At 36.2% G+C, this 218,471-nt stretch overlaps 3 protein-coding genes and 4 long non-coding RNA genes across 16 annotated transcripts; 3 read left to right on the top strand and 4 right to left on the bottom strand.

Annotated features, from left to right (window-relative positions):
• The first annotated feature begins 5,452 nt into the window (after positions 1-5,452).
• gfi1b (growth factor independent 1B transcription repressor) lies at positions 5,453-25,572 on the top strand. Of its 3 annotated transcripts, XR_015519389.1 has the most exons (8): positions 5,453-5,577; positions 6,032-6,149; positions 8,827-9,012; positions 11,077-11,306; positions 13,426-13,563; positions 16,085-16,250; positions 18,613-24,179; positions 24,543-25,572. XR_015519389.1 is itself a non-coding variant. In XM_087299098.1 (7 exons), the coding sequence occupies exons 2-7, from the start codon at positions 6,044-6,046 to the stop codon at positions 18,789-18,791; spliced, it is 1,005 nt and encodes a 334-aa protein (XP_087155224.1). In that variant the 5' UTR covers positions 5,453-5,577; positions 6,032-6,043; the 3' UTR covers positions 18,792-25,572.
• LOC147831883 (uncharacterized) lies at positions 13,477-37,500 on the bottom strand. Its single transcript, XR_015520189.1, has 6 exons — positions 37,325-37,500; positions 26,241-26,353; positions 18,627-18,782; positions 16,459-16,628; positions 15,282-16,300; positions 13,477-14,924 (listed from the first exon to the last, which is right to left on the bottom strand). It is a non-coding gene; the product is annotated as an uncharacterized LOC147831883 (long non-coding RNA).
• Positions 37,501-39,320: 1,820 nt separating this feature from the next.
• On the bottom strand, positions 39,321-157,072 carry bcr (BCR activator of RhoGEF and GTPase). Of its 2 annotated transcripts, XM_087300992.1 has the most exons (23): positions 154,833-157,072; positions 93,602-93,786; positions 88,977-89,081; positions 87,518-87,703; positions 80,170-80,277; positions 77,657-77,717; positions 77,328-77,380; positions 73,557-73,697; positions 58,264-58,385; positions 57,625-57,790; positions 57,352-57,471; positions 57,171-57,246; positions 56,984-57,088; positions 55,125-55,199; positions 54,900-54,997; positions 53,465-53,596; positions 46,556-46,615; positions 46,359-46,468; positions 44,236-44,375; positions 44,021-44,155; positions 43,830-43,935; positions 43,251-43,413; positions 39,321-40,867 (listed from the first exon to the last, which is right to left on the bottom strand). In XM_087300992.1, the coding sequence occupies exons 1-23, from the start codon at positions 156,319-156,321 to the stop codon at positions 40,778-40,780; spliced, it is 4,026 nt and encodes a 1,341-aa protein (XP_087157118.1). In that variant the 5' UTR covers positions 156,322-157,072; the 3' UTR covers positions 39,321-40,777. The 2 variants fall into 2 exon arrangements, with proteins under 2 accessions (XP_087157118.1, XP_087157119.1); XM_087300993.1 differs by lacking the exons at positions 39,321-40,867; positions 43,251-43,413; positions 43,830-43,935; ... (10 more) ...; positions 57,625-57,790; positions 58,264-58,385 and adding an exon at positions 65,853-67,076 and having other exon boundaries at positions 73,500-73,697.
• Positions 63,566-75,931, top strand: LOC141379842 (uncharacterized). The gene is made up of 3 exons (XR_015520190.1): positions 63,566-63,734; positions 72,763-72,826; positions 73,061-75,931. It is a non-coding gene; the product is annotated as an uncharacterized LOC141379842 (long non-coding RNA).
• Positions 104,732-107,463, bottom strand: LOC141379841 (uncharacterized). Its single transcript, XR_015520180.1, has 6 exons — positions 107,407-107,463; positions 106,974-107,086; positions 105,877-106,003; positions 105,614-105,699; positions 105,290-105,316; positions 104,732-105,188 (listed from the first exon to the last, which is right to left on the bottom strand). It is a non-coding gene; the product is annotated as an uncharacterized LOC141379841 (long non-coding RNA).
• Positions 157,073-157,886: 814 nt separating the features above from the next.
• On the top strand, positions 157,887-161,098 carry LOC148679509 (uncharacterized). Its single transcript, XR_015945637.1, has 2 exons — positions 157,887-158,103; positions 158,252-161,098. It is a non-coding gene; the product is annotated as an uncharacterized LOC148679509 (long non-coding RNA).
• Positions 158,789-212,729, bottom strand: atp2a2b (ATPase sarcoplasmic/endoplasmic reticulum Ca2+ transporting 2b). Of its 7 annotated transcripts, none has more exons than XM_087300153.1 (20): positions 212,153-212,729; positions 211,697-211,714; positions 211,517-211,599; positions 204,823-204,927; positions 197,371-197,509; positions 183,413-183,520; positions 181,581-181,696; positions 179,985-180,449; positions 174,665-174,753; positions 174,473-174,575; positions 171,329-171,460; positions 171,056-171,175; positions 169,761-169,979; positions 168,589-168,924; positions 167,239-167,459; positions 165,844-166,046; positions 164,611-164,696; positions 164,395-164,528; positions 164,089-164,206; positions 158,789-161,672 (listed from the first exon to the last, which is right to left on the bottom strand). In XM_087300153.1, the coding sequence occupies exons 7-20, from the start codon at positions 181,590-181,592 to the stop codon at positions 161,403-161,405; spliced, it is 2,508 nt and encodes an 835-aa protein (XP_087156279.1). In that variant the 5' UTR covers positions 181,593-181,696; positions 183,413-183,520; positions 197,371-197,509; positions 204,823-204,927; positions 211,517-211,599; positions 211,697-211,714; positions 212,153-212,729; the 3' UTR covers positions 158,789-161,402. The 7 variants fall into 7 exon arrangements, with proteins under 7 accessions (XP_087156279.1, XP_087156275.1, XP_087156281.1 ...); XM_087300149.1 differs by having other exon boundaries at positions 181,581-181,666; positions 183,440-183,520; XM_087300155.1 differs by lacking the exon at positions 211,697-211,714 and having other exon boundaries at positions 212,139-212,729.
• Between the last annotated feature and the right edge of the window lie 5,742 nt (positions 212,730-218,471).

Raw genomic sequence — 218,471 nt, 5'->3', positions numbered from 1 at the left:
GAAGGGTGGAGGGATGCAGGGCTCTGTAATGCGGCTTTCGCGTGACTCAGGTGGTGAGCGCATACACGCTGAATTGGACCAGCTAAAAGTTTCAGTTTTTTGCCCAAAATACACCATATAGAAACTGTGCAGTCCTTAACGGAATCAATACATAAAATGTAATAAAACACAAATTTAGTTTCATTCAAATACATAAATTGTAATAATAAAGACAAAAACATTCTATCAATAGGCTACATGAATGAATGAATGAATGAATGAATGAATGAATGAATGAATGAAAACTATAAAATAGAAATATAGGCTAATGCCTTAGTAAATAATTAATAAATTGGGGTAAGGAAAACGGAAGCGGACATTTAAAGACCAAATTCAGGCAAAAATAATGAATGAATGAATGAATGAATGAATGAATGAATGAATGAATGAAAACTAAATAGAAAATAAAAATATACACTAATGCATTAGTAAATAATAACTCAGGGCAAGAAAAATGCAAATAGACATTTAAACACCAAATCTAGGCAAATAATGAATGAATGAATGAATGAATGAATGAATGTATGAAGGTAGGTAGGAAGAAAGCAAGGAAGAAAAACTAGATAAAAATAAAAATATAGGCTAATACATTAGTAAATAATTAATAAATAGGAGCAAGGAAAATAGTACAAAAGGAGAGTACAAATTCAAACCTCAAATCCAGGCAAAAAAATATTGAATGAATGAATGAATGAATGAATGAATGAATGAATGAATGAAAACTAGATAGAAATAAAAATATAGGCTAATGCATTAGTAAATAATTAATCAATAGGGGCAAAGAAAACAAGAGGGGAAAAATTCAAACCCCAAATTCAGGCCAAAAAGAAAAAAATGAATGAATGAATGAATGAATGAATGTGTGACTGACTGAATGAATGAATGAATGAATGAATGAATGAATGAATGAATGAATGAATATGTGACTGACTGAATGAATAAATGTGTGACTGAATGAATGAATGAATGTGTGACTGAATGAATGAATGAATTAATGAATGAATGAATGAATGAATGAATGAATGAATGAATGTGTGACTGAATGAATGAATAATTAAATGTGTGACTGAATGAATGAATGAATGAATGAATGAATGAATGAATGAATGAATGAAAATGTGAGCAAAAAGAAAGTCATCTTATAGTGCAAATAAAGCTAGCCTATATATACAGGCTGCATAAAGGCCTACAAAATGATGAAAAGTAAAGGCAGCCTAGCCTACAAAAAATGTTGAGTTATGAATGAATGAATGAATGAATGAATGAATGAATGAATGAATGAATGAATGAATGAAAACTAGATAGAAATAAAAATATAGACTAATGCATTAGTAAATAATTAATCAATAGGGGCAAGGAAAACAGAAGTAGACAAATTCAAACCCCAAATTCAGGCCAAAAAGAAAAAATGAATGAATGAATGAATGAATGAATGAATGAATGAATGAATGAATGAATGAATGTGTGACTGAATGAATGAATGAATGAATGAATGAATGTGTGACTGAAAGAATGAATGAATGAATGTGTGACTGAATGAATAAATGAATGAATGTGTAACTGAATGAATGTGTAACTGAATGAATGAATGAATGAATGAATGAATGAATGAATGAATGAATGAATGAATGAATGACTGTGTGACTGACTGACTGACTGACTGACTGACTGACTGACTGACTGAATGAATGAATGAATGAATGAATGAATGAATGTGTGACTGACTGACTGACTGACTGACTGACTGACTGACTGACTGACTGAATGAATGAATGAATGAATGAATGAATGTGTGACTGACTGACTGACTGACTGACTGACTGACTGACTGACTGAATGAATGAATGAATGAATGAATGAATGAATGAATGAATGAATGTGTGACTGACTGACTGACTGACTGACTGAATGAATGAATGAATGTGTGACTGAATGAATGAATGAATGAATGAATGTGTGACTGAATGAATGAATGAATGAATGAATGAATGAATGAATGAATGAATGAATGAAACTGTGAGCAAAAAGAAAGTAATCTTAAAAGTGCAAATAAAGCTAGCCTATATATACAGGCTGCATAAAGGCCTACAACATGATGAAAAATAAAGGTAGCATAGCCTACAAAAAAAATATTGAGTTATGAAGTATCTATGTTTAAATAAATATACAGACCAATAAATTAACAAATAAAGACAAATAGTCAGGAAAAATAAAGTAAACCAACTTAAAATTTTAAATATAGGCTACAATACATACAAAAATGAGGGGACAATGTAACTATGTTAAAATCCAAGTAGACTTTTAAATTATTTAGGGTTTATAATAAATAAAAACACAAACAATGGTGATAAGAAATCAAGTAAATGAGATTTTAAATAATCCTAAATACAGCTACATTGAAATCCACATGTGCAAGAAAGAATGAAAGCTAAAAATAAAAGAAAAAATCTAATATAAATATCTTATAATTTAGTAATTTGTCATTAATTTACAACGTACACACAATAAAAATGATGCCATCATGTTTTCACATCTCATGTTATTTAAATCCCTTTGATAAAGCACACATAATGTGTTGAGCAGAAGAAAACTCTCAGCCACCATTAATGTTCATTTGTTTGTTTTCTTCATAAAACTGAATTGTGTCTGAGATCGTCACTGATCAGCTTTTGGTTCTGTATTCACGTGAGGGTGAGTCACAAATGTGTCACTAAGGTATTATACTTCCTTTCCGTTACCTCATCTTCAGTAAAGTCTAACTTTACAGTATCTGCTTTATCTTGTTTGTTCTTTTTTTAGTTTATTTTTTTTACAACACAGAACAATAATTTAACAGAAAAAACATGCTACATGTATGCAACCACACATCCAACCCTTCCAGAAAATATCAGTTTTCATCCTCAACATAAATGTCAGTTTTTTAATCAAATGAATTTCTTCAATTATCTCAAACCACTGCTTAAGTTTCAAGGTTAATTCTTTAAGTTAGTTCTTTGTTAGTCTTTTTTTTTTTTTTGCATGCCACAAGAAAAAAATTGGTCACCTCAGTGTGCTACACTATCAATATTTTGAGAGAGAGAGAGAGAGAGGGGGGGTATTTAAATTCTAAAAAAAAAAAAAAAAAAACTGTTTGAATGTGGATGAGACTTTTTTTTAGTGGAGATTGTCCTCTAGTGGTTAGTCAGGCGCATTGAGCTCTATTTAAACAGCCCTACATTTCAGAGATTTCTTCCCTTTCCCTCAGAACATTAGTATCTCTTAAATGTTATTACAGCTTAGATAATGTTATTACATAATTGTAGTTTTGTTTTGTGCTTCTTTGTGTAATTTTTGTTCCCAATCTTATTATTATAAGTTTTTTACCCTGTTTTTGGTAATTTAAGCATTTTAATTTGGATTTATTTATTATTTTTTTATTATTATAAAAATGAGTGCTTTTGTGTCATTGCTATTACTAGTTAGTATTAAAAAATATATATGTTTGTGTGGGTTTATACGTTTTTCTATTAGTGTTAATATGTTAAACCATATAGTCTTTGGTTTAACTAATAAATATAAGTTTATTGTTTGCTTCACACAACCCTTCTATTTAAGTTAATTAAATGTTTTCCTCCGCAAATGGTTTTAGCTTGTTAGTATATTTTATGTCCTTTCTGGTGCAATTTTTATTAGTTGGTATTTTAAAAATATCTGTTCCACTCATTTATATTACATTATTAGGTTATTTTCTACCAAAAATGTTGAATTTTGCACAAACAACTAAAATAAAATGTATTAAATAAATGCTAATTAGTGTATATTTGTTTAAAATAAATCCAACATATGTTAAACAATTTAATAAAAAATGTTGCATTGGCAACTTATTGAAATATGTTTTTAAGTTTTATTTAATTTGTTAATATTTATTTATTTAATTTAACGATTTATATTATTTAAAGATAATTTATTTTATTTAATGTTACATAAAATTAATAAACATGTGTTTTGTGTAACTTTTTAAAAATCAAATTACGTTTTTTATAATTCATTTATAATTATTTTATTTTATTAGATTTTTATAGGTTTATTTTAAGCAACATAGTTAATGTACACATTTTATTTAGATTTTAATCAGTTGTAACGGTGGTTGTTATAGTAGTGTAGGCTACATTACCTTCGAGATTACAATTTGCCGCATTTATTTACAACACATTACAAACCGTAATATTTGTGATAAAAAGCAATTTTAAGAAAATGCTTTTAGCAGAGGATGGATTCGATCCATCGACCTCTGGGTTATGGGCCCAGCACGCTTCCGCTGCGCCACTCTGCTAATAACATGATGTTGACCATGTTGTGTAAAGACTCTTAATTCATGAGGCTATAGCTTGTACATAATATTAAATCCTCGCGATCATCGAATTTGCCATATTGTGCGAACTAGCATTCAAAATAACGATGGACCTAATTATTATCGAAGGATCTTATTAATATTTGAGTTGTCAGCAAAATGTTCATTATTTTCATAAAAGGCAAAAGAAAGGTAGAAGAGAAAAGAAAACGGATAAAAGACGACATCTGAACCCATTATAAAGAATTGGATATTGTATAGCTGCAGTTCACCATCGGTCCACAAGGGGACGTACACACATTACGTTAAATCGATCTCTCAATGCGCGTAACACAAGGTGAAGGTGAGCTAATATAAAATAAAACCGATCAGGTAAATACTTTTTTTTAAAACACCAAGCAAACAAACACGAATTTACAGACAATAAACACATATTTCAGGTTTATCCAGCACTTTGTTTTAGCGGATAACTTAGCTGTGCTTTTAATAATCAAAGATATCATATAAAACGCCGATGGCTGCAACCAAAACACAACTGTGCAAATATTAGAAAGCAAACATTCTGAGGTACCAACTTTACAGGTTTGGTGTGTGTTTTTGAGGGACGATCAAGCAAATGTGTTACTGGTTTATTGGTTTTATGTTTTAAGCCCGCTAGCTGTAATAAAGGGCTTAAAAAGTCAACAGATGACCACAAAATATGATGAAGAATTGTTAAAATGACAGCAGATAAATGTCTGGCTAAGTATCTGAAGCATTTGTTCTGTTAACTAATTACATTTTTAAACGCATATAGGAGGATTTTGAGATGTAGGCAGGTAAAAAATAATAATAATTTACGACTAATGTAAATAGCTTGACCAAATACAGTAACATTTTTTTAATTGCTATTTATTAAAAAAACTAATATGCTGCTTAAAACATAGGCTAATGTCAAAGAGCGCCTATATACCAGGATGTTTAAGTTTGCGTTTAGTAGGCAAATGTCGCACCTGCTCTGCGTCTGTAATTGGTCGAAAGCTCAGTCAGATTCCACCGCAAGAATTATCGGATTGAAAATCAGGGAGGGGAGTTAAAAAACTCAACACAAGCAACTCACAGCAATGCAGTGCTTAAGTTTCTAAACATCACAACGGATTTCCTAGCACTTTTCATCAGCTCGAAGCCACTCAAACAATCAAAGGACTTTAAACACAGCATCATTTCAGGTAATTTTTTTCCACGCAATTAGTTATTTATTTAGAAGTTTGAAATAGTTTTTCTAGCTTAAGTGAATTAGTATTAGGTAGATATAATATATTTTTATTAACAAATATACTGTTTTATGGCTACAATTAGCTATAAAAAAGTCTAAAACCAGAGCAAAGTTTGACTGAAAGTTAAAAAGAATTATATCACCGCCTAATAGCTATTGTAGCCCATTAACTATGTGTTTAATTTTATTATTTAATTTTTTAGACATATATAAAGATCAACCCTTTAAAGCAAGTTGTTTTTTTTAATATAAAGGAATCAATATCATCGTAGCCTATTGCATTTGTCATTTATAATTTGTTGGACAATTTCAAGTTTTGAGAAGTCACGAATATGTTCAAGTTTATGCGGCAATCATGACAACAACAGCAAACGAAAGCATCTCAGTAAACAAATCTCATTTAACAGAATCACGGAATCATGCCACGGTCGTTTCTGGTGAAAAGTAAAAAGTCTTATAATGTGCATCGACCAAACGACACCGAACAAGCTCCACAAAAACTCCCGGAACCAGAACCCAAAACAAGTGAGTATTCACACTAAAATGCTCTGTTGTTGATTTTTAATTATTATTATTATTTCACTGTATTATTATATTGTTGTTTTATTATTATATTCTATATTTAGTTTGAATTGTACTTTACAGATAAAAGTTCTAAATGATGTTTTTCACACAAATGCCACTGCAAAACGTTTTTGGTTTGATGCAGAAATACAAAAAAAAAGCAGTACTTCATCCGATTAAAAATGTATCGTTTTAATTTTCATATCTTTCAGTTTAATATTAATAGTTTTATTTTTCTAATAGACTTTAAGTTCAAATGGTGTTGATTAAGAGCTCAACTAGGAAATATTTGTTTTGAACAATGTAAGATTTTAAGGTTACTCACACAGATTAAACAGAAACTCAATATGCTTTGCAATTTCATGCACTTTAAAAAATTATACGATCAATTAGTCCTGACAGTATATGTTTTTAGGTAATTGTAACTTATTAAACTAAGTTAATGATGTTTTAACTGAATTTTATTAGTTACACAAGCTGTTTTAAGTCAGATTAACATTTCAATGAACTCATAAAATTAATTTAATTCAGCTTAAAATTATAAGGCAAACAGGATTTTTTTTAATGTGTGGAAAATGATTTATTTTTCATTGGCTCTAGTGATCAAATTTTGATGTAAAACCATTACCCTATTTTTTTTATTGGTTAAATGAAGGCTATTTTCCAGTGTAGTAGAATAACAGAAATAATGTATTAATGTATTTAAAATTAAATTAAACATTTTTTTTCTTAGTGCAATCACTGTTTTGATTATCTAAAATATTTTTTACTCACTAAAAACAAATATAATAATGAATGTTCTTCAAGTAACTCAAGCCAATAATTAATTTTTTAAAAAGTGATTGTTAAGAAGTTTATATACACTGTAAAACCAAATAAGTTAAGGCAACCCAAACTGTTTGAGGAAACCAGTTGCTACAAACCATTTAAGTTAAAAAATCAATGAGTACTGTAATGAGGTATTTAATTAACTCATTACCTTCAACACTGAGTTCTAAACTCTTTTCAAATGAGAAGAATTAACTTTCAGTAAATCTTGAGTTAACTACACTCATTTAATTTTATAAAGTTAACTGTTGGGGTTTACAGTGTAGCATACACAGTAAAAAAAAAATGCAGGGTTCCACACAATTCTTTCATTGTTTCCCAACACAAATCAGTTAAGTTATAATTTTTTACAAATTTAAGTTATCATTTTTACAAATTTAAATGGATTGAAGATAAAACAATTAACACGAGAATTGTGTTGTTTCGACTTATTTTAAATTAGTGGTTTGAACAAGCAGCTAAAGTAATATATAATTCAGCATTTGGCATATGTTGCACGAGACAATTGTTGCAAATTGTTTTTTACGTTCATTCTAAAATCTCTAATAGTGTCCTTAGAGGGAAATGAAAGATTTGATGTGCTGAGCACCTGTCAGATTGATGTTTGCAAACGGTGCTTGAGCCTCAGGCTGACTGTTATTTGATTCTAGGGCTGCGTCTCAAAAGCTTGACAGCTGCTTACTTTAGACAGTGTTTCTGGGCCTCGTGTGTGTGTGTGTGTGTGTGTGCGTGTGTGCTGTGTGTGAAGGTTTAGCTCAATAGGTTGTTCTGCATGGACGTCTGTAATCTGTGGAGCAGTTAGGGTGGATGATACCAATATGCAAACTATACAGTACAGGCCTATTCAAACAAGAGAACGGTTTATTCGCAGGTTCATAACTGCTATTGGTGGTCATTTGGGAAAAGAAAATTGTATAAGCATAAGGGGCCACACTTTACAATAATGTTTCATTAGTTCATTTACTTAATAACATCAGCTAAGATCGAACAAAACTTTTGCATTATTTAATCAGAGTTCAACATTCATTAATTCATTACCAAAATCCATATTCATGCTTTAGTTAATGCACTGTGAGTTAATATGAACTAACAACGTATGACTTTATTTTCTTGAACTAATGTGAAAGATGAATAAATACTGTAATAAATGCATTGTTCGTTGTTTGTTCATGTTAACTAACATTAAAAATCTGTTTATTTATGCTTTTGAAATGCATTACGAGACCTTGACCTCTCTTCCAGTAACTTTTAACCTTAAAAAGTTTGAAAAAGTGACTTTTATTAACATTTTTAATAGTTTGAAGTAACATATTGTCTGAGTTGGTGTTGTATTTTATGGCATAACACCTTGTAATAAACTGCCACTTCATTTTCTGATATTTTACAGACTTATTTCTCTTTATATTATTTAATATTCATACTAAAATGTAAATAAAAGTCACTTTGTTAAACTGTAAAGTTGAATTTTCAACATCCAAAGTCGACAGAGCAGAGATCAAGGTCCTATAATGCAATTCACAACTGCAAATAAACAGAAAACACTTTTGAATTACAATATACAGACATAAACAGTTAATTAACAGATATCTTTTAAAGTGTAACACAACATCATTGTAAAATAACACTCAATTGAAAAAAATCTGCATCAGATGCCATTTGGTTGAATTTTTGAGTTTTAAAAACACTGACATTCTAACATTTAGTACTGTGTCTATAATGTGTTCATAAATGTTTTAGAGACACTGTGGGTTATTTTGATGAATGTAATTGTCTGACATGATTTTTCAATGGCGTTATTGTAACCTCTCAGTCCCAGCGCTGGTCCCTCTGGAACCAAAAGAGTGTAAATCCCCCGAGCGGCCTCAGGTAGATCCAGTGACCCGTCCGTCCCACAGAGACCCGTATGACTTCATCAAGTGTGAGCGAGAGCCTGACTGCCCAATCCCATCACTCCCCGAGCTGCCCACCGCCACCAGACGTCCCTTTTACATATCTGGTGAGCCCATTTTAAAGATATTGTTGGCAAAAACTGTTTTGAAGCAACCTGTCAACTTCAAGATTTTGTAAACTGTAAAAAGCAATTAGTTGACTACGTAAATAGATAATTCACACCCAAAATTAAAATTTACTCACTATTTATTCTCCCTCAAGTGGTTCCAAACCTTTATGAGATATTTCTTCTCTTGAACAAAAAAGAAGATATTTTGAAGAATGCAAAAAACTTGTATCAATTGAATTCCATAGTAAAAATAAAAACAAATACTAAGGAAGTCAATGGTTACAGGTTTCCAGGTTCATCAAAATATCTACCTTTGTGTTTAACAGAAGAAAAAATCTTATAAAGGTTTGAAACAAGGCTGTGTAAATGATGACATTTTAATCATTGGGTGAACTATCCCTGAAACAATTTACTAGAGCTATCTAGAAAACCCATTGCCTTAAAACTATTAAGTAAATTAACTATGTGGATATTTATAAAAAATTTAATGGACAACTTAGTTCAAAGTTTATTAAGAAAAGCCAACTTGTCATTTTTTAGGCAACAGGTTGTACTCACTTTTGTTTTCAAGTAACTAATTGTTTTACAATGTAAACTTCATAAAGTAAGTTTCAGTTTTTTTCAGTGTATAGTAAAGATGACATTTAAAACACTTTTAAGTATTTTTACGCACTTTATTTATTTGAATGATTATAATTACAATACATACTGTTCAAAGCAACATAGGCTTATTTTGAAAACATAGCTCTATATACATTTCTGGAGAAAGTGAATTATGTAGCCAGAAGTACGTATGGCTGCATTTCATTTTTTAAAACCAACACAATTTGTTCAGCTAGCTCGCAATGTACTTTGGTGGACTAGAGATGCAGAGAGGAGATGACCAAGATGACAGGGTTCAAGTTCCAGAAAGCAGAAAAGACAAAAACAGAAGCCAAAAAATAAAACAAACAAGTGAATAACAGGGTGAGAATGTGGTATGATCTGGTAAAAATCAGACGACGGCTTTTCTTTTTCTGAATTGCTTTTTAAAACTGTCGGTTGGGTTTAGGGAAGGAGGAGGCTGGGTCAGTCGATCAGTCAGTCAGTTATTCAGTCAGTCAAACAGTCAGTCGACAGTTTTCAAAAAGTGTACACAGCGGTCTCTTATGGACTTGCGAAAACAAAAACTGCAAAAAAACACTGTAGCTCCTGGAATGTATTTGACGTTCTCCAGAAATTTATATAGAGGGACATTTTCAGAATGAGCCTGAGTTGGTTCGAGGCTATTTTCTCAAAATTAGTTTTTTTTTTATCCTGCACTGAACCATAAATCTTCAGCAGCACTTAAGCATAAAGTTTACAGTTGTATGCAAATCTACAGTACACTCTGAGGGTTTTCAAAGAGGAATTTGTTCATACAGTACACAATTTGAGTGAATATACACAACATTTTATTCTACAGCAATTCAAAGCAAAAATGTTTTTTGTTCTGGCTGTTCATGGTATTTTCTTAATAATGACATAATAAAAAGAGAAACAAGAATATAAAACTGACCCAATCAGATTTTTGTGCTATAAATGTATGCAAATGAGCAGATCTTTAATGAACAAACCAAATATATACGTATTTAAACAAAACATTTTAATAAGCTTGTCATACTAAACATTTTTGCAATTATGAATTTAATAAATCAGCTTAAAACTTTTACATAAAAGTACATTGGTTACTGTATTTGCCAATAAAAACAAACAATGATCAAAGCATTTATTACAGTGTCTTTGTTAGTTCATGCTAACTCAGTGCATACTAATGTTAACAAGAACAACTTTGGAGTTTAATAATGTATCAGTAAATGCTGAACAATGATAATAATAATGATAAATACAGTACAATATTGTTCACTATTAGTTCATATTAACGATTAGCAACTAATGAAACCTTATTGTTAATTGTGACCTCTATTTACCTGCAGTCTCTTGCCTTAAAAACATCACTGTCAAGTATCATGTGGCATGTGTAGGGTAGATTTAGACATATTAACACTCGTCATGTCAATGTTTCCATCATACCTCCATCAGAACCTCAGCTGGCAGAGTTTCCTCCATACTACAAGAGCTCTTTTGGCTGGGATCATGGTCCTGCCTCATATCAGGAGTTCAGACATATGGGCTTTTCTCCGTCTCTCCTCCATCATGCCAGCAGTCTGTACGGAGCTCATCTGAAGCAGAGCGCAGAGCCACAGCCGCTGGACTGCAGCACTCACTACTCGCCCTCCTCCAACACATACCACTGCATCACCTGCGACAAGGTCAGATAGTAAACACAGCTACTTTAACTAGCATTTTTACAATCATTTAAAACTAGTAGGCTCAGAAGACTGTTATCATCCATCCAAATGGTTATTCAGTTATAGATCACATATGTCTGCGGCTGGAAGGTAATGAGAATAATTTATATTATGTAATAAATTTCCCATTAATTGTTTTTTATTAACATACCCCTACTCCAACCCTAAACCCAGCCATCACATGTAATGTTAAAACAGATCTGGATCTGGAGTCTTCTCTATTAGTATAGCTGATTAACCAAGTGGATGAATGATTACACATGGCACAGAAGGCCTGTACTGGCCCATATCTATGAGCTGATATTCAGTAATAACGCCCATTTAATCGAAGGCTAACATTCAAATCAGGTAATTTTATAAATAAATAATACAAATATCAAAGATATCTGGATATTAATACAAAGTAATTATTCAAAGAATAGCATAGATATAAATAAATGAAATTAAATGTATTTAATAGCGATATAAATGTACCCTTTATATTACACTGTATTTGATTGTGTGTATTAATTTTAACTATTTTGTTATAAATATTTTCTAATTATTTAATGTATTATGTACTATATGTTATAAATTGACAACTTGATATAATTGTATATATATATATATATATATATATATATATATATATATATATATATGTATATATATATATATATATATATATATATATATATATATATATATATAATGTATATAATGTAATGATTAATCAAAATTTACTGACAATATTCTCTTGAAAATCAAATATTATTTCAAAATGCGGTTCAACAGAAGCATTAAAAAATTCATTAATAAAACTGGCCAAGACAAAATTGAAGGGTATCAATAATTTGCATATGTAAACCATTTATCATAATATAATAATTTTTTTCTAAAAAATAAATATTTCTAAATAAGTTTAAATACCATTTTAAAAGAAAGAATATATATATATATATATATATATATATATATATATATATATATATATATATATATATATATATATATATATATATATATATATATATATATATATATATATATATATATATATATGTGTGTGTGTGTGTGTGTGTGTGTGTGTGTGTGTGTGTGTGTATATATATATATATATATATGAAGTGTAATTATGTTGGTATTTTAAGATGTCCTTGTAGTTTTTATATTATATTTTATATATTTCTGAAGTTTATTAACTGTATTTATTTATTTAAAAAATAATTTACTATTATTTTTAATATACATTTTAAATGTAATGCACATATATTAATTATGTATAATTGTCATTTTTTGCTTTTTAATAAATATGTATAATCTATAAAGAAAATGTAATCAATTTAGAAAATGTGAAATTTGACATGTATATACAGACATGTCCTTTTTAAGTTATTCACACACAGGGGTGGACAACCAATAAAAAAGAAAAGAAAAAGAGTGTTTTGAGTTTTAATGCTAGGGCCCCATACAGTTGAAGTCAGAATTATTAGCCCTTCCTTTAATCTTTTTTTTTCTTTTTTAAATATTTCCCAAATGATGTTTAACAGAGCAAGGAATTTTTCACAGTATGTCTGATAATATTTTTTCTTCTAGAGAAAGTCTTATATGTTTTATTTCAGCTGGGACAAATTGATTAGCCCCTTTAAGCTATTTTTTTCGATAGTCTACAGAACAAACCATCATTATACAATAACTTGCCTAATTACCTTAACCTGCCTAGTTACCTTAATTAACCTAGTTAAGTAATGTCACTTTAAGCTGTATAGAAGTGTCTTGAAAATGATTTAGTAAAATATTATTAACTGTCATTATGGCAAAGATAAAAAAAAATCAGTTATTAGAAATTAGTAATTAAAATTATTATGTTTGGAAATTTTTTAAAGAAATATTTTCAACGTTAAACAGAAATTGGGGAACAAAAACAAACAGGGGCTAATAATTCACGGGGGCTAATAATTCTGAATCCAACTGGAACTATTTAGGGCCCCTGAATCACTAAGTCTGCCCCTGTTCACACATACAAACATACATACAGTACATACTTACACACACACTGATATACGTCAACGTGTTTGTTGATTTGTGTGGTCTTATCTAGGTGTTTTCCACGCCTCATGGGTTGGAGGTTCATGTCCGCCGCTCTCACAGTGGTACAAGACCTTTTGAATGCAGCATCTGCAGAAAGAGCTTCGGCCATGCAGTCAGTCTAGAGCAACACATGAACGTCCACTCACAGGTAAGAACAAACCAAACTGACCCAGTTCACTTCAGACTTTTCATTTACATCTGTTCTTTTAGCAGAGGATTTTTATCCAAAGTGGCTCACAACCGAGGATAAAAGAAGCACTTCAAAGACTTTTATTCAAAGCTATTATGCTATCAATTTAAAAAACAAATATGCTAATTATTCTTGCAGCCAGACTAATTGTTACTTTGCTATCTAATGTTACTTAGGAAGAATACTAATTTTATAGGTATATTTATTTGTAATTAAATTATAGCAGCGCATAACTTTTAGTGTATTTATTGTACTTTTATCTGCTTAATTGGAACAGCTTTAAGTATTTGCCTGTGAAAGTTCATTAGATGCTTGATTATTGATATGAAAGTGTACTTTATTTGTGTTATAAGTGTAGAAAGGCAATAAATACACTATTTTTAGTACAAATTTGTCCAATAATAGCTTCAGGTTATTCCAAATCGGCTACTACAAGTTGCACACTTCATCTTGTATAACAAATGATCTCTAGTGAAAATTTTTTAGCAACACTTGCAGCATAGCACTAAAAAACACCAGTTAACTAAAAGTACACTAGGAACCATTGCAGTACAAAACTACAAGTAGGCTAGTTTGTGACCTAGTGGATAGAGAGTCAGTCTTTGCAGGTTTGAGTCCTGGCACCACCAGCTATTCACCAGGAAATTCAGAGCATAGGACACCACAATTAACAAGCATAATTAACTTACACTTCCAGTACAAATGATAAATTTAGCTGTGCACCTAAAATTTACTACTGTTACACAACTTAGTCCCAAGTGGTAATTTAAGTAGTACAATTGCTACTAAATATACTAATAGTACATAGAATACTTACTATATGTAGTATACTTGATATTTAATTCAACTTATATTCTTCATAAAATGAATTTAAAATATACTTATTTTTAATAAGGGAGGTACATTTTATTTATTTTTTACACTTTATTTTTTATCCATCATGAATGGGATGTTATGTGGGGTATTTTAATGTGACATTAATTTCACAGTCATAACTGTGGCCAAATAAGCTCTTTTTAGTTCACAGTTTTTTTTGGTTCCCTTAGATTATTTTCTTTGTTTTGACTGTGGTGAGGGCGGCATGGTGGCTCAGTGGTTAGCACCGTCGCCTCACAGCAAGAAGGTTGCTGGTTCAAGCCCCGGCTGGGTCAGTTGGCATTTCTGTGTGGAGTTTGCATGTTCTCCATGTGTACACTTGGGTTTCCTCCAGGTGCCCCACTTTCCCCACAATCCAAAGACGTGCACCATAGGTGAACTGAATAGGCTAAATTGGCTGTAGTGTGTTTCCCAGTACTGGGTTGCAGCTGGAAGGGCATCCACTGTGTAAAACATATGCTGGATAAGTTGTCGGTTCATTCAGCTGTGCCGAGCCCTGATGAATAAAGTGACAAGGCCTAAGGAAAATGAATGAATGAATGAATTTGGCCGTAGTGTATGTGTGTGAATTTGAGAGTGTATGGGTGTTTCCCAGTACTGGGTTGCAGCTGGAAGGGCATCCACTGTGTAAAACATATGCTGGATAAGTTGTCAGTTCATTCTGCTGTGGCGAGCCCTGATGAATAAAGTGACAAGGCCAAAGGAAAATGAATGAATGAATTTTGCCGTAGTGTATGTGTGTGAATTTGAGAGTGTATGGGTGTTTCCCAGTACTGGGTTGCAGCAGGAAGGGCATCCACTGTGTAAAACATATGCTGGATAAGTTGTCAGTTCATTCTGCTGTGGCGAGCCCTGATGAATAAAGTGACAAGGCCAAAGGAAAATGAATGAATGAATTTTGCCGTAGTGTATGTGTGTGAATTTGAGAGTGTATGGGTGTTTCCCAGTACTGGATTGCAGCTAGAAAGGCTTCCGCTGTGTAAAAACATATGCTGGATAAGTTGTCGGTTCATCCTGCTGTGGCGAGCCCTGATGAATAAAGGGACTAAACCGAAAGAAAATGAATGAATGAATTTGGCCGTTGTGTAATTGTGAGAATGTGAATGTGTATGGATGTTTCCCAGTACTGGATTGCAGCTAGAAGGGCATCCGCTGTCTAAAACATATGCTGGATTAGTTGGCGGTTCATTCCATTGTGGCGAGTTTGATGAATAAAGGGGCTAAGCCGAAGGAAAATGAATGAATGAATGAATTTGGCCGTTGTGTATCAGTGTAAATGTAAGAGTGTACAGGTGTTTCCCACTGTTGGGTTACGGCTGGAAGGCCATTCGCTTTGTAAGACATATTTTAGATAAATTGGTGGTTCATTCCGCTGTGGTGAGCCCTGATGAATAAAGGGAATAAACAGAAAGAAAATGAATAAATGACTTTAGCAGATTCAAATTTAAAACTCAAAATTTTTAAAGAAAATAAGGTAATTAAAAAAATTCCCTGATTGCTTACAGTTTAAGTGAAGTGACTCCCATATTTCACACAAGGCATCATGGAGCACAGGAAAAAGGTGGATAAAAGAACTTGCAGTAATTTTGTTTTGTGCTTACAGGAAAGAAGCTTTGAGTGCAAAATGTGCGGTAAAACCTTCAAGCGCTCCTCAACTTTATCTACTCACCTGCTGATCCACTCAGACACACGGCCATATCCCTGTCAATATTGCGGGAAACGCTTCCATCAGAAATCCGACATGAAGAAACACACCTACATTCACACAGGTGAGACGCCTGTATGTTTGTCATGTTGTGCTTGAAAAGAGATGGTGGCACTGATAAAACAAATTACACACAAACACACATGCGGTTTAATGCCACCTCAGTAACAGTTTCCCAAAAACTCTCTGCATATTATTTGGAAATGCATGTTATCTCTGCACTCATTCCATGTAAATCATTAAAACCGAATACGCTTAACAGATAAGTTCACCTCACTCAGATGCTGAAGTTGGCTTGCTTTCGAGGGTGTGTTTCCAAGAGCGCCAAAGATAAATCAAGAAAAGAAGATTAAACAAATGCTGCCTTGATTTGCATAGCTGGTCTTCCTGCTTTGCCGAAGCCTCTCGGAAAGTTCACTTTGCATGTAGCAGACAGCCACTCCTGTGTTAGAAAACAGAACAAATCTGGGTGGCACGCAAATCCATGCTACAAGCAGTTCTGTTTTTTTAATCAAAGATTTCCTAGTTAACACAGGCTTTTAAATTTAGGATCCTAACACCTTTTCTAAAGTCTAATGTAAGCTCTTGCAACTGTGTCCAGAATTTTGCAAGTTTGTCAAATGACATATTTACATGCATATTTTGTCACATTATATCATTGTTATTGCATTCAAGTTTATTTCTCTAGCACTTTTACAATGTAGATTGTGTCAAAGCAGCTTAACATAGAAGTTGTAGTGAATTGAAACTGTCAGTCCAGTTTTCAGAATTGATGTTTAATTAAGTTTTTATTTCAGTTCATTGTGGTTTAAATTTCACTGCTAAAAGTCCAAACACTGAAGAGCAAATCCATCGATGCACAGCTCCACAAGTCCCAACCAAGCAAGCCAGTGGTGACAGTGGCGAGGAACAAACTTCACCAATTGACGAAAGTGAAGCATTCTAAATAAAAATGTTTGATGGCATTTTTGCCTAAACCCCAACATTAAATTCCTCTTATTTACACTCTAAAATGTCATTTAAATGTATATTTATTTTAAAAACTTAAAAAAAATTTATTTAATGCAAGAGCAAAAAGGTTTATTTTATTATATGGTTAACACTTTAGGTCACAATTCATGTTAATAACAACTTGTTTAGTACCTATTATTAAGATAGGAACTGTTTATAAGTTATAAAGTATGATTTCATTCTACATCCCTAATCTTACCCAAAACCTAAACTTCCATCTTACGAACTATAAGCAGCTAATTAGCAGTATATTGAGCTAATAGCCTTAAGCCCAATCCCAATTCTAGCCCCTCTCATTTGGGCTAAGAGAAAGCACTAGATGGCCCTTGAAACTGAGATTTTTCAGGACCACACTCGAAACTAAGTGGTAAAAAAATTTCCCAAAATACGCCATCCACAACGGCAGCATGGCTGCACCACCCTAATCTCACGAGGAAATGTAAGTATTTTACGTTTTGTCAGTTTAGTGGCTAATTTGTACAAAAATGTACAATTTTAAAAAGGAGGCGTGGCTCATAACTTGACCCCTAACCTCAACCGTCATTGGGGGATGAGCAAATTGTATTAAACTGTATGAATTAGATTGTACAAAATCATACGAGTTATCCACTAAATCAAAAAATTACCAATTGCCACGAGATTGCGTTGGCTGCACACGGAAGTAAGGAGATGCACAAATTAGTTGTTTTTTTTCTCATTATTACGAACTTTTACAACATACAAGCACATGTTTTAAATCATTCATAACAGCGTTCGTGTTTTACCGTCATGCTTAAAAAAAATTTAAAAAAACGCTAAAAAAAAAACCTATAATCCCTAATATTAACTCCTCTACAGCAGTCCCACAACATTCTGTCACTGGATGATACTCGAATACCCTGCGAGAAAAGTCTAGCAGCGGGGAATGACCTTTTTACAGTGTCTGCTATAACATTAATGTTTTCGTGTGTTTACATAGATGAATATGGCCACGGTGTAAATGCACAGGACAGTTAATTGCCACGTTACATCGAACTGATAACATGATATCCTTGCCTTCATTGGTTTCCTAAAGATAAATACTGGTGCTGTAGTGGTGTACCATTTCTTAGGGGTAAATTTTGAAGCCCTTTCCCTTCACACTCTGTTTCAAGGGCCAAGGGGAAAGGGAAGAGATTGGGGTACAAAAATAGAATCGGGATTTGGCCTGTTAGTGGTTTATTATAATTATGAACTGAGGCTTAAAATAAAGTGTTACCTATGTGATTAACTATTTAGTAAGATCAATTATTATGAAATCAACACAATTATATTTCCAAGCAGTTTCAAACACCTTATCCTAAATCTAAACCTTGAAAACAGTTGAATACATTCAAGTAATTTCAAACCCTGTACATTACATGTTTTAAAATAGATTGAACGTTGTTTGTTTGCAGGTGAAAAACCTCACAAATGCCAGGTGTGCGGTAAAGCCTTCAGCCAGAGCTCCAATCTCATCACACACAGCCGCAAACACACTGGATTCAAGCCGTTTGGCTGCGAGATCTGCTCCAAAGGCTTTCAGAGGAAGGTGGATCTTCGCAGACACCACGAGAGCCAGCACAGCCTTAAATAACAGAAGTTGATGGACAATGAGGAGGAAATGAAGGTGACAGATGGTTGTTATTTGCAAGCAAAAGCTCCTGTTTCATAGGAAATTGTTTCTAAGTAAACTTGAGTTTAAAGAATCGTTAACGCACAAAACAAAAGTAAAATTCTAACATAATTCACTCATGTTACTCCAAACCTGTTGTCGTTGGTAATCTAAAATTAAATTTTAATGGAGAAAGAGCTTAAATTAAAGGGTTAGTTCACCTAAAAATAACAATTCTGTCATCATTTACTCACTTTATTTACTTTAAAAACCATATTTAAAATATTTTGAAATATGGTGCTTATTTTGATATTTTATAATTTAAAAAAATACTTTAAAAAATGCTGTTATTGACTGACATAGTTTTTTTTTTTTACAACTGTGGAAGTCCTACTGGGTGACTAAATGGGTGCCATCAAACATCATTCTTCAAAATATCTTCTTTTGTGTTCAACAGAAAAAAGAAAGTCTTAAAAGGTTTAAAACCCCATGAAGTAAAATAAATGATGACAGAATTTCCATTTTTGGGTGACCTATTTCTTTAAAACTACACTGTAAACCCCACTGTTGTCAATACTAAAAGTTAATATAACTTGACATTACTTAAAATACATTAATGTAAAATAAAAATAAGTTTTGGCATCAAAACTTAAACAGGTGTGCTTAACTTACTCATTAGGCAGCAAACAACTTCTGTGTCTGTTTAAAATGATTAGTTGCGCTTGAAATTCTGCCTTGACAACCCCGCTGATTGGTCGGTAAAAAATGCAGAGTTCCACATAATTCATTCATGTCAACCCAACACAAACTGATTAAGTTAACTTAACACTTTTAACAAATTTGTGTGGATTTAACATAAAAAAATTAGGTTGCCCCAATGAAATCTCAAAAATTGTGTTGTTTCAGCTCATTTTAATTAAGTAGTTTGAACGTGCAAAAAAAAGGTTGTTTTTTTTTAGTGTATTTTATATGACACAAGGTGGTCATTTTGCTTTGGTTGCTGAGTTATGCTGAAGCGCAGCAGGACAGAGGCACTACCTGAACCCATCTGACCAAAGAAAAAAGTTAAATTAGTAAGTAGATTTCTAAATGCTTATATACATTTTTCTTAATTGATATACATGCAGGGGCGACACGGTGGCTCAGCGTTAGCACTGTCGCCTTACAGCTCCCCGTGTTCGTGTGGGTTTCCTCCAGGTCCAGAGCGAGTCCACGCAGCGGCAGATGGTTTCTCCCTTGCCTGGCGTCCCTTTGGGTCCGGTCCTCCAGAGCAGTGCGTATTGCTGCAAAGCATCCTAAAAGAGCAACACAGTCGTGCAGCACGTCCTTTTCAGGACGGAGCTCCGACTGTGCGGTTCTGGACCGCGAAGCGTCCCTGGGACAGGTCATCTGGAGAGGAGGGAACTTGCTCTTTCCTCGCTGGAGGGCGGGGCGCCATTTCCAACGGCACCTTTTACTGCCATAAAATGAAAGGGCACTTTTCCACTTCCCCGGAGGTGACAGCCCGAAATCTGCCAGTTTGAGTTCAGCTCTCTAGCTCGTAGGTTCGGTGCACTCCGCCAGTGGCTCACGGGCACTGCAGTCCCTGCCAGCCTGGGACGCGCCGCCTCTCAGCTCGCAAGGTCTGCATGCTCCGCCAGCGGCTCACGGGCGCTGGGGGGACGGTCTCCCTTCTCCCAGCCCCCAAGCCCCCCCTCCGGAGTCAGGGTGCGGAGCCAGAGTGAATCGCTCTCCTCCAGCTCTTCTGTGGGACCCTCGCGCTCCCCGGATTAGCACACCCGCTCCGCGCTGCCCCTCCGCGGGTACGTCAATGATTGCTGCGATGACGTCATTAGCGAGGGCTCTGCCTGCCTGGTTAGCGCAGGCCAGCCCCTCGCGGTGGCTCATACGCGTGATCAGACTCGGCTACGAACTGCAGTTTTCGAACGGCCTCCCAAGTTCACGGGCATGTATTCACCAGGGTTAATCCCCTGTCCACCCCTGTCTTGCGAGAGGAGATTGCTGCCCTCCTGGCGAAGGGTGCAATCGAGCCGGTACCTCCAGCCGAGATGGAGAGCAGATTTTACAGCCCGTACTTCATCGTACCCAAAAAGAGCGGTCGGTCACGGCCAATCCTAGATCTGCGCGTTTTGAATCACTGCCTTCACAAGCTGTCGTTCAGAATGCTTATGCAGAAGCGCATCCTCTGATGCGTCCGCCCTCAGGATTGGTTTGCAGCCATAGACCTGAAGGACGCGTATTTTCATGTCTCCATTCTTCCACGCCACCGTCAGTTCTGCGGTTTGCGTTCGAAGGTCGAGCATGGCAGTACAAGGTCCTCCCCTTCGGGCTCTCTCTGTCTCCGCGGGTCTTCACCAAACTCGCGGAGGGTGCCCTAGCGCTCTTTCGGCTCGCGGGCATCCGCTCACTCAATTGTCTCGACGATTGGCTGATTTTAGCCCACTCTCGGGAGTAATTGACTGCGCACAGAGACGAGGTGCTCCGGCATCTTCGCCGATTGGGGTTGCAGGTCAACTGGGAAAAGAGCAAACTCGCCCCGGTGCAGAGGATCTCTTTTCTCGGAATGGAGTTGGACTCGGTCACCATGGTAGCGCGCCTCTCCGGAGAGCGCGCTCGCCTGCTGCTGAACTGTCTGAATGAGCTCGACAGCAAGTTAGTGGTCCCACTGAAATATTTTCAGAGGCTCCTGGGGCATATGGCTTCCGCTGTGGCTGTCATGCCGCTCGTATTGCTCCATATGAGACCACTTCAGCACTGGCTTCAAGACCGAGTTCCGAGACGCGCATGGCATGCGGGCACACACCGAGTCTCTGTTACTGCGCTGTGTAGCCGCACCCTCAGCCCCTGGAACGACCCCTCGTTCCTGCAGGCCGGTGTGCCTCTGGGACAGGCGTCCAGTCATGTTGTTGTTTCGACAGATGCTTCCAGCACAGGCTGGGGAGCCGTGTGTCGCGGGCATGCAGCTGTGGGCCTGTGGGTAGGTGCCCAGCTGCATTGGCATATCAATCGCCTAGAGCTGTTGGCAGTGTTCCTTGCTCTCCGCCGTTTTTTTTTCGGTGCTGGAGCAACAACACGTGCTGGTCAGGACGGATAGTATGGCGGCGGCGGCATATATCAACCGCATGGGGGGTATGCGCTCTCGCCGCATGTCTCAGCTCGCCCGCCGTCTGCTCCTCTGGAGTCACCCGCGGCTGAAGTCGCAGCGCCATTCACATCCCAGGTATGCTCAACCGTGCAGCCTATGTGCTCTAACGGCAGCAGATTCACTCTGGAGAATGGAGACTCCACCCCGAGTCTGTACAGCTGATATGGGCGCGATTCGGGGAGGCCCAGATCGATCTGTTTGCTTCCCCCGGGATTGCTCATTGCCAGTTGTTTTACTCCCTGACCGAGGGCTCTCGGCACGGATGCACTGGCCCACAGCTGGCCTCGGGGCATACGCAAGTATGCGTTTCCCCCAGTGAGCCTGATCGCGCAGTTAATGTGCAAGGTCAGGGAGGATGAGGAACAGGTTCTGTTAGTTGCGCCCCTCTGGCCCAACCGGACCTGGTGATCAGAGCTCTCCCTCCTCGCGACGGCCCTCCCATGGCAGATCCCTTTGAGAGAGGACCTACTTTCTCAGGGACAAGGCACCGTCTGGCACCCTCGCCCCTATCTCTGGAACCTCCACGTGTGGTCCATAGACGCGAGGAAGACTTAGGTAACCTGCCGCCCGCGGTGGTTGATACCATCACTCAGGCTAGAGCCCCCTCCACGAGGCGCGCCTACGCCCTGAAGTGGAGTTTATTCACTGAATGGTGAGTCTCTCGCAGAGAAGACCCCCGATCTTGCCAGATCAGTGTTGTGCTCTTTCCTTCAAGAGAAGCTGGACAGTAGGCTGTCGCCCTCCACTCTCAAGGTTACGTTGCCGCCATCTCCGCTCACCATGACGAGGTGGCTGGTGGCACCGTGGGAAAGCATAACCTCATCATCCGGTTCCTCAGAGGCGCTAGGCGAATTATCCAACTCGCCCCCCTCTCACGCCCTCTTGGGATCTCGCCCTCGTTCTCACGAGCCTGCGATTTGATCCCTTTGAGCCACTCGATACACTATCTTTAAGATTTCTGTCCCTAAAGACAGCTCTGCTGGTCGCGTTGGCCTCCATTAAGAGGGTCGGGGACCTGGAGGCCTTTTCGGTCAGTGACTCGTGCCTGGAATTCGGGCCGGAATTTCTCACGTTATCCTAAAACCCCGCCCGGGTTATGTGCCCAAAGTTCCTACCACTCCCTTTTAGAGATCAGGTAGTAACCCTGCAAGCGCAGCCCCCGGAGGAGGCAGACCCAGCCCTGTCCTTACTTTGTCCAGTTCGCGCTCTGCGCATTATGTGGACCGTACTCGGAACTTAGATCTTCTGAGCAGCTCTTTGTCTGTTGTCGGACGGCAGCAGGGAAGTGCCGTGTCTAAACAACGTTTATCCCACTGGATTGTGGAGGCCATTCATGTACTTATTTGAGCAGAAGTCAGCCACGCCCCCCGGGAGTGCGTGCGCACTCCACTCGGAGCGTTGCATCCTCTTGGGCGTGTGCGCGCGGCGCTTCTTTAACAGACATTTGTAGAGCTGCGGGCTGGGCGACACCCAACACATTTGCAATATTTTATAATCTGCGAGTGGAGCCGGTTTCCTCAAGCGTGTTAGGGACCTTTGGTGATTGAGGAAACAACTCGGTAGGTGTTGTACACGCTTGCGGTGCCTTTTCCCCTAACACGGAGAGATGTGCACCCTCCTGTCTGTCAGTAAAGTTCCCCATTCGGTGAGCCCTGCAGATTCCTCCGAGGCCCCCAGCACTGACTCAGCGGAGGAGTCACTTGCTGGCCCACTACGTTGTAGGTCTGCCCGCTGGTCAGCCCGCGTCTTGGGTATAGGTGCCTGTTATGGCCGATCCCCGCTGGTGATCCCCATATGCTTTCCGCCACGGTTAAGTTCCCCCCCTGGGTGGACCCGTGCTTTCCCTATCTGCTAACCACCTTCTTATGCGCACTCCCCCTTCTCAGGGTTAGTCCATATGTAATTCCATTTGTTTCCCCTATTGGGTGCGGATGGTCTCCGCAGCGTCCTCCCTACTGGGATGGCACGCTTCCCAACGTACTGTCGTATATTCCTAGAATTATCTAGACGCTAGCGACTCCCAAAAAATATACCTATTCCGTAAAACTTCTTTTGAAGTGGGATAAGTTAGGGCCAAGGGCACGTTGGAGGACCGCGCCTCTCATGATCTGGATGCGTCACGCTTGCCTGACCGCTCTCTCATGATGGGTGTTGGTAAGGTGCAGTCATTATGGCGCTTTCAATGGGCTCCCATATGTGGATTTAGAACATCAAATCCACTTATAGTGCTGGAGTTCCCCCCGAAGGGGAACGTTCGAGGTTACTAAAGTAACCCTTCGTTTCCCCGTGAAGGGGAACGGAAGCACTATACTCCGTCGCCATAATGACTGTCCCTTAGCTGTTAAAAGTCTTTTCAGCTTAAAAAGGATAGCGTCTGCTGGCGCCAGGTGTGCTTATATGCTCAGTTTATTAAGCCTATGCAGTACACCTGCGCAGGCTTGCGCTGCCAATTCATTCTTAATTGGCCCGTTCAATACTCTTTCAGACGTTTCAGCTTCTGAACCGAATCTCCCATACGTGGATTTAGAACATCAAATCCACTTATAGTGCTTCCGTTCCCCTCCTCGGGGAACGAAGGGTTACTTTAGTAACCTCGAACGATGTTGTTGTTACAAACGGGTTATATCTTCACAGAAGTGTTGTTCAGCCACTAAAATCTTCCAATGAAAGATTGATAAGACTATTTTCAGTTTAATAAGGGACCTTTTACAGCATCGATCATGTAGATTTTAATTAGTTTAACAACAAAACACAAGTAAATACTGCTATTCTGCCTAGTCTCTCCCTATATTGTTTACCATGCAACTCTGGTCACTCTGAAATAGCATGTAAGTTTGGCTTGCACGCCACCAGACAAGCACTAGTTGCTTTTAACACGAGAGATGGTTCTTTTGCTGTGCTCATGTTTAAGAAGGCATGGCTCTAGATGGCAAGGGAGGGATTGTGATTCAGAGATTTATGCTAAGCAGATAGCATTGTGGAAGATCACCTACTACACCTTTAACTTTGATATAAACTGCCTTGGAAGTAATTAAGTAAAGAATGTAAAAGATGAAAAATTTGGAAGTTTGGTTTATTAGCCATTTTAAGTTATCTGTACTTAAACATTTAAGTAAATGTAATGAAAAGACCGAATTTGGTCAACTCAATTAATCAAGTTGTTGATTTTCCATTACTCAAACGAACTGAGAGAATCACTTTTCTCAAATAATTTTGAGTAGTCTCAGCGTATAAGGGTTTACAGTGTATAGTCATAAAAATGAGAAAAGAACATGGCATTAAAATAATAAAAAGAGATAATAACCTTAATTCCACCCCTGTGCCAGTTACAGAACTTTAAGCTGACTTCAAAATGATCGTCTGTATAGTAACCAATAATTCATCAAAGCTACAATCTGACCAGGAAAATCCCAAACAAATTTCAATTTCTACTATTAAATCATCCATATGTACACCATGAAGGACCATGAAGATATTTCTGTTATTTGTAATCATATTTCTTTTTAAATGCATTAAAATATTCTATGTTTATTTTCAGAATGAAGCTTTTTTTGTCCTGTGTTATTTATAGAAACTCTTGTGACTAAAGTGCTAAATAAATACTTCTGTCTGAAACGGCGCTTGACTGTTAATTCATAAAAGTTCCTTTTTTAAATCAAGTTGTGTGATGAAGACAAAGGGGGGAGGGGGTGTGTGTACTGTAAATGTGTAAAAAAAAATCAGTCCAGGTACAGTGAAAAATGAGAAGAGTCAGCAAACAAGGCTTTGCAGTGTTTGTCTTCTGGTGTCTCCGCCCTGTCGAGGATCCGGATACACAGTTCCGTTGGCCCAGCCGATGCTTCTGCACACCGCCAGAGGCTGTGTGAAATCTCTGGTGTGACTAGAGATAAAGCTTCATTCAAATAGGTACCTGGAACTCTACATGCAAATCTCTTGCCTGGCAGGTTTGTAAACTTCACTGCAGCTTAATGAACGGACCTTGTAGGCCAGAGCTTGGCGCAGAAAGGCAACACAATAAAACATTTACAGCACATTTATAAATGAGATGATTCCCAAGAATAAACTTTGACCAACTTAGTCTTTTGTTGCGCAAACAATTGAAAACTCAGAGATTTACAGACGTCTGCTTTTCAGGTCACTCCCATCAGTTGAGTTCAAGCCGTTTTGCCAAACAAATTCGTACTGACACAGCTTTACGTACACCGCCCCTCTCAAACAAAAGAGACAGTTAGAAAAATTCAATCAGTCACTACTGTATACAGCGACATAAAACACACATCACACACCTCTGACGATCGCAAAACACGAAGAGGAACTTGTCAAGCAAAAAGCTGAAGAAGTTGGTCAGAAATCTCATCACTTCCACTGTTGACCTGTTCCCCATCTGCGCCCTGCTCACCTGCCGAAAAAAAAAAGTTAGGAACAGAAATCAGTGTCCACGTCAGGGTGGAAACAGTGACTCTTTAGTACAGTTGGTAAACAAATCTGTGGCGCCTATGCAAATGCTTCTGTTTATTACACCTCAACATGGGTCTGAGTCAGACGGAGGACAGTTACAGGCAGAACATCCTGGAACAAGACTGCTAATCCAACAGCAAATCACAATCTTGCTCAGGGAGTCAGATTTGGTTGACAGACAATGTATGAGCAAACAGGATTTTAGGACTAGGACGAAAGGGTGGGGTGGTGTTTGGGTTTGAAGGAAGAAAGGGGAAATTAAGGGGCAAGCGCACACCTGAGTTCCACTTCCTCTTTTTCTGTTGCGTGGATTGATTTTGCATGATTTTGTAAATCAGAAAACTGTAGGCTCTTCATGCAACAGTGCACTAACAGTACTTTCTGATTATGAAAATCAAACCGGTTTTTGGAGCTGCTGCTGCAGTTTGATTATATCTAATGGCACACTGTAGGCTATACTCAGTGGTGGAAAGAGTACTGAAATCAACCAAACTGAAATCGTACTCAACCAAAAGTACTTGTTGAAAAATGCAGTGCAAGTAGAGTAAAAGTGTCTGTTGTAAATATTACTCAAAGTATGAGTAAAAAGTAGCCCTTATAAAAGTACTCAAGAGGAGTGAGTATTGCACGGTGAAAAATTGATGCGTTTACATGCAGTTTGTGCAGGGATGTGTAAACGTAACATTCTGTAGTGCATTTAGTGATCTTTCTATATTTGTTCGTTCCTTCTATTATTTGTTTATTCTGTCCTTCATTCATTCGTTCGTCCATTCCTTCATTTATTTGTCCCTTCCTTCATTCTTCCCTTCATTCATTTATTTTTTGTTCTTTTCTTCAATAGGTCCTTCGTTCCTTCATTCATTCATTCATTCATTCCTTTCATCCTTCCTTCCTTAGTTTGTTCAGTCCTTTCTTGAATCCTTTCTTAATTCATTTGATCTCTTCATTCCCCCTTCCCTCCAATTTAAGATAAGCAAATTTAATAAAAATATTACAACTAAAAAGGTTATGTTTACAGCAAACCTCACAATGATGCCATCGCACAGACTTTAAGTTAATAATTTTAACGGCTTGTTTATATATCGAGTCAATAGGCATCAATGTAGTTTAAGAGGCTCGTGACCATGATGTAATGCAATATGTCAACTGAGAGAATATCAAGGTACTTAAATTCATTCACTTCTTCAATAACTTTATTTTTAATCAGCACCTAAAATTGATCCCATACAGGCCTATTTCTTGTGAAGAAGCACATAGAAACTGTTTTCTTGACATTTAACATTAAATGAGACAGCTCAAGCCATCTAGAAATTTGTTGTAAAGCCTGAGACAGTAGCTCACTTGCCCGGAAAGGTTTTATGGGAAACAAACCTCTTGTAACATTATAAATGTCTTTACTGTCACTGTACTGTTGATTTAACTGAATCACAATCCTGTGTTTGTTTTTAGCAGCAAAAAAACAGATTAAAAGTAATATTTCTTGAAATTATTTTAATATATACTGTCATTTTATAGGAAACTTACACAAGTAAAAATCTGATGTTTAGGATCTGGCGTTGCAGATGAGATAAGCTAAAGCAAAATGCATCATTTACTCTTAACTTTTCAGGCTCCAACTACAAAAACAATGTCAATAGTGATGGATGAATCTTAAAGGGTGCCATGTTTGGCATATTATTTCTGTTGAAGTGGGCACTGTGAAAATGGAGGCTGTTCAAAAACAATAACACATGTGATGCATGTGGAAGTTGAACCGCTGCTGTTTCGGCTGTTTTCCATTATTAAGGTCAGTTTGGGGTCAGGCGAGGACCACTTGTGCTTATGGATCCACACTTTAACATTTACCTTATCTCAGATTCAGGATCATTTTACATAATTTTCTACATCATTCACTATTATCCTAAATCACTCTGCAATCTCTAGAAGTAATTAACATACGTAGGTAATTTATTTAAATACAGCACCAAAACCTTTGTCATATTCACTGTAGAACATGCTGAGTTCCACACAATTCCTTCATGTTTTCCACAAAACAAATTAAGTTACTGTAACTTAATTGTTTTTGAAGTGGATTGAACATAAAACAATTAGGTTGTCGACGCAAAAAAAACTGAAGAATTGTGTTGGGGAACACCATATATTTTTGGGTGTTGTGCAACTTGAACTAAACCACAGACAGGTGTGGTTTTTGCTAGTGTGCATGTTCACTTAATATAAGTGTATATGTCTTGTGCTTGGCTCATAAATCAATCAAGTATTTTTAAGAGTAATTAAGAGTGATTGGTTGGTGGTATTGCTTGCTATATAAATCATTAGATTTATTTTCAGGTTAAAATGATTTTTTTTCACTAGATTTGGCAACACAAATTTATAGGGGCTGATTTCTTGCTAAGTTGCTATGTACAAGACAGATTTCTGATGTGTGCTAAAATACATCAGTTGTTTTGTCTGGCTTTGCACAAACTTAATTTTTTGTAGATAAAGTTTTTACTTTAAATCCACAATATCACATTTTGGGGGGCTCATCATCAAAAAAACGACAGCCATGGTCTTTTATACAGAGACAGAAAAGACTTTTTTAAGAATTGTTCCCTAAAAAAGTTCTTAGGGAAACAAAAAATTGTTCTTCTATAGCATTTACATACAGAGAGATACTATATTTAAGAGTATAGACCTTTTCAGGGATTTTCAATCTTTTAGACGCGCAGACCCCCAAATATGCATGGACATCCCAGAAATCCAAATGCTTCTTGCCACAGACCCCCCACGGCTCCATTGTAGTCCCCTAGGGGTCTCAGAAGTATGAATTACTCAGGTGTAGAAGGTTTAGAAAAGATGGATAGTAGATGGCTAAGATGGGTATAACATTATTTAATATAGCTAAATAGTTTATTCATTCATTCATTTTCTATTCGGCTTAGTCTCTTTATTAATATGGGTACACCACAGTAGCCCTTCCAGCCACAATCCAACACTGGGAAACATCTATACAAGCCAATTTAGCTTATTCAATTCCCCTATAGCGCATGTCTTTGGACTGTGGGGGAAACTGAAGCACCCAGAGGAAACCCACGCGAACACTGGAAGAAGAAGCAAACTCCACACAGAAATGCCAACTGACCCAGCTAGGGCTCAAACCAGCGACCTTATTGCTGTGAAGTGATCGTGCTACCCACTGCGCCACTGTGATGCCCCTAGCTAAATAGTATTTAGCAATACTGTATATAAAAAAGTAAATATGACATATTTTTCAATATATTTGTTCAGTTCTTGGATCAGTATTAAATCAGTTCTTTTAAAATAGCCTTAATTTGCCAGATTATTTTGAGATGTATAAGAACAGATTTTAAGGAGCCGCTACACTCAAAAAATAAATTTTGCTGCTTGTGCTCAGTTATTTAAAATGAGTTGAATCTTAAGTTGTTGTTTTTTTTGGACAACTTAATTGTTTTATGTTTAATCCACTTACATTTGTAAAAACGTTTAAGTTAACTTAATTGATTTGTGTTGGGACGACATGAAGAAACTGTGTGGAACCCGGCAGTTTTTACAGTGTATCTACAGTGGTCATGCATTGGCTTGTTTTTCTGCATATTTTTTTTTCAGCTTTGTGAAGAAATTCCTATTTGAGCTCAAATCATATGACAACAAAACTGATTTCATGTATTTTGACAATTTGAAATCAAATGGCTTTTAAGACCACACTAAACACATTCAGTTATGCATGTCTAATGTTTGATTTTAATCTATTCCAATGACTTTAACGCACCATATGTTAAATTCACTCTGCTTTTGCAGCTGTTTTGTTTTTGTTGATTCAGAATGGATTGTCAGGAACAACAAAGAGATGTGCTCTCAGATATTGTGGACAGGACAACACCATTTAAAAGAAAAACCTTCAATGGATCCATTGCCAAAAGCTGTTAAAGCCTGGAGGCAAAAAGAGAAATTTGACCTATAGTGTACATTTGTAAACACTGACAAAACACATAAACACCAAGCCAAAGCATCACCAGAAACACTACAAATACTGAAATTCATTCTAAAAATGCACAGAAACATTCACGAGGGGTCACAACACCTTACAAGTTTACAAAATGCAGCGGTAGAGCAAAAGGGAGAAAACAGGGAGGGATGAAGAAAAAAAGATAGAAGGAGAGAGATTTGCTTAACAAATGAGCAAATATGCAAAACACTGTGACTGCACACTGGCCTGAGGCAAAGCAGAAGGTGTCTGTGCGAGCGAAAGCAGAAGCCTTATCACAGAAAGACTATCAGAAATGAAAATGATCACACTAGAGACTAAAGACTTGAGCTTTCTATTAAACTAGCTGATTGTGTGGCAGAGCATGAAGAAAAATACAATGCTCTGGCAAAACAAATTTAAATCTGTCATTTAAAACAAAAGTTTTAAAAACCTGAACACTAAAAATGTCAAATAAAACGTTTTAACGAATACATATTACAGTTGATTAATTCATAAATATATTCACAAATATTTGTTATTGTATTTTTGCAAAAATAAATACATACAACTTTGTAAATATTACTTTTGGGGGAGTCACAGCACTTGACTTGTCTTGCCTTGTCATAAAAATGTCAATATACAGACTTATTAATTCATTATATGAAGGGGATAAATGCATCATGACATTTCTTTCCATTTTCATGAACAGAAATCTGAATATATTTATATCATAAATATTCATTTAGACAAATAAAATATTAGATAATTAATAATTTTTAAAAATAATTTTCTTTTATTATATTCTGAAGAAATCCATCACCAATTTAATAACCCAAATTCTCCTACAAGCACAAGTGCACATTTAACAAGTGATGTATTCAGTTTAATAACTTAAAATGTCAAATAAAACTTTTTAAATATTACAGTTGATTAATTTATAAATAGAGAAATAAATTATTTTTCTATTTTTGCAAAGATTATTCATTCTTTCATTTTCTTTTTAGTTTAGTCCCTTTATTAATCGTGGGTCACCACAGCGAAATGAACCGCCAACTTTTCCAGCATATGTTTTATGCAGCGGATGCCCTTCCAGCTGCAATCACTGCAATCACTAGGAAACACCCACACTTTCACATTCACACACATACACCACAGACAATTTAGCCTACCCAATTCACCTATAGCGCATGTCTTTGGACTGTTGGGGAAACCAGGAGGAATCATACACAAACACGAGGAGAACATGCAAACTCCACAAAGAAACACCAACTGACCCAGCCGAGGGTCGAACCAGCGACCTTCTTGCTGTAAGGCGACAGTGCTACCCACTGCGCCACCGTGCCGCCCCTTTTTGCAAAAATTAATACGTAAAAATCATAGATATTACTTTAGTGGGAGTCACAGCACTTGACTTGTCTTGCTTTGCCGTAAAAACATCAAAATACTATAATCAAAACCCTAGTTTAATTTAAAAAAAAATTATTTATCTATTAATATACAGATTTATTATCTCATTATATGAAGGAGAGGAATCGATCACTTGACATTTCTTTCTATTTTCATGAAAAAAACTGAATATATTTATATTATAAATATTCATTTATACAAATAAAATATCAGACAATAAATACATATTATTTTTAAATAATACAACTAAACATAAAACTTTCACAATTTTCTTTTTAAACGTTTTAATGTATAAATATTATAGGTAATTAATTCATAAATATATTCAGAAAGTATTTATTAATGTATTTTGCAAAAGATAAATTCATAAAAATACATAAAAATTTATTTTGGGGGAGTCACAGTGCATGACTTTAATCGTTAAATAAACAGCATTCATTGATGTTTATACAGACTTATTTTTTTTTCAGACTGTCATGAAAAAAAAATCTAAATATGTTTTGTTTTTTATTCATTTGGACAAATAAAATATTAGTTAATTAATAAATGTCATTTTTGTGAAAACTAAAGCGTTCACAATTTTCTTGTATTATATTCTGAAGAAGCTTAACACTCTTAACATCCCCTATAAATAGATTTAATAACTCCCGGTGTAGCAAACACAAATGCAAACGAATCATGCCGAAAATCATATTTACTTAAAAACATGTTTGGTTGCACCTTTCAACCTGCTACAGAAGCAAAAGAAAAAAAAACAATATTTATTTTAAAGTCTTCCAATATGGAAATCATGCGAGAGTCTATTTACAAGTGATGTTTCTGCTTGCACATGCGGTCATGCACACCGACTTTAACATGCACGTTTATTTCTTACGAGAGCTCAGTGAACATATTTAAAAGTGCTGCTGGCGTGTCTCAAACAAAGGGCCTGTCAGTGAGTTTTATGGCTTTGGAGATGAGGAGAAGATGCAGATAGACAGCTGAAACGTCACGCCAAGATGACACAGCAGAGCCCGAACCACACAGATTAGAGTGGCACACCAGATAAAGGCCAATCATTATTTAAATCCACTCAGAGGATTATTATGTATGTGTCTGTAGCGTTTAGTCTCTGCGGATATAAAATGAATGTTTGAGTTGCAGGACTAGTTCGTCCTCGTGCAATGCTTATTCATCATTAAAAACAAACACATTTTGATGATATAGTGATGTTAAAAAGAAACAAATGAAAAAATAAATCTTAAAAATTCAGCAGTTTTACCATGGTGCAATAATTGTTGTTAGCCTATTGTAACCTTTGATTTGGCCCACCATCCCATCTGAGAATGATGGAGAATGTTGAGGAAATGAATCTGAGTTTTAAAAAGTAAATACTGTCAATCGACAAATAGAGGACTATGCAGGACACATGGGTGAGCAAATCAAGGCAATAACCAGTGTAACTATTCTGTTATAAATGGTTTTGTTTGACTGGAGTAAGTTCATTATTAAATGTAAAAAATATATATTATACTGTATTAGTTAATAATAAGCAATGATTTCTAGCTTTTTTATATTATTAACTTAATTAGACCCACTGGCCTCAAGTTTGGTTTTTGGCCCTTCATTTTCTCCGCTCACTCAACGACTTCGTCCCCTGCATTCTTTGGTGTGGAAAGAGAACTTGAAGTATTGTTAAATGTCTTGTCCATTTTGGTGCCAAGATTTTTGTAAGCAAGCATGAGATCATCGTTGCTAACTGATAATGCAGAGTAACTGTTAGCATCCGCTCCTCTAGCACCTTTGCTCGCTTTCATTACTTATTTTTCTTCCTCGTCAGCTCCTTTCTCTCCCTATTTAACTTTTTTCGGCTTTGTCATTGTTCAACGTACTGAAGTGCAATATTATTTTCACATATAAATCGATCTAAGTGAGAAAATTCAGTTTGGTCAGATAGAGCTAAAGAAAGTATGTCTATTCCATTTCGCTCAACTTGAAGTCCCCCACCGTTTTTGGCCCTTCATAAGTAAAAGTTTGGGCACCTCTGGTTTATCCGATTTCAGAGTTTTTTTAATACTATTTAAAAAAAAAGCTTATTAGTTTGTTTAATGAAAATTTCCTCAAAAGTTGTTTGAAAAACATTTTTATACGCTCACATATTTATTTGTGCAAATACAGAAATGTATTTATTCATAATATTTTTTTTTTCTGGAAGAACCTTTTATGTAGTGCTGTCGCCTCACAGCAAGAAGGTCACTGGTTCGAGCCTCGGCTGGGTCAGTTGGCGTTTCTGTGTGGAGTTTGTATGTTCTCCCCGTGTTCGTGTGGGTTTCCTCCGGATGGTCCGGTTTTCCCCACAGTCTAAAGACATACGGTACAGGTGAATTGGGTAGGCTAAATTGTCTGTAGTGTATGAGTGTGAATGAGTGTGTGTGGATGTTTCCCAGAGATGAGTTGTGGCTGGAAGGGCATCCACTGGGTAAAAACTTGCTGGATAAGTTGGTAGTTCATTCCACTGTGGCGACCCCGGATAAATAAGGTGACTAAGCCAACAAGAAAATGAATGAATGAATCTTACAGCCTGTCAATTTAATTAATAAAAATATTGATTTATTTGTACAGATATTAAGATTTAATAATTGATTAATTGAGTGTAGTGGTGGTGGTGGGGGGGGGGGGGGGGCACTTTAAATTTCGCCATAAAAATTTCTATAAAAATGTAAAAAATGAATTCATTTTAAATATTGCATTTCATGGGAGATTTTAGCTTTGCCATAAAAGAAAAATCTTACATCGATAGATCAAAGAGCCTTAATGTATTTATTTGTACAAATACAATTCATTTTAAAATATTATTTTTGGGGGGAGACACACCACTTGACGTCTCTTGCTTGTCAAAAGCCCCTTTCACACAGTGATATCATTAAAATATCCTGAAAAATTTCCCGAACGACTTTACTGGTAGATTCAAAAAAGTGCTGTTCACATAGACATTATACATTCTGACATCATTAACGAAAAATGAGCTCTAAACGGCTGCAATTGTACTTGTAAATAATTACAAATTCTGTGTATGAATAAGTATTAACAACAACTTCAATGTAAACATATGGAGAACACTTTTACATGTAGAGATGTACATAATATGTGTGTGTGCTGGTGCTCACGGGCTGCTTCATGTGCACACAACTGTCAAGCAACTGAAGCAGAGCTTGGAGGTAAACAAACAGCGGTTTATCATAAACATTTTAGCGATCATTTTTTTACACAGTTGGCATTAAGAAGAAACATAGAAATGTTATCTGACTTCCATCTAGCAGCTAAATGTGTCTGGAAAAATACTCAAAGCCTATTATTTTTATAAACAGCGCGGATGTGAATGTGTCTGAATGTTCTGATATGCTGGAGTACATGTCTTACGTCAGCACGTTTTAATCGTGAACGCACTCTTCCGGCAATTGTCTCTCTGTGTTCACACATAGCAGCATTCAGGCAGATTACCGGTAATGTTACAACTTCTCTTTCCGGAAAATTGCCGGAAAAAATTTACCCAAATTTTAAAAAAGAGCCTGTTCACACATACAGACCTTCCAGACATTTACAGTAATGTGTGAAAGGGGCTTTATCTTTATTAAAAATATATATTTATTTATTTATTCGTTCATTTAACTCCACACAGAAATGCCAACTGGCCCAGCCGGTACTCGAATCTGCAACCTTCTTGCTGTGAGGCGACAGTGCTAACCACTGAGCCACCATGTTGTTCCTATTTATTTGTTTATTTATTTATTTAGAAATGAATGAAGTTGTTTAAGAGTTGTTGCACCATAACATATATTTCACAACCTGAACTGCCTTTGACTGGTCAAATAAAGTCAGAATATATCAATAAAATAAATAATACAATTAAACAATAATAGTTATTAATATATAAGCAGGGCATTGCATTTTGAACATCACAAAACTAATCCATAAATCACTACATTTGCACATTAAAATCTGTCTTCTTTTTTTAAACTGGGAGTTTACAACACACAGCTCAATACAAATGTTGCCCTCATTAGATTATAAACAGTACACATCTGTCTCACATGCAGCGGCCACAGGAAACGTGTCAGGTCACATGCAGCAATGGCAAACCAGTGATACCAAATGATTGACAGATACCAGACATGACACTTCCAAAACAAATTATACGACCAGCCAAGAGCAAAACTGCCTGAGACACAACAACAAACACCAACAAAACACCAACTGAACAAGAAATCATCAGAGGCCAGCGAGCGTAAAAAAGGGAAGACATGGAAATGAAGCAGAACAAAAGTTGGTTAAATCTGAAGGGAACAGGCCTGTTGGAGCAGGCAGGGCCGTAATGGGAGCGGGACGGTCTTATCTGACCCCGTCCACACTGCAACGGTCACAGCTTTCATGGGCTTCTGAGGGCGGAGCGACAGCCTGAGAAGAAAGATAAAACTGTGGACATGAATAATCAGAGAGAAACAGATGATAGGTCGCTTTCTTCCATAACAGCTCTGTGACAGGACATCAGACTGTATATTGACTCAATCCATACTTCCTGCGCCTCAAAGCTCAGTCTCATAGTGTATGAACAGGAAACAGAGCTCCTTATCAGACAACTGGAGGACAGCATAAAAGCACTACTCAATATAATGCACCAAAAATAAATCTTCTACACAGCTGTCATAGGAAGCAGCCATCTTCCCTCATGTCACCCCAATGACTTATTTTTTTTTAAATAAGCAAATGAAAACATTGAGTTACAGAATTGGGACATTGGTTGCACAACTGGGGAACAGTTTAAATAAAACCTGAGCATTCGACAGTGATAGTTCCTTATTTGTTTTCCTGGATTTGCAGTGTTATTGGATACAGTTCATAACCTCAGAATGTTGTTTTTGAGTAGTCATGTGATCTCAGTGTTTTTGTAGTATAATCTACAATGGACAGAGTCACTTTTTGACCTTGACAAAAAGTTCTACCTTCTACCAGTTTACCATGGTAAATTGTAGTAAATGTGACGTTAAAAGTTTGTGTGCAGTGATTAGCCTACCATTTGCAAAACCAGTTTCATACAATTAGCATGGTCAATCAATGGGTAGTGTATTTGTGGTAATAGGCCCATGGCTTACATTCAATTACCATCCGTTTATATACTTATTTGTGTAACCTGGTTCATTTTCCTAGCAGGCAAGCTAAAGAACATAACACTGCCATTGTGGATGAATTATCTGAGGTAAGATTATAAATGTGCAGTAGGGCTAAATAAGAAAGGGGATGGAGTTGTCAATTTCTCAACGGTTGGACAAAACAATCTGGATAAATATCTAATAACTACTGTACCGTATAGGTCGATGTACTTCACGTAGGATATGAAAACATTTTTCGCGCCACTTTTTTTCAGAGATCTCCGAAAATTTCTCACCCTCCATGTTTGGTAAACGGTGTTTGGGACATAAATATCTTTTTGTGTCCATGTGTGTGTGTGTAAACTGTATGCAAAATTATTAGCCTGTAAGCTAACAATTAAATTAGTATTACCTTAAGATGACTTCTGCCTCAGAATGTTAAATCTCACAAAAAACTATTTCAGCGATAACCCTAAAATTTTCAAGCAGGTTTAAAAAAAAAAAAAAAAAAAAAAGAGAAAAGCCTCATAACGAAAAGTACGCTCTGCCATACTCCCTGCACCATAGCGCATATCACATACATAGCACATAAGGCTGTGCTGCCCTCACGTGGACATATATTTCCTTTGAGTAATACTGAACATAAATGAGCCTCACAAATTCTTCAGGGAATACATTATAATTTTAAATAAACAAAAAACTTTTGAAGAAACAAACAAGTGTTCACTGTAAAACACAATAAGTTAGGGTAACTCCAACCATTTGAGGAAACCAATTGCTACAAAACATTTAGGTTCAGAAAAACTAACCCTAATGAGTACAGTGAACTAAATCCATTTGAGTACATGAAGCAATTTGAGCACAGTAAAACTTAATAAAGATAACTCAAACCAACTGAGTACTGTAAAACTCAGTAAGTTAAGGCAACTCAAACCATTTGAGAAAACCGATAGCTACCAACCATTTAAGGTTAAAAACTAATCTTAATGAGTACTGTGGACCTAATCAATTTAAGTTGAAGTAATGAGACATTTAAGCGATTATGTAAGTGTTGATTCAGCAATAATAATGAACACCTGTTAAGCTGAATCACTGAAGAAAAACACAAAAATGCAGCCCATTCAGTCACAGCCTTAAAAGAAATAAAGCACATCCAATTTCTATTACTAACCTGCTTGGCTTTTAACACTTTCAACACTTTTTAACTTCAGCACTTCTGAGTTCAAAACTCTTTTCAAATGAGTAGAGTTAACTTCCAGTAAATTTTGAGTTAACGACACTCATTTCATTTGAAAAATTTGACTGTTGGGTTTTACAGTGTATGTTAAAACTAAAATATTACAATTACAAATACATGAGCTGCATGGAAACTACTTATGATAAAATAAAAAATAACATTTTACAAACAAACAAAAAAAAAAAACAAGAAGCATGAGGTATTCATATACAGGAGGTTTTATTCAACATTTTGTGTATAAACATAGGCCGCAAATGCCTTCCAAACGTTTCAGTCTGCAGAATTCATTATCTATTTGTACAGTCCTATAACCAGAACATTTAGATATTAGCAAGAATAAATAGTGACAAAAACCTTAAGAGGAAAAGGGGAGAGCATCCAAAGCCTGTCCCAGTGGCTGTCCAGCATGTCTTCATGTGTTTAAAGGTAAGATCTCAACATAAATCATCAGAACATTACAAATGGATGACACAGACGGACTCCTGCAGTGCCAATCACTTCAAAACTGTTAATAAATCCCTCAAAGTTTTCAGAAAGTGTGATGAATCTGTTTGTAGACGTTGTCTCTCACATTGTGTGATACAATCGCATTACGTATCTAAGAAATGTCATCACATTAGTCTTTAAACTATGTGCAGTGCAAAGAAATCCTTTCTCGGATACCATGAACTGGAGCATATATCCAATATTCCTAACCCAGTAACATTCAAAAATCTAAATAAGCACATTAAATAAGTAATAAACACAACAGGAATGCTTTGAATCACCTAATGCCTTCTGACAGCACTAGATCACAGTTTATGTCAAGAGTTACATAAAAGAAAAGCAGGGACATGTCTAGAAGAAGAAGAAGAAGAAGAAGAAACCCACATGTGAGGCTGAATTCAGTTCGGACAGGTGCACAATACAGAAAATGTACATTGAATGTCAACAATCAGGACAGAAGAGATGAATAGTTTTCGATAATGGGAACGCACAATGTTAACATATTGACAGAAATTCCTTTTCAGTCACTTCACCCCTTTTTTGTATATATGTGTATATATATATATATATATATATATATATATATATATATATATATATATATATATATATATATATATATATATATATATATATATATATGAATGAAAAAATCCTTCAACAGTAGCCACAATTAGTTTGAACGTAAAAACACACAAAGAACACTCATCAAACTTAAAAAAAAACTTTTCAAAAAATAAAACATGCCTGCATGTTAAATTAAGTAACTAAAGCACCTTTAACTGAAATAATAAAATTAAGAGCATTCATTTTAACTGCTATAATCAACACTATAAAGACAGAATACCTGTACTTTTCCTGTACTGCATCATTCTCTGTTTATTAAACGTTCCTTCATGAAACCATCTGACAGGACAGTTTGTGCTATATACAGCGTTGTTTTCTTACCTTGATGTCTGACGATGAGACAGAGAGGCACTGCTGTATAGTTGTGAGCCAGACATAAACCACAGTGTGCTGTGAAGCTAGCGAGAGAGCGCTAATGTGATCGAAATGCTAAAAAAAAGCTCTCCGTTTGGTCATCTCTCAACACTAGATATACGGCAGGGAAAACGCTAACATTGTGTGCTATCCTCTGAACATCTTCAAACGATGAGTCAGAAAGACTGTAAAAATAAGAGGATATGTAAGAAATCTACAGTACTTCATAACAAGGATAAGTCAGCGACAAACGTAGAAGTTCTTTGAAAAAAAGACACTGATGTTGCTATTCGCCCCCAAATAAATAATCATAATTATTCTATGTGTGTTGCTTAGAAAAAAATCAGAATAACAAAAAATATATTGACCCTTTTGGTTTAGAACGTTTACCTCTCTCTTCAAATATGAGTGACAAATATGATCTAAACTACGAAAGTATAATGAGACATGTTTTTGATGAATCCTATTGCTTGTTAGAGAGCCAAAATAAAAGAGTGAGATTTGTACTTGATTGTTTCTTGATGTTAGAATCACATCAACACGGATGATAACTGAAACGAACACCATCTTTCACACAAAAATCCTATTAAATCAAGTCTTTTAAATGACTGACAAACACTAAAAAGAAGCTACCCATTTGACTTTTACAGAGTCTGCAATAAGAACTATGCTGAACTGCAATGTAATTATCTATGTCATAAAAGGATCCAAAACCTGAAGTATGATACTGAACTGTAGCAGCGCAGCAAAGGCGTCGTTACCAGTGGGGACTGACGAAAAAAGGACAAACGTAAAAAAGTCAGAAAAGACAGAATTCACTGTCACCAGCAGATATGAATAACTGTTACATGCTCAGAAACGAAGAGCAAAGGTGCTGAATGGACAGTGATGTTCAGAGAAACATAGGCGGTTTATATGGAGGGTTCAGTAATATTCAAGATGTGCTCCCAGTAAGTAGAGTTCTTCAAGGATAAAAAGGACTGTGGTGCCCTCTAGTGGCGACAGCTAGAAAATGCGCGAAAAGGCAAAGCACTCCTGCTTTTGCCCAGTAGGAGTCGCTCTTGTGCATTCCAGTGTCCCTTATGTCCAATAGATGGACATGCCCGCCTACTCGCTTTCTGTCCCATTGGTGTGAGACTTACATTGAGAACAAGCACTCCTTTAGACCTCTGTGGAAAACAGGATACTTTGTCTCTTACTGTCTGGGGTCGGGATGGTCTCCAGCTGAAGGAAATACAGCAAAACTTGCACCTGCAGAATAAAAAAGATGGAATTATTTATATATATATATGTCTGAAAACATGTATTTGTGTATGTTTTATATCATTTTACCATTGCAGGGGGGCTGGGGTAAATCAACCAAAAATTACAATTTTGTCCTAATTTAATCAGCGTTGTCTTGTTTCAACATTTTTGTTGAACATAAATGAAGATATTTTGAAGAAAGTTGAATACCTGTAACCATTTACTTTCATAACAATTGTTTTTTATTCTATGGATGTCAATAGTTACAGGTTTACAACATTCTTCAAAATATCTTATTTTGTTCTCAACAGAACAAACGAACAAGACAACTCAAACTGATTCAGAACAAGTCAAGGGTAAATATTATTTTATTTTTGGGTGAACTTTCCCTGTAAATTATTTTCTGTCGTCCACAGAGTTTAAACTCTAAATATTAGGGCTGGGTATCGATTTAGATGTCCTGATTCGATTTGATTCGTCATTTGATTTTGAATTTCATTCAATGAACTTTTTAATACAAAAATATATCAAAGATTTAATACAAATGCTACTGAAATTTCTACAAATGATGAGTGAACACAAGTGCTTTAGTACAGTAAAACAGAACCCATCTCATGAAAAAAACAACTTTTTTTCAGTCAAAGACAGTAGGACCCCCTGTCACTGACACTTTATTTAATCTGTTTATCTATAGCTGCATCCAAAATTGCATACTACTCATGTAGATACTACATTTGAATTTGAACATTACAAAAGTATGTTCTTTATACTATCAATGAAATTTAGATGTAGTACGTCCACCATATATCATTATCACTTGGCCTACCCGCATCAGTTGCATCGCTTCATTCATGAGTTCTCTCCTATGGCATCATTGGATATTGTAGCATCCTTTAGATGCATACAACAGAATCGCTCAGAAAATAGTCCGTCATGCGGGTGCTTCTCACTTACTGTTTTTCAATTCTTTGATTTTAGACATGCAACTCAGCTAAATTTTTCACAAACTACATTGTAGAGAATTATTTGATTTCAGATGCATGAAAATTGGTGTCTATATGTAGTATATTAGGCTGTTGTTGCTTTAAGACCTTATACACAGGTAGATTGTCAGATATCCTTTCACGTTAGACTTGACTGACTGTTTACATAAACACTTGGTAAGATGGGCATTTAGACAAATAAGGGTGTATTTGACCATTCAAGTTCCAAAAAGCCACAGTTAATTCAGCTTTGCATGCTGAAGTATATCTGTCACCATATATGTTTGCTTGTGTGCAACAGAAAGGCATCTGTCAGTCATTCATGTTTTTTAATACTCATACATGCCACAGTGTTTTTGCTACTCTAATGTGTAAAATCAGTACTGAGCTGTGCGAATATGTTTACAGATAAACTATATCAGGGGTCTCAAACTCAATTTACCTGGGAGCCGCAGGAGGCAAAGTCTGGGTGAGGCTGGGCCGCATAAGGGATTTCACAAAAAAAAGTCCTCAAATGTCATTATTAACAGTTTTAATTATTTCTTCTGAACATGAAGTGTCCTGAACATTAATAGAACATTGAGTGAAGATTATGAACAGTTCTTCTGAACATGGCATCTTTTGCCTACTTCTTGCTGCCAGAGACTTGACAGCGCTTCTTCTCACAAATCTGAACCACATTTGGCTTTAGAGCGGAAGCAGTTGAGATCCTCAGTATGGCTTGAAGATGATCATCATTAAGTCTAGACCTGTCTAGACTCACTCAAAACTTCCATTCCCTCACCTAAAAAAAGGCGTATATATGTATAAATAAAACACCCCCACCCCACTCCAGTCACATCAGTCTGTATCTACCTATAATATATATAAGATGCAGGCTGTAGCTAGGTAGGTGGCAGGCTGCAGTTAGGTAGCTAAGTGGCAGGCAGGGGCGGGAACAGCTTACCTTGGTTCTGGCCGGCGCGAGTTCCCTACTAACACTTCCCGCCTGTCACAGCGTCTAACAAAGGGGCGGGGTGCGTGGTGACGTCACCGGCATCCCCGCCCCTTTGTTTACACGGCGGGCGGGGAATGCCAGTGACCGCTGTGTACGGATAGAATCAGCGGAGCGGGGAGCGCTCTCTCTCCCCGCTCCGCTGATTTTGTCAGTGTACAGCGGTCGGCGCGGACCACAAAATATTGCACTGAAGGCCGCAAATGGCCCGCGAGTTTGAGACCACTGAACTATATAGAATAATTTCTGCTAACTGACATTCATCTAGCCCTAACATGCTTATTAGAAATACTTAGAAAACTTCTGGAATTAAACAGTTTAAAAATGTTTCTTTTGTTTCTAACCTAATAAAAATGGCCAACTAAGGAAGTTTTTTTTTATCATTTGATTGTGTAAATTGGTTAGAGCATACCTGTGACATGACTTCCAGAGACCAGCTGTCCCCCATCGTGATAGGCTGTGTGGGGTTGGTGGGGATCTTGCTGTCCTTCTCAGCAGGTCGTAACAGGGTCGGCCCAAACACTGTGGCCAGATTGTGAAGAGACATCTTGTTTACACACTCCTTCTCCGCAATCCTAAATACAAAAATAGAAAGAGCATAAAGAAAAAATCTTCAATAGAAACAAAACATGATAATGTCATGAATATGTTTTCATCCAGAAAATATTACGTTTCTATACATAAATATATGAGGAAAGCTTTTTCTTAAGTAAAATAAACTTACTTCAAACTAAAAAAAAAATATTTTACTGGCACATTATTAAGCTTGTTTTGAGGAAAAACTCACTTAATTTTGCCTAAAAACAAGACAATGTTTTACTTGCCTAAAAAAGGCTTCTTGATTTAAGATTTTTTTGTTATTTGGACTAGAAACAAGATAAAGACAAAGATTCTTTTTGGAGTGCTTAAAAAGTTTGACCTAGATGTGTTCATAGTGATATTTACACAACTTTGAAACCTGTTGAACCAGTGAAAAAAGTCATCAGTCTACCTCTTGAGATGATCCAGCAGGAAGAGGAAGGTGACCAGGTTAGGCTCTGGTAGAGACAGCAGCAGATTGAGCATGCAGCTTTCTTTAGCTACACTGTCCGAAAGAGCTACAGAAGGAGTATAATAAAAATTATCCACCATCCAGAAGCCAAAGAAATGTGTCTTCTAAATAATAAAAAAAGATTGACGAACCAATGCCCCCTGCAAAGTTAGGGTAGAGCTCATCAGTGAAGAGGGGCTCAGGAAGCTCTCTGAAGTACAGTTTCAGCGTCCCAGCGATGGCGTTCACATCCATCTCACTCATCATTACCGACACATCTTTATTATCTGTTACAGAGAGAAATCAGCTGTTAAACTGGCTAAACGGACGTGTCTGTTATTGCTCTGGGAGTCTGACGGCCACTCACTGGTGTCAAAGGCAGTCTTGAGTGCCTGGATGTCTGTGGCCACTCCTGAGACACGGTAGATACCCACTTCCTCCATTCCTCTTCTCTCGATTTCCTCTAGACACTGTCTGACGATGTAGGGCACTTTAGAGCGCTCCCGTCTGAGGCGAGAATAAAACCAGAATTATTTTTTCCAAATTAAAATAATTGCTTTCTGTATAAACAAATCTAATTCATTCCTATGATGGCAAAGGTGATTTATTTATTTTTGGTCTGCAGTATTATATGATTCTTCAGAAAAAAGTTTAATATGTTGATCTGCCTGAAAAGCGCTCAATTTCAATCAGGGTATCTGCAGGCTACTAAGAAATATATATAAGACCTTTATAATACCACACAGATAAAATCTATGACACATTTTATAGTACAGAATTTGCAAAAAAGCACGCAAAACACCCGATTACCATCATTAACACTCCTTATCATAAAATAAAAGAGTGAAAAACCTCAAAACACTATTTGATCTGACTAATAATACCTAATAATAATAATAATAATAATAATAATAATAATATTTTGGATGCAGCAGCACTCTGTGGTAAGCCTAATGTTTCTGTTGTAGGCAAGACGGAGCAAATCTGAGAAATGTTGAGTGTTTTCTGACAATTTTCCTCAACTGCTTTGTGTTTTTTTATGTTCAGACTTGTAAAACGTTTTCGCACAAAATACACCAAACCTCCAACACACTGCCACTAACAGGTCTTAACCACAGTGCAAAATTAGGCTTATGTAACTAGTTTTCATTACATTTGCTCTTCTTTACTGGATCGATAACATATTTTAAATCCTTATAACACAGATTAAAGACATCTTAGGACTAATTAGGGCCTTATTGATATACAGTGCTCAATATATAAAAGTACACCACTCACACATCTCTCATTTAAATTAATATTTTTCTATAAGAAGCTTTACAATACTGTATTTGTGCATATACATTAGATTAGTCAGTACTGATGACAAATCTGGAGCTTATGATAACAGTCTAAAATAAGTACACCAAAATTTTATTGTTATAAAAATTTTTTAAGAGAAAAATTTAAGAGAAACAAACAAACAAAAAATAGTTAAAATTTTGTGGTTTGTAATTTTTTTCTCTCCTAATATTTTGCCATTTTTTCTATTTCTAAAGATGTTCAATGACTAAAATATTATTTTAATGACTATATCTGTTTAATAAATCAGTTTTTTTCAAATGCACCAAAATATATAACTATATTCACTGAGAAATGGATAAAATATTTATTTTTAAAATGGGGTGTACTCAATTATGCTGAGCACTGTACTATGGAATTTAAGATTTTTGTTCTTTAAGACTTATTAAAGATCCATGATTACCCTGTTAATGGAAAATTAATTTGTCATTTTGGACTATAAAATAAAAGACCATTTATTTGTATAAAAAACATTACAATTAGTTAAAACATGAATGTCTTTTCTGAAAAAAAAATAATGCACAACCTCAGAATAAATATATACATTTCTTACAAAAAAAAACACTACTTTCTACTTTCCCCAAACTTTGAACAATATTGTAAATGCCTTTTCTCGCACACAGATTCAGTTTTTTTCCAAATATTTTTTTATGGAGATGACAGGCTGTGTTCACTGTACCTTTTCATATTATGTAAAAAGTATGTTAATTACCACAATAATGCCTTTCCTTTTCAGCTGTACCAGTATGCCGCTTTGTACTGGCTAAATGTCAACACTTTTATATATTTTACATCGAGAGACGTGTTATAGACATGTTAGGGTCTGGGCATCTACACTGGTGTTGTCATGTGTTGTCTTTATAGCATTAATTGGTTCTGCCCTTAAACGCATTATGAGGCTCATTAAAAGCAATCCTCATTACTGTCAATCAAATCCGGCCACAAACAACGCACAAAAAGGGCAAAGTTCAATGAAGCATATAATATTTAACATATTCAAATATTCAAAAAGAGTCAATGAATGCCTATTAACATGTCAAAAATAAATGACAACATTAAAATGTTTGTGCTTTAAGCTTATGTTTGTGAGAAGCACCAAATAATTAGCAAGTGTATGTCTATCTTCATGTCAAATGTGTGTTAACTCACTTTGTTACAGTGGAGATATTTACTCCAAACACGCCCATGGGTTTCCGAGAGGGCATTCTCTTCAAGCTGAACTCCCGACTAGTGAACTTCATAGATATCTTCACCTCAATCTTCAAAAAACAGATGTATATTGAGTAAATACAGTGCTGAATGACAGGATAACAGAATAGCAATAGATGTAAATACAGTACACTCACCCCATTCATAGGGATAACTGTTCTCTGCCAGTCTTTACCCTGGAGCATCTGAGGATCCAGCTGAAACCATCAAATACAACAATAAATACAGTGGGATTTCAATCACAGGCACAGAACATTAGTTTTGCTGAGATCCTGACTGGTTTCATCCATGTACCACGGATGTTACAAATGTTATTCATAATGCAAGTTCTCCTTACACAGCAGTGTTACACTTCACGGGCCACTTTCTATGACCCCTCTAAGCAAACGTGAGACCATCTGGAGTGGGCCAAGTTCAGCGTGTTCCTTTCCCTCATCCTGGCCTAATCTCCATATGGTCTCGTGTAAGGCCTGATCCTGCTCTGCTATCTAATCTCATCATCTCAGTCATTACAACCTGTCTGTCAACGGGGCAGAGAGAGAGAGAAAGAGTGAGAACTGGGGCTTTGCCCGGCCAAACACCAGTGCCAGCTAAGGCTCTCAGAGCTTTACTGCCGTACAAAGACAAATCCACACACACACACACACACACATACATACACACACACACACACACACACACACACACACACACACACACACACACACACACACACACACACACACACACACACACACACACACACACACACACACAGCAAAATAATTATTTATTACTATTATTATACTATTTGTATTTGAAGTAAATTGTGACACAAATGCCAATAATTAAAAGCTGTGGTATAACCTCAAATGCAGTCAAATATAAAAACAGTGACATACACCTTAATGAAGAATAAAATAAGAATAATATTTTTTATTACTATCAATGCTTAAATAAAATTATTTGTTTATGTTATGGCTTGAAAAATAATTGTTTTAATTGTTATCACAATTATTTAGCAAACAGTTGTAGACAGTAGTAAAATATGCAGTGACTGATATTCCCACTTCCAAGATAATCACATTTTATTACATTTTATTTTAAATAATTGAATAGATCACTGAAGTAATAAATAAATAAATAAATAAATAAATACAATTTCAGATAGATATAAGATAGATAAATATAAAAAAGTTTGGAAATGTTATTATTTGATAAAGTACAACATGCCAACCTGCTGGTCATTTCCATGATAACCAACATAAACTTTTTTAAACAAACAAACAAACAAACAAACAAACAAACAAATAACAAAATAAAATTTTATATAAATATAAAAAGTTATAAGTTATATACAATATTCTTTGGAAATGTTAAAATATTTTTGATAAAGTACATGGCAACCTGCTGGTCATTTCCAGGATAAGCAAAATTAAACAATATTTTATTTAAATTAACAAACAAACAAAACAATCAAATAAATACATACAATTTTAGATAGATATAAGAAAGATATTTTAAAAAAAGTTTGGAAATGTTAAAATATTTTTTGATAAAGTACAACATGCCACGTTGCTGGTAATTTCCAAGATAACCTAAATAAACTATATTTAAAATAAATAAATAAATATTTTTTATTAAAGTAAATTTAAAATAAAATAAATATAAATAAAAATATATTTTATTAAAAATAAAATAAATATAAAAAGTTATAAGATATATAATATTCTTTGGAAACGTTAAAATATTTTTAATGAAGTACGACATGGCAACCTGCTGGTTATTTCCAGGATAAACAAACCAAACCAAAATAAAACCAAAATAAACCATTTTTAAAATAAATAAACTAATTAATTAATTAATTAATAAACACAATTTCAGATAGATATACAAAGATATAAGATATTTATTATTTTAAAATGTATTTTAAACATTAAAATAATTTGCAAAATTACCAGGATAAGCAAAAAATAAACTTTATTTTAAACAAATTAACAAATAAATGAATAATGAAATAACAATGTTTAGCTGCATATTATTTACATGTATATTAAATTATAGCAAGGCACCTTGCTGTCAATGGTTAAATATTTACTCATACAATATACATAGAATGCTGTTCCCTTTCCACATAAACAACAATCACATGTTTTCCCCATCACTTTACCTTTCGTCTGTATAAGACATTTTGCACACGGCCCCATAATCTTGTCCCTTTGCCTGCTGGTGTATTTAGTAAAGAATTATGAATCTCCACATCCTCCACCAGTCCCACATCACAGTGCACATTAGGTGGAGAACAGCTCTTGCACACCACACCCAGTCCTAGTACTTCAACTTCACTCATCATCTTCCTCTCTACAACTGTGCAAAAGCTGACCACAGATCTTCAGCTGAAACTAGAAATTCCTTGAGAAGCGGTGTGATATGGATGTTATGCATCCTTGAGTTACCGTACTGTCCCGTATATCCTCAAAAAATCAGATGTTGTCCTCAGTTCGATTAATCAGAAGATTCTCTATACCAAATCTTCAACACCAAGCAGCTCTTTTAACAATAACAAATCCAAAGTCCATGGCACGTGCTGATTTACAAAGATCCATTTATGCAGTGTAATGCAAATGCTGTCATTAATGATTCACCCAGTGCATCAAAAAATCTTTATAGGGAAAGATTCGTTTTCTCTCCTATTTTACTCTTTGCAGTCTGTACACTGTTTCTTTGTGTAAATCTACAGAACTTTCTCCCTCTGCACCTCCAGGTTGTAATAGATGATCCCTTGATTTACCTTAGTCTGAGTAAGCTGCTCTGCCCCGACCCATAAACTCCATCCAGAGCCACTAACATCCACTGCACCAATCAGAGCATGCCTTAAAGCTTTTATTTTGAGTAAAGATAACTAAGTAGAAATAAATAAATAAATAAACTATATTTTAAAATATAAAATGTATATGTAAAATAGAAAGAAAGAAAGAAAGAAAGAAAGGAAGGAAGGAAGGAAGGAAGGAAGGAAGGAAGGAAGAAGCATGTCCTAAAGCATTGGCTAAATTCATAAAGTTGGCTCAATTCAGTTGGCGTTTCTGTGTGGAGTTTGCATGTTCTCCCTGCGTTCGCGTGGGTTTCCTCCAGGTGCTCCGGTTTCCCCCATAGTCCAAAGACATGCAGTAAAGGTGAATTCCGTAGGCTAAATTGTCCGTAGTGTAGGAGTGTGTGTGTGAATGTGTGTGTGGATGTTTCCCAGAGATGGGTTGCGGCTGGCAGGGCGTCTGCTGCGTAAAAACTTGCTGGATAAGTTGGCGGTTCATTCCGCTGTGGCGACTCCGGATTAATAAAGGGACTAAGCCGACAAGAAAATGAATTAATGAATAGAAAGGAAAATAAAGAAGTGTGCTTTATTCTGAGGAACAACGTAAAAAATATAATCAATAAATAAATAAAACACAGGTAAAATAAAAAAGAAAGAAAGAAGCAAAGAAGCATGCCTTAAGGCCCAATCCCAATTCTACCCCTTTGCCCTTCCCCTTACCCCTACCCTTTGTTTTGCGTGTTCACCTCAAGAGGTGGGGTTGTCCCAATTCTCTTTAGCTTGAAGGCGAAGGGCTAAGGGGAAGGGGTGAATAGCCCTTCGAATTGAATTTTTTTAGGATCACACTCGGAACCAAAAGGTAAGAAAATATCCCAGAATACACCAGCGACAACTGCAGCATTGCTGAACCCGGAAGTTTAAGGAGATCCACAAATTAGTATTTTTTTGTCATTATTATGAATTTTTATGGTAAACATACATATGTTTTAACATTTTCATAACCGTGTTTGTGTTTTACGGTCATGCTTTAAAAAAAAACGCTAAAAAACCTCCAATAAGTTTCACGATCTATAATCCATAATCATAACTCCTGCATAGCAGTCCCACAACATTCTGACACTCGATGCCACTCGAATACCGAATACAAAAATAGAATTGAGATTGGGCCTAAAGCTTTATTCTGAGTAACTTAGTAAAAATTAATAAATAAATAAAATGTGAGTAAAATAGAAAGGAAAAAGAAAGAAGCATGCCTTAAAGCTTTATTCTGAGTAACTTAGTAAAAAATAAATAAATAAATAAGTAAATAAATAAATTAAATATAAGTAAAAGAAAGAAGAAAGAAAGAAAGAAAGAAAGAAAGAAAGAAAGAAGCATGCCTTAAAGCTTCATTCTGAATAACTTAAATAAAGTAAAAATAAAGAAAAGATAAAAAGAAAAAATAAAGTAAAAATAAAGAAAAGATATCAAAAAGAAAGAAAGAAAGAAAGACGATATTTTTGCTGAAATATAGATAAAAAAATATATCATATAAAGTAAATAAAGCAATAAAGTATCATCTAAAAATAGTATAATAAAAATTGGGAGACAAATTAATGAAATATCAAAACTGATTAAAACATGCTTTGCTGTATTCTGTATTATATACATTTTAAAACAATAAACATGAAAAAATTTAGTAGCAGTCAACTACCAAACTGAAAATAGAATTGAAATAAACATTAATTGAAAGTAACTTTGTTCAGAACAGAACAGGTTGATTACAAATTAAATAAATAATAAATCAATAATTAAAAAAAAAAAAAAAACTTGTAAACATACTAGAGGTAGTTGACCACACTGGTGTTGGCAGATGACTAGTCCTCCTATCCTAACTCAATTCCACCCACTAGTGTCACAAGTTTATATATATATTTTTAAATACATTTAGATTTTTTTTTAAATGAATATAAATAGAAAATAAAATGTCAAAAATGTCAAAAAAACTTTGTAACTTTGTTCGGTCAAATATTGGTTTGCAATCTAAGTATTATTATATTGCCCTTGTTCAGTGTAAATTATGCAGCGTGTGTGTCTTGTGTGTGAGAGCTGCATATCACAACAGAGCTTATTAATATCCATGACCAACCCAAATATGGTCGATATGGACCATCTGATTCTACGGGTATTATATGGAGTTATAAATGAGCATTTAAAACCATTTCTGAAGATTGTTTTAACTTGTCTTAGTCACATACCCACTATGTAGATATCAGAACAATTTAACTTATTGAACCAATGCAGTATATGACACCTTAATGTAAAACTAACAACCATTTAAAATGATGTCTTGAAGTCTATCTTTTGCATTTCATAATGTGCAAGAGCAGAGTAGCTTTATTTTGATGGACAACTATTCTTGACAGATCACTACACAATGCACTTTATAGGAGAAAAAAGTAAAGCAGTTCACAATGATTAACAAAGAAAGTCATGCAATTTTAAAAAAGACCACAACAAAAGAAAGATTATTAAAAAAAAAACACACATTACTCATTTTTTACGAATGAAAAACAGGAAAAACTCCCAGCTGACTCACAGGTTTCCTTGTCTACAAACATGCCTAAGAACTACAGAGGGATCACAACAAGTCTCCTAATCCCTCCACCTTCCCCCATGATACACCAGCTCACACTTTCAACCGACTGCATCCAAACCTTGACTTTACAAGCAATCATTTGTACAGCAGAAGAATGTTGCGCTCTTTGTTTGACCCCCACAGGCCTCTCTGAGGACGGGACTGATAGGTCAGCTGATCTGACGTTGTTTTGAATGTGACATTTTTAGACAGGACACATGAATTATGGATGATTTTATGCCTTAAAAGCCAGGGCAGGGCGAATAACACCCTACCTAATAAAAAGCAGATTAAATGTCTGGAGTATAAAGGCCAGTTCCCATCTGGGACGGTGTGTCTCGTAAGAGCAGATATACCTTTGACCGGACACACACTGACAGTCCAGATGGTTCATGAACAGTTCATGTGAGGGCCAAGCAAATCTATTCCCACACCTTACAAATACCTTTTAAACGGCATAGCAATGTGACAAACTGAACAGGTTGATTACAAATTAAATAAATAATAAATCAATAATTAAAAAAAAAAAACTTGTAAACATACTAGAGGTAGTTGACCACACTGGTGTTGACAGATGACTAGTCCTCCTATCCTAACTCAATTCCACCCACTAGTGTCACAAGTTTATATATATTTTTTAAATACATTTAGATTTTTTTTTAATGAATATAAATAGAAAATAAAATGTAAAAAATGTCAAAAAAAGAAATTCAAAGAAATTCAAAGAAAACCACTTGACAATGCTTCTCTTGATTTTATGTATTTATTAAATATATATATTTTTAAAAATTTAATACTATAATTTATTTCAATAAAGGTCTGATGAAATTTCTTCCAAATTTCAAGTAAACAGTCATTTAAAAAAATACGTTTTTGTACATTATTATTATCTAATAATTAGCATAAATGCATCTGAAAAAATGATTTAAATCACAATGCTTTTATTTTAAATTTGAAAGAAATGTCATAACTAGTTCAAAGAATAAAACAAAAATATTTCTCATTCAAAACATAACTCTAAACTGTAGATCGTGAAAAACTTTGTTAAATGCAAGCTGAAATAATATAAACATAAATATTCAATAAAATATAATTCAAATGACTAAAACTGAAATCCAATCAATCTAAAAAGAAACATAAAAATGACAGAAGCACATAAAATTAAATAATTAAACAAGAATTGCAATTTTAAAAAAGTAAACAAATGTCTTTTAACAAATTCCTTCATTTATTTTCCTTCATCTTAGACCCTTCATTATGCAGGGGTTGCCACAGCAGAATGAACCGCCAACTTATCCAGCATATGTTTTGCACAGCAGGAGCCCATCCAGCTGCAACCCAGTACTGAGAAACATCCATACACACTCATTCACACACATACACTACGCCCAATTTAGTTTATTCAATTCACCTGTAGCGAATGTCTTTGGCCTGTGGGGGAAACCAGAGGCACCCAGACGAAATCCACACCAGCACACGGAGAACATGCAAACTCCATTCCAGAAATGCCAACTGACCCAGTTGGGACTCAAACCAGCAACCTTCTTGCTGTGAGGTGACAGTGCTAACCACTGAGCCACTGTGTTGCCCTTTTTAACAAATAACACAGAAAAAATAAATTAAAGTATTAAAAAATCCTACCGGCATTTGTCCTTTGCCCATAATTCTGTCCGTGCTCTCTCCATCCTCCTTATTCACCTTGGCTTTGTTGTAGCTTTTCTCGTAACAAAGTAGCCGTAATGTATGAGAGCCTTCCAACTCAATCTCAAACTCCTGAGGCAGAAACATTACAGTTTTTACATATAAAAAACCAGACATAACCACAATGACAAGATTTTGAGGGGAACTAATTTACATGTACATTTTTCCTCAATTTCTGTTTAACAGAAAGAAGAGTTATTTTAAAACATTTCTAAACATAAGAAGTTTAATAACTAATAACAGATTTTTTTATCTTTGCCTTGCTGACAGTACATAATATTTGACTAGATATTTTTCAAATTCCTAGTATTCAGCTTAAAGTGACATTTAAAGGTTTAACCAGATTAATTAGGCAAGTTATGGTAATTAGGCAAGTCACTGTATAATGATGGTTTGTTCTGTAGACCAGGGGTTCCCAAACTTTTCAACGTGCGACCCCCAAAAATACAATGCCAGTGACTGGCGACCCCAATATCCTCTGAGGTAGTTATAAATATATAAACCCTAGACACTGGCACACACATACCAATAGGCCCAAGTTTATTCATGATTGAATTTGGAAGAATGCCACTCGGAGACCATCCTCCATGTTCAGTTGTGGCCTGTATTTATTTTTGATATACAGTACATGAGTGCAATAAAGGTGTTAGAAGTTTAACATGGTGCCATAAAATCAATATGCTGTGTCTTTAATATAACGTATTCACCCCAGAGGCTGCATAAAATTAACCATTTTAATTAACCACTATAACAATTAATTACTTTTAGTATCTTCTGTGGGTTACGGATAAAGTATGATAATTCTAATAATTGAATAAAATGAATGAGATTTTTGGAAATGACCAAGTGACCCCCACTCATTGTCCCGCAACCCCCCGGGGGGTCCCGACCTCTACTTAAAGAACCACTGCTGTACCTTAATACCTTAAAAATTATATAAAATAAATTAAAATTAAAAAATTTTGTTCTAGCCAAAATAAAAAAATAAGACTTTCTTCAGAAGAAAAAATATTATAGTAAATACTGTAAAAAATTACGTGCTTTGTTAAACATAATTTGGGAAATATTTGAAAAAGAAAAAAAAAACTCACAGGAGGGCTAATCATTCTGACTTCAACTATATATTAACTGTACACTGATCACCAGATTTAACACCTATATGGCTCATTATTCTTGCTTTCATTTTCCCCTCTTTACTCTGGGTGATGGTAATTGCTCTTAATTAGAATAATAACATTTGTCCAGAAGGCCTTTATATTCCACATGGCCTCACTTATGCTGTTCTTAATTAAGAATGAATGCCCCATGAGCATTTCGGTAGACTGGTCTTTTCGTATGAGTGGTGTATAAACAGGCATGGACACATGGGATTTACCTCATTCCACTTGGGTTCTGTGGTGTATCTGTACACTCTTGTTTTGGCTTTATTCACAAAGATGCCGAAAGAGTCCACCTCTAATGTGCAATACAGATCTGAAGTAAAGGAGATGCAGATGCGGACTGTTAACATATAGATGCGGACTAATGTGGTAGTAGGAAAGGCTAAGCAAATGTATACATGAGAATTGATCAGAAAAGAGACTGAAAGAAACACACTTACTTAAGCTCTGTTTAAGTCCAGAGGCAGAATGGACGATTACATTCAGGAATCCATACAGTCCAGTAGATTCATCCTCTGAAAGCAAAGGAATAATGTAGACTTTGCAAAAGATCTCAAAAATTTTTAATACATGAAGTAAAAAATAAAAGTACATGAAATATATATACACACTAGGGTCGAAAAATGTTTTATTGATAAGGTTTGATAACATTTCTTCCATATTTGTTTTTTAAATCATTCAACCATTTATTGATGTATTTTTCATTCATTTATGTTTTCAGGTATTCATTCATCCATTCATGTATTCGTTCAATTTATTTACACATTCATTCATGTATTCATTCATTAATTCATTTATTTATGTATTTATTCATTCATTTACTAATTCATTCATTTATTTATGCATTTATTCATTCATGTATTAACTAATTCATTTATTCATGTAATCTTTCATTTATGTATTTATTGATTCGTTGACTTATTGATGGATTTATTTGTACATTCACTCATGTATGTATTCATTCATTCATTTATGTATTTATTAGTTTATGAATTTATTCATTCATTGACTTATTTATGTATTCATTTATTCATACATGCATTCATTCATTCATTCATTCATTCATTCATTTATTTATTACTATATATTCATACATTAATTCATTAATTTATGTATTCATTCATTCATTCATTTATATATTTATTCATATATTAATTCATTAATTTATGTATCCGTTCATTTATCTATTTACTTATTTATTTATTCATTGAATTATTGATGTATTTATTCATACATTAATTTATGCATTCATTCATTCATTCATGTATTTATTCATTTATTGATTTATTGATGTATTTATTTATGCATTAATTCCTTCATTTATGTATTCATTCATTCATTCATTCGTTCATTCATTTATTTGTTTATTAATAAATATTCATACATTAATTCATTAATTTATGTATTCATTCATTCATTTATATATTTAGTCATACATTAATTCATTAATTTATGTATCTGTTCATTTATTCATTTACGTATTTATTTATTCATTAATTTATTAATGTATTTATTCATACATTAATTTATGCATTCATTCATTCATTCATTTATTCATTCATTCATTCATTCATTTATTCATTTATTGATGTATTTATTTATGCATTAATTCATTAATTTATGTATTCATTCATTCATTCATTAATGTATTTATTCATTCATTCATTTATATATTCATACTTTAATTCATTAATTTATGTATTCATTCATTCATGTATTTATTTATTTATTTATTTACATATGAATTCATACATTAATTCATTAATTTATGTATTCATTCATTCATTCATTCATTCATTCATTCATTCATGTATTTATTAATTCGTTGATTTATTGATTAATTTATTCTTACATTAATTAATTTATTTATGTATTCATTCTTTCATTAGTTAATTCATTTATTTAGTTTATGAAAATATTTTTTTTCCTACCAAATGTTGCTTTCTTAACTTTTCAGAAGTTAAAACATACATTGGCCATGTATTGTCTAAAAATGAAAATAAAACATATCTGAAAACACATGACCTTTTTCTTGTGTTGACTAAATGTCATTTCATGTTCTAAATTTAGATGAAATGTCATCAGTAGTTTGTAAAACAAAAAATGTTTTGCCTCGCTGTGTTTATACATAAAATTAAAAAATAATAAAAAAGTAAAATATAATAAAATAATTTTATCTGTGTTCTTTGTACTTTTGAATAGAAATACTTACATTTCTTAAACAGAATAATATACCATTAATAACTATAGCCTGGACCATTTAATAAGTTTTGAGATTATATAATAATCATCTTCTTACCCTCTTTATTGACAGTGAGAGGCAACTGATGGACCGTCTGGAGTTTGACACAAGAGTTGGTAAGCATCTGAAGCTCCATGGATGACAAGTTGAAGGTCTTAAAGCCTGGAAAATGAGCATGATTTCAGTAAAAAAAAAAAAAACATCACCTGGATCTACTGTTGATTTCAGTGACTGATCCACTTACATTTCTTCTGCTGTTCTCGGATCACTTCCTTCCACTCTGCACGCTCGTAGTCCGATGAGATCAGAAACATGTAGCTCTGAAATCCATAAGCCACACGGAATGTGAGCATGAGCAGGAACGCTAAGAAGAGCATGGATGAAAATCAGATAGGACAGAAAGGCTGTGAATCACTGGCTCTTACCTTCCCGTTGCGGTTGTGGACTCTAAGGGGCATGTTGGGAGAGTTCAACAGAAACAGAGATTCCTGTTCTGACAGCTTCTTTTTCAGCCTCTCCATCACTTTTGACCCTTTGTTGGCTCTCTGTTGAGGTTGAAAGCAATAAGGTGTAAAACCAAGTAAGAGCTCTCATATATGTTTAAATGGACACACACACACACACACACACACATATTCTTTTTATTTCCATTCATTCCAAGACCGTTAGATTAATAATGTGGCTAAAATCTAATGTACCCTCTCTCTCTGGATCTCACTCCTCAGGGAAGAGATCTTGATTTTAATGGCATCCAGCTCTTCATCAGGGGCTTGTGGGATTGGCAGGGGCTCGGACTCCTCTGCTGTTTGGAAAGTGAGGTCCGAGAGAGGAATGTACCACTTAGAATCGTATTGCTGGCTCTTCCTGTAGACACAGACAGCCGCGAGCAATAATTTAATATCCAGGCAAAAATACATCCTTAAATCTGATTATTGAGCATTGATGTTGGTGCAGACTGAACCCAGAGTCAGGATGTTAAACTTGATATTTGAAAATAATACAAACGTGTCTGATTCAATAACACCAAAGTGCTCCATTGTTTAAAAATAAGATGAAGACATTAGACCAGGGATCACCAAACTTGTTCCTGGAGGGCCGGTGTCCTGCAAATTTTAGCTCCAACCCTAATCAAACACACCTGAACTAGTTAATCTAGGTCTTACTAGGTATACTTGTAACACCTAGGCAGGTGTGTTGAGGCAAGTTGGAGCTAAACACTGCAGGGACATCGACCCTCAAGGACCGAGATTGGTGACCCCTGCTTTTGACAAAAAGAAGGGAAGCGGGCAATGATGAAGAAGACTTGAGATGGCAGAAACGAGGAGATTTTTCCATACCCTCCAATCAGTTTCTTCAGTTTGGCACAGAGCAGGAGGTCAGTGAAGAGAAAAACATGGCGTAGTTTTCGAGCTCCTTCGACAAGTTCCACCATAAAGCCATCCTTCAACAGCTGACGGTTCTGTCAAACAAGAGACAATGTAGGGTTATAACGGTTTACTTAAATTAAACAACACAAAATGGAAAAAACAAAACATTTGTATTATTTAAAATGAAATAAAAACGTACAAAATTCTTATAAATACAAATTTTGCCAGTTTCTTGCCAAGAAAGATTTGCCACAAACTGTGTATTTGCAGCAGCAGCAATAATAATAATAAAATAATAATAATAATAATAACAACAATAATAATATTATAAAAAAGTTTTTATATTGTAATTATTATTATTGATGTTATTCTGTAATGAGAAGTTGATGCTGACAAGGGAGGTGCGGATCTAAATGCAGGGTTTATTATGCAGAGAATGGTCAGGCAAGCAACAGTCAACACAGGAGCAAACAGATGTTTACAGGCAATCCCAGTCGTGGTTATATAAGTATAACCACCAGTATAACAAGACTCAGCTATGTAATCAGTTAATGAGTAGCTCCCAGCCGTGAGTGTGTGAAATCAACAGAATGAAGAACAGGTGCGTGTGAGTGGTGCATGACTGGAACTTGTAGTCCATATACTGGCGGATTTGTAGTTTTTTAGTGAACTGTGTGTTTACCAGTGATCTGCAGCCGCTATCATTTGCTGGTGATCGTTTTCTTTTTGGCTTAGTCCTTTTATTAATCAGGGGTCACCACAGCGGAATGAACTGCAAACTTATCCAGAAAATGTTTTACATAGGGGATGATCTTCCAGCCGCAATTGTTGTTATATCATCTACAAAATTATATATGATCAAATAACTACATAAATTAAATAAAATTATTATATTTTTTATAGGGATGGGCGAATTATTCATTTTTTTTTTTTCCGGCTTAGTCCCTTTATTTATCCGGGGTCGCCACAGCGGAATGAACAGCCAATTTATTCAGAAAGTTTTTACGCAGCGGATGCCCTTTCAGCCGCAACCAATCTCTGGGAAACATCCACACTCATACACTACAGACAATTTAGCCTACCCAATTCACTTGTACCGCATGTCTTTGGACTGTGGGGGAAACCAGAGCAGAAACGCCAGCTAACCCAGCCGAGGCTCGAACCAGCGACTTTTTTGCTCTGAGGCGGCATTTTTCCAGGTCAATTTTTGTTCCCTATCGCGCCTAAAGACATGTGACCCTGCTCCGTTACATTATTCCATCAGCATGTTGAGCATGGACAAATCAAACTAAGACAACTGAGCAACAGGAGCAGCTTACAACAAAGAAATAATCATGTTTACAGTACAAAAATTGTCAGCAATAAATAAATAGATAGATAAATAAATAATAGAATAAATATAAAAATTAAGTAATCGTAATTGAGTTAAAATGCACTTAATTGAGATTTTAATTTTAATCCAAATCGCCCAGCCCGAATTTTATGGAATTAAAATATATAATTTACAAAATTAATACCATTTACAACAGATTAACATAAAAAATGTTTTTTTATGTTAATCTGTTTTTATGTTAATCTATTCTTAATTGTAAAATAACACTGAAACAATGTAGGCAAATGTCATGAAAAATTAATTATAATATTAAGATATTTGTCTATAAAACTTTAAAACAAGCATCTTTCTAATGGTCTCTCAGGTTGCATTTTATTTAAAAAAAAAAAATCTACGTCACCTCCAAGTTTTTTTTAAATGGTGACCTGAAATGCCCTCAAGCTGGAAAGGTTACGTTTCTCTATATTTGGCAAACTGAAGATGTATGATAAAATATAGCGCCCCTTCCTTACATATACATACGTATATATTTAAACAGGGCCTCTGGGATTTTTTTCTGCCTTTTTACATCATTCATTGCTGCATAACTACTGTATTGTTTGAAAATGGTTTTGGTTGGGGGAATTAAGATGGTACTCGAAACATTATGCTAACAAATATGCATGTTGTACACTACTTAGTGTTATGTTTTCACAAAAAGTTCTATAAATAAAATAAAAATAAATGTAGTAAACCTGGTTTAACATTTTTTAAACTGAAAATTTTGACTTGTGATGGCGAAGCTCAATTTTCAGTGTTAGAAATTATTCTAATAAGTTAATTTGTTTATCAACAAAGAGAAAAATGTCTAGTTATTAGTGTGAAGGAACATAATGCGATGCTAAAGTGCTGTCAAATACAACCCAACAATTCTGTTTTGTTTTCTTAAGACAAGCCACTAGGAGGCAGCCTCACCCTGCTTCCAAACACAAAAGCGCATAAACTCTCAAAAAAGAGCAGCGAGGTTGGTTTTGATGAGTCTTTGTGTTTATGAATTAAGAAAATTGGGACAACATTATAAAACCAGTCCCTCCTGTTCACAGATCATATGCTAGGTGATCATCCCGTGAGCATAATCAGTGAAAAAGGCACACATATAAGCAATACACAGACCCCCGGCCACACGTCACGCATCAGTGCTCTCACAGCAACACGTCATCTCTGCAGTGGCGAAACAAAAGATGATATCACAAGCTTCTCGTCCAATGAGACGCTCAAACCTGGCTCTGCTCACCTTCGCATTCGGAGACTCATTTTGATGCAATGTCCCTTCTGTTGAGTCACACAATTTTGTATCACTGGACGCTTGAGTGCATTTCCCAGAACTGTGCGAGTGTGCTAGTTTTTATTTCCCAGTGGGGACTTCAACCTGAATGCCCACAGACTTGAGTCACCACAGGGAGCAAAATTGAGGTACTCATGGGTAAACATCCTTATAAATCACACAGAAATATTTTGAAAATGTAGATTGTTTCCTGTGAGTCTCTCTCTCTCTCTGTGTGTGTGTGTGTGTGTGTGTGTGTGTGTGTGTGTGTGTGTGTGTGTGTGTGTGTGTGTGTATGTGTGCGTGCATTTTCAAAAACTATACTGACATACCATTCGTTCTCAATATATTATAAAATGTTGCTACAGCACTGATTAAAACGTCAATATTCATGTTTCTATTGGGCGACATGGTGGCTTAGTGGGTGCTACGGTTCCCCCCGCGGTCTAAAGACATGCTCTATAGGTGAACTGAAACACAACTAAACTGGCTGTAGTGTATGTGTGTGAATAAGTGCATGTGGATGTTTCCTAGTACTGGGTGTTTCCTAGTACAGCTGGAAGGACATCCATTCTGTAAAACATATGCTGGATAAGTTGGTGGTTCATTCCATTGTGGCAACCCCTGATGAATAAAGGGACAAAACCGAAGGAAAGAAAAGCTTTCTCTCAATTTCTTCATCTTTTAGAGTTAAAGACCTCAAGCGTGGCTCAATATTTAGGATTTTTACTATTGCACAAGTCAGTCAGCTACTGGCTCAGCTGAACAATAATAATACTTAAAACATTGTTGGAATTTTCATTGTTTTGAGCCATGAAAAAATCTAATCAATTTCACATTTTTTTATTTCAAATTTAGTATTAGAGAAGAAACTACTTGCCTAGTTTTACATAAACAAGTGATCACTTAGTAATAAATAACAACTGACAGATGTGCTCAGTATTCTTCAGGTAGATCTAACATTGATTTGGTCATTGATTCATGTTAATGACAGCTATAATTTTAAGAAAGTTCTGGGATAGTTCACGTAAAAATGAATATTTTTTTCCCCATATACTGACACTCAAAATGTCTAAAAATGAAGTCTTAACTTCAAAGACTTTTTTGTTGAACTTAAAACAAGATATTTTGAATAGTTTTGGAAAAAACAACAAATGACATTCATAGTAGGAATAAAAAAATACTTCAGAAGTAAATAGCTGTTTCTTTTTTCAACATTATTCACTATATATCTTCCCTTGTGTTCAACTATCGCAATTTTACAGTAATTTGTAACTTACTGATTTAGCAGGTAATTTAAATGAATCTCATTTGTACATTTTAGTATGATTTGCTCATCCCTCATGATGATGATATAGGGTTTAAAGAGTTAAGTTTGAGGTCACAGCTCTTTTTTAAAAAAATCCCATGTTTTTGAACAAATGAAATAAAATGAATTGGTACAAATTAGACACTTTTCTGACGATACATAAAATAGTTACATTTTATCCCGAGATCAGGCTGGTTCAGCAGAAGAAAAAGCCTTCAACAGGTTTGGAACAAGAAGATGAGTAGATGATGACAGAGCTTTAATTGTTGGGTGAACTTTCCCTTAAATTGTTTATTTTCACTTTAGAATGTGTTTTAAAGACTGGTCTTTTAATTTCATTTGACACGTATAAGCCTATTCGTTGAAGCATACAAACATGTAGAAGAGAACTTTCAAGTATTTAGTTTTCTACCACATTTTGAAGTTGACCTTTAAACAGAAATCTAAAATGTATGTAGTTTGTAGCATAAACAATGAAATAAGCCGCTGAAAATGCTTGATAGATGAAAAGTGAAACTGTGCAGGGACAGACTAGACTATACTCTCAGAAATAATAATAAATCAGTCACTGGCATAGTACTCTTTAAAAATACACTTTTGTACATAAAGGGTACATGCTATTGCCGAAAAGATCCGTTTTAGTACCCTAAAGTTAGATATTAGTACATGAAAGGGCCTATTTTGTACCTTAAATGTACATATTAGAACCTAAAAGTACAAAATGTACATTTATAGGGTCCCACCTCAGTGACAACCTTTCTACCTTTATTTCTGAGTGTATGTTGGGCTTTAACACCATAAAAACTGCTTCATCTGACCAGAATGAAAAAGTATCTGAGTGACAGGACCATAGGAGAGATAGGATTGCATTTCAATGTATTTTCAATCTATATTTATTTACATATCAAAAGTTTTAACACTAGTGTGATGGCCTGTCTGCAACTGGACACACATAAAAGATGAAAGAGTCAACTTATATCCATGCCAAAAACTCCCAGAATGCCAGTTATTTTGCGCGTCATTGCATTTCCAGAAGGAAGTGTAATGGCTTGATTTCAGCTCAAGTCAACTGCCAAAAATGAGGTTCCCATTCCAAATGACTACATATTCAGCATGCAGATCTGGAATGGTTGAGAAAAGACCTTTCTTCACATCTCTTCCAACAGGAAGAGCAATTACGTCGTTTAGTCAATGCAAACAGTTCAATCAGCGGTTAACGGCTGCTCTTTTTTTTCCTCTGCTCAGCCATTTTGGCAGTAATTAATGTGCGGGGTCTTGTGTAACTAGATGGTTACCGTCTTAAAATAGGATAGATGAATCCGGTGGTGAGTGCGGATACTCAATGGGCTGTTTGTGTCCAAAAGCTCACACTCAGCAGTACTGAAACGAGATCCTGGGAAACATAGTGTTCTCAAAATGCTCCCACACCATTAGGATTACGTTGGTACTATTTCAAAGGAAAATCAAGCAGAAAGGGCAAAGCAGCAAGAAAGAAGGTATTTGAAATATGTGTGTTGCAGTCTTCTTTAAAAAAAATAAGAGAATAAGAAGAGGCCATGTGTGTTTATGGAAACAATAGTCTGGGACTGCCTTTAAGCCTTTAATTAAAAGGGAGGATGAAGCACTACATATTTATTTATATTTATACAGTACATATTTATGATTATTGTCCCAATGGTAAAGCAAGCCAGCCCTCTAAGGGTTGGTGAAAAAAGTAAAATGCTTTATTTTAACCAAAAATATTTGACAACAGAAACTATAAGTAACTACTGACTGGTAATTTTGCAGCTAGAATAAAATAAAATAAAATAAAATAAAAGGCAGCACGGTGGCACAGTGGGTAGTGTATGGGTGTTTCCCAGTGATGGGTTGCCGCTGGAAGAGCATCCGCTGCATAAAACATATGCTGGATAAGTTGGCATTTCATTCCACGGTGGGGACCCCAGATTAATAAAGGGACCAAGCCAAAAAGAAATAAATAAATGAATGAAAATAAAATAAAATAAAATAAATTATTTTTTTATTAAATTAAATAAAGAAAAAATAAAACAACATAAGGTGAAATAAAATATACCAAAATTAAATAAAGACAAAAAGAAAATAAAGAAAAAGTGTAATAAAAATGAAGAAAAAATTAAATAAAACAAATATAACAAAAATAAAATAAAGAAAAATTTTAAGAAAATACAACAAAATAAAACAAAGAAAAAATAAAATAAAATAAAGAAACATGAAATAAAGAAAATTAAAATAGCATAAATAAAGCATTTAATAAAATAAAATAAAGAAAATATAGAATAAAATATAATAAAATAAATAAAAGAAAATAAAAGAAAGAAAAAATAAATATAATAAAAATAAAGAGGAAATAAAATAAAATAAAAAATAAAGAAAATATAAAACAAAGAAAAAAATATTAATTTAAATAAAAAATAAAATAAAATGAAAAATAAAACAAAATAGGAAAAAATAAAGAAAAAATAAAATAAAATAGAAAACTACAGAAAAATTTAAATAAACAAAAGATTAAATATTTTATAAATATTTCTTAACTAATAATACAGTTACTATCAAAGAGCACTAGGCAGTATATCAACATTTTCATGACTGGCATTTCTGTAACAATTATACAAAATGCAGACTAGTACAAAGACACACACACTCACACACACACATACATACACACACACACACACACACACACACACACACACACACACACACACACACACACACACACACACACAGACAGACACACACACACACACACACACACACACACGTCGAAAAAAAACAAACAGTTCTGGTATCCTACTTCAATTTCTTCAGCAATCTCTTGTTCTGCACTGTACACTGTTTGCAAATCTACACCAGTATCTTCTAAACTGAACATGATGTGCTTTCTTCCTCAGTGTAAAAGAGGAGACGCTCAAATGAGCTGTCTCAGCACATCAGATGACATTTTCCAGCAGTTTGCCTCTAGTAGAAACATGACAATGGCAATATCTCATAATCACCGACTGCAAATGGACTGAAACCACTGAAAATTAAACATACACACACACACACACACACACACACACGCACACACACACACACACACACACACACATACACATACACACACTCACACACAAATACTGAGCGCTTGTAGAACTTAAACAGTGCAAGTTTGTGTGATTAGGACAGAATTCCCTCAGGGTTGTACGGTTTTAGCCTTCGTAACATAACACGCTTGAAATAATTTTAATAAGGATGTTTCTGTTATTTAGTAGGTGGATCATTCCACTGTGGTGAGCCCAGATAAAATAAGACAGCAAGCAGAAAAAAGTGAGTGAGTATTTCTGTTATTTAGGCAAGGCGTAGGTGAATAGGGTAAAAAAAAACACAATAAACATAATAAAAACTATGCTTATCACTATATTTCCCTAGTTGATTATGTTGAGAATTGTATCACACATTTTCTAAATTCTAAAATGCAAATGAGGCAATGTTTAATGAAATGTGCTCTGATTTGCATACCTTTCTAGCACAAAAACAATTGGATGAAGTCAGGTTCAAAATTTTCTTTTCAAAGTCTTGATAGGACTTTGAGTATCTCTTTTTTTATCACACCACAATACTGCGAACAAACAGAAAAACACTTGTGGCATGTACAGGGTTTCTGCAGGTTTCTTCAAATCCAATTTAAGACATTTTAAGACCCTAATTTTAGACTTAAAAGGCTAAACATTAAGGATTTTTTCTAAAAGCTTGGTAACTTCTTTAAATAGATATGTATTAATGGAAGATCATGTAAAGGGATGTTTTTCTTTGGTTTTCTTTGCCCTATTTAGGGAATTTAATTTGGAGAATTTGCTGTAAAAATGTCAAACAGTTGTTGGGAGTTGTAACTCTTTGCAGTAACAACTTAAACATATTAAATAAACTTTCTTATGGAACATTGGTGATTGGGTGTCAGGCGATTGGGTAGCTTTACTCGGACATAACATACTTGGACATAATTTACTTTAACACCTACAACACTATATTTCAGTGTATTTAAGACTTTTTTAGACACCCTAAAATAATTAAGCAAATTATGTATAAAAAATTCCATTCTTAAAAACTAAAATCTTCAGAATATAGATATGAATAAAACTGCAAAAAAATATCCAGCTTAAAGGTGCTGTGTGTATGTTTGATACCAAGTGGTTGAACTAGGTATTGCACACCTTGTTCAAAACATGCAAGCTGAACAACAGAAAACTGACAATGATCACCTCAGGTACACCTCATGTGCTTTATTCAGAGTTAAATGCTAATAATGTGAGTTTGAATGCCATTTTACATGACATTTACTGCCATTCCACTGAAAGCAGCAGCAGTTGATCTTAGATCTTGAAAAAAAAAAACATTTGAAGTGGAACTTCAGTGCAAGCCAACACATAGCAGTGATTGAGCATGTACATATAATAACGTTAAAGATTTAAATGTTAAAAATGTTTACATTTGTAATATTTATTAAATCATATTATTTACTAATTAATAACCTTATGTGGAACTCTAAATCGACGTCTCATTTCGGAGTCTGATAACATCCACTGGAGGTTGCACTTCAGTCACGGACGCACACTTTGAGAGCCTTCAAGACTGAATGAATCAAATACGCTGTGTTCCACCAAAGCAACCCGGGGTGCTGAAATATAATTGGCTAAACTTGCATTGGTTGAATTAAAGGGACCAAAACAAAGACAGACATTCCAGCACGTAACACATATTTTCAAAGCAGAATATCTGGGGTCAAGTTTACTTAGTATCTGCAAACATATTATGTTATGTATTAGAAGAGTCAAATACTTATATACAGCAAATTTAAGTATACCCTTCTGAAATGGAAATAATGGAAAAAAATACATTTGAGAAAAATATGTAATTTGTGACTATTTAAAAACAGTCACAATATAACAAGTACAACAACAAAAAACAGTATAAAGTGTATTTTGGATGTAAAAAACAATACTTGCAATACAGACAATACAGTTGCATAAAAAAACTGTTTCGCCTGCAGTGTCTCATCTTAAAATGAGGAGCCCATGATAATACTGCCACTTTGATTAAAAGAAATAAATCTCCACATTTAGGCATTTAAATCACCTCTTAACAGATTGTGCCCTGAAGGTAAGAAGCAAAATGTTGATCAGCAGAGTCTGTGTGTGGTAGGTTGATGCCATGTATACATTAAGGATGCTCTTTTGAACAGAGCAGGTGGCTTTAAAGAGCTCGAGGTCATCTGGTTGTTTGGATGGTTTGTGTTTATGTGTCTGTATGTGGATTGTGCCGACATGCATATTTACATAGTGACTGTCACATGTGCAACTACACACAAAGCCCATCACACATGTGTGTGTTATATTGCAGACGCTGAAAATGCTGCTTTCTGAAATGGGCAGGTTCATTTGCATTTTAATTAAGTGGCTTTGGCCCAGCTATTGCGGGCCTCTGGGGCCACACTGAATCTCTTTTCTCTCTGTGTCTCACACGCATACCTCCAGTTTCCAGCACGGGAAACACTAGAAGCCCTGGCTAAGCAACACAAGCATGACCTGAACAATCATGCTAATGCTTCTAGCTGCCCACTGATATCAGTTCTGAAGTTACTCTTAAATAATGAGATCTTTGTTCGTTGGCATCAAGCACAGAAGTTAGCTTAGGGCACCATGCTGAAGCTCTCTGCTCGAGCTGGATACATCTCTAATGAACAAAAAAAAAACAATTGACGATAAACTGATATCAAAATTACAGCCAGTAAGCCCACAAGCCAATAATTATATTTATGTTAGGACAGGAAACTAATATATGTCCAATAAATAAATGAACAAAAATGTTAACAATTAAAATCAGTCGTTTTAAATGCGAGCAGCATGGTGGCTCAATGGCTAACACTGTTGCCTTACAGCAAGAAGTTCGCTGGTTCGAGTCCTGGCTAGGCCAGTTGGCATTTATGTGTGGAGTTTGCATGTTCTCCCATTGTTCGCGTAGGTTTCCTCCTATATACGCTTTAAGTGAATTGGATTAACTAAAAATTGAATGTAGTGTATGAATGTGGGTGTGAATGTGAGAGTGTATGGGTGTTTCCCAGTACTGGGTTGCAGCTGCAAGGGCATCCAGTGCATAAAATTGTGCTCGAATAGCTGGCGGTTCATTCCACTGTGGTGACCCCTGATAAATAAGAGACTCAACCGAAGGGAAAACTAATGAATGAATGAATGTTTTAAATGCTACAAGCAAATGTAGAAATTATTACACTGTGATATATAGGAAGAAAAATGCATATAAAATTGTAGATTTAACTAACATTACATTATAATCAGTTAGCCCATAAGCTAAATAACATGTTTGTGTTAGGACAGGAAACTAATATATGTCAAATAAATAAAGGGATAAAACGTTAATAATTAAAATCAGCTGTTTTAAATGCTACAAGCAAACATAGAAATTATTACATTGCAGCAAACAAACAAAAATGCGTATAACATTTTATATTTGGTTTACATTTAGCAGTGTTGCTTAATGATTTGTTCAGAATTAATTTTTAGTTTATATTCAAGGTTTTCAAATTGTGAAATATTATTCCTGAGGGGTTTCAAATGTTTGAAAAAAAAACAACAACATTAATTAATGATCTTATTTGGGGGTCAGTGGCATCTGTGGAAGTTAGCCTAGTTGTGACTTAAAGGGACACTAAGGGTGCTTTCACACTTGGTTCATATGCCTGGACCGTGCCCAAGTTCGAATGTCCCCATTTGCCATCTTCTCGGTTGGTTTGTGTTCACACTGGCCGAACACACTGCATGGGATGCACACTTCAGAATCTCACCGGAAGAAGTAGGTCTTCCGGGTACTTCTTGTAAACTGATTTTTAAATTCTACGAATTCAGACATACTACTTTTGGAGGAGACAAGCAGACATTATCACTGTGCTTGCTCTGGCTCAGTCCCGCTTGTCACCAAGGTACAGTATTCAGTTTAATTCAATTCACCTTTATTTGTATAGCACTTTAACAATGTAGATTGTGTCAATGCAGCTTCACTTAGAAGATTATAGTAAATTGAAACAGTACGTGATACGCAGATTCACACACACACAAACACGCATGCAGACGATAGATTATTATTCAGTTGCTGGTTTACTTCCATTATTTGGTACGATTACATTCATACCAGAAGTGAACCGTACCCTAGACCACCTCTTTCAGGTTCGTAGGTGCGCACCCGAGTTCAGAAGACACGTTCACACTAGCTAAACAAACCGTACTCTGATGTCAAACGAACCCGGGTGCGGAACAAAAGTACTAGTGTGAAAGCGCCCTAAGTTACAACTTACACATTACTAAAGATTTTTGTGTTGCACCACTGAACTTTAACCGTAACGTTTAAAAGTTTAAACATAATACTACATTCTAACTAAATATTTACAGCAGCATCCTTCCATGGATAATGAAATGACAGTGAGATAAGTTTACATTGAGAAGCTCACGATAAAAAAGAAGAATGGTCTTTGTTTACTCACAGCCTTAATTTCCTTCCAAATCTCGCAATTTGTTCAGTTTATGAAAAAAAAGTCATTTATAATTTTATTTTCATAGGAGAGGAGTTATATATAGATGGAATAGTTACAGAATTTTAAAGCAGTTTAATGATTTAAATGCTTTTTATTGGATATTACGTCATTCAATGTGACTACGCATGACTTTACGAAGAGCTTAAGACCTACTAACTACGGTTTGAAGATGTTTGTAAGAACAAATTTAGTTACAAACTAGATAGTAGTTACTAAGCCCCTAGTGTGGACTTTACGATCCAGTTTAAAAAAAAATTCATGATCAGCTGGTGCAACCCTACCCTGGTCCTTAATATAAAAGAGGGCAGACGAACAACCAATATCAGCTACTTTATTTACAATATTGAACGACAATCAATGGAAAAATTATTTAATATTGGAGTAACGACTAGCACTTTGCATATCCTACTTGGTAACAAATAATTAACAAAAAATATTAGTAGATTTGTCATTTTAGAAAATGCTACTGATTGTTATTGTAAAATGTGGGTGGTTTGTACTGTAGGTTATCATCAAGTTATGTGATTGATGTCAGTTGCACAAACCAGAGCTTTATGCCAAAAGTATTTCCAACAATATTAATTCTGCTAGCATTAGCTACCACAAATCTAGAAGTCATGAATCCTTGGTTAACCAGCAAACAAAAGCAAGGCAAACTTAGGCTTGTGTGTTTTTTTTAGACTGGACTGAAAGACAATAAGCTCCACAACACATTGATTTCCATGAGCTCCTTTCATGCACACACTATCAATATTTGATCAGTTGCTCCGTCCGCTCACGCCCGAGGGAGGAAAGCAAGTGCAAACTCCTCCTCGCCGTTTACTCAAAGTGGGTGGAGCCTGTTCCACACAAGATGGCCTTTTATGAATAATCAATGAGTTTGCGAGTCAGAGTGCGGTGGGCTCATTAAGGCAAATTACACGCAAGTGCTGCTCGCCATCAATCACGCAGCAACAATTCATCTGTCACTCTCCTGAGGCCACATTGCTGGAATGAAGGGGGTGGCGTAGAGACTCGCCGAGGCTGTTTACACCTGGTCACTTCATGCGTTTTTACTGATCGGATAGCTTTCTGATCGGAAAAAGGACAGGTGTAAATGGGCTACGAAATGCATTTGAGATCTGATCGCTCAAACCACATCAAGAGACAGTCCGGACACATTCCTGATGAATCAGGACAGGTCTAAATGCATCTGGTTGTTGAAACCTAATTTTACTCCTCCAAAAATGTAACAAAATAAACGATAACACTTTAGTTTAGGTCACAATTTATGGTATTAACAAACAATTAACTAACACTACTACTAGCTTAATAGGCTACTAATTGGCTGTGTACTTGCAAGGAAGAAGTTGGGTTTAGGTTTTGGGTAGGATTAGGGATGCAGAATAAGATCATATTGTATAATTACAAACGAACTGATAATATCTTAATAATGGGCAGGTATTAAGGCAGTAGTTAATACCATGAATTGTCACAAGTTGTTTTTTGGCTATATGACAGTACAATATTATGTAACGCAATGCCAAATGACAGTAGGGGATGTTTGTTTATTTAATTTGACTTTAATTCTCGTTTCATTCTATTTTTGACTAGTTGTCAATCTTTTAATGATAAAATTGGATTGTTAAATGAATATAAATTTGGTAGCATTAAAAACAGATACATCACGCACCTGTATTTAAATCTCATTAATAGAGAGGTATCCTAAAATAGCAGAAACCATATAGTGTTTTGTCTCATTTAGAAAGGCATATTTTTGTTTTTTGGAGTGTAAGTTATACACAAATTAATGAATACCCTTTAACAGTTTTAAAAAGCCTACAGAACATATAAAAAAAACCTATAGAACACATAAAGTCAATGTATGAAGAGTAAGACATATAGCTTACGTTTTTGAAACAACAAAAACTACTTCAATAGAATGCTTTAGCTGATGTAACCTTGTCAAATTTGCATATACCACTAGAAGGTGAAGGTGTAGGCCTGTCACAATAATGAATATATCACACAACACATGAACATGACCTCTTTTTTGGTAATATTGTCCATACATATATTCTAGCAACATTTTATCTAATTGCGCAGCATCTCTATCTCTATTGGAGGTGTCAGTATGTTTAAAAAAACACACTAGTATTTGCTATAAATTGCTATAGTATATTTTCATGTGGGTGTCTGACATCTGAAAATAGATATGGTAGCAGATATGACAGCCTCTGTTACTTTTTACCTTTTACTTTTTGGTTAACATTTATTATTATTTATTTGTTGGAATACATTTTTACATTCTGATTTCAATTGCTAATTATTCCATTTTTAAAACGACTAAGAGTCTTAAGAATAAAATATGATGTGTTTTTGGAAGAGTGTACTGTACTTGCATTATGATGCTATAATTTTGTCATTTTGGCATTATATAATGAGTGCCATAAAATGGTCTTTAAATGGCAACGATATCCAACCTAGGCTCATTCCGAAAACATACCTCTATATACATTTCTGGAGACTGCCGAATACATATTAGGAGCTTTCGCGAATCCACCAGAGGCCGCTGTGTATGCTTTTTCAGATCTCAAATTGCTCTTGTGAGTGCCATTTGCACCTACTGTTTGTGCATAAACCCACCAGAGGCCGCTGTCTGACTGACTGACTACCCTCCTCCTTCCCTAAACCCAACCAATTGTATAGACTGACCCACCCACCCACTTCCTTAAACCCAAGCAACAATTTTCAAAAGCAATCCAGAAAAAGAAAAGCCCTTCTTTGATTTTTACCACGTTTTCACATTTTACCACATTTTCACCTTGTTATTTACTTGTTCATTTAATTCTTTTGGATTCTGTTTTTGTCTTACCCGCTTTTTGGAACCATTCTTTACCGGACTTGAACCATATCATCTTGGTAAACTTCTGCGTCTCAAGTCCGCTGATGTACATGGCAACTACTAAACAAACTGGGAACAGCGGGAAATCAGTCCATACGGAGGTAGGGCTATATTTTCAGAATGAGCCTTTGTTGGTGTATCTGATACTTTAGTAGGTGTAACCTAGTTAAATTTACATATAGCGCAAGACTTGAAGAAATATTCATTTAGCTGAGATACATTTATGTGGCCGAATGTAAATAAAACCTTTTTCACAAATCAGACAGCTAAAAAATAAGAGAAAACACAAAGTGACCAGGTGTAAACTAAATGCAAACATATCTTTTCTTTCTAAGATCTCTTTAATGGTGATCTTCTCTGCCAGTGACAACGAGGATTTCTTACCGCCAGTAACTAATGACATCATCATGATTCAAGACCATCAGTAAGCAGATACCGAAGAGATGATTAAAGAAAAATCCCAGTAGATCTGAGCACAAACAGCTAAAATGCAGCAAAGATGTGAGTAACAAAATAGCCGATGTTTTATTTATAAGCATAAAGCCTCAGTGGAGATGAAGAGTATATGCTAGTGTGAATTAGCGTCGCCCAAGGATAGGTTGTGCGGTGAACAGAGAGCGGTTTGGTTCTGAGATGGATGGAAATGACTGGCTGTATATCCTGATGGGAGCTCATTGGCTGGAGAGCTCCGGGGCACCTGCGCTATGTGCGACCTGGAGTTTTGACATTTCTCTGCCCTTTAAAAATGTTTTTGACAAATACTCTCCAGCGTACACAAGATGGAGGGTGTTTGAGCGTGAGGGAGAGGGGTAAGATGGTTTCTGCACTCACCTCTCCTTTCTTCACGGTCATGGACTGGCGGCGAGGCGTGCTCTCTTCGTTAATGCTGGACAGGAAGTTTTGTGAGATACGAAGGGCGTCCTGCAGGAGCGGGTAATCTGGGTGACTGGAGGGTGTGTGTTTTAGAAGATCCTGTAGACAATCAATAGAAAATCAAAGAGATAGTACATTTTTTTCTTCGATCATGCAAAACAAAATACTGTACAAGATGGTGAACCCAGACGGTGAATTACTATGAATAGGAAATACTGCAATATCATTGATCTACACTCAAAAAACTTATGCTTGCTGTTTGTTCAAACTACTTATTTAAAATCAGCTGAAACAACACAATTCTTAAGTTTTCTTGGGGTCAACTTAACTGTTGTATGTTCAATCCACTTTAGTTTGTAAAAACCAATGTATTAACTTAATTCTTTTACATTGTTCCAACAAAAATCAATAGTGCGGAACCCATTGTTTTTTTACAGTGTAGGGTGCATTAGTTACTGCCCTCTAAATAAAAGAACCAGTTACCAGTAGGTTAATTCATTACGACATAGGAGCTGTACTTAAAAGCTTTGAATTCTTGGCTTAAATGCTACAGAATTCAGAAACCATGAAGTGAATTGCAGCAAGAAATGCTTGTGATTGTACATGAGCATAACCATCCAAAGATTTAATTCTATTTTAATTCATTTACTCATCCTCCATTTGTTCCAAACCTGTTTAGAGTTTCTTTTTTTCTTGTTGAACACAAATGAGGATAAACTTACTCAATAATATTGCGAACAGCAACTACCTCCCATGGTACAATGTAAAAAATGCTGGGTTCCACACTATTGACCCTTCGCTAAGCCACACCTGAAAACCATAGCTACTCGCAGGAGGTCTGTCAAGCTTTCGACCGAGGGAAACAATGCATTGTGCATATGAATTGTGCAAATCTGAAACCAGTATCCTAAAATTTTGACCAAGGGCAATAAGATCTATGGCAATAACTCAAAAACCTCTTACCCTGAAAAGATCTAAACTGTGTTTCCTACAAAATACAAAGCAGGTTATGTTTCACAGCTGTCTTTTTCTTTCTTCTTGCTCGATAATATGAGCACTGCTCCGGTTAAGCCTTTGCAATAGCAATAACAGCGAGCACAATCCAGTCATATTTTTATCTGTTTTAATTTATGAATGTTTGAAATTACATATAAACAAAACCGAGATGTGATCCCAAACTGAGCACTTGCGATCAATATACTTTACCCGCAGCGTTTTTTTAGACATTTATATCCCTCATGTCCATTTCAGAGCTACAAATCACCACTGTTTTCGTCAGATTTAGAGATTTAGCCATTGGTGACGGCGTTATACCGGGTTAGTGCCTGCTTTTATATTTGGTGTCGGATCAACATTTGCTGGTAGGGAAAATCTATTTGTTCACTTCTGCTGTTTATACTTTGATTTGCATTTCAATTTATTTCTTTTTTTCCAATTTATTGCAAATTAAAATAATAATGGTATAAAAAACACAAACATTCTGACAGTTATCAGTGCTGTACATTGTTATGGGTCAATGGTGCCAATAATCCATCAAATCCATCAATTTCCCCTTTCTGGCTGCTCTTTCTATGAATGAATTGTGTTAAAGCAGTGTCCATGAGTGTTTCCCCGTTGGTTAGTAACGCTATATTTCCTTGCACAACAATAGTCTATCAGAAAAAAAAGGGAAATCACGGTTTAATTTGTTATTATAAGATTATTTTTAATTGTCACCTATCCTGCTGTGCATGAACTAAGCTGTTGAATGGTCAGTGTATGAGGCGGCTAGGCTAACCTACTGTAGCTTCAATTATGATTAAATTATTTTCAAATTTGTTGCGTATTTAGTCGTGAATATACCCCTGTGATGCATATTGCAGTCCTTTTTGTCTGGCTTTCTCATATATCTCAGCTGCTCACCAAAAATTACTTATTATATTTCTGGGAATGTCTGACATTGGCTCATACATAGTGTAATAGACGTGTCAGGCACGAATGCTTGATAGGTGTAACAACAGTAACTAAGGAGGGCGGGGCTTAGTGAAGGGTCCATTCCTTCATGATGTCACAACACAAATCGATTAGGTTAACTTAATCATTTTTACAAATTAAGGTGGACAGAACATAAAAAATTTAGTTTTCCCAAAAAACTCTTAAGAATTGTGTTGTTTCCACAGAAAATCAAAGATTCATTTTGAATAATTCAGTAGAACATGCAGCAAAAGTCATTTTTTGAGTTTATCTGTTTTTTCCTCAAGGGCTGTTAGAGTCAATGACTTTTTTTTAAATCAGCGTTCTTCAGAATATCTTGTTTTGAGTTCATGAGAAATTTATAAACCACTTTGGAACCACTTGGTGTGACATTGTGTGATTCAATGCCCTGATATACTTACTGCAAAGTTGTATTTATTGTTTAATTACAGTACATGTGAGATTTTTAAAATGTCGTTCTAATATACCGATGATACACATCCAGGCACAGACCACATGGCTAATTTAGATATATAAATAAATAAATATGTGTTATATGATTTCTTCTAAATAACAAAGTAAACACCACAAAAATGCCAGTATTTAGGGAAAAAAATCTGATCATAGCCATGTGGACTTCTTTGCACAAGCTCTCCAATTGATTAGCATCATATTATCAACAGATGAGGTAATTCAAATGACACTGTTATGATAGTTTGAAATCAAAGTATATTTGAGAATATTGATTACATAGTTCTGACCACAGTTTGAATTAATCACATTTCTTTGGATAATTCTTTTAGCATAATCTTACTTACTGTATAAACATTCATTTTATTGTTACAGAAAAGTGGGGAAGGCAATTTGGGACGTAAACCACTGTGAGAATTATACATTGACGATCAGGGGGTCAACTGTTTCGGGTTGTGTAACACATGCTTCAGTCATTTATGTATTTATTTTTAATTACATCTAGCTTATTAATAAAATGCATATAAGTTTTCAGTGTTTAGAGGGATATTTAGTGTATTCTCACCTACAGTATTCTCTGATTAGCTATTTCAGATGTTACTATAGGTTAAACTACAAACTATATGTCTAATTTGATTTGATTTCCAGGCTAAATATAAATACAAACACCTATTTTACAAGAAAACAAAGTGTTGTGAACACAATGTCTATTGATTCTCTAGATCTGCTGCTGTCAGGCTTTTTTTCCTCGAATAGACTGATTGGCACAATTACGCATTAACAATGGTATGAACTTTTATAGGGGTGGTCAAATATATATTTGTATTATATAATATTTTAATTACTAAAAATAATATTTGAAATACAGATCAAAGTGTAATATTTCTCAGTATTAAAGAACTGACCCCCCATACATCTTGTTTTGACTTCCTTTATGGGGGATCAAGTGCTAATCAGGAGGGTCAATCCCCCCCGAACCCCCCTGTAATTTGCACCCTGGTGTAAACGTCACATCAGTTTAATTTTCCGCATAAAACACTCCATATAAAAATCAAAAATTTATGCCAAAGCTGTTTACATGTTGGCAATGGGAAAGTGATTAATACATGGATATAATTATACATTAGCCCATAGACCAACCTAAAATATACACTATACTATATATGAAATCTAATTTAAACAGGCCCAATACCTTGGGAAATCAACTTCACAAGGCACTGGCATTTGGAGTGTACAACATGAGTAATAGTAAAAATGATAAGTAATGCCTAAAGAATATATTATAATAAACTAAGGTTGACTCACATGCAAAACAAGCGTGCTCCGGGTCACTCTGTCCACTGGTTTATAGAGCAGAGCTGGCAGAGACAAGACAGAAGAGAACACACACACACACACATAGTGGGCGATTATTCACAAGAGCCACTTTCATACTGCAGGCTCAAATGCCGATGTTTGAAACCTTATCTAATCCACCCACTCAATGGGTTTTATGCAACTGAATTAAAAAGAAGGAAATACATGACATGCTGAGAGCAAAATGTGCAACACATAAGCTCAATGAAAATACTACAGGTAATATAATGACCATATAATACATGAAAACAAACGAATGCCATCTTATGGTTTCTTACTTTCCAGTGAGTATTTGGCTGTCAGGTCCTTGCACTCCTTGGTGCTCCTGACCTTGAGACTCTGCAGAGATACCAGAGACAAACCCAGGATCAATAAACCTGTGAAGTGCACACTATCTTGCAGTGTTGGTAACTCTAATCGCATAAAGAACATCAGATTACGATTACAGAACAACTATTTTTACCATATTACAGCAGATATTCTCTTAACAAATTATATTTATTGGCTTTAAGGTGTTACGGTAGATGCAAACATTAGATGAGACAAGTTGTAGTTCTGTTCTTATCTACAGTATATTCCACTTCTTCCGTATTTCTCTGTATACTCCTTTAGAGAATCTAAATGAATGAATTACCCTGTCATTTGATCTACATTTGCATTAAGCAAACGTTTTCTATGGCAAGCTTCTTACACTGACAGCAATGCACTCTAGAACCCACCAGTGCAAGCAAACAATTATCCTAATGTTTGCCTTTGGTTGTGTTACAAGTGACGAATATCCAAAGTGTAAAGGCAAGTAGAAGTTGGCATGACAACAGCTGGAAGGGGGGAATAAAGTGGGACGAGGTGAGCATCATCATGTAGATTTTATTCCAGACAACCTCTCTTCATAACATGTAGCAAGGCATAAAATCTCCAGCTGAACTCTGAAGAGGGCTGAGCGCCACTTTTAGATCTGGTATGCCGGATGGTAATGGTCTCTTTAGGTAATCAGTCACACCGGGTGACCCCATGGAGGAGTGCAGCAGGTAAAGCCCAGCATAAAAACTGGATATTACTGGTTCTTTGATGGCAGGATGCATCAAGGATTCAGTAGATCTGATTGAAAGATGCTAAGGCTACACTTACAAAAAGATTCATTTTTGATAAATGATTTACTCTACTTTTTTAAGGTAAGTGGTTGCAAGCAATTTATATGGGCTAAATAAAAAAAAAAAAACAATTAAATTAAGTAATGTTCAACTTCATTTGTTTGGCTGCATAGTCGCAATTTGCTATTGATAATAATCCATTATTGCCACTGCGGCGCCATATGTAACGGTAATGGTAACGGTAACGGTAATGAAGTGTCACCCACTATATCTAAAAAAAAAAACAGTAAATCTAATGAATCTTTTTTTTCCAGTTCTTGTTTTCTAACTTTAAATAACACAACAACAAATTCAAAATGACAAAATACTGATACTTCATCCAAGAAAGAAAAGTTAGTTAGTATGGATGTAACGATTTACCAGACTAACGATTCGATACAATTCACAATACTAATCTCACGATTTAGTCACGATTTTTTAACAAAATTATTTGAAACAAATTGAAGAGCCCTTTCATTTTTTTCTTAAATATTCAACATTTTTGCAAAATAACACATTTTCTGCCAGAACTAAATTGCTATTTAAAAAAAAAAATTAAAAATAAAAACTAAAGAACACTCATAAAAATAAACAAACTAAAACAGTGTCACGGTGCTGGGATTTCACATTTTTAAAAAGAAATGTCTGCACATCTATATTTTCTGGCATAAGCTGAGATCTTTACACATTTACCATGTATCCTGCTGATAAAAAAATTCTTTGGGGACTGAGACGGCTTATGTGGACAGGAAAGCACTGATTCTAAAAAAAACTGATTCTAAAATTACTAACTATACAGTATAGTAGGAGTACTATGCAGGTGAATAATTAATATTACTTGTATAATTAATTAGTATAAGTATCAGTGTGATACATTTTAAGAAGAGATGTTCTTGACCATTTTTAAATTTTCAATAATAAGAAGAAAATTACTAAAATATGCATAAATTAATTTGAAAAGGAGAGGGTCAAAATAATCTGATATCTCCTTCTGTAACAGAACAATTTTATCCTTCAGTCTGGAAAACATCTTCACACTTTCGCTATGAATACACTGATGCACCCTGTGATCTCTGTAGCACTCGTCAGAGCAAGTAGAGCTGCAAATCACCTGGACCGCATGGTTTGGCTTATTAATAGTTTCTTTTTTATGTACAGACATCTGTGTCAGTAGTTTTTCACTGTGCTGTATCATATTCATAGTTCTGTTAGTGCAAGCAAACATCTTTTTGCAATATTTGCAAACAGTTTGTTTTTGTCTGGTGCATTTCAGTGCTGTCATTTTACTCTGCCACCCCACCTCCAGCTCGCCGCTGATGTGCAGGTAAAGCGAGCTTGCACTTGTAAGCACAGCGCCCCCTCTGTTAAAAAAAAATGTTTAATTCGACATTTCTACCAATTTAAATCGTCCCATATTTGAATTGATTTTCAACCGGCTCACGGTGAATCGTTACATCCCTAATAGCTAGTTTTCATTTTTTTTTAAATAAAGAAAAAAATGTTGGATTATTTTTGATACTGTTATGTGTGTAATATTAACACAATTTCAATTAAATAAAAACACAACCAACGTAAAGCTTGTATTTGTTGGGGATTTGGGGGGAAAGGTATCTGTTCCTGTATCAGAATAACAAGACCTTGAGCACTCCAGTAGGCATTACCTCAGAGATCTCTGCAAACTGTGTGTTCGCTTGACAGCACTTCTCTGCGGTCTCCACGGCGAGTTCGTAATTATCCACAAAGGCTCTGTACAATCCAAGCTGACTAGCCTGCGGGAAGAAAAAAACAAAGTGAGTCATTTCCACTTATGCATCTTTTTGTATTTGTAGCCCATGTTTGGTGGACTTTAAAACAGTGGGATGGAAACTGTTGAGCTTTATAAGTACATCCAGGATGGCAGTTCTCGCTCCTGGCTAACAGCGACACTATCAGTAATGAGTGAGATGCACGCATGGATCTGCCGTGCTGACATGGGGTGGACAGACGGGACAGTGTCATCACCGCAGGAGCAGCTGGGCCATTGCTGTGCACGGCTATGGAGCCTACAGCGGTTGCCATGGCAGCAGAGGCCAACTCTACAGTGAACAATTAATGCGTGCGGCTGGCGCTTGTAAAAAGCACATTTGGAAATCTGATTTAGCCCATCCAAACTCAATCGCCTTCCTGTCAGTGCTGGAAACCTCTCTCCCCAAACAACTCAATCAATCTCTCCAAACACAAATATACATTAGATGATAAAAGGTTTGTGTGGGTGTATATGCGTGATGATAAACAAGCTGGAACAGAGCCACCTAAATAAATTTTGTCTGTACTGATCATGTGGATTTGGCAGGTTAAAAGTAAATACACCTCAATTTAATTTTCAAATATGTTTTTAGCTCTTATGAAGCTAAATGCTTTTGCTACTGTACATTTAAAAAGGGTTTCCCAACAATTTACTCCTCCTGTTCGTTACGCTTGTCACAATCACCAGTGATCTAACCCTCATAGATCGCTGTAGAACATCTACAATCGCACAGAATACAATTCTGTCTCCATATGAACTAAATGTCCTGTCATGCACCACACACACACACCTGCTCCAAGTCTCCTTTAATTACACTGAATACTCATGTACTGATTACACTCACATACTGTATATCCGGCTCACTTTGACACACTTGTTAGGTTAACACCCTGTAACGTTACAATGCGTTCCCTGGTATAGTTAGTGGTGGGCAAAGCGAGGCTTCATGAAACACTGAAAACAGTCGCACCAAATGTGTTAAAGCTTCAAAACATTTTGAAACCCATACACTTTTATGTATTGCACTGGAACAGCTTCAGCAAAGAAACAGTTAAGCAAATTGAGGTATTAAACCCCACGTTGTAGAGTTGAAGCTTCAAGTGATTTAGTGAAGCTGTGAGAGCTCCTGACTAGCATGCAGAGATAATGGGTTCGATCCCAGGGTAATAAATCTATAGAGGTTAGGTTTGAAATGCTCTGTTTTTGTAACATGTTTTGTTTTAACATTGGTCTGACATCCAAATGAACACTTTGTGAATAAGCATGTCTTGTTTTGGACATAAAACAAGGTTGTTGCTAGATCAGATACAGTTGCGGTCAAAAGTTAACAAGAATATTTTTTTATTATTCATTAAATTTCCCATTTATTGTATTTCATTGTTGTCTACCGCAACCCTAAACTCAAGCATCACAGTACTGTAAAAATAATAACTATTGTTATACAGACTTGTGTTTCGAATCACCTTAGTCATGTGACCTGGTTTTTTCGGATCATGCTTCGATGCAGTGTTTCGAAACACTTGCGCTTTGGGATCCATCCATCCATCCGTCCAACCATCCATCCATCCATCCATCCATCCATCCATGCAACCAAAAACCTGCATAAGGATCCTCACTCCGTTGTCACTCGACTCTCTTGTGGTTACGCTCATGTCATTACATACCTTTCTTTTTTCTTGGAGCACAAGAGATGATATTTTAGCAAATGTCTGTGGACAAAGTTATAACAATTGAGCTCATATGCATAGAGCTACAAGTAGAGAAAACATGTGCACACAGAAGAAAGGTTTGGAATGACATAGGAAAGCATTTATAAATAGGTTTAAATAGTCAGTGATGTGGAATCACATTTACTGCTTTGCAAATACTGTGGAAGAGATTCAAAGTCATTCCACAGAGAATTTGCATATAAAAAACTAAGTTCAATTAATAAAGCCATAAAAATTCTTGGTTTGCAGATGAATTCTTCATGTGATGTTCTTTATACTGGTGTTTTGCTCCTGACTGAGATTTGTAAATGCATCCAAACCTTTACAATGATTGACAATTGATTGACAATTTTGCACAACAATTGATTTTCAATGACAAAAACCACAATACAATGACTATTGGATGAAAGACATTACTGAGTCACTGTTTCATTGAATCACTGTTTTGACACATTGACATTTTGTCATCAATCTCATCACACACCCCAAGCAACCCCTTTGGTAAACGTCCAGGCTTGGTGGTAAGTCCAGGGATAAATCTTTTATTTCGCACAGGCCAAAGAGTCCATAAGTGAAGTCATTTTCTCAGTGTGTGCAATCCTCTCCATGCTGAGCAGAAACAGCCGCCCCGGGCCAGAATCTATCTGCAGCGTGGAGGACGGGAATTTACTCTGCGACAACCTCATTACAGCGTGGAGAGGGATGATGACCGTAATAAAGCAGCGACAACACAAGCCGGGCCGAGTCAAACCGTGGCTGAGCGCTGTGAGGGGACGCGTTAAGCTGAGACAAAAATCTGGAAATTTAGCAATATAAACAGAAGTGATGGAACAACTCCGATCAAACTTGTTTAAAACATGCATAAACAACTGATTTAAAAGACCTCATTCAGAGTAGATGCCAAATTTGCTAAGTTAATAAGGTTTGTCAGTGTTTATGGATGGATGGATGGATGGATGGATGGATGGATGAAATAGACAAACAGATAGATGGGTGAAAGGATGAATAAATAGATGAACTGACAGATGGAAGGACTAAAATAGATAAATAGAGGGATGAATGGTTAATTAAATGGATGGATGGATGGATGGATGGATGGATGGTTGGATGGATGGATGGATGGATGGATGGATGGATGGATAAATGGATGGATGGACGGATGGATGGATGAATGAAAGGATGAATTGGATGAATGAAAGTATGAATAGGAGGAAAAGTTAATGAGCAGAAAGATAGAACAGACAGATAGGTGAAAGGATAAATAAATGGATGGACCAATAGATGAAAGTATTAAGAGATAGATGGATGGAGTGATGGATGGTTGATTAAATAGATGGATGGATGGATGGATGGATGGATGGATGGATGGATGGACAGATGGATGGATGGATGGATGGATGGATGGTTGGTTGGATGGATGGATGGATGGATGGATGGATAGATGGTTGGACGGATGGATGGATGGATGGATGGATGGATGAGACAGATGCATGGATGGATGGATGAAACAGATGAACAAATAGATGGGTAAAAGGGTGAATAAATAGATGGACCGATTGATGAAAGGTCTAAGAGACAGATGGATGGAGTGATGGAGGGTTGATTGAATGGATAGGTGAATGGATAAACAAAGCTGATAAAAAGATGAATAGATTTAAGACAGCAGATTAACAGATAGAAGAATGGATCAATAAAACTGATGAACAGTTAAGATGGCTGAAAGGATGACTGAATGAATGGATGGACCATTGGAGAGATGGATAAATGGAAAAATTAAGTAACAGAGGGATGGAATGATGGTTGGATGGATAATTTGACAGATGAAATTATAATTTAATTGGGTGAATGGAGGTATTTATGAATAGATGGAAAAAATAAATGAAAGATAGATGTACGGATGGGGGAATTGATGGATGGATGGATGGATGGATGGATTGATGGATGGATGAAACAGACAAATATATAGATGGGTGAACGGATAAATAAATGGTTGGACCGATAGATGTAAGGATAAAAAAATAGATGGATAGTGTGATGGATGGTTGATTGAATGGATGGATGATGGATGGATGGATGGATGGATGGATGGATGGATGGATGGATGGATGGATGGATGGATGGATGAATTGATTGATGGATGGATGAAAAAAACTGGTTAAAAGATAGATGACTAAATGGACAGATGGACCATTAGAGGGATGGATAGGTGGAAAAACTAAGAAAATAATGGATGGACTGATAGTTGGATGGACATATGAATGATGAAAGGATGAAAAGGTTAATTTAATTGTGTGAATAAAAGTGTTTATTAATAAATGGAAAATGAATGGACAGATAGATAGTAAAATAGATGGGGGAATCAATGGATGACTACATGGATGGATGGATCTACAGATTTGGATGGCTTATTGATATGGTGTTAATATTACACCCATAACAATATTAGAAATAATCCAGCACCAGAAACCAGAGGCTTCATTACAACTGCATTAACTGTCGTGAAGAATACACATTTGGGCTAAACTCCTCCTCCAGACAAATCGTCTACTGTGAACAATGATTGGCTCCTTTGCTAAAAGGCGGGGCTTCCTTCACTAGAATGACTATATTGACCATAACTCTTTTCTCTGTTTCTTCACACAAAACAAGTAATGTGTATTCTACAGCCTATTCCGCAACCCAGCAGAAAAGAGAGTACAACCTTTGGTGAGAGTGTGTGGGAAACACCCACACACGCTTTCAGTCACACACTATGGTCAATTCAGTATATCCAATTAACCTATTTCCCATGCAGACACAGAGAGAACATGCAAACTCCACACAGAAAGAACTTCTGCACCAACTTGGACTCAAACGGTGGGGCAACCATGCTACCCCCAGGCCACCATGCCATCCCTGATAACTTATTATTAGATTATTAAATTCAAATTTCTAAAACTATTGTCACAAATCTGTTATCATAAATTATTTTGGCCATATTAATAATTGATCTCCTGATAGTATGACACCTCAATCCACAACAAAACACACTGGTCTGTCTACTCAATAAATGTTGTCGCAGACACCATGTTGACAGGTCGATATTCCTCATTCAGATAACATGTAAGCATCGAGATGTTGTCTGCCACGACTGTTTTGAGAAGGTTGAGATGCATCTAAATACGACACGCAAACTAAAAAGTCGATACGTCAGCTGGTTCGGACAGCTTGACAGAGACTTCAGCACAGCAGTGTTCACATCCTCTCAGGCTCGACACACTTCCTCATGATGACATGACCATATGCCAGACCCAGCTGAAGATGAAAGTACGTTCCTCTGCTCTGTGCACTTAACGATGTTTAAGTAGGTCACAGATCTGCATAGAAAAAGATGGGAATGTCAGAATCTCTCTCTATTCGGAGAAGAGTCTGCAGAGAATTTACATTCGAGTGTCGGTGACAGGCGTAAAAACATTTAGTGTGAGGGAGCGAGAGTATTAGCATCTTCCTCATAGCTGTGTGGAACAACGAACATCCCCTTTGACATTCGTGCTAAATAACAACATACATGGTGATTTGCATTGCGTTTTCTTACTCAACCTGAGCTGTCGTGAAGGAACAAACAGCACAAACAGCAGGAGGCATTTCTGTCAGTGACTGTGACTATATCTATCTCATTCATTCGTTTTGTTCTCTCTCCCACTGTGAGCGACTGTCTTTTTTAGGGAGTCTGCCTCCTCAGGCGCCGCCTTGGATTGTCGTTAATGGACATGGGGAAGAATGAGGAGATCAGTGACAAATAGCCTCCGGTCAAAATGACTGTCTGAGGAAAACCCAGCATCTTCTGGGAGAAAACACCACTTGGCGACTCTGACTTTTGTTTAATAAACACGGGAGGGGATAATGAAGGAGAAAATGGAAAGATAAATAAATGTGGAATATGACTCCCACACAGGCTGTCCGGACAAAATGGGGATTTATCTGCCCTCTAATAGTCAGCTGAGTCACGTGAGGACAAAACTTAATGGAAAAGAGCAGGAGGGGGCCAGAGATAGAGAACACAATCTTCAAATGGCACTATTAATAGCCTGCTCCTCGAGACACAAAGCACACGCTGTAGTATCTGCCCAAGTGACTGGGTGAAAAAAAAAAGACAGCATTGAGATCTGATTTTCAACGTTACACAGGCTCCTGCAGTCCAGACATTGTGTGACTGTGCAGTGTCATTCTAGGGGCATGAATGATTCATTTAGGATTCCTTGATTTAGAGCTAAATGTTAATTCTTGTTCAGCCTCACGGTGTACTAAAAGGAATGGACAGCGAATTCAATATGATCAAAATTAAATACTTGACTCTCAATCACATTCTTGATTCTAAAACCAACCATGACAGCATACGAAGAGCTGATTATTGTGAAAATATATTGAAAACTGTGTGTGAAATGCTATTTGATGCCCACTAATAAAACTTCTGAGTGAAACAGGATGTATTCTAGAATGTGATCGACATAAGTATTGAACACAATACCATTTTCCTCACAAAACATATTTCTAAATGTGCTTTTGTTTTGAATTTTTTTACCAGATGTTGGTAACAACCAAAGAAATCCATATGCAAAGAAAACAAATCAAATTAGTTTACAAATCAAGTTATAAAATAAATTGAAATGAAACAGGAAAAAAGTATTGAACACATGAAGGGAGGTGTAGAAAGGCAGTGAAAGCCCAGACAGCAGCTATAACCTCTCAGTAGTTCTTCAGAAACCCTCTGCCTTTCTTTAGTGTAAATTAATATTAGCTGCTTCAGTCCGACATCTACATTACCAGGATGATGAAGATGAAACCAGGGTGGACATTTCAGCAAGACGATGATCCAAACCACAGCAAAGGAAACTCTCAAATGCGTTCAGAGAAAGAAAATCAAGCTGTAGAATGGTCTAGCCAATCACCTGACTTGAATCCAATAGACATTACAAAATAAAGATCAGATTTGATAGACGAGACCCACAAAAGCATCAAGATTTTTACACTGTTGAAAAAAAATCCCACCTGAGTGATGCATGAAACCTCATTCTCTATATGAGGGGCGTCTTTAAGCTGCCATCACCAAGCAGGCTTTTTATATAAAGTATTAAATACATTTTAGTAGTTCATTACTTTCTCCTTGAGTCATTCCATTGTTATTAAACATAACTCATTTATTTTTAGATTTTTTTGTTTTTATGTTTGTATTGTTTGAGCTTTTACCAAAATTCAATTCCATGTCAACACCTCCTTTAGAAATATTATGATTGTGTTCAATACCTATTTCCCCCACTCTACATGATTTTATACATAAATAAGGAAAGTGGGTTATTAAAGGTCTGTTTTGTAAAGAACTAAAAAAAAACTAAATTGAGTTGAGTGATTTGATGGAAAGAAAGAAATAGCTGATGTTATGCTTAAACAAGGTAGTAAGTAAATAAATAAAGTAAATAATAACTAAACAGGGTCCTTGTTTAACCTGAAAAAGGTGCTATTTAGAAAAAGACTCACTTGTTTTTGGAAAAGGTCTCCCACACGCTGGTGGTGACTCCACTGCTGCACTCTGGGCAAAAGGCTATCGTAGAATTCTTTGTGGATCTCGTAGAGCTCAGGCACTTTAAAGAAGATGGTTTCGATCTGTTGAACAGTGAGGACAGGCTGGGAGGTGGTGGCTGCTGCTTTCAGGGGCTTCATAGGCTGACATAGGATCAAGAAAAGAAAAGGTATGAACATTTACTGAGAAAGACACAATGGCATGAGTTAAGTTACAGACCATTTTAATTAAATGTATGTACTCGTGTTTGGGGTAAGATGTGTGAAGGTTTTTTTGTTTGGCTGTTTTTTCTTTTAATTGTATTTAACAGCATATTGTGATGGAAAAGCTGAATGTTCAGTGTCACAAAAAATTTACATGAAATTTACATGAACAGATTTGATATGAAACTGAAATCTTTTGTAAAACATATTTTAAAATCTCCTAATTAAAAATCTTTATTTGTTTAATTACTGTGCACTTGCTGAGCAAGACTATAGATTTTGGTTTAAATAAGCCCTATTAATGTACAACGTCACATACAGTACCAGTGCTTTTAAATGTATGACAATCCTGTTGCAGATGATGGGTTGGCCCATATGTAATGTATTTCAAAGGGATAGTTCAGCCAAAAATTTAAATTCTGTCATGAACTCAATCTTCACTTGTTACACACCTGTTTGAGTTTCTTTCTTCTGAAAAGAAGATATTATGAAAAATGCTGAAAACATGTAACCATTGCTACGGTTCATATATCCGTGTTCTCCTTTCGTTGTAATAGTTCTATTTGTTTTATAAACTATTTGTTTTGTTGCTATGTCTGTTGCATGAATGTGTTTGTTTACCTTTCCTTCACAGCGCATGTTCCAGTCAGCTGACTAATCAGTGGGACCACCTGCAAGCTATTATTGAGATCTACTTAAGGACTCTGTTTCTCACCTTTCGGCATTCAGTTGTTCATGTTTGTTCCTGTGTTTCAGGTCTCGTTCTGCTGTCCTCCAGGATTTGTGAGTTATCTTGTTTCCCATGCAACCAGAGCTGTTGTCAGCCTTTGTTTCTTGTGTATTGTACTGATCAATTCAGCTAATAAACTTTTTTTCCATATATTGACTGTCAGATTAATAGTGACTGATCGTCTATGATGACTGATAGAAAACTATTCTATTATACTAAATGGCGATCAGAAACAACGTTTCCCATTCGCCTGTCACGATCACCATATTTGTGAAATAGTATACACTATTGTTTGTGTACGATATTTATTAACTATATATTAAAATATATTGATGACGATGTCCGAGAATATGTTAATAACATTAACATCCGTCCTAACCATATGTGGTATGCCTAGATTGTGTGTACTGTGTGGTTCTGCGGGCCTGCAGCTGGATATTACTGCTTTAAGCGGCAACAGATTCAAACTTCAGGCTTTCTCACCAGTAACAGCGCCTCCAAATGGCTGAGGTAGGTCTCTTCACTGGCCAGAATTCCAGACAACACCCTTTTCCTCATCTCCAATCCCTTCTCCAGGTCCAACTCCGCCTGTGTGAACAGTGAAAGAGACTCACACACTTCTGAACAACACAATCCCACAGTCACATGACTTTAAAATTACATACTGGCAGTGCCGGAATAGGCTATAAAAGAGCAACTTGGCACTGGTTCAATGGAGCTGCTTGCTGGTCTTACAATAACTGTCTTGGCTACACGAGAATCATGGGAAATACATAACTGCTTTGAACTGAATAAAGCCTTTATGTACACTGTCCACTAAGCTCTAAGGAAATTATCAAAGAATGCTTCCAAAAGTGAGACATGTCGATTTAGTGCTGTGTTGAGTAGGTTACTGAGTGCTGATGATGGTTAAATGTTCATGGAATGTTCGTTTCCATGGCCACAGCACAGGTAGTGGAAATCACAGATGTTCGTGATAGCCTCGTGAGACTTCCATAGTCCAGATTTCAGAATAAAACATCCGTCTGCTTTATGACTGTAATCATTGTGAAAGGTACTGGCCTGTATTGAGGTTTAAAGCTGAACTAATGGTAAAATAGCTTCAGTGCATTCAATGATAATAAATGTGGAACCCTGCCTGGTGATGCAGTAATCCCATCATGGAAACCTGCAGCAGGGGGAAGGTGGACATCAAGGTTTTATTCATGAACTCTTGGGCGCTAGACGTTTCACCCCAGGGGGCAACCCTATATCTATGGACCACCATCTTTTATTCATCCACATATTTATTAATCATAGGATGTCAACGTAGCAGCCCATCAGAATGAGTAGAGCTCATCTCTGCTCCTTAAACTATAATTGTGACTTACTGAAAATGTAAGGATGAAAAACTAATTCCAAATGGAAATATCTAACATGATTTTTAACTAGAAATCTAACAAGAAATTTAAGATTGCAGAGGATCAAAACAGTATAAAACAGTTTAACAATTTAACAATAATGATGACAATTTAATCTTAATGTATATATGTTTTATCTATTAAAAAGGAAAGCTGTCCACATTTGGATGTTCATGTGTCTTAAACTGTAATTCAAAATGTAACAAATCAAAAGCTGAACTGTTATTTTATGAAACAAACAACAAAGAAGAAGAAACCTACACTGTAAATTTTTTTAAGTCAAACATAATAATCCTTATATACTTTAGCTTTTTCTTGTTCAGCTTTTAAAAACATCAGCTGCACTGACCTAAAATTATTCATTCATTCATTCATTTTCTTATCGGCTTAGTTCCTTTATTAATCCGGGGTCACCACAGCGTAATGAACCGCCAACTTATCCAGCAAGTTTTTACTCAGCGGATGCCCTTCCAGCCGCAACCCATCTCTGGGAAAACCTAAAATTATTTGTCAGTAATAAAAAAAAACATTTAGTTTGGTTAACATAAGATTGTTCGTTTTCTGGAAAGGGGAACCACTCCCTAACAAAACTTTTTAAGTTGTGCCAACTGAACATTTTTTGTCTGCAGAACTGGAATGCCTGAAGTTGAGTGAACAAAAAAATTCTTATTTCCTTATTTCCTTTGGGGTTTTTTTTCGTGCACTCAACATTCATCTTGCATTCATCCTGTAACTCAACACTCAAATTATTGTTTTCACTTTTAATTGACGGGACAGTACAGAGTATAGACAGGAAAGCGTGAGGAGAGGAGAGAGGTGAAGGATCTGCAGAGGACCTCAAAGCAGGAATCAAATTCAGGTCACCATGAAAACTGAAGTGCCATGTGTCAAAGCACTAACCACTGCACCACAGGTGCCAACATGTACTCAACTTTTGAAAACATAAGTTGTACTGACTTAAAATGTCTAAAGTGTCTCTTGTGGAAACTGGTACTAAGAAATAATACATTATCAGAACAAACACAGTTCAATTGAAAAAAGATAACTAAAACAGAAACAAATGTTAACAAAATATTTATTAGACACAATTAGAAACAAGACGGTGAAACGACAATTAGGTAAGCAAGAAAAAATGGTAAAAACATGGCTGGACAAACAGGGAAAAATTCTTTGTGATGCTTCAGATGTAAAGCATGCCTTTCTGTTTTTTTCAATTGAACGATGTTTGATCTGATAATGTAATATTTCTTAGTACCAATTTCCTCAAGATTTTTTTTCACTCAACTTCAGACAGTTTAGGTCAATGCAACTTGTGTTTTCAAAAGTTAAGTACACATCGGTGCCAATGGCGAAGTGGTTAGTGAGTCGATATATGGCACTCCGGTGTTCACATCAGGCTAAATTAAATTCTCGCCATGAGGTCTGTTCCTTCCCCTCTCCCCCTGCTTTCCTGTCTATTTTCTCTACTGTCCTATCAATTAAAGATGAACACAAAAAGGAAAAGAAATAAGGATTATGTTTTTTTTGTTGTTCACACAAATGTGTTCCATCGACACAACATAAAACGTTTTGTTACAGAGTAGTTCACCTCTCCAGAAAACGAATAAATAATCTTTTGTTAACCCAACTTAATTTTTTTTTTTATCACTGACAAATTATTTTAGGTAAGTGCAGCTAATGTTTTCCAAATTTGAGAGAACAAGAAAAAAAGTGAAAGAAAATAAGTTTTTTTTGTTGTTGTTTTATTGACTTAAAATTTTGAACAGTGTACAAATATGTCACATTTTTATTGAAAAAACTTTAGTGATTTCATGAGCAATTGTCTTTTTGCTTCAATAAAGCACACAGCACTTTTTAGTTATTATCAAATCACTATCTTTGAATAAAGTGGCCATGTGAAGCATCCGATCAAATCAATCAAAATCAATCAACTCCAATATCTCCACCACAAACAGATGTCTAAAATTCTTTGAAAAGCCAGCATTTAGTTGTTCAAGATACGTGCTAATCATCATAGTTGCAAACACAATGGATTTCTTCTTCCATGCACTCTAAGGGGGTTTGCAGTCATGACACATCTCAGAAATTCCGTACCGAAATTTCAATCCAAGTGTTTCCAATTTTTTTGTGTGCTATATGCATTAGCCATTCATCCAGCGCTAGGTGGGTATGACGTCTAAGGATCAGACTACAGCAACTGATACAACTTTTCTTAAATGAGCAGACACAAAAATCACACTCATTAAAATCTTATTTGATTTCTTGTTTGAGGCTAAACAAGAGGAAAATGTGGCTGTAAAACGGTGACCATCTCTTTGTGGTGTCAACTGCAGGTTTATTTGCAGCTCAATTTAATTTGTTTACATAGCAAATCCCTCTTTGAATCTGAGGGTATTTCAAATCCCTGGCTGTGTGTATGTTGGGTAAACACATGTAGCTGGGGAAGGGGTGTACAACTGTGTGCAGGTGAGCATCCACTACATATTGACTCAAACCCATGTGGGAGTTAAACTAGGGCCTGAATAACCTGCTTGCCTCTGAGCATTATATTGGCAGGGAGAAATATCAATCAGTCTGACAGCCAATAGCTGTGTCAGTGAACCAAGAAAGCTCCTTTTTACAGTCAGTCATTTAATTTAATGGCATAGCCACTATGCAAGATGAAGACCTGAGGATCTGATATGAAATATATGATCATTTAAAATCATGGCTGAGAACAATAGTATCTAAAAACTACTTCCGATCATGCATGACTGCATTCAAGGAGTGATTTTTTTTCCTGCACAGTGCAGAGCAATATAATTCAAACTGCAATAATAAGCAATAAACGTTCAATTAGAATTGTACAATGCAGACTCAGCACTTTGAAATCTGCAAGCTTTGAGAACTGCCAAATTTTACAGCTCAATGATTTTGTTGTGTACCATTACCATTGAGGCAATGTGGGTTACTGGTACAATAATTTATAACGGACTGCTTCACAGATGGCATATATGGGGTGGATCCTGTATTCATTCAAGCATGAATTCATTTCTAATGCATACTCTTTACCTAAATATTCCAACATGAAGGTATTCATCTCTCCGCTTTCAACAAAATAATTAGCTACTGTATTATTATTACACCAGTGTCATTATTTTATTGTTTGTATATGGCAAACAATTTCAAATTTGACTACACTAAATAGATAATTTTGTCAATTTCTTCTTACATTAAAATACATTATATATATATAACTACGGTCTTTATTTTTTTCACATATTAAAAAAATAAATAAATTAATAAAAAATAAAATACTATTAAAATAATTAAATTAATTGTAAAATAAAATAATTAATATATAAAATAAAAATAAAATAAAAATTAAATAGATTTATTATAAAATAAAATATAAAACAAGACATAAAACAAGACAAAGCAAAGCAAAACAAAACAAAACAAAACAAAACAAAACAAAACAAAACAAAACAAAACAAAACAAAACAAAACAAAAAACAAATTAAAATAAAATAAAATAAAATAATGGAAGGGCATCTGCTGCGTAAAACATATGCTAGATAAATTGACAGTTCATTCCGCTGTGGCGACCCCAGATTAATAAAGGGACTAAGCCTAAAAAAAAATTAATGAATAAAATAAAATAAAATAAAATAAAATAAAATAAAATAAAAGAGTTGTCAATGTCTGGAGAATACAGGGAACACTTACAGACTTGGAGGATTCGATTGAGCCAGAAGAGAGGGTGTCTCGACTGCTGCGGCTCTTAGAGCTGAGGTGAGGGGAAGAGGAGGGGGAGTCATCGATGTAGGGCAAGATGTCATGGTGCCTGCGCTGCTCCTCAGCTCGATCTGCGTCATAACCGTAGGTGGGAGGAGTGCCTGTAAACGGACCATCTGCGACAAACCAGAAAGAAAACAATACACAGTTGTGAAAAGCCAAGCAGAAAAACAACATCTTATCATTTATGAAATGAAAAACACACAGAACTCCGTGCTTACTAAAAAAATAGCTACTGATTGAGTTCATGCCCCATCTCATAATTTCATCAGCCAAGAGAGTCAGTTTCAGATTCTCAGTGTTCAATTGATTCGGCTTAAGTAGCAATCTAACATTAGAGCTCTTAAATAGCAATTTGATTATATCTGGAATGAGTTCTAAGTGTTTGCATTAATTCAGACAGGTCAGAACCTACTGTAAACATTAACATCACACACAGGTTTCCTCACGTGAAATGTTTCCTCAATGGTAGTAAGAGATATAAAGCAAGACAAATGCTCTCAGTGCTGTAGGACAGCAGCCCAAGTTCCTGCTTCGGGACTGGTTTGGCCATTAAGCTTCTGGCAGCCACACCACAGGATATTATATTTATACAACACAAGCTCTTAGTTAAAACTGTTTCACCCGCATATAAGACAAGCACCTCTGCTAAACCCTGAGAGTAAGATTCAGCACAATAAGTTCTTCAGAAAGGTGACACCAGAAATGCTTGGACAGCAACACAGTGAAACAATCAATTAAATGGTGTCGTTAATGAAACTTTCCCTTGTTTTGGGAGTTTTCTGTTTGGCAGGTGGGGAAAATCCAGCAGTGAAACCAGTGAAAAAGCCATTTCAATGTAGCTATTTTTCCACCACACAAACTGAAAATGGACAATGAGAGTGCTCATATAGGCTATTCATACACTGACCACCAACCAAACCTGTTGGAAAAGCACATTTTTAGCAGCCATTATTATGGAAACTGTGATCCACTTTATGATTGTTTGATTATTAATTTCAAGAGAACAATTGAACTTAAACCATATAATGTGTCTTTGTTGACTAAAAGTGTTAATGTCCCTCCAAAAACATAATCAACCCAATGAGAACATTGACATGTACACCAACACTTTGGTTTGAATACAATTAAGACAATACTCTGATCAAGAGTCTTCCATGTAAATCGGGATTTTTGATTAATTAATCTAACCTAAATTATAATCGAACTATACGGAAATCAATTTAAGACAGGTGGTGTTTTCCTATTTTAGTTTTCACTACATTTTGCGACAGGATGCACACACGGCAATTTCAGGCGTTTGACGACAAACAAATGAGAATGGCTTCAATCAAGAGAGCACATTTTGGTGCGAGTGTGAAACGACGACTATGCTGATAATTCTGAAAGAAATTAATATTACGATGTGCCTCAACTTTGACGTGATTTGGTCGAGGGAGCATGAGCGAAAAGTGAAATGACATGGCAGAGGTGGCCAGTTGCTTGAGAATTTGTATTCGTCATCGTCTGTTTGCACGCATAATGTGAGAAATTAACTGCAGTTGAACTTGCAGCCAAATTAAAAACAAAAATCACATATGACGCCATGACGAACACCAATTGTTGTTGCGTGAAATGCCAGAGGAAACTAGCATCGAATGCTGACGTAATGACGTTAATCAAACTATGTACTATAACATGTAAAATGGGAACATTCAAAAAGCAACTAATGTAAACACCCTAATCATTTTAGTGTCTTATTTAGATTACGGCAAATAATTAAATTACTGATGTTACAGTAGTCAATGTTTTTAGGGAATGTTTGCACAATTACTTGCCGATTCTAAATTGTAGTTCCAAGGTGTTTGTGCATGAAGCCAAATGAGTTTGAAATATCTCTGGCGGACTGAGTCATGTTGCCTTGTCATTGCTTCAGCGTTTATCCTCCCACTCCTGCCTCTGTCACTCTCTCTCTCACTTTTTTTGTCTTATCCTTTCCTCCAGCTTCCCACAGATGTCTGCTGCTCTTTGGCTAAAGGAGCAGCATGCCATACGCATCTGGAAACACGATCATCATTATAAACAATTCCAAAAATCAGACAGCATTTCCAACCCCTTTGTGAAGCCTAGATAGATGCTTGCACAGTACAAACAAATAAAAAGTCCATTTAAATGGTGGGCAATCCCATAAAGAATTTGCAGATGCATTTCTGCATTGATTTAGGGAGGATTGGTATGGTTTTAAACATGTCAAAATGTGTAAACACAGTTAGAAATACTACAATGACCACCTAAAAAAGCAAGCAAAATCAACCAAAAATATTTAACTAAATTCTGTATAAATCTGTTTGCCTGTTCATGTTAATTTAGTCCCAGGATCTCTCTCTTGGCCTACTACATACTGTGTGTGAGCAGACTGAAACCTACAGCATGTCATTTCTCATGGGTATACGGGATATGGGGAAGCCTGAGAGATGAACTGCTGCAAACCTGCCAAAATCTCATCAGCATGTGTGCCAAAGGGCTCCAGATAATCCTTTCATTTTGGTCCGAAAGAAAAAAGAAAGAATTTGTGGGAGGAATTGGGCTACTAATGTTACTGTGAGTGCTGACATGTCCTTCAGGGCTCTTTGGACAGAGAGTTGAGGGTTGTGATGAGGGCTGAGATGTCACGGAGGTCTGCATCTGCCAGATAAATTAACGACACCTCCCATGCGTCACAAATTCGAATAAAGTCTGAAAATAAGAAATAAGAGTGCGGAAGAACATATATGTGTGGTAGACATGAGTGCCTGACCTCTAGGGAGGGCAGAAAAAATAGGAAAAAAAGATGGAAAATGACACATCAGGGATAAAGAGGTCTGCCCATTTTCTTCTCCACAGTCGGTTTCCCTAAAAATCCAATTTCTGGGCAATTTAATACCGCCCACCCCTAATCACCATACACACTGAAATGATGAAGAACGTAAAAGGGGAGGTGAAAATTAAACAGAAATGAATAAAGTGCCGCCTCGGGGCATGACTGAATCAAACGGGGATTGCACAGAGAAGTTAATTTGACAAGAGCTGTCATTTTAAGGGCATTAAAAAAAAATACAGTCTGTGTTAGCTGGTATTGCATTTCTAGAGTTTTCTTGTCCATGCAGAACAAATAAAAAATATGCATATAACAATAAAAAAAATAACAACACTGTCGCCTCACAGCAAAGAAGGTTGCTAGTTCGAGTCCCGGCTGGACCAGTTGGCATCACTGTGTGGAGTTAGCATGTTCTTCCTTTGTTCCTGTGGGTTTCCTTTGGGTACTCCGATTTGCCCCACAGTCTAAAGACATGCGGTATAGGTGAATTGAATAAACTAAATTGACCGTAGTGTATGTGTGCAAATGAGTGTGTATGAATGCTTCCCAGTACTGGGCTGCAACTGAAAGGGCATCCGCTGTGAAAACACATGCTGAATAAGTTGGCGGTTCATTCCGCTGTAGTGACACCTGATGAATAAAGGGACTAAGCCGAACGAAATGTATGTATGAATGAATTCCATTCTTTCAATCATTTTCTTGTTGGCTTAGTCCCTTTATGACTCCGGGGTCGCCACAGTGGAATGAACTGCCAACTTATCCAGCAAGTTTTTACACAGCGGATGCCCTTCCAGCCGAAACCCATCTCTGGGAAAATGAATGAATTTAAAAATATATATATAAAATGAGGTGCGCGTTAGGATTACAAACTTACAAAAACATACATTTAAAGCCAAAACTTGTTGCTTAATACCAAAAATATACTTTATTTTTCACATTATGTCAGTGTAGTGAGAAACGTCTCAACATTTTTAAAAGTTATTGTTATCACAATACTTAAAATCACAATACTTAAAAAATGACTTTTTTTTTTTTTAGGGATGAACCGAACTGAAAATTCTGGGCCGAAGCTGAAAATCTTTTTATGTGCCTGTTCTGCTATTGGCTCGATAGAAGGTGAAAATAACCTAACATAAGCACTAATAATAGGAGTTGAAATATGAGGAAAATGACAATAGGCAATAATCGTGCATTCACAATGTCAACACATTTGCACGTTGACAGGTTTTTTTTTTGTTTTTTTTGATCAGAAAAGTTTAAAAGATCATCAAAATATGTATTATTACATTCAGAATTTTTTAAGCTAATAAAAATGTGTTTTTTAATCTAGGGAAATGTTATATCACACGAAATGTTGATATTGTAATACTCAACAGCAATATCACATATGGCATTTTTTCCCAGTATCGTGCAGCCCTACAATATGAAGGGAAAAGTTTTTAGTATCACTTCATTTTGATGGTCGCTTTAACTAATTTTGTTGAATTTAAGTTACATTGCAACCATGCCAACTCATTCTTTTCAGATACAAGTAGATTGTTAGGTTGGAGTTAGGGTTAGGATTAGTGTAAATTGACATGTACTTGCAAAGTTTCTTATAGTCAGTTAATTGTGTCGAAGCAGCAGTATCAACAGATATTAAGCAGACAGTCTACTAATACTCAAATGAGAATTATTTGGCATGTAGTTGCAGTTCAACTTTTAGACAACACAATATGCAATAGAGACCATTAAAATAAGGTCTTAACAAAGTTTCAAATGTATTTAATGTATTTTAGCGATCATTAAAATCCTCTGTAAAGAGAAACCTTATGTAGAAAGGGTTTTAGCATGCTCATAGTTGGTTTCTTAATTTGTTCCATACATTCCACCACGACCATCTAAGCACTGCTTTTATAACATAATTCACTATTTTGAACAATAAATTACTGTCAAACTAATCTGAACCCTTGAAGGTCTAGACGTCCAATAAAGCCCAAAACAGATTTTACCAAATATGTGCCTTGATTTAAAAAGGATGCAATTGGATTTTTTGTTTTTTTGGTACGTGTGGTTATCTCTTATCTAAGTGGCATGTTTATCTGCAAAGAAATAAACACAAGGAAAGATTAAATCCAGGAAAGCAGCCAAATGTTGCACAGGGAAGCCCCCTAGTGAGAGTAAATCAGCCTTTGTCTCAGCAAGAGGAAGAATGAATCACAACACACCAACACACAGAGCCACCCTGCAATCAACACCAGCGCCAAGCTGCCATCCTCTCCCAAACCCTACCGTTCAGTTTGCTCTGACCAAAAACAAAATTGGATTGAAATGTGCCCATGATACATGGTATTTCCCACAAATTCTCCCCTGAATCCTTACTCTGCGACAGGTTTATGTCAATGATTTAAATGAGGATTTGTCACACTCCCTCAATGCAGGTTTATATGTATATTACACTCACTCGCTCTCACTTCAGTCAAAATTATTAGCCCTCCAGCAAACATTTTTTTTCCAAATGTTTCACAAATTATGCTTAACAGAGCAAGGAATTTTTCACAGTATTTCCTATAATATTTTTTCTTCTGGAAAAAGTCTTATTTGTTTTATTTCAGCTAGAATAAAAGCCCTTTTAATTTTTTAAAATATTGTTTTTCTTTTTTTTTACGCCAAGTACAGATGTCATTGTTTATATACAGACTGTTTTTTAATAAACCCACTTCAACAAACCCTAAATACACTGTCTAATATATTGACAGTAATGAATGATAATAAAAATAGTAAAGACACACACGAAAAATATTGGCAAAAAACAGCAAAAATGGGTGTTACAATCAGTAATAGTTCTGTGCTACATTACAATGGTAGGCTAGCATAGATTAAGCATGGGGTCTGGGCAGAGAGAGAAAAGACAAAAAGGGAAATTACAGTTACATACAAGATAAGTCACATTAGTCCCCAGGAGGAACATTAATAGCGTTAAAATATGATAATAAGGGAATTTTTAAAAATATATTTAAAAAAGGTCAATATCATTTGCCCACCTTAAGCAATATTTATTTTGACTGTCTACAGAACAAACTATCGTTACACAATGACTTTCCTAATTACCCTAATTTGCCTAAATAACCCTTAAGTCTTTAAAGTGTCATGAAACCCCCTTCCTTCAGTTCAACTCTTCCTTAGAATTTTTTTTAAAAATGCTCCGAGATGGGAGTGAAGTGCTGCGAGCAGAGGGAGGAGTGGGCGTGGCCAGTAGAGCAGGGGAGAAAGAAGGACTTTCGTCAGCTGGCTCACCAGCTCAAGAAAAAAAAACTGATACAAAATGTGAGAAGCATGATTTTATATTTTATTTAAAAAGTTAAAATGCAAAGAAATAAGCAGTAAGTAATTTAATGTCATTACATATACGATAGGCTGTTCATAGTTTCATATAATATATAACCACAATTTGTAAAGTCACCTTTATATAAACAATATAAATAAGGAGGACTTCTCTCCTGCTGAATCCCAGGTCTGAATTCAGACAACATGGTTAGCAGTACAGTAGGGTTACGACTTTAAATTAAATGAAGTCTTTTTTCCCTATCTATTCCAACCATAAGCCTTGCTGGTAATCTGGAAGATTTTAAACATGTGCGAACACGGTGTGGTGGGAAATCATGACAACAGCAGCACAGATAGGCAATGTGTCTAAATAGTAACGAACTCAACTGATAAAAGACAAAGTCTGCCATTCTCCAATTGTCGTACACCTCTACTGACAAAAACTTGCTGTACACAAACAGGTTAGCTGTATCGGTGGCCTGGACAGTATCCCGGGGAAAGCCACACATACAAGCATACACAACAGGCCACACATACAAGCCTTCATGAACGGCTAAATACTGCGCGTTGTGTACTGTCTCAAAGCAGGGCAGGTCTGTGGTCTGTCTATATTAGTCTGCCATCAGAAAGCATGTGCAGTCTTGAATAATTAAGAAGCAGGATCTTCTCATAAGAAAAATCAGCTATGAATAATAATGTTCATCATCACACCACCAGCAGATTCGCGCTACGTCACAGATTTTAATCCCGCCCCAAAAATGATTTTAAACTCGGAAGATGAAATTAGCTGACAAAAGCCTCAAATCATCTATTTCCCCCACAATTAAATCTAACACATGCTAATGTTGGCTTAACTGATGCTCAACAAGAAATTGGGGAAAAAATGTACACGGGGACTAATAATTCAGAAGGGCTAATAATTCTGACTTCAACTGTAAGTACAGACTTTAGTAAAGTGTTTCTTGCAAGCTAAAGTAAAGCTACCAATATCTAAACATACTAATTTGATTGAAAAAAAATCTAGCATTAAATGGGCAAAAAATGAACTGATGTTTAGCTGACCCGACGTCTATATTGCTGCCAAATTCTAGCAACTAAGTCAGTCCTGTTATGTAAACAAAGAGAGATGTGTGTTGTGTTTTCTGGGGAACGGAGGTGGGTGAAGTCATCAGAAATAGTTCGCCTTTGATTGAATCATGACTAATTCAGTTAAGTCAGAGGAAATTCCCAGATGCGTCTAGAAAACAAACGCAACAGTCTTATTTAGCACCCTTCCCAGTGGTTATTCTGGTCACCAATCTGCTTTCATGACAACACGTTGAAAATAAAAAGAAAGAGAAAGAGAAAGTGCTAACCATGAAAAACGAGCATTCATTTCGAGAAGATGCTCGGCAGGGAACCTGGACGACAACAACTGCGATTATGTCACAATTGATTTCAGCTTTACACAATTTGCACAATGTCAGACGCACCAACTCCACATGGTTTATATTCCCCTAGAACCGCACGGCAGACGGAGGGCGGCCCAACGAGGCGACTTCCTGCCAAATGTTTGATCAGCGTAGACGCAGAAGCTTACTTCTCTCAGCAGACTCTTCTAATGACTCCATTAATTAACAAGTCCTGTCATCTGTATGACTTTGATACTTTGTAAGTCGCTACGAATTGGACAACCATCGAAATCGTTACGACAAGTGGGCAATTATGCAGTCAGGACTAATTGAAGACCGTGACCAGAGATGGGTCGTTCTTACCAAATTATCATATAAAATATCAGTTTTGAAAAATCAGCTACGTCTTTGATTCAATTAAAAAAAAACTGTGATAAGAGTCATTTATCTGGTAATCAGGTAATATTGATTATACTTTATGTCTGTAAAGAGCTGACTTGTTGCACTTAGGGTTGTAACGGTATGAATTTTTCACGGTATGATAATCGTCTAAAACAATACCACGGTTTGACGGTTTCGCGGTATACGGTATGTTACAAATGTTACAAAATAATAGAACAGTGAAGCAAATTTGACTTTTTCCAAATAATATATTTTTAGTTACTATAAACAACACCACTTACAATGAACAAATAAAAATAAGAAAATAATAAATAATGTGTCAAAGTCCAAATAAAGTCCAAATAAACATGGTGCAAATCCTCAGTAAAAAATAGATATAAATATTTACTATACTATAAATAGTTACATAACGAAACTAGATTCAATATGGAACATCCTTAGGTTTTATGTGCCAGCATGGATATGGTTGTCTATCGATATGGATTTGGATATGGTTGTCTGCAATGCAGACAAACAGCTGCACCTTCATTTGCGTCTTTTGAAAACAGCAAGAGCAGCAGTTCGTCTTTGCTGTGCCACTGTTTTGTCATGTTTCTGTGCTGCTGTGCATGCAAAAGTACTTAGTATGAGAATTATTTCATGCAAAACTTTTTTTTTTTTTTTTGCGTTTTATTTAGCCGCGCATAAATGTATGCCTATCTCTCATTCCGTGTTGTTCAAAAAGCTCAGTGTTGGTCCACAAACAAAAGCGAAACCTATGCTTATTGGTTGTGATATAGGGAGTTTGAACCAATCTGGGCATGGAGGAGGGACAATGCATCAATGTATCATGTCTGATTTGTCCGGAGACACAGTGACGAGCGTTTCTTTGTCAAATCAGCGTTGTCAAATGTTGATGACGTAACCGCACTGATTCCGGAGCCTCTGAAGGTCCGCGAATGTTACGTGATACAGCACTGGAAAGCTGAGATTCTCTTCTTTATGCCAATCTTTGAATTGTATGAATCGGATCAGCGGATCAAAAGTTATTAAACATTTAAGAGCAATACTTATTTTTAGCCGCGGGCGGCTGTCTCGGTCTTTAAGGGTTAAAACCGTTGATATGCAATTGTTCATGGTATGATAATCGTGCACGTTCAAATCGTGGTAAACCGTCATACCGGTATATTGTTACAACCCTAGTTGCACTGTAGGTTTTTAACTCAATAAGAATGAAGGTCATTTGTTTGTGAATTGGATTACCCTGATCAACCCTGTAAATTACAAATTTAAAAGATCCAAGTCATTCAAGAGTTATTTTTCCTGAAAGGGATGATTACAATGGTTGTGCTGTATGTTTTTGATTCAATATAAAGAACCAGGTGATAGAGAGTCATTTGTCTGTGAATCAGGTTACACTGATCACACAGTTTCCCAAGAATTTATTTCAAAAGAACTGGTTTGTAATTAGGACTGCACAATATTGGAAAAATCTAACATAGGATAGGATAAACTTTATTTGTCCCCGAGAGGAAATTTGTCTTGAGCAAAAAGGTGCTACAACGTTGCTCTAAGCAGACAATAAAATAAATAAAACAAACAAAACAATTAAGAATAAGACCATACATAAATATGAAATATATAAAGCACAGAACACAGTCAGGTGCTAATGTACTACAGGTGCATTGTTCTTGGTAGAGTTCAACAGTTTTATAAAGGAAGGAACAAACGAAAGCTTCAATCTAGTGGTCTTACACACTGGCATTATCGATATATAGCAATATTTTTATTTTACAATATGAATAGAATTTCACCAGATGAATTAGTGTCTCTATTTAGAACTTATAGATCAATTGGGATGATTCTATCTCCATAAAATCTAATAAACTAACTGTAAAATTGTTGGTGTCCCTAACACATTTATTTGTTGTCTGTAGTATTTCTGTATTTGCATCTGACTATTTTTATGCACTTGTATAGTCAGAGATTGATGAATTTATGTTTACTATTTGCATCTCCATAAAATCTAATAATCCGTATTTTTTTAGAGTCCCCTGACACATTTTTGTTGGTGTCTGTGCTATTTGCAGTGCATTTCTGTAATTGCATGCGTTGAGTATTTTCACACTTTACAATTTATAAATCAACGGCGTAACCTTGTGCTCTGACCTTTTGTGTTTTTGCATGCTTAGGCTATTTGGTGATTTATTATCTCAGATTTACTGTGATATTTCAAGTTTACTTGTTAACTTCATTGGCTTTAAGTAAATGCTTTAATAGCTGTTGTGTGATTCTAAACTGGGCCTTATGATATTCTTGTTAGGCTTGTTTTAGTTTAGCTTGTTTTTTCTAGATTAGTTTGAGTGTTTTGCCACCTGTGTAATTTTGAGTTTTGTAGTTTAATTACAAATCAAATCAAATTACAGATGGCGTGTCGTGTGCACTGAAGATATCAGTTTCATTTTCATTATTTATTTCTGTCGCTTAGTTTAGACATTAGATTTAAGGATTGTTTTGTTTTGTTAATTTCTTTGATTTGAAACACTTATTGTTTTCATTTAAAGAGAATATTGTAAATGTTTATATATTTTTTTCATTGTTATTGTTACATCTTTTGTTTAAACCATTGAGTAAATAGCCTAAATTCAGAATTGATTCCTGCCTCATCCTTGATCTGTCGCACACATTACATTTGTCTCACCTAAATGTTCCAGAATCCCTTTTAAACATCATAAATTTGTTCCAAAGATACAATCAAAATAAAAGTTGTCATTTCCTGAGTCAAACAGTATTTAAGCAAAGTACACAGCAAAATATGGGGACCCAAAACAACTCTATGGGTGTTAATTTCAACACTTTGAAAGTGTCTCATGGGGTCCACTCAAAACAGAGTTAAATCAACACTTTCAAAAGGGTTGGCACATTGACACCGAAGAAAGGGTCAATTTTAACTCTGGGCAGAGTTAAAAAATGTAACTATATTTAACACCGCCTGGTGTAATATATTGTTATTTTATTCAACTCTCTTGAGTGTAAATATGGTAAAAAGGCAAAATAGACTGTAAATTACAAAAGAAAAAACATTTTATTTGAAAACATTCACCACTTCTACAATTCATTCAGTTTTTAAAATGCAACAATGTCAAATATGCTTTAAATGTTTTATTAGTACAGACAGTATCAACAAAATATGTATGACCAGTGCTCAAAAAGGCTGTTTCAGTCCTTTGGTCCAAACTTGATGTGTTATCAGAGCAATTTGAAAGTTCAATATAGCGTCACTCATAGTTTTCTTCTGAACTCATAGTTTTCTTGTGAAATTACATTTTAAACAACTTGGCGTGCAAATCTTTCACTTCGAGTGTTTCCTTGGTCCTCCATATCAAACACAGCAGTTTAAATGAAGGTATAAATGCTGTAAACTTGTGTGAAAACAAACTGGAGCAAGGAAATCTCATCAAGCATGTCCTGTGAATGAAGTGCTTCCCAGCCACAGGATGACCTTTTTATCCATGACGATGTAGCAGCTGCTGATCGCTTGTCTGGTGGTTCCTGATGCACGGACATAGGGTGATGCTCATCTAAGAACTTTTCAAGACTCCAGCTTGAAAAGAAAAATGTTTGAAAACAAATTGCAATCAAATTCTATGATATATTTAAAAGAACATTTAAAGTAAATAAAACATTCAAGAAATCTAAACTCACCTTTTGAAAATCTTCATGATGATCCAGCTGGTTGAGGTGACAGGATATGGAAAAGTAGAAAAAACACATACATCACTGTTGGAATCTCCAAAAACAATTAGGTTAACCACTATGACTAGAACTGGAAAAACAGGCAGCTGTCTGTCCAGAATCCTGAATTTAACACAACACTTGGAGCAAAATTTAGAGGAGCTTAAAATCTTTTATATCATTTAGTGATGCTGACTTCCCCAAAATATTGGCCACAGTGTAAAAAATATTCATAAACTTACAGTTTTCTGTAAGCGTGTGCGTGCGTGCGCGCGTGCGTGCATGTTTCTTTACCAGATTCAACTTGTTAGGCCCTTTCAGGTCCAGTATTGACGCCACCTTTACTGGAGTCAAGCAGATGTTTCAGGTCCAAATATAATCTAAAATATTAGGATAAGCAGAAGAAGAAAAGGTTCAAAGCAAAGAGCAAAACATTATTTAAGTAACAGTTCACCCACAATACAAAACTTATCACCTTCATGTCATTCATTATTCTTTAATGCTCTAATACCCTCTCAGCTTATTGTGAAACAAATACAGAACTTTATCAAACATACCTTCATTATTATCACCACATATGACCAAGAAGGTGTGCTTGGTCATTTCACCAACTCTGGAAATACACCATCCGTCTCTAATCAGCCACCGTCACAGGGTCTTGTGTTATTGTATAGAGAACTGTGGCTGTTAAAAAACAACAAAAAACTAGTATCTAACACATATGCATAACCTTCAGATAAAAAGGAGAGATGAACATCACAAAGTATGCCTCACATTTTTTTCAGATATCTTTTGACTCAGATGTTGATTATTGATAATAAATCTACAAATCAAACCTGTACCATCATTAGGCTGCTCAAATATGAATCAGTTGATCAATTTTACAGACAGGTGGCTGTTTACAACGCACTAAATTGTCTTTAATAAAAAGGAAATGTTGTGTACAGTACATGCTAAGTTTAGCCTATAGTTTTAAGCACAATATCATGCGGGAGAAAAAGCTTGACTAAGATGTTCCTGGCTACATAAATAGCCTAACTTACTAACGTCAGACATCCCGAGTTGGGAAAAGTAATTTTCGGGGGATACAGAGTTGATTTGCGGGAGGTAGCGGGAGAGATGAGAACCTGAAGAGCAATGGGATGAGTTGCGCGCGACGTACCTGAAGAGCGGTGGGGGTGACTTGCGCGCGACGTACCTGAAGAGCTGGGAGGGATGCGGTGGAGAGGGGTGTGCAAAGTGTTTAATGACCGGGCGGGAGACGCGCGATTTCCGGGAGATTATCATTCATTTGCGGGCATCTACTTGGGCATCTGGGAGTCTCTGTGCATTTGCGGGATAACGTTAACGTTAGTCCCGCAACTTCCGGGAGACTTCTGTAACCTTAAATGCCTGAGAAAGTGCAAACGCAGTCATTTAAAGACATTAATGTTAACATTCCGACTTTAATGGTTGTCAACGCTTAATATAATTCAAGCGTACGTTATCACGCGAGTCTATGAACTAACGTTAACGGTATATGGACGGACACGAATGAACCAGTTTAAAAGGGCCGCGGTGTTTAAAATAACCAAATTAACGTACACGAATAACAAACAATCATATGTTTTAGTCAGGAAGCCTTTTACAAGTAAGCATATGTTAATTTACTCACCAGATATGTTTTAGAAACTCTTCAGAGCTTATGGAAACCGTCCTCTGTTGCCATTAGCATCCGGGCAGAGTAGGCTAGGCTGCTCCGGGGATTCCCTCGCTAACGTTAGTTTGCTTCAAATTAAAGGAGAAGTGTCGATTTTATTTTATAGATGGGAAACAACGCACAAAATGGCATTAAGCGTGACAGAAATGCGTTGAACATGTACATTTGATGTTTTTATGCACTTTGTATGCGTGAGCATATATAAAAACATTCTTGAAAAGAAGTGAATAGTAATGCAGTTAAGCTAGATACACAAACGACCATGAATGAACTGCAGAAGATTAAAATTGTCACTCCATTCTAAAGTTATTAACTTAACAATATGTTTACAACTGTATTTCCTCAAAGAAAGTCAGTAAAATACCAACATTTAGGTAGTTTGACTCACCAGTTGCTGTTCTAAACCTCAGATGGAAAATGGCGTCTGGAAACTTCTTTAGTGACTGGGGCTGCATGAATTCCCGGATGTTGGAAATAACACCACCAAGAGTTGAAAAGATAACTCCTTGATTTCGCACTGAATAAAATCAATTCTAACTCTTATTATATTCATTTATCAAAATCTAACTCTTTAACGTCAACACTTTACTCTGAAATGCTTCAACACCGAGAATTTAACTCAGATGAATTTGCTGTGTAACTGAAAGATAAAAATAATCCAATAAAATTAATCCAAAGTTAAGTTCACAAATTGTACAATATCGTATACCTGTCTTGATATATTTTTCTACGAATGTTTTATCTTTGAGAGCGTTTAAACAAGAGGGAAAAGTGTGAAAATATTAATGCCTGTCTGAGAAAAGTGTATAAAGTGTGTAGTGAGAGGTTTTACAGTCTTAAAACATCTATAAGAATTGTAAAAATAAAGCTGACTACTTCACGGATTTTGCTATACTCCCGCAAATAACGAGGGACCACTGTACTTAAAAAAATCTTTATTTTCAAAATTATGTTTTTAATTTACTAAAAGCAGAATGATCAGTTTGTGTTAGCTCAACCAATAAAATCTGAAACCACAATACGCCAACTAGCAACTAGCAGGGACGTGAATTTCCCAGGAGGTTTTGCACTCCAGGTTGTCGATGCAGGCTGAGATCACGCTAAAGCTCTAAATCTTTAGGATGCTCTTAAACACAACCGCTTCCCCCTAATGCACCATCAGTACTCCTGAACCTGGAACAGGATTCATTTATCTAAATAATTTGGCGTTTCGCAGTTCTCATCAACTTTTCATGAGATCTTCTTTTCTCATCTGAGGAAATATATAGAAAGCTGTTTTAATCATGGATAAAATGTGCTAATTAAAACATAATAAATCATGGCTCAGTGACTATTATGGTGTAAAACTATTCTAAGGCTTCACAGTTTCTTTCATCCACCACTTGTGTCACCAAACAAGTGTGTTTCAGTCAAAAATAGCTTCTAAAAAGGATTGTAGAGGGGTGTGTTTAGGGTCACCGGTAGGGAGAAAGGTTAAAGGTGGCCTGTTGTGTGCTCATGTATATCAGGTTTCAAACGGCATATGGCTCTCGATGCAGGTCACCAAGGAGGAGGCTGAAAAAGCTGAGTCAGTCCTGAACATTAGCACTGGTAAACCACACACTCCTTTTCGCCTCAGCGCTCTGTGTAATTTCAGCATCAATATCGCAATGTAACAAACTGCAATAGTAATAATAAATATATAATTAATAGGGATTAAGATCAACCAGGAACCACAGTTGAGAACATGATTTGTGAAGTAGTTGCAAAGATGAACTCTAAATTAATATTATAAAAAAGATTTTTATTTGAATGTGTTTTCTTATGGCCTCTGACTGTAAGATTTTAAGTTAATTTAATCCATTTGGGCAACAACATTATAAAATGTACCTGCTTTAACAAAGATTAATTGGGTTTGAATATTCTCTAAGAATATGCAGAGTTTTTTTACATTTGATTATTGAATTTCCTTACCTCAATATTGTTAGACTCCACCAAAAACCAGAAAGTGCTCATTTCATTTTTATCTTTGCCCTGTTGTTCTAATCAGTGCTTTAATTTGATTTTATTTTGTATAAATTGGTACATTTTATGCAGATGGAGTCCCCTAAAATTCATTCAAATCAATATAAAATTAGGATTTCTTTTTAATTTTCAATTCTATTCATTTTGTGAAATGATATTCATATCATAATTATTAGCCCCCCATATTTTTTTTCCCAATTTACGTTTAACAGAAAGAAGATTTTTTCAACACATTTCTATGCATAACTGTTTTAATACCTCATTTCTAAAAACTTATTTATTTTATCTTTGTCATGATGACAGTACTAGATATTTTTCAAGTTACTACTATTTAGCTTGAAGTGCTATTTAAAGGCTTGGTGACCTTGGTTAATTAGGTTAGTTAGGTTAGTTAGGGTATTAGGCAAGTCATTGTATAACGATAGTTTGTTCTGTAGACAATCAAAAAAAATGTGCTTAAGGGGGCTAATAATTTTGACTTTAAAATGGTTTTAAAAAAAATTAAAAAATAATTTTATTCTAGCTCAAATAAAACAAAAAACTTTCTCCAGAAGAAAAATATATCAGAAATACTGGGGAAAAATCCTTGCTCTGTTACACATCATTTGGAAAATATTTTTAAAAAGATAGAAAAAAAAAATCAAAGGAGGGCGAATAATTCTGACTTCAACTGTATAAAAAAACTAATCGTCAGTTTTTTCCAATATGGTGCAGCCGTAGCTCTGTGTATATCATTGTACTATATCTCTTAAAATTTTTTGTAGTAGAACAGTAGCAGGGTCATAAATCCATCATGTCGACCACAAGCCGTTTATCTTACCTACAATTAGGCTAGCTTGTTTGAAATAACAATAGGCCCAGTCTCCAGCTGATATCCCATAACGGATTTTCGATAACATATCCATGCCACATAAAACCAGCCATTATCACTGATACAGCCTCTCTGAGCAAACAAAAAAGTCTACATCATACTGTACTCGTCTACACGTTTGATTTCTTTCTAAGCTTGACAAAGCCCAAATAACCATACGTTCTAAGTCAAACAGGAGCAAATGTGATAGTGACATGCAGAACAGTGGCTGCAGAGTTTTGTTTCTTATCATTAGCAAACAGGAGCCTCTGACAAAGGGCCCAATCTTGCTTAATCTGCTGTTAAACAGATGCACAATATCACACCCCTGCCACTGCAGCATTGACGCTGAAAGATTTGCTACCTTAAGTGAAATGGTCTAAATAATGAATGCAAACTAAGAGACAGACACATGCATACAAATATGGTGGGATCTGGCATTTAGGGAGTTTCCTTTCTTTAAACTGAAAATATAACCATACTTCTATCTAACTATGTAGGCTTCTGACTAGGACTGCACAATATATCGTTTCAGCATCGATATTGCAATGTGCACATTGCATAGAGATGTAATGTTGAGACTAAATTATAGTTGACCAGAAGCTACAGAATTGAATTTCAACAATGAATTTATATGGAATTTATATGATTTATGAAAAAAAAAAAAAGTTTTACTTTTTAAGTACTTACTTAGATTTGTTGTCTTGTTTCTAGTCCAAATTTCAACATTTCAAATCAAAAACAAAATTATTTTACTTACCCCACTGGCATATCATTTTACCAGTGATTTTTGATAAAAGAGTTTTATATAAAAACACCTAATTTTCTCTTTTTTTCTGATTGTAAAAACTAAACAATATTTTGACTTGCTCTAAGAATGTGTTGATATTTGAAACAAGACAAAACAAAGTAAGAAAAAATTTGTTTCTGTGTTGAGATTATTCAATTTCTATATCTAAATACTGTTAGACTCCCCGGAAAAAAACATCAAAGAGCTATACAAACTATCTTGAGAAACTGCATTTATATCACAATATTTATTGCAGTAAAATAAAGTATCGCAATATCAGATTTTTCCAATATCGTGCAGCCCTACTTCTGACCCGCTCTGCAGATTTTCATTTCGCAAGATACACTATAAAAACAATTTCTTGACTTTACTTTTAAAAATGTGAGTAATGCCATTGTTTTTAAAGTGATTAGTTGACTTTACTTAAAAAGTGAATAAACTGGTTGCTTTAAAATTAATTTAATTAAATATGCGTATAATTATAACAATTAAATTAATTAAATCAAAAGCAATTTGTTGTTTTTACACTGTAAAAAATTCTGGGTTTCACACAATTCCTTCATGTTGTCCCAACACAAGTCGATTCAGTTCTTAACATAACATATCTTAACATAATAAATTAAGTTGTCCTTAACTCACAAATTATGTTGATTTAGCTGAAAAGCACCAAACTACTTACTAAATAAGTAGTTTGCACCAAAAATCTTTTTTAAGGCAACTGGTTTACTCACCTTTGAAATAAGCGTCCTACTCCTGATTTTTTTAAATGATTATTTATTCTCGTTATTATTCTTGCTTTCTTGTTATTATTGATATTATTATTATTATTATTATTACCATCACAGATTCCATTTAAAAAATAGTGAAACAGTTTCCGTTTTTTTTTTTTTTTTTTTTTGCTTAAAATACTCAAAAATGTCTCTGTCTATGTTTTCAAACAATTTACCAAAGTTACAACTGGCAATTTTACATCTGTCACATCAATAATGAAGCTTTTTCTTCATAAATGCAATAATGTTAAATAAAATCAATGATTTTTGTTTTACAGTGAGCCAACTCTTATCCTTTTGATTAGTGTTATTTCACATTTTAGGTTGTGCAGTTTAATTCACAGAAGTTCTAAAAGGTGTGTTTTATACTGTAAACTTACATATTTTTGTGTTTACATCCATAACACATAATTATTTTCCTCTTTTAAAATATAAAAACTTGATATTTTTATAATCCCATAACTCTGTGGTAAGTTCATTCATTCATTTTCTTTTTAGCATAGTCCCTTTATCAATCTATGGTAAGTTGTTTTGGAAAATGTTTCAATACAATGTTTACATACTTTTTCTGTGAATTTATATTTCGGGGTTTTATTGCAAATGTCACGTCCATAACGCTGGAATTGTTCACCTCTATAGGTTTCTTGTTTACTTCCACCCATACACCAAGTTACATTTACACACACATAAACACATGTGCAAATATGCTTCTTTTTTATTTGATTTGTCTCCCATAGTTTGTATTATTGCATAAAAAAGGAAAGTAACAAATCACTTTTTACAGTGTAAATACATATGCGGCTTTATATTGCCATATTTTGGCATCATTCATTCATTCATTATCCAGCACGTTTTTACGCAGTGGATGCCCTTCCAGCCACAACCCATCTCTGGGAAAATTTTGGCATCGTTTTAACAATAAATTAATTTAATTTGTTTAGTTTTTCCGTGGCCTTTTTCTTGTTTACAGTTTTTATAGTAAAATCTGACAAGACACATGATTCTGTAAATCTAAATCTAAAAGCTAACTGTATTAATAACTCACTATATTACAGATCGGAAATAAATACAGGGCACAAGAAACATTTTACAAATCTTACCAACCCCAAAAATTACTTTAACTATGGGTTCAAGCAACAAAATATACTTCCAGATATACAGTAGGTGACAGTAAAATCCACACAACTACTTATAAACCTTGTCTGTATCTTACAACTCTCTGAAAAATCTTGCTTATTTTTTTTTTTACTGAACACCACCTGGTTCATTCATCCTTCATAACTCATGTCACATCAATATAGTTCTCCACTTTGTCAAAACAACAGAGCACAGAGAGATCTGTAGATACGTCCCACTGTAACACACATCATTACATCCTCCAGCTGCTCTGGAGACAAGATCTTTCCTTCCTCTGCTCCTGCGAGAGAACGTAATCTATTCAATTTGGGTTAAAAAGAATATGTTTAAAATGAAAACTCTGGGCCGGCCTGCGAGTAACGGGAATGGACGGATTAATGTGGCACTCTGTGTTTCACTCTCAGCTATAATTGAGAGATTCAGACTCCTAGACGAAAACGGCCGCCCTAAAATTGCATATTTCATAAAAACCCGGCAATAAAACAAAGATCTAACCTCAATTAACCTTTCTCCATCTCTCTTCTTGGCTTTTTACACTCCCGCTCCAACACAAGTCACACAGTCCTTAAGGGAGAGAGCTAAAAAATGAAAATTCTGACCCTCATTTAAATCCAAATCTGTAATACTTTAATCTTCACTACTCCTATTCATAAAACGTAATTGATTGGTGACAAGAGCTGTCAAACTTCATAAATAACAAAAAAGCCCATTATACTTCTGTGTTTCATGGAAGAAAGAATATCATATTGGTTAGGAAAGGAAATTTTACTAAAGTGATTTTTTTCTGCTATATATTTGTTATAAACATTTATGTATGTTTGTATGTGTGTTTAAATGAGCAGTCTCTTCCACACCAGAAATAGAAAAGAGTAAAAATCCTTGAAGTAGATGCCTTAATGACAGCTCGGAGACGGCCTCCACTGTGAGACTCCAGCAGATCTGAGCTAGACTCTGAAGCATCAGGCTGCAAACATCTAGAGAATTGTCAAGGCGAACACCAGGTTAAGCCTGATTTATACTTCTGCGTCAAGTGACCGGCGCAACTCACGGCGCAGGCAACGCGCGTGGCTGTGCATTTATACTTCTGCGCGCTGTCTCCGTTGGTCTGCATTAACACTTCCGAAACGCTAGTGGGCAGTGAGGTGTAAATGTTCCTCTGTGTCGAGTTTCTTCGCTTCTGTTTTGCTTTTCCTGAACACTTCCTGGATGTACAAGTGACTCAAACTTGCTCATTTAAAGGCAGGAACCGGCGGACGTGCAACAACTTTAACCATGAGGTAAACACAGAACAAAACTTTCCATCCGGAGCTCCTTCACGGGACTCCACACTTGTAAACAATCGCTCGCGCCGTTCGCGCGGCTCTCGGTCCCGCCCAGACTCGTCGACACTAGCAAGCCGACCAATCACAGAGTTTGCGCTACGCGTTGTTGCGACGTGTAGTTACAATTTTTGAGAGGTGCACGTCAGTGACGGCGATGGCCACGGCGATGGGCTATGCGTCAGCGCCGTAGCATACGCCGGTGTTTGACACAGAAGTATAAATCAGCCTTTACACTGAAAATAAATATTGTTTATTATTACAATTTTCACTTTATTTGCAATGTTTCCAAATTCTATTGTTAGTCATTTTTCTTACCAAATTGTTCATGTTTTATCTATTATTTTCTGTAAAGCTGCTTCTGATCATGACATGTCCACACTAAATGGTTGTAAGAGACTTGTTTAAGGGATAATAGGCAACATCCTTAATTTATTGTATTGTATTTATTTATTGTACAGAAAGGCAGGAATTAAACCATAAATAAATCATACTTTCTACAATTAACATATCAAAAATTAGCACTAGTATGTATTATTATAAAACATTATTATAAACAATTCTGAAGCGGTGCCAATAGCCTAGTGATTAGTGCGTCGACACAGCACCAAGGTGCTCATGGCGACCCGAGTTCAATTCCTGGCCTGAGGTCCTTTGCCAATCCTTCCCTATCTCTGCTCCCCACACTTTCCTGTCTGTAAAATCTCCACTGTTCTATCAACAAAGGTGAAAACCCCTAAAAAATAGTAAAAAAATAAAAATAAAAAAAGAAACAATTCTTAAGTATCAAAGAATGCATTATTATAATAGAAAATAATTTTTATATGTTGAAAAATTCCCTTTACCAATATTTTTGCCTTTGTCTTTCATTTATTCATTCAATTTCCTTTGGTTTATTCCCTTTATTTATCAGGGGTCGCCACAGCGGAATGAACTGCCAACTTATCAAGCATATGTTTTACACAGCAGATCCCCTTCCAGCCGCAACCCAGTGCTGGGAAGCACCCATTCACTCTCACATTCACACATACACTACAGCCAATTTAGCTTATTCACTTCAGCTATACTGCATGTCTTTGGACTGTGGGGGAAACAGGTGCACGCGGAGGAAACCCATGCAAACATGAAAAAAACTCCACACAGAAATGTCGAATGACCCAGCTGGGACTTGAAACAAAAAAATGACATTTTAAAATATGTTTTAAACTATTATTTTATAGTACAATATTATTTTACATTGTTTTCTGCAATTTAAAGCAATAGTTCACCCTTTAAGAAAATGTACTTCTTCTGTTAAACACAAAAGAAGAATTTTTGAAAAATGTTGAAAACCTGCAACCATTGACTTCCATGATATTTGCTTTTTTCCTATGTCAGTCAATGGTTTTCAGTTTTCTTTTCATATTCATGTCTTGAACAGAATAAAGTAACTCAGAAGTGAGTAAATTCATTGTAAATTTGCATTTTTGAGTGAACTATACCTTTAAATTAAGCAGTCTTTAAAAATCTTAATAGCATCCTTATAAAAATTACATTCTTACAAAATTAATCTCAAGATATTTCATTTTTACAACTAATCTCTAGACTTTATCTCATAACCACAAATTAAAAAACAATCTATTCTGCCAAACACTGTACATGCCACATGCTTCCCCTCATCCACCTGCTATTGAAAGCTTTCTTAGAGATTTAATGTCTTTCCATCAAAACGAGGAGTACGCCTCCGTCAGCAGAGCCAGGCCTCTTTTAAACAAAGGAGATTTCCCTGTGGACCACGTGTCCTAAAACGATGTGGAAAAGACCTCCGTGTACATGCAGGGGGGCTCTAGGACTGAGATTGGAAAGCATGTTGGGGGGAGGGGCAAAAAAAGAGAAAGGGGTAATGGAGAGGAGGTGCTAGAAAACCTCTGCAGTGCTGCAACACCATCATACTACACCTACCAGATGTGCACATGGCAGCCACACATACAAAACAACATATCAAGGGCACTGGAAGTGTGTACCTACGCAACAACATCACAATACACACCAAGGTCAAAGTGATGGATGTCAAAGACACATGGCTAATAATGGCAGCAAGAGAGATATAATCTAGCCAGACCGATATTAAAATCTAGATCACCGAAAATAAGAATAAGAATAAGAATAAGAATAAGAAAAAGAATAAGAAAAAGTAAAAGAATAAGAATAAGAAAAAGAATAAGAAAAAGAATAAGAATAAGACTAAGAATAAGAATAGAGATGTACTAAGAAGGATGGGCAAAATTCAGTATGCGTCATCTTTAAAAAAAAAGAAAGAACACTGCATTCGGTCATCATTGTGACATGAGACACTGAGAAAAATCAATAGATTTGGGGTGGATTCACAGAAGCTGCCATTCAATAGCACAAATTGAATGTGGTCGAATCCCACGAGACTTCAAAACAACCCTCAGGCCACGGCTGGCACTTGCACACACAAACATTTGAGCTAGACCACAATCAAAGCCCGACCACTTTTAGATATATATCATACATGACTGAAATACTACAAGAAGTCTCGAAAATGATCCTTAAAATTGCTCAACGATTCCATTTTAACAGTAAAACAACCCAAGGGGGGAGGATAAGCAAACATACAATGGTATCTACTATAGTAAAACCGCACCGTACACAACTCATTCATGATGTTTCCACAGACAGATGGTTTTCAAGCAGTCATTGAGGACGGATGTGTCACAAGAACGGCTATCATGCTGTCAATACTTCACACAAGCATTAATATTATTCCAGGCAGCCATGCAGTTTTCTTTCTCATGATAGGTCTATGAAAGGGATTGATGCACCGAATTGTTCAGTATCCGTCTAACACAAAAAGACTGAAGCTGTGGATTAGACTGGTCTGGGAAGACTTAAGCTTAATCTGTCCAGTCATCCAGGAATCCAGTCACAAAAATGGAATTAGCTGTATAATGTAATTGGCTAAATATCGGCTGAATAAATCAAAAGCATGACAGTACACTTAATCAAATCAAATGAACATGCGAACGTTATTTCCAAAGCTGAGCCACTTCACAAGCGTTTTTAAATTGTATTTTAGAAACAAATACTGTTATGGCAAATACAACTGGAAAACTCAAGTGTCTTGCTGAAAACATGTTTAAATACCAAAAAAATACATTTGTAAAGTAAAATTTTCTACGTAAATTAATAAATCTTTTAAATCATGGTTTTTGTTCTGTTTTCATTTTGACAGGCATAAAACTGCATAAATGACTCCTAAAATGTAATTAACTGTCAAAATATCCAGGATATTAATGTAACAAACTTTTTAAAATACTGCTGCAAAAATCAGGTACCTAAACAGTAAGTTTTCTTAATATATATTTATATATGATAAATAACTGAAAATCCACACCTTTCTGTTTTATCATTTTTTTGTTGTTGAATTGTATATGTCAAATATATGGCATACATTAGAGCTTCATGTTAACTTGTAGGATTTCATTGATTTCATAAACTACACAGCATCCTGAAATTCACAGATTTTATTCAAGCAAACTGTAGCAAACAACCATTCATAGCATAATCGAAAATGATTGAAAATCCAATAGCTTGCAAAATAGCATATAAGACATTCTAATGCTTTTTAAAGGCCTTAAAATTCTCTACATTGATTTATCAACTTTAAATACAGGGTTTTAATGTTTCTCAGCTTGTGGAAAACTTGTTTGTGATGAGCATTAACTCGTCATATGATTGTCTAATCATCCCTCCCTGCTTTTTTTGTATAACAAAGGTACAATGTGTAGATGTACTTCAAAAACATTGGCGTATTACCACTGTATAAATCAGAGATGCCCAAACTAGGGCCCGCAGGCCAAAGTTGGCCAATGGTAACCTTTGATTTGGCCCACCATTCCATCTGAGAGAAGATGGAGATTGATGGGGAATGTTTGTTTAATTGTTGAGCTACAAAAAAAGCAAACTGAAATGAAATGTTTCAATCAAATGTCATGGAAAGATTACAGAAGACATTGTGCAGCTTTTATGTGTTTTCAACATTGAACTTTTGTTATAAATCGGATTGTTCATGTTTTTTATTAAGAAGATCAACATAAAATGTACACAGATGTATAATTAGTAATACAATACAAGTATTTTTTTCTCTAAAGTTTTTGTTCAATATTAATAAATTTGGAATTTTTAATGTAATACAGTTTGGTATATTCACTTCCAGCCCACCACCCTCAATCAATTTGGTTTTTGGTCCTTCGAAGAGAAAAGTTTGGGCACCCCTGGTATAAATTAATGAAATACGGTACTTAACTGTAAATAAAAAACGTTTCTACTGTATTTTTTAACTGTAAAATTCTCACAACCACAGCTGCAGTTTTTTTTACTGCAAATGTTCCTGATTCATTGTTAATATAAATGTATTTGCATTTTGCAATTTTAATAATTAGAATAACCATTACTAAAATTAATTCCCACAGTACAGATTTTTCAGATGAAATAAACACATTTGTCCTTGTGTCCTACACAATATGGAAAGCCAACCCCACTGTGAACAGTACTATCTAGCCAAGAGGAAGCAACACAGGTCAGTTGCCCACGCAGCAAACCTCTCAACAGGAGCTGCCAGAGTAGTAATTCAGCACACAAGCATATAATACAAGGAGACGCCAAAGATATTTCACTAATGTCACTGAATTCATACATTTACCGCTCCTAATAATATGCAGTAATAACAGTAAAATATGACCTACGTTTAAATGGGAATATTATCTAGAATCATGAGTGTTTTTGTTATGTGTGTTGAAAAGAGAGCAAACTGTTATAGTCTAGGTTGAGCAGCTTCTCAAAAACGTAAATGAAATTGAATTGTTGACAAAAAGCACAATTTACAAAGATATTATTTTGGTCACCACAGGTGACCCAGAACACCTGTTTAATTACTCTTCAATTGCTCAACATATTGTTAATGTGTTTTTAATAATCTGTGGTTGCATACTATGTCTCGAAATACCTGTACATATCTCCTTTAAACAACAAAAGAACAACACAACAATGAAAACAGGACTAGAGAAAGAGCATCCAGGCGCTTAACCAACCAATCAGATGACAAGGTCGGTGTGGTGTCATGGCAACACTATGTCGGCTCCTTCCATGCAGTAAATGATGTAATGGGTTCACCTTTAGTAGATGCAGTTCACCAGCATCAACATGTGATCCTCTAAGATCTTCTATTTTATGTAGAGAAGTATTAAAAATCTGACTACAAATATTATATTGAGCACCCATGTGTAACGAAATCTATTTTATTCTGTTGTGGGGTAACTGACCATTTTGTGGAGGATAATGTGTGGAGAAGCGAATCCTGATGTGTGTTACTGAAGCTGTGATTTCATCAAGGGCTCCCAGAACAACCTCAGGGCAGAGGCGGCAAACTGTCACAGATCAGTGGGTGGTGATGTAATGCCAAGATGTTTTTCATGTTAGATATGAGGGACTGAATTGATCGGTAACAGTACATTTACTCAGGAATAGTCATTCTATGCACTGTACTGTATATAGCCATAATTCACTGTAATCTGGCAGTTTCTTAAATAAAATGAGCAATATACAATTATTTTTTAAAGTATTAAATGATTCACAACTGTAAACTTTAGATGCTTGTATAAATGTTTAAGCTGAAATTTAAGATTTTTGTATTTGAGTAGCATAAAAGGTTCAATTCAATTCAATTCAAGTCTATTTGTAAAGCGCTTTTCAAAATAACTATTGTTTCAAAGCAGCTTTACAAAATGTCCACGTTATTTGATTGCATTGCATCACCTTCATCCTTCATGGCGCAGATTAAACAAGATACTGGAAAATTCCTCAGAAATTTTGCTCCATATTGACATGATAGCGTCACGAAGTTGCTGGACATTTGTCGGCTGCGCATCCAAGATGCCTGAACTATTGATACAAGGCAAGATAAATCCATGCTTTCATGTTATTGACACTAAATTTTGACCCTACCATTCAAATGTCGCAGCAGAAATCGAGACTCATCAGACCAGGCAACGTTTTTCCAATTTTATATTGTCCAATTTTGGTGAGCTTGTGCGAATTGTAGCCTCAGTTTCCTGTTCTTAGCTGACAGGAGTGGCATCTGGTGTGGTGTTCTGCTGCTGTAGCCCATCTGCTTCAAGGTTTAACGTGTTGTGCGTTCAGAGATTCTCTTCTGCATGCCTCAGTTGTAACGAGTGGTTATTTGAGTTACTGTTGCCTTTCTATCAGCTCTAACCAGTCGGGCCATTCTTCTCTGACATCTGGCATCAACAAGGCATTTGCGCCCACAGAACTGACGCCCACTGGATATTTTCTCTTTTTCAGACCATTCTCTGTAAACCCAAGAGATGGTTGTGCCTGAAAATCCCAGTAGATTAGCAGTTTCTGAAATTTGTCTGGCACCAACAACCATGCCACGTTTAAAGTCACTTAAATCACCTTTCTTCCTAAATCTGATGCTCGGTTTGAACTGCAGCAGATCGTCTTGAGCATTTTTACATGCCTAAATGCATTGAGCTGCTGCCATCTGATTGGCTGATTAGAAATTTGCATTAACAAGCAGTTCACAGGTGTATCTAATAAAGTAGCCGGTAAGTATATAAACATAGTTAACAGGTAGTTAAATAGGTGATGTCTATGTGCCCGTGGTCAATGAAGTGTATTTGTGTATTCTCATGTACAAAATGTTTTTAAAAAATGTATATCATAAAACAAAGTGCTAGATCTGAGAAATAAAACTGCTCAAGGGCCTATAACCTGCAAAGTATTGATTGTGCTTGTTGGTTTGGGCATTTCAGCTGTAGCATTACTTTTTCATGAGTTTCTGAGTTTGTCTGAAAAAGACAGCCCTTGAGCGGTGGCCGTTCGCTTATGTGCAATTTGCGAGCTCATATGCGTGTGTGTCTGTGTGCAAGAAGGACAGACAACCCTAACCTACACCCATCAATGATTAATGAACAGCCTCTCCATCAGACACCAAAAACCCACCCTGATACATGAGCCAAAGCCAGACCGTATGCATTCATCTATTTAAGACACAACAGAGACAACTAATGGGCCGCTCAGCAGACCCTAATGAGACAGCAGAGCCTGAGCTCACGCTACTGCATTATCAATCAGCATCGTAATATTCCAAAACAAATCGATACACCTTTAGTGCTCCTTTCACCAAGTGTCTTTTGAAAAATGCATTTGATTGAAATTTACAGTGCTTTCAATGACGATATTGTGCACCACTGTACATGTCAACACTATGCACACGGCAGCTTTGGACCGATTAGATGGGGCATTACTATCTTTATACCCACCTCCCCAGTAGGTGCTATTATGTCTGAAGGTAAATCAAGTTACGCAGAAGAGAAAGTTAAATGGCAAGAAAATGACAACAGCTAATTAGAATAAGAATAGATGTTTAAGTCTAAATGCTTGCACCTTGATATTACTATCCTGAATTAAATATAAGTATTATGGATACACTAAATTATCTACCAAAAATTACATTTTCAGTTTGCAGCCAAAAGAAAAAAAATATGAGCAAAAAAAAAAAGGCTTTTCTGTGCGCACTAGTGTTCAAAGCGCTGGTTTCATTCTCCCCTCATCTGTAGTCACTGCGCAATGTGAAGCGGCTTTCACATTAAGAAACCTTTTCATTTTAATGGCCATTTTGTTGATGCGTTGACCAAAGCACTAAAGCAGCAAAGCGCAGCATTGACTAGTTTAGCATGCCATTGTCAAAGTTCAAAATAGCTTGATATTCCAATCTGTGAATTTTCTGCTCATGTACACACATATACTTATCTATGCATGAACTGTATATGCTCACCATTAAAGCAATTTGCTAGGACAATCGTTAATTGACTCCAAAAAAGTACAGTAAAACCCAACAAAAATGTACCTCTCTGGAAACCATCAAACACATCCCAGGAGCTACTTTTTTAGCAGTTTTCATTTTTGCGAATCCACCAAAGTCTGCTGTGTACACTTTTTGAGATCTCAAATTTCTCTCGCTAGTGACATTTATGCATGCTCTTCTATCGTAAATCCACCAGAGGCCACTGTCTAATGACTGACTGAATGACTGACTGACCGATTGACTGACCTACCCTCCCTCTTCCCTAAACCTAACCAATAGTATATTAAAAACTACCGATAGACTCACTCACCCACTTTCCTAAACCCAACTGACAAATTTAAAAAGCAATTCAGAAAAAGAAAAGCCCTTGTCTGATTTTTACCACATTTTACCATATTCTCACCCTGTTATTTATGTGTTTATTTTTTTTTTTTGGCTTCTGTTTTTGTCTCACCCACTGTTCTCCACCGGACTCAAACCCCGTCCTCGTAGTCATCTCCTCTCTCTGTCTCAAATCCACCGACGTACATGGTGAGCTAACTTGTCACAGCCGGAAAGCTGTCCATATGGAGGCAATCAGTCAGCTGTTAAGTGCAAAAAGGGCATACCGCCTCGTAGCGTTCATTTAAAAAATGAAATGCAGCGATACGTACTTCTGGCTACATAATTCACAATCTCCAGAAATTTATATAGGGCTACATTTTCACAATGAGCCTATGTTGCAACATCCCCTATGTCACTGCTAAGGGCACACTGTAAAAAACATATTTCCCACTCACTTAGCAGCAGAACACAATGCTGAGTCCTTATTGCTTATTTGATGCTTGATAGATTCTAAAAATGTGTTTTATTTGAGTAGTTAAAAATTCAGTTCATATATCTGACTGCTTGTATTCAATGACAAAATTGTATACATGTAAAATAAAATTGAAAGTTGAAGATACATTGCATGATGATAATGAACTGAATCGATGACACGATAATGATAATTAAACCAAACCATAAGACCAATGTAAACATCCCTAAAGATCATTACATAAAAAGAGCCGATTAAAAAAAAACATTTATCTATGCAAATAATATAGATAATATAGAGTATAATTATCACAGTACTCAACAATATTGCATATTTTCCCAATATCGATCAAGCTGCCCTAGTCGAGACACATTAAAAAACGACCTACTGTATGCCAAAGGAGTTTTACAACAATCTGTCCATTCACAAGGAGAACTGAAATGTCAGCTAACACTCATTTCTGATGCCTATATCAAACATAGCTCCTACTCCATCATGACAAAAGCAGGTATGCTTAAGCACTTTAGCTTGTCTTTGGTCAGTTTTGTGTTCATTTTTCAGTCAAACTACACCAGAATTTGTCTGGAACCATTTCCCTTTTCTAAGTGTGCAAGCAAGTGATTGCACTATAACAGAGCAACCACAACAGCATTTGTTTAAATCATGCCAACCCTTCCGAGTGTGAACACACAGTTTTGCAACTGCTTAATGCATTTGCTCCTGAGAGTTTAGTGTATCTGAATTATTCACTGCATAGCTGCATCCAACCATTTCACCGTCTTTGTTTCTTGTCCCAGTGCATTACAGACAAACACTGCATGCACAGAACTTGCGAATATAAAAATGTCTCCCAGAGAGGCTTTTCTAAATATCCGCTGCCAAATACTTGACAAAACAAATAAAAGTCAGAGCAGGAACTCATTAAAAAGCACTGAGGAAGTCACACTCTACTGTAGCTGAACAAAAGCTCCAGAGGGATTCGGGCTGTCCATGTGACCGCATGCTCTGTTTGCTTGACCAATCAGATGTGAGAGATTGGTGTGGCTGCGGTGCGTTTTCCGAAGCACAGGGTACCCAGCCATGCCAGAATTCATTGTATGCTTGCATCTGAGGAGGGAATGCCACAATCCTTATATCGCTGACCCTAAGACAAGTGAGCATTAGAAAAGAGTAGTGTGGGAACCGAGCATGGTTGTTCGCACTCCCATTTCCCTTATTCTCTCAAAACAAATCCAATCTTCCATGTCTACGCCTTTACATTTGCCTCCCATCATCATCATCCCCCTGGGCTCCGGTTGTCTGTGGGGGCGTCCAGACTCCAGACACAAGGCTGGCTATTAAAAACACGATAACCCATGACCTACCACTTAACCACAAGCCATGAAGGGGACGGTGAGCTCAGTGTCAGGGATCACGGGGTTTGTCTAAACAAACCGTTTTGGACAGCAAGTCTCCATCTGTTTTATTGATTCAAATGACACCGACTCCTAGTTCAAGCCTCAAGATCTCATTGCTGACCTATTTTCTTTCTCTCTTCCATCCGCTCCGCCCAGTTCACGAGCTCTTTCACGCCTCTTGAAACAACACGATCTATCAACATGTTCTTAGCTAAACCTGCTCTCCTCATCAGTGTCTCCTCCTCTGCGTCTCAACACCTTCTAATGAAAGTGCGTCAGCTGACCTGGAGACGACAGGACAAGGGTAAACATGTAGGGGGACTTTTAAAGGCATTAAAGCTGAACAGGATCCAAACTGTTTGCTAATTTATTTGCTGATAATGTATACTGTTTATGTTTTCTTTTATAAATCATAAAAATAAAATAAATTACAGACCATTTAATTGTTTATGGGTGACACAGTGGCGCAGTACGTAGTGCTGTCGCCTCACAGCAAGAAGGTCGCTGGTTCGAGCCTCGGCTGGGTCAGTTGGCATTTCTATGTGGAGTTTGCATGTTCTCCCTGCATTCGTGTGGGTTTCCTCCAGGTGCTCCGGTTTCCCTCACAGTCCAAAGACAAGCGGTACAGGTGAATGAGTGTGTATGGATGTTTCCCACAGATGGGTTGCAGCTGGAAGGGCATCCACTGCGAAAAACATGTCCTAGATAAGTTGGCGGTTCATTCCGCTGTGGCAACCCCGGACTGATAAAGGGACTAAGCCAAAAAGAAAATGAATGAATGAATGAATTGTTTATTTACAGTGAAACAGCTCCATGTGTGTGTGTGGAGGGGGGGGGTATGGTGGGCATATCCCTTATTTTCACATCCCAATGTTGACAGGTATGGACTAAATATAAATACTACATGTAATGGGTATTCTGTAAATCAAGATAAAAATACATAATCATCATGATTATTTGAAAATAAATTAAATAAATTCATAAAAGAAACACATCAACAAGACACATTCTTATGTACAAAGTCACAAAACCAACCTGACACAATTTGTTTAAAAAAAGTCTCAGGGTTATCCGGCTTTCTGAAAAAAATGATTAATGTGAAGAATGCTGTAAATCAATTCATATCTTTGAAATCTCCCTTCATGACAATTTGGGGCAGAATGGAGTCCTGAGAGGGCCGTGTGACATACAATATAAGTTGTTCGGCTACTGTGATTGGTCACCTCTTATAGGACAGTATATCAAGGTGAGTAGAGAACTGTCATACGCCATCAACACACAAACTATCCTTTACTACACACTGCAATAAAGCACACCTACAAACGCACACACAGCATAAACACTCACACACTCACCACCACCAATAGGTTGATAATTGAATTCTTTAATAACCATCATAAATCCTGAGTGTTCTGACAGGATGCATGTTGCTCCTGCATTCCTAAGGGCACCGTGCCATTCCTGAAGCTTATTACTTTCCCTGTCCCCAGGAGAGAGAGAGAGGAAAGGCTCCAGCAGTCTGACCCCTGCAGAGAGAGTGTCTCCCCGTCATCTCTGTCTACATCTTTGTTGCTCCCTTTTTATAGCTCATAGCAATGACGTTTTAGACATTTTTTAGACACAAACACGCACACACACTCATATAAAAACAAAAGCATAAGGTCGTTAAGATTTTAAAAATATTTTAAAGTCTTTTAGCTTAGCACTGTATTATTTAATCACAAAAAAAATATTATGAAATATAATTACATTTTAAAATGAGTTTTTATATTTGTGTTTATATTTTAATCACATCCAAAATAAAAGTAAAAAAAATTAAAACTGCTTTTATTCTAGCTGAAATAAAACAAATAACACTCTATCCAGAATAAACAATATTATAGGAATTAATGTGGACATTTCCTTGCCCTGTAAACATCATTCAGGAAATATTTAAAAAAAGATAAACAAATTCACAGAAGGGCTAAAAATTTTGACTTCAACAGTATGTGTGTGTTATATTTATTTATTATGAATATGTGATACACATACATAGAAACAAAACCATGCAAAACAGTTTTGTTAAAGAGATATTTAAATTTATATTTAATTTGCATCATGTACATCTATATTTTACATCTGAATATAAATAAAAATCTTTTCAAATATATGCATGCATGTGTGTATTTATATATACATAATAAATATACACGTACACGTGTTACGTCAAAACAAACTTTTAATTTGAATGTGATTAATCAAGATTAAGTTTTGCCCAGCACTAATTTCTTAATAATTCATTCTATTAAAATATAATTGTTAATTTTTTTTAGCAATTTCTCAAACATACTTATTAATGTTAAAATCATTTGTGCTGCTTACATTTTTAGTGAAAACCTGTTCATATTTTTGGTTTTGTTCAATGGGAAGTTTAAAAAGGCAGCATTTATTTAATATTAAAAAAAAACTTTTGTGACATAATAATCTTTACTTATCCTCAATATCACTTCAATTCAGTTTATTGTATGTTTCCTTTTAAGAATATTAATTTCTTTTTTATAATTATATATATTTTTTTATTTCTTCCCAAATGTTAGTATAACAAAGCAAGAATGGCAGTACAGATATATATTTATATAGTAAAATACTACAAAGTGTTAAAAAGAAACAACATAAATTTAACGAAAGTAAGTAAAGTAAGTAAGTAAAGGTTTATTTATATAGCACCTTTCCCAGAGTTCTCAGTGCTATCGGGAGAGAGCTCCAGAGACGGCAGCAAGTGTGCGATTTGGGCAAAATATCTAATTTCGATTTTTATGACAGATATTGCGATTTCGATTGTGATTTAATTTTATAGTCAAGCTTCAGCTCAATAATCTGTATCGTAGCTTCTTACTGCTAAAATGGCTTGCAGTGAGTGCTAGTTAAAAAAGGAACTGAAAAAAAAAATCACTTACTTAAACTTTATTCACATTTGTTTCTAAATATTCAGAAATGAAACACATTTTTTTTCTCTTGACCAAACAGTAAACAGTTAACATGACTTTACCTTTCTAAAAAACAAGTTAAACTTAAATTAGGGAGATAGTGTAGCTTATTATCCAAACAAAAATAATCATTATAATAAAAATACAGAACACTCAACAAACTAATATGGCTGAAACAACTCTGAAATTGTAATTTGCTGTTGCTTGCAACTAGATTGAGTGTCACTGGCAATACTTTCAGTTTACTTTTTAGCAAGAGGCTCCTTATTTCACCTCAAAGCCTGTGGTGCTGTTTATGTGCTGGTTATTGTATTTCCTCCTTCTGTGGCAACAATTCTATGCCAGCTCTTACAAATGACCTGTTTTTGTTTTGTCTGTGTCTTTGAAACCAAAATATCCTCATGTTACCGATGACCTGTTTTTCTTTGATATTCGTCTATTAATGCTTCTGAAGTGGCAGAGGCAATCACTTGTCAGCACTTTCCGGTTTGTTAGTTTTTTATTGTCGCCGTTACGCCCAGTTTGGTAGCGCAATACTGATTGGGCAGAACAAAAGTGTGTTCACTTAATTGTCTAGTAAGACTTTCACACACAGACAGCAGTCTCGCATTTGCTCTGGGAGGGGGAAATTAAATAATACATATATATATGTAATTTCATATCGCAGCCTCTTGCAATTAGTGATTGCGATTTGGTTTCATTTAACTGCACAGCCCTGATACATCTTCCATTTAAAACAATTCTTTTAAGATTTGGGCTATTTAGAATATAAATATCTTTTGAGAAAAAAAAAAAAAACTTTTTTTGTGAACATATACACTAAATGGCCACAAGTATAATTCATAATTTAGGAGTTTAAAATGATTATTTAGAGTCAACAAAGTATTTAGGTCTTAAAATGACCTGAATGTAAATAATGTCTGGTAGAAAAGTGCCATTGTCTCACTATATTCCTATTTTTAAATTTTTCTATGTACTAAATGGAGTCATTTGACGCTCATTTTCTCCAACCAAAGACTTGAATGGAAGTCTGCATGCAACAAAAATATAGTTAATGGGCTATCGACAGCTCATGTGCCTGGCTATGAATACAGAAACCTCAATGTCAATATCAATTCAGTGAGCTACACAAAAAGCTATGACTGTTTCCATGAGCATTAACTAAATAATGCAACATAAAAAAACATTTAAAACCAATCGTGAAAATAAAACAATACCTGCAATGATAATGGTGGTGGAATTTTAAAGTGCGAATGACAGTACTGGGACATCTGAGATAGCAATAATAAAAATGCTGCACTAAGTACAAAAAGAAGTGCATAAGCCGTGACTTCAAATATCTTGTAAAGTTCCTCCAGAGTTATTTTCATAAGCCCTTAAATATCTTATCCTTTTGAAAAGACTGGTAGAGCTATTTAAAACTCACTGAGTGCACGGAAAGTGTCTTGATGTATCTAGACCCAAGTGAGGAGGACGTTTCTTATTTTGATTTTAATTGAGCTTTTGACTAAAGTTACATCTGTTACGATTCCTTATTAAACTGCAATGGAGATTCATTTATAAAGTGGATCTTGGGAAAAATATGTCAGGAGCACACATATCCAGTACATGGCTCCAGCTAATCAATATCTACAAATGTACAACTATGTGATAAGCATGGCGATCTATCATGAACACTATTATTTGTTTAGTTGTTTTTGCCCATTGAAGTCGTGGCTGGATGAAACACAATGTTTGACAGTGACGTAATGACTCGTGGTAGAGTAATGGAAAATTAAACATGACCTTAACGTGACCCTTTCAAAAATGTACCCCAAAAAGGCTAAACTCAATATAAAAACAACTAAAAACAAATAAATAAAACAGACTATTAAATTGAGTATTTAAGTAACTAAAAGCAAAACTTACTGACTCCAAACTTTTGAACAGTAGTATAGATTACAACTGAACTATACACAAAGAGTATGCAGTATTTTAGAGTGTGTTCTTGTAGTTTCTGGGTCTGGATTAAAAAAAGAAAATTATATGCAATGCTACAAAACATCCAAAAACAATGCTAAGTTTCAGGCTAACATCATGCTCACTGTCTCTGTCAAAGTAATTGCATGATTAAAAGAACATATGAAGAACATAAAATGTGTAAAGGAGTCCAAAAGGTGCTAAAAATACTTCAACCAGAGACATAGATGACCTATATGACCTGAAGCTGTGGTCAACATTTTAACTATAATGATACTTCTGTCCTTTTATGATCTAATCTTGTGACTTTATAAGTTTGCTTCATTTGTTGTGTTTGAACTATGCTGCATCAAAGTCCCTTTAAGGCAAGTCATTTCCAACCCAGGCTCATTTATGTACCCAGATATGTACCCCCAGGTCTACATTTCTGGGAACAGCGAAATACGTAACAGGAGCTACGTCTGCTTGCAGTTTTTGTTTTTGCAAATTCACTAGAGGACGAAAATTTCTCTTTATATTCACTTCAACCAACCAGGTCAGCTTGCAGTTGACTAACTTACACCCCTTTCCTAAAACCCAACCAATAGTGTTTTCAAAAGCAATCTAGAAAAAGCTAGAAAAACTGAGAAAAACCCATTGTGGCCATGTGATTTCATCATGTTTTTAGCCTGTTGTTTATTTATTTTTCATTTTATCTAGCTACTGGAACCATTCTTTGTCGGACTTGAAACCCATCAGCACGGTCAACTCTACTTTGCATCTCAAGTCCAACGACGTATGTGGCCAGCTACTGGGAAAACTGGTAACAAAGAAAATGCTGTCCACATGAAAGTAAGCGGTCAGCAGTAGCAAGAAAAGGAACAGAAACTGTTAGTGGCGTCATCCGTAGCATTCATTCTAAAGACAAAATCCAGCCAGTTGTACCTTTGGCTACATAATTTACGCTCTCCAGAAATATAGACAGGGGTGCGTATCCACAATGAGCCTGTGTTGGTCATTTAACTTACTGGAGCAATCTTTGAAACGCCTGTCTGGCAGTATGCTCAGGTATTCTGTTTAAATGGGGAAACATCAAATTCTCCAAAACTGATTGCCAAGCTTGCAATTACATTTCATATTTGGATTAACCAATTAAATTAAACATCAACTGTTTTTTAAGTTTTATTTCTAAACCTTCAAATCAAACAAAATTGCCATTTTTTTTTCAGGTTGCCCACGCTAATGCGCATGAGCACTCAAAAGGAACAAAACCACGGCACAAACCTCATTTATGGCTGTGTTACACATTATCATCCTCTGAATAATGCCTTATCTGTTGACGCAGGTCTCCTGAAGTAATTCCCAACTTGGTCTTAATGGCAAATCTGTGACAGTGTACGATTTTTTTACAAGTTTGTGGGTTTTCGAGTAGTCTGGTCCTGGAGAAACGTCAGTCTATAGCAATCGATCACTTGCTCCTGTACTAGAAGGCAGGGCTTCATACGCCATATTGACTGTTACACATTTCCCCATTACAAAACTATGTGAGTGACATGTCTTGTGTATTCTATAATCTTTGGCTGCACTCATACCGTATTGTGGTTGAAGGTAGTAGACAGTTTGGAGCATGTCAAGGATCAGATGGAGTTGTTAACACAAATTAACCAAAGGAATCACACTAGAGTTACCAAACCTACCAAGTCTGAGCACACCCTGAATGTGTCACAGCCACACTTAAAATATCACCTCGCTTGGCGCCAATAGCCTTGTGGTTAATGTGACGACACGTTGCACTACAGTGCTCATGGTGACCCAAGTTCAATTCCAGCCTCAGGGTCTTTTGCAGATCCTTCCCTTCTCTCTACTCCTCATGCATTCCTGTCAATACTCTCTATTATACTATCCAATTAAGATGAATATTCTTTTTGGGACAAAGCAAATATAGATTGGACAGGGAAAGCTCTGTCTTCCTGCGGACACAGTCTAAGTCTAAACCAATCCTGAGATGCTCTTGAATAGAATTAATTCAAAATTATGAACAAATAAATTTCATATAGAGCAAACCAGTATCAGCAAAAGTAATTAAATCTAATAAGAAACAATTTCTAGAAACAACTAGAAACAAACTTGTTTCACATACTTATATCACATGTTGAGCATTTCAAATCCGTTTTGAGGTATCACAATTTCCCTTATTCTGCCTAAAAAGCCAGTTGCCTATGTATGCAATAGACAGTAAGGCAGATTTTACTGTAGAGCATCATTCTTCTAACATGTAACTGAGTTACCACAATCACGTCAAAATGGTGTCTGATGACCCAAAATTAGCACCAATAATTAGAGCTCTCTTGGGTCAGTAATCCGCCTTATAATTAGGAAGTTTAAATAGCTCTGGGTGGCCACATTGGCACACGGCAAGTGCTGGAGTGTGTGTAGCAGTGTGTGTGTAAGATGGGGGGGGCACGTCCCGGTAATTGCTCCAATCTGGAGCCAAAGCACACATAAAACCCAAAGATTTGTGATACTGGAGTGTGGGCAGGGTAGAATGTAATGTAAAATAGGTCTCCCATTCAGGCTTTGTGCTGGAGAACAATACAGATATCGTCACAACCGAATATTTTACCCATTTGCCTGTATAAAATTAGACATCAAGGCTTCTTTTTACAGTCGATTTATTGTCTTTGCGTGATTGGGAATAAGAAGAAAGTATTGAACAGAATCAGAAAAGGAAGCCACATTTAAATTTATGATGGCAACGTGCACCATTATTGAAAGAATGAAAGAATAAAACGACTTGCAAGGTCAAAAACAAATTAAAAAGCAAAATGTCAGTGGAATATTTAATTTGTGTGGGTAAAATAAAGCCTTTCCTATCCACTGAATTCCTTATTTTCATCAGGTCAATGAGAATGCCATTGCTTCAGAGGTAACCATCCAAACACACACACACACACACACACACACACACACACACACACACACACACACACACACACACAGCAGGTCACAGTAAAATGTGAGTGGCTTGACTGACAGTCCACCAGTAGGATGGAATAGCCCTGAAGGGAAATGCTAATGAGTGTCAACAGGGAGTAAACAGAAACAGATGAAGAAGTAAAGGTTCAAAGCCAGGCCAAAGCTATCTAAGGGAACACAGTAGCTACCGGAAGGGGGTGTCTGGAAAAACAAAGTAGTTCCTACCCCAAAACGTTTTTCTTTTAATCTCAAATCTCGCTACTGAGAAGCTGTTTTTGTTGACAGTATACAGTAACAACAAGTTTTTAATGCAAAACAAGCATTTAATGCAGGGATTCTCAACCGGTGGGCCCTATGCCTAGTTCACACTAGAGGATTTTAAGCCTGATTTGAGCCCGATTTGGAAGTTAACGAGCTCGCCGACAGATCGGGCTGTGATCTGGAAGAAATCTGCGGGTGCTCGGCGGTCGCCGCTCTTTATGTGTGAACTACAGAACAACGCATCAACGAGGCTCGCTGACGCGTCGCCAACACCGCGCAAACGGAAATCCAACATTCAGCATGCTAAATATTTCAGAGCAGTCGGCCGACTCAACCCCACGTGTGGTCAGATTTAGTGACGAGCTGCAGCCAATGAGAGAGCATATCAGCATGAGCTGAATGGCTGTGTGTTCAGGAGCTCAGCAGAAACATCTGTGATTGGTCAGAATGGGCATCAACGCACTCGCTTCATTCTGCGTTAGCACAGACATGAGAGTAGGCTATTAACAGTGGAACTAGAATTCTGTAACTATTAGAATTACCATACTGCTCATTCTGACCGTTCTCATATAAAACGCCATTTTGTCACAACATATTTACATTCAAAGCTATTATTGAGATATTAAAATTAAGCTTTGAATGTCTGGCATCATATTTAATGACACCATTACCCTAAAAATATCTTTTATTTGGTAATACAGCCTATAAATATGTAGTTAGGATACTAGAACATGCAAAGGTCTTGGCTTTCATTTTCACTTTCCAACAGGAGCTATTTTACAGCATAGAATATGCTGTTTTGTAAGATATCTGAAGTAAATTAATGTTTTTGCCATCAGAAAGTTTTGTTTATGTTAGCAGGAAGTTGCTAGGCAAGAAAATGCACACATATTTAAAGTCACAGCGAAAAGTATCAGACATGCATGCAGTCATTTTAACCAATATGGTAATTTAAGGCAGAAATGCTCAGTTCTTTACTGTTTTGTAATAAAAAAAATAACAATGTCAGAAAGAAATACACTTATAGTTAGAAAACGGCAGGGTGTTATTTGTTAGTTTTATTTCAAACAGTTATAATATTACAAAAATTAAAAACTCTCTGTGTATCTATCCACTGGAACCTTGCAGATGAGTGATTACTCCGCTGATAAATCAGCTGATTTGACGATGTTTTTAAATGCTTTCTCCAAAGCTTGAAACGCTGTCAGTGATGTAATCAGCACACAAGCAGCCAATAGTGTTCAGCTTTTCTGACGACTCCTCCCTCAAAATTTCATTGGCTGTGGTTTGGTAGCTTGAATGAGCTGATGGGGAATGAGTTGTTGTCAGATCATGTAGTGTGTGACCCCACTCTCTGGATCATTTACAGAGTGTTGCGTAGTGTGAACACCACAGAGATTAAAAGACACAAAGTCAAGTCATGTAGTGTGAACGGCACAGCGATCTGCTGATGTTTAAAATCCTGTAGTGTGAACTAGGCTTTAGCGATCCTGCAGGTGGGCCGCGAGATAGCTTAAGAATAACTCTTAATATTATACTATAATTTTTAGATTTCATTAATATGACATATTAAAATGATCGAAGTAATGCGCTTTCTCCTGTTTTCCGATTGATTACTTCAAACTTGCCGCAAAACAGCCTCATAATCGCGTCTGCAACTAGTACACGCAAGTCTGTTCTTTCACAAACTATGGGTGAAGTGAAAGTAAAAGTCTCTCTTTGTGTATTTTTGTGTGAACTAAGTAATATATCCACATAGTTGTCCAAATGAATGTCCTGTGAGTGTTTTATGACGAACACATGCCCAAACAGGAGAATCTAGCGAGGCTCAATGTTGTTTAGTGGTGAATGCAAAATAAGCTTGGATATGAGCTTCAGATGGCTCTGGCGGAGCTGTAACTGTTCTTGTAAGCGATCTTCCATTAATGTCCATCTGCAAACTCAACCACCATCAGATTGTTGCGTTTCAACAGATGAAGGGTGTTTTACTGTATTTTACATTTGTCTGTATATTTTTGAATGGTAGATATTAAAATGAGATATTCCCTCAGTCCAGTTTAAAGCAGAAGCTAGTTATATGCAATCTCCCTGTTGACCTGTGGTTCTCTTTGAATCTATGTATGTTTAAAAAAATATATATAAATATCTAAATATATATATATATATATAAAATATATATACAGTTGAAGGCGACGCAGTAGGTAGTGCTGTTGCCTCACAGCAAAAAGGTCACTGGTTTGAGCCTCAGCTGGGTCAGTTGGAGTTTCTGTGGGGAGTTTGCATGCTCTCCCTGTGTTCGCATGGGTTTCCTCCGGGTGCTCCGGTTTCCCCCACAGTCCAAAGACATGCTGTACAGCTGAATTGGGTAGGCTAAATTGTCTGTAGTGTATGAGTGTGAATGAGTGTGTATGGATGTTTCCCAGAGATAGGTTGTAGCTGGAAGGGCATCCGCTGCGTAAAACATATGCTAGATAAGTTGGCAGTTCATTCCGCTGTCGTGACCCCTGATGAATAAAGGAACTAATCCGAAGGAAAATGAACGAATTAATGAATAAATAACTCAAAAATGAAAATGTACACACTATTTCCACACCCTTAAGTGCTTTCAAACCTTTATGGGTTTATTTTGTTGAGCACCAAAGAAGATATTTTGAAAAAAGCTGAATAACTGTAACCATTAACTTTCGGAGTAGGACAAAATCCAGTATGTTTTACACAGCGAATGCCCTTCCAGCTGCAACACAGTACAGGGAAACACACATACACACTCATACGTACATAATTTAGTTTTTTCGATTCACCTGTACCACATCTTTGGACTGGGGAAAACCCTTAGCATCCAGAGGAAACCCATGTGAACATGGGAAGAACATGCAAACTTCACATAAAAAATGCTAACTGACCCATCCGAGACTCAAATCAGCGACCTTCTTGCTGTGAAGCAACAGTATTAATTACTGAGCCACCGTGCAGCCATTTTTGAGTGAACGATCTCTTTAAATTTATAATTTTTGTGTCACGTGTGTAAGCTAAATGGCTTTAAACGGTGTTTTCATTGGTTTGGGAGTCCTGAATGTTGCAACATCAAACATCATCTCTTGTTCTACACACAAGGTCACCTTGAGCGATGTTCCCCTCCTCCTCCATTTCACCCTCCCTCGCTCACTCACTCCTCTTTTTCCATATCAGCAGGAATATTTCACGCCTCACTAAGGGAGATCCTTCCTATCGGATAACACAATGGCAAAGTGGCAGTCAGGAGCAATGCACAGCAGAGATGTGTGGGTGTCTGGTTTTTCTTACTGAAGAAAAAAGCAGAGTCGAAAAATGGATGATGACAGTTTAAAGTTTAACTGAGGACACAAAAACATATCCAGACAGCAGCGCATTTAAGATGCATTTAGCGTACAACTGTCTGGATTCATATCATGGCTTGGTTCTTTAAACCCTTAATTTCACTTGAGTGGTTCCATTCTGTCTATACATGTTAACCTTGAGACCCTGTATATGTCTGTAGAGATAGTAAGTGATAGTAAGGCCTTCCTCATCAGTGATACACTACACCTAGTACAACACTGTAACATCAAACCGCTGTGTAGTCTGAGGATACAGCATGACTGCTTACACACTTTCCCTTTGGGGACACCACTCCTGTCACAATACACGTCAGCCAGGAAACACACAACAACAATGATGCAGATCATCAGTAGACCAAAATAGAGGTTGTTAATAATTATGTGGCCCTTATGATTTCTGAGATGCAGGATTGAATCACAGAATATAAAGTCATAAAAATGAACTGAGCTTTATTATGTGAACTTTTATGAATACAATTTGTTTCATTAAATAAAATGCAGATTTGTATACTAAATCACACTGTAATGAGGACTACTTCTGTGCACATTAATTTACAAAAAAAAAACAACAACTTTGTATTTCCACATACACTCACCAGCCACTTTATTAGGTACACCCATAGACTGTAAAATATATGGACGTAGTATCCGTGACGTCACCCATAGGTTTCTAAAGAGCGCAAAAGAAGCCACAAGTAGGCGCGACCAACCGTCGCCATTTTGTTCGCGCGTCATCACACCCACGGCGGGATACCAAACAAGGGCAAAGAGGCGGAGAGTGAGCGGAGCTACAGACACCTGCAGGCATTTAGCTTGGACCTGGTTCAGACACACCTTACTTTGGGAGAACGCTTAATACTTTATCACCTGTGACTTGTTTGTATTCTGACCACTTGTGCTTGGTTGTATACTATATCAATAAAGTGTTTTGAGCCACTAAACATTGTTCTTATGACGTTTTTCAACAGGAAGAAACGCAAATTACTTCCAAATACTTCAGATATAACTTAGTCTGTGTAAGTTAATGTAAGACTATTGATAAAACCCAGCATAACACTGTATGACAACGCTTCAGATGACTGTTCTAGAGCCCACAGCTAATCAATTTGTCAGATTCTGATGTGCATTACAGCTCTAAATATAAATTTAAACGATAAATGATAACAAATACATGTATAGAGATGGTATATAAGTATATAACTTTACTCACATGGGAAACGGAGGCCACGTGAATGGTTTGTGAGCACAATTAAGTTCACTCAGCATGCCATGCCATCTAATAATTGTAGGAAACAAGTCCAAAAGGCAGTTGACTGTGTAAAGTCACATAAAACAACACAGAAATACGATAAATATGCCGAGTTCAGTGGCTAATCTGCAGAATTTAGCTGAGGTGACGTGACGGCGACCAACAAGACCTAGCTGTCAATCAAGTGGCCACGCCCTTAATTATGCAAACTTAATATTTACATTTACATTTAGTCATTTAGCAGACGCTTTTATCCAAAGCGACTTACAAATGAGGACAAGGAAGCAATTTACACAACTAAGAGCAACAATGAATAAGTACTAAAGGCCAGTTTCAGGTCTGTAAAGTCTAAGAAGGGAAGTATTAGTAGTATTAGTATTTTTTTTTTTTTTTTTTATTTTTTTTATTTTTTTATTTTTTTGTACAGTTAGTGTGATATTCAAAGAGGCAATTGCAGATTAGGAAGTGAAGTGGAGACTAAATAGTTGAGTTTTTAGTCGTTTCTTGAAAATAGCGAGTGACTCTGCTGTTCTGATGCAGTTAGGGAGTTCATTCCACCAACTGGGCAGATTGAGCGTGAGCGTTCGCGAAAGTGATTTTTTCCCTCTTTGGGATGGAACCACGAGGCGACGTTCATTTACAGAACGTAAGTTTCTGGAGGGCACATAGATCTGCAGAAGTGAGTGCAGATAAGAAGGTGCTAGGCCAGAAGTCACTTTGTAGGCAAACATCAGAGTTTTGAATTTGATGCGAGCAGCAACTGGCAGCCAGTGCAAACGGACTAGCAGCGGAGTGACATGTGCTCGTTTAGGTTCATTGAAGACAACTCGTGCTGCTGCATTCTGGAGCAGTTGAAGAGGCTTGATAGAGTTAGCTGGAAGCCCAGCTAGTAGAGAGTTGCAGTAATCCAGTTTAGAGAGAACAAGAGCTTGAACAAGGAGTTGAGCTGCATGTTCAGATAAGAAGGGTCGGATCTTTCTGATGTTATAGAGTGCAAATCTGCACGATCGAGCAGTTCTAGAAATGTGGTCAGAGAAGTTTAGTTGGTCATCAATCGTCAATCGTTACTCCAAGGCTTTTCACCAAGGCTTTTCACCATTTTGGATGCAGTATATAACTTAATATAAAGTATAAAGTATAAAGTTAATATAATATAACTTAATATAAAGGAAACGGATGAGTTATAAAAAAATTCACCCCCCTCACAGTTGTCATGAAGGGTAATATTAGCTGTATTAACCAAAATCTTTTTTTGTACCAGGCTGTAAACACCTTTTTTTCTGCTGTAAAGTTGGCCATTCTAACAGTGGGCTCAAATGAAATTTGCTCTGTTTTGGAGCCAGGAGCGGCCAGGACTAGCGGAATTTTGGATGAATTGCAGTTTTAGTTACTTCCGTATTGGCTTCCTGAGGAAGAGCGGGAGGTTGCCGCTTGGGTACACCTTACTTGTACCGGGTTGGACCTCCTCTTGCCTTCAGGACTGCTCTAATCCTTCGTGGCATAGACTCAACAAGACACCTCCTCAGAGGTTTTGGTCCATATTTACATTATAGCATCACGCAGTTGCTGCAGACTTGTTGGCTGCACATCCATGATGCGAATCTCCTGTTCCACTACATCCCAAAGGTGCTCTAATGGATTGGGATCTGGTGACAGTGGAGGCCATTTGAGTAGAGTGATTTCATAGTCATTTTCAAGAAACAAGTCGAAGATGATTCTTGCATCATAACAGAAGATGGGTACACTGTGGTCATAAAGGGATGGACATGGTCAACAACAATACCCAGGTAGGCTGTGGCATTGACACGATGCTCAATTGGTACTAATGGGCCCAAAGTGTGCCAAGAAAATATCCCCCACACCATTACACCACCACCAGCAGCCTGAACTATTGATAGAAGGCAGGATGGATATATGCTTTCATGTTGTTGATGCCAAGTTAAAGCAGTTGGACAGGTCGTTCCTAATAAAGTGACCGTATATTGAAGTGAGTGTATATTGCTTCATGTTTTAGCTGGAATTTATCTGAATTTGTGAAAAAAGTTACGAAAAAATGTACTTTATTTTATCTTTCATAAATCACTGTTAAGCTGAAAAAGTTGTTCATGTTATATGTTCATCATGTTCATGTAAACTCCCTCACAGCAGTTACTGGTGGGGCAGGAAAAGAGTCCCAGCATCAATAATAGTCACCAGCGCATGCCTGTCCCCTCGGGATAAGACATTACAAAGCAGGATAGTACAGTGTGAGTGAAAGAAAACAGAACTGAAGATAAACTCTGCCATTTGGGCCAGAGCATGTTTGTTCAGAGGGTCAGTGTGGCGTGGGCAGCACTGCCATGAAGCTTTGTTTGTAAAACCGACCAACAATCTATTTTCAGCTGCAGTGTCTACTGGCCCTTATATCTGAGCTAATTTGTGGCCTTTAAAGCAGTTAAAAAACAATGGGAAGAGAAGAGAAGAGAAGAGAAGAGAAGAGAAGAGAAGAGAAGAGAAGAGAAGAGAAGAGAAGAGAAGAGAAGAGAAGAGAAGAGAAGAACATTACTTAAAAATGTGTGCTATATCAGCTTATTATCATGTTATGACCAATAAGCATGACATAAAATACCAATAAATCCGCTCGTTAAGTCGTCAAATATGATTTACTGTTTCCGGGTCCAAGCTGCTACTCATTTGAACTGAGAAAATATTTGTTTATGACAACTTTTATGTCATATCACACACTGAATTTTATATAACATTTCATGGTGTACACAACAGTCTCTGGACTTCCTGCATAACAGATACCAATATTTGAATAATTTATTAAAACAAATGAATCCCTTTTTGGCCATCGGATATTAGGCATGGATTTAAATGTTGCTAATTTTGCTTTTTAAATGTTTTGAACTTTGTAAACAAGTCCAAAAAACATGTGCCATAGGTGAATTGGGTAGGCTAAATTGTCTGTAGTGTATGTGTGTGAATGAGTGTGTATGGATGTTTCCCGATAAGTTGCATTCCGCTGTGCCAACCCCAGATTAATAAAGGCACTAAGCTGAAAAGAAAATGATTGAATGAATGAATGAATAATATATGAAAAATATTGTTGGTTTGATAATTTTATATATATGTACATGAATAATGTTATACTCTTTCATTTATAATGTTGCTCTACTGTATTTATCTATGCTGGTAATTACTCTGTTATATTTTCTGCAGATGCACTCCTCTAAAAAAAACTTCTCATTCAACCTAAATGCATGAATTATTTCAAAACAGAGCTATAAATGTTATTTGGTGAAATATCGCAATATAAATCGCAGAAAATACAAATATTGCACTTTACAGTATGTTTTTTTCCAATATTGTGCAGCCCTACTTAACAAGCAGATACATAGTGCGTCCCAAAAAAAAAAAAAGATAAAAGTTGTTAGATGAATTAATCTGATACATTTCCATATATTTTATCTATTTTCTCTTTATATGTATGTATTTAAAAAAAAGAAGTTTAAAATTTTAAATAGTTAAAGTTATAAACGTGTATATCTTGATATAATCACATGCGCAACTGTAGTTTAGAATCAGTTGAATGACAAAATAGCTGAGTATATGATCAATAGGACAGAAATATTGTGCTGACAAAGAGTTGAGTATATGATCAACATCATCTTCCAATCAAACTTATTAGACCAGTGATAAAAAGAGTGTTTAGTTCATCATCTGTTTGTATATGCCTTTATAAATCCTCGAAGGACTGCCCTTTTAGCAACCAGAAGGGAATCTCTTGTGTTTCTTCTGAATTGTTCCCTTGCTGCAAGAACATTCAACCTTTGAACATGAATCTTCCTGGGTCTTGGAATAATTTTTGATCCTGACAAAAATACAAAAAAAATTTTTTTGTGTTGTGTTGTGTTGTTTAGTTATCCACAGTCAAATTAAAGAGTTAATGAATAAAATTTTACAAAATATAAATGGACTATAAAATCCATCAAAGAGGGGGGAATTTCTGGCAAAAATTAAAATACAAAACACATTTTGCATTGCAGATGACAAGAGAAGAATCCAGAAGCTGGCCAAACCCTGATCCACTTCTGCTTGGAGAACAAGAGCGCAGACACATACAAGTGCAGATGGAAGAGAAACCGCAAGCACAGAGGGAAGAGAAACCATTCCTTCCACCAGTCCAGAGTTAAAGACATCCTGTACTCAAGCGCCTCTTTTTCCCTCTAAATGTTCAGTCCTCAGCTGTGTTCTTGGCTGATTTGTATTCTGGCTGACTAGAAGAAGGAGACATCGCGGCTCAGAGTTGTAGCCAGCTGCACTGTGGCTCTCCGCCCGTCCTCTGAGCCTTAAATCAGAACCGGCCCACCTGCCTTCAAAAGGAGGGTGGAGGCAGAGAGAAACCAAATCGGCCTGGATCGCTAGATTCAAGTGCAGCTGGCCACTAGACATCAGTCTCACTCATTAATCTGATAATGTGTTATTATTATAACCAAAATTCCCCTACGACCCGACAGCGGTTTATCCTAAAACTCTCCCCTGATGAGCCTCGCTAATATAAATCCTACTACAAAGAGCCAGAGGGGATGAGATGAGAAAAAAAGCAAAGAAAATGAGGAGAAAAGAAAGAAAGCGAGAGACAGAAAATGAAAATGGGACAAGAATGCCTAAGAGACTAATGCATGGCTGAAACAGCATGAAACAGAATCTGCAGCATTTAATTTGCGTAATGTGCAATATTTCACAGAGAAACTGAGAATTCAGAAATGATGCCAAACATTTTGAGCTAAAAAGTGGTTCTTGTTGATTCGTAAGTCTAAAAGGTCAATACAAGTCAAAGCCTACAAGCAACTGATGTGGTGTGCTAACAAATCCATTTTATTTACAGTCAAAGCCCCAAATTATTCATACCCCAGGCTTAAAGTTAGTTTAATTCAACCAGCAAGTTTTATTTTTATTTTTTTTTTGGTTTGTTTGACCGGAAATCACACAGGTTTCTCCCAAAAAGATTATGTACAATAGGCATCATTGTGGGGGGAAAATGTTTCTCATCTTTTATTTACATTTGAACAAAAACTTTAAGTCAGATTTTGTTAGGGATATGAATAATTTCAGGCTTGAATGTATGTTTATTATTTTATATATTTTAAATGTTTACATAGATTTCATCTTTAAAGTTCTACAGCAGAGGGATGCTTTTAAATGAGAAATAAAGTATATAATGGCAAAGACAATATAAATGCAACAAAATACGCAAAAGAGCAGCAGAATAGTTTAATATTAGCCAATATTTACAGTACAGAACCTTGAGTCATTAAGAACCTTAAGTCACATAACAATGGGGTGACGGGGTGGCGCAGTGGGAAGAACACTCGCCTCACAGCAAGAAGGTCACTGGTTCGAGCCTCAGCTGGGTCAGTTGGCATTTCTGTGTGGAGTTTGCATGGTTTCTTCTGGGTGCTCTATTTTCCCCCACAAGTCTAAAGGCTAAAATTGACCATAGTGTATGAGTGTGTATGTTTCCCAGTGATGGGTTGCAGCTGAAAGGACATCCGCTGTGTAAAACTAATAAAGGGACTAAGCCGAAAAGACAATGAATGAATGAATGTATAACGATGGTTTAATCTGTAGACTATTAAAAAATATAGATAGCTCAAAGGGGCTAATAATTTTGACTTAAAAATGGTGTTTAAAAAATAAAAAACTGCTTTCATTCTAGCCGAAATAAAACAAATAAGAATTTCTTCAGAAGAAAAAACATTATCAGACATACTGAGAAAATGTTCTTGCTCCCTTAAACATCATTTGGGAAACATTTTTGAAAAAATAATAATTTCATAGATGAGCTAATAATTCTGACTTCAACTCTATAACAGATATATGTTATTTTCATAACTGTATTTAAAATTCATTTATAATAATTTAAATTAATTGTGAGGATTTTGTACGGGAGTGAATCATGCAAATTAAATATAATAAACAAATGAACAGTAATTAAATAATGGTTAGGATTGGGATTAAAAGAATAAATAAACATAATAGAGCAACGATAAACGTGAAACAAACAGTGTTTTATAGTTTTCTGGGGAACAGAACAGTATTCATATGCAGAAGTGGAATAAATGTAAAACAACATTGTACAGTTTCATTGTATAAATAAAAGGGTACAATTTGTGCCTGGACGCTTACGGACACATGTCCTAAAAATGCAACGATAAACTTTCATTCTGTTTCATTCTGTGATTAAACTCTTCAGTGACTCCACAATTTCTCATGTGTTCATAACTGCTACTACTGGTCAACTATAATCCCAGCATCAACATTGCAGAACTTGAGATGTGGCTACAGCGGACGTGCACATTGTGATATCGATGCTAAAACAATATATAGTGCAGCTCTATTTGTAACCATATAATCTGCAAGCTGTGCAGAAAACAGATTATGTGACACCAGCCACTGTTCAGTTTTCTCACATCAGTCGGGACCAGATACAAATACATTCCCTAGTGTCCTGCCAAACCCAGTTCAGCCTCTCTATCTGCTAAAACACCCCCCGCCCCACCATTCTAACGCTAAAACCAATTCACCAATCACCCACATGCTGCTAACTGCAACCAAGAATATGAATCACAATCACTGTATATTTAGTGGATTGACACAAATGGGTAATACAAAGTAAAGTCATCCCTGACTGCAGTTAATAGTACACAGTGACCTCAAAGACTTGCCATAATGGCACTTATAGTCATCTAAATATCAAAGATCATTTGCATAAACCACTGCTGAAAACGCTTAATCTAATCCTCACCCTTTCCTCTAACATAACCTGAGTGTTAACTCTTTCCTCTAAAAGCCACTTTTAGCCCTGTTATAATACTATAGCCATAACACGCTTTGCCACTGACCCTAATCCTTCACAGTTGTGTGGTGATAGGAAGCAGACTTATTGTTTTTGACATAAACCTCAATAGGCCGGTGTTCTGATCTGTCATGATACACGATCCATTTCTTTCTTAGAGAACAGACCACACTGTCATGAGTTTTTTTTTCTCTCGAATAGTATGACGGTTGAGTTTGACAGCTGGGGAATGGAAGAGTGTATCGTGAAGCCCAGAGAAAATAGGAAATCTCGATCCGGAGCATAAAAGGAGGGCGCGTGTGGCTGGCGAGGGTGACAGATCCTATTACAGTCAGACAGGCTAATAGAATACTGTCCAGTAGTGCCTCTTAAACAAAGAGTTCAAACGAAGCGTGGCCGAGCACATGCATGGATCAGCGTTTAAACAGTAACTGAAAAAAAAAAAGAACAATAAACAATACATTTAAAGTATTAACAAAAAGCTAGCATTTTTTTTTAGATTCAAGGCAAAAAGGAAATAAGCAAGAAACAAAACAAAATGTAGCAAATACAGAAAGCCTGCATTATTGTGCAGGAACTGCTTGGTGGGAGCAACCTTTGGCACGGGTTTCCCCTCTGCTCTTTAAAATAATTCCATTAAGAGGGGCACCCCAGTGTCCTTAGGGGCCAATGCTTTGATCTCTTCCTGGTTTTCCCCCTTGTTTGGTGGAAAACCCAGAGGCACATCACAAAGGTGCAAGTGTAATAATTGGCTGCGAGGAGTCTAGATCCAAAGCAGCTGTCCAGACTACATGAGGGAGCAGTTCTGCCTGAAATAAACGAATGCTTCATTAAACCACAAGAAAGAACAATCTGGAATGCCTTAGTTTTATCAGCATAGAGGGGATTCAAGTTGATTTATTTCATGCCATGAAAAGTGCTTTCAGTAAGGACAGAAACAAGAGATGCTGACCCATTGGGCCCATTTACATAACAAAAATTGCAAGTAGCCAACATTTACTTGTTTTTGTAAAGGCCATTTGGTGTCTTATAAAAAAGACGAGGCACTCAGCGTGATGAATGAAGCACAGATTAAGACGACTGTTCCTCTGGTGACTTAAACAGGATTTGAGATTACGCTCACTGTTTGTGTGACAACACGGATTTGCCTCGTAATCTGAAGTGCGGCAGGATTCACCTCCTGTGCTGCTCTAAATACCCTTCTCTTGTCTGACTCACACATCTTGGATGTGAACTGCGATCGCTACAATGGTCCCGCTGTCAGAAAAGGCCAGCAAACAGAACAGCCGTAGTTTACATAAGCAGTATATCTGTGCAGGGTGGGCCTCTGTAATGCCAGCATTTCCCTCATTTTTTTCCCTCCACTTGCTGTCTGTTGGAATGGCTGCATCTGTGGGGTGACAAAAACTCCAGTGTTCAAGCATTTGGCACATGCGCCTCCACCGACACACGCTCAAACCTCACACACGTGCCTGCGCATACTCTGGAAACGGTGACGAATCCGCAAGTCGGGGTGGAGTGCAGCAGGGTTATGGGGTGATGTTGGAGCAGAGGGTGGGGTCACTGTCCACTCCACGTTCCCTAGGCCTTTACAGAGCTCATGCCAGCCAGAGCAGTGCCCTGCACCAGGAAATGCTCTGCAGGGGAGTTCGGCCATCTGTGCCTACTTGGCCTAGCGCATCAGCTTGGCCAACTGCCGTACACCTCTCACGTAACCCGTTTTAGCCCTGATCTACGGCTACTACTCCAGCCATACATCAATGGCTTGAGTGGGTGGTAATGCCATGTTAGCTTTGTGAGCATAATGTGCCTAATGAAACTACAAGTGAAGCATCTCAGCTCCAAATTAAGCTATGGAGCAAAATTCTGAGTGCTTTAATTTAATGTACAGTCCCTAAACAAATCCAACTGCAGCCTAGAGTCAAAACTCTAACAGTTATTATACTGGATATCTTAGACTTTTAGTGCATCTAAATTCAACTACATTGAAATTGCCACAGCCATACCACCCTGCAGCCCAACACTGGTTACTTACCGAAGCTAAGCAGAGTTGAGCCTGGTCAGTACCTGGATGGGACACCAAATGGGAAATCTGGGTTCCTGTTGGAAGTGGTGTCAGTAGGCCATCAGGGAGCACTCAACCTGTGGTCTGTGTGAGTCAGAATAGTAAGTAAAGTAAAGGGGACACTATACTGTCAGTGAGCGCTATCTTTTGGATGAGATGTTAAACCGAGGTCCTGACTTACTGTGGTCATTGAAAAAAATTCTATGGCACTTCTCGTAAAGAGTAGGGGTGTGACCTCGGCTTCCTGGCCAAATACCTTCTATCAACCTATACATATCATGGCCTCCCAATCTTCCTAATCCACCAAATTGGCTCTATTGATGTCTCTCCACTCCCCCAATAGCTGGTGTGTAGTAAGCATAGATGAGGCTGCCATCGCATTATCCAAGTGGATACTGCACACTGGTGGTGTTGAGGATGATTGTGAAACGCTTTGGGTGTATGACCATAAACAACAAATGCGCTATATAAAAGTACAAATTACATAACTAAAGAAAATGCACTAGGTTTGTAGTGGGTACTGTATTTGATTGCAAACATGTTCTATAGTGTAAATGTGTTAGAATTAATTTATACTTCTATTGTACTAAATGCCCCCCATGTTTTTACTGTCAGTGACCTACAGTGTGAGTCAAGTCACTTCACTGCCGTTTTATAAATCCTGACCCCTGCCATACCTCATGAAAAAGCAAAGTGTATCTTATAGCAAAAAAAGCAAAGCTACCTTATTCTTTAGAATCCAGGAATAGGTCATCTGGGTACTTTTCACTTACAGTTTTATGAATACTGTGAATTCAGACATATTTATACTCAGATACAAGGTATGAGATCTCTCAAAACACCAAACACATTTTAATAATAATGTCCAGTTTGCTTACACTAAATAAACTCTCTTTCTGCAAAAATTGTAAATTGTACAGGGAAGTGTTTATACCAGCAACACATCTTTGTGAAACATTCCAGAAAAATGCAAAAAAAAAGTGCTAATTTCTATTGGGATGCACTGACCACACTGCATGTTTTTCGGTTAAAAAGATCATCTCACAAGAGTCATTTTAGAGTGTTAACAGCAGCAGCAATCATTGGCTGAGTACAGTTCTCCCGTTCTCTTTTATTCTGAGGAGAGAAGGAAGCCAGAAGGGGGCCGTGAAAAGTCTGTCTTAACTGCTATTTGGCAGAAAGACCTGAGACAACAAGCTCTCTCTTTCTCTCTTTCCAAACATGCTGGGAGGCAAAGGCTTGTTGCATTGGCATAAATCAAGAGTTTTCCTCCTCATGTCCTATTCTCACTACACAACTTAGTGTTATTTTCTTACATATATCCAGCCTGATCTCACAAGGAAATGTAAGTATTTTACGTTTTGTCAGTTTAGTGGCTAATTCGTACGAATTTGTACGAGTTCAGTCATACGAAAATGTGCGATTTCAAAAAGGAGGCGTGGAACCCAACCCCACCCCTAACCCCAACCGTCATTGGGTGATGAGCAAATCATACTAAATTGTACGAATTCGATTGTATGAATTTATCCAAATTAGCCACTTAAATCAAAAAGTTACGAATTGCTGTAAGATTGCATTTATATATCCTCTACTAACATTTTTTACCATTTCTTTCTGCTAGCCTTGCCTTTCAATTTCTATTTAGAAAACCCAACAAACTGCTATCTTTAGAGGGAAAGTCTTATTTTCTGTAATACTGTGGATTCACTAAATCTGGCAAAGAATACTAAACATACCAGTAGAGACACGTGGATTAGCCACATGTTCTGGGTTGCCCAATTCACCTTAAATTAAACAACATGCTTTTTTTTAGAGCAAAGACCACAGTCATTGTTTCCACATACTCTGTATGCATTCCGTTCATGTTTTTTTTTTTTTTACTTGGTACCAGAAAACACACTTCTGTGGATCTGGAGTGTCAGTCTAAAAATAAGCCAATGGAAGGCCTGACCTCAACATGGTGCTGCTGGACAATGCAAGCATTGAGCTGAACCCACACCTCCATTCCTGTCCACACCTCTCTCTCAACCTCACCCTTGTAAAGGAATTCTTAAGTGACAAGGGTAACACTTGATGGAGCCTCAAGACAAATATTATATAATATAGGAAACGTTTTTCTATTAAGTGGGTATCGGAAGAGAATAAAAAGGCTCCTTTGAGTTAATCAAAAACCAGGACTGTTAACAAGCAACTTTTCAAAGTCACTCAAACATATGCTTCAATACACTACCTGACAAAAGTCTTGTTGCCTATCCAAGTTTTAGGAACAACAAATAATAACTTGACTTCTAGTTGAACATTTGGTATCAGAATTTAATTAGGACTGTAAGGTCTGACTTTGCTGAGACAAAAGTTTGTCACTTAACAGAAGAAAATGTACAGTATAGAATATAAAGAATATAAAGAATTAATATTGCGGAAGACTGCATCCATACATCTATGCAATGACTCAAATAACTTACTAATAAAGTAACCTGGTATGGCAAAAAAAGCGTTCTTGCAGGACTCCCAGAGTTCATCAGGATTCTTTGGATTCATTAATAATGTTCATGTCTGGTGACTGGGCTGGCCAATCCTGGAGCACCTTGACCTTCTTTGCTTTCAGGAATTTTGATGTGGAGGCTGAAGTATGAGAAGGAGGGCTATCCAGCTGAAGAATTTCCCCTCTCCTGTGGTTTGTAATGTAATGAGCAGCACGAATGTCTTAATAACTCAGGCTGTTGATGTTGCCATCCACTCTGCAGATCTCTCGCACGCCCCCATACTGAATGTAACCACAAACCATAATTTGTGCTTTACCAAACTTGACTGATTTCTATGAGAATCTTGGGTCCATCCGGGTTCCAAAAGGTCTTCTGCAGTATTTGTGATGATTGGGATGCAGTTCAACAGATGATTCAGAAAAATCTACCTTCTGCCACTTTTTCAAATGATTAACTAGAAATCAAGTTATTTGTTGCTCTTACAACTGCGATTAACCATAAGACTTTTGTCAAGTAGTGTATTTAGACGATAATGTGACAAAGATAGTGGAAGCCGATGGGTAATAATTTAGTTTTTCCTGTATTTTATTTTTTACTCTCATAGATCTGGTAGCTGTTGACTTTCAGCTTGTATGATTCACAGAGGACCACAGTTTTATTGAAGAAATCACCACACTTAATTTGCTGCTAAAGATGCTTTCATTTAGATTACTCACTATTTATCCACCCACAATAAATTTTGAATCATTTGTTGACATATCCTTCAATATTTTACCTTTTAAAAGGCTAAACGCTCAATCGAAGCATCAAAAAAAGCCAATTATCCCCTGTGCAGAGACACAACAACCCCCAGACTGTTTCCTGAAATGCCAACTTCACTGTACACGTCATTCATGACTTATTCAACCATATTCAAACAGCTGCCTTAATCCTGTTCTTGTTAATGAATGACTGATGTTTTCCTATGTGTTTGTCTGAGAACTTTGTTTTTCTGTCATCCCTGTCTCTTGTTCTCTCTGTGACTCACTCGCTCTTCACCCCATAGGACACTGCTACTGATCTGTAAACCACAGAAAGACATTTCTTCCTGGATGCCCGCTTCAAAAAAACGCCAGAGGACCATCGGGAAACAATTACAATAGTTGTTTACAAGGGGGACATTGACTGTGGGAACAGTACCCTGGGGAAGATTAAGAAACAAGAGATGCAGAAACCACAGCAAATGGGCCTGATTGTGTCTGCCCAAATAATGCTTTTATTAACATACCTCCAAAAGCAAACATTAAGCCCTTCAGACCCTGCGTCCATTACAATGGACATCACATGACATCCCATTTTTTTAAAATTTGGAACATAATTCAGGTCTGAAGGGGTTAAAGGATGACAGGGTTAGGCTGTCAATTAGTAAACAGAGGTGAATATGGCATGTTGTTGTCCATGACACCTATATTTAGTGTGTCTCTCGCATCCTAGATGGATGCTCTAATAAATGGATTCAAACATGAAAATCACACGTGCATACGCACACATGCATGAGTGGGCCAGTTCACACCATTATGCAATGAGAGCCTTTGCTATCCATGTCTTTGCAGCCCCCACATCTCCACGTCCACTGAAGCGAGAGACAGCAGTTCAGCACACCATACTATGTCCGCCTGCCTCCCTCTCCTCTATGGATTTGGGCCACTGGATTTTATTTCTCTCCTTGGCAGTGTCCTTTAAATATATCATGTTTCTAAGCAGCCAGTCAAACCAAATAAAACGGCAGGCAGCAATATATAAGATAGCATCTCTTTCTTGCCAAGATAAGTTGCTTACTGTCAATCTAATGGTAACATGTGAGACCTGCGAGGACTTCTGTTATTAGATGAATGGCCACTCTATTGATTTTATTCTGACAAGCTTGATTCACTATTTTAGAGGAATAAAAGTGCAAATGATCTTAAACCAAAATGTAAATTGATTTGCAGATAACTGCTGCATATTAAAGTTGGAAAACATTTACCAATGCATCATGTTACAGATCTATGGCAAGGGTGTCAAACTGTTTAGTTCCAACCCTGCTCCAACACACTAACCTGTAGGTTTCAAACAAGCCTGAAGCACTCCATTAATTTGATCGGGTGTGTTTAAATAAGGTTGGAACTAAACTATGCAGACCTGTGGTCCTTCAGGAACTTTGAGACTACAGGAGTTTGACACCTCTGATCAATAGACTTTTACCTAAACACCACCTGTTAAAATGATAGTTTAACCCAAAATTTTTAATTTGCTGTTTATTTAGGTGCTGTTTATACTAATAAGTTTTGTTTTTAAAATACATTCATTTTGATATAATTACACGTGGTGTAGACCAGGGGTCACCAAACTTGTTCCTGGTGGGCCGGTGTCCTGCAGATTTTAGTCCCTAATCAAACACAACTGGACAAGCTAATCAAGGTCTTACTAGGTATACTTGAAACATCCAGGCAGGTGTGTTTAAGCAAGTTGGAGCTAAACCCTGCAGGGACACTGGCCCTGAACGACACTTTTTTTAGATACCAATTAGGATTGGGTGATGTCGATCCATTTGGAATCGTATGATGTCTTAAATGAAACATTGAGATGGACAATGACACCATCGTTGTAGGTGGCAGTGAATTAATTATTTATGGATAATTAATAAATTCATAACAAATTTATTATTTGTAGTCTACCGTTTCAACTACCTGACCCGCATGGTCTTTGTTTTACCCATAACCAAATCAGAAATAAATAAATATCAAGTTACACACAAATTACCACCTGTCAATCACTTTTCCGCAGGACTCAGGCATGAATAGGCAGAGTGATCTGTGTCGTTATAATGACGCTGTGACAAGTAACCTGATGGATTCAAAAGGCAGAAGACAGATGGAGACAAGATTAATTAAATATCATGCTCAACAACTATAGTGAGACGGGTCAGCATCGTGATGTCTATCGGCCATTGGAGATGGACAATGTTATCATCTATCGACCCAACCCTAATACCAATTTTAAAATATATATGTATCGAAGCAATTCGGTCATAGCCTAAAAAGTGTTAAACTAGATACCAGGGGTCACCAACCTTTTGGAAAATGAGAGCTACTTCTTGGGTATAGTTTAATGTGAAGGGCTACCAGTTTGATACACACTTCCTAATAACAAATTTGCTCAATTTACTTTTAATTATATGTTATTAATATTTAATGATATTCATCTATGTGAAGACACTGATCATGTTCATGATTTCTCACAATAGTTGTCAACAATGATTGGAAACAGATAAATATCAACCAATGCAAGTGTGATTTAAAAAGAATAGCTAAAAAAAATATTAGACGCAGCTTACTGGTATGTGGTGCTTTGGTAAGCTAATTTTATAACGGGTCCACGGGCAACTCATGTGATCCTCGCGGGCTTCCTGGTGCCCACGGGCACCATGTTGGTGACCCCTGCTAGATACCAAGCCCTACTAGGGAGCCCGTTTGGAGTTTGGAAATGCTGGTATTTCGTTTCATTGTAGACAGACTGAAACGCAAACTTTTGAAAACAATAGTTCAGCTATCAACAATCTCTCTCTCTGACTGGTCTTTTGGACTATTTTGTATAGTTCACTGATTCATCAAACTCTCTTAAATGAACATTAGACAAGCAGTAGGCTGTATGGATGCTGGCAAAATATGCACTTGCCCATTCTTCCATAAAATGCCACTGACTTGCATTTTATGGAAGAGCACTGTGAATTGATGTCCATTCAGCTTACAAAATGTTTACCAATATCTTTGATGTCCTGAGGGTCAGAAGAATTTAAACAAAATTTTAATTTCAGGTTTCTTTCTCACCTTTAAGCAATGCTACCTTTTAAAATGTGAGATTGCTTTTCAAACTTTTTTGTCTTTTATTTAGTCAGTATGAAGACAAAAGAACCTGAAGCATACTGAACTGTGCTCAGCTGGTGTCTATCTATCTCCGTCCACCCTCTGTGTTATCTCACGCTTGCACAAAGAGAATCTCCCTGGCATTTGAATGGACGGGTCGTGCCAGCGCCCTCCGGGTCTGTCTGCTTCACACCAAAGTGCAATTCACCTCATCAGCTCAAAGCCTTTGGATTTCAATCCAAGCATGCCACATGACACCGCCTCCCCTGTAGTCATTCTGATAGCTGATGTCATTCTGCTTCTTGGCGAGAAGCAGGTTAAAAGATACTGGATAACACAAGTAAAACAGCACAGTTCAAAGTTTAGAATGTAGAGAGTCAGACGGTGGTAATAGCAACCTGGTGAGTCACAACCATGGATATTTGTCTTTGGCTGAAACTTCCAGGCACCTGCTAGTTAGGTAACAATACTATACTGTAGTGCGGGTCAATAGAGTTTTTATCTCTGCAGGGCTCAGAAATAACATTGCCCATTATCCTGGGGTCAGTGTGATAGAATTTCAGGATAGTTGAGAGAATAAAAGATAAATAAAAATGATAGGCATGTATTATGTGCTGTAATTTAAGTCTTTAAAAAATCAGCTGAATCCTTGTTACTCAGACAGTGTTACTTATGTGACTAACTGAGATTGGGATTTGCTGATACTGTAAAAAAATATATTTTTTTAAAAGGCATCAAGTAAAAATGTAATGAAAACTACAAAACAATTCTGTATTGCAGTTGGGGTGTGAGGAGATATTTTTAAGGTATTTCACCTTTATTGTATAGAGCAGAGTATTGACAGGAAAGCAGAGAGAGGGGAAGGATCGGCATTGGACCACAAGGCAGGAATCGAACTCGGGTTACCGTGAGTAGTGGAAAAAGGGTGATTACGCCATTGCGCTTCAGAAGTCCTGAGTTTGAGTCCCGGCTCGCAGACCTTTCCTGATCACATACCACCTCTCGCTCTCAATCTTCTCTTCCTCTCTGCAGATGGTCATATCCCAATAATAAAAATAAAAAAAACTGTAAAAATAAATCTAAAAAAAAAGAACATGGCCAGATTTTAGGCTGTATTGTGTGGTCCATCGTCACACATGGTGAAAGACGTAAAGATATTTTTGAGTTCATATTTTTTTAAGTAAGTACTACTTTGATTGTAGCTAATTATTGTGGTTATTGATTGCTGTTTATAATTTTTGTGAAATTACTTGCCCAGAGTTGAGTTTTGGGTGAAACCTATGCTTATTACTGTAAAAATGTATTAAAATAGAAGTTTTATCTAATCGCAATCCAATATTTCTCCAGCAAAATTTGTTTATGAATTATGTTTTTTTTCACAATACCGCTCAGTTTGGGGTCAGTAGGAATCCTGAAAATTCATTCATTTTCATTTTAGTTTAGTCCCTTTATTAATCAGGGGTCGCCACAGCAGAATGAACTGCCCACTGATCCAGCAAATGTTTTACGCAGCGGATGCCCTTCAAGCCGCAACCCAACACTGAAGAACACCCATACACACTCTTTCACACACATACACTACAGCCAATTTAGCTTACCCAATTCACCTATACTGCATGTCTTTGGACTGTGGGGGAAAACAGAGCAACCGGAGGAAACCCACGCAAACACGAGGAGTACATGCAAACTCCACTCAGAAATGCCAACTGACCCACCTGGGGCTAGAACCAGCAACTTTCTTGCTGTGAGGCGATTGTGCTACCCACTGAGCCACCGTGATGCCCTGTACTGTTTTTGTATTTAAAACAAGAAAGGTTAAATAAAATAAAGATTGTTTTTACAAATTCAGCTTTGTATTAATAGAAAAATTATTACATTTTAAAGTCTATTAAAATAAAATCCAGCCCAAATAAACTGTAATTACAATCAACAATAGTACTGCTTTTACTATATTATCTGTCAACTAAACACAGAATAGGTAAGCATAAGATAATGTAGGACAATGAATACATTATGAACACCAAAATAATTTTGAAAGGCAAGATCAATGAATGCTAAAAATGATCATTATAGAGAGAAACGCATTTGTAATATATGTAAGTCGTAGTTCACTACAGATGGATCACATGAGCATTTTGCAACCCCCAAAAGTCTATTAATCACTGCAGCCTCATACTGTACCATAAAACAAATGCAAACAGATACAAAATTTTCACTCAAACAGCTGGGTCCTTTGTCCTGTCGGGAGATTCCCACAACAGCATGTGACACGAGTGAAAGCTACTCCGCAACAGTCCTGCACAAAGAAACAAACTCTGACACACACATACCCTGACCTCCTTATCGTAAATTAGCTTGTCCAGTTAATTACTCCTCATATAGGAGTGGAGTCTCATCGGACTGGACTAACCAACCGAAGCAAGTGGTATCAGACAGATACAGACAGAGTGTGAAACAAAAGTGGACAATAGCTCGGGATGGGAAGTACAAATTTAAATCCACAGATAATGAATTTAATGGAAGAACGACCAAATATAATGGGAGTTTAGAAACTAAAAGCTGACTGGTCAAACAGACAGAGAATATGCGCACTCATGTTCGCTGCAGGATGAGCGTGTCTGGCCCAAAAGCTTTAGGTTGCAATTACTCAGAGCATTTGATTGACAGTGATGTCATGAGTGATGTCATCTCAGAGGCACTCAGAGTCTTATAGGCAATTTTGCTTATCTAAATCCCTTCATGTTTCTGTTGCATTGTCTGTTTGTTTGAAGCCACTTAACCTGTAATAGGACAAACCGGAAAACAGCAACACATGCAGTAGATGTCATAAGCGTGACTTACCTAGATCTCCATGGTAACTGTTGTCATGGGATGCCCGACTGGAGGCAACAGACTCTCCATCATGGGGCCAGATTTGTCCTGTTTTCCTTACGCCCACTATGGTGGCCTCGGACACCACGACATGTTGCTGCCGGTGCCGTTTCTGTGTCTGCGGTGTAGGAGGGCTGCTGCTGTCAAACGAGTGCTGAGAATTCTGGGAGTTCTGGGAAGGTGAGCGACTCTTCTCTCTAATCGGGCGGCGGTAGGCTGTCGTAGGGCTGGGCGACACATGACTGGACTGTCCCGAAGAGAAATCTTCCTCACTAGACGTCAGGTTTTCATTGGAGCTGCAGTCCGGTGTGTATCCGCCTCCTCCACCTCCCACGTCCTCATAACTTCCAGGTGAATAAGACCTCCTTGGCCAGGTGAGAAGATGGTCGTCACTTCCTCCATGCTCTCTCATTGGGACCCTACCATCACCACCTTCCCCAGGCATCATCCCACCGACGTAAACACTAGTATATGGCTGGAAATCTGATGGCTGCCATGGTGGCGGTGGTGGTTTGGCCCCGTTTGGTCTTGCTGCGCTGTAGCGAGGGCTGGGTTCACCATCTTCATACTCGGCATCATATCCACAGGTGCTTTCTGTAGAGCGTCCTCTATACACAGGCCTGGCGCGCAGATCACCTGCCACTGTTGCAAGGTTGCCTGGAAGTGAATGAAGAGACCTTTTGCGCTCCATCTGCATGGCTTGGTTCCCAAGAGAGCTGATTTTGTCTGAAACTTCACGGTCGTTGACTTTTACTAGGCCCCTGTCGTGATGAAACTCCACGTTGGTGTAGAAGGGTTTCTCCTGGCCTGATTTCCCATCACTAGCTGAGTGTGAGTTGGCCCGCTTTATCCTCTCAAAGTTTGAACGTAAGGCAGCAACCCCAAGCCCCATGCTTGCCTTGTCTTTTTGGGACGGGTCCGAGGGCAGCTCCTTGTCAGGAGGTGGATGGGGCCTCCGAGGAGAGACTCCACCCCTCTGTGTGGATGGCGAGAGCCCATCGGCCTCACTAACTGGCCCTGGTTGGTGAGCCTCAAATGACGACTGAAGCTCCAATCCATCACCGTGGGAGGCAGACTTTCTGGCAGGGGGTGGTCGTGGTTTTGCTCTGGTCTCCCCTACAGGCTGAAACCTGCTGCGCTCTGGCTGTCCGTGCTCTTGTGCATGGAGATGCTGAGAATCGGCCCCAACAGCTTGCGGGTCCCCTTCTGTCATGTGAGGTGGTTTCCTGAAACCCCATCTCTGCCGGTCATAGCTCTTTCTCTCCTTGGCCAGCAGCGTCTGAAGATATATCATCCGGAAACGTTCTTTGTTCACCTCCATTTCCAAGCGTCTTATAGATGCTTTGCACTTTTCCAGTTCCTGTTCAATCCCCCCAACTGACCTCAGCTCCATCTTCGGAGGCTCTGACTCTGGAAACTGTGCTTTCCAGGCTTCTATAAAACCCACAGGCTCCACCATTGTGTTTGCTCAAGGCTGGAAATATTAAATTGGTCAGAAACAAGCGGTCAAGTATCTCCAACTAAGTGGAATTTAGCCGAAGGAACGCAAATCTGAGGAAAGTATGACAATTCGGCAGTGCCCGTTCATAATAAAGAAGGATATTTCATTAACACTCAATACAAATGTTTACAAAACACTTGGTTCATGATTTCCCTGGAATTCTCACCAGAAGTCTCAATCTTTCCGTACAGAAACTGTCGTGGTTGTGCTCGAGCTGTTCAACGACAGAGCGATCGTTATTGAGCATGTCGCGCGGAAACAATAAAGGCACGCGCATTCTCATCTCGCGCACCATTCCGACGAGACCACTTGCAGAATATCACGCGCACAAATCTCGGTCCCCAGCACAATGACAGCATCTGTTCTCCAGAGCGCACGGGACGAACAAAATACTCCTCAGAAAGCTGTTCAAATTAAACGGCTCACCATAAACAAATTATACGGTCCGGTAGTGTATGGGGTGATGCATTCTCGTTGTCCTGCGTTCATAATGTGATATCTTTTTTATCACCATTATCCCCAAAGCCCTTTGTGCTCACGTCTGTGGAGGATGGAAAAATAATAAAAACCACACTCTCTTCGATTGGTTGTTTAAATCCCGTTGGCGAAATTCTCCGAAGACGTTCCTGATTATCCCATTTTGTCGCTGATAATTAGACTGTGCAGATTTGGTGAGTCTGCTGTACGGACGTAATGCCTCTGTCTGTGTGAAAGCGCTGAGCCGCGGCTGCTGCTGCTGCTGCTGCAGGAAGGGGCGGGACTACGGCACATGATTGACAGCTCTCTCAGCACGAGTTTCATTTAAAGCGACAGCTTCACCGCATAGGTCACGCTAGAGCTTGTAGTAAGTGTGGCGTTGTTTATAAATCAAACTTTTTACGTGTGCGGCAGGAATACGGTGTAGTTTTAGTTTAAATTGACTGGCGTCTGCAAGCGGTTTTAACTGTGAGAGAAGAACATACAAAGCAACTTATACCATGGAAAAATATGTCCGTTTCCAAGGCCCATTTTTTTAGTGGATACTGTTTTGGTATTACTAGTAATAGGCTAGGTTCCTTGTTGTTGCTATTGTTTTTTACCAGACAGACAGACTGACTGACTGACTGGTTGGTTGTTTGGTATATAGATAGATAGATAGATAGATAGATAGATAGATAGATAGATAGATAGATAGATAGATAGATAGATAGATAGATAGATAGATAGATAGATAGACAGACAGACAGACAGACAGACAGACAGACAGACAGACTGGTTGTTTGGTAGATAGATAGATAGATAGATAGATAGATAGATAGATAGATAGATAGATAGATAGATAGATAGATAGATAGATAGACAGACAGACAGACAGACAGACAGACAGACTGACTGGTTGTTTGGTAGATAGATAGATAGATAGATAGATAGATAGATAGATAGATAGATAGATAGATAGATAGATAGATAGATAGATAGATAGATAGATAGATAGATAGATAGATAGATAGATAGATAGATAGATAGACTGACTGGTTGTTTGGTAGATAGATAGATATATAGATAGATAGATAGATGTTTACAGAAACCAACCAAATCAATGAGTTATACTGTTATACTAAACAAGTCTATAATATTTAACTTATTATTTCTTTGTTTTAGAACAGTTTCACTGAAATTTTTTTTTTTCAGCCATGGATCATAGACAGAAAGACAGACAGACAGATAGATAGACAGACAGACAGACAGACAGACAGACTGGTTGTTTGGTAGATAGATATATAGATAGATAGATAGATAGATAGATAGATAGATAGATAGATAGATAGATAGATAGATAGATAGATAGACAGACAGACAGACAGACAGACAGACAGACAGACAGACTGACTGACTGGTTGTTTGGTAGATAGATAGATAGATAGATAGATAGATAGATAGATAGATAGATAGATAGATAGATAGATAGATAGATAGTCGTCTTTTGTGTGTAACAATGTTAAATGTGCCTTCTGTTACGATATGCTTCATTTCTGTCATTGCCAATTAAATATTTTTGTCACTGGTTACATAAAGGATGCAGCTGTGTTTACATGTGAAATAAGATGATGTCATTGCAATTGGACCGTATTTTACAGCCAAGTTTTGTCTCTGCCGCCTTCAAGTGTTCAGTTGTAGACATTGCAGCCGTAGGGACAACCGAGGACTTCTTTTGTGTACAAAGATTTAGACAGGCACCTTACTATTGTGTTTTAAATGGCGGCTCATGTAAACTCATGGCTTTGTTGTTTGATTTAGGATCCAGAACCAGACGCAGGAGTATTCACTTCAGGCATTGATTCAGGTGATTATTATTACTGATTTATTTTTTAATAGAATATGAAGTGACCATATAAAATGACTTTCTAACAAAGACATACGAAGAGACAAAAACCATACGTCTGCATTGGTAAAATTAACTGAAGTTTATTTTGTAAAATGACGTGTTTAATCATATCATACCATGATTTAGCAGCAATGTACACAGCAAGTTGCTATATAAATATAGATCAAATTATTTGGCTAATTACAACTGAAGGCATGCATTATACTATATAATACATGTATATAAAACTATGACAATTTACACAGAAAAAAACTCTCCTTGCATCAGCATTAGGCAATGGTAGGCATTGGCATGCAGGGTAGAAGACTGATGATGTTGCTTACTACCATACACACTTATTCTCATTTCTGTCATGTATTCATTATAATTATTTAGTTTTTGTTATTGATCCCACTCTCACATGTCATCCGGCAGTGCAATGGAGGCTATTTTCCCCGGACTGCACATTCAACATGCAGGTTTTGATAATCAGCAAAATGAAGCCACTCAAAACATGCATGCACAACACAGAAGCCTGAGGTTTCCCAACACGAGCAGATTTTACTGAGCCAATAATAAAAACCAAAGAATGTTTTGGAATGAAATGGAAACTCTAAAGTGCACTATCAAATAAATATATAGCATATAAACATGAAAAAGGTGTAAATAACTGGGGTTTGTTGATACCAAGGCAACTTCCACTTAAAAAGCGACATTTCTAATGTCAATAGTGTTTCCATTTGAGTCTGGTTTATGCCAACATCCAAGTTCAGTTCCTGAGCAAGTCAGACCACAGTGTACGGACCGTTCTAATAAAAAATATGGATGAAGTCGATTCAGTTCATTCAGAGACGAGATTAAAATTAGATGTGGTAAAGGAAACAATCACACTTAAAAAGTTAGCCAGTTAAGTCTTAACAATATATATGTATATATTTCTTAAAAACAGCATATATTGCAGTTGAATATAACAGTGGAATGTACTCAAACCGATATGGCCATGTGTAAAGTGTGAATTTTAGCAGATATACATGTTTAGCAGGGTTGGTCCATTGTCAGAAAACTTGAGGCTTCGGGATATCGTTGGAGAAAGTAAATATCAGTGACACTTATTTAAATGAAGGTCCACTGAAAGCTACGCTAACATGAATGACTGTTAGATAAAATACTGAGAATTCCACACCAAGGGCATAGTCAGGGACATGCATTCATTTCAGCAAGCAAGAATTAGTGTGATGCAACGGACCACTAAAAAAAACCCAGAAAGCTCTATTTAATGAACAGAAATAAACCTAGTTGTACCATTCTTGTATAGATGTGCTGTGTACAAATATACAGGCCGCTTTAATCAGGGCCGAACAGGAGTCCCAGCTGTCAGTCTTGTGCTCAGCTATGTAACTAAATCTCTGTACATTTAATTTCAATTATTCAAGTATATTTGCTCCTAAAACTTGCCATGCTGCATTGCAGGATCAGACCAGCTCATCATAAAATGAAGACACACATTTTTTAATTCAAATGGTTCATGAGTGTATTTTTTTTTAAAGTAGAAAAAAAGGTAGCATGAAACATTTTGGTTTTGCATTGTAAAATTCATGTTTTGAATGCAACACCTAAACCTTTGCTTGTTAATTAAATCTTCTACTCCTTTGTCTCTGACCTTAACCCATTAAACGGCAACATTTACATCTTTTTATCCAACCCCTCCCACCCCAAAACAAAATCCCTAAATTAAGTTAATGCAAGTTCATTTATAAAATACAATGGAAAAACAACCAAAAACGAATTAAAAAAAAACATTAGTCAGGGCCGAAAGAATCTATGTTTTGCTTATCAAACAGAGGCACACCTCAAGCAGTAATGTGTACAAGCGGTGTAAAGCTAAGTGGTGGGGAGAAGCAACCAGAGAGAGTCTAATCTGACAGTCCTGAGGTAGCTGTAACTCTGCCTACTGCAGAAAAAACTGGCTTTACTAATCAAAAGTGTCAGGTGATAGTGGAAACAAAACGTATCACTGTAAGAATGGAAGTTATTACACTTAAGGAAAGACACACAGGTACAAATCAAAAGTGAAAAACCCACACAACATGCATGCAAAATACAGATCATGCAGCTTTTATCTGACGATTCGACCGCGAGGCATTCAAACATTCAGTCCCGCACTCTCTTTCCCATGCTGCTTTGCAACACCATGCTTGTCCGTTGGCTCTGATCGGTGTTCGCGCCGAAGACACAAAGGTAAACATTAGTAAACAGTTCTGTCTTGTTCTCTTTCTTTCCCACCCACTTTTCTCTGCTAGCAAAATGAACAAATAATAACATGAACGACTGCATAAAATAGTGTTAAATGTCTGTACACAAGCTTCTTTTGTCTCCATTCAGCCATTTGAACACATGATAAGGGGGGAAAATGAGTGAATGTTACCATAATTGATAATTAAACAAATAATTAATTAAAAAAACAAAAGACCGAAACCAAGCAAGTCCAAAAAGAATAAATCTTAATGGTTCATTAATACTTGAAGACTTCTAGTCTTCTCGAATGGACATTTAAAAAAAAAGTTATAATCTATATTATGGTTATTTTTGTGTTAATCCTGTCTTTCTCGTACACATTCGCTGTTGCGGAGGCACACTTTTTACGCACGACCACACACACACAGACGCACATACACAGTGTCTACACTCATTTCAGTCAAGACCAGAACAGTTCGGCCACGTTAGTGTCAGTGCTGTAGATCCACAACACCAGGGGGAGTGAGAGAGCAACGAAAGGCCAGGAAATGCCCTCTGTGCAGGCACTGAGCGAGCAGGCCTTGCCCTTGGGATTGTCCAGGTCTTTGGGCTTGTCCAGGTAATTTCTGGCCGCAAACTTGAGGACTTCGTCCAGCAAGATGACGGGCAGGGAAATCTTCAACACCATAAGCCACTGGGTCACGTTGAGTGGGGTGATCTGGAAGATCATCTGTAGAGGAGAAGGACAGCGTACAGTCACTATTACCTTCATTAAATTCTTTACCCTGGGTTATTCTTAACCCCAGTTTAACAAGTCTTGGGTTATCCTGCTTCATGTTTCACATGGGTATTAATCGACCTGTAGTTCACAATTCATTCAAACTCTAGTGTTTTACACAATACATTCCTAAACCCTGAGTTAATGCAGGGGTTCCCAAACTTTTTTGTGGTGTCTCGCAAGCCCCCAAATTCCTCAGAGGTGGTTATAAACATATAAGTGTTGCACACACAACAACAAACCTATTGACCTTATTTTTTAATGTGGAAGTGCGCCTGTTTACACAATTGTTTTAGAACTTCCGATGCAGTTGCCAATAGGAGAAATGACTAGGAATAATAAATGGCAGAAAGCAGTCAAACTACTCTTGCTCTACAAGCAAGTGTTTGCATGACTACACAAACAAGGAAGATAAATATAAGAAAATATCCGTTTGCAACATCAAGCAGCATCACGAGCTGTTTTTAACATCTAAAAATTAATGGAAGTAAATGAGACCAGAAGTATTGAGCCAAAAAGATTCAAATGGCTGCTCCCGCTCGTACACAGAGAATGAGGTGAATATAAACACGAGCATATTGACAACACAAAAAGTCAACAGTCTAACAAGCATGGGTTATAATTTATATAGTAATATTAATTTTTTTATATTAACCTCAGCTAATGAGACTGGTATGCACAATGTTTTCAGCACAAGTCTATTCTTGGTTTAATTTTGGAGATTGGCACTCAGAGATCATCCTCAATATTCGGATGTGACCTGTATTGATTTTCAATGCATTTGATTGTCATAAAGGTGTCAGAAAGTTTAACCTGGTGCTATTATATTAATCTGCTGCATCTGACACAATTGCTGTGTTGTTAATCACACAATCCAATGAAAATTAATTAAAAAGCTGATGGCTTTTTATTTGCTTGTTGTTGCTTTTTAATGTAGTAACTATTAACTACTGTTTTAATCTTCATTATACTGTTAGCGATCTGACGTTTTACTGTTAGCAAACGTCAAAGAAGATTAAGCCTAAAGGTTAATTTATATCTCTGCGTCAAGCGCACGCGTTTAGTCCAGGGCAGCTTTCGTGCAGTCACACAGTCCTCGACTTGGCTGATGCGCACCAATCAAAATAATGTAACCACATCACAACGACGCGTAGTGCAAGCTTTGTAATTGGTCAGCTTGGTAGCTGTGACGAGTGTGGGCGGTGCTAATAGCTGCAAGCCAGATGGAGCGAGTGTTTACAAGTGTCGAGACCTGTGAAGGAGCTCCAGATGGACATTTTTTTTGCGTTTACTTTAAGATTTAAGTTGTTGCACGTTCACTGGTTGCTGACTCTGAATAAGCAAGTTTTAGCTACTTGTACATTGAGGTAGCGTTCAGAAAAAACAAAACACCCACAAAGAAACTCGACAAAAGAGGAACATAAAAGTCTACTGCCAGCTAGTGTTTCGGAAGTGTTATTGCAGAGCAACATAAAGAGCACACAGAAGTATAAATGCATGACTATGCGCAGGGCAGGCGCCGTGGGTCACGCCAATCCCTCGACACGAGTATAAACCAGCCTTTAGTGCCAAAATATACAGTGTGTGTGTGTGTGTGTGTGTGTGTGTGTGTGTGTGTTTGTGTGTAATCTCAACAAAAGGTGATTGTTTACCAGCAAAACTGAACTCCTAAAACAATTTAATTTTGGCACAATTTACTTTAAAGTAAATCATGGCTTTAACAATAACCTCATGTTTAAGCTGTGGTGAAAAATTGTTATAGAAAATTCAATTCTGAGATATTCAAAATGCATAGCCCTTCTCTCTTGAATTGATTGGGGGCTGTTTTTAACAGCAGATGGGGCTCTATGCTAGTTTTTAACTGCACTCAAATAATCATGAAGTATTGTACATTAGTATGAGTGATGTAAATTGTCTTAATGTAAAGATTAAGACTTATGCAAACAGCTCCCAGTGAACACTCTAGTAACTCTCTTAACCCTTTCCTAATTTTATTAAGGATTTTATTAGGTTCAAGGGGTAGTTGAAAGGAATTGGATTCAAGCAGAATAACCTACAGCGCCATCTGCTGTTAAAACTAGGCTCCGAGAATCCATGCAGAATTGATTTCTTAAACAATTGTCAGAGCTTTACTCATTTCTAAATGACATCTTTTTCCCATGATTAAAAAAGTGCTTTAAAAATAATAATTACAAAATATTCAGCACAGTGTGAAAAAAATTAGGAACAGTTTTATCTAAAAATATTATATTGTGTATACTACACAAATGATTTATACACCAAGTAAATACAATTTAATAAAAAAAAAATCTAATTTAATTCTCCAAAGACAGAAAAAAGTGATCTTATTGATGAAAATTGATCTTACCGGCAGGGGCTCCACATAAAGAATGAGGAAATGGAGGGACATGGAGAGGCAGATGGCTCCTAACAGCCACACATTCTCCCATGGGGGCATGTGAAGCAGTGACTGGTTCTCCGAAACACTACAACAGGACATCAGGAAGATACCATTATGAAACTGATTGACTGATTGGGTAAGATTTAAAGTGCACACAGCTAAATACAAGTGTAAATTTGGTTTAAAATATATAGTGATCCTAAAAAATAAAAATCTCAAAATGAATGCATGCTTTTGTTGCGTCCACAACTGTTCAAAAGTTTAGATTCTGACCTGTTGAGGGCATTGCACATCTCAATGGTAACCAGTACAGACAAAGCCATGGTCATAGGATAAGGAGACCCAAAGATTTCACATTGCAGGCCCTCAAACTCTGGGTTATCTGGTGCACATTGAAGGAAGTGGCTCTGCAGAGATAAGTGAATTAAAGACATTAAACTGCATCCATTTAAGAAAAGTGTGCTTCAACATTTAAGGAATGTTTCTTACCAGTTGATAAAAGGTGACTCTGGGCCCATCTTCAGCAGCAATGAACCACCACGCAGCAGCACCTACAGTAGCAGCACCCACATAACCTGCAGGGCGAAACCAAGAGCATGTGTCAGATCTCACGTTCTAATGCCAGAAAAGATAGCGGAGAGTCAATAAATAATAGTGCCGCACAATATATCGTTTCAGCATTGATATAGCTATGTGTGAGTACGCAATAGTAGTCCCAGAACATGCAATGTTGAATCTGTATTATTATTGAGCAGAATTTGAAAACATTTGAGTCTTTGCAACATTTAATCAAAGTTACCAAAACATTTATTAATTATGTGTTTTTATCATTTAAGTCATTTAAATATCATTAATATTATTTAAATATAAAGTTATTTATGTATGCTTGTAATATATAAATACAGAAATATGACTAACAGAAAATCATAAAACTCTGCATACTTTATTTGTACAGTATAGTTGCTCTACAATAGTAGTATTTTTCCATGTTTGTGATTGGTTTATTATATTTTGTTGATCCAAAAATCATTGTGATGTATCAAAAAATATCAATTCTTTTCAAATAGACCTATTATTCATATCATTTGGTGAAATTATACTAAACATCGCAATACATATCGTTCAAAAATAAAATATCGTAATATCAGTTTTTTCCAATATCATTCAGCCCTAATTAAACAACGCAACAACTAGTGTAAAACAATTAAATAAAATAACTAATATTGTAAAGCAATAATAACATATATATGCAATATATACACTGGTAATCAAAAGATTGGGATCACAAGACTTTATTATTAATGGGTTTAAAAGAGGGCATTTTTGGTAAAAAATAAAGTAAATCAATTTTGGAAATATTAATAACATCTAAAATAACGGTTTTCTATTGAATGGATTTAAAATGTCTTATTTTATTCATACTTATTCCTGTGATTGAAAGTTGAATTTTCTATCATTATCAATACCATATGATCCTTGAGGAAACATAATATGCTGATTTACTTGTGTTATTAAAGTTTAATATTAAATATTAAACTACATTAAAGAAAATATGTATAAAACTTTATGGATTGACAATTTTACTGTATTTTGGTTAAAAAAAAAATAAGAGGCTTGGTGAGCAGAATAGACTTCTTTTAAAAACATTTAATCAATTGGATTGAGTATGTAGTAAACAAAGTCATTATTTTATTTAGAAAACAAAAAGGTTTGTGTGCTTACAGCCAATAGCAAGGTATCTGAAGAAGAGCCAGCCGGAGATTAATGGCTCTCTGGCATTACGAGGGGGTTTGCTCATGATGTCCAGGTCCGGTGGATTGAAGCCCAGTGCAGTGGCTGGCAGGCCATCGGTCACCAGATTCACCCACAGCAGCTGAACTGGAATCAGAGCCTCGGGGAAGCCCAGAGCCGCCGTTAAGAAAATACTGCCAGAGAGAAAACACATTGTGTGAGTTCAGCGATTAGATAAAACCTGGAACAATGTCAAAAAGACCTTGGCAGCGATTGGAGTTTGCTCAAGGCATAAATTTCACCATGTTGTCATTTATATAGTATCAATTTTGGGATGGGGATTAGATTGAGGCAAAACAAGACTGAAAGGACATTAGACTTGCTCAGATCTGTTGCAAAGTTAAATATATTGTTATGCATGATACACATATAAATAACAACCCTTCATAACGGAAATTTAGTTCACTTAAACCATAACAGAAATATACCACTACTGCACAGAATAATGTACTTCTCAAATTTATAAAGAAAATTAATTTAATTTATGGAATAATTTTACCGTTGTTCTTGTGTTTTTTTTGTTTTGTTTTGTTTTTTTAATTAATCAGAATGAAACCGTTTGAGAAAAAAATTTAACTTTATAATATTGTGTTAAAACCTAAAACCTTAAATTTGAATATTTTTTATGATTTACACAATTAGACTTATTTTTATTACAAAAAAAAATAACAATTAAACATTAAAACATCCATAAACCTTTTAAAAACAGACAAAAATGTGATCCTAACAAATTTGGAAACATGTAAACAATTCAAGAAAAAAATTGTGATAAAAAAAGATTTACATTACAATAATACAATTATGTTAACATAGTAACATTACACTAATACAATTAGATAGAATGAAAGAACGATAGAGGGAACGACGAACAATAGATAGAACGAACAAACAACAGATAAAATAAAAGAATGAACAAACTATAGATAGAACGAATGAACAAACAAACAAACGATAGATATAGATGGATGAAAGATTGATAGAATGACCAAACAAATGATAATGATCGAGAATAAGAAAGAACAAACAAATGATAGATAGATAAATAGATAGATGGACAATCAGATAGATAGATAGAAAGATAGATAGACAGATAGATAGACAGACAGACAGATAGATAGATAGACAGACAGACAGACAGACAGATCCTTTTCACAAATATTTCATTGCAGTGTAAATATTTTAATCCAACTAAAACCAATCCCAAGAGCCATTTTTTGTTGTTGTTGTTGACATTTTAAAAGCAAGACAAAGGTTTAATGTTGATCTGCCAGTAAAAAGAACAAAGATCAAACTCCTAAAATGTTAACAAAAGGTTAGGATCCTTACCAGACCACCTCGCCGACATTTGAGGAGATGAGGTAGCGGATGAACTGTTTCATGTTGTTGTAAATGGCACGACCCTCTTCCACAGCGGCCACGATGGTAGAAAAGTTATCATCTGCGAGCACCATTTCAGAAGCAGTCTTGGCCACCGCAGTGCCCGAGCCCATAGCAATGCCAATCTCAGCCTTTTTGAGAGCAGGAGCATCGTTCACACCATCACCAGTCTGCAGAAACGAACATGCCATCAGGAGTCAATTGAGGGAGAATGATTGTAATGAACAAATATATCAATAACCAATATATTGGTTGACCCACAAATGAAAATTATCCTCTAATTTATCGGCCTTATTCTTCAGGTACGAGCGGTCGCAGCAATTGGACTTTACGTCTCGATACTTCAAGTCTCATTCAAGTCATTTACTTGCACTAATTTTTTTTAGACATTAAAAACAGCTCGCTACACTGCGCAGGGCTCGAAATTAACCTTTTTGCTTGGTAGCACCGGTGCTCCTAACTTTAAAAATGTAGGCGCATTAGCCAAAATTTAGTCGCACCCACCAATTATGAGCAACGTTACTACAAGTTTTATACAAACTTATTTATTGTATTTGAAATGAACACTAATCAAACTAACAAGCAAAAAATAATACATATATTCAAGCATGAGGAAAATGTCTCAACGAAATCCCGTTATCACAAGAAAATACATTTTTATAACAGAACCGAGTGACCAAACATACACGGAGCGCTCACTGGCCCTGCACGCACTGCTTGAATGAATCTGTTAACGATATAACTGTGCTGTTCTCACAAGTGCTGTCTGATATTGCACTGATGGTTTCGACACAAACTGTACCTTATTATATGCATACATGTTAATAGCAATACCGGTCTTTTTAGGAGTAGTGATATTAGTTTACTCAGTGTAAGTCCGTTTGCGATGGTGTACGTGGAGTTAAATTTGACATATAGCTGCACCTTGCACAGCAGACAGCATCTGGCGATTATATGAAGGATTAAACAGAAGCTCTCGTGCTAGATGTGGCAAACAGTTACTTAAAAATCCCATCCCACTGACTTTTAATAGCGGACTTGAAGCCAATGGAAGTCTTCTACTCTTGGAAAAGTGTAGATGGTGGATTAACATTCAGCACATGGTCACTAGTAAGATGTGTCATTATTTGTAACTAGATGCCATAAAATAATTGCACTACATAAAATATAAATAATTTTGATTGAAGTTTTAAAATTTCTTTTACTGTTTTTCTTTTTTTTATTTAATATAGCAACTCTAATAAAAACTCTTGAAATTCATACAATAAAATGTTAACATGTCGTAAGTCTATATTTTACCATGGCAGTGATTTCGTCATAAGACTGCAGGAACTCCACGATCTTGGATTTGTGGGATGGCTCGACACGGGCGAAGCAACGGGCAGTGAGCACCGCCTCACGCTGGGCAGCAGCAGACAGATCGTCAAACTCTCGGCCAGTGTAAGCCATGCGGGAAACATCATCGTTCTCTCCAAAGATGCCGATGCGCCTGCAGATGGCGACCGCTGTACCCTTGTTGTCACCGGTGATCATGATGACTCGGATTCCTGCTTGACGACAGAGTTTGATGGAAGCTGCGACCTCTGCTCTGGGCGGATCCAACATGCCAACACAGCCCACAAAAGTCAGGTCCGTCTTTAGGAAAAGAAAGAAAATTTACAATTATGTGAAAGCCGAGTAGCGGATTCAAATATAACAACAAACATTTTAACAAATAAATGCATAACTAAAATCATGACTAAACTAGAAAAAAGTTAATAAATAATAAATAAATAAATTATATATATATATATATATATATATATATATATATATATATATATATATATATATATATATATATATATATATATATATATATATGTATGTATGTATGTATGTATACACACACACACACATACATACACACATACATACATACATACATACAAATAACACATGCTGTGGTAAAAATGACCACCACTTAAAAATTCAGTTTTTTGGGGGGTATATTAAGGATAGGTTTAAGTAATATGTTATCCTTTCATTTGGATTTCTTCTATATAAATAAAAATGCAAATAAAAATACTCTAATTTGGAGTATTTTTTATTGTAAATAACAATTTGGTTAAAATAACAAAAATTTGTATTGCCAATTTAAAATATTCAACCAAACAATGATTTCTTAGCCTTTTTAAAGCTGATATTGATGTTTTGTCTAAGAATGAATATAAACATGATATTTTTATTTTTAAAAAATTCTTAAAACGACAATATTTTTATTTTAAACTTGGAAGAAATGTCATCAAAAGTTTGCATAACAAAATTCTGTTTTACTTAAACCAATAGAAAAATAGGAAACCATTTAAATGTCTACGATTTATAATGTTTAATACAAAAATATATAATTATAATAAAATAAAAAAAAATATGTACTAATTTAAAAATAGTTGACCACTATAAAAGTAATAACAAAAAAAAGCTCCTCTCACCTCATACTCAACGAATCGGGTGGAGTCCTCCAGCACCAGGCTCTCTTTACTCAAGGGATTGTCTCGGGTGGCCAGAGCCAAACAGCGTAGTGTGTCTCGCCCAGTGCCATACTCACGGATCACAGACATGATCTTCTCTTTAATTCCCGGCGTCATTGGGACTTTATTTCCTCCAACACGGATGTGTGTGCATCTGTCAATTACTCCCTCTGGAGCCCCCTGAACACAGACATGAGATTAAGTGATTATTTTCACTTAAGTGAGTATTTTCAAGTATGTATGGTTGGCCATACACGAAACTGGTCCTCTGCTTTTGACCCATCCCTGACACACTACCACAGTGAGCAAACACCCGGAGCAGTGGGTAGCTATTGCTTTCAGTATGCAGTGAGAAGTTAGTGATTAGGTGCTTTAAGGGTTGGGCGATGTCGACTAATTTGGCATCATTTGATGTCTAATGTGAAACATGGCGATGGACAATGACACTGTTATCGTAAGCGGCGGTGAATGAATTATTTATGAATAATTTATTCATTCATACCAAATTAATTGTGTAGCCCACCGTTTCAACTACCTGACCCGCAAGGTCTTTGTTTTTCCCATAACCAAATCACAAGTAAATAAAGATAAATTACACACAAATTACCACCTGGCAATCACTTTTTCCATGGGTATCTGGAATGAATAGGCAGTGTGATCTGTGTCATTATAATTGCATCAACAAACTTGGTTGGTAAAAAAGGTGCACAACCAACAGTATCTGCGATTTTCACTAAAATTACTAAGTACAAGCATGAAAGCGAAAGATTGAAGCAGTGTGCTGAAGCTGTGACTAGTTTCCTGATAGATTAGTTTTTGTTCTAAAATGGCATTTTAAAACTAAGACGTATTAGTGTAAACAGGGCCTAAGTGTGTATTTTTCACAAGCAGGTTGCTACAGCGACGGGGGCTGGGCAGAGGATCTCAATGCTTGCTCAGCATCAAAATGTCTAACAGCCATCGCCGATGGCATCATCTAGCAACCCAACCCTAGGTGCTTTGCTCAGGGGCACCTTAGCTGGGTATCGAAGATGGAGAGTGTGTAGTTTATTTACTACCACGGTTAAATTTTGAATTGTCACATATTAAATTTTTTTTAACCGGATCACGGTGATCCGAACCTTAATAAGGTAATAAACCAATAGTTAAAAGTGGGAATCGTTACTAAAACTACCAAAAATCTTACTAATTCATAAATATTGACCAGCAGTGTATAAATCAATCACTGGCAGTGTCCATAGAAAGTGTGGTGTTACCTTAACAAACATCTTGCCCATGGAGGAGCGAGCTTTGTTGGGAGTGCAGTAAACAGACATGGACTTCCTGTCTCTGGAAAACTCCAGAGTGAATTCCTTCTTCATCAGCTGCTTGATGACCTAAGAAAAACAGACAAATTCCAACCAATTACTCAGATGAAAGCTGTAATTACACTGAACACCGAAACAGCAATAAACGTGGGCTTCCTCATCCACACAACCCACTGCTGTTGCAACTAACTTAAAATCTGCGGTTGGAAATGTGTGACTTACTGAGTTGCATGCATTCGCCCTCTCGACCTTGGAAAGACCCTTAAGCTCGGTGTCGAACACGTTCATTTTCTCCACCAAACATGTGAGGGCGGTTTCTGTAGCTTCTCCCACCTTCTCATACACACCTTTGGCCTGACAGAAAGAAACTCTTTAGAAACACTACACAACTGCTGTTTAAAAAAACACGCTCTGTGAATGCAGTGCTTTTAATATTCTCGCTGATACTGATAGGCCAACAATTATTTCCAAGTTATTGCTGATAACCAATATTATGTGTTTGCTTTTTTCCATACCATCATATATAGCGTTTTTCCATCGCAAGATAATCTATTTTGAAAAAAATAAACAATAACATGCACACATTCAAAGCTATGGGGCTATTTTAGACTTGATGGATTTATAGAGTTTAAATTAAAGGTTGATGTTTGTTATATTCTATCAAGGTCTGACAACTCTTTAATGGACACCCAACTCAAAGACTTTTTAAAGAAATAATAGTTTTAAAATCAAGCACCTTTGCAATTCACACCCCAGCATATATAGAGCCTTAAAAGTCCTTCCTTTACTTAACATATTACTTACACTTAATATTTACAATGAAATATTATAATGACGACGTTTTGATTGTCATTTTTTTTTTAATGTTAAATGTTTTTTAAACAACCGTTTTAAAGTCATGTTCAAATACAACGTTAAAGCTAGTTGAATTCAATACTGTTAATAATCAAATGAGGTTTCTAAAGTATTGATAAACTGCATTATTTGTCATTCATTTATTCATTCATTTTCGACTTAGTCCCTTTATTAATCCGGGGTCGCCACAGCAGAATGAACCGCCAACTTATCCACCACATGTTTTATGCAGCGGATGCCCAACCAGCTGCAAGCATGATTTGTCATAGTTTTTTTTTTTTTTCGGTCAATTTTTGAAAGCAGCACAGTACAGTTATTGAAATCTCGCCATAAACTTTAAATTCAAGCACTTTTAAAGGACCTATGTTTGTTTTTAAGTACTTTCCAGACCTTTAATTCCTGTCTGAAATTCAAGTACTTTCAAGAAGTGTGGAAACCCTGGACAACATTAATTCCAAAATTCCAGATAAAAATATAGTCATTTGGAGCATTTTTATTATAAAATGATAGTTTAGTTAAAATAACAAATGCTTTAAATCAGTTGAATCAGGGTTCATTAACTAAAAATGATTTCCTAGCTCTTCTGAAGTTTTTTGAGTTTTGACATTGTGCAGTCTAAAAATGAATATAAACACGACGTTTTAAATTATTTGGCAAGATTCATGTATTTTGAAAAATATAAACGGTAATATGTACACATGAATACAGCTATGGAAAAAATATTAAGAAACCATTTAATTCTCTGGCTTTTTTGGACTTACTATAATAAGATTTTATAAAATGTAAATTAAAAAGCAATCTATAATATAACTTTCCAATATACATTTTTATTTATTTATTTTTTATTATTATTACTTTCTCAGGTGACACAGTGGCGCAGTGGGTAGCGCTGTCGCCTCACAGCAAGAAGGACGCTGGTCAGTTGGCATTTCTGTGTGGAGTTTGCATCTTCTTCCTGTCTTTGTGTGGGTTTCCTTCAGGTGTTCCGGTTTCCCCCACAGTCCAAAGACCTGCGCTATAGGTGAATTGGGCAAGCTAAATTGTCTGTAGTGTATGTGTGTATATCCTGGTCCTCCAGATTGGGGGTTGAGCATTAGGCTAACAACTCACCTCGTAAAAACTAGATGTTACAAAACACCAACATGGTGCGGCTAAATATCAACTTCAATATAAATGGCCCAGGGAGTAAAGGCTGATTTATACTTCTGCGTCAAACACCGGCGTATGCTACGGCGCTGACGCATAGCCCTTCGCCGTGGCCATCGCCGTCACTAACATGCACCTCTCAAAAAATGTAACTACACGTCGCAACGACGCGTAGCGCAAGCTCTGTGATTGGTCGGCTTGGTAGCACTGACGAGTCTGGGCGGGACCGAGAGCCGAGCGAATGGCGCGACGCCGCACGAGCGATTGTTTACAAGTGTTGAGTACCGTGAAGGAGCTCCGGATGGAAAGTTTTGTTTTGTTTTTACCTCATAGTTAAAGTTGTTGCACGTCCGCCGGTTCCTGCCTCAAAATCAGCAAGTTTGAGCCACTTGTACATCCCGGAAGTGTTCAGGAAATGCAAAAAAGTAGCAAAGAAACTTGACACAGAGGAACATTTACACCTCACTGCCAACTAGCGTTTCGGAAGTGTTAATGCAGACCGACAGAGACAGCGCGCAGAAGTATAAATGCACAGCCACGCGCGTTGCCTGACGCAGAAGTATAAATCAGGCTTAAGAATATGTAAGTATAACTTTTTCAGGCTTTTTTGGACTTACTTAAGTATTTATAAAGTATAAACAAAACAGCAACCCATAATATAACTTTTATATATACATATTTATTAATTCATTTATTTTTTATTATAACTTTTTTGTTTATACAGTTTTTCTTCCATTATCCTGATTTTCCATTCTATATTTTGTTGTTGTTGTATGTCGACAAAAAATAAATGGCCTTCATTTACCAGAATGTTAACCTTCTTGTTTACACATTTAGCTTTGCATAGACATGAATTCTTGAGAAACTCCTTTTCCCTCTCTTTGTCTAAAAAAACCCCACTAAAAACTAAAATAAACTGAAATGCTTTAAAATTATAATAAACAATATGTAATACAACTCCTTAAAAATGATATTAGCATTTATGATTTTACAGCATTTTTAAAGATTAATCTTCAAAGATTCGATTGACAGCTGAATAGTTAATCTAATATCAAACAATAGCTAATAAATATTAAAATTATACATTTTATATACAGTAATTAACATGTGAATCAAAACCTTTAATCAGAGTTATTCTAATTCTATTCAACACACATACTTGTCTTAAGACAATTTAGACTAATGATTTTGATCCACTTCAAATGTTGTACTGTATAATAAATAAATATAAAAAATGTATATTAAAAGTTGTAATCATTCATAAATAATTTAGTTCCCTAAAAAACTGGCCACCTTCTGGGAGTAAACAAGTTCAGCACAACCGGGATGCTGCATTTAATTACCAGAACATGTTAAACTACCAACCTCATTGTAATCCAGAGAAGAGTCATTACACAGAGCACAGATTGAGGCCATTTCAACCAGAGCATCAAACTTGGAGCATTGCACTGGTTTACCCTCATGACACCTGGAGTAAAAATATAAGAACAAACAAAAATGAATGATCAACAGAACACTTTTAAAAATCCACAGTGTACTTAACTCAACAAAACTCACACTTGTCCATCAGGTGCATATGTGGAGCCACTGATGCTGAACTCTTTCAGAAAGCAGGTGTTTCCATTGGCCTGATCAACAATGAACATCTGCAACAACAAAAAAACAAATTCACATTAAAATCTGTACCAGCAGGTGGCAGAAAAACCCACTGCAGAAAATGTCTGATGCTCGAAAGCACCTCATGAAAACATCCCAACTCCACCTGACCTGAATAAAGCAGCGGTACTGATGTAAACACTTCACATGACACTCGCTCATGAGTTAACCAGGAGTTCAGAAGGCCTTTAAAACCCATCCAAACATAAGCAAATGGGCATTGAGGATATTTTTAAGCACAGAAGACAATCAGATCCCCCGGATTTGTCAAGAAAGAATTGCGAATAAAAGAGATGAGAGCGAGTGGGATGTAAAGTGGAACAGCAATCCCGCTGTAGTACGAAAAAACCCAGTGGACGGCAGTTGAAAGACACAAACAGAAAAAATTGTGTGGAGGAGAGAGAGAGAAACTGGCACTCTGACTGCAGAGAAAGAAGACATAATTGGTAAAAACTCAAACATTTCAAACTGATTAGGCATGGGATGATAGCCGGTTTTAAGATATACCGCGGTTTTTGAAAATTCTGTTATACCGTTCATAAGGTTTTTGTAATTTTCCCTCATGTTTTTGTCTTTTTTTTTACTGAGTTTTTTAGGGCAACAGTATCACCAGCAGAAAAACAACCCTCCACATCAAATCAGCCCATGATGCAGGAAACATTTGAGAAACAAATCGCTTAAAACAATATCCAAGCATGCAATAGACCTGAACATTGCAGTGACTTAATTTATATTCAAAGAAAAGAAAGTTATCCAAAGATGCCGTTTTAAGTAAAGAAATCACTGTTTTTGAAACTAATGGAGACAGCAGAAATCAATGTCTGATATTGACTATTTAGCCTGACATGTTTCTTTCAAAATACTTTGAATGTCAAAATAAAATATACCATGTTCCATGGGATGTTTTTTGCAAGTAGTTTTTTTACCCAGACATTTAAAAAAAACTTTTTATCCAAAGATATCATGCAGTCAGAATCTTATACCGGCCCATGTCTACAACTGATAAAACATTATTTAAAAATAAATAAATAAATAAATCACAAACAATGATTCCTAGGAAAAACAAAACACGTATTTTAATTGTAAAAAAATTATAACAATGAGTAAGTGACCAAAGATCTCAATATAAGGGTTTGCTGTTTATATTGCACTCTTTTCGTGAGTTTATATAACCTTCATTAAAAGTAATTTAAGGAAATATTCACCAGAAAAATATTTTAGTTTAGAATGACTCACTAATAAATCATTCAGAAATGATTTGAACAATTCACTGAAATAGAATCGCCTCAAAACAACATTTCTGAGCATTTCAACCTGAAAACTAAGAACAAGCTGATGAAATAAATAGAACTGAGAGGCGGCATTTACACTAGGCATGGGCCGGTATTTGATTCTGACGGTATGATAACCCTGGATAAAAATATCACAGTTACACAGTATTGTGATCGATGCTCTAAAATATATTCTTTTTATATTCTGTCTGGGTAAAAAACAACTACTTTTTCCCCTTTGAGCAGAATATATTTTAATTTCAGAAACATTTATGATATTCTGGAACAGTAAACATGTCCGGCTAAATAATTCAAACGAATCATTGACTTCTGCTGTCTTCATTTGTTCCAAAATTACACATTTCTTTACAATTTAAAACACATCTTTGGATATCTTTTCTGCTGGAGATACTGTTGTCCAAAGAAACAAATCAAAAATCTGACATATACCATAGGAACAGTATAGCAGAACATTTTGGTGGTTTTAAAACCTTGACTTTTTTAAAAGGTTATCATCCAATGCTTAGTTTACATTACTACTTTTTAAATTGAAAATAGAAAACGTGATGTGTTTTCACTGTTCATCTACACAACAGCACAACGTTTGGGGTCTTGAAAATGCAAACTTACCATTTTTTGGAAAAATGCCGTAATATATAAATGCATAAGACTATATTTTACCCATATTCGTCACCCGCCAAATAAAAATAATAATAAAATAAAAAGATCAGTAGCCAACCTATACTGTACATAGAAAAAGCCATTATGTTTTTAATTATCAAAATATTGTGATTTTTATTTTCTGTTTGCAAGTAAGTGTTAAAAAATATCTTATTTTTACAACATTATTATTTTGAAAACACAGAGAATGCAAATCACTGGTTTACTTATTTTATCTAACAAACTCATGTTATAAATGTTCACCCAATCAATCGAAAATCGAAAGAATAAAGGTTTATTCATATAATTGTTTATTATTAATTATTTCCAAACAGTTTATATCTAGTCTAGAATGTCAGTTTCTGTTACACATACAGTGCTCAGCATATACAGTATAAGGACACCCCTCAAAAATCGCTTTTAAAGTCATACTTTTAAAAGGAAGCTATACAATATTATATTTGTGCATATACATTAGATTAGTCAGTACTGAAGTAAAATCTAGAGCTAATCTAACAACATAACTTGATAACTGTCCAAAAAAAAAGTTCACCCAAATGTATATGTTATAGAAAAATTCTAAATACAAATTTATAAGAGGGAAAAAAAAAAAAAAAAATTCAACAGATACAAAAATATTTAAAAACTCAAAATTTTGTAGGTTGCAATTTGTTTTTGCAATATTTTGCTTGAATTAAATTGCATTATCTTTCAATTTCTAAATATTTTTGGTGACTAAAATATAATTTGTAAATCTGTTTTGTTTAAATGCACCAAAATACACTGCCCATATTCACTGAGAAATGGATCGAAATATTCCTTTTCAAAATGGGGTGTACTTAATTTTGCTGAGCACTGTATAACAATATACAAGCTCTGTTCTGAGCATGAATATAAAAAATTCAAATGTCAGACAACCACTAAATATAATCTCTTAGAAATTTCATTAAAGATATCATTCATGGAAATAAAGCGGGATGAGCGAACCAATTAAAATGAGTTCAGGTTTAATACAGCTAGAGATGACAAGACCGTTTATCTTAGCTACATCCGTCCCACAGTGTGTTATTATTTTCGGTCTGTCGATGCAAACCGGGACATTTAAGGGAAAAACTAAAGGTTTGAGCATTCACAGAATAAATCAAGCGGAATATTATTTTAAACAACTGCTATTAAAAAGACAAACAAACTGGGTTCTAAGTTTACCCTTTCCCCATGCTGAAAACGGATTGATATCAGCAGCATGCACATTCATTTTTTGTGCACATACAGTACAGCCCACAGTGAAGGCACTGCTGAGGATCATAGACAAATCTCACACACACAAGGTCAGTTATGCAACACTACTGCAAGTAACTGACTAGAGCATACTGATCAGCTCTCGCAGTAGAGGTGCTGAAGAACAGAGAGACAAGAGCAGATGAAGGCGATGACAAAAGATTAAAAGAGAAAAGCATACAGGGATTCAGTAAGGGGGGGAAAGAGAAATAAACCATGTCACCACCCTTTGAAATGAATCCTGTCAAACAGAAAAACAACACAGAGACGCTAGCAGGGGTGGTCTTAACAAGAGGTCATGAGGAACACCAAATCAAAACAAAACAAAATGATTAATCATGCTAATATCAAAGCTGCAGTTTAACGGTTTCCATCTGAGGCCAGAGTAAGTCACGTAGTGACAGAATCATCATGAATGTGTCTTTATTGATGTGTTGCTTTCTATGCAGTGATATCGCTCTCGGTTCTTGGCTGAACCTCAGCCTGAAAATTTCTAAACAATAACAGACTCTGTTGCCAAAGAATGAAATTATAGGCTAAACATAATTTATAATAGCTGAGGGTTGCAAGTTATTGCTTCCTCTTTGATGGGCTGCTCATTTCAATCTGGGGAAACATTTCCAGAGTCCTTACAAGAGATGCACTGATCTACCACACAGAAATCACTATTGCACTTTGTTTTTTTTGTTTTTTTTTTACAAATGAGTGTTAAGTATTTTTTTTGGGGGGCTTTTTAATTCGGCCGATTTTCGTTCCAGATTGTACACAAACTGCTCTGCACTGATTTTACAGCAGTGTGTAAACTGTGTTAACAGGTCAAAGATGGAGCAGGCATGATGTACTGTACTGAAGTATTTTTCTGCATTCATTTTAATACAATTATTGTCCATTGTTCTTGTATAAAAATCCAAAAATCAAACAAAAAAATGCTTATAGGTACCTTCAATAATGTGTCGATGCTCTTTGAGCCAAGGATTCATCAGAATAAAGGTGTTACCCTAATGAAGGCAAGTGCTTTCCAAAACAATTAGGCACCGTTTTAATAAATAGCCAATTCAATAAAGGCTTTTTAATATATTTTTCCACATTTTTCGAGTGCCTTGGACTGATTTTTGCTGTTTATTGATCATTGTTCATTAATACTTCTGCGATTTTATGCCGTTTTCACAATTGTAAAGATTTTACGAATAAAGCCTTTTGCACCAGGATAATCTCTCGCTATTATCAATGCTTTGTTTTGCATTTATACCCAAACAAATTTCACTTTCGAAGACCAAAGTGGATGCGCAGAATCACTTCATGACACTTAACAAAAAACATAAATTTCCCGGTACACAAACTGGTACTGCAAACTTTCTGCTTCTGACAGATATTGTTTGATCTCCAATTCCTCTCCAAAACAACTTTCGGACGGACTAAAAATGTTAGTCCGTTGCATATATCATACAGCTCTTTGTGTTCACACTAATGAAATCGAGCAGCTCCACAATAATCCTGCCTCAACAACATCGTCATCATTAGGAATGTGTGCCTGGCCAGAATTTTGTGCTTGAGTGTCACCATGACGAGTTTACAGTAACCAGAAGCTCCAGACACCAGAACAAAAGTGCCAATTTCACTAAGAGCAGTTTTAAACATGGCGCGTTAAAAAAAAGGTTTAAAAGAAACTCACTCTCTTCAAAAATGATTAGATGATCTCCATTTAATGCATATAAAAATACCGGCGCTTTGGCAGCTTATAACTCTAACCAAAGAAACGATGCTATCCCTGCTGTTCTACAAACGCCACCTACTGGTAAAAATAATAAGCAATTTTCTTCAGCAAGAAGAAAGTTTTTTCAGAAATTTTTTTTTGTTTAACAATCTAATTCATGTAAAAAGTAAATAAAAACAAAAGAGGGAAAAAAATCTCTATCGGACTCTTCCAACATGCTTGTAAAAAAAATAAATAAAATAAAATAAATAAAAAAATTCAGCAATCAGAATCAGCCATGAAAAACAAAAATTCTTACCCTGCAAACAGACATCTGGTTGGTGGTAAGAGTGCCGGTTTTGTCGGAGCAGATGACAGAGGTGCAGCCCAGAGTCTCCACTGAGGGCAGAGAACGAACGATGGCATTCTTCTTCGCCATACGCCGAGTACCCAGAGCCAGGCAGGTGGTGATGACGGCAGGCAGGCCTTCAGGGATGGCGGCCACAGCCAGCGCAACTGCGATCTTGAAATAGTAAACAGCCCCACGGACCCAGGAGCCGCCATGAACAGGGTCATTGAAGTGTCCGATGTTGATGATCCACACTGCGATGCAGATGAGGGAGATGACTTTGGAGAGCTGCTGACCAAACTCGTCCAGTTTCTGCTGTAGGGGTGTGCGCTCCTGCTCGGTGGATGCCATTTCATCACGGATTTTACCGATTTCAGTGTTTACACCTGTGGCGACCACTACTCCCACTGCTTTGCCTGCAGCAATATTGGTACCCTACAAACACGAAAGTAAAGGGGAGTTTTAAAAAACATGTCATGATAGCAATTCATCTTACAGTTTACTACACTGAAAAACAATTCTGGGTTTCACACAATGGATTTATGTTGGGACAACAAGAACGGAGTAACTTGTTAGTTTTTACAGATTTAAGTGGATTGAACATAAAACAATTAAGTTGTCCCCCAAAAAAGTTCATTTTAAATAAGTACTTTAAATAAGCAGCAATCAGTTTTTTGAGTGTAGTTGCACAGTAAAAAAATGATGGGTTCCAAAACATTTCTTTATGTTGTCCCAAGACAAGCAGATTAAGTTTACTTAATCATTACAATTTTAAGTGGATTGAACATAAAATAATTACGTTTTTTTTTAAAGATTGTGTTATTTCAGCTCTTTATAAATAAGCAGTTTGAACAAAGCTGCAAACAATTTTGTTGATTGTAGTTCACTTCTACAACAAAAGTTTTTTTAATGCAATTTAATTTTTTTTAATGCAAAACTACATATGGAAGCCATAAGCTTTTAAATCATCAGAATGAACTGATATTGGGTATTTGGCTGTGTACAGTATTAATTAATAAACGACACAAATGTACATTTCCTCATTAACATTTAAATGAGCTTTTCCATTATCTAATGTTGACACAAGACACAAGTAAATGTTAATTATTTAACAGAACCACTCAATGAAATACATATACATATTAAAATATATTTTCATACTGTATGATGTTGAGAAGTCGAAATTAACTTTTAACATTTAAACATTGATTACATTTTTAGACAAAAAAAAATAGAAAATGTACCTTTCATAGTATAGGGTCAGTAAAACCTTTTTAAAGAAAATTATTCAGTACAAATCTATCCCAGTAACAGCCAGTAACAAAATAAAATATAAAAATATTCAAAATGTATATATAAAACATATATAAAATGACTTAATGAATGATATTGTTTTCAAATAAAATCAGCTTTGGTGAGTATAAGACTTTAATACACTTATTTAAAACCCGTAATATTCCCAAAACTTCAGAAAAAAACAAAAATCTAAATATGAGAAAAATATAATACAATACAATATAAAGACATCATAATATGCTGACAGCAGTAGTCAGCAGTCTGACTTACAGAGAAGAGCATGTTCTTCTTGTCCTGGTTCACAGCGCGGGGGTCAGGGACTGGGTCTGTATGCTTGATTACTGACACGGATTCTCCTGCAAAGACATGACAGCTTGGTTACTTGACTACTATGACTAAGCTCAGAGTAAGGATCAGGTGAGCAGTTCATCAGGCACACGTTCAGTCAGACCTTGGGTATGCGTTTAACTTAATTTATTAAATTGTTCAGGATGGCAAAGAATCCAAACCAAAAAACTGCCATGAATGGAGCAACTAAAAAGATGTGGAGAAGTTGAACAGACCGTTACCAATTAAGGCAGTGAAGCAAGACCTGACTCCTACAAGAGCACTTCCTTTTTGTCTTTCCCCCTAACTGGACTGCAGAGACTTGAGCACAGCTGACCTCCCTTTAAAATAAGAAGCACTGAACTTTCTCAGGAGAAAAAAAATCCACCTCATATCAACCCCTGAACTGACTTTATAAGGTGGCTTTCCTGCAAAATTTGTTCAAAGAAAAAAAAAGTATTCCTTTTTCAATGAAAGGCCTCTGATGCGCTGATAGAGACTTTGTTTAACTGTGTTTTTGTGATGAGATAAAAGGGTACAGTGACATTATACAAATACAAAAAAAAAAAAAGACTAAACATTTTTGATTGTGATGTCTACAACATACAGCATTATATAGGCTCTAGAAATCAGACCTTGGCAGAAATATTTTAAACTAGTGTTGTCAACACTGTAATTTTAGTAACAATCTGCACTGGAATTTTCAAAACGTTGATTTCCTGTTAACATTTGAACACCGTTGCTCATCAGAAATTGCCTGCGATTAGCCATCAGTTGACTGCTCTTCACAGAGTACATACACAGATACAGGGACACTGGAGTGTTTCAAAGCCACAAAGAACAGTTGGTCCATCAGCGGATCGCTTTTATGTTAGTTTACAGAAAAACTGACCCATGTGACTTTGAAACATGTACCTGTAGTGATCTAGCTTAATAACTCTAAAATGTTAGCAGGAAATGGACATTTTTAAAATCTCAGTACCGATTGGTACCAAACTTGATACTTTTGACAACACCATTTTAAACTGTGGATTTACCATATTAGGTCACACTTGTATTCACATAAAAGCGTAATAAAAAATAAATAAATAAAAATATAACCCAAATATCAAGTTCAGTAAACTCGGGGGAGCAAATTAGCAGAACAAAAAGATGCTTGACCACAATATTACAGATTATTCTCTTGCTTCAATAAAGTAGTAATTTAGCAATTAAACCTTTTCATTTAGGATAAATCTACAATATTTTAGTCACAAGGTGCAAAATATATATATATATATATATATATATATATATATATATATATATATATATATATATATATATATATATATATAAATAAAAACAAAAAAACTTCAAATCTTTAATGATGTCATTGAAAAGGCAAAACTACAAACTGACTCCAGTAAATGAGCACAAAGAAAAAATAGGTGCATCCTGATTCAAGTTCTTATGCACTATTTCATCCCGTTTGCTATAAACCATGCAAGCAGTGTTTAGTTTAGAGTTTAATAAAAAAACTAATAAATAAAAAACAGTAAGAATAATTAGGGGACAGGTCTTTCATGATTATAACGTGAACATTGTCATTTAAGAATACCAAAGACACCCAAACGTTGAATGGACTATGCCGAATGAGTTACTGTGTAACCTAAACTGTTATTGTTAGATTCATTACTTATTAAAAACAGAATCCCTAGAGTCTGACATTATATCTGATTGCCAATAAATTGCAGTGCCCATTATAATTAAACCTGCTTAAAGGCTAAAGTAACTTGCACAAGTATCACCATTGTTTTTACCTGTTAAAATGGATTGGTCCACCCTTAGAGTCGTTGACTTGATTGACGTCAAGCGAATGTCAGCCGGAACTTTGTCACCCACTGAAAGGAAACACAACATGCAGTTAGATAGAGATAAACCCTGTGCTTGAAGTGAATATGGCCAACCCAAACAACACCATCATGTCATTGCAAATTTATAAGAACACATAAGAGAGCAATAAAAGGCAGGAACAGCTGCCGCCAATAACCAAGTGGTTAGTGTGTCAACACACTGTGTTCACGGTGACCCGAGTTCGATTCCTGGCTTGAGGTCCTATGCTCATGCTTTCCTTCTTTCTGTTCCCCACACTTAATAATCTCCACTGTCTATAATCTCCACTGTCCTATAACATTAAAAGGTAAAACCCCCTAAAAAAATAAATAAATAAAAAATAAATAAAATAAATAAATAAAAAAAACAGGGACACTTGGGGGGACAAACCATTCTTTAATCTTAAGTATTAGCAAATGGCTTAGCAATTGACTATAATGGATTGTACTTTCAAGTAGGGCTGCACATTATATCATGTCGGCGTCAATATTGCGATGTGCGAATTTGTTAGTGACATAGTGAAATCTGTAATGTTGAGTTGAACTCATAAACCAGCAACACGGTTCAGAACACATGATTTGTGGAGCCATTGCAAAATTAAAAATTTTCATTGAAGTAAGAAAAAAAATTTCATAAGGATGTGTTTTTAAGGCATGTGACTGAAATAAAATAATTTGGTCATTGAATATTACTTGTATTTAATTTATGTATTAAGTTATTTTACATCTGTTCATTACATTTTTGTACCTCAATACTGTTAAAGAAAACCATAAAGCAGTTTAGTTCACTTCAGTTGTATCATCCATGCTCGTAATCTTTTTTGCACATCCACTCCTCTACAAAATCATCCCAAATATTCAACGTAAAATTATGGATTCTTTCCAAACAGTGCTGTCCTCCTCTTAAATTATATTCTAATCACAATATATACTGCAGAACAACTTAATATAACAAAGTTATTTTTTCCAATATCGTGTAGCCCTACTTTCAAAGATTGAACTTGAAGTTTGAAGGCCAAAAATAAATGAGAAAATGGTTCATCTTAATCACTCTTAAAGTCACTTAGAGAGGATCTCTCAATATCTTCTGATCTATCACTAGCAAGAATGTTTTTAATTTAGTACCTAGACTTGAAAAAACAAATTACATTACAATTTTTCTGGACAGAACCTGCAGTGAAGGGGTTAATGAACAGTACATCTAAGGCTTTAAAATGTTCTGGTTCGACTTGGACAAAAATAGATTCCACTTCATGCTTTCCACAAACATAAGGGGTTTTAAGTAATTGCTACTAGGAAAAAAGCTAATGTAAATAGCTTAATCTTTTCCAAACAAATCACTTAATGAACAAGGCGACTGATACTTACGCGCGTTAAACACTTGACGTTTATTAGTTATTTGAAATGGCATCCGTTTGATTCCAATGCATGACGTGTAAATCGGGTTTATAAAAGAGAGGTCAATGTCAAGGAATCTTTTCACAAGATGTTCTGAGTGAAAAGAACTTCAAATAACCTGAGGATACTGTCCTGAATGCTTTGCCTTTTCTGGACTTAATTTTAACCAACATGCAAGTGTACCAATAAGCCTCTATGTCCTTTTTAATGGAGCGGAAGACGTGACGGGTGGTATCAGACCAACACAACTCCTAAAATGGAAAAGCTATTTTCATACAAACTATGGTGCACGGTGAAGCTAATGTCCAAGCATAAACAGATTTTGTTTAAAATGATGAGATTGTTAGCCCATAGAATGTATATAAATAGAGGTCTAATAAATTTCAGAATATATATGTTATTATATACAGAACGTTTTGCGCAATATATGACATGCATTGCCAATAAACAAACTTCATTAGATTTATTAAGCACTCACTTAGGTGGTTAAGTGCACTCAATGCACCTCTAGGAGAGGTCTGGATTTTAAAAATAAAAAAGATCCAGTTTTACACATCTGAAATGCCCCTAAACCAAACTAAAGAATGTGGAACATAATCCCGATATATAGCTCAAGTTAGAAAAAGGTCATATAACAGGGTAACCTACTTTAGGTAAAAAAAGAAGAGAAAGACCTACAAGAATAGACAGTAGGAAAATAAATTGTGGAATATTTAACATTGTTTCAATAACTCTAGATATGATAATAATTTAAAAAGCCAAAAGTTGCACAAGCTGCAGGCATTTTAATTAAAAGAACGCTAAAAAACATGCTCAAAGCCCTACTATGCTGTAAAGCTTAGCATTTTATTACTGATCCCTTGATGATTTCATCTAATGGTGATCAGAGAGACGGGTAGGTACCAATCAAAAACCCAGAAATCAAGGTCACTTTCACAGAATCAAAAGAAGGAAGTTGAAAAGCTAACTGAGAGCAAGTAGTTGTGTCATTTTTGCTGCTAATGGGGGGTTGGAAACAAACCGTCAAACCCTCCTCAATGACTTGAAAAGAATCAGCGACTTCCTCCCGAGAAACAGCACAGGATCTCATATTAGGTTGTGATAACCGTTGCAATAGTTCAAACTGATTTTTTGACAGATAAACCGAAGCGGCTTCAACTCTGAGAATTCTGCTAGAGAGAGAGTCAGCTTTGGATGATCAAGACACAAAAAAAGCAAGAAGAGAGCGTACTCTGAAACCCTGTCAAATAAATAATAGGAGCTTACTTAAAAGTAGCATAGATGGGTTTTTATTTGTTTTTTTACACATTGCCAGGAGACAGTTAGATGGTCAAGTCAAAGGAGACCAATCTGCAAAATGCATTGAAAAAGGTTGTCACTAATTCAGAATTCGTAAAGACCCTTTTCTCTCATTTGCAGGAGTAGGAGTGCACATTGTGACTCTAGAGTACTACTGAATGCATGAGCCCATGTTATGTAGAGTAAAACATATGTAGACAATTAACCAAATGAAAAGAATGTCCATTTAGATTGTAGACCTTCTCGTGAACTTAATGACTGACTCAATGACACAATGACTGACTAATTATCAGTCCGATCTGGACTGGTGGCCTTTTGTTGCTGTTGCAATGCATTCTACCAAACCTCAAACCGATGTGATGCATCTTAAAAGATAAAGTGGACAAGCTCAAAGTGTTTTAGACCCAGTTTACACAGATGGACTTAGTTTAATCAGTTGAATTAAATAATACCAAGCAGCAGAGTACAGCACAAGAAACAACAATGTGTTCAAGTCAAAAGACCCATAATGGTTTGTCTTCAATGCAATCAAGTTGCTACAGATCAAGGATTTCCACATTTAGTCAAGAAGGGAATAAACGAAAGTTGGAGCCAGTTCCAAATGTGTAGGTCAGCTCCAAATGGGTGAGACTTGAGCTCCAAGTGGAATGTCCAAACCTCCTTGATTTCTCATTGATGTATTAAATGTCTCCATGACAGAGTCCAAATTATAGAGTTTTACTAACATCTACACCTAACACAAGTTTAAACCCAACCTTAAAATATCCAGTTGTGTTTTATTAACGTCTACACCTACCTCAACCCTTCACCCAACCTACTTGTGGTGCAAGTCCCTCCCACTTGGAGGTCACCCAACCTTCTTGTAGCATAACTCCCTACCACTTGGAGCTCTCGGGGCTGCAGCAATACCTACTTGATTTAGGTCATGTCCACATATGGATATTTTTATAAACTGGAGATTTCTTTTCTATGTCCACATGAAAATGCACTGTGATACATGTTATGGTCATGCAGAATCAACAGGTGGCGATAATTATATTGAGTTCACACCACACAAGGTGTTAACTATATTTCGCTAATAAACTCCATTCAAGTCAATGCAAACGTGAGTACAGAAGTGGATTACCGTGGAATACGCAATTCATTTGCAGTGAATGTGCAGAATTTGCCTCATTCACGTCTTCCATGTTTGGAGTGAACCCAGTCATGTTGGCCAGTAAGAAAGGAGAAAATAGCGCACAAACAGCTGATGTCATGGGGCTAAAACTCTGGTCCACACAACCACACTGTACCTGAAGTTTTGAAAAATCTTCACACTGGCTGTATTTTTCAGAAAGTTGCGGTTTCAGGAACCTGACACTGTATTTTTTAGTTTTGAAAATACCTGTGTTCATGTGGACAGGGCCTTAGTCGTTCAAATGCAGGTAATATAAAATGCAAAGTAAAATATAAAAAATAAAAACAAGACAAATCTAAATTAAGATCAAAATAATGCAAGCATCTATCACTGGTTGACATATCAAACATTCTTGAAAAAAAAACATAAGGAACATTGTGACCCTTAATAAGTCAGGTTAGTAAGCAAACATTTGGGAGGTCAAAACCTTTCTTTAAAGGGAGCATTAACAGTTCCTTCTAATGTCCCCATTTGCCTTTGGCTGGTTTGCTCAAAGATCACTCCCTCCCAAGCAGTCACAATTGGCTAGGGCTCCCCTGAGAGTGCTTCTCCAGGGAGCCGACAGAGGCTGCAAGTGCAAGGACGACCCGAGCACGTAAACACACAGGACCGGATATGCTCCCTGTCATGCAGACAACTTGTTCTTGAAATTTGTTCCCACCAATGCTGGTGGGACTAAACCATTGCCTGCTGCGGATAGCAAAAGAGGACAAAGAGCAGAACACCTCCCCTTTAAACACCAGAGAGAAGAGAACATGGCCATCTGGCTCACTGATTATTTATCGCGTCAAATCTCGAGTCTTAACTGCACATCCTGTCTCTGTCCCTCATTCGCTCTCTCCGCGAGGACAAGGGTGGTCGTTTTGACATCAGACCTGCAGTTAGGTCGTTTCCAAGTTTTATGCAGCATGAAATTCCCAACCTGAGTGAATGCAGAGTAACTTGAATTTAGTACAAGACAAATCCCACGAGTCAGAGTCGTAACCATAGGAAAGCAAAGTCTTGGTTGATTAGCAGTGAGGCACAGTTAATCTAGAAGCTGGAGAATTACAAAAAAGAAAAATAAATGTGTCAGTGGGTGGAAGATCGTGCTAATTTATAACATTATTTTATGCTTGTAAAACCACAAAAGCCCATCTAAAATGGCTGCTTGTTTCTTTCTTTAAAGCATGGTTGGTATTCACACCACAACAGTGAGCATGTGGCAAAGGCAGTTAGCTAAAGTGTCAAAAACTTTCCATTCTACTTTTAGTGGTCAATTCTTCAATCACTTTGCATTAGTATCATGCTTCTTTTGGTCCGTTTGGTCAACAAGAACTTGTCTACACTTGCCCCATCCTCCAACTAGTCTATTTGACAGATGTCTCAAACTGACAACAATGAATGTGAAGCGTCACTAAAGATAAAAGTGAGTGAATCAGAGGAAAAGTCATGAGGAATCACCTCATTGTGATTGATTGCCTTTTCATTCATTTAGTGCTTCCCCGACTAAGCCTGGTTACATTGAGTTTGGGTTTCTTGACACGATCTCCTTTGGCTTGCTTAGCTGGAGTTGATGGAGCTGCATTACAATGAATCACTTTCTTTAACTCTAACCTTTAACTGTCATTGACTTAACTAGAACAAGACCAGTAATCCACCGAACTGATTAATCCTGATGTATTGAACTGATTTGTCCATGTCTCCAAAGCTGCTTTATAGAATCTGCATTATATTTAAGTGCTATATAAATTAGGCATTGGATGGTAACCAGTTTCAAAATTTACCACACTTTGGAAAAGTCAAGATATTAAAACCGAAAAAAAAATCTTTTATACCACTTCAAAGATATATGTATGTTTAAATGCTTTTTTTTTTTTTAAATGTAAAGAAATGTGGGTATTGGAAACTAATGAAGACAGCAAAAGTCAATAAGGCATTTAATTTATTTAGCCTGACATGTTTATGGTTTCAAAATATTATGTTTCCTGAAATGAAATTAATTGTGTTCAATAGAAAAAAAAAGGTTGTTGTTTTATACCCAGACATTAAAAAAGAACATATTTTAGGGCTGCAATCACAACCAACCCAAGCCTAATAGAAATAAAGGTGTTATGGCAGGGTCAAACGTGTACATCTGTAGATTGTTAGTTGCTAAGCAACCACCAAATGTTTTCTCCGGGAATGATTAAGCTGACAAAACATTGCTGTAACTCTGATACGAGTTTTGATTATGGAGTAAATTACAAAGCACCAAAATGTGTATATTCCATGCTAGCTGAAGCTGATTAGTCAGTTCGCCAAGTGACTCGCGGTGCGCTCGTGGGATTTATTCAACTGTATGCGTCTGGAAGGCGCAAGCACGTCAAGCCGCTCGTGACCGCATCTCCATTGGAAATAACGAACTTATGCAAACTTTAAAAAAGACATAATATGAGAACAACCCCTAAAAGGCTGCCGTCATTTGGATCAGTTGATCTTCTTGCGCAGCCATGGTGGATTTGCCTAATTTGTTGACAAATAGGTTGCGGATCTATTTCTTGGCAGTTCATGGGTCCTTCACGAAGCCTTTTACCCTTAGCAAAGAAACTTTCCAAAGACGTCTGTTTCTTACTCATTTTGCTGCTTGTGGGTTAAATTTGGGCGCTCAAGTGACCAAGATGCAACCGAGAGAATACAGTCATTTTTCAAAATAAAAGATCGTCCAGATGAAACTGAAATAACTGGCATAACACATACTTTAACATTACTTTCTTTAAAAAGTTACTAAGTAACATATTTAGTTACTTCATATAACTTACTTCACATAACTTTACTTTTGCACATTGTGTAGAACTTATTTTAATGAATTCAAAATTCAAACAGACACAAAACTGCTAAAAGTGTGCAGGTCATAAAAAAAAGGCAAAAAAGCCATTTTGGAAGACTTTAAAAATGCATTTAGATTGGCATTAACAGCAACCCTCTGATAGCAAGCTTATGCCACATTCTGACAGAGAAGATGAGCACAGCTGAGTGGTCATTCTGTCTGCGGATGACAGGAGACGCTCCCCAGGCCCAACAGATCAGATGTTTGGAATACGATGCGGCACGACGGCATCACTTTACATGCTACCAGCAGACAGATGTATGAAAGACGAAGGCATTAACGTGGGATGTGAGAGGCAGTCATCTTCAGCAAAGCCCTGCAAGGTCATTCTTCCATGAGAGTGAAGTAAAACAAAAGCAGCTACGTGGACTAGAGTTTATGACTCACCTTCTTAAGAGCAGAGGTAGGCACAAAAAAAAAGTACAAGCAATTTATTGCTACCTCTTCACCTACTCAGCAAGATGACGCAGCTGTTGACAGGGTAACAGCACTGAGAGATGGTGGTTTAGAGCTGCTATGCTAGGAGTTAGATTAGCTGTTTCCATTTTCAGATTGCTGCCGGATTTGAGATGCAATTCACGTCACTAGCGCAAACAATGAAGATGGAGTTGCATGCTAATGTTTAACACTCAACAAGGAATTTGAACAAACCCCACATTTAACAATGATCAACACGTATGTTAGCAAGTATGTAGATTGGGAATTTAAAAAGCCATTAAGTATAAGTGAAAGTACAACCTGCACTTTTGTTAAAAAGTGTACACCATGTCAGCAAGCGAGTGTGATTACATGCACGGACTGTAAAATAGGGCTGGGGCTGTAAAACAGGGCTAGGGCTGGGAGATTAATCAAAAAGTAATCGACGTTCAAAACCTTTAATCGCTTTAATTTTTCAAGGTCATTTTTTCCCTGCCGCCTGTGGAGTCACGTGACTCGCTCTGTTAAGGCTGCATTATACTCCTGCATCTATTGCACGAGTATAGTCCAGTGCAGCCTTCGCGGGCTCGCATACCCGAAATACTCTTCAAAAAAATAATAATAATAATAAATAAATGTAACTACATGTCGCACGTTTGCTTAACATTAATGATGATTGGAAGCTGCGTCTGAGATGCCTCGAGGCAGCATATTTCCATTACATTTGTTTACAGAAAATTCAGTAAATGCACTGTTTAAAATACAGGATATAGAAGAGTTATTGTATTTAGGAGAGATGCTACCTATTTTTTACTTTTAATATAAAAAACACCGAAAATAATACATTTTGTTTTCAAAAGGGCAAGTTATTGGTTTTCACTTTTTTATAAGAAATAAAATGACTGTTGGTTTTAGGCAATGTGTGCTTTAATTTCAGCTGTTCAATGTTGATGTTTAATAAATAATAATAGATGGTAGATAGTGTGCGTTTCTTTCACTTACTTTAAAATCCAGTAATAGACTTGTCATGTGAGCATATTTATTGTACAAAACCTGTCAGTGAACGATGAGGACAAATAATTTAAATGAATACGATAATGATTAATTAATCTAAATCGAGTTAATATGTTCAATTAATTAAGATCTTGATTTTAGGCCAAAGCGCCCAGCCCTACACGGTTCTACAATTCTATCAATTGTTGTTGGCACAAAGTGAAGGAATTAAGTTAGCTTGTTAGTTTACAACTTTAAGTGAGTTGAAGAAAAAAACAATTAAGTTGTTCCCATATAAAAAAAACTCATGAATTGTGTTGCTTCAGCTCAGGGTGAATGAAGTTTTGATGTTTTTGAAAGAAGTCTCGTGCTTATCGACAACTGTTTAAAAAAAATACAACAAAACACTAATATTGTAAAATATTACAACCTAATACAATTTTTTCTTGTGATGTCAAGGCAATATTTTCACCACCCAGTGTCACATGATGCTTGAGAAAGCGCTATAATTTTAGTAAAAAACAATTTTGATAAATTTCTGCTGATCTACTGCTGCTCAATGGATGATAAAAATCCACTGACCCTTAGGGCTGAGCGACATAAATAATTTTTTATTATTTTTTTTTAATGTACACGTGACAAAGCCCTTAATTATGCTGCTTTTTTTGGCAGGTGTGCTTGTGCTGCCACGTTCTTTTTCATTTCATAGAGCACAACATTTCCCAAAGTTCTTCGCTGCACACTGTCATGTTGTTTGTGTGTTTCTGTCAACTGCGGAGGGGAACCCCGAGAGGAGCGTTGCACGTTTTAAGAGAGAAGAATGAATTTCATTCAAGCAAATCAATGTAAACTACACACTCAAGTTCATCAAAAAATAGATTTACTGCCCATATTGATCCTACATTTTTGCTTCAATCAGATCTAGGTTTGTTAACAAATTCTCAAAATGTACCATTTCTCATTCCCTCAGTCTGACTCAAATTAAATGTCTGAAGTGCACACAGAAACACATTCACTCGTGTGCGTCAGGCGCTAGCGTCACAATCCAAACCCTGTGTGTCTGCCTCAAGATACGTCATGCAGACCTCATCAGGGAGCAGGGAACATCACTTTTCAAACATCACTGCACCATCTGCTGAAGGACAGTCCGTCGACCTTAGAGCATAGATGCACGTGGACGCTCAAAATTGATGCGAGATCAGCTGTGAGCCGTAGTGTCGCCCAACAGAGAGGTAGCACAGCTGCTGCCTCTAGACATGCACTTAAAATTCCACTCACGAGACTCCCTTTCCCCCCCTGCAGTCACCTCCTCTTTGTTTCCTTCGACATCGTCTTTCCGCTGTACTGTTTGCCTCCATGGACAACTCGAATCCATTTACCCAAGCTTTATCCTTGCCAAATAGAACTTTCGCACAATCAGACCCCTCTATGACCTTCCTCACTCATTTGCAAGGTGAAAAAGAATGCAGTTCTTCCACAGTCCATCTCTGACTGCAGATGCAGACGTGCTGTGGAGTGACGCATATCTAAGCCTTCTATAATAAAGACTTTACCTTCTCTCTCACTCTGGGTTAAATTTAAGTTTCTGGATTTAACAAGATGGTTGCAAATTTTACCAAAAAATGTAAGCGAGTCATTGCTGGGAGAAAACAGACAAAGCATACAATGTTTTATCAAACATATGTTAGAATATGCAACAATGCTTGTACATGATCAGCGTTCAAAACATCAATTCATTTTAATGCTTCAACTAGAGTCTTTTCTATTATGTATTCAAAACTGCCTCATTTTGGTGAATTTATTTTGGAACTTGACACATTAGTTCTGTTCATTAAGCCATGTAGTTCTCAATGGTTCTTTAATAATTCCGAATCAATTTTCAAAAGTTCAGAATAAGGTATATGCAGAAGCAGGCAGGTGGACTTTTAATTTTGCAGTAACCTGGGTCAAGCTTATCCAGTGAATTGTATGCAGGTCTGTTTTCTTTAAAAATCAGCAATCTTCACTGCCTGAATGATATCTGATATAAAGTGGGTCTCAGATTGTACAATTACATTTACCCACACCATGTGAAAATATGAACATTTATTTTACTCCAGTATATTTAATGGTGTTTCTGTGCTCGCCTGCTGATCCTGCAAGTTAACGGCTTTTCATCTTGGTTTATCCTCGAACAACTAAATGAATGCTGAAGTCTATTTAACGGATTATGTTTTAATTACATAACAACATCAACTTGAAAAGTCGCAGTGACCATTCACCGGAGGTTTATCAGTATTTGTTAAAATGTAAAGATCCATTTGCACAGCAGAAGAAATAGGGGACATTTTAGGTTAAGATGTAAGAGATATAACATGAGGTCATATGGTGGGTCATTTTCCAATAAGATCGTGACTTCCAGAATCAAAATTAAAGTCCCTAAAGATTCCCACTCCTAATAATCATGCTTGGAACTGCATCAAAACAACTAGCCAAAGATCGCCTAAACGAGCTGCAGCAAATTGCTTGGTAAAAAAGCAACCCATTGCCATGGACTAAGCTTAAATATATTGTTTAAAGAGTTGTTGTGTACATAGCATAAAATAAGAGCAGTGTTTGCTTCGTCATTGCCACAGAAGAAATCATTGGTTAACCTGAATCAATGAAAGTGAAATGCCAAACTGAAATTAGTTCATTTTCAATCCATTCCGATTGATGATTGATTCAAACAGAATCCTGAACAATGGTCACTCCATCCAAGAGAGTGAGAGAACAGTTGATTTGCACACGACTTCCAGCTAACATATTTTGGTCTATTTATAAAAAAAAATTTTATGTCCCATGAAAGTGAAGAACCAGGAGGAAATTGCATACTGCATAGTCGTATATATAACATGGGGTCATATGGACGGTTGAACCAACTATAAAGGAAACCAAAGTTTTATTTTTAGCAACCTAGTCTTTTTTTTCATCTGGAGTTTTGTTTCAGCTTGTGCAAGCGAGTCGTCTGGGTTCACATCCCATAATATCTCTTTGATGTATCCTCAGCAACTCTTCCACCCACACAAACTGCTCTGTAAGTGGAGAGTTTAATTTTGCATAACCTGTCCGTTTAGGCACCTCTTGCAGGTTATATAACAGGTACAATCACCTGGTTGTGTTAGCGCAAAGAATTACTCAGAGACTCAAAAACATCAGCTCCTCCAATCCCCATGCTGCTGATGGAGGCTTTACCCTGTGGCTTCATTTCTCATCACAGCCCGTTTCACCTCACCATGACTAAGCAGCGCACTAACTCCTCCTGAAGCTAGCGAGCACACACACCTCTTCAAGCCTGGCATGATAATACAACAGGATACACAATGCAAACAGAGAGTGCACTGAGCCAAAAGTGAAAACCTTTTATAGTCGCTAAAGATGAAACTTTTTGGTTAGTCATGGTGAACTGTTAACTTTTCGCACTAGCTGAAAGAATCTTCAGAGCCACCCAATATCTACAACACTGAGCGAAGCAATAAGGAAGTGTCTAGTGATCTATTTCAGCAAAGAGACGTGGCGGTGTGTGACGCAATCTAGAGCAAGGGGCACTACTGATAATCCCTATTCAGATGAATTCACCAGGCAATTCTAATGCTAAAAGTAAAACCAAATTACAAAGAACATGACATCTACAGTTGTTCTATTCCAGAAAAACAATCAAAAATACTGATGACTCATTTTGCATTATTATGCAAATGCATATGAAAATGCTGCAACACCAAAAGCTCCAAAAATATATTCACTTAAAGAGGCCATCACATCGTGTAACATTGAGCACAACGGCTCATCAGACCGTCAGGTGTGCTCGAAATGCTTTTAAGTGAATAAATTTGATACCCTTGGAGTTTTGTATTTTTTCCATATATATGTGCATACTTTTTGCTTTGCTAAGCTTGCAAATGAGATTAATTTCCACATTTTTGATAATCTTGCACCATGCAAATAATTGGCTCATAAAATACCATCTTGAATGTGAACAACTCGTACTTAATTATAAGTATAATCTATATATTTCACTAGAAAAAGTAGCAAATAATGCTAAATAGGCATGGAACGTTTTCAAGGTCAAGGTTTTAAAACCATTAAAAACATCTGTTATACTGTTCCTAAGGCTTTGTTTCTTAGGATAAGAGTATCTCCAGCAGAGAAGGAGCCGCCACATCAAAAGATCATGATTCAGCAAATATTTGAGAAGCAAATCATATATGAATCAACATTCTATGACTGACTTAAAATCCAAAAAAAGAAAGGTATCCAAAGATGCCTTTTAGTTGTAAAAAAAAAATTGCTTTGTAACCTAATAAAGATAGCAGAACATAATAATTTACTATATTACCATTTTCACTATTAATAATAAACCAACAGGGTTTCTGCAGGCTTCAACTAGTTTTTAGGCCCCCCTTAAGACCATTTTGAATGAAAATTAATTATACACAGCTAAACATCAATGATTGTTTCTAATGGCCTGGTTGTTGTTAACAACTTTATGTTATTTGATACAAGTTATTTCATAGCCAAATATTTTTATTTGTCAAAACAAGAAAACTGTAGTTGAACTCACTTTGTTTAAAAATGTTTCTTAACATTGTTAAAAATATATTTATTATAGGCACAATTACATGAAAGTTCAAAAGATATATATTTGTTGGCTTTTTGTTTGAATGGATTGAGTTTAACTCCTATTCAACCTAATGCTTTTCTGTTATAAAACCTTGCCTATTCCATTCCTTTTTACAAATATTATGTCCGCTTTCCCTTTCTTCTGTACACAGTTTTTGTATAAGAGCAGGATCATGTAAAGATTATAAAAAATTGCTCTGTTATTATCATGAGGAATTGTTTTTAGGTTTCTTTCCTTGATTAGAGAATTGAATTTCTACAATTTGCTGTAAAAAAATAAATAAATTTGCTGTTGTGAAATGCATCTCTTTGCAATAGAAAAACGAATATTTTTTTACCATATATATATATATTTTTTTACCATATATATATATATATATATATGGTTGGTGACTGGATGGATGCTGGACTGATTGGGTAGCTTTACTAGGACAGAGGGAAAATTAAGACCCGTTTAAAATGACCTACAACACAATATTTCAGTGAATTTTAAGACTTTTTAAGACCCCACGGACAACCAGTAAACAAATTCAATGATACATGGCATAAAAGACTTGGTTATAAAACTTTCAAAATTAATTCCTTACACACTGTTTATATACACCCCCGACTTCCTGTGTCAACAGGAAAAACATGTCATACATGTGACTCATGCTATTTTAAAGTTACACAATGACAAACACACAGGAAACATGCTTACAAAACTGTAAAATTAGCAGTCATTTCACAAGCTTGCAAAATAACTTCCATTCATTAAAAATAAACAAACAAATAAATAAATAAATAAATAACTGATAAAGAAAACTCGACAGAGGAATCAGTTAATTTGGTGTGCTTTCTTTACGTGCCACCATCAAATTAATTCACACTCCCTGAAAAGTCTTTACCACGACACCCATGAAACACAATCCTCACCGAGGCCACCATGTGATCACACACAAAGGTTCAGAGAGAGTGACACTGTAAGCCTAAACCACTGGGAATGCAACCGGCACAGGTAGCAACTGAAAGATGGCACTGGCTGCTTTACATCTGTCGCTGCTATGACTTCACTCTTCACCAAGGCTGAATTTTACATAAAATTCTTACCAGCAACTTCCACAATGTCCCCGGGAACGATGTCCCTGGCTTTGATCCTCTGTACAGTCTTCCTGTCCTGTCGATAGACCTTCCCCATCTCGGGCTCATACTCCTTAAGGGCCTCAATGGCATTTTCTGCATTTCTTTCCTGCAGGCGCATTGGAAACAGCAATGATACGTCAATATTTTCACAGCATTTTAGATGTTATAGAATTGATCTATAATAGGGTTCTTAATAATGAAGCCCATTTTTTAGAGTTCAAGATAGAAAAATACATAGTATACATAAAGAAAAGAAAAGTTGATTGAATGTTTTAACGAGTATGAAAAAAGACTTTACAATATTCAACATACAGATCAAATCATAAACACAATTTTTAAAAATAGATTAGAGAATTATAGACATAGACTGTACAGAATCTGCCCAATTCCACCGTTTTTCTGCTGTTGTGGTGAGAAATTTTTTAAAATGTGTGTTAAATGGTGCTGATAACTAAGACTACATTATTGTTTTACTATTATTATCATACTCATTATTAACAGCTAAAAAATGTATCTTTCACAATCACAAACTTCACAAATCTTTTTTTATGAATAAAATAAATTGTGGCCAATCAGTGTTTATTACATTTAACTAAAACTATAAAAATATTTAACTAACAATTTCATTTTTAAATAGTAAAAACTCAATTAAAAAAAAGATAATATCTGAAATTTATAGATTCATATTTCAAGCTAGGGCTGACCAGTATATCGTCTGAGCATCGATATCATAATGTGACTACTGCGAACACACACACACACACCGCAAGAAACCACAGGTCAAAACACAAGATTTGTGGAAGACACTGCAGAATTTTAGCATAATAAAGTAAAAATTTATAATTTTTATAATGTAACATCGCAATATATTGCACAAAAAAAAAATAGCATTGTCAAATGTTTCCAATATTGTGCAGCCCTAGTTCATTTACTTAAGGCAAAGAGTTTTTTTTTTTGTGAAATCAACTAATCGCTTTTTACAGTGTAGATGCAAATGAAAAATTTCAAGTTATAATTCAGTTTATAATACATATATACATACATACATACCATACATACATGGTATATAATAATAGTTATAATGTCAAATAATATAAAAGATCAAACTAGAAATAACAGAAACCTTACAAACTTTGAAACTAAAAAACAAAAACTGTACATGCAAACAAGAATTAATTCAAACTTTAATAATAAAAAAAACTACAGTAACTAAACTACATGTATGTATCCTCACTGTGGTCTTGATTGGACTTTAGCAATTCAACTCAATTCAAACACAATACTCTGATCAAACCAATGGGATTAAGCACCTAATCGCAAACATAATCATAATAGTAACATAATCGCATTATACTACGTGGCGTATGCTGATTTATATCTCAAACAGGCATGTAAAATCCCTTAATCACATTATCACTCTGACACCACGTTGTTTATGATTGAACACAAACAATTATGAATACAGTCAGTAAAAATAACCATGAAAATTGAAAATGACATCTTAAGTACTTACTAATTAATTATAGAAAATTTTAAAATAAAAATAAAATACCATTGATGCAGTCAATGATGAAAAACATATTAATCTGTAGTGTAGCCATTTAAATATGAATCATTTTAACAGCACACCCCAGAGAAGATGAGACGATCAAGGTCTAAACTGTCTCCACTTAATATGAGAACTTGCATCTTAAACAACTAAGCAGGTACCATCAGATATGCCTGAAAGGAAACACCCTTTGACGTTGACCTCTAATGCTTATTCTTAAGTAAAATGTTGTGACCTTTTATTTCGGCACGAATAATCCCTAAGGACACGCTTACGAGCATTGATAGCCTGCTTGGCAAAGCATTTGGCAGTGGACTTCCTGTGGTTAAAGAGTGGATGGGAACACAAAATCTTATGTCAAACAAACAAAACAGTCATGCCTGAGGGTGAAAAACCAGTTTCAAGATCCAAACCCGAATAAACGAAGAGGGGGGCGAGTTGTGGTCACCAAGACATTTAAGGAAATAAGCTATAAATACCCACGCCACAAAAGGCAAGCCAGCGACTTAATATAAAACTAAGCAGCAAGTTTCTGAATAAAATACTGGCATTATTATTCAAGCTACATCAGACTAAATCCACTGATGCTCATTTAAACCACACAGTGCTGTACATCTGAAATAACATTACGGATAAGTTGTCGGAAATGACTCTTGTGCATTATATTAATGAGGAGAAAAAAAAGGGCAGAAAGGCAGATCAAGTCACACAGTTTAGCCCATGAGGGTTAATCTAAACAGAACTGAAAGGCTGGTCTAATCTGTAAGAAGAGTTCTGATTCAGACATCAATGAAGAAACTGAGTGCACTGCCTTAAAAACAAAATCGTTTCAAACATGGAGGCTTTCCAACAGACTCTGCTCTGCCAAAATGTAGATTTAGATTAACACAATTGCCAAAAGGCATTAAACTCTGTGTAATAATGTGTGAAACTTGTTTCATTCATAGTCAAACACGTCCATGTAGAAAAGAAAGCTGTAATGAAAATGCTTCAATTTATTCCTCCAAGAGTTTGATGTACAGTACGTTTAAACAGCATTTGTTTGAAATGGAAATCTTTCTATAAGCATCTTTCTTGTCACCTTTGAACCTTTGTATTTAAAAAAAATAAAAAAGATCTTTTAGATGGGTGTGTACACTGATAAGTTAATGCTACATGTATTTGTACCTCTATCCTCCAGTATGTGCTAGAACAATGGTCTCAAACTAGGGATGCTCAAAATAAGCAATTAACTGTTAACCGAAAAGGTGCGTTTGTAACCGATTAATGGTATCAGTTAAACAATTAAAAACATTATTTTATATATTTTTAGTTTGGCTGCCTAAAGGGTCGATTGAATGCACTTTTTGCGTTGAGGGGCATCTTTTTAATAGTTTACTAAAAGCTGCAATTGTTTTTCACGCGACTCATCCCAGAGCAGCAGTTTGTGTTGTCAAGACAACTACAGAGAACTTTTAAAGACGTAGGAGTGACTAGTGCTCACTGTTCAAGTCATCCAGAGCTGTATGAATTTACAAATCTTGAATATCACAATATTATTAAATATGACAATTGTAACAACATAGACAGAAACACTCTTGCACAATCAATACCCAGCTGATTCAGTCTTTTCATAGTGAAATATAAAAAAAGAGAGGACTGCACCTTTTTTTCCTCGTCAAAAGGAGCGAGGTGCGCCTCACGTTTGGAATATTATGGAATGGAAAATCACGTTTGCTGTGATCAGAAATATTTGTTAACTCACGGGATGATAACGTACAACCACGCTTGCCAACAGACATATTTAGCAAAATAGCAAAATAGAAGAAGATTATGCTGATAGCCTCCTGGATCTGCGTCATAAACAACAAATAGGCTTTAGCTTTCTTTTTACAGCTTATAAAGCATGTATGCAAATTAATGCAACATCATATTTAAACAACAAAACTTTACGAAAAGTCAACATATGCACGCGTTGTCATTGTCTTTTCATCACGCAGCGCGCACATGAACCGCTAGTAAGAGAGGAAATATCAAGACTTAATCTTTAAAATAATGATTTCTATTCAAAATGTAAAAAGGTTTTGTGATATAATAACAGCGGGGCATTAAATAAATGCATATTTTCCGTGGAGCGAGCGATTTGAGGAAGTCTGCTATTTTTATTTGAGAGAAGAAAAAAAACATATGAATGGAAAAAACAGCCTATGCCCGTTCTTAAAAAGAATCAGTCAGTGTTTTCGTTTTGTTCTCTAAATGAATTACTTAAGTGAGAATAATTTAGGGCAGGCCTATTTATTTTATTCATTTTATTTATTTTGTTCTGTTTTTCTATGCCATTGGAAACACTGCATGTGCGTGAAGATGCTCTGTTGTTATGTTCTGTTATTAATATGCTTGCATGTTAAAATAAATCAGTATTTTTAAATGCAATATTTAATGTGTCAGACACAAAACAGACACGTCAATTTGCTTAAAAACAAAATTGAATAATAATTTAATAATAATCTGACCAGTTAACCGTTAATAATCGATTAACGAGCGGCGGTTGTCGGTTAGCAAAATTACCTGAAATGAGCATCCCTATCTCAAACTCAATTCCTGGAGGGCCACAAATCTCCACAGTTTAGCTCCAACCAGCTCCAGCTCACACCTGCTTAATAGTCAAAGTAGTCTTGAACACCTTGATTAGTTGGAACAGCTGTGTTTAAATAGGGTTGGAGCAAAACAATGTAGAACTGTGGCCCTCCAGGAGTCGAGTTTAAGACCTATGTGCTAGAAGTCTGTCTTTAAATGATTCCTCATAGCTCATAATGCTTTTTTAAAGGAACACTTGTCGGTTACATGTAAAGGCTAACTTATACTTCTGCATTGAGTGATTGGTGTGACCCATGGTGCCTGCCTTGCGCATAGTCGTGCATTTGTAGTTTTGCGTGCTGTTTGTGTTGCTCTGCATTAACAATTAGGTTAAAAAGAGTTAGGTTAAGTTATCTCTAAACACACTTACGAATGAATTAGCTTTTGTTTAAGATCATACACTAGCACTATAAAATGTTTGGTTAGTAAGTTGGTAAGACTTGGTAGACTTCCTTTAGCTTTTTTATGCTCACCAAGACTATATATAATAGATAGAAAAATCCAGACAGCGATATTTTAAAATACTATTCCTAGAATAATTGTTGAGCTGATTTTTTTCATCATTATACCACCATTCAATGTTATATAGTCTGTCAAAAACCATTCTGAAAAGCTGATGAGCCTTAAGAATTTCTTATCAATAGGAAAACATTTGTGATGTTTAATAGTCTGTGGAAAGCACAATACATTCCAGGATTTATTTAAAATTATTATTGCTATTATTAGTTTATTTTATTTAGTTTGCCAAATTAAAAATCTGCCAAATTAAAAATCTTTACTGTAATTTTGGTCAAATAATGTATACTTGCTGAGTTAATGTAATTAACACATTTTAAATCTTATGTAAACGTTGTTTAAAACAAAAAAAAAAAAAACAATGCATTAATAACGTGTTGTATTTTTTTTTAGAATTTCATAAAAGAAAAACTAAATTAATTATTCTATCGCATGGGTCTACTAAAATAAGAAAGCACATCAAACAGATGTTCTCAGACACACCAAACAGGTAGATCTAAAGTCTATTTTTTAGACTTCCATATGCCCTTTACAGAAAGAAATTCTCTTTTATATACATCAATATTATTTGCAAAACTATAGCCCAAGGCACTCAACACTGCGCTGCTGCTCGCTTTAAGCAGACCATTTGAAGAAGCAGCAGAAAACTACTAGGAGGGGACAAGGCTGAGGATTCTCAGGGCAGTCTGGGTAATGAATGGTGACTAAAATAAAATGATAGAGAGAAATCTGGGACATGAGTTTCAGGGCCGCTGAGAGGTGCTGGAGAAAATAGGGTCTTGGCTCTACGCTGGATTCCACTGGGACAGCAGAACTATCTTTAGAAAAGGGCAGGGAAAAAACGGCCACATGTTTTCATTTTCATAAAAAGGCTAACTACACTTCATAGAAAAAATGACATTCATAATCTAAAAGTCTACTAAAAGTGAACAAAGTCTGTGTTTGACATAAGCTCTAACAGCAAAGAACAGCTATTGCAAATTGTACATGTAGAACTTTAAAGATCATTATGACAGTCCCTATTACACCGCTTTTACAAAGACTGCACCGGTTTGATAAACAAATACAATACAATTAAGAATTAATTGATAAATTTGATGTTTATCATAGAAGACTGGGAAGTTATTTGACATTTTTGGACGATGAATAAGGTCATTGTGGTGAGACACACAGTAAAACTGTAATTATGTTATTTGATTTATTTACATATTATTATTACTATTGCATTGTTTTTTATTTTTTATTTTTCCTATTATTATTGTGTGTATGTGTGTTTTTTATTTATTAAGTTTAAATTATTTATCTGCATTTACTGGATTTATGATAACAACATCTAATTACTGAAACTGCTGCTGTTGGGGAGGGGAAAGTGGATGTAAAAAGGATATAAAAATGTTTAAACTGATTGTAATCTTAAATTATTGAAGAAAACTAAAAAGTTGAATCATAAAAAAAATATGAAAATGTCATTTATTTATGTGATAGCACAGCTAAACAGACACAGATTTGGTTCTTAAGAAACATTTCTTTTAATAAACATCTTGTAAACTCTACTCCTATACTTGTAAATTTTTCTCATTGGATTTAAACGGACATGTATTTAGAATAATGTAACTTTAATGTAACTTTATAGTTAATTTATCAATTGTACATTTCATGAAAAATAATTATTTATATTAAAAATAAATTAAAATAAAAAACAGCTGTCTAAAAGCTGATTTAAAGTGACCCCAATTACATTATTCAGATAGTTATGGCCCGTTTCCACTGAGTGGTACGATACGGTACGGTTTGGTACGCTTTTATGGCCGTTTCCACTGTCAAAAGGCGTACTGAACCACACCGTACCACTTTTTCGGGACCCTTTCGAAAGGTGACCTGTGCAGCTTTATTGTAGACATTTTCTCGAGCGAAAATTACGTCGACTGAAACTTTGTCATACACCACGCCCACCAAAAGGGTACCCTTGCTAGTGGAAATGCAAGCCTGATAAAGGTGACCCGTACCGACCCGAACCGTACCGTACTGTACCAGTCAGTGGAAACGAGCCATTAGTCAGACTCAAAAATTGGAACTGATTGTTGGCCTAAAGCATTTAAACCTCTAAAAAAAGACAGATCACTGCCTCGGTTTAACTGAAATTAAGGAGCATGAAATAATTTTCCCAGTGGTTGCATGTTTCACTATTACAATATACAGAAAGCACAGCTCCATAGATGGTTCAAATTCATTTGGTAGAGCACATCAATATGCAAAAACCATATTTAGTGATTAGTTTGTTTGTTAATTGTACATTCTGTACTTAGAAGACTCATAATAGTTTAACTGAAGATACAAGCACTAATTTAAATATCAAATATCAATACTGATGATGGATGTGCAATAGAGAAAAAAATAAAGGTTTTTATAAATTAATAGTGGAATCACCAATCAAATAAAAGCTACAAAAAACCTTTTTCCCCATTAAAAATGAGCAATGGGCTTGGAAATGTGTTCTGTGTTCTTTGGAAATTCCAATGTTTTTACAATATTGCAGTTAGAATGTTCGTTCAATATCAGCTTTTAATTTTTTGTTGAACTGAAAACCACTTTTTCTTTTATATTGCCGATAATCTTTTTATTTTTTGTATATTAACGAACTTTTTGCTATCACAACTTTATTGTAAATGTATTAGAACTGCATTTTGAGCAATTAAATACAACACAAATGCATAGTTTAAAAAAAAGTTCCAACTTACCTGCCAGACACCTACAATAGCGTTGGCTATGAGAATTAGCAATATTACAAAAGGCTCCACAAAAGCTGTAATTGTCTCCTCTCCCTCTTCAAACCAGGCCAGTACCTGTGAAAAACAGAAATGCTTTAGTTAAGATGAAATTCCTTCATTTCATGTACTTCATTCACAGCTTTCAGGAAGTTGGTCGAATACTCATTATTATTATTAAGTGACTAAAAACATTTTGTAGATTTCCAGGGAAGACACTATAGAAATGCTATTGTGTGTCATGATTATGGCTCTTAGATACTGAGCATGTCTTTATATTCTGAGAGTTGGCAGAAGTTGTGGCTGTGTGCCAGGTGTCAAAACAGACTGTCGTCAGCAACTCCGCAAGCATGACTACATTTAACGCATACCATTTCTAGGTGGCACAACCAAGACAAAGTACTTAACGAGTCAGCTATGTGAATTAACAAGCATGCTGACACGATTCAGACAAGACCCAGTGAACGCTGAATCCTTTACGTAATATGACCCAAATAAGACAATCCTGCTTCCATCAATCTAGCCATATGGGCTTAAGTGTACCTGGGCCACACAAGAGGTCTCACCCTTCAGCTTGAGAACATTTGTGCACAACGTGTTATGTGCCAAAATATAACATTGAAGAATAAATTGTATTAGTGACTGCTGATGTACAGTAAGTGCCTAATAAGAAAGTGCCAAAGTGAGTATTTTAACACAATCCCACATACTTTAGTAAGGCAAAAAGCTCTGCATTCCCTTTGCAATTTCTGGAATATTTTGTTTCTGTAATGTCCTGCTTACTAAGTTTTTTGTTTCTGTCATGGTGGAGTCCAGCCCAGGCTTGAGTTCTGTTCGATTAAATCAGGGGTGCCACTGGCTTTCATGGTTGGCACTTGTGAAGCTGCGCATCAATGGGTTTGCTCTTCAGTGTTTGGATTTCAATTTAACTCTAAAATCTGGACTGGCACATTTTGAATTTACTAGAACGTCTATGTTAAGCTGCATTGACACAATCTACATTGTAAAAGAGCTATAGAAATAAACAAGAATTGAAGTAATTGAGTTGAATAACTCTGTCCTGAAGGGCCGATGTGCTGCAGAGTTTGGCTCCAACCCCAATTAGACACACCTGAACCAGCTAATCAAGCTCTTTTTATGCATGCTAGAAACTTCTAGGTAAGTGTGTTTAAGGGTGCTTTCACACCTACACTTTTGTTTCGGAACCCGTCTCGTTTGCCCAGTTAGGGTGGTTCATTTGGCATATGTGAAACCAGCAATCGCACTAGGATCCGCTCCAAATCAATTGCTCTGCGATCGCTTGAATGAGGTGGTCTCGGCTCGATTGAAACGAACTCTGGAGCAGATCGATTGCAGTGAAAAAGCGATACAATCCGAGCGCGGTCATATCACAGTGTTTTGATATGTAATAGGCATATGGCTATATAAAGAGAGAATTATCATTAGGGCAGGAAGTTTGGGGAGTCTATGCAGGACATCGGCCCTCCAGGATCAAGCTTGAACAATTGGATTAAGTCTTTGACCTCATCTGGGTGTCATCAATCTGATGATAAAGAGTCTACATACTTTACAGAGACAAACTGCTCTCTGATCAGCTAGAATAAAATCACAGACAAGTGTCTGATAACACCCTATACACAACATTTGTTCTAAGTGTGCTCCATGCATGCGAGTAGGCTTGACGAACCACCTGTAAGATGCATTCTTTCGACTTAATTGACCAGGCACTTTTTTAGAAACACTTGTGTGTTTTTTATGCTTGTTTGTATAGCTAAGATTTAATATTTTGTTTTATTTACTGTAGCTTTATTCTTCATATAAAAGGTTTTAAATATTTAATATTTGGTCAAATTTATTATAGCTTTAATTTATATTTTTATATCTATAATGGTCTGGTTTTTAATTAAACTCTGTAGCAAAAATTATAAAACAAACATCAAATGTTTTGGGACTTTTTGTGGACCAATTAAAACTTTTTCCAAAAGCAAATTGACTGAATTAAACTAAATTGGTGATAAAAAATAAAAGCTCTTCATTTGAACTTCCCATTCATCACCAAATTCAAAAACACTTTTTTTTTTCAACGAAAATTTCAGTCTGTGCAAGACAGATAGAAACATCAGAATGAATTCTGTAGGATCATGTGAATTGAAACCTTTTTAAATTAAAAGGATAGTTTACCCACAAATGAAAATTTATCATTTTCTCAAACTTCACTTGTTCAAAACCAATTTGAGTTCATTCTTCTTTTGAACATAAATATTTTGATAAATGATGGTTGCTGGCACCTATTGACTTCTATAGTAATTATTGTTCCCTTATTATGGCAGTCGATGGATCAAAGCAACCAGCATTCTTCAAAATATCTTATCTTTATAATTATTTTAAGGGTTTTTTCACCTTTACTGAGATAGGACAGTGGAGGACAGACAGGAAAGCATTGGACGCAGAGAGATGGAAAGGATCAGCATAGGCCCTGGAGCCAGGAATCGAACTCGGGTCATTGTGAGCACCATGGTGCTATATGTCAGTGCACTTCACCACTAGGCTAGACCAAATTATCTTCTTTTGTGTTCAAAAGAACAAGAGTGAGAGTAAGGCTATGGTATTGAAAGCTATTTTAGGTTATCCCTTTCATGTTTGTCACATTAATAATATATACACATTTAACACATTAAAATTAATATTTTTACAACAAAAAGTTGTATTTTTTTATTTGAAATGGTATAAAAGTATTTCTCTGTTTAGTGAACATATAATTCCAGCCAGAGTAAGAAATATTTTTCAGAATTTGTCAGGTTTTGAATCAAGTCTTACAATTGTACTTCTAATAATTCAAACTATGGACACAAAATATAATTTCTTCTTTTAAAAAAAATTACCTTCCCTACCCAAGTGGATGCTAAGCACAATGGCTTTATCTCGTCCGAAGTTTAGTCTATTAAATCAGACGCCACTCAAAATTATTGAACTGACTTCGCTAATAAAAGGTCCTTGTGGAAAGAGCTGTGGTTGTAAATTCCAGTTGCTGCATTTAGCCCTAATGGGAAACACTGCACTGATTGAATAACACACTTGCCTTGTGGAAGTAACAAAGGTGAGAAGAGTAGCAAGTTAATGCATCTCTATGAGAGGTTAGTAAGGGCAAGCATTACACACATATCACCCATTTGGACCCTGTTTAAACATACATGTAGTAAATAGGACCCTAAACAGAACTTAAATAATCATTGAGGGATTGAACAACTTTCCCAGTAACACTTGTGTATTGTCACAACACCGGACGCCTGATGGCAAGATGAGGAACGAGCAGCCAATAAGAGAAGTGAAAACGTTTGAGAAACGTCTTGTATTTGTCATGTCAACAGAAATGCTGTAAATAATATTAATCCTCAATGTTTATACATCAACAGTGATTTTTTCAGCACACTCAAACAATAGAAGTGGATATAGTCGGTTTAACACAGTAACTCAAGCTCGAAAGCAAGGTATTTTACACCATGTCCTCAGTGAGAGCCCTCTAAGCCCTTTTGGACTTGCACCATGCCTCCCATACCAGCGGTGAAACATTATCCAGACCAGACAGCGTAAATGAACCACTGAGTGAACCACAGTACATCATCACCATGTAGGCTGATGACAGCATTTTGAAAGCTGATCAAAATATCACGCAGAGCATTCATAAAGCGCTCAGATGCCTTTCAGCGTGATGCATATTCTCGTTAACACTGCAGACATTAACATTTATCACTAAAATTCTTAATGAGGCAAGGAGAAAACATAAAATCTAAACTGCTACACTAAGAGGCCATAATAATTCTTCATTATATAATGAAGAGATTAATTAAATGACAAACAGAACATTGTTACTAGTTACTAGCAATAAAAGAGAAAATGATTTTGATCAAAATACTAAATTTAGGTAGCGCTTATTATAAAAAACAGTAATCACTGACAATGGCAGATTTTCTGTTTGCACGTCAACATTACTTATTTGCTATAATACAATATCAACAGCTTACAACTTATGTTTACAACAATGTAAATCTAACAACAAATGTTTTCCCTTGTTTTGACTGAGTTCTGCATACTGCTGACAAAAATGTTAAAATGGTTCATTTACATGGTGTTACAAAAAGAATGAAAAATGCTCTAAAAAGGAAGGTAGGCATGTAGGGATGTAACGATTAACCTGACTCATGATGCAATGCGATTCACGAAACTAATCTCATGATTTAAACAAAATTATTTGAGACAAATTTAGGGTGAACAAGAGCCTTCTCTCAAATGCTCCACATTTGTTTTACAAAATTAAATCTTTTCTGCAATAACTAAATAAATTAGAATTTTAAAACAAAATCCAAATAAAAAGTGAATACTACAAACTACAGAAGTCTCTTTGATAAACTAAAACTTTGACTGTGCAGCTGAATTACAAATTTAAAACAAATTCCAAATTAAAAATGAACAATACAAATAAAAGAAGGCTCTTTATTACAAACTAAAACTGTGACTGTTTGCAATATTTGCACAGTTTCTGTTTTGTCTTGTGCACCTCACTGCTGTCATTTTAGTCTGCTGCTCCACTTCTTGCTCGCCGCTGATGTGCAGGTAAAGCGAGTTTGCGGATATAAACACAGCGCCCCCTCTGTTCAAAACATGTATCGGGATTCATTCAACATTTCTACGTTTGAATAGCCATACATGGTTTCACCTACATTCATTCTTCCATGGCAGGGCACCACACCAAAATTCATCCCGCCACGGCTACATTAACGTTACTGCTTCTCAATCAAAACATTCAATCACTGTTTTTTTTTTTAATAATCAAACCAAAACATATCAAAAGGTAAGGTAATTATAACAGCGCAAACTTTACTGTAATTGTAGCAGTGCTGTGCGTTATATGTTTAACCCTTTAGGGTGACATGCTGACTGACTGGGTTGCGAGATGTGCGAGACCAGCAAACATGGCATAGCTTTCAGTTAAGATGAACGGTTTCCATGATTATATTTTATAGATAAAGGTCTATGGCTCTGCATACAATAGTTTAATCTTGCTGGAGTTTAGAGCCATTTCACTTTACTTTAGGACCCATTAATGCCTCTCTGTAGGTCTATTGAAGACATTAATAAATATTCCTCGCAAATCTAATAAATGTTACTCGTTATATAAATACACTTGAGCAGCGTTTATTTGAGTTGGCGTGCGAACAGAGTAAATCGGCGCAATAAGATTTGCATGTTCCTATTATATACATGCAATTTCATCTTGTAATACTGCGCTCACGACATTTGTCATTGAAATAACACCAAAGGTAGTTGGTAGATCTGTGTAAAAGCTCTGCTGCCACAGCTGGTAAAAATCCTAGAGGAAACACTAACACATTTGAATCGGTTTTAAGCTGACTCACAGTGAAGGCTGATTTATACTTCTGCATCAAACACCGGCGTATGCTACGGCACTGACGCATAGCCCATCGCCGTTGGCGTCGCTGACGTGCACCTCTCAAAAATTGTAACTACATGTCGCAACGACCCGTATCACAAGCTCTGTGATTGGTCGGCTTGATAGCGCTGACGAGTCTGGGCGGGACCGAGAGCCACGCGAATGGCGCGAGCCCAATGGAGCGATTGTTTACAAGTGTGGAGTCCCGTAAAGGAGCTCCTGATGGAAAGTTTTGTTTTGTGTTTACCTCATAGTTAAAATTGTTGCACGTCCGCCAGTTCCTGCCTCAAAATGAGCGAGTTTGAGCCACTTGTACATCCAAGAATTGTTCAGGAAAAGCAAAGCAGCAGAGAAGAAACTCGACACAGAGGAACATTAACACCTCACTGCCAACTAGCATTTCAGAAGTGTTAATGCAGACCAACAGAGACAGCGTGCAGAAGTATAAATGCACAGCTACGCGCATTGCATGTGCCATGGGTTACGCCGGTCACTTGACGCAGAAGTATAAACCAGGCTTAAATCGTTACATCCCTACAGGCCAGTAGATGGCAGTGTCTCTTTGTAAAGAAATGCATTTGGTCCTGTAGTTCTACTTAGCGGTTTAAAAACTAAGCTCATTATTGATTTAAAAAGTAAAAATGCTATTGAATTATTCAGAATAGATTTCTCTGTCGATTTTGCTGCACAGCTCTATTGTTTTATATGTTAAGTACTTGTGCATTAGACAGAACATGTAATACACATATGAATGACACTGCCATTTTGCTTAGTGACATAGCTTAATGGAATAGCTTTAGTTTCTTTTTACTTAGAAAAAAAGGATTCAAATTACTTATCCATACTCTTCAAAAATATATAGTACTTAATATTAATTACAGTTTAATGTTTAGTAAGCCCCTTAAGTGGTTCTAAACCTGTATGGGTTTGTTTTTCCTGTTGAACATAAAATACATCTTGAAGATACCACAAAAAAAACATTACAGGGAAATGTATTATTACAAGGGGAAAAATATGGAATTATGAATCCTAGAAACCAGATTAAAATAGGTGGCGAGTTTGGTAAATCAAGACAGAACTTTTTTGGGGTGAACTATCCTTTAAAATCGGCACCTTAAATGGTTTAGCATAAGTTTACAATATAAAACCACAGGAAACGATCATAAGCGAAGCCTAATAGGTACTTTAGTCACATTAATTTTGTATTGAGATACTTACAAAAGATATGCAAGCTGCCAAGAGAAGAATCCTCACTAAAAGATCCTCAAATTGCTCCACCACCAACTCCCAAAGTGATTTTCCTGAGGACAAAAGCATGTTAATACTTGATAATAAATAGCAAGGCGTGAAATGAATAAAAGGCGGCGTGCAGGGAAAATACATGACAAAGGTTATTACCCTCTTCAGCAGGCAATTCTGTGGGACAGCCGAAGATTCACATCATGGAGGAAGAAAAGAAAACAAACATAAGTTACTGGTCAGACATGATTCTAAAAGTTAATGTACTGTAAAAATAGTTTACACCTTACAGGGTTAAAAAACAATTGATGATTTAACGTTACTGACAAAAAACAAAACAATGTTGTTTACATTCACAACACTCGTTTTTTGACAAATGTGTAAAAAACATGATTTGCTTGTGGCGAGCAACAGTGACGTCACGCGACTTCATTTCGGACACATGCCGGCTGATGAAATGAACATCGTCGCATGTGCGCCCGCGCTTTTACGGGCCTAACCACGCTTTTATACACGCCGAACATTGCGAAATCAGCCAAATCCATTTCCTTTAAAATGAAGGGCCAATCTCAGCCTCCTCTGTTAGCATTAGCCGGGCCACGTTTGCTCACTCACCGTTCGGTCCCCATTTCTCCCGCTGCCGCTTCACTTGCTCCAGGCCGAGCCCCGTGCTCTCGTTGACCGCAAAAAAGCTGTAAACTTCCTCCACGGTTTTCGTATGTGCGTTCTCCATCGTGGACGGACGGACACGCTGATTAGGAACGGACTCGCAACCCCCACAAATGGGCTTCTTCAAATCCTTCAGTCCTGACTTTCAAGACCTTCGGACCCACGAGAAGAAAAAAACTTGATCCAAAAACAACCGTAGTGACTTCAGAGAAACAGTACGCGATGTTGTTCTAACGTAACTTCTCAGTTCGGGCGATTAATAAGAAGAAAAGTTCCTAACCCGGTCAAAATTACACTTGAAAACGCAAATTACACAACGGACATCGTAAAGTCGCCGCTTGTTCTTGATCTCTAAGTTTTTTTGATCCCTTATAATAGTCCCTAGTGTCCTTGTGATGTGCTAGATAATTAAAACGAGGCCTTTAAATAGTCTTTCGGATGTGTCCTGGGCTCATTCCCGTGAAGCGCAGCACTCTGCCGGTGTTCGCAGCTCAAGCACCATCAGCACCAATCGCGTGTCTCCGCTCCGCCGCTCTCCTGATCCGCATGCACCGCTCTCGCTGTCCGCATGTGGAATGCGCTCATTGGCTGCGCTGTTCCGGAAATCCCGTTCTTTCCTGGATCAGCTGACCCTGCTTTCTGTGACCGACGTCACTCCAGATGATAAAAGGGTGTAGTTCAGCAAAGAAATGTGCATGTACATTTATTTATGTCTGAATTATCTACGTTTTATTAAAGGGATATTTCTCCTACTATTCATTCAACTTTAAGTAGTTCCAAACCTTTTATTATTTTCCCTTTATTGTTGAGCACGAAAGAAGATATTTTGAAAGATGTTATATTCTCACTTAAATAGTGAGAAAAACAAAATCAGTGGAAGTCAATGTTTACAGTTTTTTTTTTTTTAAATAGCTTCTATTTTTGTTCAGCATAAAAAATACAGGTTTGTGTTGTTATTTATAATATCCTAATGCTTTTACATTATTCTTAGTGGCAATAACTTTTGATTTAGTATTTTTTAAATGAAATTCAAATAATACATCAAATCTAGTTTAGCCTCAAATCATTTAAATCTCCTAAAGACATTTTTTTGTTTTGTATTGTACTTGTAATTTTTGGAGAGAAAAAAAAGGAAAAACAATAGCAAACAAATTGTCCTGATATAGACAGTATAATAAAGTGGTTTTGAATCAGAGACTCAAGTCTTTTGAATACAGTGACAAAATGATTTATTCAGTTGAATGCTGAATCATTGAATTATTCACATCACTGACTTAAATTAACATCAATAACACATTTTATGATACTAATAAACTGTTTTACATTAGTGTTCTTAACATGTACCTACAATGCACTGACAGAAAAATGCTGAATTATGCAGGGTATCTTCAGGGGTTAAATTAAAGGTTCAGAGGTAGATTTACTCCTATTATAGTTTATGCAATGACTATTATAATAAATGATTGCAAAATATATTTATTAGGTTTTGAATACATTATATATAAAAATAAAAAGACAAATGGTTAAAAGGTGAATATAAATGTAAATAGATTCAAATAATAACAGTACATAATTAAATAAATAAAAACAATGTTCCATACATTTTTGTACCTTACATTTCATAGCTTTGCATTGTGTGCTGGTTAAACAAATTTGGTAATTGTTGCTGAAATGTAAGACATCTGAACAATACAATAAGACACCAACAAGGGTTTAAAAGCTCAAAAAAATGTTGCATGGTCCACCTGATTAAGAAAGTGTTGAAAAGAGGTCCATTCATTCATTTATTCTCTTTTCGGCGTAGTCCTTTTATTAATCTGGGGTCGCCACAGCGGCATGAACCGCCAACTTATCCAGCACATGTTTTATCCAGCGGATACCATTCCTGCTGCAACCCATCATTGGGAAACATCCATACACACTCATTCACACTCATACACTGCAGACAATTTAGCCTTCCCAATTCACCTGTACCGCATGTCTTTGGACTGTGGGGGAAACCGGAGCATCCAGAGGAAACCCATGCGAACGCGGGGAGAACAAGCAAACTCCACACAGAAACGCCAACTGACCCAGCCAAGGCTTGAACCAGCGACCTTCTTGCTGTGAGGTGACAGCACTACCTACTTCACCATCACATCGCCCAGAAAAGGGGTCCATATTTTCTAAAAACCTTGTAATTTTCAGTGTATGTCAGCTTCTCCAGAGCAAGATTGCTATTCATTTCCTTAATCCATTAACTCCAACATGGCCTTTGAGTTTTTTCCAATCTTAAGCATTAACACACTTTACTTGGAGTAAACTAAAATCAAATAGTTTGTGTTTACTTGTGTTCATATCCAGGTTTACAGGGTATATTAATGACTGATAGTTAGTATGAGCACCTGAAACATGACTCTTAAAGTCCAGTTTAAAGTTGTGGACTCTTAAAATTGTTTATTGCAGTTTGTATTGCAGTCATGTTATTTTAGTGTAAAAATGAATATCAATTTCATCAATATTTTTAATTAAAGTTTTATTACTTCTGTTTTTAAAAATACAGTCATCTTCTTTCGCACATAAGAAAATACATGGGGAAATTGCAAAGAAGCTACATTTTGCATGTGTTCTAAATTCATACATGGAAGATTCATTTCTCATTCCTAAACTCATTCTTAATAATAATAATAAAACATAAGATGGGGGTCACTGTGGAGCAGTGGGTAGCATTATTGCCTCACAGCAAGAAGGTCGCTGATTCATGCCCCGGCTGGGTCAGTTGGCATTTCTGTGTGGAGTTTGTATGTTCGCCCCGTGTTCACATGGGTTTCCTCCGGGTGTTCCGGTTTCCTCCACAGTCCAAACACATGCGATATAGGTGAATCGAATAAGCTAAATTGGCAGTAGTGTATGTGTGTTAATGCAATGTGTATGGGTTTTTCCCAGTGTTGGGTTGCAGCTGGAAGGGCATCCGCTGTGTAAAACATATGCTGGATAAGTCGGTGGTTCATTCCACTGTGGGGACCCCTAATTAACAAAGGGACTAAGCCGAAAAGAAAATGAAATGAATGACTGAACTAAGATGCAGAACAGTAATCTCTCAAATGAATTTAATATTCATGGTGCCAAACCTTTAAAATGTTTGTACTGTTCTTCGTAAGTTTGTTTCAGTAGTAATGTAAAAAGTAAGCATATGCAAATCCTCTATTTCTTTACATAGTGCTTTTGATATATGTTTTTCACCATTACCAAGACATTATTAGGAGAAAAGGCTTCTATTGAGCCCACAGCTCACTGCACACTGTCTCACTGATGAAAAGACAGAATGAAACAACATCATAACATTAACTTGGACTCTGTTTCTGCAGCCATTCTGCAACACTAAAGGCGAATAGATGAAAAGATAGGGAACAGCTAAATTAGTTTTGCCAGAGCTGGGTTGTCATGGAGATGTGACATGCTGTTTTCCATATCTCTTCTTTATAAGTCGATTTCATAATCAAATATGATTCTTTGTGGTATTATCTAGAAAATAAAGTAAACATTCTGTAATTGTTTACAGTTTCAAAAGTTGTTTAAATGAGTTATGGCTGAATGCATAAAAACTGTAGGCTGATGTTCGTGTGGTTCCATACTTGGCTAGTGGAAACAGAAATGTCCAAAAGGCACTCATAATCTTACAGCTCACTCAGATTCATTTCACAGCCCATCTGTCGAGGCTGCTGACAGTTGCAATAGAAGGTGACTGACACTGATCTTGAACATCATGAATTTTTATTCCCAAATCATACCCTGAAGGATACTTTAGATGGGGGGAAATGATGATGGTGATCCGAATGTGTTCTTAGATTATGTCAAAGTCCCAGCAAGGCATATTCTATAGTCATTGAGTATCTATATTTGGAGTTTTAAATAAATTAACATGTTACTGGAAGTGCATCAGCTGTGTAAAACATATGCTGGATAAGTTAGCGGTTCCTTCCGCTGTGGTGACCCCTGATGAATAAAGGGGCTAAGCTGAAAATTATCAGATTAATGGTTTACACAAACTCACATACCCACATCGCATAGAATGTTCTATCTAGAACATTTAATTGTCAAGTTGATAAATAAAAAATACAACAAATAAATACAATATATTGGGTTATTATAGTTGAAGTAAAACTAAAAGTGAAACAAAATTTTGTTGCTTGAAATCAAATATATGTTGTTTAAAATAAAATATAAAATAAAATACATAAATAACTTAAACTTATTACTTTATATTCTGGGGACATTACTCATTTTCACCATAAATAAAAATAATAGAATAAACAAAATGTCTAAAGATCATTAAGCATTAAAACATTTAAATTAAAAACCTAAACCCTTAACCTTAATAAAAATGAAAGTGGAAACTATATATAAAAAACAGCATTTAATTAAAAATGTATTTATTCATTCAAACGGTTTACATAGGCCTACTGTATAAACGTTTTTTCTCTGATTCTATAAATGAAACTGCTGCATTTGTAAATGAGTGTGATTTTATACTAATTAAGTTATTGTAGATTTTAATTATTTGAGATATATTGAATATAAAATGTATAAATATTAAATTAATAGAATATTAAATATATTTCTTTTTTTGTCATAACTGTTACCATTTTTATTTAATTAAAAAATAGTTTGTGCATTTATACATGGATATTCTTTTCTCTCTTTTTTGTGTATCTTGTTTCCATTCACTTAAAAGGTCAGCTGAGCAAGTAATAGCCAATTTATCACACACTTCATGACTGACACATTAATTGCAGCAGGCTTGAGAGAGAAAGAGCAGCTCGCTCAGCATCTCAGTGCTGTTCAATAAAATGTCAAGCTGTTTGGCCCAACCAGATGCACTTTATAGATTTATGTCTTCAATGGGTCAGCTACAAGAATCTTAAAATAATTCAAAGTTTTTATTATTCAGAACTGTTATTTACCATTACTTATTAGCATTCATAAACATCAACCTGTGGCTGCTGAATGAGCTGGATTGCTTGAATCAGAGAAGCATTAGATGTTTACTTAGGATCTAATCGTGCTTAGTCAATGTACTCCATCTTCTCTCTTGCTGTAAAACAGCGAAGTGACAAGTGCATATTAACAAAAGATAAGGCACATGACCAATATCTGGCAACCATGGATTGAAATGACTGATTAAAGATGCCATGACATTTATTTTTTTTTGTTTTAGGTTTACTTATAATGTTAATTAAATTAGTTTTTTTACAGTAAAAAACAAAACAAAAAAAAACAAAGCAATTATTTGCAACCCTTTTTCTCACTGTCTTAGTGAAAAGGCCTGATTTTAGGGCCTAGGGCTTATAAAATCTGTCAGTAAATTGCCAATGTTTTGATTGGCTGATTTTATTGCATAGGAAACAGAATCAGTGTCCTATAGTTATTGATTAGTTTTGTATTACTGTAAGGGTTTTGACAACATTTTCCATTAATCAACATTCACAGACAAAGCATTATAAAATTATATACATATTCAATGCTGCTGCTGTCAGATCCAGTACATCTGACTGCTTTGTCATCTAACAAAAAATTCTTCATTATACCCTGAGCCATAGAGACAGAGAGAGAGAGTTGTTACAACTCCATTGACTACAATGGAATGTTTATTCAATTGACATGGCGGCTCAAGGAGCCTCTCACTAGTTCCCGGAAGTTAACACTTACAATGTCATTACTGTTGAAGACAGCTGCTGGGTTTTACTTTTGAAAGGTACAAAGTTTCTAAAAATAAAATTGTGTATGTTGTGTATTTGATGTTATGTAACATTATTTGAATTAACCACAAAGCACTTCCTTGAACTATTTGAGTCTATGAATCGAGAGAGGTCTGGATGCAGACTCAGTGCTCAGTTGCTTTTTAATGACCAGACCCAACCCTACCCCTCACAGTGACATCACTAGCTCCATTGAGTGCATGTCTGATATTGCATCTTTGGAAATTGATGTATTTTATTAAATCTCTTAGATTGGTTAAAAATGATAGATTCTTTGATTATTATGATAATTATTTTGGAAATATCATGGATACATAAGTCCTTCTTTCCTCTTGCTGTATTTGTGTTTTTAATGTATCTCTGCTTAATTTGTAATTTTTGTCCCACTTTTGTTTCTCTTTTTTACTGTTTTATATGTGTTTATAATATTATTTAACCTGATCTGTAAAGTTATTAGGCTGGCTTGTGTAGCAAGCCAGACTATTGTTATCCTATTTTTCTTCTGAGACTAAAAATTAAACTCTATC

This window comes from Danio rerio, chromosome 21 (assembly GCF_052040795.2).
Source record: "Danio rerio strain M-AB ecotype USA chromosome 21, GRCz13ab, whole genome shotgun sequence".
Classification (NCBI taxonomy): domain Eukaryota; kingdom Metazoa; phylum Chordata; class Actinopteri; order Cypriniformes; family Danionidae; genus Danio; species Danio rerio.
The sequence above is the reverse complement of the archived record's forward strand: the minus strand, read 5'-3'. Positions and strand labels throughout refer to the sequence as shown.

Bases quoted from the DNA above. Each gene is read 5' to 3' on its own strand.
- gfi1b (XM_087299098.1), top strand. From the start codon at position 6,044: ATGCCACGGTCGTTTCTGGTGAAAAGTAAAAAGTCTTATAATGTGCAT. The intron at 9,013-11,076 runs GTGAGCCCATTT...TACCTCCATCAG, and splicing joins ACGTCCCTTTTACATATCTG to AACCTCAGCTGGCAGAGTTT. The intron at 16,251-18,612 runs GTGAGACGCCTG...GTTTGTTTGCAG, and splicing joins ACACACCTACATTCACACAG to GTGAAAAACCTCACAAATGC.
- bcr (XM_087300992.1), bottom strand. From the start codon at position 156,321: ATGGTGGAGCCTGTGGGTTTTATAGAAGCCTGGAAAGCACAGTTTCCA. The intron at 93,787-154,832 runs GTAAGTCACGCT...GGTTTGTCGCAG, and splicing joins CAGTTACCATGGAGATCTAG to ATGGTCCGTTTACAGGCACT. The intron at 73,698-77,327 runs GTGAGTCAACCT...GATTGTCTACAG, and splicing joins GGAGCACGCTTGTTTTGCAT to GATCTTCTAAAACACACACC.
- atp2a2b (XM_087300149.1), bottom strand. From the start codon at position 212,270: ATGGAGAACGCACATACGAAAACCGTGGAGGAAGTTTACAGCTTTTTT. The intron at 197,510-204,822 runs GTAAGTTGGAAC...ATGCGCCTGCAG, and splicing joins CTATTGTAGGTGTCTGGCAG to GAAAGAAATGCAGAAAATGC. The intron at 164,529-164,610 runs GTAAGAAACATT...TTATCTCTGCAG, and splicing joins GAGTCACCTTTTATCAACTG to AGCCACTTCCTTCAATGTGC.